We start from the raw sequence: 243,793 nt of genomic DNA, 5'->3' as shown, positions 1-243,793 counted from the left end.
CAGTTTGGGGGGGGGGTTGCATATTTTTTTTCAGATTTTTAGTTTCTTGGTTTTGTTTGTATTATTTTCATTCAGTGGCCTGGCATCTCTTGTATTCCCTGCTCCATAAATATCCACTACTCAGCAGACACTAGGGCTCAAGGGAATACCTACCAGATAGATACATGCAGTTGCACGGCATTCCTTTGATCTCCTGCTGTACATGAAACACTGTGAAGTAGCATCTGTTTGCAGAAAAATAATTCTGTTTGTAAAAAAAAAATATACGTGGACTTCCCTTGTAACTTCGTAATACACAGAGGTAATATTAATGGAAGTTTTGCCTGTCCAGGTTGCATGACGATCTACTGAACAGGTAAGAGAGATGTTGAAGAGCAGCAAAGCGCTTTGAGAAGAACATGACTACTAAAGCAGTGTTTAAAGGATGCTGTCATCTTGGGCAGTTTCCTCCTCTCCTGTTTTGCCTCCACTGTTCATGATGCATTCCTTACAAATTCAGCCTTTTCAGCCCGTAGTTTGTAAGCACTGCTTTATTCTTTATTTCTCTTCCACAATAACATAGCTTTGGTCACGTAGCCTCTTTTATTTATTGTCCCAACAGTACAGCAATGAAAACAGGGTTCGCATATTGCAGTGATCCCCACGCATTAAGATACTTTACACAAACAACAAGAACAGCTGTGGAGCTTATAGAAAGACAAACCAACCCAGGGCAGCTGGAGAGAGGAGGAATCTGGAGAAGATTCCCTGCAAATCTGAACAGATGCAAGTCACACACAAATGGTCTGTTCCCACTCTGGGTGACAGCATCCCGCTGGCACATGAATTTTCTGTTCTATCCACTGTAATGAGTCAGATGTATGAAGTTATTTATGTGTTCCCAGAAGAATAACAAAGATAAGACATAATAGGCATAAGGTTGTGCCGGGAAGAAGCTCCCATACGTAGAGGAGCTAGACCAGCGATACTCTACCTGTATGGGCCAGCTGCCTAGGCATGCTGGCAAAGAAGGAACAGTAACAACACACATGAAAATGACATCCCTGAAAAGGAAAGGCAGCACAAACAGAAACGTAAGGTAAGAGAAATATTTATTTAAATTTGCACAATAACGAGCTTATACTGAACAAATTCAATCAAGAAATAATAGTAAGTGCAGTAAAACAAGGAAATATTGATGACTTTTCCCATCAGAAAACATTAAGAAGCCATGCCTGTGCATCACGGTTTTTCTTTTTTGGTTTTTTTTTTTTTTAGTTTTTTTGTTTTTACAGTAACTTCTATCTTTTTTTTTTTTTTTCAGCGCACATACTGTACATATCACATCTTAGCTGCTAGGTTCTTTATTCCTGAAGGCTTCATCCTTTTACTGAAACATCTGCTAAATTCTGCAGTGAGCAATCAAACACATTTGTGCAGATGCAACTATGATTAGGTAAAAATCTCTGCATCTGGTCAAGTGTTGGACTCTCAAAACTTTGGAAGACCCTGTAAGAGCTCCTAGTTGATTTTGGATCTTGACATCGTTATGTACAGCATTACAATGTGTCACTTTACACTAACCTACATATTCTGCATAATGATGTCAGACAGACAAATAGCCAGAAGATTTGGGCCTAACCTCATACAAAGGTTTACACATCCAAGCTTATCTTGAGTCCCATAAATTTCACGCTGATTCAGGTAACAGAGTTCATCATATATCTGCACTTTAGATGGACAAAACCAATCTAATTTTAGTTTTAATTTTGTACAATTTTTGGTCTAAAGGTCTTTTTTGTGAAGGAAAATTCTTTAACCAGAAACTGCTTGTGAGAGATGGTTGTTGGTGTCACAGTTCCTGAAGGCACTGTGGGTCCACTGAGCAACAGACGTGGCCATTCTAAAGGAAGGAAAAAAGGAAAGAATTGAAACAATTAGCATTTTGTACAAACCAAGTCAATTTAACAAGCTCAGCCATTTGCAAACACCCCTCAGATCTGAACGTACAGATTTGTAAAATACAAGACCTCGACAGGTTTTGATTGGATTCACGACATTGCCGCCATGTCCTTCCCTTGCCCAAGGGAACAGGCTATTATGATTCCTCTAATTGCTTGCTTTGCTGTGGTCTGTATCCCAGAGCTCCAATAGTCAAACTGAAAGAAGCTGGGATCACTGGAAGAAATGCTCCCGGCATAAAGGTATCAGGCATCTGCTCAAGTACACAAAGCTCTTGAACAAGACAGGGAGCTTGGGAGTTTTATTTAGATCAGCCAGAAGGGACTCTGGGTTCTATTTAGCCCTGAATGTTTCAAGTTAATACAACCTGGCTGTAACACCAGCAAACATTAATCCATAAAGTTCTTCCTGATAGTCCAGACATTCTTCTGAGAATTTTAGCAATTAAGGGAACAGATTGCCTATGGACATCATTAAAGTACTGGAGAAATAATTTTCTGCACCTCTACTACTTCTTTTTTTAAGTCCGATTCTTACAATGCAAATAAAAGTGTGTATTATTTTTAAATTACTCCAACTATGTTTAGTTAACTGAACGGCCAGGACTGAATAAAGACCACGGTCTGAATCATTCCAACGTTGTCTTTCACTCCTTCTGTTACAGGAGGTTAGACAATCTTACTGCCCACCTTCTTTACTTGTGATTTGAAATGGTTTTGTGGCTAAGTCAGCTTTAGCTGACGCCCGGGTTTCTGAATTCTTAAAGGATTTGTGTAAATCTATTTTGCTATAGCTTGCTTAGAGAGGCTTAGACTGGAGCTTTGACCTTCCATGTGATGCTCTGCAGGAAAAGAGTGGGGTGACACAGGACGAATGAGATGGAGAACTATACAAACTAGGCACAGCCTGATTAACCTGATCTGGAGGGAGCGGGCTTCTTGCAGGCAGAACTACAATATTAAAATGCTGCCAATATGAGCAGATGATAGTGTATTTCAAAAAGAAAACTGCGCTTTAAAGAAAACTGAATAAGATTTGGCTTGCTGAGGGACAAAGTGGTACATCTTCGCTGTTATGCAGATTCACACCTGAGCTGTATTAAATCTATGGGTTTGGGCAGAGTATCTGTTTTAATCTTACACATGTTCACAATGCAGCAATGGATTTTATTAGTCTGTGTACGTGTTTACACTGAATAGAAATTAGTCAACGCTTGAGGTTCAGTCTTTGCTTAAGAGAAAAGGGCAGATGGGAGCAGCACACAGGTGGCCATCAGCAGAACTGACACATGGCTTCTGCATTGCCACTGATTTGCTACACAACAATGAGAACACGTTTCCCTTCACCAAATCTCAAAAGTGCTTTAGAGAAGAATCACACATAACTATTTGTCTTACAGATGGGGAAGCGGAGGCACAAAAACCTCAGCAACTTGCCCAAGCAAAAAGTAACTTCTAGCATTGGAATTGGGGTATGCCACTGTCCTGGTTTCAGCTGGGATAGAGTTAACTGTCTTCCTAGTAGCTGGTACAGTGCTATGTTTTGAGTTCAGTATACGAAGAATGTTGATAACACTGATGTTTTCAGTTGTTGCTCAGTAGTGTTTAGACTAAAGTCAAGGATTTTTCAGCTTCTCATGCCCAGCCAGCGAGAAAGCTGGAGGGGCACAAGAAGTTGGCACAGGACACAGCCAGGGCACCTGACCCAAACTGGCCAATGGTGTATTCCATACCGTGTGACGTCCCATCTAGTATAGGAACTGGGAAGTGGGGGCGGGGAATCGCCGCTCGGGGGACTGGCTGGGTGTCGGTCGGCGGGTGGTGAGCAATTGCACTGCGCATCCTTTGTACATTCCAATCCTTTCATTATTACTGTTGTCATTTTATTAGTGTTATCATTATCATTATTAGTTTCTTCTTTTCTGTTCTATTAAACCGTTCTTATCTCAACCCACGGGTTTTGCTTCTTTTCCCGATTTTCTTCCCCATCCCACTGGGTGGGGGGGGAAATGAGTGAGCAGCTGCGTGGTGTTTAGTTGCTGGCTGGGGTTAAACCACGACAGCCACCAGCTACGGACCCCAGAAGTATGAGTTTCTGCACATAAGCCTGTTTCAACATCCTTTGGGCAGCAGCTGGCTTTCTAACCATCAGCCACTCTGTCAGGTCACATCATTTTCTTCTAACCACCAACCCGTTCTGACATCAAGACAAATGCCTACGCTTACTTGGCACGTACCGCTTCCCTCGTAAAAGGACTCTGCCTCGACAGCAGCAACCGCCATTGCACACGGTATTGCGTCAGGCAAAGTGGAGGAAGAAGGTGGTGCTTGACAGCTTCTGCTACATGATCTGTTACTCCCCATCTCTCCCAGGAGGTGTTGAAGTTAGATTATTTATTATGAGCACTTTTTCAAAGTAGTTAATTGTACCATGTACTACGTGTTTGGCAAGTATCTTCCTTGGGAAGGACATAGGATAAAGACCAAAATCAACTGTGAATTTGAGTAATAATCAAAGATTTCTGGATAAATTCTGCTGTCTCTCTTCCTTTGGCTACTGCGGAAACACTCTGTCATTCTTCAGTACTGGATGATGGAAAATACAATTAACCTTACAGGCTTATTTTGAATGGAAAAACTTATTTTAACCTCCTTTTCTTTTGCATCTTTAAAAAAAGATGCCAGAATTCACATAAGCCCATAGCCACTAATTTTTCTCCTCAGACAATGAATTCCTTTGACTACAAAAACTATTAAATGTTCTAAACATTATGTTGATTCTACTATTAATTTTAAAGCAAGAAAGCTATGTAAACATATAACTAGTCCTTTAATTCTCAAAGCAATTATTATTCTCAAAAGCAATTCAATCAGTTCTGATAACACTGTAGTATCACACAGAACAAATTTCTTGTGTGAAGTCTAGTCTTACATACCTCTTCGTTATTGCATATGTTCCCAAGATAGCATGGAGCTATATAGTAAGAACCGTGATCAAACTTGAATTGAGCTATCCTGGTGGAAAAGCAAAGCCCACTACCGTGTCCGCAGCACACTGCAGCACGGGCTGTTGTCCTGCTTCTGACCTGCTAGCACATTAAACCACCCTTCTAGCACAAGCAAGAGTAAAGTTAACTAAGCTGAACACTTTTACTGTTATCTCCGCTGCTTTAAAACTAGCGCAGACACCAACTATCCACCAACCGGACTCAGTGCATTAATATTTATATACCACAGAACAAGCTGGGAGAGAAGCATCTCTGCTTAATTTTTATGCTCTTTACCTTGCACTGGCAGAGGGTGCACTCTGTGCCGTGCTTGATCCAAGAAGATCCAGTGAAGCGAACGACATTGGTTTCATCCAGACAGGTTTTAGTGATGTCATTGCGAATGGTGTCCGCTTGGCAGGGGTCAGTGACACAGCGCAGGCAGCACTCATTCTCGGGGAGGACGCTGAATTCACAATCCACCTCCGGGCACGGCAAGGGCCAGCAGTCAACTTCACCTTGCTGTTTACAAATGTGACGAGAACAAGAGAAGATTGTTAGCTCTTATTTTCTTTCATTACCTGTTCCTCTGACTCAGCAGCCTGTTTCTTAGCTGGCTAGTTGTATCCATCTGGTCCTATTCAGAAGTCGGTGCAGAGAACACTGATATTCACTCCCTGTGGGAGACACAGCAAGTTGGGTGCTTTTTTCTGCATGCTGTTCAGGAAGTGTATTAGAGTTAAATTATTTCAACACGCTCTGCATCAAGCTGCAGCTGAAAATTCTCCATAAATGTCATGCAATGTGGAATATGGCTATGTCCTTGCGAAGTCCTACTTCTGCACGTGACAGAAGCCATAGCAGGGGTCTACTGCAAAAAAGCTTCGAAATCTCCAGTTTCACCTAGTTCTTACTTCTATTCGGACTGTCGGTTTGCCATAGAAAGCCCTCAAGTTCAGCTCTGGATGGGCTACAGTTTATCTTGGCCATGGTTACAAATGCAGTGGCTGGACTAAGGGTGTCAAGCTACCAGCAGCCCAATGCAGCAAGGAACACCAGCGTGTTTTCAGTAAGAGGACCTCCACCCCCTTACCATCCATTTAGGATGTTACAATGAGAATACCTGAACTTCCAAACTTATTCACACTTTCTGCATGATGGGTTCAGTACAGTCAGGGTATGAAAAGGTCAAAAGAGAGACTTGTGTTGGGCCAGAATATTCTTAGGGGAAGTTCCTGTATGCCTGTACACAAACCTAAAGATGTCTAATTATTCACATCAGTTACTAGAAGCTGGGGTCAGCTTCCCTTCAACTCTGGACAAGGGCCAAAGTTTCAGATCTATTGGTCAAAGAAAAGACTTCACAGAAGTCATTAATCCATATTTCTTTTGGAGCAGGTCCATCTCCGACCTCCAACTTATTCAGCTCATTTGAGCACAGATTGAGTAGTCCAGATTTAAGGGGGGCAAAGAGAATTGCATTTGGCTCTAGAAAAGAAGTACTCACAAAAACTGTATCCAAGCCTTTGAGAATGATGAGTTCAATATCTCCAGAGCAAAAGCTGAAAAAAATTCCCAGGGATTTGCCATAGCTGAAAATTTGCTCCTCTTGTTGCAGAAAGTATTGTGAAGTTAGTTACTCTTTTGCAAAATTCTCATCTGGGTCAATTTTTGTCTTTTTGAATCACATGATGGTAAGAATGAAAGCAATCTTAAAACCAGTCACTGATCTTGATATTTCAATTTATTTTTTGTAGTGATGGACAGTGCAAGTAGTAAACAATATGTCATCACCCAAAAAAATCCCTGACAACTGAAAGAAAGCAGGCTTTATTTACAGAAGTAGCATCTTGAAAAAAGAGACATCTATCGAGATCCCAAACTGTAGGTGGTTTTGGTTTGTTTTTAAGACATTTAATGAACCACCTGGGAGTCTATTTCGCTGGATTTTACCAGTGGTAACACTGAAAGCACAGTGTCTACAGAAATTGGTTTCTGGCTGTTATTCATGATACTCTGACAAAGGAAAGCTGCTAGATGGACTAGGCTTTACATTTGGAGATAACAGGTGATAAAAGCTAGTCAGTTTTATCTTGGGATTTTTTCTGTCATGAAAACTTCCTGAGTGGCATTATGCAGAATAGTTTTTTCTCTGACTCTGAAATACATGCCTAGGAAAAAGATCACAAGCTTTAACAGTTTTTTTTTTCAAACCTCATTTCACTATTTTGAAAAATGCATCAAGTCTTATTATTTTTCTGTTACTCAGAATGTCTGAATGAATAAACAATTTTTAGTCTACCGGCATCTTTGAAATTATCCACCATGATAATAAATACATATTTAGAATTTCCTTATACAGCTTCATCAGTCTCTGAATGAGTGAACACATGAGTGTTGCTGTGTAGGTGCCACATCCAAATGACCTCCACTCTTTGCTAAAACAGTCTCATGATTAAATAACTTCTATTGTGTCTATTGTGTCAAAATGCATTTTTGACTGGAACTTGACAATACTGACAAATATCCATGAAAATCAGATTTCGATTATACGCATACTCCAGAGGAAATTAAATGGATGCTAATGCATGAAAATTAACTATTCACAGATCAGAATATCTCATATCCTTTTTCCCTCCTGTCTCTGCTGCTGTAATCAGGAGCCTTACCAAGCAGCGACACTGCTGACAGTTCTGTATCCAGGAGTCACCGCTGTTGTAGGAAAGCTCCCCGCTCTGATGTAAACATTGACTGCTGAGCCTTGGGTCACATTCAGGACAGCAAAATAGGTCCACGGTGGGATTTTCACAGTCACAGACCATTCGCCGGCACATCACATATCCACTCTGTTGTTGGAAGACAGGTATAGAGCGATGGCAAAAATGTGATCAACTCCGGCAGTACTGGTACCAAAATTTGATTTTTTTTTTCAGGATTCTAAGCCACTAGCAGCTCACGAGTTTTTCGACTATACGATAACCTTGTCAAAATACAATTCAAACAGAGGCAGAAACCACAATACACACTCAGTAACTACCAAAAAGTTCCCCTGTTGTCTTATATACATCCTTCATACAACCAACCTTCAGACAGCTCTCACCTAAGTTGGTGAAACCCAAGGGTGTCTTTCCCAAGGGACAAATTTTAATGTATTGCACTAAGTTTATGTCACTCATACAGATGCTAGTCAAGTCTTGGTTTAAACTTCCAGATCAGTCCCTCTCATCTGTAATTATTCACGTAAGGAAGATGATAGGTAATCTGAAATTAAATTCATGCCCATGAAACCTGAGCTGCTGAAATGCTCAGGACTTTGTCAGCAGTGTATTGGGCCTTCATTCTCCATTAGCATTTAGCTTGAGATCCAGGTTCCCGCAGCTAACATTTGAGAAAGCTAAGCTGAATTACTCTGCAGATATAGAACCTACTTCTATTTATCGCCATCTGCTAGAGATACTGGCATCAGTCACCAACGCCAGTATGTGTCTAGACAGACAGTTTCTTTGCATCAAAATGCCGTTACTCCCACCCAGAAAACACAGGTTGTATCTCTGCTAAGAAAACAGTACCATCATCCTTCTCCCAGTATCATAAAATAAACCTCCCATGGAAGTTCCACTCATGCAGATTGGAGAGAGAAGCTCTCCCCAAAACTGTATGTAATAAATAATTCCATTTTTCTGTAGCACTACAAGCACGCCTGACAAGGCAGCTAAACCAGGAATTTCACTTGAATCATGCCACTCTTCCTTTCATCCCTACCACCATCTTGCAGAAGCAGCTAGTTCTATTTCTACTGACCTGGCACGAGCAGACAGAGCATCTGTCATTCTCCAGCACCCAAATCTGACCGTTGTGCTTGATTTTGTCTTCATGGATACAGTCTCCTGTGCAGTTCTTGCCATGGGGACATCGACAGTCGTACCCACCATCCAAGTTAAAGCAAACAGTGTCATTGGCACAGCTATGCCTTCCAGTTCCACATTCATCAATGTCTGCAAAAACATGCCATGCAATGCTCTCAGACCACATTCAATTAACAAAAATGTTCTTGCGGCAGTCAATATAAATGATTCTTGGCCATTAAAGACTTCAGCTGAAAATTAATTTGCACTTCACCAGAACGGGGAGAAATAACTTACAAGTTCACAAAAAGTATTTTTCAAGCCAGATAAAACTTTTAAAACATGGTATTTTGAGTTTTTCTATACATCTTTCTAAGTGAATGCCATTGAGTAAGGTAGGTAGACTGAAGAAATCACAGGAAACATAAGAACAAAAATAATTCTCAGCTCCCTAAAGAGAATTAGTTTGTGGCAGCTGTCCATGAGACATGCAGTTAAAGAAAAGCTGCAGAATCTTGTTTTCAAAACCTTTTGCTGGCTCTGTCTAGCACATTTGAATTCACTTGTGAGAAGTTAATGTGAAAGGTGACGTCTGACCTGTAAGCTCATTTAAGCAAGCACACCATGCTTTAAGATGCATCATTTATTAGGGTGTGCAAACTAGAATATTTTAATTATTCAAGTTGCAGGGACATCTATAGCCTTTGTGTCTAGCATAGAAACTAAAGAAAAAAAATTAATGTTTCCAGTGCAGAAAGGTAAATGATGTCAAAACAATCATATCTCAAAGAATTCAAGAGTACCTTTAAAGGTCTACTTCATCAAGGTACACAAAATTATTTTGCAAGGGCAAACTAGCAGCACACACTGCCTTCTACTTGAATAGCCTTTATTTAGCTTTTTCAGCTGTCCGTATGGAGAAAAGTTATCTGGGAGAAAAGCTTTGAAAGGGCATGAAGTAAACAGCTATATGCGATAAAACATGGAAAACACTAGAAGAGTAAAGACTAGATCTATTGCGATTGTAAATATCGATACACTGAGTTCAACTCTAAATACAATTTCACAACAGTCTGGCCCAAGCTCTTAATTAGAGTTCATTAAAAAGTAGCGTTGTGATATTTAACTGTCCAACAGATCAGTACAAGACAAAATAAGCAATACGGTCATGCATGTATCTTTCACCATCAGCATAAAAACTTAATAAAACACACAGCTTTGAGTTCAATAACGGAAATGAAATCTCCAATTCACCTCAAGCACATTCAGTTTAAAGCAAAATAACTCAATTATAATTTCAATTCCAAGTGTGGCTGCAGTCAAAAAAGTAAACCAGTTGCTAACATGAATATGAATTGGGAGGAAAAACAGCAGGGAAATTATTAGAATTCCATTGTATAAATAAGCAGCATTGTGGGTTTCCTTCAAATACTGTGTGCAGTAACAGTGGCACCATCTCAGAAAAAAGTATCACAAAATTACTAGGGCTTATGGAAAAGACAAGGAAAATATCATTTGAGAAGAACTGAAAAGAAATAGATTGTTCATCTCTAAAAGAACATCAGCAAGAAGGGAAATAATGAAAAAACTAATGAATACTCCAGAGAAGACATGTTGAGAGCTTTTGTTCTTCATATTGCCTAACACACAAGACAAGGGACAGTGAATGAAACTGAAAGACAACAAATTTAAGCCTGATAAAAGGAAATAACTTTTCATACAGTGTATAAACAAACTATGACACTCACTGCCACTGAATGTTAAAAGGGGAAAGAAATTGCATAGCCCAAAGTGCATAAAGCTAGCAAGCATATTCAATTTGCAATGCTAACAGATTTTGGAAGAGAGATTACATTTCATGCATTAGTGTCTATGGTGCCCTTATTTACGTATCAGATAACCCAGAACAGGCAAATCATCTCAGATCTCCACATCTTCTACCTCGCTACCTTCTGAAGCATCTGGAGTCGGTCACTGTTGCAATAGGGCAGAAGATAACTGGGATCATGAACCTAAGTCAGTGTGGCTGTTCGCATGGACCTGAACAGCTGAAACGTCACAGGCGCTTCAGACCAGGAAACCCACCCGAACAGCACGGATACATCATTAGCGGAACCCACAGCCCCGCGGAGGCTGTCCTGTCTCCAGCCTTGAAGGTTTTTAGACAAGCAGCTAGCAGGAATGGTTTGAGTGATGCTGGTCTCGGCAGAGCAGAGGGGTGGAAGGGCTGCTTTCTCATTCCTGTATTTTCTCTTAAATCCATACTGAAAATAATACAATCTGGCAATATAAAATTAAGATCCCCATATGCTCACAGTCTAACTGGTTTCAAGTTATGTAATGAAGAGAAGAAATGCAAATCCTATTTAAATATAATGATTCAGATTAACAGCAGGAATCTCTTTATTATTGAAGTAATTTCTAATAAATTACTTTCAGACCCTCGTGTTCGTTTGTTTAAAACACACTTTTGTACAAAGCTTTCACATAGGTAGTATCATAAATGAATAATATCACTTCTCAACAACCTGGCCACTTGACTGAAAGCAGCCATATTTAATGAGATACTTGGATGAAGTTCAGCTGTCATGTAAATAAGAACAGTTTCCTTTAAACAACAAATGGTGACCCTATAAACACTAAGTCTGCATTTGGCACTTGTGTACAAGTGTATTTCACAATTTTCCCATGAGAAAAAGGTTTCTGGGGTTTGTTTTTCAACACGGTAATGGTTAGTGCGCTGTTACTGAAAACAATTGAGGTTTCATCATTGACTCTGGTATCGAGCAGAGCTTATCCAAGATTGGGAATTTACAAAAAATCCCAACCTTGTTTTTTCAGTTGTTTGATTCATGAAAATAAATGTTCTGGATAGGGCAATTTAAATATCTCTGGTCAAAGCAGGAGCTATTTACGTTTTGATTCTAACCTAATCAGAAACAGCAGTGTGTTTATAACACAGCAAGAGAAACACAAACTTTGTATGCACGAAATTCTCATCTGCATTATTCATCCACATCAGACTTCAGGCATTATCTGCAAAGAACTTGCACACAAATTATCCATACCAAGCAAAACTTTGTTCAGCTTTTTGACTTTGGATTTATAATGGATGGTGGTTTGTTACTGACATTTTGTTTACAGCCATAACCAGCTCTCCAATTTCCATAACCATGTGGACAGGGTATGCTGCATCTTTTGTGTCTGAAAAAGGGAAGGATTACAGGCTGCATATTTCCAGTATATCCAGCCACAGAGGCATGTTATTATTGCTCTCATATTATTTAAAAAAAAAAAAAAAACAAACAACAAAAAAGCCCCAACAAAACAACAAATAATTCACTTCAGGCTATTTACAACACCCTGCTTAAGAATCAAGCAGCTTGAATGTTATGACATTAGAACATTAGATCTCAAAAGACTTGGAGATTTGCCTCAGAAAAAAACAGAAACAAAATGTAACTAGTTTTCTAGTGCTAAATTGAGGACCAGTTGTTATTTATCTAACCTACATTAAAAATTACAGCAGCTTTGATCTGGCACACTTTTAAGAATTTTCCTTTTCTTACCATCGTCCCTGGGTAGAACTTAATATTGCAATGACAAAGGAGTACCATGGATGAAGAATTAGTGATACGTTTTACAGAAAGCTAGGAGTTAATTGCATCACAAGTAATTTCATGCCTACAGAGGAAAAATATTGGACTAAAGCCATAGAAAATGGTGACAGTACTTGGCATGACTAAACGCCATTTTCAATATTTGAGAGACTGCAAAGGCAGAAAGCTCCATAAAAATGGGAATTTCAACTGCCCCACCAGGTTGTGACCCAAGGCTGTATTTAACAGATTTACTGACTGTTTCTTGGAACAGATAGTCAAAGAATCCCAAAGGGACAAAGCACCATTTGACTTGGCCCTGAGCAGTGTGCAGACTCTGATTCGAAATGTCTCTACTCAGCAACTACTCTGTATTGGTGACCAACAGTGACCAAAATGTATGCAAGTTCAATATCCTTAAAGGAATTTAAAAGACTGCAGAAAATCTCTGTGGTAGTGCTTAGTTTCACGGAGGGAATTATGTTAAAATGATGACGTTTTAAAGATTAATTAAAACTAGCAACCCAAAGGATAACATGTTTTCAGATAGAAAGAAGATTTTTAAAGAGACTATATTATAGATTGAGAGTAAATGTATACTATACTAATTAAAAAGACTTTAAAGGGGGGATACATTTCATATACTGTAATACTTTTATTCAAAAACTTCATGAGCTACCTTGCATAATACATGGCTTTAAATGAACTATGTGCCATGGAATAAAAGAGGTCATTGACTCACAGATTAATAGCAGGTTAATTGGTAAGTAATAAAAGGCAGCAACAAATGGTCAGGTTGTCACAATGGAGAGTTGTCCCAAGGGAGTTCCCCAAGAATCTGTGCCAGAATGTCTGCTGCTCAATATACTCAGTCATCTGGGGGAATGGATGAACAGTGAGATGAAAAAGACTGTTGATAAGAAAGTATTAAAACCAAACAACTGACAGTGAAATATAGAAGTATTTCATGATATTGACTGAGTAAACAATAATATGTCAGATGAGATTCAATTGTAAGGTGCATGGGGAAATACCCGTTCAAAAATCAAATCAGTCTTTTAGATCTATTCTGGAAAGAGATCTTGGAGCTACTGTGGATAGCTCTAAAAAAAATGACAGCTCAATAATATTTTGGACAAAACCCCACAAATACAATATTGATAACGACAGATGAGAAAACTCGCAATAAACTCACAAGGAACACGAACAAGGCACAATTAGAAAAAAAAAAAACAACTGTGTACACCTTGCTAGGAAGTGACAAAGGGCTGAGAGACCCATTCTAATATAGCTGATGGAAAGTTGCAACTTTCCCTCCTTTGATAAACTATCCAGACTTAAGTGTGGGACATTCACATAAAGCCCGCCAAAGTCTCCCTCAGACATGATTTCCTACCAGAATCATTCTGATATCAGTTAGAGTGTCATCTATGTAAAGAAAAGATGAACATTTGTATCACTGAGAAATATGCTGTTGGAAGAGATGGGTTGGGAGGGTGAACAGTTCCTTTGCTCTGAAGCAACTGAAGTTTCTCCATTACCTTAGCTCTGAAGAGTAGCATTAGCTCAGCAAGGTGACAACATCAGGATACCTGAGTACTTTTTGCTTCAGGCAAAAAAGGAAGGCGTGCGTTTGATAGGGAGCCCAAGCGCATCTGAGCAGAAAGTTAGGTTTCTGTTCTTCTCTGTCCTAAGTAAATCTACTGACTGATGTCATCATTCTTCAAAGAGCAAGCGAATTGTGAATAATTTATTCGTGAGTTCATGCAAGCCAGCTGTCAGAGTGCTTAGCAGATGTGGAAGATGAAGAGCTGAGACTTCAGATCCTGGTAACACCAGCTTCACAGAAATGTTGCTTCCGGATACAGCAAATGTATTCAAATTCCCATCTTGTAAAATGCAGTGGTCAAGTTTCTGTTTTATTAGTCCTTTTACAAAAGATGAGAAACCCTGCCAATTTTGTACTCTGCTCACATTCCAGAATATTTAAATATTAATATGTCTCCATATCTGCCTTCTGTTTGGTGATGCTTAAGTTGGGTTCCCAAACTCAATAATGAAGCCTTAATGCCTATCGCTCTGTTTGGGATGGATGCAAAAAAGGTCACTTTATTTGTGGACCTTTTAAGATCATGAATAAAGGCAAAAGGATTTCAATGGAGCTTTATGAGTGCTAGTAAGATTTCCTGCTGAAGAGTAGCAATTCTTTATTTCCTGTCTCCTTAAGTGCTATCAGTAACAAAGCTTCTGTTAAACATTACCAGCACTGTAGAAAGATCCAAGTGTAGGACTCCAAACTGACAGCGGTTTTTGAACTACAAGAAATTTCATGTACTAGTTAAAATACCAGATGTACTGTGAGATAAATTCAGACATCCTGACAGTCAGCAATTCCTCTGCCTTCCAGATCCACAGACATGGATGCTGAAGTGACCATTTTGGACTCTGTTCATTCATTAAGGCTGGGGAGCATCCTGAGTCTCGTAATACGCCTCCACTCCTCATTATCCTGGATTGTGGAAGATATTGTTCAAGTAGAGCCCCAACCCTCTGTGTTGTCAGGCAGCCTGCTCTATCACACAGAGAAGGAAGTGATTCTACTTCTGGAAGCAGGACGGCAGAAGAAAAACATAACAAGACATTTCAGAACAGAAATCCTAAACTGTGAGATCACATACAGGTAAGACCTTACAACCAAAAAAAAGATCCTTATCGAATTGGGCATTCTGGATTGATACTTTCCAATCCTTTCATTTCCACCTGTCTCATTTAAAGAATGTGGTACCTGCTGAGAGTGAAAGTATGTTGATCTCATATTCTGCATCAACAACAGCTGGTACCTGCCAGATACTCTTGGTAAGTCCTAAGGGGCTGCATTAATTAGGTGAGCTATTCTTCGGACGTGGAGGTACGCAAAATGTCCAACAACTGATGAGGCATAACCTGCACTGTTCTGGCACAAACCAATACAGCCTCTTTCTTCAGCTGATTTTGGAAGCTTTTAGACATTGCAGGGGACAAATTCAAAGGAATCAGGATCTTACACGACTGCAGAACAAATATTAACTGGGCCTGAACATTCTTATTTTAGGATTTTGCCCTCAGTGGTTCCACTTTTTTAATGCAATGAAGCTTGAGGCTGCAATATCTACTATCTTAGTCTAGCTCTCCTTTATGAAATGGTACATGAGAGACAACCTTCAGAGCACCAGTAAGACTGTGTAAAGAAACTATAAAGAAAAGCTGTAGGGGGGCAAAGAGGAAGGTACCAGGTGATATACCATGCTGAATGCTATATTTACATATATATAAAATTTAAGACTTCGCAAAGCCATGCAATTCTCAAAGACTAAGCGGCTGATCTTTCACCACTTTTCTGGAAATACGATGATGCATAACATAATTCCATTTCCAAGGGAAAAGCAGCAAGTGCTGGTAAGAGGTTGAAGCCCTACAGCTGCATTTCCCATCATTTCTCTCAGTAATTGTTATAGAGACCACAGGTCTACTGAGGAGTATAATGTGAAGCAAAACTAATAGCAAAGGAATCTCTAGGTCTTCTGTTGCCTGTAGGTACAATAAAATGGGATTATGAATCTCTGCATTCAAGGACATTAGTCAAAATACTCAATATTCTCAGTTGTGCCAAAGAAGCAGCAGTAGCCAAGGTCAATATATGTGTAAAACAGGCAATTCAGCAACTATTATTTCATTATCAAGCACTGACAAAGTCTAATGCTACAAAGGAGCTAGAGAGCTAGGAATATTTAGTATGATGTCCTGATGGGACCATTTCCAGCAAAAGGGGTAGGTGCGAGTTTGGTATTCTGTTAAAATAAGGATTTTAAGGAAATGCTCCTGCATTTCTGTGACCTTAACAGAGGTGTTTCCACCTGGATTGTTAAAATTAGAGGCTTTGCTGAAGGAAAAAGGAGCTGACTAACACTGATCACAGAAGTGCTCTCTGTCGTACTATCAGTACATGTCCAGCGGACATAAACAGACCCAGATTTGAAGCAGACCATATAGAACAATCAAGAAAGAAAAGATTTGAACACACACTTCCTTGGCTTTTAAAGGTTTTCTCCACTGAAAGAGGGAACTTTCTTCAAAGCGACTAAAACTTCCAAAAGATGAGCCAAAGCCAAGCCTATTGTGCACTCAATATAAAACACTGCTTTGAAGTAGTCCTCTTAGAAAGCAAAAGGGACAAGCCCTCAAAGAACATTTCCTAATCCCCATGAAGTCTAAATTCTTTGTTCACCAAGAGGACCAGTTTCTCTTCTGTGTAATTCTGCACTGTTCCTTCTACAGCTCTGCAAGCTGTAACACCTGCAGAAGCCAGAAAGCTTCAGAGGACACTGGTCCTGGATACAGCAAGAAGCTCATACAGTTGAAGGTGAGAAGTGGAGAACTGAGATTTGAAATCTGAGATCAGTATAGCCTGGAAGCTGCTCCCCCATTACAGTGAGTATCTAAAAGACCATCCACCAGCAGCTCAATCTAATCACGTCTAACTAGGGGATACTGAAGAAGTGACAAAAGAAATCCATTTTCTTATGTCTTTAAACCCAGTAGGGGAATGTCTCACTGTGGGAAGTTCTGACAGCAGACAAGCCAACTGCTTTTGCGCTACTGTGCTTTGCTACTGGAAGTTCAACTTTCCATACTGCAATGGATTTTAGGCAGTCTCTTCATACTTTTTCAGGTTTTATTTTCTGTCTGAGACACAATGTCACAGGCTTCAATCCAATAAAAAGTGATGTGGTAAGACTAATAAAATATCTAACCTTCCTCCCCATCTCAAGTTGCTACGCATTCCAAAATTTGGAGCTGCAATCAATCAAACTGAAAGTGTTCCACTGTTAGTAACTAGGGTTATCAGCAATGAAGATAATTTCCTGGCATCTGTGATTTAATTCTAATTACTTGTTATCCTCTGTGTATGTTTAATAAAGAGCTGCTGGTGCTTTGTAGAAAAGGTCAAAACATTCTAATAATTGCCACTTCTGCATACACATAGCAATCCCCATATTTCTTTTTCCTTGGCTTTTCATTTGCTTAGAAATTGCTGCTTAATTGTTGCTTGTTTGCACACATCTTAACAGAGTCACTTTGTATCACGTATATCTCTTGAGGTAGCATGTGCCAAACCACTATCTTCAACCCACAAGACAAATATTTATTGACATTGAAGATAAAACTTGGGGTACTGAGAATATTTCCATAAATGCCTGGCTAGAGTATTACCTGTGCCACGAGTGACAGAAGGGCAACGTTATAATCAGAGGGATCACAACTTCTTCTTTGCACCTTCTTGTCCTAACACCTGGCCAGCTAACACTGACATTTAGTTAGTTCTTGACAAAGAAAGCTCGACTTATGAAAGCAGTGGCTGCCTCAAATAGCTGATTCCTCCTGGGAATACAGGCTTTCAGCAGTGGCGAAAATGTGTTGAAATAAAGTATTGATGATGGGGATACCAAAAAGGTCATTCTCGCTCCTGGAGAACTGTCTGTCTGTCTGCCTTAGTGAAATTAATTCAATTGCTTCCCTTTGGGACCAATGCAGCCCACCAATGTGAGTTTAAAAAGCAAGGTAGGAAAGCTTACACTGTGTGAGAACTGAATATTTCAGCGCTCAGAGACAGAAGGGAGAAAGGCTCCTAATTTTGCCCTAAGTAGTCCATGGCAAAACAGACTGGTTGGTTCTCTTACTTAAGACAAGCAGCATGCACTATTTTAAGAGCTGAATAACATTCCATGCTAAGAGATCTACATCTGCAAACAACTGTCTTCTTACTAACCTGCTGTTCCCTCTAACATCATTCATAAACAAAGAAAACCTGCCCATCTCCTTGTCCCTCTTGTCACTCTCTTGTCCCCTGCACCTTGCCGCAGCCCTAAGTCCACTGAGCTCCCCAGTTTGTAGGGTTGTTCTTCAAATCGCAGCTGTCTACAAGCAGTTAGCCTGGGCACCCGAGAAGCACCACGGTTTTAACCCAGGTGTGGGTAAGGGGGTCAGGGCTGCATAAACATTCTTTGCAATGGGAAATCTTTTCATCACAGACTGTTTCAGTGTACAAGGAATGAAGTGGAGGGACTGAGGTCTGGATTGAGGCCCATTTCTACACATAAAGAACCTGACATATAAACAGGTTACTGTGGAGTGACAGATTACAGTGCAGGCTATCAGCCCATGGGAAATCACTTCTGCAAGGACCATGCACAGAAGCAGATGTAGGGCCAGAGAAACTGCATTTTAAGCACCATGCCTGAGTTCACATATTATCTTAGCAAATCGTAGAAATGGGCACTAACACTCCACCTATATGTTAGGAATATTCATACCTCATATTCTTTTGCCTTTTGTTTATGACGCTTATTTAGACTATTGCTTTGGCTCAAGGTTTAACTTTCATTGATACAGTGTCCAAGACAATACTTGACCAGTACAGAGATACTAGACATTACTGTAATGCGAGTCATAACACTACCCAACCTTTTTTAGATACTGACCTTCACAGGATTCTCCACTTGGTGAAAACATCCCATTGTCATGGTAGCCGTCTCTGCATTCGCAGTGGTACCAACCAGGCAGGTTAATGCAGTTAGCACGGCTGTCACACTGAACAAAGCCATCTGAGCATTCATCAATGTCTGTTTAGTAAGAACAACAAAAAAGGAGGAGAAAATTCACACAGAGGAAATTGCTACATTCATCTGATGGAAGAACAATGTCTCTGGTATTTCTGGGTTTCACAGAAGTGTATTTTCATTACTGACATTTGAATTTCCAGAATTATTTGCAGTAAAGTTTTGAATCATTTCCATAAAAGGATTTGGCTAACAGTGTTGGCCCTGCCAACAGTGGAGGTTCTGCTAATCCCAGTTTACTGTTTACAAATTAGCAACTCATTTTGTCACAATACATTATAGGTAATCTGACATCTGTGTAAGTTGCCCACAGCATGAAGAAAGGAATTGGATCCCAGTTCAAATAATAAGATGTTAACCCTTTGAGTAGTGCAGGCTGCCTGATAAACAAAGACTGTTTCTAGGGGCATATCAAAACATTAAATACTCACTCTGGTCCTTGCTTATGCTCTTGGTGACACCAATTTTAGGTTAGTAGGGCTTCCCTATCTTGTGGAGTTCCTGTTGACTTACACCAGCGCCTCTGACTCTCAACATAACTGACCGCAATCTCCTCTCTCACCATCAAAGAGAACAGCTGGGGTTCCAAACAAATGCTTAGACCCTGAAGATGAAACACAACACATTCTCCCCCTCCTGATAATTCCTTTGGGATGTGGGTTTCTTAAAAGATCAACTTCCACTGACTGAACTTTACAGTAACAACTCACCATAGAATAGATTTCTGGATGCACTCGCTAGATCCAAAATCCACCAAAGCACGTCCTGCAGACACCTGAACTCATGGACTTAGCAGAGACGCAGAGAACTTTGTGACATATGCATTTCCAGTGCCTTCAGTGACGCAGTAAGCTCTATTATAGAATAGGTCCCAGAGTATGAGTGTTGTTAACAGTCAGGGAATACCAGGAGTACGGAGTCAAACAGGGATAAAAATGTGTCCTTCCTTATCAGATCCATTGCATTATCATTGTGTTTTATACCAGTGGTAGCATACCTACTTAAGCAGCAAGGTGACCGAGAGGTGCCTACGGAACTGGCACAGAGGGAGACACAACACACGCAAACTGCCTTCAGAAACAAAAAGCTCTAAATCCCCCCCACCATGAGTCTCAATAATGAATAAACCCTCAATGTACTGGCCATTCTGGTCAGAGTAGGGATTCAACCTTTCTTTAAAAGGTTGAAGCTTCAAAAATAAGAACTAAAATAACAAATTGAGACTCAGACTCTTGAAAGTACCTCAGCAGTTGATCTAGTATCCTCCAGGATGCGGATATGAAGGAGAGGTGTGATGTGACCACTGAGATATATGTAAAATATGTCAAAATTCTGCCCACAGTCCCTGTTAGCTCCCATTTATGTCATCTATTATTTTCATAAGAGAAGTGTAAACTGGCTAAGAAAATCAATTGTGAGCTGCAGTAAGGTAACAAATCTCTTTTCTGACAATACTGATGTGTGCATAGATAAAGATATACTCACCCCAGTCTCTTACAAAATCTGTTCAAACACAAACTTTAAAAAAACCCAAGGCTTCCTTATTCATCAAAAACACTTTGTTCCACATTTGAAGGTAAGAAAATGATTAAGTACGTGGGGGACACCTGCATAAACTATAAGGTATCGCTCAGTCACCCACATTTGGTTTTGAGTTGCATTTTTCTTATACATGCCAGGGGGTAGGCAGGATGTGCTCTGGGTATTTTATTTACATGCCAAATAACATCTCTTTGGAATCTCTGGAATGACCGTACAACCGTATCATGAGTGTATTGGTTTTTAAAAGCTTTACAGATGCTTGATGAAATTTCATTAGAAATTTTAATTCTTACGTCTCAGTCTGATTTTCTATCAACAGCCTCTAACCAGGCACGCCTGGTATGCATTACCAGTATTTATGATGATGAAAATTACCAGTAGTCCTGCTGGAATATTGCACCAAGCATATATTTTGCCACTTTGTGTACCACAAATTAAATCATAAGTCTCTATTGGTTTAAAACACAGAATTTTCAACTCCACTATGAATTCCAGGGTAATCATCTAAGTAGTCCTGCTGCATGACTGAGAAATGCCAAACCTTTAGAACCTTCTGCTGTTCAGTGTGTCTCTCTCTAAATCAGTATAAAGTCTGGCCTTTTTCTTGTGAGCAGCCAGGAGCCAGTGGGACCTCAGAGGTGTTTGAGAGATCAGAGGAAGATCAATGAAAATTATGTTACTGTCATGAGAAAAGGTTGGTTTGCAGTCTGTGCCTTATCCGCTGCTATTCACTCACATACCTGCAGATTACTTAAGAAAAAGGAAAGGAAGAAAGGGCTACAATCTAGAAGTTCCCTTACCACTGGGGAATACGCTGCCTGGGAGACAGCTTGCCTGGCAGAACAGAATCTAAGTGACTGTGCTAAACGCTTGGGATCACCTGGTCAGTACAAGATAACTTGTTGGGGTTGGCCAAAGCTACGAGCCCCAGAGAATCAATGAAGCATGCAAACTCAGAGGCTGGAAGAGAAGAGCTGTTGTTCAGAATCTATATGAATCTTCATGCTGGCTACTTAATAACGTGCATTAAGACACTGGGTGGCATATACTTCTTCTTTGGGAAAGTGGAATGTATGCATTGGTGATGAGGTGGAGAAAAGAGTGTTATTTAGGTCAAAGTAACAGATATGAATTAAAGAAAGCCTGTGTTCCTCTCTTCAGAACAATTTATTTGTGATCTGTAAGCCTTATAATTATAAGTGCAGTATTGCAGGCACAGGCTGAATGCATTCTGATGAACTCACTTACTGATTATTCAGGAAAAACAAGCCTTGAATGTCACATCAGTATTGGTAAACTGACAACAAAAGCAGCTTTTCTGTATTTATTTGCAAACTAGCTGACAAACCTATATCACAAGAAATATTACCTGGGATGAAATGCTTTTACAGATGCCAATAAACAAAGAAAGAAATACATTCTTCTGGTTTTGTTACGGCTGCATGCAAAGTTGAGTGGAGTTATGTAAGAAAGCCTACCATAACAAGCATGGATGGAAGCACGCTGCTGGTCTTTAAGAAATGCCCTATTCTTGACAGATCGTTTGCCTGAAACTATTGCATTGGAACCATTGCTGCATTGATGCTGAATAACTCATTACTCCTTACATGCTTTTGCAGCAAACAAAAGAAATCCAGAAAAACTAACTTCTTAGGCAAATGACATTTTACAGCACGTGCCAATGGGTTTCAGAATATAGATGTTCCTTTTGCACAGGATTTTGTTCTAACTCTCCCAGCTAATGCTGATCATTAATTCTAGTAGAGACCTGCTCTGTCATGGGACAAAATATAACTGCCGCAACTCTGTTAAACAAGAAAAGGCAGCAGAAATGTGTTTTGCGGAGCCAAAGCACTGATTTCATGGAAAATTTTCTTGACATTTAGATAAAAGGATTTCTATTTTCAAATGGGCATAGCATGGCTCAGGAAGTGCTGCAAAAGTATCTACAACTGAAATTATCTTATTAGTATGGGAAAAGCAACCCAGAAATAATTTTTCTCTGTCTGATGGTGAAACATTCTCCGATGAATCATCTTGCAGCTGCTCAGTCAGAGGTGTGAGCTGACAAGAGAAGAAAAACTGATTGAAGTTTTGCTTGGCCAGTGGCTATGGTATATCAGTGGGCTATATGGAACATTAACAGCACTAATGAAGTCCTGTTTGATGCTGTACTAGAAAGGCATGAAAAATGAAATATTACTCTATAGAAGGAAGTTACTGAAAGGCTTTATATTTTCAGTTATGAAAAAAATTAAACAAAATGTTTAAGTACAAGGAAAGGAGGGATGTATTTTTTTCAATAGCAGGTGATGACATTTTTAAGCAAATAGGCAAAACAGACAACTTATTCTGAGTATCCAAGTTCCACTCTAAGTGGCTATAAGAAGCTGTGGCAAAGTGAGGGGAGAAGAAGGAAAAAAAAAAAAAGGAAAGCATCCCCATCCAGGAAGTAAAATAGAGTCTCATATGTGTGACAGGCCAGAGCAAATGTTCTCTTCCTGGCCCTGCTCCAATTTACGGCAGAACTCCCACTGACTACCATGGAGGTGGCACTTTCTCTATTTTCCTCTTTCCTTCTCAAATAAAGAGCACAACTGCACATAACAAATCTGTCACCCCACTGATACGAGTGGCCAGGTTTGGAACAGAAAGTAATACCGAGACAGTCTCTGGAAGTAACCTTCACCCCAAGCTGGAGAGCAGCTACACAGCTGGACCATTGCACTGCCACACCGCCTGCTCTGGCCGAGCTTCCACCCTGTGGCATTTGCATGGCAAAAAATTAGTGATTTTGGCTCTTGGAACACCGTGGCTGGGGAGCAAACACACACCTGTGGGACTGGTGAGCCCATGAAACACCAGGAGCACGGGGACTCTCTCTACCGTTTGTAATTCATGGATGCACTCGTGGCAGTACTGTACATACCCTATTGCCACAAAACAGGGTCACTGATTATCACACACTTACGCTGCACATGATTTGGTTTTCAAGTATTCAGGTTTCCTCCTGTGCATTTTCCTTAAACTGAAATCAGTCAGCCTGCTTTTTTCCATATTCCGTTACCCATTTTTCCACTGGAAAAAGATTTTTTTTGCTAACTGAAGCTTCACACTAATACAGTAGATGCACAGTCACAGGCATTTTGAAAATAAGTACTGTACACACTTAGCTCCCCTCGACATGAAAAAAACTTGCTCTTCCAAATCACCTTCTTTATACCTCAGAATCACTCATTTCCTGAACTGTGGCAACAGTTTTAGCTATTATACCCCTTGCTCTTGTGGAGACTGAGAAAACTCTGCTCCCTGAAGAGTAAAATAAGATCATTAGCAAATTATTCACTGGTACAGTAAGAAAAAAGTAAACCTAGCTGTCTGATGAATATTATTAGAGAATTCCTGTATAATAAGAGCTTTTGAAGATTGAAAGTGGTAAAAAATTGCCAATTTGAAAGATAGTAGTGCTCTTTCATCCAGCAATAGGACCAAGCTCTCTAATGTGGTCAAGCTGCACTCAACAAAGAACCATGGCGTGGGGGAAGAAAGGGGGGGGTCTGCCATTTTACATTACTCTTTTCAAGACTGAAATATTAATCATCAAATCCTCCTCTCAGAAAAGCCTGTATGCCACCATCAAGCACAAAGTTACAGACACCCAGAGCACAACGTTGTCCGAAAAGCCTTTCTTTCATAAACTGCTTTACCCAGGTCGATACAAACCAAAGCCCCAGTAGCCCTCTCCTGTCAAGAAGGCAACACCACAGACTGGCAGCTGTGAATACTTAGAATTTCATTATTTCCATCCTGGAAGTTTTTCTGGGATGGTATAATACATGACACTCAGCTAAGACTGCCATTAGAGACTCTCAATTGCAATAATCTGTCCCAGTGCTAATTGGGTTATTATCACTGGATATATTTATAAAGATTAATGAGCAGCCAGCAACTTCCACAATGTTCAGTCACTACTGACTTAGGCTAAATTTGAGATCTCATTTCAAAGGCAACAGCCTTCCCAGCCTAATGCTAACCTCCAGAGCCACCCACATCCCAGCCCCATATACGGTATAAATAAAGTGCAAAGAGTGAAAGAAAAATTATTTCAGAAACAGATCACTGAAGAAGTGATTTTAAAAAGATAAATCTTGAACTTTTTTTTCATGAGTACATTTGGAACAGTCAGACTCTGATATGTCTTTGCATATGTCAATACATTTTCAAGGATGTTATGTCTGGCTTGGATATAAAAGACCATGTCCCAACTATTCAGACTTATGCTCAGATAACAGAATGCCCAGTAGGATTAAGATGATGTCTGGGTTATCCGATTTTAGTAAATAAGTCTGCAAGGGGGAAAAGGCTTTATTCAGTAGAACAAAATGAAAGTTCACTGTACTGCGTAATGTATCTGCTGTCAAAACTCAATTTTCTGGAGTAGCTTTGAAAAGGGTTCATTATCCCTAACTGCAAGTTCTAGAGTCCCATCTCTCGCATGTAAGAAGAGAAAAGTGTTTGTGTTGGTTTTCATGTGACAGCAGATTTCTAATATGATGATACTTGAGAAGACCCTGCTGTTCAATCAGACCTTTGATTTGACATCTTATGCAAAAACCAGGTCCCAGTGGAGAAATGGAAGAGCCTGAAACTAGTTCAATATACTGGAGCTATCTTGTTGTTAAAACAAAATATCAGCTTTGGGGATTTCCATCCCACTACATTCCCATATACCACATGCATATAAATATCATACAGAGGAATAAAACCCCCAAGAATACAGAAGGTGAGACTGCTGAAATAATCCAGGAAGATATCAGTTATGCCAGAAAACCAAAGTTGTTTGGAATGCCTTTTAAATCTGTTTTGTAAAGTCTGATCAGCTCCTTTTTTTCTAACACTGCTGCTGATTGCCAAAGGAACTTTCTTCCTTGTCAATAAAAGTCCTGGAGCCTGATTTTGTTTACAATCTCACTCTAATTTCTTCGGCTTCCCGTAACTCTTTAAAGATATGATATCATATTGAGTACTAGGAGATGCTTTTCACTGTATGGGTTCTCACATCAAAGTCCCCATTAAACCATAGAATATTCTTGATTTTAACTGCATTTGCGTCCCAACAGTTCATTCAGTTACAAGTTTAAATCACAAAGGGCCAGATTACAGCTGGCTTGTGGGGCACAGCAAAGAGAAGGATCACCCACAATTTTATCCTAGCAAAACATAGTTCTGTGAGCAAAAGGATTTTCTTTACACAGCATTAGAAACATCAGTTATCTCAGATACAGCCTTCAGAGAAGAGTGAAGACTATGGCCTTTCCTCTCCCTGATCCGTTGGATAATAAATTAGGCCCATGTTGGAAAAAATGCATTTTGAATGCCTTTGGAGTTGCTCTTTCTATCTCTACACCTCCCAGGTCTAGTAGAAGTTCTGGCTGAGTCGCCTTAAAACCATAATCTGGCTCAAAGGGCAGGAAACTAGAGCTGGGGCTAGAAATGTCATGTTAAAAATTGCTTCAACAGGTTGAGTCAGTGCTGTAGATATGTTCTTCACTAAAAATTTCCAACTGTCATGTTGCATGGAAAAATAACTATTGTTAAAACAGGTCTCTTTTTTTTTTTAAATCCTAGCAAGAGCATGATTGCATTTTTTAAAGTACCCTGTCCATGGAAAACTAATTTAGTTCCATTAATGAAAAGGAAGCAAAATGTGATTGAGGATGTAATATGGAATTATAGTTCATTAATTCTTCAAGTATGTAATTTTCCAGACTCCTGATCCCCCATTGATTTCTGCACACCCCCATAGGTCCTGCTAAATGCCAGCAAAAAGAAATTCAATCGTGTTGTTATTTCATGTGTGGCAGTGGCGGCGCTCCAAAATTAGACAGAAATGTTATGAAAGGGAATTTTCCACTGACTGCTTCACGATGCAGCCCTGTTAACAATTCTTTATTGTCAAAAATTGATCAATCACAGACCACACCAATAACTGAAACTATGACAGTCTCTTATTATACACCCAATATCATCAAAGGATGTGGTATTTGTAACAATTGAAGATGATAATTCAGAACACCTAATTAGCCATGACGAACTAGGTGCATCCATGAATAGTGTAAAAAAAAAGAATATATATTTCAACAAGATTCTGTGAAACCGATTGTGCCAATCCCCATTAGAAAGACTAATTGAGCGGTATTGGGCCTCTGTTTCTAGTCATTGACAAAGATGTGGTTCTGCTTTCACTTTGTCCATCATTCTCAGTACAGCATCTCATCTTAACTCTAACACACACTTCTGTTTCCTTGTTAGCCCTATCTTAAAAAAGACAAGTAATTATTTTCTTCAAGATACCAAAAGCACTTTTATACCTTGAAATACTCTGACAAACCCATTTTAGATACCTACGCATGTTTGAAAGTTAGGCAGCTCCATTTGCACATGTTAGAAATAGGACTAACACACTAATGCTACTGACTAAAGGTGTCAGTTGTTGGATAAGAGTAGCTGAGCCCCAAACAAGAGAGAACTAATTTGTCTGAAAAGAGAAGAGCTAGTTTGGCCAGCTGTTATCTCTTTCTAATGGGTGGGAAGGAAGGCTTTACTTGCACAGAGTACTGACCAAAGATCTTGAGTTTCCTCAAGTGAGGAGTCAAGTCAGTCGTAACCATGAGTTACGACTTTTACATATATGAACCAAGGATGCAGCCAGCACATTCTCAGCTTAGTTTGGGTTCAGCATTGCAAAAAGTTGTTTCAGATCAGCTCTGGTATGAATTACAGTAAATTTCCAAGTATTTAGTTCAGAGGCCATTTAAGGAAAACAAACAAAAGAACCCACAAAGCAACTCAAAGTTTTGGCTAGGAATTGATTTGACACCCTGATTTGAACTTGGTCTTCTGCTATGGTCTTCTATCCTTTGGTAAAGGTATCACGCATATTATATGTGTGCTTAAGTTTAAAACATTCTTACCCACATTTTCTTCCCAGTGACTTCTTACCATGACTCTCGGTCCATAGACCAGTGACCATTAATTTACATTGCTGCTCCTGAAGTGTAAAATTGTGTAGAGATTGTACAAAATTACTGAAGCACAGAAAAGGAAAAAAAACACACTATTCCTTTGCTTGGGCTATAAACATATCATTGGCATATATCTGTAGAGACTGCAGACAGCAGCTGTTGACAGCAAGAGGAAGGGCTCCACAGGGATATGGGGCAGTGATTGGCAGTATTATAGATTTTAATTCCACTAATAGTTGAACGGCTCGTAATTCATAAAAGAGAGAGCTTACAGTGAGTGATGAAGGTCATCCCTATCTCCCTTATATAACAGAAGGAAATTCTATTATAATGCTGCCCATCTGCACTATTCACGTTCTATTTATAGCCCACTGTATTTTAAGAACCTAATTGAAATTTTAGTTTTCATGTTTAGTGAAGGAGGTTCTTTCCCGTAGCAAATAATAGGTAAGTAGTGGATGCATTTTGATGTTTTTAACAAATAACAAAAAAATCCTGCTTCTTCAAAAGCTCTTTTGTAGCACTCTCTCTTCCCTGGTTTCTTTTTGGTTTTTTTAAGCTGCTACATATAAGATTGTAGTGCTGCAACAAGCTAAAGAAAATATAAAGAGAAAAAGATAAGTACTAGTACGTGGCTCTTCAGCAGAGAAAAATCTTTTGTTATTTAAAACTGACAAGGACTCTGAGGGAGGAAAGAAATAATATGCACACAAGAAACTGTGTCAGGCAAGGAAAATGAAGGGAGAAAAAGACACAGAAGGATGAAACAGCAAAGCATCTTAAAGTACAAAACAGAAAGGATGAGGTAAGTAGGGTTCATGCCTAAATCCATAATGCTCACCAAACTCAATATGGGCATTTTTTGGTTAATTTCTGTCAAAGATTTACTTTGTGAATAAATATAAGTAAAAATGTAAAGCAAAGTAGAACATTCCAAGCTTCTAAAGGCACCAGCCCATGTCTCACTGCTCATTTTTGAGCTTATTTTTCATATCTGAGAAAAATTCAGGTGATAATGGGGATTAGGGTGACCTCCCTTCCAAACGCTGCAGATGAGATGCAAAAAGCATCTCATCCGCAGAACCCCAGCTTTCCTTTTGGCTTGCTGCAGATCTCATCTGTTTACTCTCATAGACAACTTTTAAACCTTTTTCTGCAATTTAATGAGCTAGCCATTTTAGAATATGTCCTTTCTGAAAGTCAAAGGAAAATTATTTTCTTAGGTTTTATGAATTGGCTGCACTTCCCACTCAGATAAAATATTAGATAAACCGCACCATGTCTTCTTTCAGCTGTTGACATATTTGAACAGAGGAGCAAGGGGAGCAGAAATGAGATGACCTATATCTTATCTGGACTTTGCCACTGCCTTCTTATGCAAACTTTGTCACCTACTCAATTTTCCCCATGTGTCTTGATTTCCACATCTGTAAAATGGGGAGAAAGCGTTTCTACCAGCTCTCTTTTTTGTACATAAACAACTCTGGGTGAAAGATTTTAAGTGCTGATTTGGTAAATAGCACATGTGACGATGCCAAGGCATGGTTTGGGGAACAGTAACACACTGGGAAATGGGAACTACAGAAGAGGCCAACATGTTTTGGGGAGAGGTGAGAGGAAAAGCATTGAGCTGTAGAGATGGATGCTGCACCCCTTGCCCTTTCTTCCCCCCCTGCTTTATTTGATAGCACAGACAGATCATAGAAGTCACAAGGACACCCACTGATAGTAATTTAAGTCTTGCATTATTTGCTTCAAACAGATCTCACAACGTAGACCACAACTGTTGCTTTTTGTAAAAATATAATAGTATCCTGTACAGTTAGTTCTGCTGCACTCTAAGGATCTTTAATTTTTATGGATATTTGAAAGACTGGTTGGATATAGCACCAGCACATGTAATTAACTTTGTATTATTACATGTGTTCAGGGAAAATATTTGGAGAATGGGAGGAGCAGGAAGCTATTTTGTACTGCAGCATGTTGAATTTCAGAACCTCACTTATAAACAGCTTATCTATATCATATATGCCATGTTTGTAACCCATCTGCTGGCTACATACGTCTATTTTTCTGTAGCCTGAATTAGCACTTGGAACATTGTTAAAATAGAGCGTTCCTTGCAGGGAAGGCTCATTCTCCAGGGGTTAGCTGAACACCTCTCCACTACAGTTTCTGAGACTGCCAATCATGTTTTCTTTTTCTGTTTTGAACTTCCTTGTGATAGTAAATATGAAGGCTTGGCTTTTACTGGCACATAGTTAGCTGAAGTTTGCTGGAATTATTAATTATAACAACAATTCAAATGACAATCATCAATTCTTCACTAGATTTTTATTGGTATTGTGGAATATGCAGTACTGTTTCTCTTCTCAGCAACAGTCCTTTCTGAATCTAAAGTTACTCTTGGACTGGAACCATCACATGCCCAAGTTTCCTAGGCTTATTTATGACTAAAACCCTTCAAATCTGTTAATTTTTTTCCTGAGGAAAAAAAAACCTCATGCAGAGGTTCTTGGAGAAGAGTTTCAGCAGAAACTGTGTGTTAGAATTTCTTGTTCTCTCTGAAAAGGATCTTCCAACTTCTTTTGGGCTGGGGCAGGACAAATAAACTCCAGCCACTTTACACCCTTTATACAAATGAATGGCGAAACATCAGACAAGACAAAGGGGACAGAGATGTTGTATTGGGTTTGCTTGGCAAGGTTTTGGTAGCAAGGGGGCTACAGGGGTGGCTTCTGTGAGAAGCTGCTAGAAGCTTCCCCCACATCCAATGCCAGCCAGCTCCAGGACGGACCCACCGCTGGCCAAGGCCGAGCCCATCAGTGATGGGAGTAGTGCCTCTGGGAGAATAGATTTAAGAAGGGAACAAAAACCGCAGCCAGAGAGAGGAGTGAGAAGATGTGAGAGGAACAGCCCTGCAGGACCCCAGGTCAGTGCAGAAGGAGGGGAGGAGGTGCTCCAGGCGCCAGAGCAGAGATTCCCCCGCAGCCCGTGGGGAAGACCATGGTGAGGCAGGCTGTCCCCCTGCAGCCCAGGGAGGTCCACAGTGGAGCAGATCTCCACCTGCAGCCCGGGGAAGACCCCACGCCGGAGCAGGTGGGTGCCCGAAGGAGGCTGTGACCCTGTGGGAAGCCCACGCTGGAGCAGGCTTCTGGCAGGACTTGTGACCCTACAGGGGACCCACACTGGAGCAGTCTGTGCTTGAAGGACTGCAGCCCGTGGAAGGGACCCACACTGGAGCAGTTCGTGAAGAACTGCAGCCTGTGGGAAGGACTCACATTGGAGAAGTTCATGGAGAACTGTCTCCCGTGGGAGGGAGCCCACGCCGGAGCAGAGAAAGAGTGTGATGAGTCTTGCCCCCGAAGAGGATGAAGTGGCAGAGACAACGTGTGATGAACTGACTGTAAACCCCATCCCCTGTCCCCCTGCACCACTGTGGGGGAGAAGAGAGAGAATTTGGGAGTGAAGTTGTGCTTGAGAAGAAGGGAGGGGTGGGGGGAAGGTGTTTTAAGATTTGGTTTTATTTCTCATTACCCTACTCTGGTTGATTGGCAATAAATTAAGTTAATTTTCCCTAAGTTGAGTCTGTTTTGCCCATGATGGTAATTGGTTGAGTGATCTCTCCTGTCCTTATCTCGACCCATGAGCCCTTTGTTATATTTTCTCTCCCCATCCAGCTGAGGAGTAGGAGTGATAGAGCGGCTTTGGTGGGCACCTGGCATCCAGCCAGGGTCAACCCAGCACAGATGTGATGGCAGCCTGGATAACCTGCATTTGTAACCTAATTCCTACCAGATTATTGCTCAGTCTCTACATAGGGTTTGTAGTTTACCGCTTTCCCAACTGATTAAGATCCCCATCAAATCTGGGTTGTTCCTCCTGCAGAATGTAATCATTCATGAGCTTTCATCCCATTTCTGGATGAATTGTCCCCTTCCTTCAACCTTCACCTCTTTGTTTGAGCAGATTTGTTTTAGACGGAGTGAGGGATATGCCCTTTGCCACCTACAATCCCTGGGAGCAAAGCTGCTACTGCATCATGCATTCCACATGCTGCTCTCTCCCCTGCCTCTGTGGGACTTCAGCATTAAAGGAGATGCCAGTTAAAAGAGAGGTACAGTCAGGAGAGAGTTAAAACCTTTGCCTCTGCTTAGCTTCTGCCAGTGTTTTCTCTTGTCTGTCTGCCTATGTTCATAAGAGCAACTGAAGCCCAATTAAAAAAAGTGGAGATTGCAGTATTTGCCTCTCTAGATGCAATATATCAAATGCTTTGCAGTGACTTTAGACTTAGGCAAAGTCAACATATTTTTCATTAACTCATTTAAACAGCTTAGAAATATGCATCACACTTGAGATCCTTCTGGGGGTAAAGCCTCTTTTGAAATCAACCCTATCGTGACTTTTTTCAAACCATGGTACGCCTATTACTTCTAAAGGTACAAGCATTAGTAGCAACTTGTTTTATTTTTACACATGTTGGACTGGGCAGCTATTCACCTAGAATACTAATTAGTTGTGGGGGAGGCAGATGATTTATGAATAAAGCTATGAACACATTGCATGTTATAGTTCCTTCAGCTAGACTCTAACTTAATAGGATTCCTGCTTACCCAAGGCCTGACTTAAGAAATATATTAAAGAGTGAGCATTACAACAGCATGTTTCATGGTCCTTGTTTTCCTTAGGGTTGGTCAGAGATACCAAAATGGTCTTGACCATCAAAGGCAGAGTCATTTTTGCATCAGCACAAATGGATATTTTAGAATGACTCATTACAACTTATTATTATTATTCCTTAATAGAAAGCAACAAGAGAAACTGGATCATATGCAAAGGCAGCTCATTAAAAGTACATAGGTGTGTATGCCAGGAGAACTGTATCAATTTCTATCAGTTGAGTACAAGGCTCAGTTTTGGTGAAATGAAAGCATGAGAAGGAGATCCGTTAGGAAAACAGTTATTTTTATCAGGTTTGTCTAGAAACCAAAACAGATGAGGATTATGGCAAAAAACCAAAGACAAAATAATCACTGGTTTTGAATTACTGGGAGATGGTTCAAAAAAAGATAATACTCTATACTTTTAATAAAATACCCCTGGCTGACTATGGAAGACCACAACTAAGGAAAATAAACCATTTCATCAGCAGAACTCTATAGGACTTTCAGTACCAGCTTTTCAGTAACACCCATAAAACTTAAAGCTGTGAGGTCCACAAAAAATCCCCCCTTGCCCCACACAGTCTTGGGGAGCTGAAAATGCATAAATATCAAGGCCGTAATTTGCTTGCTTTCTTTTCCTCCTCTGTTTCACCAGATGTATCATATGAACAAAGCTCCTGACCAGAACAGAACTGTGAAGATGATGGCTCCTAATCTCATGATTTTATGCAAAGCATATTATCAGGAGTGCAGGAACAGTCACCCTCTATTACTGAGGATATTTCTCCCTATTAATCATCAGTCAGAAGTAGATACAATATATTATGCCCTAAGCAGTACATCAGCAAACTGTATTAACCAAACAAAACAATGCAGAAGCATGTAAGCAGTGCGGAGGTCCAAATTCTTAGAATTACAGTTCTCAAAAGCTATTTATTTGAAATCAAGTCAAGCCAAAAGAAGACCAAAAAAAAAAAAAACCAAACCAAAAATAAAACCCCAAACCAAAACAAAACCAGAATGGATACACTTTCCAAGTACTGAAAGGACGTGGGGACACCACCAAGGTACTGGATTACATCGTTCCCTGGGGCACAGTTCAGTAGTTGAATCATCGCTCTTAGGCACTCTTTGCCTACAGTAGCGCACAAGGTAAAATTTAATAGCTTTCACCCTGGGCAACAGGAAAATTACATTAAGCTGACCATGCAAATTACTGTGTCAATTTTAGCCTACTCCTTACTAGTGCTTGTTGAAATCTCAAAAGTCACCTTATATTTTGAAAACACTAAAAAATTTTGCAACCACAAGAAGAGCAGAAATGTTGTCAATTAGATGACTGATATACTGTTATGGCTTTGTAAGGAAATAACTCATATAGTCATTTCCTGCTAACTTCTCCTCAAGTCACCAAAAAATGCTATGTGAAGATGATTGTTTCACATTGCATAATTGCAGTTCAGTGATAGGACTGCAAAACACAAATTATGTATTTCAAAATTCATAATTAGGGTCCTGTATCAATTTATTGAAAATTATCATAGTGACGTATTACTAGAATTAGCTCTTATGTTTAAAGAAGACATAGAAGTTGATGTTATGGGATGTTTCCTGTAAGTTTGCCCATGATTCTCTTATCTGCTTTTCCTACAGTAAAATGGAATAATGCAGAGTAAGATGCGGCATCGCTAAACACACTAGTTATATGCATTACCTCAATAAACCAAGGCTAGCTCAAACAATGCTGTTCCTGCCTCTGAAATCAGTAACCAACATGCAAAATAGCTGTCTTTGAGAAGGCCAAGACTGTAACACAGACCACTCACTACCCAGCCTGTGCAAGCTGGGTAGTGACTTTATATAGCAAAGATGCAAGTTATAAAGCAAGATGTTTCAGCATCCTCAGCAAAATCATTACATTATTTTTAGCAGCTGGGTCCCATCTCTTTCTGCTGAAATGGAAACCACAGAAAATATTAATTAAATGCAGGTGCATGCAGTAATTCAAAAGTGTTTGCATTTCAGAGATTCAGCTCCTGAGAACAGAAAGTACAGTAGATACTTACTGTTAAAAGTTTAAGTTAAACCAGTTTAAACAGGATACTGAGAATGCTGTGTCTCCACTATGGCTGGAAAGGCCAAACTTACCAACGCAACACGCCACATACCCAAATTTCCATAGGGCAGGAAGCCAGGAGACTTGCCAAGGAAATGGAGAGCCCTTGGAAGGAGTCAAGGAGGAGAAACGGCAGCAGTTCCCCAAGGCTAGGGCAGCTAAGTCCAGCAACGAGCGGGGCATGTCAGCTCCAGCATCTCCCCTCGTCCACCTCCTCCGACAGCCGGGGCTCTGGCTCGCACAGGGACCTGGCACCCAGCATGCAAGGCAGATCTCAACCGCTTGCAAGCCACGATTTAGCTTCTTTGGGTTTTGTTCTGGGTGACTTTATTTTTTGCTTGCACCAAGGGAAAAGTTTTGAACAGCCTATGAACTTTGAAAATTACTGACATTGAAATGCCAGGCTTGAGTGACTCCAAAAGGTCTGACTTTCAGAATATGATGAATTCCTACCGCACATTGGGATCTATTAAAATGTTTTACACTGCAAATCATGTTCAAGTACTATTTGTTTGTAAAATTTTTATCCAGGCTCTACAGATTAACTCAACACTTTCTTATTTCTCTGAATTGAAGTCAGCCCTTTAATGTAATTAAAACATTTCCTGCCAAAACTATCCTCTAACTTCTAAGTCTCAAACTTGGAAGCCTCCCCAAAAACGGAAGCCTGAATTCTCAGGACACCAGGATCCAAGCAAGCCGGGTGGGCTATGAAAACTAATGAACTAAGGGAGGCATCCCTTCTTCCTACAGCCATTGCTCTGGATAGTCCATGCGTGCGCTGCCTTCGGGTTCGCTCTACTTTCCTCTTGCTCCCTCCTTTTGTTTTCTCCTTCATTAAAAAGCCCAGCAACCCCTTAAGGATTTCAGAGAATAAAATTATTAACCCTAATATGCTTTCTGCTCAAGGAGTTTGTATGTTATGCTCATTTATTGCAGCATGCAACCAGCTTCCCCTGATGAGACTATGAACTGTTGAAGGGCACTGCACTTACTCTACGTTTGTGCAGGACCTTGCACACTTGTACCACAAATTTGAGCCTTTTGGTATTGTTCTTGTAAATCCCAACCCAACTATCAGTAATTTAAATCTTCATTGTAAAAATAAAACTGAGCAAATGGCAGATTCCTGAGTTGTTGGGAAAGTTTTCACTGTGATACCTTCATAGCTTACAGAGAGTTTTCATTAGACGAGGGCCAAGAATTTTTAAGAATTCTGCCAAAAGTAATTCTGGTTCTTACAGAATTGGTTCAATGCTCTGGGGGCTTCAAATGCCATTTGTGTCACAGCTTTAGCTTCAGAGCCTACCTGGCCACAAGCTGATAGTGGTTGTTTTAGCGGAACACAAGGGATCAAGGTCTTAAATGGAAGCAGTTCTCTTGTGATGCTAGAAGTACTAAAATACCTCATTTTTGCAAAATCAGCAAAGTTAACAAGCTTTCTGGTTACTTTGACAAAGCCTTCTATTCCAATACCAGTAAAATTATTTTCCTAATAACTGGGGTATCAGAATTAAAAGATTTTCACAAGCTTCCTTTGGAACAAGAATAATAATAGTCTTCAATAATCTGAAGCCTGCTATTATTATGGTCAGTGCACATGAACAAATTAATTTGGATTTGCTGAAAAGAGTAACAATCACGCATGTTAATTATTTAGCTTATAGAGAAAGTGGCACAAAACTCTAAAGAGATCTGGTCCATAACAATTATTTACCCAAATCACTTGTCTAAGTTGTATTTCAGTATTTTGAACTACAAATGTTAAGCACAAAGTTGCAAAAATTTGTTTTAGCAACATCATTTTTTTTTCCTTCTCCATGAAGTACTCACAACACTTACGCTATTTTTGTTTGAGCTTTCCATACATGGGAAAAAAAAAAAGGAAGAAAATACAGAGAAGAGTCAAATAATATATTTTCCTTGGATTTGGCTACTTCTGGTAAGAGATCAGATAAGAGAGGGTGATCTCACATACCTGATGCTCACCATTTTTTTCATAAATTCAGTTACACATTTAATGAAGCCAACTGTTAGTAATAATGTATGGCTGAATGAATGTAGAATCTGTAAGTTAATTTTTTTTCTCAACAGTTCCTTTCAATGTTAACAGCTTTGCGTGCCCATTTATTTTCAGCAGTTTGCCATGGATTGTTTAATAACAGGTGGACACGATTCCCATGATATCCAAGGAAAGTTCATTATCAAGAAATGCAAGTTACAGCCAACCACCCATAAAAATCCATATACTTCCAGCCAACCTGTTAACAAAAACTACATCAAAAACACTACTAGTAGCGAAACTCTGCTATTTGATCTCATGCATAATTAAAAGTGGTCCAGGGGAATACTCAAAGCACAAAATGAGTGTGGGAACTCAAAAAAGAAGCTGACAAGCAGCAAAAATGCAGTAATCTTGTATACACGCACTAGCAGATATGCATATATAGTAGAACAAATCCACTCTTAAAGCTCTGTCATCAAATTAAAGGGGAGTTACAGTAACATCAAGCAGATCTAACAAAGTCATCCTCTGTTGGATTCTAAAATAAAACACTTTTCAAACACAATTTAAGATAGCATTTAAAAATGCCCATTGAAGAATTCATAATTTTGCAATCAAACAAGACAGTATTAAATCAGGTATTTTGAAAAACTTTAACAGGCACAAATATTTTTAGATTCCCTTAGTAGTCTCAGCTCTCTACACTGCAGAAGGCTCCTCTACTGGGTTAACTACTACCGTGCCTTCTAAGACTTGAAAATCTTTTAGCACATAAACCCCACCTCCCTAAGCCAACGAATGCATCCCCAACATTAACAATGCCTCAACCCACATCCTTTGGGAAGAGAAATAAGAATTCTCCCACGTCTCATTTTTATGTCCTATTACCAATTAAAGAAAAGATGCTGGAGGTTGATATATCTGCACGTGATTCTTACATCTGCTTCCTCATTCCACTGATCCATTTCCACAGGGCACGGAGCCATGATTAAACTAAAAGGCTTCCAACAGATCATTCTAAGGTGTTGCAACAGCTCTGTTAACTGCAAGGCACTCCAGAGTGAACACTCTTCTCATGGGAATACCTGACAAGCAGTAGTAGTTGATTCTCCTTCTTAAGTTTCTGAGAGAGACGTGGCACCTACTGACACCCCAGACGCACCCATTTGGAAGCAAAAAATTTTATGAAACCCATTACCATGCTTAATTACACAGGGCTTCAATTCTCTTTGCAAAAGCTGCATTGAGTTTCAGAATCCGACACAGCCTTTTGATGGCAGCTGACGGGTGAAAAGAGTTACAGCTGTGCCCATAAACACAAGCAAGCTTCTGGTGCTAATCCACCAGAACTGGGAAAGCCGCTTTGAGTTCTGGGTGAATGGGTTTGCCCTGAAACCATGTTTCAATCTCAGGATAATTTTATCAGAAGCCTTCCGACCTCTCCCATCAGAAACAGGCTGTCTGCTGGAAGGCTTGGAGGAGCTGTTAGTCCCATCACGTGGAACAGTACACCTCCCCAACCAACATGAGCACCAAGCAAACAGGCCAGGTCTTTGCCACACAGTAGACGGCCTCATCAAAAATTTAGGGGGATGCTCTGGACACCAACAATCCCAGCTATTTCAGCTCTGGTTTATTCTTGTTCTCGGTCAAGCCTATGAGCCTGGCTCCATAGGCAGGACCTAAGCATGGGCAGCAGCATCCCTCTCAGGCTTTGGGAGGAATATAGAGACACTGATTGAGTGTGCAGGGATGGGTTTTTGAAAGGACAGGAAAAACAGTGAGGTATTCAGTGACTTCTTCACCTTGGTCTTTACTGGTAAGATTTGCCTTCAGGAGTCCCAGGTTGCCAAGACCAGTGGGAAAGTCTGGAGCAAGAAAAACATACCCTTGGTGGAGGAGGATCAATATCTAAATAAATTGGAAAAAACACAGGTCGATCAAACCTGATGGGATGCACCCAGGAGTGCTGAGGGAGCTGGCTGATGTCATTGTGAGGCCAACCTCAATTATCTTTGAAAGGTCGTGATGACTGAGAGAAGCTCCTGAGAACTGGAAGAAAGAAAATGTCCCTCCTGTCTTTGAGAAGGGCAAGGATCCAGGAAACTCCAGATCAGTCAGCCTCACCTCCATCCCTGGGAGGCTGATGGTATCCTCGTGGATACCATTTCCAAATGTATTACGGACAAGAAGGTGATTGGGAATAGTCAGCATTGATTTATGAAGAGGAAATCATGCCTGATGAGTCTGATAGCCTTCTAAAATAAGATGACTAGGTTGGTGAATGGGAGGAGAGCAGTGGATATTGTTTATCTTGACTTTAGTAGGGCTTTTGATGCTCTCATAACATCCTCAGACAAGCTAACAAGTGCGGCCTAAATAAATGGGCAGTGAGGTGGATTGAAAACTTGCTGAAGGGCTGGGCTCACAGGGCTGTGATCAGCCGTACAATGTCCAGTTGGAGGCTAGTCACTCAGCGGTGTACGCCTGGGTGAATACTGGGTACTGGGCCAGTACTGTTTAACATCTGGACAATAAGGCAGAGTGCACCCTCAGCACATTTGCAGATGATGCAAAATTTGGAGGAAGGGTTGCTACACCAGGTAGTTGTGTTGCCATTCAGCGGGACCTCAGCAGGCTGGAAAAATGGGCCAACAAGAATGTCATCAAGTTCAGAGGGAAATGCCAAGTCCTATAGCCATTAAGGAACAACTCCAGGCACCAGTACAGGCTGGGGACCGGCCAGTGGGAAAGCAGCTTTGCAGAAAAGGATCTGGAGGTCCTGGTGGACACCAAGTTGAACATGAGCCAGCAATGTGCCCTTGCAGCAAAGAAGGGCTGCGTTAGGAAGAGCATTGCCAGCAGGTCAAGGGAGGTGATCCTCCCCCTCTATTTCATGCTGTTGAGATCACATCTGGGATGCTGGGTCCAGTGCTGAGAGTACATGAGAGGCATGGAGCAAATCCAGCACAGTGAGGTTGATTAAGGGACCAGAGCATCTGTTATACGAGGAGACGCTGATAGAGCCAAGATGTTCAGCCTGGAAATGAAAAGGCTGAGGAGGACCTTATCAATGTGTATAAATACCTGATGGTGTTGGGGGAAGCCAGACACTTCTCAGTCATGCCTAGGAAAGGGACTAGGGGGATGGGAAATTGCATTTGAACGTAATGAAAAGAAATTTTTTTTACTGTGAGGGTGATTGAACACTGGAATTGGTTGCCCAGAGAGCTTGTAGAGTCTCCGAACCCTGAAAACACTCCAAATCCAGCTGGGCTCAGTCCTGAGAAACCAGCTCTATTTGATCCTGCTCTGAGCAGGGGGATTAGACAAGATGATCTCCAGAGGTCCCTTCCAACCTCATCCTTTCTATGATTCTGAGAAATGATTTAAACAGAGCTATTAAACCACCTTTTACAGAAGAAAACAGTAAGAACTGGTGATTGTATTTTCTAGGTTATTGCTGGGGTGTGGATTCAATCTCCTGTTAATTAATTCATAGGTTCGAAAGCTGCTGACAATTTCTATATAACTGTATGTTTTATTTTAAGTTAAAAATGCCAAGATTCTTCAATAAGCAGTTTTAAAATATAAGTAGCATAAACAGAAATAAGTAACGTGATTTAAAAATAGATTTGGCATCTTTACATCAATCCTCCTCCTTCCTTGTACGTGATCACAACTAAAGATGTCTGCCTAGAAAAGATTACAGCACCTTTGTAGACAAAGTGACTGTTCAAAAAGGGAAGCTTCCAGCATAAATTATTTGTAGTATGAATGTCTTGAATCACTTCAAGCCTAACGAGAAGTATCTTCAGGAAACTTGCGTTCACTGCAAGTGAATAGGTGGTGTCTGAAGCTCAGGTTTTCTTTTATGGCTGTATACAACACCATTTTTCTGACAATGCAGTCTCAGAATGAACCAGCTTTTGCTCTTCATTGACAGGATAGTTCTTCCACTTGCCACTCTGCTGGTATTTCAGACTGTATGTTTCAAAGCCATGTGCAGGTAGATTACAATCCTACTCTTGCACATTAATATCCAAATGAGGTGACCGGACCTGTACCCCTGTGGCTGATCTCTAGCATTACTTATTTCAACAGCAAGAAAAAATATGATGTCCAGTGGAGGTCCACCAGGATGGAGGGGCTTCTCCTTGCAAAGCTGACCTACAAAACTGGTTTGGGGCTGGCAAACTGGCTCCAAATCATAACAACAGTATCACTAGCTATGAGATACCAGGTCACTACAGTACTAACCTTACCTTAAATATTGAGATCAGATATTCAGAAAGGCATCATGTCTCGTCCAAGTCTCTGCCTGCCCTCCTATATGTTTCCTGAAGGGCAGGAAGGACAGGCAGTTAGGCCAGCAGTCTGGCTGCTTTCAAAGGACATTTGGGGCTGAATGCACTTTAGCTAACTTCAGTTAGCTTAAGGTGTTGAACTTTCTGAACTGGGAACAGAACGTCCCTGGGTTCTCCTCTAAAGAAGGGAGCAGAGACAGGACTTCCAGGGGCAATTCAGAAAAACCAGTAAGATCATTCTTTGCTAGTGGCTATTAATATTGACTATACAAGGAGACTAAACCAAATAATGCTTCTAGTCTACACACTTCAGATAGGAGTATAAACCTGGAAAAGATGAATGTGGGCCTTGAAACTATACATGTTATATTTAGTTGATAACAGCAGGATGCTGCAAGGAGCATATAAGACAAATATTACTAAAACAAAGTAACTGTATTAATACTTGCGCATTATCTTAGCACACAATTTGTTCCAAGCAAAAAACCAACAGTGTTACATTGAAGAGGCCTTGGCATCCTGTACCATGTTATTTGCAGTCTGTGAAACAGTGAGGAACACTCAAAAACTTGCTCTTTTGCCATTTTTCTAGAAACAGATGAACAATCAGGATCCTGCTTTTCACACAACATCCGTCTTGAGCACTCTGGTAATATCCTCTCAAATACAGAAGAATGAAAACAATCACATTTCTCACCTCTCAAATGGACCAGATAATACAGAATTCAGATCAGTCTGTGTTTTTCATTAAACTGGACATGTTTACAAGTCAGATGAAAGCAATACTTGCTCAAATGACCTCCTTTCCTCTGTTTGGAAGATTTATTGAAGGCAATATAGAAGAGCAACAATAGTCAATCATAGGTGGCAGACTGCCCTTTTATTAGGCATACTGAAACCAATTAATCTAAGCGAGCTTTCTCCCTTTACCTCCTGGAGGCATGTACGGTTAGAATGGATTTAAAAATTCTGCAGCAATAAATAAAGGTGCTGAAACTATTCATTTGAACTTTGAGAAATTATTTACAGGCATTTGAAATGCTAAGTATTAACATTCTATACACTCTGCTGGGCAATATAATTTGACTAGATCCAAGACTTAAAAACCAAAGTTCTAAAACAAGGCTTTGTGGTACTGCCATCCTCAGGGGTAGCAGGAAGAGAAAGGCATGCCTGCGAAAGGAGGTAAAAGCAGTAGGAACACTGAAACCTGCCTTAATACCGAGTAAAGAAAGCTGAGTTAATGAGAAGTCTTCAAATACAGTTGCAAGGGAAGGTGGGCTACTGAACCAGTCACGCATTTACAGCACAGAAGTAATCAATTATTCGAATTTATTTCTAGATGTCAGATTATCTGTGATTTATAGGAGATACCAAAGGCCATTTGAGGTAAAAAGCAAGTCTGTAATAATCTTATTAATTATGAAACATCAAAACCCGAGATGTCTTAATTCATGTTCTCATTTTTGCAGTCCATGTGCTTCTAATTAGAACTGCTGTAATATATTCTCTTGGGAGGCATATAAGAAAAGTGAGTAACTCTTTAGTAGCAGCTTACTCTTTCAGGGCACACACTTAAATAATCCTTTATTCTTGGATTACCCCAAACATTGTCCTTGGATTACCTTCATCGTAAATTCAGTTATAATCCTACCAGTTTCACAGCTGGGTCCAGTGAAGCCTTGTGGGCAGGCACACACATTGGAAGCAATACAGGCTCCTCCGTTCCTACACCCGTCTTTGCAAAATGCTGCAAAATGCAAAATCACAATATATGGGTAACAGAACTACACTCAGCAGCCACGCAGGTGGCCACGGGCTGCTGGCAGGCTGACACGGAACACGGTCCCTGCGGCACAGAGCACAGAAACTGCCTTCTAAGGACAGAGGGCACAAAGTGATGGTTTATAGCCCCCCTGCCTCACTGGCCAGCTGGGCTGACAAGCTACAGAAGGAGATTAGAGTAAATCATCTGAAGACAACAGGTCACATATGTACTCCTTCGCATGCACTGGGAAGCAGCGAACGGCAGCATCTTCCCTAGGAACAGACTCTTCCTAGGGCAGTGCTGGTCTCTGCTGCCCAAAAAAAGGCCTGGGCATAATAGGCACAACTGAATGCTCAGTTTTCTGGCTGCCTTATTCCTCAAATAAACAATTAGATTGAAACAATAAAAATAGTAATTTTGTCTCACGGGATTCTGAAGAACTTAAAAACTTTTACCATTTGCAGTGTGAAGTCGATCCCTGGATTTGTTCTTTGGCACGCTGCAACCTCAGAAGCTGTGCTTACATATTTTGGTGCAGCGTTCTCCAGATCCAGTTGTGAATATGTGTATGCTTTAAGGAGTCCCTTCTGGGGACACAGAAATGCAACCAGCTCTGATAGAAAACACGGCAGCTGTTAATTGCTCCGATTGCATCCGCAATATGGAACCAGAAATGCTGTGGTCACAAGAAACTGTAAGTGAAACTAGACAGATGGAGGTTATCACCAACCTAAGGACTTGCTCTGGGGCATCCAAGCCAGGGCTGCAGGGAAGTACATTTCTCAGATGGCGATACACAGGCTCAGTGCCTTCTCCTGCATACCATCTTTTCGGTATTGAAATGGGAGGGAGGGAGAGAGGGAGGGATGCACTTTTCCTTCGCAGTGGGGCCAGGTGCCCTCTGAAATGTCAGACCTCTTATTCAGGCAACAGAAGAGCCGAACGTGGTGCTCTAGGCTTATGCACCTTCTCTTTGACCCAAAGAAATCTCAATTACCTTTTTGTAAGCTGACACACCTCCAGCAGAAGGATTGGGGAATAGTCCCAAGCACAGCACAGGAGTGAGCTGTGCAGACAGAGCTCTCTCCCAAGAGGACGGGCTCTGGCTTTGAACTTCCTCAGGCTAAGACTTTTTTCCCATTCCCCAGAGGAGGGAGCCCAGCATAAAAGGGCGTATTTGCTGACATCTCTCCCTCTACCCATGTGTTTGACTGAAAGCGGACTTAGCTGCCGTGTTTGACAAAATGCTCGTTTATGTTTGAAATAATTAGAAAAATCATACTGTGACTCAGGTGAAGGAATAGCTAGTGCTAAGATCTTAATCAGGCTTAGCAATTAAAGAAATTCTGGGTTGCTTAGCCTTGATAATACACAGCAGCAGAAGGTATCTATGGGATAGTACCAATGTTAACTGAAGCCCCTTGGATTCTGACACCTAACAGATCAAGAGGACTGAGGCACAATATCAAGGAACACTGGGTATGCTATTGGTGCAGCTGGACCACTTCTCGCATCTGAGCCAGTTCCCCTACAGCTACACTACTTTTATTTTCAAGCATCCTCTAAATCCTACGCTCGGACCCTGAAGACTTGCAAGGATTTGGGCCCAAGTACCAAGTATCATCTCCTCTGATGTGAAATGCAATGGAAATAAAAGCAGCGTTGTATCTCTGGGAAAGCATCTTTCTAAGACTAGAAGTGTAACTTCTAATGTTTACCAGTGAACAAGAATGTTAGAAAACAAGGCACCACTTCATGTGTAGCAAAGGTTTTGTGCATGCATGTCTACCGCTTTTCTCATTTACAAGAAAAAGACAGCATACCAAACAACTTTCAGTTCATCCAAGCAAAACAGCAAGTGATTGACCACGGACAATGTAGATCTGACAATGTTTTCACAGCTGTAACTTTGTTGGTAACTGTGGACTTTCTTGAATGGCATACCATGTATAGAAACTGTTAACTTGACACAGAAATGAAACATAACTACTTCAAATTCTAGAGCATACTGCCTATGTACGCATCATCCTCAAATTCCTGTGAACCCTGCCAAATGCAAAGGCGGTGTATATCTGCCTATGAAGATCTTCTTGTCGGTGACCTAAATGCCTAGCCTAGCATTTTGTCTGTCTTCTTCAAGGCACGTGACCAGATTTGCATCAGCTATGACAAAGCATCTCATCCAGTTCAAAGACTGCCGAACCCCGGGGTTTTCAGCAGCTTACCTTTGCAGATGGTACCGTTTCCCGTGTAACCCGGCTTGCAGACACAGTTGTGCCCACCCACGGTGTTGAAACAGAGCGCATTTTCATCACAGTTGTGCTGGTTTGTTATACATTCGTCATGCTCTGAAAAGGGAAACAAGAATGGGATGGTCCTGAATTTTTAAAACACAACAAAATAAAATCTTAGTATAGGTTTCCACATTAAAAAGAGATAAACACACAGTAGTAGTTACTGACAATAGGGCTATGTGAACGTGTAACCAGGGTATATATTTTTAGCGCATACCAGTACGTGATAACTGTGCTGCAACATAATTCCACTTTCATTAACAGGGAGCCACCATCCTTACATTTTCTATGTGGGCTACAGTGTTCTCGTAAACATTTGCCAAAAACCTGGCTAGCATACTGAAAATCCATATGCTAGATCTACTGTATAATTTATTCATGCAGGTTTATCTTATGTGGGATTCCTAGGGTTTCCTTCAGAAAGCTGACTAATGGTGCAAGACACACGGTCCAAACTGCAAAAGATACAGTTAGCACAAGGCAGGACTTCAAAACGTAGCCCGTGTTTTCCCTCCCTTCAGTGCGTACACAGCACTTTATTTACATGAAATAAATAACCCAAAAACAAAGGTCTGCCTGCTGTAAAAGGGACTTTTGGAATGGCATGTCCTTGCACTGGAGTGCGATGGATGAGACTCCTCATTCTGGTGACTAGACTTAGACATACTGGGAAATACCCCTTTGGGGAATAAATGAAAAGTCTGGACAATATGATTTTGTGTTAACTTGCAATGCACTGTTTAATCTTGAAACAAAAAAAGTATTGTATAGGTGTTTAGGTTACTGAACATTTTAATGGTTTAGTTTGTTATTTTTAAGAAATGGAAAACGCAATTTCAAAATAAGATGCTCTAAGATGTGATTTCAAAATGCTACATGAAATGCTCTAACATTTTCAAAATGCAGTATCTTAGTCTGTAGGCATCAAAATGAAATGTTTCCATCTTCTGGAAATACTCCTTGCATTTTCTTTAAATCAACAATATTCATCTATCCACAAATAATTTCAGACCTCTGAAACTTTAATTTCAGGAAAACCAACTGTTTGGGGAACATAAAGGCACCTAGTTTCAATCAGCACACATGGACTAACCTGCATGTGAGTTTTTCATAGCCATCATTCTGCCCAGGTTTTAGCAAATTTTATTAGTGCAGCTTATGCCAGTTCTGGCTATCTGACACAAGTCTTAGATCTGGAATTGGATGCTCTTTCTTCCCCAGTTTTGGGTATGTCACATTGCTCTGAATCTTCCCCTTTATATATAAAGATCTGAAGTCTGCACATACCCCACAGAGCTGTCAGGAAAATTAGTTTCTTAACATTTGCAAATCACTATGGAAATGTTCCACTTGCTATTTCAATACTGGCCATAAACTGTAGGGGTATAAAACTGGCAGGATGGCACATCTCTAATCCATCAGTAGACATAAATTGTCCTCTCATAATGGCAAGCACTTCTTTAAAAGGGGGAAAAAAATCACCGGAATGTAACTAATCAATTTTAAACACTACAATTGGGGGGGGGGGAGGTGAGTTTGTTGTTGTTGTTGAGCGTTTATTTGTTTGGTTTTTAATAACACTAACCTAACATCCCTCTTCTAAACAAGGCCTTATGTATCTCTCATATCACCAACGATGCTCTCCTCAACCCTCAGCACCGAGGCACCAGCACCTACTGAGCTGAGTCCCTCGCTGGGTGCAGCAGAGCACGGGCTGCTGGCCTCTGTCCTGAAGCATAAGATTTAATTACTTTGCTCTCAGCATGAATAACTAAAATCGTTATTGTTCACCAAATGATCCAGCCCCAATAAAATCCAGTTACAAAATTTGACTCTGACCTCCTAACATAGTGAAATCTCTCACGCTGGCTGAAACAGTATTTATGCTAAATCAGTCCATAAAATAAAAGAAAAATAAAGTAATGACCATGCAAATTATGTAAAAAGTGTTATCTGTACTGTAATAATATCCTGGCTTTCTTAGTTTGTGTTAATATTATGATATTATTCAAATATGGTATGCTACTGAAATATTAAATGCATATTATTTTCTCATTTTCAAAGGTTCTGTATAACATACAACAGGAAAATAACTATGGAAATCTGCGAAACGTTATGCACTCAGCAGGCCAAAATATCTTGCAAAGCCATTATCTTGGTATCTCAGGAGGTAGGTCTATACAACAACACATCACACTGGTAAACTCAGCTCAAATCACTGAATTTGACAAATTAAGTATCATCCTCAATGAGGAAGCGTAGCCATCCACCCCATGCCTTCGGAATGCAAAAGCATCCCTGGCACATATGGCAGCTCTTCACTAGGGGTAAGAGTATATTAGAGGAAAGCAGGTGATCACCGACTGCCACGCTAGGAGGAATGGCTCTACATGCGTGGCTGGAGCAGCTCTGAAAGCCCATCAAGGCACCCACAGGCAGGGCAAGTGCTCTGGTCTCTATGCCAAGCAAACTTGCTATTGGTATTCCAGTACGACAAGGCATTAACCGTATTTATAACACCTTGCAGTACCAGGGCCCTGAAGGCCATTTGCACAGATGTACGTCCTTCATATAAAAAGACGGCTGTCACACTTGAGTGTGCCTTCCTAACATTTACTCTCTGGGCTAAGAAAAACTACTGAGTCTTTTAAGATGGATTTTTCTTAAAGCATACAGTATCGATAAAATTAACTTTCCGTCAGCTAAGTAATGGGGCTTGGATTCAAAGAGAATATGCTTGGTTTCCTGGTCTACATAAGAAACATCGGTGTTTCTTGTCCTCCTGTAAGAAAGTTCACAGAGGATGCTTGCTAACATTTCAGGAAGAGGGTCTGGCACATAATCCAAACTATATCAAAACAGCCAGCACTTCTACTTCTGTGGTTATCTGCTCAAATTTCAGGTCTATTTTTATTTAAATCAAATATTAGTGACTCATGAAAAATTCATGAGTATGATAAATGGTTCTTGGATTGAAGTTTACATGTCATTTTTTAGGAGGAAAATGTTTCAGAGTAAGAGGAAATTTTGTGATTCAATTAGAGGAGCAGAGATTTTTAAAACAATAGGAATGGAAAAAATGAGTAAAAAAAGAATCAGGATGTTTTACAATTCATCTAGATTTGTTGCTCTGTATCATCTGAGCTTAGGTTCAGTAACACACTTAAAACCATTTAAACATAGTACTTCTTCATATTCCTTCTTACAGTGGCACTTGACAGAGCAGTCAGCCTACACTTCAGGACTGGATCTTTTATGGACTGATTACAAATGCTTAAACTAAACCCCCCCAAAATCCTGTACATAAAGCATCTTACTACATTCACTCTTCCAGCACATGGTACACTATCCACATCAATTTAAAGAGACCATCAGAAACAGCTTCTTCCAGAATTGCCTATTAATAACAAGGTAGAGTGTCCAGCCTTAATAAAGATAGAAATATTTATTTGTAATAAAAAGAGCGGCGCTCTGTTGACAAATCTTCATTAATTCATGCTTATCACTTTGGTTTCTTTTTCTAATCAAACACTTGGAAAGTCACCTTAAATTAAGGAGGACGTTACAGAGACTGAGTTCAGCAATCTTAAATAGCAAACCAGGAACTGTAGAAGCAGATAGGACTGTGCATTACAATGAAGCAAAAAAGCAATTTATAATAGAATCATTTATAGAGAACCATTAATATGGTTTTTAAGTTCAAAAACCAGTACAGAAACATTATTTGTGTTATTTAGAAGTGTCAGTACTGCCCAAATATATTGATGCTGGAAGAAACAACACTGAGGCCATTTATTTCAAGCATCTTTAGAAAACATGTGACACACATTTAATAAAAGTTCTATACTTATTTAACTTCACACCATAATGAAGATGGGGACAGGCCAGGTACAATAGTATTACAAAGGCAGAGAAATAAAAATTACTTTTGCAGAGAGATTTTAATGATTAACAAACCTGAATTTGCATAAACATCTTCTAGAAAGACCAAATGCAGTGGTTTCAATGATTAGTTCTAAACCTTTATTATCTAATATATCTAAATTCCATTTTGCACTGTTTGGGACTCTGTGCTCAACAGTGTTAAAATTCATAAAACCTCTGTTCTGGGAATCAACTGAAGTTTTAAATACAGTATTTATACTGACTAAACTATCCCTGGAATGAGGTCTTTCTGGATAGAAAAAAAATTTCAACTCCAAAATTTGCTATTGCTCCATGGCAATAACAATAGTAACAGTAAGTATGTATGAATGTTCCATTAAATAGTTCTTATGACGCAGATGACTTAGAGATGCAAAAAATTATGTGACGATGCAATTAATTCACTTACTTATGCACATTTGGGTGTGCAGCAAATAGATTATACACACACACACATATATACACATACATATATATGCACATACAGTAAGAGTGATGTACTTTATTTTACCTTGGTTCATTTTGAAATACTACTCCAGAGTATTCCATAGGGTTTGCTTGACAATGATGTTGTAACTTCAGAAGGATATCTAGGGTGAAGTACTGCATCCCAGGGAGAGATACTGCTGGCATAAACTGATCAGGACCTACTAGATCCTGTGATGTATGTCAATGCAATGACAGCTGGGGATCTGTCTTACCAAGTTTATTATCTGTGCAGAGATTCTTGCTGAACTTAGTAAAATTTAACATGCTGTCCACAAGGTGTGTTGCCTGCCACCTCCTCCTCATTATCGTAGCACTATGCAACATCAGCCCTTATCCTTCCTACTGTGTAGTTCATTATTAAAAAGAAACAAAAGTCCACATAGCATTTCCTACTTGCATATTGCAAGCCTTCCCAATATTTGCCTTGCGCATCCAAATTCTGCAAATGCCTAAGAAAAAAAATAAACAACCAACAGAATTCAATCCAACAGTAAAAAGGAATGATGACTGAGTTGCATCACTCACTTATGGGTAAAGGATATTATGCTGGCAGCTTTCCTGAACCATCCATTACCAACACTGGGAAATAAGAGCTGAGATCACACTTAAGGCACAGAAATGCAAAGAAGTTCCCCAAAATATAAATAAAATGTGCCCCTCCAATTGTAATCTTGTAACATAATGCAACAGATACTCATTTCTGAGTGAAGAACTTGCAGACCGGGATTAAATTAAAATAATTTAAATAAAGAGAATATATTAGGTATTTTCTCCTTTCGATGCCTCTGCATTCTTAAACTGAAATTACTTTCAGCCTCCTGTCTCCTTTCCATTGATTTGGTATAGATGTATAGAACCACAGTGACCAGCTGGCCATCTGACGTGGCAGTGACAACAGATGAGAGTTACTTGAATCATCAATAGCCGACACATTTAAATGCCCACTTACAGTTTATCTTAATTACAAGCTTTTTTCCCCCTCATATACTTCATGTACAAGACAAAAATTAGTAGTAATTATATGGGTAGTTTGGAAGACTTATTCCATTAAGATCATTTGGGAAATGACAGATGGTTAATTTCTTTAAGACTTCATATTAACTAGTTTAAACTCTAATTGGCAGGGTTACTTAAAGTCTCAGTATATGCACACTATTTTCAAAGACCAAATGCTGGAAATTTATTGAATTATGCTATTTGCTGGAGCGTGTCCAAAGAAGGGCAACGAAGCTGGTGAGGGGCCTGGAGCACAAGTCTTATGAGGAGCAGCTGAGGGAGCTGGGGTTGTTTAGTCTGGAGAAAAGGAGACTGAGGGGAGACCTTATCGCTCTCTACAACTACCTGAAAGGGGGTTGTAGTGAGGTGGGTGCTGGTCTCTTCTATCAAGTAACTAGTGATAGGACGAGAGTAAATGGCCTCAAGTTGCAGCAGGGGAGGTTTAGATTGGATATTAGGAAAAATGTCTTTACTGAGAGGGTTGTCAAGCATTGGAACAGGCTGCCCAGGGAAGTGGTGGAGTCACCATCCCTGGAGGTATTTAAAAGATGTGTAGAAGTGGTGCTTAGGGACATGGTTTAATGGTGGACTTGGCAGTGTCAGGTTTACAGCTGGACTCGGATGATCTTACAAAGTCTCTTCCAACCTAAACGATCCTATGATTCTATGTTTTCCATATATTTATGTTAAATTTTTGGATTGATATTCCCCAACCCAACTATGCTGCAATTCATTTTTCTATAGATATTCCTTAATTCAAATGCAAAATTTAACCTATGCTTTGATTACTCATAGAGTTACCATCACACAGTTTACCCTTAGTTGACACTGAAGTCATTAATCATTAATTAATGACCACCAGCAGCTGTCCTCAGTTCAAAGCTGGGGATATGAAAAGCCAGGTCTCCCTACAATAGTCTATTCACTGCTAATCCTGTCACTTCATTGATTTTGACCTTCATCCACTCCCATATATCCATGCTGCTCTTGGTCCTCATTTTCTAATTCTTTCTTCAGTGCAGCCATACACAACAATTTCTGTAGATCTACGTTCAGAATTTTCCTACTTTTTTCTCTTAATTATGTTGATAATAAAAATAGCTCTAGCAAGTGCATGTTCTATTTTCAAGGTCTGTTTAGAAACCATCCTGCTTTCTGAAATGCTGTTTCTGTCTGTAATTACTTAGTCCATTGTTGTTCTTCAGGGAGAACAGCTGCCATCGTTTCATCCAGATGTCTACTTCTCTCTTTTATTATTAGCTTCTTTACTTATTCTATATTCAGTGTTAATACGATAAAAAAGGAAAAACAAGGAAACTGTAATGAAACCTCAGGAAGAAAATCCACTTGGGGATACAGCCAAAATCCCATGTTCCTTTTCATATGCATTATGAGAAAGCTCCAGGACCGCATCTTAGTTATACTACTAGGAAGATATAACAGGGAATCTATATTACTGGCAATTATTGATGCAGGACTAAAAACAGCTGAAAAAACACTTGATCAAGAGAAGGAACAAGCATTCACTCTCCTTCCATCTGCCCGTGAGGCTGGAAGGGCCTTGGAAAAAGCTCCAAGGTGGCTGTAGCTCTGACGAGACTTGAGACTGGCACGGACTGAGCTGGACTTTTGGAACTGGTATAATTTGTTTCACAAAAAGACAAATCGTGATACAGAATGTGATGATGAAATCCATCCCTAAAACACCTCCCATTTCCAATCATGAAGTTCTTTTCTCTCTAGGAGAAACAAAATTTTTAATGTGTGCGCTGTTCTTTACCAATGTGGAGAACACAAGAAAGATCCTGAGACCAAAACTTCCTAGAGAAATACTGCATGTTTATATGCAAATACAACTTCCAAAAATATGGGACATTCTAATCCTAGTAAACACAAATTTTTCAAAAACTTATTCTAAGAAGATTTTCAATTTTACGTTTTATTTCACAACAGACTTTCACCTAAAGAAAACTATTTCACACACCAAAGCCTATGAGAGGCGCATACTTTTTTCTCTACCCTTTTACGTTGACTTTAAGATTTTTTTCTTTGCACAAAATCTCTTCTCTTTATTTTTTGGTTATTCCTGTTCTGGGTTTTCCTCCTAGACTGAAGGATTACATAACTCATAGCTGTAACTCCCTTTGAATTGTCCACTAGTAATGCCAAATTCTGTACCTCTAATAACGGATTTTATGGCTCTAAGCAGGGTATATTCTCCCCTAACACTCAACTTGAAAAGCCTAACACATGACTTAAATGTTGACCAGTCCACCCTTCCTGTGGTATCTGCACACCAAGAAGCCCATGCCAAGATCTCCTGGAACTCAGGGAAGACAAAGATATTCTCAGTCTCAGCCACAACAGACAAGATGATGGTTAAAATACATATTTCAAGGCGGGCCTACAATAACTCCTTCCATATGCCTCCACAGTTCTTCAGGAAATCATTTAAACTTTCTTAAACCCAACTAAGTTTCATCATCTTCCAAAGGTGTGTTGTAATTGTGATTTCTGATTTCATGGAACAAGACATATTTTTGCAAAATACTCACACTCTTCTTTTGGAGGCTTCTATTGTAATATTAATCAGTGTTACTTCATGTAACATCCTGTGAGTTTTTACACTTTTCAACCAGTTAGAGGAAATATATTGAAGAATATTTAGTATGACAGCTAAAGTTAAAAAAGCTTTGATTTATCTCCACTTTCCTTCACGTCTGCCATTTTCTGTATTCCTTCTTGAACAGAAAAGTTTAAGGGAAAGATTTTCTAAAGCACTTAGCATAGGCCTAACTGTTTCCCCTAAAGGCAAATCTTAACTTCCACTGATTTCAATGGCAGGACTGTAATGCAAATGCAAAACTGATTTTGAAATTCCCACCTTAAGAGATTTCAGTCTAGACATAAAAGGTCTGTGATCTCTCACCCATTTCTTTCTTGCCTTAATTCAAACTGATCTCTTAATATCTTGTCTCTTTTACCCTTGACATTTTAAAATAAGGTTTCTATCTTTTAAAAGGTATTTCATCATAGACTTTCTCCATAAATTCACCTTATTATTTTATTTTTTTTTATCTAGCCAGATGCATTATTTGTTCCTAGGTAAATCTTTTTAAATTCCAACTAGTATTGTACACGAAACCTCCCAGGCACTTATGATAAACTGATGCTTTCAAAATCTTCTATTATGTTGTCAAAAGTGACAATGATAGCAAATTCTACGTCTATAGTAGTGCTCCCTACTTTATTGCTAGTAGAATAGCCAGGCTAGAGCTGTAAATATGCTACTCCAATTTCCTCAGCCAACTGCAAAATGTTTATTTTACTTCTCCTCCTAATGCCAACCCTTTTAATTTACTGTTTCCTTACTAAAAGGCTCCGTGTTATACAAGTCTGCCACCAGCAACAGATACATGTTGGATATTTGGCCTCCATCCTACACATATTTCTGTTATACAAAGAAAGCAGGAAAGTGGCTCTCCGACGGCTGCTGAGGCTCTTAACTTGCTGCCTGTTCTCGTATTTCACTAGTAACAACTCACAGACCATCTACATAACCGGAGGGCTCCACAAAAAGACCTCTGAACAACACTTCTTCGGCACAGAATTAACAGAAGGATGGATATACAACGGGACAGGAGAAAGATGTCTCAGCAATCAAGTACTGGCCAAAGTTGGTTTGATAAAATATAGATGTACTCAAAGCCCTCTAGAGACAGCTGGTGCCCCTCTTCTATTCTTTTTAGGATAGCATCGTGACCAGGGTTTGCCAACTCATTCCAGGGGCTCCTGGGACAATCACAGTTACAACATACAGCACCAGTATCAAGGACAGTCCTTGACAGGTGAAGAAAATGAGAGGCAGCACAGTGGTGGATGAAATGCTGCTGTTGCTTTGATCCTGCTTTTGTCTGCAGGAATCTGGAGCAACTTACCTAACCATAAATATTAGGAAACAAATGGTGTTTCTGTCCTCTTATGCAGCAGGGAGATTTCTTAATGCATGAGATGGTTCCTGTTATTTCCCTGGTGGTACTGTGACACAGGCACTCAGATGACTCACTGGATATAAAGTAGGACAGTACTGGTTTTGATAAGACGCTGTAGTACTTGAGCTCTATGGAGAGAGGATGTCTGCCTTCAGTGTTGCTCACCTGATTTTGAAGAAGGTTCTCCACTTGAAAACAGGGACAAAGATATGCTTCAGTGAGGGTACAGCAGAACAATGTTGATGCTTTGCCCTGAGGTCAGCCTTGATACCGTTTCTAGTGATGCTCCCGATTTTCCCTAGGGCACATCCTCCCTGATAGTTTACGGAGGCACACCAAAACAGCACAGCAAATCTATCCTCCACAAACAGGGCACCTAAGCTGCCTTCCCTGGAAACAAAAGCACTTGGGGGAAATGGTACAGCCAGTTCCCAACATAGCATAGCATCAGGGAAGAGCTAACACGCATACCGGGCCTTGGAAGCCAGGACGTGCTCAAACACAGCCCTTGATGCCAGGAGATAACCTGCAGAGCCGTCTGCACTGCTTCTAGCAAAAACCAGCACAGCATAGCAATGGAGATGCAATGAAACTAGCTTTCATCTTCCTTTCCCCCCCTGCAATGGTATAAAACTTGACACTGGCTAACTTACTTATTTCACAGGTAGGTTTTCTAGCCCACACCATGCTTTTGTTGCCACAGTTCAACTGCTAGTGCCAATCAAGCTTACAAATAATTATTTCTGTACTTACATATATGGATACTTATGTGCATTTTATATTGACAAATAAATATTTGCACAAGCACATCTTAGCAAACTTTACATGTCTGAAAAATTCCGCCATCAAATTTGCTGTCCTATTTAAGAACACCATGAATTGCTCTAATAAGCAGAACCACGGATAACATTAAGTCTTCAGTATTGTTCAGGTCTCAAATACTCAAAAATATCAATTTAGAATCAAACCACAGAGTTAAGAAAAAAAAGCAAACCTTGACCAGATATTCAATTTTCCTAATACTACTGTCATCCCAGGATGACTTCACCTTTGTAATCCTACTTCCTTTACAGGTCTCCTCTTTGGAAAAGTTAGGATTTAAGCTGAGACGCTGTGAACAACTGTGGAGGACTTCAATCTAAGATGAAGCCCACTCCATGGAAAGTGTACTAAGTGAATAAACACAGGGTTTTCAAAGCAGATTGGAATATCCGTTCAGGCTACCACCAACCACAATCTCTATTTACCTCCCAAACATTAAAATGATGTAGACAGAAGGTAAGTTGAATTCTACATCCATTTCCACCTTCCAAAGAGCTAGGAACAAGTTAATAAATTCTTCTTACCAAGCATGTGCACACTCCAAACTTATTAAATACATAGGAAAAAATTAAAACAGATTCCTCGTATATTGAAAAGAACTGGCCATTTATGCCTGCTTTGAACAGTGTGAAACCTGTATCTTCTTTTTTTTAAATGCACCGTCATTAAAAGATTCTACTACAGGTTTCCAAACCCTGAACATCAAAGTTAACACTGTGTGACAGCTGGTATGTTCCAAACTCATCACATTTACTGGTCTGTAACAGGGTAAATGACACAATTACCTGCTGTAATTACTGTTGCTGACAATATATTTTCCCTGGTGATTGGTCTGTGTGACTCAGAGCTGCCTGTCTTTGTCAGTCCAGTCCAAATCTCCATTTCCATGTGACTTGGACATTAACTCAGGAGGTATTTACAAATTAGTTCCAATATCTGCCAAGACAGATATTTGGGGTAGTATAAATTTATCTTTTATTGCATGATTAATCTGCCTACCACTCTAATATTATTTTGCATTAGAAAAAAAGTATTTACAATGAAATTCTGTTCTCCATTTAAATCAAATGCTTGTTTCTTTTATTAATATATTGGAAGGAAAACACACTAAATTGGGTAAATAAAATGAAGGAATAAAATGCAAATAAATAAGTACATTGATATTTTCAGAAAATGCTCATTCCTAAAGCAAAATGTGAGGTAAAAAAATTAAGCAATAAAACATTAAGATACTTAATTCTCATTGCCTTCTTGTGACAATTTTAAAGAACACCTGCAGAAGACAACAGCGACTTTTGATTTAGAGCAATGTGAGTTACAGGTTAGTCAAGCTAGCTGACTGCAAGCATTTCCCTGGAATATCTATCACTTTTAAATATAACATAGATACAATTGCTTGCAACACTTCTCCTAAGAATATACTTAAGATGATGTGAAAAGATTGCAGCGTATAATGACAGTAGGAAACAGATGCAGTTTTTTTAAGATGATTTGGAAGCTTGTCAGAAAGCAAAAACACTCTTACAAGAACTCCTACAAACCTTTTAGGTAGAGCAGCCTCCTGTTTTATTGCTAAGTTTGTTGACAGAGCTCTTGGTTCTCAAGAGAAACATCGAGATTTTCAAACTTTTTGTTATTTGATGGGGAGGGCCTCAATTATTGCACATCTGAGTACATAAATTGTAAAGGTAACTGATTTCAAGAAAGTTGATTACCATTTCTGAGATAACTTCTGGTTTCAGTTTTCTAGTTCAGTCTTGAAGATGCCTCAAAACCTCTAGTGTTTTCTTAAAAAAAAAAAAAAAAAAAAAAAAAAGACGACGACAAGACAGAACAGTTCTGTATATTGAGAAAGTCCTCAGGAAAAATATCAAGTATCTTTATAGACACAGTACTTTCAGAAATATTGCCTCACAATATGTATCTTCACTAGCAAAAATGAAATTTCACTCAAGAACCTTGGGATTCTGTTGTACAGGAGCACAGCACAGACAGCGATGCTTCCCTTTGTATCTACGTGACTTTTCAAATTAATGATGATGATTTGGCCAGTCTTCCTTGGGGCATCAGCAGAACAAAACCGTACGGATGGGTTCCAATATATTTTCTCAGTAGGTGGTATTTGTTCCTTCTTGTTGGCCAACTCTTTCTGACTGCTGCAGAGAGGGCCTGCCAATCACTCTGTCTTCTTTATTCATTTAGATGAACTGGCAAACACACACAGAGCAAATTCTGGAACTGAAACTAGTTTTAGACAGAAACAGAAGGGCAGAAAAAGCGTGAGTTTAGCTTCCACTCTGCACATTTGTGCAGAACCAGCCACGGCCTGGCTGCAGAATCATCAGCACATTTCACTGTGAATCAGAAGTTACATGCAGAACTAAAAATATAAGCTTTCTTTGGGATTATGCATAGGAACACAGACACTGGATGAGTCAGTGAAGTGGATAAGCCCAATATGTTTACTCTGCACACCAGGACATTTCAGGGTAGATTTCAGCATAATTCTATGTGCAAAGGACTAGCAAGGACGCAACTCCTGCTGTGGTCAAGGGGTCCATACCCCAAGTAAGGCCACTACTTAAGCACATGGCTGGAAGAGAGGCTTGTAACCCAGAAGGCTATTTCTGAATTATTCTGGCTGTAGAAATTAATTTCTAATTTGAAGAAGCAGTTTGATGCAGTGAAGTACATTTGGTTTTGTAAGTCAAAAATCATCAGTCCAGAAGACTGACAAAAAGGAGTAACATTGATAAAGATCTATCGCAGAGACAAACCTAGGAAGGATTTGTCAAAGAAGATGACAAATACTAAGTTACCATGACTGACAGTATAAAACATGAGTTAAGGAAACAGTCTGCCATTTTGCATAAAGCAGGTTAATCTCTTGTAAACATTTCCTGAAAAACAAAGGACACTTCTAAGGTGTTTCAGGAGTCAGCAATTACCGGACATGCCATGTAGCATGCAATGGGAATCAAATTATAAAGAATGAAAAGTTCCCATGCTCACAGGTTGTCTGAACAGAAATAATTTAGGGATTCATACCTGTCCAAGCAGGAAACTTCCATATTCATTCAAAGAAAAAACTTGCAGCTATAATACTTAAAGAAACAGCTTCTGAAGCCCTGGACAAAATTAAAAAAATGTCATGTCTCCTCTTGTAAGTCTCGACAGACAGTTACTTTTCTTACCCTCTGCCTTTTCTTACAACTGTGTTATCCTAAGATTGGAAATGTTTTTCAACAGTAGAATGCCAGCAGACTGACAGACCTTATATCCACATACTGCCAGCTGTATCTACTACTCTCAAAACCTGGCTAATTTATATCATGGCTATAGTCACCTTGATTTTACTGTGAATGTGTAGAAAACCGCTGACTTCAATACAGCATGACCACGTAACCTTAAATAACTCTGCTGTTCCTTTTTTAAAAACTGTCTTGCTTTATCCAGTAGCTCCAGTCTCTCACTGACCTTGGCTGGAGTCCCTCTGAGAACAGGCTGTGCTCTCCCAGCATGAGGCAATCACCAGCTGGCTCAGACACGATGGATGTCAGCTATCCAACTTCCTTCACTTCTGCCTCGCTCAATGAGGCAGCAGCAGATTCCCATCTCCTGCACCAGAAAGATCCTTACAACTTCAAAGAAACTGTCCTCAAGGCTGCCTACTGTGTTTCCTGATCTTTGCAGTCTATCTTTCACAGTCTGTGATCATCCACAGAAGGGTGGGCCAGGGGAGGTCATGTTGCCGTTAATTAATACCGGCTATCCTCTTGCTACCATCATCCTAATTCCCACAGTCCACAACTACCATCCAGTATTGGGATGAACAGATGAAGAAGTTTCGACCAGTTAATACCCCATGTACTCTTCAGTCTTTTGTACTTAAACTCTTCTAAAGAAAAATGGCAGCTGTTTGGTTGCTGGTAATTCTGGGTGCAACTCAGCACCAGCTTAAGGTATTTAAATTCAGGTGTCTACGTGTGCGTTGCTGGGCAGGATTCTACTGCATAAATACACAGCTAGCTAAAAAGTCCCACCTAGCCTGGCATCTCATGGGTATCCAAGACACCTGCAAAGGTTGTAACATGAGGCTCTACGGGAAGACTAACAGCAGTTGGAGAGCAAGTAGGATACTCCACAGCATCTAAAAAGGCACTAGACCTATAACTGGGCAACCAGATCTTGCTATAGACATCTAAGTTTCCATTTTAGTCAGTGTAACCAACAGAACTTGACAAGTGTAAAATAGATACCTAACATGGGATTGAGTTGCCCACAGATAAGGGGCTCAAACTCATGGAAAGAGGTAACTTACTTTGCTTGCATCCAGCTGTCACTCAAAAGCACAAGACCTACAAGGTAGGTCGTGTCGGATCTGCTAATCCCATGATGACGACTGCCTCGAACCTCTAAATAGACAACTGAGTTGGGTCCAGCTGAATCTTTGACCTCTGTTGGATACAGTGTGAGCTTAGATGAAGACATCCACATTTGCTTGTCTTAATTGCAAACTGAATTCCACCTCTTGTGTCAACTTCAGTAAAATTCTAACATGAAGAGTCAATGTAATTAGCTATGGAAATGAATAATTCATTCAGTGCTGTATGGTTTGTTAGATTATCTATTTTTACAATGTACTCTGTTCATTTTGCTATACCGCTACATTTCTAATTTCCAATCATATTGTACTGACACAGCACCTAACAGCATTGCAGAAGTTGTCAAGGGACGCTGGGTGCTTGGAAGCTGCAGAGGGGTTCAGAACACTGAGAAATGGCAGGTACACTGGATGTCTGTCGTAATACTGTGAGATAAATATTAAGCAATGTTAATGTTTGAAAATACTGTCATTTCAGAATTTTTACACAGAAGAAGGATCTCACGGGAGGGGAAGTGGAGAGGGAGGTGCTGATCTCCTCTCCCTGGGATCCAGTGGTAAGACACGTGGGAATGGTTCAAAGCTGTGCCAGGGGAGGTTTAGACTGGACATGAGGAAGCATTTCTTTACCGAGAGTGTGGTCAAACCCCGGCACAGGCTTCCTGGAGAGGTGGTCAATGCCCCAAGCCTGTCAGTGTTCAAGAGGCATTTGGACAATGCCCTTAATAACATACTTTAGCTTTTGGCCCTGAAATGGTCAGGTAGTTGGACTAGATGATCATTGTAGGTCCCTTCTAACTAAATATTCTATTCTGTTCACTCTTTTCTGAGTTACTGTTTCAAACTGAGAACATTCTCAAGTTGATACCTGTACCTTTTTATATATTGAAAAATTCCTCATCCCCCTAAGAATGCAAAATCTATTCCTTGTAAAACAAAATAATCAATTCTGATGTCTGCTTCTGCAGAAAGACAGATTTTAAACAGTATACAGAAACTGTAGAAATGCAAAATAGTTAGAGACTTGCTTTTGATATATTACCTTTTACCATCCTCTATTCCTAAGGCCAATAGGGAATCCAGGTCTATAATGTATTGATAGATAAATAGAGACGTAGATATACTTATAGACACACACACACATATACCAAATATACATACATTTGGTAAAAGAATGATTTCTGTAAAAGAATTTAGCATCCAATACCAAAGATCATACATTCATATCTTTGTCAAGGGAATAAATTTTCTGTTTATCAACTCAAATCATATTCTACCAAAGAGCCTTTAAAAATGTGTTGGATTTTGATCAGCTGAGAAATCAATCCTGCTATAATTGCATAGCCAGTTGAACAGTTGTTATGAACTGGGTCAGTAACCAAGGAGGAAATGGAACCTAGAAAGTATCCTCTAGGAAGGAAAACAAAAGGTCTCATTCCAAGTTAAAACAGTATCCAAACTAAGTTGTCAACGATAACCCAATTCAATCCAAATAAAACATAAATGAGTTCCGTTGTATAAGATACAGCAGATATATAAAAATGACTTGTGTTATTATCTTAGTAATGCGGTTGCATAGCAACAAGCTCAGTCTGAATGATCATTCCTTTATTAGCTTTGTGAATTATCTTACAGCTAGAAAAGTGGGTATTGGAGAGAATTTATCCTGAAAGAGGATTGTGAGCTTCATGTAGACTGACATACTATAAAGCAGAATGGAAACTGGGCCAAGTAATGGAAATCAGAATCAAATAGAGCATTTTTAACTCGAAACCTGTGCATACAAGCTGACTTCTCGAGTGCTTATTACTAGCAGCAACCCTGACAGTGTAGCTGGACACCGTCGCCTCAGCGGAGTTTGGATTACACTGTGTGATAATGCATGTGCATGCATGTTACTTCTAATATAATTGGGGCAGGGAAATCACCAAAATCAGAGATGGAAAAGACAGATGGTTCATCTTGCCCACATCATTATAAATCCAAAACCGCATGTTTTCTCTGGTGCTTTGCTGACTACAACATTTCCTTACTCAAGCCATAGTATGTCACTCCAGTGATGTTACAAGCCCCTGTCAGTATGCTTGCTTATTGCTCTGTCCCTCGCACCATACCACGCAATTATTCTGTCTTTATTTAACCACAGTCAACAAGCTCAGCTGTTGTACAAGCTGCAGAACTTGAGGAAAACTTGAAATGTTGCTGAATGCATCAAAATAAGTCAAGGGAAATAAACAGGAAGAAATTAGCTTTTTTTATTGTCATCATGTCTCACATTACTGTATTTTCAAGTAACGAAGCTGGTATACTATAAGCATTTGACTAATCTGAGGTCACAGATTTTTTTTTTTTAACTTCTTTGCAGCAGTGAAGGGTAAAGGGTATACAGCAGCACTGAATAAAGTTGCATCTTGTGGCCATATTTAGTCACGTATTAAAATGTGGCCTCATTTACCAGAGTACTAAGCACTATCAGCTCTTATTATCTTCAGGATGATTTGTGGATGCTCTTGTGTATCTGAAAATGCAGGCCAATTTTATACTGTTAATTAACTGAGGACAAGCACACAGCTTTAAACACAGAAGCTGGATGACTTCATTCAACTCTGGATTACATCAGTCTTACAGTAGCTTACCTCCATGGAAACCCAGGCAACCATACCACTCTTAGAAGAGGTTGGTGCAGGTGCTAAAACACAGCCCACATTCCTCACATGTAAGTTAGATTTTATTCTTCATTTTAAATAAGGAGAGGCATTCCCTTTCAGTTCTCAGAACTCATTTGTGGGAACTGAAATGTACAGTGGGAACAAAAATAACTAGTAATACATGATATTGTGAAATACCCACACTTCACAGCTTGCTGGAATACTACCAATGTACATTGGTGCAAACCCATTACCTGACCTACATCAGAACCCATCAATGAACTTTTTCTGAATATCTGAAAAGAATGTATTGCAAGTCTGGAATTTTACCTGGCCTGTGCTCTAGGGATTAAAGATGGATTTTACCTTCAACATCCTCACAAGTAATTCAACAGAACTTTTTCTCAAGTATCCCTGCCGTAAACATCACTTCTGCTGCACAGTACAGCAAAAAGAGGAGATTTCTCAGGCTGTTGATGTCCCAAACAATTGACAGATTTACAAGTCAAAAATAAACCAGTGAAATCTGCACAGAATCCCACAGGCAGATGCACTTTTATGAACTTGAGTTTCTAGATGCCAAGAGGAAACATTCACCCAAAGTATGTCAGAGTACTATGTTAAAAAAAAAAGTGACGGGGAATGTACTCCCCCCTCAAAAATAGCTGTATCTTGCAAGACGCAGAGGGTAACAACTGGGCAGCCAGCAAAACCCCTGATAATCTGGGGATCTGAATCATAAACAGTGCATAAGCTGTGTTATTTCAGCAAAATCACAGCTCCCTGTTACTTGCATTTCAAGTCCACCCAGATACCAGACTGGTGGTTCCCATAGTGGGGGCATCTGTGCTCGGGGGATGACGATGGGTTGCATTAGCATTGCAAAGACACTGCCACTGTTTCCTTATAAGCATCCTCAGAAGACTTGCATTGTAAACAAAGCATTAATGAAGGAAAAGGAGGCAAGAGCCAACCGTTGGCTATACACTATACCAAAAAAACGCAGATGTGAGTTTATTTCCTGGCTGATAGGATAGTAAAAACTGGGCACTGGCACATATAAAGTAGATTTTTTTTATCAATCAGATGTACACAACTAATACTGACACTTCCAAAGATGGGGAGAGAAGAGAAAGAAGCCTCTAAAGGTTACTTCAATTTCTACTGAGGACTATGACTATACTTTTAACACTTCATGCTCAAAAGCAGTGGAGGAAGTTCAGCAGTTCTAAAAGAAAAGAGTCTCCCACCCTCTGGAGAACATCATTAGCCCATCATCTCCTGACCCAGTGCCAGCATGGAGATAGAAGTATTCCAGAGATGTTTCTTTAAAATCTTTCTTCATATACACACACCCAAACACACACTCAAAAACCCCACCATGTATCAATGCTTAGCAAAATACCAAACCAACAGGTCTCTTTCTGAAGTGGGGACACTGCCGGTGGCATTAGCTGAAATGTAAGCAGATGTGTAGGTTGTTTATAAGCCACAGCTATCTAAAAGAATGGAACCAAACAGGAGGGCTTAGGAAGGACACAAGTTTGATTGCTGTGGGCAAAGCAAATGTAAAATAAATCACAAGGATGTGGCCTGTTGGAAAACCGAAGTGAGAAAACATTAATGGCTGCATAGGAAAAAAAGCACAAAGATAGCTGAGAGAGTATCAGATGCATGAGCGCTGAAAGGGGTAACTGTGACAATCTGTTTTCTATGCATTATGACGAGGTGAATTTGTTTCAGTCATCCCACAGTATCATTAAAGAGCAACAAATATGGGTCCGACGTGAAAAACTAATGTCAAAAAGTACTGGCCACTGACGTGCAGCAGTGCAAGCCTTTCCCTACATTTTTCCCTTTACTATTGACACCCCCCAAGTAATTACTAATTAGTATTATTGTTATCATATTTCCTACTTTCTGCACATTCATCATCATTATGCAGCTAAATGTGTAGTTTTCTCCTTAAATCCTTCCCATATGTCAAGTCAATCTCCCTAGACCCTTAATTATTTTAATGTTGGTCTTGGAATTCCTTCCAATTTGCAACAGATTTGTGATTTAATTGATTTAGAAAATATGCAGAGCTGCCAGTATTCCAAAGAACTAAGATTTCAGGTGTCACTCAACTTGCTACCACCATGCTTCTTGGTAATTTATGTGGAAACAACTATTAGACTTCAGTTTACTGTGAGAGGCTATTGCAGAAGAAAAATTAAATGCTGCTGAATGCATTGACACCATTTTCAGAAAAATGTTGTTAGAAAAATCTCCGAGACTCATAAAGACTTAGATAGGCTGGGGCGGAGGAGGAGGGAGGCCTAGCAAGGTCCAGCTGGATACACCTAGTTAAAGCCCAGTGGGTTCAACACATCTTTCATTGCTTTGAGTAGGCCTTCCATACGGCCAAGTCAAAAAGCCCAAAGACCAAAGCCATTCATCTATTCCACTCAGTCCTTTTATTTCTAAAGAAGTACTTCATCCCTTCCGTCTATTTAGAGTCTGAAGAATAAACCCTGCAAATGTTCCCACCACAGTCATGGTATGTTATATAAAAATCCTTCACAATTTTCTTTAGAAGTCAGAAAACAAACCCAGGAGCATGAACCTGACAGTACCAGGCTGTAATGCACAATAATGGCCTCACAGACTTAGAATCTCCACCTATTTTGCCATCCCCTTTGGCTTCTAAGCTATTTCTTTCTAAAAGCAAGCAGGAGCAAAAAATCAGCATGACTTAGCTTAAGCGAAAATGAAAAGGAAAGACAACATTGTCTGGAATGGATTTAGCAAAATGGTTATGAAAAAACGTTACAAGGTCCGAACGCATTTAAAACATGCCCGCAGGAGCAGTCCCACACAGCTCAGCACTGCTGTGGGGATGGTCGTGGCTGCTCACGTGGCTAGACCATGTTTGGAAGAAGTGGGCCACGATTTGCAACATACCTGATATGCTTTTAATAATTAATCAGTTAGGAATTCACATGTATTTCATACCAAAGTATAGCACAATTGTAATACCTCACTGGTGTGAGGGTACAAAGTTGTAGAACACTCACTTCTCTCTCTAAAAAAAAAAAAAAAAACAAAAAACCCCCAAAACCCAAAACCGAAACATGAATTTGCTAAACCCCATAGATGACAACATGTACAAACATTAATGTGAAGAGTCTAGTTTATATGCTAACACACTCCATACTTCCTATGTCTCTCTTACATTCGGTCATTTATCATCTTACCCAGACCACAGGGAGAGTCAACTGAAGACACCATCCTCGGGTGCTGATGGGGAGCCCCAGTGCCTCCCACTCCAGTACCACTGGGTATGAAACACGAAATAGCTCCTGGGGAAGAGTTCTCTGGGACGGTAACATTAGCTGCGTTACCCTCCCCACATCACCTCAGGGACTCCCACCCATGGGGAGGCTGAGCATACCACCAGCACTTCCATCAGTGTCACCTCCCCCTCTTATGCTGACTGGAAAGCAAAAAAAAAAAAAAAAAAAGGTGGCCCATGAGTTTACACAGAAACAGAGCCTTAAAAATCATCTGGGGCTCAGAAAATCCATGGCTTCTCCAGGCCACGGCATGCATCTTCCTCTGCCTTAATACGATCTAAGGAGGAGGCACTAAATCTCACAGGGTCTTCTTTCTTCTGTTCCATTTTTGATGGGTTACTTAGATAGGTGAGTGGTCCCAAGGCAGGAAACTAAAGACATCTGTTCAGACTAAATGTGATTAACCATCCACTGTGGCTAGTCAGAACTCCTCACTGTGAGAGCCAAGTGCGAAAAAGAGAGAGCTCTCATCTCTCATTTCCTAACTTCTCTCTTTTCCATTAAAAAAAAAATAAATAAATGGTGCAAGAAGGGATATATATTTATTGCACTGTTCAGAGCACTGCTACCAGCTGCAGATTACACAGCAGCCCGAAAGACTGGAGGTGACACTGGCTGCAACCTTGTTTCTAGAAGGAAAACTTTCTTTTTTCCAGCCAAGAAAACAGCCCGTGCATTTTTGTAATCCCAGGCAGAGTAAGGACCTAAGTGTTACTATTCCAGAAAAATACTAAGGTGTTCAGATTTAATCATATCTAACAGTGATGGTGCAGCATACTGCTACACATATAAAACTACACCAGCACAGACTCATGCCATTTTCTGCCTTCCTTCCCCCAGCACAGCACCATTACATTTCAGGCTCTGTGAAAAGCAAAGTGGAAGGGGAATGAGATGATACCAATGTACGGAAAGCATGGTAGCCCAGGGCATATTTTTTATGCCTTTAATTTGCCATTTGTGCACCCATTTGGCATATGGGTGCAGCTTAGGACTCATCTCCCTTCTCATAGCTATGATTGATTTCTGAACATAAAATCAGTCACGAACAACAGATTTCTGTGTAAATATGGTTGTGACTAACTCAAGCTAACCCTGCGAATCTTGCTTCCAAGATGAATACAAATAACAAAATCTGAAATTGATGTCTTCATTACATCCTTTGTTGTGAAAATCAAAATGTAATTCAGATCTATTGTAAAACTTGCAATAAACATGCCAGGAAGAAAGAGACTGGAGCTGTTCTGGAAGCAGCTATATGCTGTCTAAATCAGTCTTTTGTGCCCAGGACTCTGACAGAGATAGATAGCACAGACTTCTTTTCAAATGTCTCATACAGGAGAAAAACCCTTCAATGTCACTGATTTCATGTCTCTTTTTTACCTTGATCAATGACTGATAAATTATATATGTGTGCATAGAATGGAACAATAAGGCATTTTACGTTAGTCTGCAGGCAAGCTGTGTGGACATCACTCACATCATAACTTGCCTAATCAAAGTTCAGGTATAATTCCTCAAAGTCTCCTTCCTACGCTTCACCTGTCCTGTGCAAACAATGACATATTAATGCCAAGCTACAGAACATTTTCTTTCTGCTCAGTAACATTCCCAAGGATGTGCTACCAGAGCTTCTGGTCCAGCTTACAATAAGTCAGCTATTTTATGCACAGCTACAGTTGTGTAACTGGATTCGATTACACAGCATTACAAGGAACAGTGTGACTTGAAATATATTTTAAAAATGTAACATGTAGTAACACACAGGGTCAGTTGTCGCTTGTTTGCCCTATCCTTGTTATTCCTGAACTGGATTGAAAATCTGCCTCCTCTTCAGTTTCCTTGATATTTCAGCTGGCAAGTTAAACCCAGAATTGCCGATGAGGCAAATAGAGACTTGCCAAGAACTCTAAATTCTGCAGAAGGCAAAAGAAGGTTGAACGGCTATATTTAGTTGCAAACACTGGCAAAAACCAAAGTGCATCAGACTCTCTGTACATGAGTACTGAGAGATTTGAGCAGAATTGCATACTGTACAACCACACCAGCATAAGTCCTGGAGCTTTTGGTAGTTTCTGTAGTATGCGTGCAGTACCAAGGTGCCCCTAAAATACTCAGGGTTGCCTTTGCACATAAGAGATGTCTGTGTGAGGCTTCTACAGCATGGCTCTCACAAGCAGTTGGCAAGAGGCATCTTCATAATACCCTTCTGCAGCAGCTGAGAACTGATGCTATCGAAGCTGATGCTTCCAGCCATCTCAAGGAAAATAGAAAAGAGCAATGCAGAAATTATGTCCTACAATATCCATTTTTTGCATTAATTACATAAAACAGAGACTATCCAATGGTAAGAATGTAAATGTATTTTGCATATCAGTGTTTGAATTGGTTTTAAAATACCATTCCTTTTACAGACATCTTTCCCACTTTTCATTTTTGCCAGATGTAAACATCAGGCTTTTGTATGGACTATGGAATACACCAACTATTCTGTGCAGCTTCTACAATGAATCTGATTATTAGAACAAAAAAGAAACATGGAAAACCTAGAAAATTCTGTTAAGGACAGTGCACAGACTTACTTTCACAGATATGCTAAGTTAAACAGGGTACTCTTCACAAAACCTTTCAAAAATATCTCCTTAATTTGCAGAGCTCTGTCTCTTTGGTCTATCATGATTGCTTTTCTCCTTACTGTCCTGCTTTTCTGCCAGATAAAAAGGCTTAGTTTATGCCTTTAACTTCAAGAACTAGCACCGTCATGACAACAAAAATTGAGCTTAACCAAAATAATTTCCAGCTGCAGTGAATGGGCCGTGAGCTCGAGATGCACAGTGAGGTGTGCTGGGAACGGACAAGCTGGTATCTCGATTCTCAAAGTGCAAAAATTTCTACTTGCTGCTTTCTACAATCAAAAAGGCAGATTAAATTGATAGACTTAAATAGAGCAAATGCAAGGTTGGCTGAGACAGGTTGAGATCCCTACACACTTTACTGCCTTCATTCTCTAAACAAAACATTTTTGGAAAATACTTTTCCTTCTCAAGTCCTAGATATCATTTGTTTAGCTGAATGTCATTAAGGCTCCACTTAAATTAAAATCAAACAAATAAACAAACCAAAAGAAGACAATAAAGGGAAGTATAATGAGTTTTTCTTGTAAACTACTTGCTTTAAAATACCGCAGTATGCTGTAAGAGAAAATAATCCTTGGGAAAAGTCAGCTATACCCAAATATAATGGCCTAGACTAAACCTATTGGTCTGTCTGCAGGACAGAAAAGTACTGTCATTAGCATCATAAACTCCTTCCCACTGTTATTTTGCAGTGATTTATTAACATACACACCTTTCAGCAGTCCTGTAAACACAGTCAGTGTTTCTACTACACCGAGCTTATGTTGGTTCTCAGAACAGAAGAAGTTTCTTTGGGAGAGACAATGCTAAGCAATCTAGTAGTTTAAACCTCCATAGACTCCATGTTAAAGCCACAGCACGATACCCTCCCTACTTGTGTTCACTTCATCTCTTAGATTTATATCTGGGCAAATGGGTGCACATGAAAGTCTCCGAAATCAGAAGCTTTAATAGATGGTAAAAGCAGCAAAGAGCAAATAATTTGCTGAGGGGTGAAAAACCTATAGCAGTCTCACGTACAAATATATACACTTGCCACCTGCTTTAATACAGTGCTATAATGTAAATGCTCTGTGTCACTCATGTAGACTAAAACAAGCACAAAATGCCAGTTACTGATCAAAGCACATGACTTTAAATGTATCCTGTGTTTCCTTCAATTTTTAAAACATAATTAACCTTTCACTCACTAGTTGTTTGGTAGAAATGTCATGCAAGAGTCTCGTAAGTCTACATACCTCAATAACAGAGCAGTGCCTCCACCGGAGGGGGTCACAATAGTTGTGGAACCAGAAAAAAAATGCAGTTATTTTGTGACATACACGCTTAATAATGTAAGGTTGCCATTCATCAAAATTCTACCACCCAACAGGCACTGCATCCTCGTGGTTGCCTCTCAGTATCCAAAATTCACTATAATTTAACTCCAGAAAAACTCCAGGTCCCAAACAACAGTGAGTAGCATTGCTCAGCCATACAGAAAGTCACTGTGTGACTTACAGTTCATCTGGCCTAGAGAGTCCTAAGATTTGAAATCTTAAAAAACTCTTTCATCTACTTTGCTTCCTTTTGCATTAACTTTTCCCAGCTTGATCAAGGGAAAGGTGGAAAAGAAATAATTTGTTTTGTCACCCATCAGGCTGATTTCACAGGGAACTATTATTTATGAATGTGGAGCCAAACTCAATTTGGAATGTGAGATCTGTAATGGATTTCCGTTTTACGCCAGTTTGACTGTCCAGAGCTTTTGAACTGCACTGAATTTCACAACAGTACGTTTCAGCAAATATGAGGAATGCAATGTGGAGTACTGAGAAATACCTTTATTGTCTTTATAGGCACCGAATGCCCCTGTGAAGTTGTTTGCAATGGTTTACCATTTGCAGAGTTCAATCAGAACAGCAAGTTAAGGGAAGCAAAGTGGAGAAAGTATCACAGTGATTTAGTTTAAGTCAGTCCTAAAATAATCCCAACATTCACTCACACTCGGTAGGTAGTGAAACAATTGCTTTACTCCTCAACTGAGAGTGTGGGAAACACGAGAGAGTGATCAGAAACATACTGGTTGCTTCAGAAAGGACCTGCAAGCAGCCTATAACTTGGTCCTTCAAGAACTGGGCTTACTGCAGTAAAATAGTGCTTGCCAGTGTATGTGAGAAGAATGTCGAGTACAGGTAAGACAGTACGCACAAAAATCACACGTATGTGGTTTCAAATCTATGTCCCTGAGTGCTGTGCATGTTTGGGTGAGCATATTATGCCAGTTTATGAAGAAGCTGTTTCTGTACCAAGACATATCTTTGATGCTCAAAAATGTCAAGACATAATGGACAGAATTAAATAAATTTAGAAATTAACTTCACAGTGCTGTCTCCACATTCTGAATACTCTCATCCATTTATATCCAGCTTTACTGTTAGATAACTCCAAGAAAGTTTTACTGAGCAAATATATTCTCTTACAGAAAGAGCTAATGCGTTCCCCTGTGCACACAAAATAGTGGTACTATTTTGTTCACATACGTTTTTCTTCACTGAGAGAATGTGTCACATCTTTGAATCACATTTGCTTTATCTGCCTAGTAGGAAAAAACACATTCCCCCCAGGAACACTTACAGTCAGCCTGGCTGTGATACAGAAGGCTGTTTTAAATGTTCACTGTTCATTCCATAACCCTAAAATACCTTGCAATAAAAGAAGACTAGAAGACAGAAAGTCAGTATGAACCCAACACCTTCTCTAGAGCATCGACTGGCAACAGAGCAAAGAGGGAAGATACAGAGGTAAGCCCGACCATGCTGTCCAGTGGCTCAAGGCAGGCAGAGCTCCTGTCCTCTGAACTCAGGATTCAGCTGGGGAACCTCCCTGATGCAGGAGAATTCAAAATGAGGAAAACAGCCACTTCTAACATGCAGCAAATTTAACTCCATCAACAGTTTGCAGAAGAGTCATTATACTCCAAGTGAAGCTGTACTGGTATGCCACATGAAAACCGAGTAACCCATAGCACTGTTTTTGCTCTCTTATTTTTCCCTTCACCTTTTTGATCAGCACCCAAAACCATGCAGACCTATGAGACAATCCAGACTGCCTTACAATTTCAGGCAAACGATACAACACACACATAATCTGTAAAATGCATTAGCTTTTCTGCACTGTATCCTTGTAATTATTTTGCTGTTTATTCTGTTTAGAATTTCACATAGACGTTCTGTGACTCTAACGAAGATTAACTTTAGAAGAATCGTATCAGTTCTCCTAAATACCATCATCCTGTTATTTCCTTTCACAAATATACAGCTCTTACCTGTACATGAATAATCATCAATGCGTATATATCCTGTTTTGCAGATGCACATAAAGGATCCTGGTGTATTTACACACATGGTATTCTCACGACAGTAGTGCCGTCCTTCAGCACACTCATCAATATCTGTGAATAAGGCAAAGGGGAACACGAGTCAAATTCAGCGGCGTTCTTTGCAATCTCTCGATACACCACTATTCACTTCCATCAGTACTGGGTTAGACTAAAAAGTTACTTCAACAGCAATGCATTTTGGAAAGTTTGGGGCTTTCTCCTTTAAAAAAACCTGCTTGAAGTGTTAAAACAAGACAAGCAGCATGAGCTTTCTGTGAACAGCTGTTAGTGGAGTTACAAAGAAGATTACATTGGCTTACATCTTTCCTGTTGAAGTGCCTACGATGTTATTCCTATGATTTAAATAAGAACAAACCCAAAATAACTGGGGTCCCAAACAGCAAACCAACTGCCTCAGCACTGCAATGTCATCCATCACTGTACCTGTACAGTCACTGCAGTCATCAATATACAAACACACTACTATAGGCATACTATATGCCTTTGATCTAACAGGTATTATTGTTTGGGAAGAAACCGTAAGGAACATGGTAAGATCTGAAAAGACACTGGAACTTATTATAAGTTTCTCTTAGAACTATAAAGTAGCCAATCGGTAATTTTAACATATATAAACACATATATCTATATCTATACATATCTACATACATATGTATATAGATACATATACACACACCATATCTGAAAGGAACCTGAAAGAATCTGATTTATATAAAGACCTGCTCTGACAAATTGCAACTTTATAAAATACTTGTTGGGGTGGAATACCTGCTGCAGTGTAAAGTCCTAGAGCAAACTCCAGACATAAATCACTGTAGGCATGGACTTCAAAAACTGATTGGTTTTGGTGTTCCCTTCGACTGCAAAATTAGATGTATTTCTTGTAGCAGGTTATACTTCAATGATAAGACAGAGAAAGCACCACAAATAACAAAAAAAAGTTCTGCACACTACTATTATGCCACAAAGAAGAAAGGCTATATTAATTTGGAAGTGCTTAGCAGCATGCTGTTCCTGTAATAATGATAAAGACAGCATTACTGAGATGCTCTGTACATCTAGTTATATTATCATGCAATGTGCCACTGAACCTTGCTAGAAAAGTATGTTAAAAATCAAAAGGGTGGGTTGTTGGCTTGTTTTTTTTCCTGCTCATCAGTTTTGATTTCCTCCCTGTTTTCAATGATGTTTACAGCTTTCAGAGTTGAAAGTAAAATCTCTGGATGGAAAACAGTGCTGTGGTCCACAGTCTGATGATAGTTCAAAACAATAGACTGGATATATAAACTCAAATCAGGGTTGACTTCTTAATGTTGTGATGCTAAATGTCAACAGTGTTAACTCCTGTACTTCACTCCTGTTTAGGTCGTATGCTTATCTCCCAATTCTCCCTCTCTTCCCAGTGTCTTTAAATCAATAGCTATTTACCAACTGCACTCATTGCCTGCTTTTTTTTTTTCTTTTTACATTCCCAGAAGAAAATTTGCCTTCCAGTACAAAACAATGCGACACACTGAATATTAGTGATTCTGATTTCCTAACTTCATTCAGTTTTGAAAAAAACTTCTGTTTTCCCCAGTTTCTCTGCCAAGTGCAACCGTTCTGCTGGAGAAGCTGGCGGCAGTTGGCTACAAACCATGAAGGCGTCCACCGCGAATGCTCAGGGTGGTAAGCCCAGCCTCCTTTGCACATTCAGTTCCTAAGAGTTTCACAGCCAGTATACTTCAGCTGGTTTCCTTCCCTTCCTTTCCCTCTAAGCTCTGCAAGCACAGAAGAATCATGGCTCTATCAGGGTGTTGGATTGGAAAAGCTGATTTTGTAATTTTCATGTACATACATACACAAATAAACGTGTATTTAGAGTGAGCACAGTGTGTATACTGAGGCTCAAAACACATTTTGTGAAAGTCATCTAAGAAAGAAAAAAAAAAAAAAAGTGACGCTATCACAAGACTACCGCAGAGGCAGCTGGTTTTGCACAGAAAGTGGAAAACGGCACAGATCTCCTGACATACAGATGTTCTGCAGAAACATAAATGTGCAGTATACAAAACCCGCCAGCAGTTACAACATATGCCTCAGCTACTACCACAAACGATGCAACTTGTGTCTTTCATAATTCCAGTTCACAACTGGTGTGATTTGTATTTGAATGGTGTTGATTTGTATTTAAGTAACAACATCAGTCTTCGAGTAATTAGAGGCCTTATGTTCTTGGCGTCAACAGCCTGCCTAGGAGCCGGCTTTGGCACCCTCAAAAGCATTAAATAGAACTTTCTGAAAACTATATTAATGATTGCTTTGGCATGTAAATAGCCACAGGAGACCCAAAACATTAATGGTTTTCATTTTGCAGTGAAAAACTTAAAGCCAGAGCTACTTTGATTCAAACCTCCTAATTTAGAAGTGTTCTAAATAAAAGCTTTCATTTTGCCAACATACCACATATCGAGGTTTTGCACAATGTTTTATTTATAATCGCCTTTATTTCAAAACCTTGCTTGTTCAATTGTTAAAAAAAAAAAACAAAAAACCCACAACTCATCAGGTTAACTTTGAAATGTTTCATTTGAACAAATCTGATTTTTTTTCTTCAAACTGATTTGCAAAGATATCATCTGCGTTTTTTACACGCTCACTGGAAAACAAAACTCTTTCCCACCCAGGTCTCTAGAAAGCCTGTACAGAATGCTAAGGAAATAAAGTGATTATTATTGCTACTATCACATTATTATATTACATTGGCACCTGAAGACACTAATCAAGTGTCAAAACTCCATCGCTCTATGCCATGGACGCACAGCTGATAAGAAGCTGCTTTTACAAATAGGTTGCAACTTTAGCACTAAATTACATTGCCACTGGATGCAAAAGATAATTAATACAGAAAGGGCAAAGTAACAGTCAAATGACAACTAGTCACCCAGAGATTGCCTGCACTAAAAACATGTGACTCCATTCCCCCTTTAGCAATCTATGTGCAAACTTTGTATACATTAGGGTAAGGTATTACAGATCAAGGAAGACTGAACTGGGACAGGGAAAGAGCCCAACATCTGTTCTCTTTCAAAGCTACCAAAATAAAAGCCTTTTCATCCTGCTTACTGGTTGAAACACTGGTGTAGCCTTTTATTCACCTTTAGATACAAATGCACTAAGTACAACAGCAAACCTGATGCATTTCAATATCTAAGAAAGCCTACAACATTTATCTTAATTTTCCCCTGCCAAAAAGCCTAGTTAGCATATTAATGCACATTAATGTCTTACTGTTTAGAGTAAGATGCTGAAGTCAGTTCAATAGGATGAATGCACCACTCCAATGGCTCTACACATTCAACAATAAAGATTTGTGTGCTTGAAGTCTGTGATGTGATACTGAGCCACCAGCTGTGATGTACTGACAACAATGTAGTCATGGAGATCATCAACCTGCTCTATTCCCAGTGGAACAGATAAAAGAGGCATCTCTGGGAAAATTGGTTAGTGCAAAAGTGTTTGGAATCTGCACTTCAATGATTTATTTATACTTGCAAAAACATCAAAACAACAACAACAACAACAAGCCTTTCTTTATCCCCCCCAAGCACTCAAACAAAATTTATGCAAAATATATAACCCAGGAAAAGTTTCCCTGTATCCCTTCCTCCTGCACCCTAATGAGTTTGCTTCCCCAGAGTGAAATTCCCAGTTATGTTTTACAATCCCATTAATGAGAACTTGACCTGCAATCTATAAATCATTGTTGACTAAAGCCTCATGCTAGCAAACAAAGCCTCTCCTTAGGCCTCACTATCCATCATTGCCTTTATCCACCACAAAAGCCTGCCAGAACAAATGAGTCTGGTACTAAGTCAGTAAATCTGGGCTGTAAAGAGAGAAGGCTATTTCCAGAACTGAGGATCCATTATGGATAGTGTCCTGCCTCCAGCCATTTCCTTTAAAGCTCAATGGCATCAGTGATCTCCCTGGTCACACTTACAGAGGCACACGGTGGCCAGGGAGATGATCTTGTAGGATTTTTGCAACCAACAACATTAAGTACCTAGGAAGAGAGCAAACGGGAGCATAAAAAGCTTTATTTACAAAAATGGTGCAAAAAAAGTGCATCAAAAATTACCCTGAACACAAGAGCAGAGTAGATTAGACCTACAATTTAAAAACAAAACAAACAAAACCCCACGGGTTTTGTGTTAATGAAAGGCTCTGTCTTCACAGCCCATAAATATGAAGCCCCACATTTACCTGCTGAAGAGGGTAATGCTTTTCCACCTCCCACACACAACTTCATCAGCAAATCTCCATCCTGACCTGAGGGCTCCACTGCTAAGAGCAAGGGCATCATTTACCCACTATTCCTGTGAATTTTGGGCCTCTCTGCTGAGAATCCCAAGGACGGATGCCAGTAATGATAGTCACCATAAAGGGCCTTCAGGCTCTTGTTTTTATCTCTCCTGACCTGACTCATACAGTAATAGACAAGCTGGGAAAGGTTGAGACTTTCTCATCTGGTCCCTGACCTAGAAAAAGGGCATTGCAGGATCAGCAGGTGTTTCTGACCAATGAAGGGACTACAAAAGAGGAGAATGAACAGTGACCGATCACAGCAACCAATACCATTGAAAAAGGTAAACGGGGATTTAAAACCAACACAATCTATCCTGCATCCTGGACAGGGTCACAAAGGAAAAAAAGTTCTGAGTAAGTTTGGTCTTGCTCACCTTGTCTCTCCTCCCATCTTCAACCCACCCCCTCAACAGCCCCTCCTCCTTAAAAGAAAAAGGATAGACCGTAACTTTCATAACTTTGAAGCCAGCTCCCACCAGCTTACCCATCTGTGAAAGTATTGGTTTTCTTTCCTTCCACCACCAAACACACTAACTCATTCTCAAACACTTCCTTCCCAATTGCTCAAGTGTTTAGTACGTTAAAACTTCCCAGTCCACTGCTCCAATAAAAATGGTCTTAGTAGGGTCTCTCCCACTTCCCCGACCATATTTCCAAGCTCCTATTCTCTCCAGGCTCCCTTCACTTTCAGCTACAACTTGGTTTCAATATCTCACGTGCTTTGGTTTCCACAACACTATCCTCCTATGCGTCTCCTGCGTATACCCTTTCTCACTCAATGTCTAAGAGGACAAAATATCTCGGGGGTCTGGCCCAGCCCTTGCTCTTCCTCCTCCCAGTACCATTTCCAGGCTCTCCCATCACCAGGCAAGCCTATGGTTTAACTACTACTGTTACTCCAGTCAGTCACAAACTGATCACTGTGCTTCTGTTTTGTTTTGCTCTATCACATCCAGTGCATCAGTTTTTCCAACTGACAGAGTCCACAAAGGATGTTAACATCAACGTCAATCAAAATTGTGTATTTTCTCACAATCTCCCGCATTATTTATTCCAGGTGACTGCACCACCATAGTTGTCATCACTCATACCCTCTATAGATAATCTTCAGCTTTTTCTTCTCCTTATATATATAGCCCTGTGCCTTCAGTGTTACCAACAGCCAGTAAAAGGCCTATCTCCAACAGCAAAATTACCAAGTGGTCACGCGTATACAATTTACCTCTGAAACTGGGGGGTTTGTTGTTGGGTTTTTTTATTATGTTTATTTTTGCCTACCTTTCTGCAGTTGTGTGTCTCTTCTTCCCCCAAAGAGAAAAGCACTGAAACCTAAGGAATCATAATATAACTAACTTGGGGAACCAACTACAAGAACATACCCCATGTATTGAGTTAAAACATACAAACATAACCTCAAGCATACACAAAGGCCAAGGAGAAAAAACAAAATAACCTTCCGCCAACCCCACCACGCTGCTCCCAGCAAAGAACTTGGGCCACTAACTCACTGTAGCAATGTATAGGGAGGGTAAGAGAGGAAATGGGCAGCTACTTGTGTCTATCGATTTTTATTGAATTATTAATGGACCTTTAGAGAAACTGGGTGAGTTGGATAAGTGTTAGCACTGTTGTAATTGAACTAATAAGAGGTCGTTATATCTTGACTAGACTGCTAAAGCATCAATTAGACTAAAAATAAATTCTAATTATGGCATCTTCACATAAGGTGTGTTCTTTCCTCACCCGTAACTAAACTGCATAGATAACACATACACACATTGTATGCATCTTGTTGCCTTTCCCTTCATATTATTTTAAATCTCTGATCTTTGCTTAAGTTCATGATTTCTCTGTCCATCTCCTGCAGCCTGAGAGGGGGCTATTAGGACAGAAAATACTCTTAAAATAAAAGCAAAGTCACTCAGGGTCTACATTCCTTGACAGAAGCTCTATATAGCTTTGAAAGGACACAATACAACATTACAGCATTTCAGAAATATCATTTTTAACAGTACAAAGAGTTGTTTTTATTTCAACTTGCCCCAGTTTTTGGAAAGGAAGACAGACCGTTGAGATAAAACTGTCCTTGTTAAACATGCAGTAGTAGATACTGTTCGAGCTACCCATGCAAGTGAGACTCTTGGAAGAAAATGAAATCTTCATCTCAGTCTCATGAAAACATCACTGGACCCCACAGACATTATGTAATTTAAAAAATATATATCACACAGGAAATTTTTGAAAACAAATATTGTCTGCCATCAGGTAATGTTTTACTTGGCAAACTGCATCTTCTTACTATTTAATATCTTATAATTAATTCATATGGTAGTGTATACATGATAAAACAAGTAATTATATATAGTTATCTGTCAGACATGAAAGCATCCCAGGGGGCCTTTCCTTAGGCACCAAATAACTAGTCTGATGTAGCTGCATACTGATAATAAAAAGGATGTTGTATATGATTAATTAGTGAATTCCAAAAATAAGAACAACTTACTGAGACTCCAGTTCATGACCCATCCCCCTTCAGCACTGCACTCAGTCAGAAATAGGTCTTTAAATTTGACTTGCAAAATTATCTCTTTCTTTCTTTTTTTTTTAAGTATGACAGCTTCTCATCATTTTGAACTGTAAATGTCAAGAATTTATAAATACTTGCCACTGTTAGTGGTTTCGTTTTCCCCTATTTTAAAAGGGGAACAAGGAGCATTAATATTTTTATACAGAAACTACAAATATATATTAGATTCTTCTCAGGAAAAGACAGTGCAGACTGTATTGCACATGTATATTTTAAAACTCCTCATTGGAAGACAGATGCACGCGTAACAGGATAGTACCTGTAAGCTGTGGTAAGGGCCCTGTGGGTGGGTTAGACTGTATTTGGGGTTTGGGTAGGGTCTAAAGCACGCAGCACATTCCTGCAAGCTATCCAGTAGATTACTGCCTGCTCTACAGAAACAAGTGGCGATACCACAACTCGGCTGTCTCTCAAGCGACGCCACACTAGTTAGAGTACCGTAACAGATACAATCCCTGTGGCTGCTATTGTTCTGCACTCTTCATAAAAGAATATTTATCTTAAATTCAGTTTGGGTTCATGCCAGGCATTTCTGTGTCTTTGTTACAGCTCTTGGGGATCCAGCCTCTACGTATCATTAAGATGTGTCGCACTTTTAGATTGAGGTTTTAAAAGTTACAAACGAAAACCCACCAGTTGGCTGTGGGTACTCTTCAGCACAGTGACAGCATCTAGTTCTTTCAGTAGTCAAGGATACATGTCGCATCATATTGGCCAAGTACAATAATCAACAACACATTTTTTCTTTAAGCAAGTGTAATATTGAGAAGAGCGTTTCACCCCAGCTACTAGTGAAAACTGGAGAGAAAGGAAAACAAGAACAAAATTAAGGCTTCAGTTTCTTTTCTCTTTTGCTTTGAGATTGCAGATTTAAGCAATTTGTATGAAAACTTTCACCTTAATTTCTCATTTAAAACCAAAATGCAACATATGCTTTTATTGCTGGTGGAAAAGGGCTGCTCTCACTACAATAAAGCATCACCTTACGAGGCACTGCTAGCACAGCGGAGTTTAAAAAAGTTTCCAAGAGACTCCCTTTATATGATTAGTTTCAGCTTTTTTTTACCGTAGTAACATCACTGTCACTCTTGGCCAATGGTGGATGATAGAATCAGTCTGAACACACTTCCTGTAAAAGTAATTCAAATCAAATAACACTGAATCACATCCTGCAATTTGTCCACATATAAACTATCCCACTGCTACAGGCAGTGGGACTATCTGTACCCCAGTATGCTCCACACTTTATATCCCTGGTGTCAGGGATACTACTTGTACACTTTAAGCTAGGAATATGCTTTATTACCTTCCTGAATAAGAGCCATGGCAGACAAGAAGGATTTGGCCCACTCTGACACACTGACACATTAGAACTGGCCTGATAATTCTTCATATTTAGATTTCTTAGTAACATAATGATGGAAATAAGATGACACTTATTGCCTTTGCTGAGAAAAAATATTAATAATTAATAATATATTAATACTGCTTAATATTAATGTTTAATTTTAATATTAATAATGTTTAATTACTTTTTAATAGAGATTTGGAAATAACATTCTGCCCTCCTGGAGCGAAAGTTTTTCTTTCTGCTTGAATAGTTTTCCAACCCAACCCAAAATGACAAGGTAATGACTCAAACACTGCCAGCTGATGGAGACGGAAACCTTTATTTCTTAGCTATATGTGATACTATTGCCACATCTCACTTCTTACAAAAAAGAATTTATGTATGATGAGAGAAGGTTGGGTGACCTTCCCAGTTTAACAAAACTAACAGTACTGCAGAGCTCCTAAGCAGGACTCTCACCGAAAAAATATGGTGCATACCATGAAGACAGCAAAGCTAGCAAATAGCCCAGTACTGGTTATTAAAGACCCAGAGGACTTAATAAAATATATTTTAATACTCTGGGGTTTATCTCTATTACAGAGGTCTCTCCCTTCCTTACACTCTCCTCAATATCACACTTGCTTAAAGAAAAAATGTGTTGTTGATTACTGTACTTGGCCACTATGATGCAACACGTATCCTACTGCAATTTGATTACTATCTTTTATCTTTTGTAAGATTTCTTCTCTTCACCGCAATCCGTAGAAATCAGGTGTATTCTGAAAATGTACTTTATTTTTGTAATCCAGTAGTTAAAAACAACAATATTAACAGTAAGGTTAACAACAGATTGTACTAATTAGGTAAGTGAAGAAGTGTAATGTTTTTGCTGTTAGGGAAGAGGGTTGAATAATGCATTAGTATTTTACCCAAACACAGGGATAAATTAGTAAGTCTTTCCAAGCAGAATGAGTACAGCTCCGAGCTAAGGGAAACCTGAAGAGGTCCAACCACGTGGCACTTCGATGGGCTTCAGACATTTATTCTGGAGAGAGACAATTCATCCTCTAAGACTGCTTACTTCTCTCCACCGACTAAGACTCAAATCAAGCCAGCTTATTCAAAAGCAGATTTCTAAACTGAAGACCTTCTGCCCTCGAGGGACAAGCATCAGTGAAGCTGATGCAATTCTCAAATGTAGAAAAAGTCACTCAGTCTTTGGTCTCGTTTCAGCTGCTACACTTGAAACTTGGACAAACATGGCAACAGCAGAGAAACTAGCAGAGTTACTGAGGAAAAAGGATAAATTAGAATAAAAATGGAAAATGGTTTCACAGAAATTTGTTTCATAACATTAAATGATCCCAAATTGTTAAGATAAGTTAGCTAGGTTGTGTACTGCGCAACTAGTACAACTAAATGCCCAAACATCAGAAAATAAACATTATGGTCTACACACCCGTAAGGTAAATCTGTGATGTGTGGAGCATTGACCCTAGCCAGCAATTCAGCACCCACCAGCCGCTCACTAGCTCCCCCCTCCAGTGGGATAGGGGAGAGAATCAAAAGAGCGAAAGTGAGGAAAAACTCATGGGTTGAGATAAAGAGCATTTAATAAGTGAAGGGGGGAAAAGGGGGAAAAAAGTGATTCAAAGGCAATCACTCTCCAGCTCCTACCAGCAGACTGATGCCCAGCCAGCCATCTAGTAACAGCTGCCTTAGAAAGAGTAGCCCCGTTTGTACTGCCGAGCACGACGTCGTATGGTCTGGGATCTCCCTTGGGCCAGTTGGGCTCAGCTGTCCCAGCTGTGTCCCCTCCCAATCTCTTGCCCACCCCCAACCCACTGACTGCAGGGAAAGCGAGAAACGGAGACAGCCTTAACACCGTGCAAGAGCTGTTCAGCAATAGCTAAAACATCCCTGTTAGCAACACGGTTCTAGTCACAAATCTAAAACACAGCACCATACAGGCTGCTACGAAGAAGATTAACTCCATCCCAGACAAAATCAGTACATGATGTAAAACCGCCTCTGTATCAGGCAAAATCCTCTTGATAAAGCAGCAAATAACCAGTTTTTCTCAGATCACGGTCAGTTCTGGTGCTTACAAAAGATTACCGCATTCTCCTGTCTTCTTTCTTGAGCCTACTCTCCTCTTCTATTTAATCAGCAATCCTTGGCAACACTTCTGAAGTGAAATCAGATTTTGCACAAAGATAGTTGAGCACTATTATTAAATCAGAAAATCGGACTTCAAGCAATCCTTCCAAGTGCAGTCTCCAAAGGGTACAAGTAACACCTCCTCCCCAAACACATCTTTTGAGGACTGCCAAAAGCGCATGACAGTGCATGAAAACAGCTTAGGTTCAAGGATCTGAGAAGAATACCTAAAGCTGCCATCAAGCAGACTATTTGCAAACCCATCTTATTTGAAATACATATATATTTCACTCCTCTAGATGCATCAGAATATCTTGATAGGCAAGAGTCACAAACTTTATCCTTAAAAACTTTTTCAGCATAACTCCGCCACCACAAATGCAGTGGGCATTGAACACTATTTGAAATATCTCCCGGAGGGTGATCATTGGTTTGAGAGCACTGCAGGTGTTGCTTTGGGAAAAACTAATTACACTTCATCAGAACATCTGTTTTTGTAAAACATTGATGTTTGGTAGGCTGTACACCAAGGATGCTATGTTCAAAAGCACCTACACCTGGGCAGCACAGCATAATCCACACCCAACCTGCCCACAAGGTATCTCAAACTGCATAATAACCTGAGGCAGAAAATAGATTTCAGAGTACTTGGAATAAGGCTTACAGCACAAAAATGAACAATCCCAACTCTTTAAATATTGCTTTATACAGTCCTCCAAGGGAAAGCTAAATGTGACATAAATATTAACAAATATTATTATTATAAAACAGAAAGGTATCCACCGTAACAGTATCTAGAGGTGTCTTGGAAAAGCACCGGTTCTTTCTAGGACAGAAGCCAAACTCTTCCATCATTCAGATGAAATTTATGCAGCTTTTCCAGACCCACAATGAAACCAGCTTTGAATATTTTTGTTCTTCTACCTTAAAGGAGAAGTTCTACCAATGGGAGCATCATTACTTCTGTTTATTTTTTGAATTTGACAGTGCTGAGGCACTAATCAGTATTGTATTTAGTGAAGTTTGGCTCTAACACAGAATCAATTACATCCACTTTCGCAGTATATTTGAAGTTTGTGCAGTGCGAACATAGAAACTGCTGTCATACCCATGGGCTCCAGCCATTACAAAAAGCCTTCTCTGAAAGGCTTTGTGTTAACTCAACATTTCTACACTTGGCATTGCCCGTAATTAAAGCCACAATAATGGCACAGCGAAGAAAGGGTACGTGCTGAGAAGGGGAGGTTGGGACCATTCCAGCCTTTCAAGATGAGGGACAGGACTCGGAAGAGACTTAGTGTTAAACTATTGCTATTATGCCCTTTGCTATTACATTGTTTAATATTAAGGTAAGAGTCTCTTTCGAGAAATAAAAAACTCAGTGCTCAAAGAGACTCTGGGGCTGGAAAAAGGGTTACAATACTGAAAGTACAACTCTGAAGAAACATGGGTATTTCGGTCCCCTGACCTTCCTCTTCCACAAAAACAATCCTAAAATTTCAATCTGTAACTTCATTTTCCCTCCTTCCAGCATTATGACCTGAACACTCAGTCAGGGACGGCCAGCCAAGGCCAGGTCTGGACCCGTGAACCAAGCGTGCATAGTTCAAGCGTGGTGCCTACACTGCAGCTAGGGTACATAACGAACAGCAAAACTGGGCTGTTCTGCCTGCTGGGTTAGCTTCGCCCTCGGCTGGGAGAACCTCATCTGTCAGGGACCCAATCTCATAAGCTTTGCTCACGTGAGCACATCTTCCTAATGGGAATCCGCTATCTTCAATGTGAGCAAGTTGCTCCTGGATTGGACCCTAAATCATACACATTTTTAAGAGGGAATTTAATGCATCCAAACATAGTAATATGTAAATTTTTTTTTTATGTAAATAATGTGTCCCAACCTTTTATTCACTTATGCAAGTTTTTTGAAAGCACTTAAGCAGATTGATAATTACCACCCAGAAACAATGTCATTTGCCCATGCAGAAGCAATCAGGCCAAGAAATCTTCTCAAAAAGTCATCATACTGATTTCAGGTACTGCACAAACTGGTAAATCCACTTACAATACGAATGCATCAGTCTCACATATGATGACCTACTGTGTCCTCAACTAAATATTTCACCACCAATGCTGATCAAAAAGCTTCTTTTGTTTTTTGCTTACGACATGCCTAGCAAGTTCCACACATAGCAACAGACTCTAATTTGAGTAATGTGGAGATCACCAAGAGAGCATAACTTGTTTTTCTGCTTTCATTCAGCAGCGCTGCAGAAAAAAAAAACCTTCTTAAAGCACCTGATTTCACCATAACTCCATTGCTCCAGTGACCCACTCGAATAGGAAATGGCTGATGAGTTCCCAGAAATGCAGATCTGCAGCATAAGCCTTGGCAGAATCTCCAGGGACTATGGGATAAAACGTGGCTGATGCTGCAACACAGAACAAGCTCTACTGCAGGTCCTGATGTCAGATGCCTGCTGGGACATGACGAGGGGCAAGGGATTTGTTTCTGCCTGATTTTTAGTTCTACTTCTCAAAACAGGCTTCCATCAGCAGGCTTACCGTAAACATTAAGCAGAAAGGTATGCGAAGCCGAATTAATTATATGCTCCTTTACTGAAAACAGTCATGGATTCTCAAATCTACATCTACAGATGAGCATTCCCACTGACGTTAATGCAGCTACTAACTCAAGTAAGCTGTAGGCATTAACTTTTGCAGAGTTCAGCCAAAGGAACAGTCTTAAAAGGCCTTGATTCATCCCATTTAATTGCGCATTGCCAGAGAACAATCCAGGTATTAGGTTGGACTGCAAAGTACCGTAGACTCTACTCACAGATGCTTGACTTTCAATTTAGCAGGCTAAATCTGAACCAAACTGCTTATTAGTTAAAGGCTATCCTGCTGCCAACACTTAAGTTTATGGTAAGAATGCCCTGATAGTGCACTAGTATTATGTGTTTGCAGAATCAGAGTTTTCATGAGGAAGAGCAACAGTTAGCACAAAAGCTAAGAGATTGTGCAGAGGACTTTGGGTCTCGCTGCTGGAGTGGGGATGGGTTTTTTTTTTCACAGGATTACGCTAGATTGTAAAGACACAAATTATAGAAGCTTCTCTTCTGATTAACTAGCTTGTGGCTCCCTGATACAAAAAAGAACAGCTTAAATAATAAATCATTAGTCAGTTTGATTAACAATACTAGTATCTAGTCTATAGCATTTACTTACTTCCTGGGGAGACAGAATAGGAAGAGGCAGCCGTGAAAAGAGAAACTAAATGTTATACTAATATGCTATTCAAATGGTTGACTTTTAGGTTGCCTGAGTATCTGAACACCACAGAAAAAAAAAGGAAAACTTTCCTATGGAAGCATGTTTCTAATTAAAGACCTCAGCCATACTAACTTGCCACTTCAACACTGATCAGATTTTTTCTTTTTTTTAAAGAACTTAACTGGAGAGATAATAATTTTAGTTGATTAATAAGGTGCATATCTAATTCATTGTATTTAATAGGCCTATCCCTCTGACAACTCATGAATCAATACATTCATCCCACAGTAATCTATAGAGCGGAGCTAAGCATCTATACAAGTATTACCTTCACAGTAGGCATTGTCCTCTCGAAGAGCTCGGAAGCCATCTCGGCAGCTACAGACAGCTCTGTCATCTAGGTTTCGGCAGACAGAATGCTCCATACAGTTATGTCCTTCAGTGCAAAAGTCATGGCCTGTACAGAAACAAATATGATTGAGGGTTAAAAAGAATCCAGGGATTACAAAACATCCCTGTCAAAGACAGTCCTATCTTTTTCTCAGTTAGGTCAGAGAATACCTTTCTATTGTCCATGAGATACAGAACAATAAATTGTACCAAGCATGAAACGGATGAAAGGAGTAGTAAAGGCCACAAGAACAGACTGTCTCTAGGTCTTCGATTCAATTTCAGGTTATGGCATTGATCTAAGGCAGCTGGATAGGAAGCATGCTTAAATCCCCTTACTGTCTCCTTGTCATTGTTAAGTACTTTTACAGGGCACTTCTTAATTATATATTTTTCTTTATTTTCTTTTTTGTTTGTTTGTTTGGACATTTATAAAAGAGCTGAATAGCTTAGGCACTCAGTAGCTCGTTTACTAGTGGTATTACTTTTTTTCCTAGCGCTTTTTGTTCCCAGCTGTGTTTATAAAATCCTTCCACATTTAACCAAAAGTCTTTGATTAACATTGACCTGCTTTGCTTTTCTCTTCCCCTTATCTCTTCTTTTCAAGCTCCACTGACTGAATACTCTTCCCTGATTGAATCATTCTTTCCATTGCAGAGAAATTTATTTTTTAAATCTCACCTTTTAGCTATCCCTACTTCCTATTTTCCTATTTTTTCCCTTCCATTTTTCCTGAGTGTGACCATTTTTCATTGCACCTTAATTACAAATTTTTAAGATTCTGAAGTTCTTTTCCAGGCTGGAAAATTTAGATTGGACCTTTCAACTCAGTAGGTTTTTTTAAATTCCTTCTGTTTGCTCATGAAATCTAATGCTGCTATGTTGCTGAACACCATTAAATCATCCTTTATTATGCTGTATTCAAGCCGGTTGCAGTAACTGACTTGAAGCTTCCACAATTTCCATGTCTGTCTATAAAGGTGTGGAGCTTGTCTCCCTCATTGTTTTCTCAATATTTTCATTTGTTTAAAGTTTTCTTCTTTAACTGAAGCATTAGAATTGATCAAGCAGCAGTACTTCACTGTTGTTTTCCAATAAACACTTTCTTCTCTCAAAACCTCCCACAGAAGAACTGGGGAACGTGGGTCAGGCTCAGGGGACCAGGACCAGTGTAACAGCAACAGCTCCAGAATGCAAGCTGGAATCAGGCTGCAACACAGGCATCTTACAAAACAACAAACAAGTATTTGTTGGCAGTAAAAATTATTACTTTTATCACTCCACCTGGCTTCCACTTCATATTTTGCTGTGAAAGAGCTTCCACCCCTAACTTCACAGAGCTAAGTTAAATGAGCACTTCAAGCAGGACGACGGCAAAGTCTGCTTGGAGGTCAGGTCAGAGAAGTGTTTTGCACTTGGGCAGCTCACGAACAGCGCGAAGCAACACAAACCAAGCAAAACAAGACAAGAGAAGCAGAAGAACCCGTAAAGGCAGAATGTTTTACCACTGAGACCCAGTGACACGGTCATGATGCAAACATCACAGACCTACTATGATATGAGAGGCTGATGTTTTTCTTTCTCTCTTTCTTTTCTGCTGTGGATTGCCTCACTGTAACCTAGAGATACACTTAGGTAATGTTACTTAAATATTATAATTCACCATAGCTACCACAGTGCTGTTACCTAACTCAGGACATTAAGAAGCAAAAAGCTCTACACTTTTACTGACATTAGAGGGTCTTCAATACTCATTGATGACAGCAGAAGTGTGTATGTGTCAAGAGCAACCTCTGGCCATGGCAACATCTACTCTTTGCCTTTTTGTTGTCTTCCTCATCGAAGCCTGAGTTAATGACAAAGCAACAGTCTTATTTTTGGCTTTCCTGGCCTGGACTGGCTTGTGTCAGATTTTAACATTAAATAACTAGGAATATACATGTCATCCAGAAAGGGTGAGGGCTTTTCTACTGATTTTTTTGTTATCCTTAAGATTCTCAACAGTTATGTATCAACTGTATTAATAAACAAAATACATGCTGCTGAATAATAGCATACAGCAGCTTCTTGTTTAAAGAATAAGCTCTGTAGCTCATGAGAGGCCAAGCTAGCATGGTTCAGGGAGGATTGAAAATGTTCAGGAAGCACTCATCCGACATATATTAAAATTTTCTAGCTATACCAGGCACAAGAAACACAGAATTATTTTCTCTAAGCCACTGAAGATTTTATAGAAAATTATCATTAAAAAAATCCTTTTTGTTTGTGATAGACTTCAAGACCTATCAACTTCTCTTAAGTTCTTTTCCTCTACTTTCTTATCTCTCTGCTTGATGTGATTAGTCATATCCTTTGTGCTTGCACTGAGTAGCACAGAAACAACTATAGCTGCGCTTTTCTTTTCAACTGAAGTATACCTAAAATCAGCCCAAGAGTCTAACATCTTCTTTCATGCCAGGTATCAATTTATCTTATTTAGCTGTAGAGAAACAGGTGTAGCCACTTGAAGATGCAATTGCTCATAGCTTTGAAGATACCGGTATTAGTCCAGATCAAAAGAGTGGGCTCAAGACACAGAATGCTTCCTGCACCTCTCTCCTTTGGTAGGGATCAGGCTGGATGTAACATAAAAAGGTATGCAGCATACAAAAATAATTCCCAAAGCTTCTGCTTCTAGTTGCAGACTACAACCCCAAACAGGTAAACAAGTCAGTCCAGTTTTCGAACAACTGCATAGCATGAACAGTTCTCTGAAAGAGACATCTCAAAGCATCTCAGAAAGATGCTGGTGAACATGGACATTTCTCCAATCTGATTTTGTTTGGACACTGGAGTGAGTGAAGAGTAGAAAATCACTAATTATGTATATAATTTCTTTGACTTTTCACCCATTTTTGGCTAGAATGAAACACACAAACGTGTTTCACAGAATTTACACTATTAGACATTTTACAAACAATTTTCAGATGTCATGATGCAGATGTTATCTATTCAGTTTCCCAATATTTACAGTGATTATCACGCATAGAAGTGTCCTATTCAAAACAATCAGAAAAAAAGTCTATATAAACTATAGGAATGGAAAATTACACTGAGCTTATATATCCCACTATTACCTTACCTTTACAGATTTTGCAGCAACTGTGAGATAAGGGGATCTGTTGAGATTCTGGGCAGTTCAAAGCTGTACAACTGTCCTTTGGAATACGCCGCATTTTGTGGTCCTGTTAAATTGAGGTAACTGATTAATATCGTGAGATAAGAAATAAAGATAAATGATAACTTTAGTGGAGTTTTAGCATTTATAATGCACAAACAAAAAACGACCTCCACCAAACTCCAGGTACCTTCGAAACCATTTGAAAGGACAACGTAGCACAATAAAAGCATCAGGAACTCCCCTATACTCAAAACTTCTCAAGCAAGCAAAAGCATGGCAATAGCTCTCATTCTTCTCTCAGCTATCAAACAACTTGCCTCAGAAGTTTCTCTTAAAATTATGCCTGAAAGCGTAACAATTATTTCTCAAAAACTGAGGCAGCAGATTCCAGAATCAAGGGTGCTCATTACAAATACTCTAAAGCAGCTTTTTATTTATACAGCAAGTAAAATCAAACTTGAACATCTCTGATCTCAGTGCTGTGGTAGTAACGCTGAAGGAAACTGGCACTGATTCCCTATTAGGAAAGAGAGGGTTTCTCAGCTAAGTTTGGATCAGGCTTCTGAAAATGTCCAACGCCAAGATGGTTTCCGAACATCTTCAGGCACTCAGTGCAGGTCACACACAATCATCGCAGTATGTCCACATGAAATGCCTGCCTTAGCAATGCAGTTACTGCAGACGTACCACCTATAGGCTCCCTTGGGCCCTAATTAATGTGTCTTGCAGTGCTCTAGTCATGATAAGGCAAAGACAGAAAACCAGGCAAACAACATGTTCCTCAGAGGCATCTGCCTTAAAATCAGCAGTCTAGTAAAAATATGAGCTCACTGAACACAGGACCCTGTATTTCTGCATGCAAGAAAAGTGCCTAAAATCATGCATATGCCATTGCATGTATTATTATTTTGGGCCTAGCATTTAATTATAAATCCTCTTAAAGCATGAAATATAAAGATGAAACATGAACACAATGGCCAATATCAAAATTACTGCTCAAACTTTACCTTAAATAATCTTGACAGAGAAACCAGCCCTAACCTGATAATACAGTAAAGCAAACCAGCCACAGATGTGTTGTACGCCAGGACAAGCAAAACCCAGCAACACCACAAAATAAAGAAAAAAACCCCAAAACTTTGATAGAAAAAATATCAATTAGAGTAGCCTGGATTGCATTTAATTCTTTTACAAACTCTAATTTGGAAGAGCATTTTTCATTCACTTGTTTTATAATATTCGAACAGAAAAGTGCGTGCCTATAGCAGCCACAACTGCAGCAGCCAAACAAAACAAAAAATTATGTTTAAAATTACAAGCAGACAAAAAGAAGAAATTCCCGACATTGCCTTGATAACATCATCATAAGCATTCAAGCATGAGATCAGTACTTGTGCCATTCCTATTAAGACACTTCTGAGCTGGAGTCATTAATTATATTCTTTTATGAGAACTCTGGTAGTAATAAAATAGTGCCCACCTATGACTACCTAACTGAACAACACAGTTCACAGTATGTGGATTTTCTGCTCCGAATTATCATTCGCAACGCTGTTCAGCAGAAACTGTATGTACTTTGGTCCTTGAAAAAGCAGCATTTGAATCAGCCAAAGTTGCTGCTTAATATTTCTACCAGGACAGTCAGGCAGCCCACCAGCAAACAAGTATAATCAACAAAATGCAGACCAGCAGAGCCAACAGAGACATTTTGTTCACGCAATATTGTACTTGCCAGCTGCAAGAAACACGAGGCACCACCACATAACTTTTGATGGTTGTTAATTATATCCATTGACTAAGCACCGAATTCATGTCCCAGGTGTCATGTTAAAAATACGAGCTCACAGTCCTGAAAAGCGTACGACTGAATTCAAAATTATTTCTGGTCAGCTTCTCCTTTCCTTTCTCAAAAGGGTTTCAAAGCACCTACTCCAGGAATTAAGCTCACAAAGATTGAAATCAACAGCAGGAGGACAACGGTCCTCGGTTCTACTTTGTAAAACACACTTTTTCATAGCTGTATGAAAGTTTTGAGATTTCCAGAAACTGGTCGGATAGATAGCTGCAGCATGGCCAGAGGAGTTGTTCTCCTCTCTTTCTCTGCCCTAGAAATGTGTCCTCAGGTTTTCAACTCCACCCCAAAGCATGCAGCTCTCTAACCGGAGGGAATTCCTCCCACTCCCTCCCCCGCAGAGGCAAAGCAGGACCCACGGCAGCAGTCTGTGTAATTCTCAACCCGCAGATGTCCCTGGGGTATATTTTGCCCTTAAAGTGCATTTGTGCCTGAAGAGCAACTCTGTCCATGCAGCAGGACAATACTGACTCAACATCAGGCAATTTCTGTTTAAAAATAAAATGACAACCCTACCTCATTTCCATCACTAGAAATACCAGACACCTGGTGTGCCAGCTCTTTTCTTTCTTTTTCATCTAGCTTTTCCTCTAAGAATTATCCTGAATTTCAAATTATGGCCCCATCACATTTGTGCACCTCTCGTACCTGAGCACATAATTTTGAACAATAACATTGCACATGTGCCAATGGAAGCATAAGGTAGTCTGCTGGGTTTTTTATTACTGATGATGGAGACGATACCTAAGGAGGAAAGAATGCAGCTTGATTATCAAGCTGCGTAATCAAAGCTTGTAGCTATGCAAAGTAAATTTATTTGCAAAATTTGATGTGGAACTCAGTAAGACAAAATAAACACAGGACCCCTTAGATGCCTTTTCTGTTGCCACTTCCTAAGGTAGACCTGTCTGTATTTCAACAATTTCTTTCAGTGGGACTTTGATATTTCTAACATGCAAGAAATATTTTTCCCATCAACAGTATTCTTACCTTGCACTCAAACAGAACACAGTCCCCTGAGCTTGAATACACAGTTTCTCTTTGTCCTTCAAAGTAGGTTCTGCCTTCAAATACGCACACCACTTCAGGAGAAAATAAATAAAAAGAAAAAACACAATGATTTTGTAAAAAAGTGTTAGTACTCTGCTTATAGAACTGATACATTTTCTTAAAGATAACTGCATTTCAAAATAAAAAGATTGAATCAGCTGCAAGAATATTCTAAACCCACCTGTAGGACTCTGGATATCACAAGAAAAAAAAAATCAGAGGAGAAGAAAAAAAAAAAACACAAAAGAACCAGAAAAGCACACATAAGTAGAAGGTAAAGGCTGTTGAAGCACTATGGAGTACACATAGCTATTGAGAGGGCAGAAGAGACGTGTCTCGGGTCACGCCAAGGGAGCTATGACTGCCTGCAACGCAGGTCAGGGGCGAAAAGGAAAATGGAGCTGTGAGAGCAGCGTGAGTGGCATTAATAGATAATCAGTTTCTTGAAGAGGAATGTTGCATGATGAAGGGTGATCACTGAAGCCACGTATTCATTTGTTATCACAGCCCTTTGGTGTTTCATCACGCCCCACAGTTATTTAAATGTTACATATTTGTATCTTGATTATCCCAGTTATTTACCATTACTGCTGAAGTATATTAGAGCACATGAATTTTATTGTACAGGAACTGACCTTCAGTGACTGCCTTTTTTTTTTTCTCTTCTCACCAACAGAATAGGATCAAGTCTCCAATGATCAAATGACAAAATGACTCCCCTTGGATCGGTGTTTGTTATACCACGACCCAGTCTGGTGCCACTCCTGTGCCCTGGCAGTACTGGGTTTTACAGCAGCCTGCTGACACAGCTCATACTGGATTGCTCACTGAAGTTCCTATTTGGTATTTAAGGGTTACAGAAAATATCTTCACAGCAAACTGTCTTACTTTTTCTTTTTCTTAAATGGGTCCATTACTGCAATTACATTATGCAAAGTATAAAGGCTAAGTAATGCAACTGCTAGGTGTAGAAAATCGGATGTCTGTGTTGCTTAGGACACAGTCAAGGCTCATCAAGTAAGCATAATCATGAAATAACAGGAGTAGGTTACCGCTTTCAAGTTCTAGATTACATGTTAGAGGTCTAATTTGCTAATCATTGATTTGGAGATGTAAATCAATTATACTACAATTCATTCACAGAGATTTATCTATTCTGTTTAAATAGACAACAATTTGTAGACAATTTTAAAATATCTAAAAGTACAAGAGATTTTATTGCATGGCCTATATTAATTACCACTACTGCTGTTATTTTCAATTCTCCTCTACTTTTTTTTTTTTAAACTTGCAGCTCCTTGATTTTACAAACTTTCTGCTTTGTCAGCATGTAAAAAGACAACTCTTGGAACTGATGTTGAAAAAGATGTGATGGCCATAGAGACAAAAAAGCTTTTTTCAAATTCCAAAATATGAGTTATAATACTGAATAAAATATAAAGTATCTTGTGTGATATAGGCCTGCATAGCACTTTCAAGAAGTAATATCACAGCACGTTGCAACATTCCGAATCCCATGAATAGCAGAGTTTGCAGTCAGACTTAATAAAGAAAGTACAGAAAAGAGCCACAGGAGAGAGTCCTAGGGCTCGTAGAATGAGAAAGTTTGTACAACATCCACAAAGAAAGGTCACAAAGAGCCAGAAAAGCTCAATACAGTGCCTCTCTCCTCTCCCAGAAAACAAGCTCTTCTGGAAGGAAGTATGTGAAAAAAAATCTATATAAATCTTTACTGAGGACTAGCAGATCTTGAATCCAGACAGGACAAGGCAATCATCCAGTCATATATATCACCTCCTATGTATTACAGGCCATGACACTAAACTGAAATACTCATATATTAAGCCCTTTCCCTTGCTCCATACATTTCAAGCTTCTAAGAACTACATGTGACAGGAAAAACGAAGTATGGCAATGCCTGAGGACCACACAATGGCAACGGACTGATAACATCCTCATGTTTCCAACAGGCAGACTATGCCTGTTCACAGGGAAGACAAAAGACATCAAAATCACCATCATTCTGTCTTGGAAGAAAACACTCTCCTGAAGCCAAAATACTCTTAACAAATGAATAAGACCACCCAGGCATCTTAAAAAAAAAAAAATTAAAAAATTATCCAGTATCCATATTACCTCAAAGCATAGTCCACTAAATCCAGTCACCTTACCAATGGCGACAAACCTCTGATTCTTCAGAAAAACTTAGAAAATAATGTACACAGCAAAGAACACATCCAGCCTAGCGTGAAATCATGAAGTTATTTCCTGACTCCACCAACAGCCTTTGGAATTCTTGGCACATGAAACCATCGTAATGCAGGGAAGCAGCATCTGAAACACTTGCTTTCAGCAAGAAAATCAACTCTTCTCCACAAAGCCTTGGAAAAAAGAAAAACTTACAAATTCTGGGTCTGTGAGAGATGACTCTGCCTAGACAGCCCTTGCCCCTTTCCCGTGTGTCTTCATACACTCGAAGATTGTTTCTCAAAGGCAGAGTGCATGTTTAAAGACACTTGCTTGTGTGGGTCCCAGAAGTTTCAAGCAATGAATCACAGACGCTCACATCTCCACCTCCACAACCACAACACCTGGCCATCATGCAGCTAAGAAAATTACATCTCTTTCATTGAATTCCCCTAAATAAACATTTCCAAGTACTGGATTTTGCTGTGGCTTTGTCAGCAAGGTTATAAAGCCCCCAGGTATCAGGGACCTGCCTATACAGAATGACCAAACTATGTTTAAGAAAAGAGAGAAAACCCAACAAACAATAAATGGCCAATTGAAAAACTAAATTGAAACTAAATTGAAAACCTGTTAACCTGAATAATCTGAACACAAGCCCAAGCATGTCTTCTTACGGACTGCTGCTCTCATTGACCACATTCAAAAGGGACATTTCTTCTTAAAGATCTTCAAAATCAACAGTACCTGGATTATTTCTTTCCTACTAGTGTTCTCTAAAACATGAAGTATTCCACCATATTTGGGCAGCTCCTTCCATTAAAAAGCAGCAAGAACTAAGGTACACTCTGAAGCTCTAATTCCGAGCACTATCACTTAGTTTTTCTCTTCTCATCTATGCTAATTGAGCCAAATGAGCTTACAAAAATCACACAGGCACTTCATCTATGCCAGTAGCACTGGCTTCATGTTTATTTAACAAGACAGATACCAGTGGGTTTAGCAATGGTCTAAGTTTGCCAGTGCACACTGTCTTTTCTTCTCCAATACTCCCATAAAGGCTTCTGTCTCTTCCCTGTTCTCTTGCCAGCCCACACTTCCACTGCCCACAGAGGAGGCATCCTGCCAGACAGCAAAGGGCACATTTTCACCAAGCTACCTGAAGGCTTCTAAAAACTTTACTCTAAGGTTGTCTGGTTAGGTAAGCACTGAGCAGACTTGGAAAAACTTCTAGAAAGACAAAGCTACCAATTTTCTGCTGTCCCACTTTCCTCCTAAGACAGTGGGATCCACATCCCAGGCAGTGTGGAACAGAACATTTCTCCTGCCTCCTGACAGCAACTGTCACAGCCCGTACACATCCCATGATGGTGGTGTTTCACGTCTTTATTTTCCTTTAGAAATAAAGATATTTCAACAACATGAACATCTGGACTAGAATTGTGTAATTGGAAAGTCCGGATTTAATTTCTGCTTGGCTAGATGCTTCCCAGGATACTGTGATTAGTTTGTGATTGGTATGTCTCTGGGGAAACATATCATCTTTCATCTTCCTAAGTCCTTTTATTCGACAGACTGAGTCACAGTCAAGAAATTACCTGATGATTAGTTGTGCCAGAACTCGATAGTTATTGCCTATGTAGGATTTCATCTACAGCTGAATTACATCAACCATTTCCTCTTGCCATCAAACCTGCACATCCCCCCAGTACCTAAAACAACGTATGTTTTTCAAAGCACGTTTTTCTCAGAAAATGAAACAGGAAGTCTACAAAACCCACTAGGAAGTTTGACTACTCTCGATATATTTGTATACAAAAGGTGATCAAATATTACAATATTATCAGCAAGGTCTGCTTATATCCCCACTACTAATTTACACAGCAGTAGTGATAATACAACTATTCCCTGTAGCACCATTTAACACATTGTGATAACATGGCATCTTCTCCATATTCAACCAGCGAAAGGAATCATTCGGGAGCCCACTGGCTGTTGTGTTCGCTCAGTGAATTATCAACAGTTTGTCAAACCAGCACTTCTGTTTCACAACCTTTTCTTCTTCCCACTGGCTTCCAAATGGCACTTTCCTTCTGCATTTCTTAAAATGTCCATGCAAAATCCATGACCCAGCTAACTCCTGCCTTCTGTTCACCGAGTTCACAGGATGTCATTTAGTACATTTTCTCACTTCTGTATTGATCACCTTTGCTATCTAGATTGTGTATGCCGTCCTCTGAGAAATGCATGTACACTTCCCTGTGGTATCTAAGCTGATTTTGATTCAGACTCATCACCAAGGAAAAGCAGAAAGTTTGGGGCATTGGTGAACTCCTCAAACCACTTTATTTTCTTGTATTCATAACTGCCCTATGAGTGGCAGATGTGACCTGAAGTTTTGTGAAATTTGTCAGCAATTATGGATATACAAGTTAAATCTGGTAGTTAAGTCTATGTCGCTGCATTCTTTGTTCACATATGGTGGTTTGTGAGGGGAAAAAACCCCACCAAAAATTAGCATACCAAAAAACCTCCTGTCTCATTCATTTAATTTTCCAACTTCCTCCTTGGAATCTCCTTGATTACATTTTCCACTCTTCAGAGATCGAGGCTTAGGCATTGTGTAAGTCCCATTAATCCTACTTTGCAAGCTTACATAGTGCAAAACCTCTGTGTGGCTTTATCCTTAGAAATACACACAGAGATAATGGTCACCTTTCATTAATTTCTCTCTCGACTGCCACACCATTACTAGGCATTGGTCTCACCCCTTTCTCATTTATCTTTGCAGGGATTCAGGCATTATTTCTTTGCTCGTTTTCTGGAAAGCACAAGTTCCTCTGTTACTGCAGTCAGTGAGACTGGACACTTGCTTCATTTCATGCCGTCTCCCCCCAACAATTCAAAATTATTCCAGATTTCAAGCTGGAAAATATATTGCTAATTTTTCCAGTCAGTCACTGCTAAAAAGCTGCATACATATGCTTCTGCTTTCTCAGCTGAAAAAAAGAAAATCTGTTTTGAATTTTCCTAATGATAGGGAATCAATTACTATTTGTATCTTATTTCTTGTTAGCCGGAAATGCTAAATGTCTCTATTACACTGAAAACATGAAGTTGTTGTTCTACAGTACTTTTACAATCATTTAAGAGCATCTGCGGTGTGAGCCACCTCCAACAACACTAACAGGCTGTTTAGTCACATTGGCAAGGAGTCAATCTAAAATTACAAATTCTTTCACCTACTTCTCATGTTTCCTATATTTCCATCAACTACTATGGGTAAATGACATAATTCATCTATCCCGTGTGTTCTTGCTGGAAAGTCTTTTGTAGAATTCATCTGAGCCCTAGAATGAGGGCTCCTTGAGGCATCTTTAAAGACTAAAAAAAGCAATCTGAACACTGAAAAAGCACATCGAAATGTGACTAAAATCTCTGTTTTGCTGAAGCAAACAGACCTGACAGATGAAGTAAAACTTTTAAAGTAGGCTGCTGGACAGGGAGTCTGGGAAAGAGCTTGCAACCAATCAAAGCCAACAGACATCACATTGCACAAAGGGAGCTGTCTCCAGTTAAGCAAAGATCCAATCTGGACAACGTGTTTGATGTCAGCTTCTCTTAAAAATGGCATTATTGCTACCCATACTGCAACTTTAGCTTGGATAAATATGGCAGCCAAAATATTTCTACTGACAGACATGCACAACTTTGGCTTTAGAGCAATGGACCATATTCTGCTTGTCAAACAGAACTGGAATATTTTGGACTAAGCATAGGATTTTGAAAACTTGGACATGACCAAAGCGATCAAAATGCCCATCCATTTTATGCTGAATGAACTATGATGGCCACCCAATACTCAAGCAACTTTTGCAGCAAAATGTGAAACAATAAAATCAAATGCCAAGACAAAAGCCTTAGAGGGTGTCAAGAGAAGAAAAGCAATTAAGGTTAATATTAATTATATGACCACTGTATTACAATTATATTAAAGGTTTATAAATAGCACAACAGTCTGCAAGACCAAAAGAACTCCAATGCAAACATTACGTGCCCACTTAATCCTCATAAAAGTGGGATTAGACATTATTTGATGGACTCCTTATGTAAGCTATTTGCAATAGTAGTGACATAGCTGTATCTTAGTAAAGGTGCAAATAGGTATTTTATCAAACGCCGACAGCTACTAATGACGGGGAAATTTCTGCTTCAGTTCCACCTTCTCTCAGCTGGACTGCTGGGATAACTGTAAAAGGTGCTTTTCTGAAAACTTTTTAAGAGGAAAATTGTGCAGTGTAGAAAAATAAATACACACCTCCCTAAAACACCTTATACTTCATGACATGCTTAAACTTACACATACACCCATCAGAAAGCCTCAAGTCACTGGGATCCATATGGAAGATGAAATCCAATTAATTGATTAGGACTGAGTGTTGGGAATTTCTGAACTAATGAAGAACTGCTAAAGACCTGCGCCCTTTTGAGTCACTATTTAAAATCTGAGGTGTAAACAGTTATTACCCATCAGCATTAATTTACTATATAAAAAGCAGGTTGCATTCTCCATTGCCATGCCATAAGTTAAGACCACCCACGGATGCGATGAGGGAGGACACCTACTCCTGCAACAGCTCTTTACACGGGGTAACTCTTACTCTGCTCCACAGACACTTCAAACAGGGCGGGGGGAAGAAATAAAGCATATTGGGATACTACCCATATTTTTGCCCAGATTTGCCATGCAAAAATAGTGTGCGCCAATTATGCATACCTTTCAACGACACATTTCTGCCCATGACTAGTGAGATGGTTGCTTTCTGCAATGTCTGCGGACACAGGTCATGCGAGCATATTCAGTAAAAGGCAAGTACCTCTGAATGGCAGCACCTTCAGAGATTTTGACAGCATTTCATTTGACAGCCTTAAAAAACATCCTATGCAAACAGCAAAACTACTCAGTTCACCGCAAAATAGTAAATGGGGCATTTCTTTGCGTGAAAATCACTTGGAGGCAACATTTCCCTGCTCCCAAGCCATAGAGATTCCAAACAGCTTCTTCTCCAACAATTTGCCCCGTTGTTTAAGCACCTACAGACTACACCCATATCTGAGTGACTGTCGGGGACCCTGCTGATGCTCCCATTCTCAACCAGACTCTCCCTGGCCCAGAACAACTTCCACAGACGCTTTAGCTAGAAATTCTGCACCGTGACTCTGCTGCACGAGCCTCCATGGTGATGGCACGACTTCTTGTGACCTGGCATCACATAGCTCCATTTTACTGTATTTACTTTCCTCCCTAATCCAAGTGCTTTCACTTCCCCTACAAATGGCAGCCCCTTGTTAACTTCAGTATTACAGTAATAATCACGTATGCCTTATTTGCATTATGGCACAGGCCAGTCTAATGTGTTTAGACGTTCCCAGGAGTGGATTAGTGCACAGATGGAGCACCGCATCTCTTGCTGTTGTTAGATCTCAGTTCTTTCCAAGCACCTGCATCAAGGTCCACCCAGAAACTGAACAGGGTTTCATGCTCCCAACTCTTCCTCCAAGCGTTTTTGTTCCCGCATAAGGAATCTGCCCATCCTCCTGTCCCTCTTCCGAGATGCATCATCTTCCTCCCTCACTTCAGCCGGAATGACAGGATTAGTTGGCATAATCACAAACACTCCAGAGAACTCTACTTAACGTTCTTAAGCTAAGTCCTTAGCATTAGTTCAGCGAAAGGTTTTTAACACAGACAGCAAGGTAAACACATTTTGGAAATCTTGATTAAAGTCAGTAATGCAAATGGGCTTTCCAAATTTGTTATATACTCACTCTCATCATTCATTATCAAATAGCATTTAATCAAAACCTAATCTAAAAAAAAAAATCGGGTGCTACCAATAGAGTTGGAATTTTTCAAAAGACAACTTTAAATAGAAACCTATGTACCCCTGACATCACATCCCTGTTTCTCAAGGCTGCCAGAAGTTACTATTATCCATTGTGCATTCCCAAACAACACAATACTTCATGTCTAAAGTCAGTTCAGGATTTGAAATAATTAAAAATGTAAAAGTGGCTGGAACAGATGTTCACAGATTCTGCTTTGTCATAGCTAATTTCTCCAGAGTGCATCTGTTGATGCTCCAACCCAGTCACAGAAAAACAGTAAGCTAGAGTTCATACCAACTGTTAATGGGACTATTCCTTTTTGTTTGGGAACTAGATCAATGAGGGAAAGCCTCACAGTCACTGATAATACAAAAAAAATTATGTATTATATCTATGTTAACACTCCTACTGTCTTCAGGGGGACCTCTCCAGACATTAGACTCAGATTTCTCGTGCTTGTGCAACCAGGTGTTTGTCTATATGGGGCTGTGGTGTATGCCAGTCTCTAGGAGAGCTGCAATACTTTCATCTTACTGATGTCAGCCAACTCACTTTTTTTCCTTTTCCTTTGTCTACCACTACCGTTGTATGGAAACCAAGAATCAGAAAGCATTGTTAAAAAAATGATTTCATTTTCAATTATTGCCTATTAGCATCAAACCTGCATAAGGCAAAGTACAATTCTGCAATTTCAATGGCACAGAAAAGAAATAGGTACATCTTTAACTGTAATTCGTTTCATTACCAAGAACCTCAGAAATGACTGGACTGGGTTAAATGGCATTAAGAGAAAAAGCTTAATGAATTTTATGAAACCTGTTCTCAGTGTTTTTCATTTTTTTCAAGCCCTTGAAAACCTGAGAGAAAAACAGCAGTTTGCATTGACAAATTCTTGAATTTGTTTTCAATATATTATTAGCAAAGACCTTGCTTTCTTTAGCTGCAGAGATCTAGTATGGATACTTAGTAGAGTTGTAAAGGAACAGTGGACGTATGATGATCAAACTTGACAGATAAGAAATTTGGGGTCTTGTCCCAGCAAGAACAAGTACTGTCTTTCCTGTGGAACAGTCTAGGTTTGTTAGAGGGAACTTTATTGGGACTGAGAAAATGAACCCACCTGTGATCACATCACCTCAATACATGGGGAATACTTCAGTATTTCCACAATAAATGTGAGAACCAAACAACCATAATGGTTAAACAATGCTAACACAATAGGAGTAAACATCTTGAGAGAAAGAAAAAAATTTTTCAAATCTTGAATAAATATCAGTATGTCGGTATGCATGCAGGACACAATCCTGACTATGAAACAAGGTATATCTCACAGTGCCAACAGCTCCAGGTCAGAGCTCATGAACGTCTTGCCAGAAGTGCAGAGACACACCTGAGAGAGAAGCCTGACAGGATAATGACTCATTTAGTTTTCCCTTACTCTCCCTGCATCTTTTTCTCTATATCCAGTACCTTACCCTCTTCTCTTACACTTAAATTGCCAAATCCTGCAGAACAGAGGACTGTCTTTTGTGTGTACAGTAACTAGACTGATGGCTCTTCGTAACAGCAGGGTTTTAAAGGTACCTTAGTACAAATAATTAATAGCGATAACAAGTACAGCTACTTAAATAAATTTGCTCACTGCATCTACCCACTTCCAAGTCAACCATGGTCTGCTAAGAACTGCACTCTAAAAGGCAGCATCCAGTTTGTTTTTCAATATGACCTTCCAACTTCTGGCAGGGGAAAAAATGCAAAGGGCTGTCATTCCCCAAGGGAGACAGTTTCTTCTGTTCCACAAAATATTTTATTTCAACAGCCACCTTAGGATTTTATTTAACAGACCTTGATATCTGTCCACATATGTTTAGAAGTTAGACTTCAAAACATGGAATTTTATTGGAAAGAACGAAGGACAGGGTTCTTGCTGTCCATGATCAATTGTCAGCAAGAAAGAATGATTGGGACTTGCTTTAAACAGTAGTGGTAAATAGCTTCCTAGATGATAAAAGACTGTTGCAAGGTACATACAGACTAGTTTTCAGAGTACAGCAGAAGCCAAGGTGAGGATTTTTAATCTGTTTGCCCACACTGTAAGAATCAACCTGTTATTTCCATTGAGTTTTCATAGGACTCAAGATGTCACACCGGGAACAGGAGCAAATGTGCAAATATGTGAATCAAGATGGTTAAACCGATGCATGAAAAAGAGGATGCGATTCCTTTATTTATATGTCTATTTTAATTTTCTGGTTTTTTAAAATGTATTCACTTATTCCCACATTTCTTCATAGCAACTCTGCAGTAAAATACTGCAAAATCAGCAAAATGAAAAATTAGTGGTTAGGTGCTTAAACCATACTACCAACTCTATACATACAGAGCCACAGAAGATGTTGGACAAGATTTAAGCATTCTGAAATCATATTCTACTACTATTAAGAAGGCTGTCTGAGAACTCACAACAACCATATGCAAGACTGTTAACTCTTTTATGCTATACTCAGATTTGATTTCTCATTTAGGTGCCTTGAGGATCTAACAAAGCTTATGGCATGATGGAAACATCTACAAAACAACCTCCCTCTTCACAAGCCTGTAAAATGTGCCTAGAGAGGATGCTGCACTTTGGTGAATACAAATATAACCCGAAGAAACATCTTAAGGAAATGATACCTCAATTTATATCTCTTTGTCAAAGTAATAATGATATAGGGAGAATCATGCCAGTTCATCTTTCCTACCTTCAAAGTATTTGATGCACTCCCTCACTAGAAATAACAGGTATGTGCCTATTTCCTAGATGAGGTAAGCATATTTTCTTGCTTTGCTTTCCAGATAGCAAAAAAAAAAAAAAAATCTGATAATTGAACCAGGCATTTTCTGCCCCAATTCATTACATCAAACAACGATGTCACTGTAATACCATTCTAACACTACTATATATAAGTATATACTGGCCATCAGAAATAAGCAAGGTAAAAAAAGCTCTTCTTCACCATAATAGCTCATGACAATGCAAAACAACAAACCCAATAACATCTTCAAATTTATTTACCTGTTAGGGAAAAAAAAATCTAGATGTTAAATAATTTTCAGGGATTTTAACCAAATGTGATCAATTATAAATAAAATGAAATCTGGGAAAACAGTCAAAATCATACTTGAAAAAAGTTTACATAAACTTTTTCCGAGAGCAACCAGAGGAGTATCAGAATTTTCATTTCCAAGCAGAAAGTTACAGAAATCATTTCAACAAGTAGTAGGAAAAAAATACTAGTTAGCTACTCCATACAGGAAGTATGGATGGTCAACTACCCTCCCAAACAAATGGACAGAGCTTTCTCCTTCGTGGAAACTGGTACCAAATAAAACCCCTCCAAAAAGGCAAAAATTAGTAATAACACTGTCTGTCTTGGCAAAGATGCAGAACAGTGATACAAAAACATGAAAATCATTGTAGTAGATACAGTGCTATGCCCGGTACAGTGAAGAAAGCAAATAGCAGAAACTCTTCAAATAAAGAGGACTGAAATAATTGTTTTGAAAGGAACAGATGAGGAAAGTATGAGAAAGGACTGGTACACCATATCTGCTGAGATTTCAATTTTAAAGTTGTGGCTCACGTGGGACAAAGTGGCCGTTATTTGAAGCCAAATATATTTTATGAGCTGACAGATGTAGAAACAGTGATCAATAACAGCCTGGAGGTCGATACATCACACTTCAGATATCTGCAAGTGATGGCTAGGAGAAGTAAGCCAAGCAATAGAAGGCTTTATTCACTACATGTTTCTACTGGAAAAACTTCAAACTTCTGCAGTCCAAAAGACTGAAAGCCACTGGTTTAAATCATTATCTTTACAAAAAGACAAATAAAGGATAAGAGTATACATCATTTTATATTCATCTCACTGAATCAACTTCACTCATATTTTAGCATCCCTTCCTTAGACTGCCAGGGAAATAACATCACATTATTGATGGTTTTGTGGTGGGGTTTTGTCAGTATTTTATTTATTGAGTTTCAGCCTTTGCAACCTTCCAATTTCTTCATTTCACATGACATAGGCACTGTCAGAAAACTGTACGTGTGCCGCCTTTTACATTCCTAGCAGTGTCTCCCCTAGGCCAACTTTCCACTCAGATGACCCTTGTCAGTGTGGCAATCCTGTTACAAATAAGAGTATATCAGGTGCAAACTGGTCTTTGCAAAACTGTACAGCTCTCAACAAGCCATGAATCTCTTGTTTGGTTGGTTGAGTTTTGATATTTTGCTCTACTCAGCTCCATGAACTGCCCTCTGCCTCCAACTTGTTACTTTTCTGTGACCTTGTCCAAAACCTGCCATTTTGGTGTCTTTAGCTAAAGCCAAATTCTGCTCTTTTCAGAACGCATGCCCATTAAAGATCATTGTTACAGGTACTACAGAAATTTGCAAAATCTACAGAGGAAAAGCTCCAGGCAGAAACTACAACATCAGCTACAAGCTGCTGATTTGGCAACATGCTTCTGGATATGAGACCAAAAAATAATAAGAAAAACAAACCCCAAAACAAACAAACAAAACCCACCAAAATAAAAACAACAAAAAAACCCCAACCACGATCCAATGATGCAGGTGCAGAGTGACATTAGCACATTAGTGGTGAGAACAAACATATTGAAATCAACGCATAGCCACATGAACATCCACATATTCTAGGTGATTTTTGTAATTATAAATACAACAGGGTTTTTTATTATTATTATTATTATTACATTACCACCTGACTAAGCAAATTCTAGTGAAAACAGCGTTACTAAGTCAGGGTAGTAACTTATTAGAGACTGGAACACTGCCAATCTGTCCACTCCCAGCTGCCTGAAAGCCAAAATATCCATATCTAACATATGTTAATGTTTTATTTGCGCTGGAAATAAAATAAAATAATAATATGTTCCAAGGTATTTTATATTTTGTGAACTCCCTGGTAAGAACATAATGAAAAAAAGGAACGGAAAAGAACAGGTTCTCTTCCCAGGCAGCCTCAACAAAATAGGTTATAAGAAGAGCGGGGGAGACCAAAGCACGGCCTACAGCAAAATTTCCCATGTAAAAAATATTTTTAGTTCTCTGTCGATAAAATTACCAATATCATGCTTCCAATTTCTTCTTTAGTGCAGGTTGCTATACACGCAGTGTAATGTATTGTAATGAATAAGGATTTTCTTAAGCATACTTTATTTTATAATTCATCCCTCAGGCACACAGTAAGACTAAAACTGGATGGCTTTACCATTAACTGGAATTCTCCTCATATACTGATGCATTGCCTCCAGACCTAGAGTCTTCCAGTGGAGTTCCATAATGCATGGGGTCCAGAATAGCTAAGAAGCCACTCACCTAGGAGGGAGCTGCACTTTGATGCACGAAAAGTCTGACTGAGGCACAGTGCACCAAATCCCCCAGTCCTCCTCTGCTAACGCGGAACAATGAAATTCAAAGGATGTGGGGAAGGACAAAAGGGAACGTAGGAGCAAAATATTCTGAGAAGTCCAATTAGGGTAAGCTGTATTTCAATTTACTGTAAGCTGTATTTTAATTTCCACTGAACAACAGATGTATGAGGAGTGAGTTTTCTGCTCAGGAGGGAACTGCAAGTGAAAAGACTCAGCGCTTCCCTTCCGACGGAGGTATACTGCCCAGCTTACAAAGAACAACTGTCACTGGAGACTACAAGCTCTGCACCGAAAAGCCCCCAACAATTCTGCCACTGGATATATAACAGATATAAACCAAATATATTGCTCTGGTATAAGAGTAGTTTGAAAATTTCTATAGCTTTCCCATGGACAATATAGCAGAGACTGAGCAGCTAGGGTCAAGGGTGAGACTGGCCCTGCCTACCAAAGCCAAGGGGAGTCTTTCCACTGCCTTCAGCTGGCTTTGAGTTCAGCACAGAAAAGGCCCCAAAACATTTCTTAGAGTGTCTCAGTGCTCAGCTTCCTGAGATGTTACGCTTCCCGGAGAAGAGAAGGCTCCAAGGAGATCTTCCCAATGTGTGCAAACGCCTGATGGAAGGGAATGAAGAAGAGGGAGCCAGACTGTTCTCAGTGGTGCCCAGTGACAGGACAAGAGGCAACGGACACGAATTAAAACACATAAAAATCCATTTGGACACAAGAAAGCACTTTTTTACTGTGAGGGTGACCGAGCACTGGCACAGGTTGCCCAGAGAGGTTGTGGAGTCTCCATCTGTGTAGATATTCAAAAGCCATCTGGACACGGTCCTGGGCAACCAGCTCTAGGTGGCCCGGCTTGAGCTGGGGGGTTGGACCAGATGACCTTCAGAGGTGCCTTCCAACATCAACCCTTCTGCGAGACTCAGATTGTAGGAGCTATGCTGGATTCACAAATGACACATGCATCAATTATGCTTTTCCACTGTAGCTTTGTAAATCTAAAATAGCTCCACTGATTTTATTGACCTACATGAGTTCAAGGATACATTTTCTTCCCTTCAAAATATTTCTTTAGAAAAATTTTGTGCGTCCTATTTCTAAATTAATATAAGTACTGCCTTCCTTTTGAAGACACAGACTTGCTGAAGTAATAAAATGGCATAAATGGGCAGTGAAGTACAGTGTAATTCATCTCAGTAGTACAAGTGTGTATATAATGCTTTTTAACTGTCAATACAATGTGGTATTATCGTTGTACGTGATTCAAAAGCCGGAGAAATAAGGTTGATGTGAATCATTTCAGCATGGAAAATCCAGAAAGCAGAGGCTGAATGGACACTATTCTGCTAAATACTAAATAACATTCAGAAGTTCTGCATGTTGACTATAGGAGGTTATAATAAATAACACGGCTCTAGGAAATAATCTAGTGCTGGCTATATTCCAGATATCTTTTAGTACTATTCTGAAGTAGGCTAATTTATCTGATTTTTCATATTAAAAAAAAACAACCTCAAAATAACAGAATCTATGCTCTATTTGCACTCGTACCTTTAAAAAGCCACATATAAATATTTATAATCAAAAAGCCACTAATCTTTTGCATTAGCCAGAATGTTGTTTCTCCTCTATATTCTGAAGTGTGCATTTTTTTTAAAAAGCTATGATAAATGACTAATCATTGCTTCACTGCTGAAGACTGCCTCTTCTTTCTCCAGTACCGATGCCTGCTCTGCCGCCCTGAGCCTGCTGCCTGCCCCGCAGCTCTCGGACCCATGCCATGTCCCTGCCAGCCTTTGCTTTCCAGCCTGCCCCTTCTTCTGATTTACTGCAAGGATAAGATGGCCTGCTCAGTCAGCGCTCACTAATCCTGTCATTCAATCATTTCTCTGAGCTGCAGCCTCTTCTCTGTGCCACTCTGAATGGGGGAGAAGCTCCACCGGCACTTGGGCGAACAAGGCACAGGCTGGCGTGCCACCCTGCCACTGATGGATGTCACCTAAGGCAAGATGGTGCCACTCCCTCAGCCCAGAAAAAAGGTAGCAGTTGTGTGAAAAGATGAAACTTAGTGAGCAGCACAGGCTTAAGTCCATAATGTTTCAATCCACCTGGATAAATGATGAATTTCAGAGGAAGCTTAATCAATATTCCCTAAGTTGCTAGATAAAAATTTTGAACTCTTGCTGATGGCCCATTGCTGTGCAAATGAGAAGCAGATGGGCTTTTACAGCTCCTTCTCTCTGTGTCAGTAGGCTACAAGTGCTGGAGCTTGCAGAAGAGTGTGTAGCTTTGGGGAAAAAAATCAGTGCATGATGAAGAGCAAGAGGGGAAATCCCCTTAACCTTAATTGTAAAATTAAAAGTTTCTGTAAGCTAGCAAGACAGATCACTGCATCAGAAACCCATGCATGTTATAAGAGCTACAATGTCCATATTTTTGTTTTAATTATTTTGTACAAAAATCCTTTCCGAGTTATATAACCCCTTTACACTCTCTCTCCCCATGCCTGCTAGTGCCAGAAGTGTAAACTGATCCAGTACAGCCCTATGCTTCTCACATATGGTTTAAAATACTTGTGTTAGAGTGTGGATTTGGCTACAATGCACCAGAAAACCATCAAATGTCCTGTTTCAGAAAAAACAAGTGCATGGAAAAAACACAGCCTGCAGATTTGAACATAACAGCTCAGACTTTAACCTCCACTGAAATCTGTTGGGATAGATTTAAATAGTTTGGGATTAGGTCTATAAGTGTCTGCAGTGTCCCTGGGAGGAGGCCAGTGATGAGAAGAGCACAATTTCGTCCTGGAGATCAGTCTTTGGTGATGGAAATTATTACTGCACCAGATACTGGTATAAATATCACTTCTGGCCTTAAAAAAAATGAAAATCAGCTAGTTCGTTAAAAATACATTAGCTCCATTTAAAAAAAATGCATACATCACGTAGCTATCGGAAGTGATGCCTTAGTGTTAATACACCAACTAATAAAAACGTTACCATAAAAAGATTTGCTGACCAAGTACCAATTGTCTCGGCTACTAAGACATTGGCAGTCCTTCCACAATTCACTTAAAATGAATGAACTTGTCCTTGTACTTCTTAAGCCAAGTCTGTGGTCTAAAGCAATACTTTATAGGGTATCAGTGCCTATCACAACACAATGCATTTGTCTCTGCAGAGGAGAAAAGAATTTAATGATCTCTTGCACATACTTTCTCAGATAGGTTTAAAATTGCATTGGAATAGAAAAGAAAGTAGTCTGCTTTCCAGCTCCAAACAATTCTCCACAGGAAGCTCCCATTGATCTAAGATGTATGTATGCTTTGGAGCTGGACTGAGTTGTGTGTTGAATAGCTTGTCTGCAGCTGAAACATATATCCAACACACTGGTCAATTTATGTGCCTTGGAAGATCATTGCTTTTTAGCCCATTACGGCTAATAGAAAACCCAATGATAATTTGCATGCATTGCCATTCCTTATGCTACCAGCATCGACCTTCACACAAGGCAAAACAGAACAAGTTGTCTGAACGTCCTCAAGCAAAGGTACAGAGTTAGGGGAGAAGGTCAGAGTTTGGGATGGTTTTTTTTTTCTTTTGTCTCACAAGAACCACCAAAGTCAAACAATATTGGTAAAAAAAAATCCCAAAACAAACCAAAAAAAAAAAAACCCTACAACATTCCTTACTAAGTGTTCTTCCCTGAACTAAACATTTAAGAACAACATGAAGAGTCAGTTGTGCTGAAATTTCTAAAGTGTTGAAAATGTCATCAAACAAGATACAACAAAGCCACCCTGTCCAATATGTAAATGCTGGGCTGGGCTGAAATTCAATTCCTGGGGCTTGGCAGTGTGGTAGGCTCCCCCAGGTCTCTTAGCGTAACTGCTTAATGTCAGAACCAGGCTTAAAAAAATCCAGCACTTTCCATTCCTATCTGACACACATGATATTCATTCGTTACATTAATTGATGGAAAGATTAGCCTCACAACTTTAGCTGTCTAAAAATTCAGTATCTAATCTCATCGCCTGGGCTCCCTATACAGTCCATGGGCAGAGATGTCCACCTCCAGAAGGCAATTCATCCCATCCCCTCCAGCCCCCTCTCAGCACCAAGTACCCTCCGGAGGTGCCAGCCTCTTTCCCTGGCTATCAGGAGAGCCTAATTGGTGATGTCCATAACTAGTAAACGACAGCAGGCTTGAAAAATGCTTGATTACAGTCTGTAATCCTCCATGCAGTTTGAGCATCAGCACACATCACGGCACCATTTTGGCCTGAACCAGCCAACACGCTCTGAAGCAGCACCAGGCATGGCTGGGGGGATGGCGCTGATCAGAGGCCATTCCCAGTCATCCAGATGGATGCATCTTCAATGACTCAGGGAGGAGAAAAAAAAAAAAAGAAAAGAACAAACAAAATAAAACCAAAAACCTGGGAAGCCTGCTTGCTGGTCACTATAAAAGCTTAAGTGCTGTACACTTTCACTCTTCTATGCTAGCTGTCATTAAATCAGACTCCACTCTTTTCATTTTTGGTGGCTTTGTTCAAACACCAGCAGAAGAAAGGAAGAAGTGTGGTGGGAAGCACCCAGCCCTGGGAGAGACACAGTGCCAGGGCTGCCACAGCTACCGCTGCCTGGGCAGGTCTACTCACATGACAGTTTGGCAGAGTCAACCCATCATCTGGTACAAGGTACCACAAATACCAGGAAGGGAACAGAGATATCCATAAACGTTCTGTCTTGAAACAAATACTAAACCCAGCTAAAGAACAGTGTATTAGGCATCACTTTTTCTCAGCATTTATGATTGATTGTCAAATACTAAGGATAGCGGCTCCTTGAGCAACTCACCCTAATTAGCTGTTTTCCCAATTATAAGCCATCTGTGTTCGCCCTGCATAATCTAGTCAGACGGTACATCCCCTGATATTGTTCTCAGAATCAAAACCAAAAAAGTATTCTCAGAACCTATCCACATGGAGGAACTCAGTTTTGACCCCTCCAGCAAGAACCATGGTCACTGAGCACACTGACCTCAATCAGCTCAGACATTGAGCTAAAGACACGAAGAAAACAGGGTACAGCTGGCACATATATATATGAACTAGTGACAACTCAGCATTTCCACCAAACTGGCCTGGAGAGTAAGTGAGGGTCCTGCAGTCTCCATTGCCTCCACTCTTTACACTCTGGAATTTAACTACCTTGCCAAAGGGACTCTAATTTACACTCTCCGTCCTTTGGTCCCAGGGATTTGGCCACTTTAAAAGTTGTTTGATTTTTTTTTTTTTAAAGGCACTTTAAATAACCTAGATGAAATTAGGAATAATTTTTCAAAAGCAATTTTTATTTATATTTTTTTATCTCATCATTTTCCTGGTAGTTTGTCAAGAGAGTTATATGTGTGCATGTCAGTTATAAATTGAATTATATACTGGCATCAAATTAACAACACTGGAAGCTAACAGGCCTTTGATAATATTAAGAATATCAAAAAGGCAGTATCAGAGTAAACTTCACAGCGTGCTGTACCAGAACTGTATCTTAAATGAAAGGAGAAGTAGCAATGCTGTACGACAAGGTCAGTGTCCATATGCTCGTTCACACTTCTTGACCTTTGTCAATAAAATCAACTTTGTAAGAAGTCATATTGATGTGAGCGCTTCCCCATTAACATTTGGATGGAGAATTCCCAACTCAATTCACAGGTGGTACTTTACAAAACATACTTCAGAGGATCAGGTTTTCAAAATCTGCCAACATGGTCAAAGATTCAAATAGAGGCCTGAACTCCACACATCTCACATCCCTGAATTACCAATTCCCTGAGCCATCTAATATGCATGGAAATTCTATGTAGCTGGTTAAAAAAAAAAAAAAGTATTTGAATTCTCATTTCCTCTCAATTAGAATTAATCTACTTGAGTAAGTTAATAAGGTTTCATAAAATGGGATGGTTTGTGTAACTTCTAACACAATTAAATATTAATAAACTCCTGTGGGAGCAAGATCAATGGAGTACAAAACGTCTTCCTGAATTTTATCTTACAACATGTCATTTTAACCAGTTATATATTTCTCTATACTCTGTAAGAAGCTTTATACAGCAGTAGAAGAGCGATGAAACCACACAGCAAAATCTTAACCTTCACAGAATAAAGAAGTGTGTGCATCTCATGCTCAATTTCAAGAACGGATTCCACTGTAGCCTAAAATAAATAACCATCACATATGCGATACAGGCCCATAATCAACCTGAAATATTACATATAGCCCATCTAGATAGTGATTAACCTAAAATTCCCCTTCTCTGGCCCTATTTGCAACAAAACCAACATGCTATAAAACCAAAAGGTAATCACCTATCTTAAATGACAATATTAAATTACCTCTATCCAGTTTCCTTTATAATTCTGTCTGACCTTTTGTGAAAGAACATTTCTAGGTGTCTGGGTTTTGCTGGTCTCTTGGGTCTAGTATGAGTTTTCTCTTCCCTTAATTACAGAAGAAGAATCATAAATCTGAACCTCCATTTCTAGCACTACAACATAAGGTTGAAAGTACATTCTTCTTGCGATAGAGGTGTTAGAAACACTGGTCAAAACAAACACCAGGCAATCGCTCTTGAATTTCTAGCAGTTTGGTCTAAAAGATACACTATGGAAGTCTGCAGAAAGTTTTTAAATAACTTTTTTTCTTTTTAAACATTGATAAGAAATATCTATGCTAAAAAAAAAACAAAAAAAAACCCAAAAAAACCCCCCCCACCACCATAACTAAAATGAAACAAAATACCCGCACCTGAAAAATTAAAACCTTCTGGTTACCAATTTCCTAAAATATTTCAGAGAAGTCTAGGTTCCCCAATTCCTCAACCCAAATATTTCATTCCCTGACCAGTTCTCCACTGACATGTTTACAGAAAGGTTCATTTTCTTTACAGATTTCAAAATACTCATTAGAAGGAAGCACCACAATAAAACTTACATTGACATTCCTTGCAGCACTTGCCATCCACATACGCCAGGGCAGAGTTAAGCGGGCAGTCAGAGAGGGGGCAAATCAAAGCCTCGCACTGCACAGTACCATTCTAGAAGAATAAAAGGCGCTTAACTTGTAGTTATATTTAGCAAGAACAGAGATGTTCTCAAACACAGGAACGTAAAAATCTATTTTTAAATGCAATGAACTCTGTAACAACACCCAAAAAGACATTTTAACACGGTTCTTTTAATAACTAAAAGAACAGAAACTATATCTTTAGAATATCATGCGTACAAACTTTTAGACATGTATGATGTGTTCTTTGAGATGAGGATAATGATCAATTTTTTTTTTTTTTTTGAGGCAAATCTATCTGGAGGTAAAACATTCTGCCAATCAGCAGCAAACTGACAGATTAGTGTGAAATAACAACCTCGCGGAACAATATTCTGCCTTCTGATTTTTACATAACAGACAATACATTTCTAAAAGGTAGTATCGTGGCTGCAAGAAAAAATCTGAGACAAAAATACCTAATACATTTAACACTAAATTCAAAGAAATTTAAATAGCTGTCAGCCAGATTTTATATCATGGACTAAGTCTTCTTCTCATCAACCACAAAATACTAGAAGCAAAATGAATATCCCTCCAGAAATATAAAGATCAAAATCATACTAAGCTTAAGAAGAAGCATTTAGCAAATTATAGATAGCAGCAAATCAATCTAAGGTGCAGTACATTCAACAACATCCTTTTCACCAATTTCTAATGGCTTTTGGATTAGGCATTTAATGAGTTCAAATGGAATTAAAGAGTTTTACATGAATGGACAAAACAAAGATGCCATGGTTTGGTACCTGAAAGGATACTTGCAATAGCTTCTGGAGTTGTGATACCTTTGGGAATCTTCCATCCATCTAACAAATCTTTTTCATTTGTGATGTAACAGAGCATGCATATGACCCTGACATTTTACTCTTTCTTACTTATTAAGATGTAACCAAAGGCAACCAGAGGGAATCAGACACAAGGGATCCACTAAATCATTTGCTAAGAAAAAGGCTGTGTTTATAGTGACAAAAAGCAGGGAATTAATTATCCAGAGAAACTATTTGCACCTCAGTGCATGGGAATAACGTGATAGCTAAGTATACTGCACAGCATCTACGTATGGTGACATGAAATATAGGAGAGCTACGCATGCTGGCACTGCTGAAACAATAGGAAAATGTATTTATTAATACTATTCCTTGGATTCAGAACAGGTTTTCTAGCACTTTGTGGTTACTACCTAGGATACACCTGGCAGTTTTCTCATTATTTGCCTCCATAAAACTGTCATCAGAGGAAACACTAGAGTTCCTGAGTCTCCACTCAAACTGTAGCCATACCATGCAAGTGCAGTTCTTACAGCCATCTGTCCAGGATTCAAACTCTCTGTAAGTCGTGCCTTTCATTGTGCAGGTCCTTTCACAGTAGCACTGATCCAACTTGTTCATCCTCTGCTCAGCTTGGGACAACTGTATTTACAGTTCACAAAAAAGTTTTGAATGTGTAAGTGGCTTCCACATTAGTTTAAACATGATTGAAACTGTCCCCCTTATTGTCAAGCATGCAGATGAGAGAATACATGTAGAAAAATGCAGTCAAAGATAATAAAACAATTACTGCCAAATACAATATGATTAAAACATCACTCATTCAGAGATGGAAATTAAGAAGCAAGACACAATGCATTTCATCCTTTTCTAACATCAGGGACATCATGAAACAAAGTGAGTAGGTGAAGATGGGTATGGCCCCTGGTTTCTTATCTTTGTATGTGTGAACTGACCAAGAATTTTGCTCAACATAAACTACTTGCAGACATTAGGTTATGCACAAAAGACCTAAATCTGAGCAGAGAGGCAAAATTGGTGGTAAAGCTCAAAACCAACATGTTAGCAACTGTTTCTCCACTTCAACCAAGGCATTTTTAACATTTGTGTATAAAATCAGCCAGGTAACAGCATTCCTGCAGACATCTACAAGAACTGACATTTAAAACCAGAAGACTAGTTTATGTTGACCGGCAGACACGAATGCGTTTGGTGTGACATTCTAGGGAAAAAGAAGAAGAAAATGCTGCGTTGGATCCTTAATTCCTTCTTTTGTATATATTTTGTCTGAACACACCTTTGGCAGCTCAGGTGTAGAAAAGCCTTGAACCAATAAGTCTTGCTGCAATAAGCACTATAAGCACAGTAACCTATTTCATTCTAGGTTTATCGACTTGTTAGCCTAATAGATAGAGCTTGAAGATCTATGAGACCGTTCCTTGCTCAGGGATTTGGATTCTGTTTACTATTAAAAAATATGATTCTATAAAAATATTAAAAAACAAGAAAGCTCTCTGAACTGGGAATTTGTATGTACAGACACTAGGCACAGATACATAAATACAAACGTATAAACATACCATGCAGGGGTGTTCCACACACACCCACGTGCACATCCCCACATATGCATAAATAATCTAAAAAGACAGCAATTAAAGCCTCAGAGTCCTCATTTCTGCCATGCCATGAGTCCTAGTAAACACTACCTTAGCTGATGTTTTGGCTAAAATGTCTTGCAGTTCCATAATTTTCTGCACAAGTCCATGGAAGTCATTACAAGTTGGGCATGCTAGAATAACAAAATACGTATATTAATTAAAAAAAACCCCATGTATTCACAATAGCTTCAATCATGTCAAAGTTGACAACCAATACACTGAAATTCAAGGTTTTAAGAAAGCTTGTAGGACAGAAAGTAGGTACAAAGCACACCTTTCATTTTATGGTATAAGAATTAGTAGACTTACTGCGATTAAGATCTGGGCATTGAGAAATAAATCCTTGAGGCATGACAAGTAATTGCACATCTTGCATTATGCCCTATGTGTAAGTGGAAAGAAAAAAAAGGATACATTATTTTTACCTGTCAAAATTATGTTTTCCATTCACCATGTAAAACATTAAAGCTCACACAGAAAAACTGCCTGATAAAAACAATACTTATGAATACACAGCTTCTTGCCTGGACACAATGCAGTGATAAAAGAATAAACAGAAAGTAAAATAGATAGATGTACAAATACAGACATACTGAATCATTTTTAAAGACATGAAATTAAATGTCAAGATGTAATAACATGGCAAGAGTTTGGCTGTTTTGAATTCATTGTTATTTTTAGTTAGTCATTGCAGAAAAGCTTGCAAATGACCTTTAAAAGTAATTTGAAAAACAGTTGCAGTTTCAGTTACTTTGAAACACACTTTTAAATAAAATGCAAATTTTTTACTAAGCTATAACTGTCAAATAGAAGTGAAGATTAAAGAAACCTGAGTCGGGAAAAACACATTCATGCAAACCCTTTATGATTTCAACAGGGATTTTTCCATAAAGCATGCAGAATGCCAAGAAACTACATGTCTGTTACACGGCTGCAGTGTTGCATGTTGGCAAGAACTTAAGGGAAGTTTAGCATGAAATTCAACTATGCCATCTGGAAAGGGCCAGTTTCACGCACAAGAATAGATCCCGTACTTGCAGGCAGAATTTACATGCATCCTTAGTCATTAAGATATAATTAGTAGCCACTTTGCTGCTCTGCAAAAGCAAAGGCCAAATAGCAATTTCAAAGTGAGCCATCCTGTCTTTTTCACTCCAGATGTCCCTTTCATCCATGGCTCCTTCCCTGCATCTCCAAAACTCCTTCTTAGGAGGAAAAGCAAAATAATTACAACATGCTTCAACGTGCTTATAAAGGGAATGTTTCACGACACTAAGAACACAATGCAAACTAAATGCAAAAGTCCACATTTCATCCACATACACTGGGCATTCAATACAGATGTTGCAAGGTCAAAGAACCAGAATTTTGACCTCAAGTGAATGACTCGGAGTGACTTAGCAGCTTAAGTGACCTACAGAGAAGAGTAGGTGTCACTGGAGGGCAACTAAGAGGGTACTTAAGTACCATGCCTACCTTTCTCCCTTAACAACAAAGCTACACTCCAGAGCAACTGGATGCTTCGCCACGCTGTGCAAGGAGCTGCAGGGATTAGCTAATAGTGAAAAAAATAGGTGCGCCTGAGACAGGGCTCCACGTCGGGACCTCTCACAGCATGTGTTCTGGAAGTCAGGAGCAAAGACCTCTTTGAAGAGCACACCAAAAAGTTCACTGCATTAATTTCTCCTCCCTTCCTTCCTCAGTGTCATCAAGTTCAAACTCATGTCAACCCAAGTTATGGCAGTTTCATGAAAACGAGGAACAGCAGGGTCCAGCCCATTCAAGTTTAAAACACTCTTCACTGAACACACAGGCAAGTATTCAAATAATTTAGCTATTAACAGTAAAGCTCCTCCAACTATTTGAGGAGCTTTATTCATCATACATCAGCTGTGATGCGAGCTGGCCTCTGCCACTCGCCAGGAATTTAGGCTCCTTCTCCCAGAGTAACAACAGGGAGCTGTGACACCTAGCCCACCTGGGCTCCCAAATCAGGACCTCCTGACAGTACAGGAGAGGCTTTGCACAGGCTCCCCAAGAACCTAGTCTTCAAATTAACACACTGCTGGATGCCAGGTACCAAGAGAAGTTACACTGTGACGGAAATCAGATAGCCAGAATTGCTTTCTCAGACTTCAGACTTTATAGTGAAACAAGTACAAATATATCCCAGTGTGAATATGCCTACTGGCACATGGGTTTAGTGCAGCAATATTAGGTTGAAAAACAAATACAGCCAAATAAAATCTTTTTCAGAGTGACTTATGATTTTGAGTACCTTGACCGCTCTGGGCAATCCATTTAATCTACTCAGAGCAGCCTGATTTTCGGAAATAGCTAAGCACCTGGACCTCTCAAAATCAGATCAGTAGGAGTTATCCCACAGTGAGTGTCTAAAAATATAGGCTCTCCAAAACACTAAGAAGCATTGAAAGTCCTCATCTTCTAAGCTGATGAATCTCCTGTACACCAGCATCACATTTTCAGATGCAGTTTGACCATTGGTACCGTATTATGCTGGAGAAATCACTTAGCACAGTATATTTTGGCTATATTGATGCTCTTTTAACAGCTATCCATTTCTGTATTTCTGTTAAGCTGGCTTATATATGTAACTGAGGCAAAATTCTCCAAGTATTTTGTTTAATTTTACCTTTCTTGAAAAGAAAGAAACAAACAAAAAAATTCAGTCCACTGTTGGAGTATTTCTTTCTCTACACCTAATGATTTGGCAAAAAAGAATATAATCAAGTCAAAAACTGAGAAGGCACAAAAAAATAAAAAGGAATATTTAAAAAAAAGTATTAATTATAAGCACATAGAATAAATGAAATTTATCTGAGATCAGTTTAAGCAATGCACTAATATTTTCTGATTTTAATCTTGTAGTCAACTGTTTAAGCCAGAAATATAATTTTGCAGCTTGTTTAACATACATCCTCTTAGTCTTGGAGGAAAAGGAAACACATATTGAACTGAAAAATAAAAACAAAGCCATGCTTCAGTTTTCAAATATGAGTGCCCCACTGGACCTCTGTACTTCATACACAACAAGGATATAAATTAGCATTTAAGTATAGCAAACAGTATTTCAACACCCAAACTCTGATTTTAGTGCAAAAGCACAGAACTTGCTGTGAAAACCATAGTCAAAGTGGTTTAGGCTAAAAAAAGATTTAGCAGGCCATATTTTAAAAAGTTATTGGGTCTTCTGTGATCAACATCATCAATTCTATTTTGCAGCTCAAGTAAAAAGATGCCTACTGGGAGGCAAATGGGACTGCAGTGTGGAAGGCATCCACAGGGATGCCATCATTTGTTACAGCAGCTCCAGAGAAGATCGAGGCCAAACGACAGAAAGCGGCTGTGACCAATGAGTGCTACCTAATGGACTCAGAGGAATCAAAATTTACACTCCAGTTCAACATAGCATTCACTTCTTCAATCTTGCTATACACCAGGTGCTTGCTATATATACATGTTAAAGCAGAAGCAGTAAGCAAAAAGCATGTACAAATATTCTTCCTCTGGGGGAAAAAGCATTCTCTTCATTGACGCCAGTCATCTCATTCGTTTGTGAGCCAAGACGACGTTGTGATGAAATCTAAATCCTACAGGGGCAATGAATTTGGGGTTCTCTAGACTGTAGTGTTCTGTGACACAAAAAAATGCATCTAGCTATGAAACAGACAATAATCTGACCATTTATCTCCTGGAATTCTGTTGCACTCGGCCATTTACCTTTCCCTGTCTTAGGCTGTGGTTGTCTGTGTCATTTGGTGACACCGAGCCCTATGCATCTGGCTCTGCAGCTTTACTTAGTGAAGTCCAGTTTGATGGAAACACAGCTCGCCGCATCAGATATGCTGATACCCAACACACCACGGCCCTAAAAACTGTGTTATGATTACAGAAGCACAGACTGGTTGAGGTTGGGAGGCACCTCCTGAGATCATCTACTCCCACTCCCCTGCTCAAGCAGGATCAGCCACAGCAGGTTGCCCAGGACTGTGTCCAAATGGCTTTTGAATATCTCCATAGTAGTCTTACTCTGGCCAACCGCACGGTAGAACTGTTTTCCTATGTTCAGATGGAATTTCAGGTGTTTCAGTTTTTGTCCATTGCTTCTCGGCCTGTCAGTAGGCACTACTGAGAAGAGTCTGGATCCCTCATCTTCATTTCCCACACACATTCAGGTAATTATACACATTGATGAGATCCCCCCGAGCCTTCTCTTCTCTAGGCTGAACAATCCCAGCTCTCTCGGCCTCTCCTCATATGAAAGATGCTCCAATCCCTTAACCATTTTTAAGTTCACTCTTTTCCTTTCAGCGAATGCATACCTTAAAATAACCATGTGCATTATTCCTCTGTCCCAGCCAAAAGGTTGTACCCAAAGGTAAGTCCATGAAGGGCTTCTCCACAACTCTTTCATAAATTCTGAAAGAGAAGGGAAAAACATAGTCCCAAGTTATCGTTTCCTTCACTCGGAGCTGGAATGTTCCACATGTGACAACTTCTTATAAAACAACACTCTTTACTTACTTATTGCAGTCCACGTGTAAAATCAAGTGAGAGGCACTGATTGCTAAGGAAAGCCTGTGCCATTTATCATCTGCCAAAATGTATGGGAATACTTCTGTATGGGAGCGATGACTGCCTGAACGATAATGCAACCTGATTTCATTTCGATGACCGCTGCTTTCCAACTCCAGGTACCTGTACCATAAATGCATCATCATTTCATGAACCATTCTTATCAGCACAGCAACATTTTACATAACACAACCTCTCATTATCATGCAGGAACTATTTAAAAGAGGGGGAAAGACAAGCAAGGAGGTACAAAGATGAAAGCAGACACTTTTCAGATTTGCACTGCATCCTTCTTCTCAATAACACGTAATAGCAGGTTCCAACTTTTATGTAAGTACACAAGATCCCAAGCCAAATATTTTTTTCCTTTAGCAACACTATTTTCCATAACATGATCCGATTGAAAATACAATTGCTCTGTTATGAATAATTGCCTCATATCCTGAAAGCACAATAAGGATACTCTGAAGGCATGAATGCACAAAAGACAACACCAAGTTTTGCGATAGGGACATCATTTGCCATTATCAACCAGGGAAGTAAGCAAGAACTGAGACAGAACACTGCTTTGTTTGCTTTTGGATGTACTGTTAACATCTCCTTTCATTTTTTGTAATGAAATTTCTCCAAAGAAATACAAAATCAAGACATGCTAACTCTTCAGAACAATTCATATATGTGCACATATTTGCTTTGTTAAATAAGTATGTGTATTTGTGGTGGGTGTGTATATATACACACATGTATGTATATGTATGCACATATATGTGCATATGTATATACATGGTAAATAAACAGCATTGCAGCTGTACCAAGATAAGTACACCATACACCAGATTTGCAGATTGCAAACACAAGCTTTGCTGGTGAAATTCCAGCAGATCAATTTAAAAAGCACCCCATAACCAAACTTGGTACTTAATCAGACAGGCTTGTTTCTTGCATATCGGACCTCTTCTGGGAACAAGCTTGACAAACCATTTGTCTTCAAAGTACTAAGTTTCTCATTTTAAAGTCCCCCCCCAAAATGCTTTTAAAACAGGAAAGACAAACAAAAATGGAGATTCTCTAATAATCATATGCAACCTACATCTAAAGAGCAAGGCAAATAACATGGTATGTGGTGAGACGCACAACAACTGGGAGAATGGACAATTCATTTTTGTCTATTTTTGCTGCTACATCTGCAATCAGGCATAACAGTGGTTTGTAATCTGAGTGCACATGTGTTTTAGGGTGCTGTCGTTTACTTTAACAGGCTATCTGTATTAAAGAACAGACAAGACAATGATTGCAGTTTTCAAGAGTGAAGATTAGACCAAATCAAAACCGCCTTGTACAGTCATTATCCCCAGGAAGAGGTTGGGCTCACTGCACATCTCTCCTTTCTTCAGGGTGTTTCACAGTGGAACAAGCCTAGCAACAGCACAAAACCAACTATCCTTTTGCAAAACTGGCAAAAGGCAATTTCTTCTTTTTCCCCAGTATTAACAAAGCAGTTAACTGGACTCAGCAATGAATTCTATAATCTGAGATTATTTACCTCCTCACAGCCCAAAAATAATTCTTGCATTGGCAAGAAGTGTAAACTAATTGAAGGCCTGGCTGGAAAAAAATTGGGCAATAGTGAAAGGATATCAGTCAACTTAATAACCTCCCTCATAACTCAAGCTTCAAGGATAAAAATAAGGTCATTCTCAACCTAACAGAGAAGGGCAACATTAGAGAATTGGACTCCTCCAGCAACTTCTAAGTGTCTCCACCCAGCTGAAGATACCATCTGGAAAAAGAAAGGCATGGATATGTTGAAACATTATCTCCTGGCAGAACCAATGGCTAGCTTCTACTCTCTTCAAAGTCAATGGCAGAACTGATGCCAGCACACCAAGATGCAGGCAGGCAGGGAACAAACTACACAAATAGACATACAGTCAAGTACAGAAGGTAAAAAATGAACACTTATGTTGCCCCTTATGCAGGTGAGATAATGAAATCTCTGAGAATGGAACACGGACTTCCCAATAAAAAGAAGACATCACTGTAAAAATTTCAGGAATTAAGAACCGCTGAGAGAAGATGCTGGCATTCGATGACACTGCAGTAAGCAATGAAATCTTCCTACGCAAAGTTGTGCAAAAATTGTGGACACTTGGGGTTTTGTTTTAACCATGATTAATGCACTGTTTTGAGATCCACAGGCAAACTCTTTTGTCCTTCCATTTGGTAAACTAACAAACACATCTACCTTCTAAAGGCTTGACAATTGTTGGAGAAAACGTGCAGCAATATGAAAAAGAAAACAATAGCCATTAGGAGAATTATTAGGAGAATCATTTATGGTTTACTAATAATTTGTAGAAGCAGCAAAACGCAATTAGAAAAGGAAGCGGAATGACAGCCAGAACAATACTGCCTTCAGCTTGAACTAACGTCATGACACTGAAACACAGAGAAGTAAAAGTGATTCACTTTCACTTCATTTTTTACAAAATACTGTGCTTGCTATTCCACTTCTTTAGATTTGTTTAATTGCCTGGACTTAAACGGCTCTGGTTCAGTCTCATGAGTTTCAGAAGATGGGACAAGCCTCAGCACTGACAAACAGGTACGAGTGGAAATGCAAAGTCCACCTGCAGTGAGGTTTCTTGCAGCGTCTGTGAGGCTGTAGACTTGGGTACGTGCTTTCCAAAGGTTTGGAAGAGTCTTTGAGACAGTAACCTAAGCATTAACAAATACACCTGGATTGTAAAAATCCATTTATAGTGACAAAAATACTCTACACTTCTCTGTACGCTCAGGATTACTAACCTTTTGAGAGAGAAAAGAGGGTGATCTTGGTTCCTGAACGACTTACTCCCAAAGGAAACAATAACTGCATCGTACTGTAGTCTTCTCCTAACCAAGAATCTCATTACTGAAAAGTTGCAGGGGAACCTCATCAGCTGAATCACTGGTTTCTTGCCCACACCAGCCCAGCCCACCCACTGCAGGGAGAGCAGCAGCCAAAGAAGTCCCATGACTAATATCACTGCTGCTTCTCCCAACAGCTCCAAGGTGCTCTTTTATGCTGCAAAAGGCAAATGGCTCTGGGAGTGAAAAATAAACTGCAATGAGAAACACAGTACAACAGCAGAACCTGCTTCCCCCTTTACTAACATCTGTGATCTCTGTGGTTGTTTAATCAATACCAGCCTACTTCATTTTAACCCCCCAAAAACCACACATGCTTTGGGTCAAATGGATTTAACTTCGCAGGGAGATGATACGTGCTTAGGTTTACTATGTTTGACGTACGGAGAAGAAAATGCCAACCTGGAAAAAAAAGTTGTTACATCTCTGTAGATCACTCTGTGCATGCACAATCATTGCAAAGGCAACAGCCAAGGCTGCCGTAAGATCAGCCGCTCTGCTTGGAAACCAGCCAGACAGCGATCCCTTATGTACTGACTAAGGCTGAGCCTATCGTCAATAAGAGGAAGGAATTTGTCTCAAATGCCCCAGAGGAATTTGAGACAGAAAACAGGGATGTTTTCTCTGCTGCCCAGCACTGATCTGTTGTAACTCCTGGATAAGAGTTGAGAGTCAGCAGATCTGCTCAACTGCGGAGCTGCTACTGACTGTCCCAACAAAGGGCACGTGCTCTGCATGAGCCTGCACCGGACCTGCTCTTCAGGCTGCGACAGACCAGCGTGGGGGAGACCGTGGAAGCAGAAGTCAGGATGTACAGCAAAAAGCTGGAGATTTAGGAGGTGAAACACCAGGTGGTCCTGGTGTACACGGTTAGCAGTCTTTGAGAAAAGGGAGGTTATGGCCCTTCCAGCTAACGGCCAGCGCTGGTAACGCCAAGCCTTTGATGGCTCACTTGCTCCTTTGGCATCCCTGCTCACACAGCGAACACACACTGCAGCTGCCTGCCTTTACTCCAGGCAACTAATAAAAACAGACTTCAATTTACAGCATGTAGACAAATATTTCAGAAGCTAAAGGCAAGATATCATGTCTGCTGCTTATGAATTTATTACAGGGTGGGTTGTTTTATTGTTTTTTTTAAACTTTTACTACTCACATTTATAGGTAGAGTGTTAAAAGAGTTCTTCATGGCTCTTTGATCTACACTAAGAAGAAAAGGAAAACCAGTAAAATCAAAAAGAAGTATGTACTTCAGAAAAAAATTAAAATCCTTATCTCCATTACTTATAAAAATCTTTATCTGAAGATTCTTGATACAAAAGTTCTGGCTTTTTGTTAGGTATAATTACATAAAACATAAAAAAAGAGATCCTACTCAGTAGACCCTATTCAGTGCAAACTATGGCTACAACAGCAGTAAGCAATTCTGCTGGGTGTAGATTATGAAGATGTAAAAGCAATTCACGCTGTATAGCCACCACATTCAGCAATGCGTTATTTGCTATTTTCCATGGTATAATGACTGGGCAGTCAGCAGAGTGAGCCTTATTTTTCTATTTGGAAGTAACACTTAAAGTGTTCTGAAACATTAACTAGGAGTTTTTACTGCTTGGTGCATCTCCGAGAACAATATGGCATCAAAATAGCCCCAGATGGATTCTAAATGCCAAGTGGCAACTGCACTGTACCTATAAAAACCTAGTCCCCACCTCTCACTTACATTACTGCTTGGCCTTACTGGCTTTGCCCTTTTCCCTGACTATCTAGAGCTCTACCTAGGCAAGAGATGACTGGCAGTTTTGCCAGGGAGTGATAAATAAAAAGACGGTCTTTACTTTTCTAGATAAGTTGGTAGCACTCTGTGCAAGTGCACAGTGGGCAGGAAAGCCACCAAATTCAGTTTCTGTCCCTTTCTTTTGCTGAATAGTTTTAGAGCCGGACAAGAGTTTTCCGACACAGGATATTTTTGTTCAAAAATGCTGATCCATTAATTAAAACCAAATCTTTTGATAGAAACAAGCATTCTCACAGCAAGGCTTGTGGGGTCCAGGATGAAATGCTTGTTAAAATGAGAGACAGACAGAGCAAATCTAAGACTCTCTGAAAGACTTTCTCAAATACTCTTTAATGCCACAGTTATTACCAATTTGAAAGCAGAGATCCCAAGTGAAGAGAGGACGAAATCAGAAGAGGGTATTTCCCGTATCAAAATAGAGTGCACAAACAACAGGACAGTAAAGCCAGTCTCTCAAGTTGACCTGTTGAGGCTCTTCCATTACACAGAATTCATCAAAAAGAGTAAGTCAGGTACAAGAGCAACCTAAATTCAGTAAGTTGATCTCAAGTCCTATGACTATACTAATAAATAAAGCCAGCAAGGCCCATTCCCTGGCCCTGAAGACAAGTATTAACAGTGGTGCTCCACTACAACTCACATCCATATGGGTGCTCTCTCCCACTTTTTCCCTGAAATGGGTGGGTTTTTTCCACACTCCTGTTGGGAACAGTCCCTGGCCAATGCTACTCTGCAAACCATGCTCTGACATTGTCTGCAAGGGTACTAATTGCAGGAGGTAAAAGCATGCCAAGGAAGATGCTAACAATTATGCAGAATGGACAACAGCAGGCCCGTGCTCCAGCCTCGGCCTGGGCCCTGGCCAGGCACTGCCAACAAAGCTTTTTACTGCATTGAGTGGGGGGAAAAAAAAAAAAAAAAAAAAAAAAAAAAAAAGAGAGAGAATGACACTCCTCAGGACACTTGCCTCAGATGGAAAAGAACCAAATTCAAGTCCCTGCTCCAAATCAGGCAGAGCAGAGATTAACGGTGCGAGGAAAATGCCTTTGAAGCACCCCAGCCAGCGAGCTACTGAGCATTCTGGCGTTTACATCTTTTCTGCTGTTTATTTTCCTCCACCACTAAAAAGGTCAATTACTTCAGCTTTGTTTCAGCACGACACTTGCTCATCGCTCTGGATAGCTATGGAGGACAGCTGGGGAGGAGGAAGGTGCACAGGAGACAGAGCCCCATGCTGGGACACGCATCAAGGAACACCCTCCACTTTGGGATGTTCATGGGAGAGAACAGCCAGGCAACAGATGACTGGAAGGGCAGAGAGACACCATCCACACACATTCACCGGCACAAATTACTCCTGCACAGCACTGCAGGTTCTCTCCAACCAGAAGGAAGCCACAGGCACAAGGTAGTAGCTAGGAGAGTGAGGTTGCAATGCCCTGATGTGGAAGAGGTGGCTAGGAAACAAACGCAAGTGAGGCTGTTCAAATCCTTTTCATCCCTGTCCCTCTCAGTGTCTGTACCCGATTCAAACTAATAAAGGATGTGGGACAAAAATGTATGTCAATAAGATATTGTTTCTATCAACATCTTGCAGCCCCTTACCTGACTTCAGTGGGGCTGCTGTGATCTGGAAACATTTGCTGGCTTTGAAGGCAAGAACTTGCCTCTCACCTGAGAGATCTCTCGGCTTACCTCCCAAAATTTGAGCTCAATTATGCCCCTAAATCAGGGAGGCAAAATCTTGCCTTCCCCACCTGCAGAGTCTGCATAGCTTCTGCTGAGTTTAGCACTATGATCCAAGAGCCCCCCCCGGTCATCACAGGAGCAAGATATCCCAGACCCTCTAATGTTACTGCTGACAGCAAGGCAAGGCTCTTGCACTTGCGGGAGCTCAGCAGGAGCAAGAAGCAGGAGCTGAGGTCCCACCAAGCTCCTCAAAACATTCCGAGAAGAGCTATTCTCCCAAAAGGTGCTGGCTTGGTCTTGGAAAAATTCAAGCCTGCTATTACAGCACATTGTCCATGCCATCCCTGTTAGAGCTGTGAATGTGAAATCAAATTCCCAAACCAGGAAACACTTTTTGAAACACAATTCTTGCCTTTGAGCAATTGCTCTCATTCCTCCCATCTCTCTCACTAACCCCATTTATCAATATATTTACTTCCATTTTGTTCTCACTATCACACAGCCCCACTAATATCAATCTTGCCTATCTGAAGCTTCCTCTTCTGCTAAAAATCAAGGAGGGAAGAACTTTTTCAGATCAAACACTGTAAAAACAAATGGCATAAACTATCTCTCTCACTCCCTTTCTTGAAAAAGTTTCTCCACGGAGAGCAAGAGGACTGCAAATACAATAAACAACTTTCTGATATATATATATAGATATAGATATAAGTAAAAGCAAAAGCCAGCTTCAACCTAATTCCTCCCATTTCCTACCCTGACAGAATATAGATTGCTTTGTTATTTATTTGTTAATAGAAACCCTTTCAAACAACAGTAGAAGAATAATGATATCAGTCAAAACTCATGTTTCAACTGTTTCAGTGGTGGTTTTCAGTGTCATAGGCAAGGGACAAGTCCTTTGTCTCTTACTCAACTAGGTATGTCACTAGTCTCAATTCAAACTACATGATCCAGGCTCATATGAGCATTTGGTAACAAGTTCGCAACCAAATCACCCTGGATTAGTCAGCACTGCGATGATTTACATCAGCAGACAGGCTGGCCTTGCTTGATTTAACAGAAGTTACAGGAAGGTGTTTTTAAGGTGGGTGCATTACAAGAATTTACATCCTATTGGCAATTTTTTTTTTCTTTTTTTTTGGTCACAAAGCATAAACTAAGCCGAAGTGAAAAAACCCAGGCAACAGTGACAAGGCATCAATCAATTTAATAACATCCCTTATAACCAACAGTTAAAGAAACAAGTCATTCCCAACATTATGAAGACATGAAACAGAGTATTACACAAAACTGCTGTTTTACAAATATTTCCATCTAACCACAAACTCAGGAATAGAAGTTAATCATCTCCCAAACCAACAGAAACAAGGAACTTTTCTCTTTGGGGATAGAGGAAAGAGCCCAACCAAGGTGTTGGTGTCTACATAGAGAATCCTTTGTCCCACAGAATCTTCTCACGCACTAGAAAAGCAGTGAATGAATGAAAGAAAATACCTTTTTTTTTTTTGACACCTTTGATGAAACATGCAAACTGCATCAAAAGAAAAGAAGGCTGACACCAGAGGAGTTTTAAATCACTAGAGGAAGTCAATTCAAAAGCAATTGATTGTTACGAACAAATTTAAGAGGGTTCATAATTATTGTCAGACCAGTAAGAAACAGCAACTAAGATTTACTACCAAAAAACCAAAATACAGAACATTACAACCCTCCACTCTTCCAGCAAAGAACAGCATGGAGTGTTTTAAAAAGCAGAAATCAGATATTACTTCTTTTGGCACAGGGAACAGCCCTGTACAGCTTTAACATTTGAAAATGAATCCCACGTAGTTCTTACCTAACATCTGCTCTGCAAGTTATTGATGGGGAGGGGGAGAGCACCCCTCAAACAAAACCAGCATAACTCTACAGTATTGGCTTAAGTGGTAAATATTGAAAGTTCTTCTCAGTGCGCTGTGTTTGCAGCAGATCTTGTGGTGTCGGAGAGGAGACCTCACGCTGCAGTCCAGCAGTACAGACACTCAATACATCAAAAGCAGGGAACATACAGTTCCACCTCTATTTTAATACAACGGTCAAAGGATAGAACAAAATTCATGCATTGGGAGTTCACCTCTGGCAACTTATCTCCTTCTGCGCCTCAATCACTAAGAGAGAAATTGTCACAGATTTCCTCCTGGATACTGGAAGAGGTCTGAAACTGCTGCATAGTACAGCCCCTTTGACAGCAGATAATCACAAGACACCAACAGCTGTGAAAACAAATGCTAAGGCAGGCAGAAATTGAATAAATTAGTAGAGATACACAATTAAGTGTAGGGAAAGCCTGTCCATAATATTCTATTGATTTCAGTGTTCGGTTTCAGGATATAAAAAGCATTAACTGAAGGAAAGAATGGCTAAACTACAATCCTGTGACTTCATCCTTTAAGGGCTCTAATACACAGTACCTCAAGAGATACGAATATAACATTAGTTGCATAAAGCCATCTAACCATGAAGGGAGGAAAAAGCTTTATTACATCTCTCCACTGTTGCCAATTAAATGAAAATATATGATGGAATAGTGAGACCTTCAGAAGTGAAATGAGGAGGATAATACAGCTTAAACTGAAGGCTGAGAGCAAGCACACAGCAATCAGTGTTTAACAGTGCTTCCACTCGGACTTAGGGCATCACTTCATTAACATCATTCCAAATATTTACCTTGTTATTGTAAAGTACAATGTATTTTAGGCAGGGCATTCTATGTGGTCAAGGTGATGCTCTCAAGTTAAAACATTTGTAACTTCTATCTTTCAGATATATGCCATACATAAACTTGCCCAGAAATATGCATTCAGCTGCCTGAAACTCATCTGAACAATTACTGATGTGCAGTTTGGATTCCCTGACACCACAAGAGTTTTCTTGAAAGTATCACGTCCAAGCTGTACCCAAAACTACCACTGCCTGAACTCCTTGGCTGCTCTAGTCAGCGGGGAAAATAACAATCTCTGTGGAAGAATATGAGCAAATTAGAAAGGGAGAGTTACATGTATCATTTCAGATTCTTTCACTTTAAGATCAGTTTTAAAAGATTTTAATATATTAAACACTAGAGGAAAGCATAATCATTATAAAAGAGGAAGACAGTTTTGGTACTCAACTAGGAAAAGAAAAATAAAAGCATTTAATAGAGTAGACAAAGATGACTATATCTGCAGAAAATCCTTTCAGGAGCTACTTTTTGTAGTGACAGCAACAGCCCAGCCTCAGCAAATGCCTTAGATTTACACAGAGAACTTCTGCATCTATCTGATAGCCCAGGGACAGCATTCACCACATGACGTAAGAGGGGAAACTTTGGGAGAGCAGTCCTGTCAATTTCTTAAGACTCAAAGCCTGGAGTAGTTGCATGACCATATCTCAGTGGAAGCAGTCATTTTTTATGTTCCTCAAAAGGGAACCAGCAAAAAAGAACAAAAAAAAAACCCACAAAAAACCCCCATAAAACTAGACAACACATACTGAATCAGGAAACTCTGAATTATGTAAACTATTTTAAGTATATAGTTTTAAAGAAAATTATAAAATTTTAAAAGTAACTGCAATTTAGGAAATGTCCTCAATCACTGTAAATTAGCATATTTGCACCAAAGTCCCTAGACCCAAGCAAAGAGAGGATGAGTTTTCACTCCGATTTATTTTTGAAAACGCATAAGATATTTCCCAAGCCACTGAATAATTGAACATACCTTTTCCCACTCTTTAAACGAACATTTTGATTTTCTTGTACCCTAGAAATTCTTTTACCCTAGAACCATTAGGTGTTATGAAACCTCTGTAAAATAAAACATATGAAAAGTTACTTGTGTGCTAACTGATTATATCCTTCAGTTACTGTCACCTCCAGCCTTCCTCACCACCAATCCACTCCTCACCACAGAAAAGTAAGAGCTAGTAGTGACTGCTGTAAATTAAGGATATAGCCAGGTGGGATTCTATCCCACAAGGCAACAGTTCAACATGAGCACAACTTTTTTGACTTCAGAGGAGCTGTACAAGGCTGAAGCTGGTGCAAAGGAGCGGAGTCAGGTCTGGCGTTGCTGCTTCTCCCACCAACTATGGTGACTGCTGGGACAGAGAGTTCACAAGTAGTTGTTTAAGAACTAAAGGACTGTTACAGACAAGTCCCTGGTCAGAAGTGGGCAAGGTCAGAGAGCTGGAAATCCAGCACTGAAGAAGCAGTTACTTAAGGTAACCCACCCAAATGCTTCCTTTTAACTTCTATGTTCTCTTGTCTTTATCGTCATTCATCATAAAAGAAAATGAAACCAGAAGAGATACTATAGGAGACTCAGAGAGGCTAGCCTAATTCCAATATTATCCACACGTACGTCAGCTCTCATTTTAGCACAATTAAATTGAACAAACACTACTATGGCACACAGACATCTTTCTGTACGTCCTAGCACAGAATAGACCAGAATGTGTTTATTAAAAGCTTAAGGGCACATCTAATTTAATAGCCACAAGTTCTTTCTGGCTATACTTTTCCTGAGACTGATTTTACACCTGCTGGAGATAACAAAGATTTTCTCTGACTGTAAGGGGATCAGGTTAGGCCTAACATTTTTAAAACAAATTCTTCAAGTTTCTTTTTGAATAGACGACCTACTATTCTCCCAAAGCAAGCAATTAAATATTCACAAGTAGATTGTTCTTTAGCTGCTTCATCCAAAGCTGACCTGATGAGTGACTCTATTTGCCTAAATAACCTAGAAGGCTTTTTTTTCTCCCTCTCTGATTATCCAAAGGCTTACAAGGAGACCCCAAATCCAAACATAAAGCATACATCCCTACAGAAAAATTGTAAACACTAGGCATCACTTAAGAGGACATAGTAAGATAAAGAGGTCACACTGGCTAAAATGGTGCTAGGAGTTTTTTTTCATCAAGGCATGAACTGGGTATTTTCATTTTTCATACCTCTAACATTAGAACAGCAGTACTAAAAGTTTCCACAGTTAAGAGAAAAAGGACCTCAAAAACACTCAGCAATGCCACTAAGTTATGCATCCACAGTTAAAATACCTACACACATAATGCAGACCTTCCCATTTCAGCTAGAAACCTTGACAAATACTTTCCATTGCAGTTACGACAGTTCAGATTCCGATGTGCAGATAAACAGATGGTAAAAATGTAGCACTAAAACCTGCAAATATTTAAGGTATGAGAGCAACTTCTTGAAAAAGTATAAATATTATCAATATATTGTTAAAAACCTAATCACCCATTCCTAAAAATATACCCATATCTAATAGGATTTTCAGAGTCCCGTTTGTCACCCTTTTACAATCATCTTTTATAAGGGCATAGGCAGATGACATGGATGAACCAGATTCAAATGAGATAAGCAGCATTATGTTTGTATGGCCACGCAACCTGGACACCAGGCACTGCTCTAATCTTTCCTCTTCTTTGCTATGGCTCGATAGAATCAATTTAATGCATTCTTGTTCGCATAAGACCAATGGCGCGTCTACCTGCCCAGCTTTACTCGCTTCAAGAATTCATTATTTTCCCAAACAATATCTCAAATTCTTCTGCAACCCTTCAGTGAAAGTTCATTACACATTATTTTTTGTACTTTTATCACTCTTTATGTTCACTAAGTGGCAGTGTTTTCTCCCAGTTGGCCACTCTCCAAGTTAATGTTTGTCGAGTTTTGCTCAGTGATACACTACACATTTTTTTGATCTTCTATGGCATGTCCCTTTCTTCATGCCATTCCTGAGGCCAGGGGATGTTTTCTCGCAAACACTGCCTCCTTTCAGAAGGGCTATGGTTATTCTCTTTTCCAGAGTCTGAGAGTTTCACATTGGTGACCTCTTTGCCCACCTCTGCGGCTATTTTGGCACATGAAGGTTTCATCTCTAATTTTGAAATTTTAAATATAGTAGCATTAGCCCTACCAGTAGCCCAATCAATCCATGTTCTTCCTACAAATGTAGAAACAAGCTTTGACAGGGCACAGCTGGCTCTGCAGACCTACTCTCTCATTTGAGACAGAATAAACTTTTCCATCTGGGATGATTTGCACATATGGTGGTACAGTCTGAGTTCAAAACTCAATAATCACAGCTGCCCAGTTCTGCCCCTTGCAAATTGCTCACTCCTGCAGATAAGAAGTAAGTAACAGTTAACAGAGAAGCCCCTTGGCTCTTCTATGATATAACATCTGCAAACATCATCCAGGAGGTATTCAACCACCCCCTTGCAACGTTTAAAGATGTTTTTATAAACTTGGCATAATGATCCTTGGGAATGTTTTCCCTTGTTTTCTTCTTCTGGTTTGTTTTTGGTTGGTTTTGGTTTTTTTTTTTAAATAAGTGAATTGCAGAAGATGGGGCCTCTGGGAAATAGAATAAAAGTAGAATTGGAGCATCTTCCAGCACAAAATAATTGTCACCATGCCTGCTAATGAAAACTTGTACACTCATGTAAAAGAAACAGACATTTTTCTTTGCTTGAACATCTGTCTTTACCTTTTTTTTTTTCTATTTTGTAGTGAGACCATCAAGAAAGAATTATAGGATTGTACACAGGAAAATAAAAAGGACTATGAACCTAAAGCAGAGATCATCTGTTGCTTGTGCTAATGACTGCTTAGAAAGTGCATATTTTAAAACTCCTTTTTATTATGTCACAGAATCATAGGGCGGTTATCTTTAATAGCTATTACTCAGACAGATATATAAAGAGTATCTTATTTCTCTAGCAGTCGTTATCCTATCAAAGGGATAATCTATAAATGCTCTGTGTCATTCACTTTAGTTTTTTTAAGGCTGACAACATTTTGAGAAAAGTGCTCTGCCGTTCACGGGAGGTGTAAGCCCATACCTGGAAGATTTTTCGGCTTTTTTTAAACTGCTTGCAGTGATAAAAGCCAACTGGTGAAGAGGTGGGCATACAGGGCCAGGCTTTGTGAATCAGTGTAGCTATTTTGATGGGACAGTTTTACACCAGCTGAGCATCTGGTCCTCATGGTTATGAATGACAAGAGAGAATTGGCTTTTCATGCCCTTGGTGGCAAGAGATATTTAAAGAGTAAAAGCTGTTCCACTTTCCCTTGGCCGATTTGGACTTGTGAATTTTTATGAATCTGTACAATATGCCTACCCAAACACTACAAATATTTGCAAGTGACCTGCTACACAACAATTTTGCCCTAACTTATGCTCAATTTTTGACTGCATAAATACATCCACTTTCGTTAACTAGCATACAGGTAGCAGTACTTACCTGTGATCTAAATGATGAATAGAGAGAATAACCCCTGAATTCAAGTGGGCTTGTTTTAAGGTCACCAGGATTGTGAATTCATATTTATTTCTTAATTTCTGAAAAAATATTTCAGCTGTTTCTGGAGATGCCTTGACAGTTCTTGAAGTATCTAAAAAAAAAAAAAAAAACCAGAATAAACAGTCAGTATAAAATCTTATTTTACTTTATATCCTCAACTCAAAGAGCTTACAAAATAACAAGCTTCTCCTGAGTAGCCCACTTGAACAGACAGGCAAAAGCAGAGACCAAAGTATTTTAAACACCAGCTTTTACATGCAATGGGAGCCATTTCAATGAAAGAACACATTTTCTAGGACACCCATTCTATTCTGAGGGAGGGGGGCTGTTTTGTTTTTAAGACAGGGTCATAACTCTTTTCCTTTCTCCATGGATGGCCAGATGGTACCTTTAATATCTCATCCAAAATATGAACTCACTAGCACTGAAGCACAGAGTGACAACACTGGATATGAGCCTAAGCTGTGAAGCACGACCGGAGCAACTTTTTAATGACGTCTACAAAAATGTTATGCTTAATAGCTATGCACAATTAATTAAAAAAAAAAAACAAAACAGAAACAAAAACCACCAAACCAAAAAAACAAAGAGCAGCATCTCTTTAGGGACAATTTACTCAGCTTTAAGTAATTGTTATAAATTAGCTTCAAAACTCATCATCTTTCAAAATATATTGTCGCTAATTAATCACTATATTCTCCAGTTGTGCAGTATGTTGCTGCTGCTTCTTGCACAGGATGTCACGAACATTTGTTAGAGTAACTGCACACATACAATAAAGATTTTGCTTTTAAAAACCCCCACACAACCAAAACTGAAGCAATGTTTCTGCTGAATTTGCACGGAACTTGCATAGAAAATAAAAAGGCCCAACCTTAAGCCCTCTAGAGAGATAATTTACAAAATAAGATGTCAAATGCTAGAAAAACAATTCCCAAGGTTTTCCATAATACATTATACTAGAAAAAAATTAATATACATTTTTAATGCACAAAATCAATTCATTAGCATGTGTAATCAACTGTGTAAAAACTAAATCAATTCACAAGCTTCTTGTCATTGCAATTTGACCATCCTGCTGTAACTCAGGGACACTAATTCAGGGACAGCAACAGCAGCAGAGAGCTAACTGCAATAGAAACTGTGATTTTCTTTTGGCAGCGCTGGAGCTGAGCTTTCGCGTAACTGCTGTTCTTAAAAACAGGTTTATTCTTTAAGCTGTATCTATGAAGATGCTACTCGGTATTAACAGCAAACAGTTTATTGTGGTTTATGGACCAGGAATATTTTTTCAATATGTTTAAGAAATGCAACAACCTGTACAACCTTGAAGTCCTAACCAAGCTTCTGCACAGTGTCACACCAGGCTGAATTTGATTCATTTTTTATAAAGGGGAATCCAAAAGTCAAAAGAAAAAAAAAAAGGAAAAAAAAAAAAAGAAAGAAAAGATCATTTAAAGCTGTTTTCTGTGAAACTTCACGTCTTTTCTACTGTGGATTGCATATATCCCTTACTGTAGCAGACATCCATGGTATTTTAATGCAATTGTTAATAAATTATAAGGCAACTCAAATACAATTACATCAAAGAGTTCATTTTTAGCCAAGGGACACTAACAGAGTGGAATGACATAGGTTTGCAGGCTGGAAGATAGTTTAACTGCATTAACAATTTCTAGCAATATAAACAATCTACTCCCAAGAGACAGAGCAGAAGGACACACAAGGAACATATTCTTTAATCACAATCACAGGATCCTCACGTGCTGCAGCTCGCAGCAGCAGCTTTCCTACCAAGATACAGAAGACCACAGGAAAATACAGATGTGGAACTCACTTAAAAGCCTATAGAGTCTGATTCCTAGGTGCAAAGCACATCCTCCGACCCTGTTTGCCATGGCAGGGAGCCGGGTTTCTCAGCTTAGAAAGCCCAGCCAACATCCTCTTCTAGTGCAGGTTCGTTATCATTAAGAGTATCTACAGAGTCTGCTTTTGGGCCCACAAACATATTACACATTTACACTGAAGCAAGAACAATCTCATTTTGATTAATGAGGGAAGATCTGATGAAGTTTAATCAAACTATATTTGCGTGCTTGTGTGTGTAGTCAAAAGAGCGTCTGCCCTGCGGGGCAGAGCTGCCCTGCCTGAAGGGCTTGCAGCCTCAGAAGCTGCAGTCAGGATGAGCAGTGCAACTTAAACTAAATAAAAGTGGGAGAACAAAACCCAGAGCAAACTGAGACCACTGGAACGCGGGAAGTCACCTTGCTTACATATTAATAATTGTTACTACTTTGTAACAATGCTCCTGTCCCTCCAACAACCTTTTATACTTCTTTTAAACTCCCTTGGTAGAGATATTTCACTTTGACTTCAGTAGACAATGAGATTATAGAAACCAAGCCTATAGAGTATACACCACAAACACCCCATGGTTTTTCAGCCACGTTAATTCAGGCTGATTCCCCCTCACCTGAAACACTGCAGGAGCTGCTAGGAGGAAAGGGAAGGGTGGAGAAAAAGGGCTATGAAGATGATTTCCACATCATCACCTCTCCGCTCCCTGCCATTTATACAGGGTTGATCAAGCACACATCCACGTGAATGTGATAGCGAAGAAGCTGCACAGGTCCTTCATCCAACAGCTTCTGCGTCTGGTTGCTTCAGTCTCCCTCAGATTTAGAGAGTGAGTAAACAGGAATCTATAGAGGCATTAAGGTACTGAATAGATACTATCAATTTCCATGGATGTATATTGCAGCTGGACACATAATATTTGTGGTTTAATATGGCAGCAGGAAAAGATAGGAGGTACACATATCAAATGTGAATTTGATGGGAAGATAGGAGATAGGAAGAGTGTTGGATGGAAAAAAGTCAAGCAAGACAAAAAAGAGAAAGTCCTGTCAGAATTGTGGGAAATAATAGAAAAATTGCAGAAAGTTCCCTGGCTGTTCTTGTTCTGTTCCCATTGTCTCCAATGGATTTCTTTCAGGTTTCCCTCAAGACAATGAAATGGTAGTAAGAAAGAAGATGAGAAATGCAGAGCTACTACCTTTTTCCAAGAATCCATATTTCCCCTGCACAGCTCTGAACCCTGGAAGATGCTAGGGTGCCTCTCTGTCCCAGTTATCCCTCTATATCATTCTTAGTTTTAAATACTATCACACCCACCCTACCAGTGGAAATCATAAATGCTCTATGCTGGAACTGGGAAAATAGTCCACAGAGACTATGCTTACTTAACAAAAATAAAATACACAACTTTTCAATTAGAAAGAAATGTTAATTTTACCAAATTCCTACGATATTCTCATTAGCAGCTGATGCAAGAAAGTATATGCATGACACCCCTACCATTATACAAGGCCAGTTCCAATCACACATAAATAACCATCTCCCCCTCCTACATGCACTTTTATTCTAACTGGAGCTATTGGGATGCAAACAGTGCGCTGCGGGGGGCCTGTGCTTTAGGAAGGAAACAAACCCTCGCTGTCAACGTGGAACTCCCCGAGCCCTCCCAGTCCTCATTGCTGCGCTGATAGGGGGGGGAAACACAGACCTGCCTCTACACCCGCAAAAGAGGAATCTTTTTTGAGGTCTACCCGTGTCACCCATGTGAATCATTACCAGATCACTAGGTTGGACGAGAGTTTTCCATCCTTTTATCTATAAAGCCTTATAATCCTTCATCATGGCCTAGACTATCTTCTCAAATACATACAAAAGTATCACGACCTGATTAGATCATGCTGGAAGCCTATATGTTAAGATTATCCTCACATTAACTGCTAGAGTATTAAATTGCCGAAACACATGGCCATTCGGTTTTGGTATTGCAAATAGGCCAGTTCATACTCGCTGTACCAAAGAGATACACAGCTTTTTGAATTATTACTGCTCTGATGAAGCACAGCACCCTTTGCTCAGGGCCAGCACCAGGTGGATTTCTTAAAGAAAGACCACTGAAAGGTCCTTGATCCATTAGATCCATTCTTTTTACACTAACACAACAGTGCAAATCCCTCATTCCAATTGCCTTTGAACACTAACGGTAGGTGCTTGATAGATCACCAGCTGTGCTCAATAAATACTGATTCAGGCTTGTTCTTGACATTTGGCTTCTAGTAATCATTTTAAGACCTGAGGAAAATACTTTACTGGAACTGGACTTCCTCCATAATAGCTTGGAAAATCAAACTGGTATGTCTCAGATAATAATTTGTGGTTTCTCAACAGTTCACAACAAAAACCTCATACTGTGAACATTCCTAATACACAAAACCAAAGGCGTAAATCCTTTGATACTAGACTGCAAAAATAACGAGTGAACTATTAGCTTGAATGAGAAATTTGTCTCTAGCCAAGATACCTATATATTTGGGTTACTTTCCCAGAATATTGCATGTGTTTGGTTTGACTACACCATGACAACTCACAGACCCATAGCGTCAATACTCCATCTTTAATTTATAGAAGAATGAAGTTTAAAGTGACAAGGAAAGAAACAAAAATCCAAACTGAAAGCATGTCACACTCCTTGTTCAAGTCAAATGTTATAGCATGGAAATGCCTTTAGAAGGAATAATAACGCTCATGCGGTAACACACGCGGCTGGTTTGAGACATGCAAGTTAGCAGAAGTACTGAAAACACCACAACAGCCTGGGGGAAGGAGGCTGGAAGAAAGGCAAATTAACTCATCCTGCGGTTGGCAATGATAATGATTTACAAGGACACAGACCAAGAGTAGGTGGTGGTCAACCTTCAGCTGTAATATCTTGTTATGAGGTGATAGCTGCAGAAAACCAAGTCTTTTAAGAACTAACATTGCAAAGCAATCTGAAAACCCAGTGAAGAAAACCACCGACCGTAAGACCTGCAGGAACTCAGCCCTTCAGAGGGCAAACTTAGTGGCTGCCTCTACCCTGCACTTGCAACAGCCCTCACGACCAGGACTCAACCAGAATCTTCCCCTCTCAGAGACAATCTGCAGTCAGAGCTTTGCAGCGAACACCAAAGCCACGCAAGTGTTTCCTGGAGGTGTCAAGTGCAGACCTTGTCATTTCGGTCATGCTCATGAGATGATAATTACTGCACTATAACCAAGACAGTATGTCTAACTTTCAAGAGGATTCACTCCACAGGTCCAAAGGCACTTCCACCAGTCTAAACTGGTGCTGCAGAAGGAGGCGGTTCTACCCTTTGCTCTGCCACCAGCCTCTAATTCCTTCTCCTCATCCCTATGATGACAACTGCATTCATGCAAACATAGGAGGAACCGTATCAGGCAATTGATCCAGCTTTAACTAGCCCAGCCCCACCCCCCCAAAAAAAGGTGTTGGAAGCAGCCATGAACACTGGAGGTAAGCAGGAAAATTTCCATACACAGCACCAGCAGCGTACTAAATCGCACAGTGGAAAGATTACATGCAAATACAGTTTAAGACAAGCCATTCATTACAGGTGTTTTCCAGGACACAATAAAAACAAACAGTTATTAAATAGAATAGATAACTTGTCTGAGGAAAGGGTGTGCTCTTGAGTTTCTGAAGTGCATCTAAAGCTAAACATACAGTATGAACTGAATTATGAAACAAACTCCCGCAGAAGATTCTTTGAAGGAGGCATTCTAACTAATTGAGCTCCACAGTTTGTTTCGTGTGCACATAATCAGCTTTTGATAGCAGCATCTATAAATCAATTCTGCATCTGACTGTAGGTTTGCTGAACCACACGAATTAAATTCTAGTGGTTTATGAGAAAAAGGAGAAGGACTGCAGGCTAAAAAGGGTCTGAAAAAATATAATAAGGCTAGCTCAATTTTGTTTCATTTTCCTACACTAGTTGGGGTCACTGTCACAAGTATATATTCACATCGTGTCACTTCCCCATATTAAAAGTTTTGGCTAATCTTTTTCTTAACTAGGGATTTCATACAGCCTACAAAGGGCAACAATATCTGAGACTATTTACTTTATATTGTTCTTTTATTTAAGTAACCAACGTGGGCTAAGCTGCTCACAGCCAATGGGGCAGCACGCAAAGACTATCCAAAAGCAGAATCTTTACAAGGCTGAAAGGGCACAGCAGGTTTTTAAGTGGAGCACCGTGCATTCAAATTCAGGAGTTGCATTCCTGTAATGAAAACTGAAGATAGCAAGAAGTAAAACACCCTTTATTAGATCAAAACCCTGCTAGACGTGTTATGCTTTAGATACTTCAGTGGGAAGGTTGATTGGTTTGCCTTTTTGGTTTGGGGTTTTTTTTAAATACACCTGACTCTTTACTTGAACTGATACATAAGATACTGGTTGATAAAACATTTTGAGCTACTTTTCCTATACATTTGTTCATTCCCTTCTCACAGATTCCCAATCGTTTTGGAGAGAACACCAAAACAGGAGCAGTACAGTATTCCAACCCCACATGAACATGACTTGGTTTCTCCACGGCTGTAGGAAGGAGCTCTGCAGGAGGCTGGGGGAAAGTGTTGCAGTTCCACCTCAAGTTTAAAAGCCTACAAGATACGGGGTAAACCCTGACCCTGTAAGACTCCCTTCCCACTGGGGCCGTTGCCAAAGGGTGTGCCTGAGCTGCAGGGCCCAGGAATGCTGCCCAGTTCCCAAGGCTGGGTGAGCACTGGGACTACAGTCTAATCGTACGTCAGGATCCAACCAGGTACCTCTAGACCTTTATGTACCCACGTGCTCCTTACAAAAGGGGTACAACCTGGTCTCACCAGAACAAAAACTCACAAATGCCGGGAGTGAGGACTCTAGTAAATCTCCCAATTTGAATGATCAGACCTTGAGATACCCCACAGACTGTTAAGGGGGGATAACCCACAAACTGCCCTTGTAGTTTAGACACCACCACAGTGACCACCAAATCCCTGTGCCTCCCTTCTTATTTCCATTAAACAAATGCCTCAGCAAGGATGCATGCAGAAGGAACTACAATGGACGGGAAGGAGAAAAGAAGGAGGGCAAAATGCACTTCAGCTGAAACTAAACAATCTAAACAAAAACTGACTTGAAGACAAATCATTAAATCAAATAAAAACAAGAGGGAAAATGTCACAGTTTGTTCTTGCAGCACTTGGGGAGGTTCCAATTGCCTTTGCTCTGTAGCTTTCTCTATTCTGAATGTCAGCTACAGCTTTGGCGTGTCATCCAGCAAGGGCTTTTCTCCAGCTCAAACTGCAAGCAAAGTCCCACAAGTCACAACGAACTGACACAGAAGACCAGAAGAAGGACTTGCCTCTGAACACACACATTTTTCCCCCAATTATATTGACTGTTCATACCTATATCCTCAAAAAATGTTAATCGTATCACTTCTGGCCAAAACTGTGGCTCACCTACAAGCTACATACTTGTGCATTGAAAGTCATTTTGGCGCAGCTGAGAACACAAATCCATTGTGGGATAAGAGGGGGAGAAGGTACTGAGAGTCTGGACACATCATACACTTGACTACAGCTGCAATGCTTCTGATCTGAAATAACCAAACCATTGTTAAGGATCTGACTTGCTTGTGTCATCGGAAGTAGTTTGTGCATTGGCATAAGTAATCATGATTTCATTCAAAGTGCTTTGTGTGTAATGTTTTCTTCTCCATGGTCAAAGTCCCCAGGTAATTTTTGCTTGGTTTGTTAAGCTTGTTAACTTTTTCTTTTTTAAGCTAAAGGAACATTAAAAATTGTCAACTATGCAAATGAAATTAAAACAGAACTTATTTACTAGGAGGAAAACCTTCTACCTGATATGATAGAATGAGATAAGTGAGCAAGCCCTCAACCATTTCTGCCAGCTCCTGGCACTGACTTGGATGACTGTTTAGGAATGCGTTTGCAAATCCAAGACTGTCCGGGGCAAACTACAGCTGTAATGTATTATGCATTCACTGTAAATTGACAGTAATACCACCGAAATCTGTCTAGAAGCATTCTGCAAAAGAGATGATACAATGCTAGTTTGAGAGTGATTATACTAGTGGCTGGGTTAAGCCTCTGAGCTTATGTACTGGCTGCTTTTAGAAACCAAGGAAAATCACATGAAGCTGAATCTTTCTGTAATGCTCAGCTTACCTTCCCGCAGCCCGACTACAGACATCCCCTGCTGAAACAGCCTCCTTTGCACCCCTGTGAGTCTACAGAACAATTGTTCAGGTGCTAGCCACTGAAATACAATCAAGCTCTTTCAAAACATGGCCGAACCCCTGAGATGATCTTGAGATTGGGGCTATGAAATCATTCTTTGTGGTGCGCACGTACTTAACTAGACCACTCAGTGTGGAATGGTGTCGTGGTTTAACCCCAGCCGGCAACTAAGCACCAGGCAGCCGCTCACTCATTCACCCCCACCCAGTGGGATGGGGGAGAGAATTGGAAGGAAAAAGGTAAAACTCTTGGGTTGAGATCAGAACAGTTTAATAGAACAGAAAGGAGGAAACTAGTAATGATAATAATAACAATAATAGAATAACAATAATAATTAAAGGATTGGAATATACAAAATATACAATGCAAATGCTCACCACTCACTGACTGATGCCCAGTCAGTTCCCGAGCAGCGATCCCTCCCAGGCAACTCCCCCCAGCTTATATACTGGGCATGACATCACATGGTATGGAATACCCCTTTGGCCAGTTTGGGTCAGCTGCCCTGGCTGTGTCCCCTCCCAACTTCTTGTGCCCCTCCAGCCTTCTTGCTGGCTGGGCATGAGAAGCTGAAAAATCCTTGACTTTAGTCTAAACAACTTTCAGTTGTTTTCAGCAACAACTGAAAACATCAGTGTGTTATCAACATTCTTCTCATACTGAACCCCAAACATAGCACTGTACCGGCTACTAGAAAGAAAATTAACTATCCCAGCTGAAACCAGGACAAATGGGGAAGGTGGATCTCTCCTTCCAGCCCAGCCACCTACTACACAAGAAGAATCCAACTGCATCGGTGAAGCTGTCAAATGAATGGTGCGGCTGCTCAGCATGATTCCCCACCTGGATTACAGATCAGGAAAATGTCCTTTCAATGGTAGTGTGTCTCAGTGTGTCAGCAGCACAAACAGCCACAGACAGGACCTTTGCTTGGTTAGTAGATCCGTACAACACAGGGAAATAGATGAAGAGAGAACAAGCGGTGGATTTATACCACTATAAACACCAATTTGAGCATCAGGTCCAGGTATTACAGCTCTCAATCCCAGGCTTAATTTGCCAGAGCACAACGCTAAGACACTTAGACATCTCTCGTCCTTCCTTTGGCTGTGGTCCCTTCAGCAAAGAAGGAATTTGCACCAGGATTACAAGCATGAACCATTTACCATAAGGTAAAGCAGCCCGGCTGCACCGCAACAAGTCAGGTGCGCTCCTCCAAAAATATGTAGGGTCCATGACCGAGGGTTTCATGGCTTGTGGACTCAGTAGGCAAAAAGCAAATAAGAGGTAAATAAATACAGTAAAGGCTCTAGTGACTGTATCTACAGTAGCATATTTCTGACATTTTTTCTAACCTTTTGCAAATGAATGGATAAGAAATCTAGTTGTAGGAAAACCTGAACTTTAAATGTGTAGCGCTCCAGATTAGAAGTCTGTATTCTTAGCACAGAGGGCTGAAGCAGCTGATTCGCTTAACAAGCAATACAGTTCCTACCACGCTAGATTGTTACTAAAACAACTCCCACCAAATTGCCAAAAAAAATGTGAATGTGCGCTCCTGAACATTCCCGAAAGGAATGTAAGGAATGTGCACATCAATGTAGGGGGAAGCACCATACAAAAGTACTATCAGGAATTTTTAAAGGCATACATGATACAGAAAACCACTGTTCCTTGCCCACAAGAAATACTTCTCCCTTTCACTGTAAATATGTCATCATGCTAGATACTATCACCAGGAGAGAGGGTGCTACTCAGTGGGAACCTATTACGTCATAACAAAGTGATGAAGATAAAAGATGACTTCTGTTCTTGTTACAGAAATTCTACTCCTAGGAAATTAAAGCGTGTGCTGTATGGTATGCTCTGCCCCAGGTATTTATTATTGCAATGCTTTCTGATGATTTATAGGTTCCAGATTATCAATTATAGGATGCAATAGCTTTTTTGATTACCAGTTTTCCCTAGTTTATATTCCAACACTATTCTCAATTCCTCTTTAAATTCTGAAGACGCTTTGTATGTGCTCCCTCATAGGTAGTATCAAGTACTGCTACTTACGATGATGTTGTTTAGGTTTTTTGTGGCCAATACCACTACAAAACTTGGTACCTTTGAACAAGGACACAGAGGTAGGTAGAGCGGGATTTCTGTCTGCTTCTTCATTTCAAGACAGGTTCTAGCTACATTTAAAAGGTTGCAGCTACTCTAGCTTTATAAATACATATGTGTATATGTACATGCACTCACTCACGTCCCTTTAGGCACAAAGCAGTTTTCTAGAAGCTGCTTTGAGAACACCTTGAAACCTGTGGAGAAAATCAAGCCTGTCTTGTTTTCCTTGCTGTTGCCATCTGTGGCATATGCACCTAGTTATGCTTGGCTGCATACTGTCGTATGAGCACTTTGTGTCAAACTGACCTAACAACAAACAAAAATATCACACCACGAAATGCTGTTAACACTGGGACACAGACTGAAGAGCACAAGAAAAATAATGCATCACCTTCCAGCCCTACTGGTACTGTAATAAGGGCATGACACACATGAGAACTGCTAAAAGACTGAATTTCTTTTCAGTCCCTAGTTATATAGCACAGTCAGGATTTAAAAAGTTATGCAAGTCACGCCAAGGGGGAAGACAGGAGAAGGAAGCAGTGTTGTCAGCCCTTTCCAAATGAAAAAGCAGGCTACTGAAGGTAAACAAAGCCTAATCAATCAAAAACAATAAAGTGCAAACTTAACAGCAATAATAAACAGCACAAGCAGATTATGCTAGGTGTAAATCAAACTGGACTATGTGAACTACCCTTCTCCCCCAGTATATGACACAATTCAGGCTTCTCAAATATAACATATTCCAGCAGGGAATTGGGTCATACGATGACAGACTGTAGAAGACCAGCACCCACCGGGGCACCTCTGGGTTATGAACGTGCTGGATGTAGAAACTCCTACACCCTCTGAGCAACGCACCCCATCTCTCCCTCACTTGGTTCTCACTGTGCAAGCGTCAGTCAGACCTACTTGTGATTTCTGCTCAGTCATTTTCTCTCAAAACCTCCTTTCCCTGTGACCAGGATGCTGCTCCTGAGGACCTACCACCTGCGGCCTGCGTTTCACAGAACCATTTAGGCTGGAAGGGACCTCTTGAGATCGTCTAGCCTAACCCCAATCATTTGCAGATGCCCTGGAGGATTTAGCTTTTTTTCCCTATTAAGAATCTGTTTCTCCCCTTTGCAGTGGTTTGGATCTCTCATCCCAGTTTTCCTTCACATCTGGCTTTCTGGGGTGTAATTGTTTTTTACCCACATTAGGGTTAATTGCCTTCAGCTCACCAAAATTCTAAGTGTTAAGGCTGTTTTATTTTCATATAACACAATGGTGAGCTTAAGAAAGCATTAATATGAGATCTGTCCTAATTTCCCAGGTGACCACAACAACATGGTCAGCATGAAAGATTAACCTCGGACACAAGAGAACGGTCAACAGTCACCAACTTGGAGAGCTCCAGAAAACCCAAACCTTTATCGCAACAGCAAGAAGAGCAGATCAAGGCGGGGGGGAGGGAGGCCACCACTGGAAAAAAAATGACAGCTGAAGCATGCCAGACTCATCCAACAACTCTGTTGCTAGCCACAGCTCTGCGGCAGCGGAGTGAGCAAACAGCAGCAGATGGGAGGAGAAGGCAGGAGGCTGAATCGTAAAGAAAGTTCAGGTACCAGCAGAAACGAGGGACAAGTGGCAGAGAGACCACACCTGAGGGGAAAGGAGGGACACCTAAGCCACCAGCCGTACCAGCACCCTCAGAAAAATCTCTACTCACTTAGTATCTGTTTTGATGCCAGGAAAAGGAAAGGTTAGAAGGATTTTGAATTGGGAACATCAAAGAGGAGGGATACCAAGGAATACCATAACCACAGCTCAGCTATGAGCAGGGCAGGCAGACAGAAAGTACATGGGGGACTCAAGCTACCATTGCTGGAGGTCCCACAGAAGCTGGGGAGGACCAGAGTTCAGATTATCCTGCACGAAGTTTTCTTTTAAATCAGGTATTAGTGGAGTCCATGCTTCTATGAATGTGTCTGCTAGCCACAGTGAATCAGCTACAGGTTTTAAACACATGCCCAATTTATAAGCTTGGATGAGTTAAAATTAGAAATGCTTCCAAACCCTGATTTCTTTGCTCTTGTAGGCTTGTTTTAACCAAGTACCATTAACACATATTCAGGTGCACCAAAGAACAGGTTTTAGGGAGAATGCAAAGGCACCAGTTTGATTATTGAGTGTTAGGTACTCAATGCCCCTTCATGTCTTTGAAAAATCTCTCCCTGTACTAGAACAATTCCACCAACACCCCAGATCTCCAGACTGTAGAAAGACTTACAGGGTCATCCACCCCATCCTTAGCATATTAACTGAATGTCACACAAGGACTACAACATAGCTAATGTTTCCTAGATTTTTTATTTCATGCTATCTTCTACAAAATGGAAAGTCTGCAGATTTCCACCACTTCCTTTCTGTAGCTATTCCGCAATCTATACTAGTTCACTGTGAAAGTCTCCTTTTATCTTAAATCCTCGCCATTTATAATATCATTACATTACTGTTACCTCTAGCTCTTGAATACTAAATAATTCCTTCATTTTAAACCTCTAAGAATCTTCTAATACTAGACACTTATCATACAACACTTTTGTCATTGCTTGGACAAGCTGTACCTACTCAAGTTCTTTCAAAAGCTTTTTTAGCAAGCCAGTCCTTTTTACTGTGTAATCAGGTTTGCTGTTGCTGTCTTCACTCCCTGCAATTCATTGATATTTTTCTGAAATGGAGAAACCCAGAGTGAATGCAATAACCCAGACACAATCTCAGTTTAAAAAAAATTTCAAGTTCCCAGATGCCTTACTACAGTATGCTTTCCTTATGCTTCAAACACTAACGGTGTATGCAGGGATTCTTAGGAAGAGCATCACCGAACAGGGTACACAAGTTTTTCCTCAAGCCTACCCCACTCCTTGAATGGGTGCTGAGCAAATCTGGGGACTGTTGCAAGTTCAAGGGATATTAGCCAATGTTAGAGGAAATCTTAGGAGTGCCGTTGGAACAACTGTGGCCCAATATGCAAATGCATGCTTAGGGAGTTATTAAAACACAGATTATTGACCTCAAAACCACAAAAGCTCCTTTGAATCCTTCTGGATCATTACACAGCTGTATTTAGAGACTGGCAGACTTCTAGCCATGGAGTCAAGGCTGGCACATGTCTTCTTCTCTTGATAGGAGAAACGGTACGGATGTTACCACCATCTAACTATACTTAAATAAGCATTTATGCTGGGGAAACCGTATAAACCTTGCTCTGCCTAACAGAGTGAACAAGTCTACAACTGGAAGTCTTTTTCTTACTATACTCCCTCTATGTTTTCAGAGAGGGATATTGCCACTCAAATTCCACTAAAAGAGTTCTCAGTTATGGATCGCTAGCAATATTGATTGTAATGGCTCCTTTGGAAACATTACAGTCTATCAGAGCAACGTTGTTGCTGCTCCAAATATGTTAATCTGCTAAAAGCCTTTTGAACACTGTCTTCAGAGGTCTCTTTTAGTCTACTCGTCCTTTTAGACCATGCCCATTGCTTTAGCACCTTGCAACAGCACAGAGTTGCGAGTAGCATCTCCCAAGAAGGTTCAACAGAAGTCAGTTTTCCAAGCTTGCATTTCTCTCTGAAGTCATCAGGATCATACACACCCCAAAAAAGTATGCACCAAAAAAAGAAAAGCAAACAAAATGTTGTTTAACATAACAAATAATGAGAAATTTTTGCTGTAAAATTTTCCACCTCGAAAATGGCTACAGCATTTTTTTCCAACCCAAACATGGTTTAAAGGGGGAGGAAGAAAAAAAAAAAAAAAAAAAGATATTTACTCCCTAAATGGGACCATGACATATTTGCTACAAGTTTAAGTTTTTAAAGTTCAGTAGTTGAAAAATCTGAGTGAATGTTCATAATGGGTATTCATCACGGAAGACATGACCAGGCAAAAAAAATGAAGAACTGAAGTACCCTTTCTTAAAATATTTCTTCTCAGATTTTCCTGAGAAGAAATCTTTTGGACAACACCAAGATGGAAAAGTTAGCATGTCTTAAACATTGAGACAAAATATGGAGGAATTTAGCCAAAACAGAGGGACAGAAAAAATTCAGTGAAAAATCATTGTCACCCCTTATTCAGCTGTACCTCAGCAGCACAGGTAGGAGAATACAGCTGCTCTGTGGAGCTGTACCTTGGCACACGACCAAACAGGACAAAATATAGGGAACCGAAGAGTCACTACATGGAAGTACAGTTTCCCGTGACAGCTATATATAATCTCCAGCTCTTATCCACTGGTTTTAAATAACTTACGAGCTCGGTTCTGTACCTCCCTTAAGACTCAGCGGAAGCAGTGAAGTTAACCATTCTTGGAGTTATTTTTCCAAGCCAGCACCCATACGCCCTGGAGGATACAGACTAGAAGAATGTAAGCAAGGCAGCGAGAGTAGGAAACCTATTTCCCACGCCTTATAAGCAAACAGTAGGGGAAAAAAACAGACATTACGACTGATCTAGATGAAGGGATGTATGGGAAATGCTGCTGTCCTCTGTGAAACCTCACTGGAGACTGAACCGTGCTGCAGTAGATGGAGAAACCATAAAAAAAAAAGCCCATTAACCTAGCTAGTCTCAGCCACGCTTCGTGACTACAGAACTATGTCACAGCAAAAGCAATTACATAAGGGTAGCAAGACCTCGTTTCCCCACGTCACTACCCCTTGCTAATGCAATCCTCCCCCAGCAATATGGAAAGACGTGCTTGACAGCTACCCAGAAGAGCCGCTGTCCCCCCTCCCAGGGCACACGCGCCGCAGGTGCTGGGTTCTCTCTGGCACGCAGCACAGATGCTGTCCCGCTGTCAACATCCCATCTTTAACTTCAGCCGAGACCGGCGTCCCCCGCTCCGCTGCCAGGAGAGGCTGCCTGCCGAGCAGCCATCTGCCCTTGGCTGCTCCTGATGGGGACGGTGACATGGAGGGAGTCCTCCTTGGCCTCCGCTCCTCCGGCCCTCCTGCCCGTTCTCCGCCCCACATCACCGCACCGACACCGTATTCATGTATTTTCCTTCTATACATGCCCCAGAGCTGCACATCATACCCATCTTCAGCTTTCCAACAAATACGCCGGGTCGAGCCCCGAGATAATACGAGCATCAACAAGGGTTTTGTACTTGCAGTATTTTAGAAGAGGCCTCATTGTAAAGTTAGGAACAAGTAAATGCAATTCTGTCTGTTATTAATCGGTATGAATTGTTCTGGGCAATACTGAAGGTGTAAACAGAACATGGTTATTTGAATTAACCTGAACAACCGAACGCTCATTAAAAAAGAGAGTTTTAGAGAATCAGCATTGTCCCAATAGAAAACAGACCCCCAGGGGCTTCAATTTATTGCAGATATTAGATGCAACCTGGCTATGAAAAGCACTGGGTCAAGCCCGTAAGAACACAATAAAATAGGACATTCCTCTAAACGGAGTCACACCCTCGCTGATTAGTAAACGCAGGTACTAATTCACTCCAAAGGTTGAAGTTGCAGAGGCTGGGGACATCAGCTGTCCCACCAAGCCCAGGCAAAGCCATGGAAGTCATGCTGCTTGGCACCATCTCCCAAGGGGATCTGGGCAGGTAAGGTACAGTGCCTACACCAGCGAGCAGGTATCATTTCTCTCCTTATGCTGTAGCTTCTTCCAGAATCCATACTCTTAAGAATTTAACAAACTGAAAGTTGACAAAAGCCCATATCAAGACACATGGCAAGAGATGCAAGTATAAAAAAAAAAAAAAAAAAAAAAAAATCAAAACCCAAAGGCTATGGAGGGAATATTTAATTTCTGCTTATTTCCTTTCCCTCCCCCAAAAAAGCCCACTACAGAAAACAACAACAATGAAAAAAGACAAGAAAAGAAATTTTTTTTTAAAATACCTTTCCTTGCAATGAACAATGACATAATTTTTAGAGCCGTACTTAAAACAACTTTATTGCTCTACACTTATACCTTTGTGATGCTTTATATGCCTAATACGCACACTCAGCAACACTATTTATTTGAAACTTTCAGCATTAAGACAGTTGCAATCCCCAAATGCTACAGGCCAAGTTTTCTGTCATACCTTAACTTTATTGTGCATCAACTATGCACTAATGACTACGTACAGGGATTGCAAGCTTTTCTTCCCTGGAAACCTGAGTTTCCTTGCTATCTGCTGTATATTAGGTCCCCATTCACTTTCCATTTCTCAGTCCTACCCTCTGCTGTACCATTACAAGCATCAATCCCAAGTCCGCAATATTTAAGTTTTTTTCTTCCCATAAATTCTTCCTCTTCTATTTTACAGATAAGCCAGCACAGCAGTAGTTAGCAAGCAACACAGTCTCCAGTACCAGGTATATTCATGATTATTCAGCATCCTAGTTCTCCACGCCTGGTAACTCACCCAGCCCACCTCCCCAGCAGCATCGACCACAACCCGGGCAGTGCCGTACCACGACGGTTTACTGTTTGCATGGGTGCAGAGGTGACTTTGGAACGTGCCAGAGGTGGAAGGGGATGGGGGCAGCGAGGGGGAAAGCGTAGGCTGTTGTTCCAGACACGCCAAAATCTGGAGGTCTCTGGCTACCACGTTGTCATAGAGTAATTGCTTACACTATAGGCATTTCTAACACTGAAAAACACTCCAGTGCTTACTGAAATTAAACTCAATTATTTCCATCTTTTTGAAAACTAAGGGGTGAGGAGTTTTCTTCGTCCCTCTGAAAAATTCTGGGAATTTTTATTACCGACGGATGATCTCTATGCTGGAGGTCCCACATTTTGAGGATTCGGTGATTCTGAGAGAAACCAGCTTGCTTCCAAGACAAAAAAAGCTGCAGATAGGTATTCACTCTGCCATCAGCCATGCCAGTTGGCAACATTAGCATCCTCTCCCCCAGCTGTCTGTTACCGCTCCTCTGGGAGACGAGTACAGCTGGAGAAAGGGGATTTTACGGGACTTTCTAATCCATGTCACTGCAGTCAGCCAGGTTCGCTCCTGAAGCTGGTCGACTTTGCCATCAGCAGACATGGGAATGCTCATATGATCTCTTGCTTTGGAAAAGCTGTGGGGACGGTAACCTCTAGCTCCTGGGTGGTGACAAGCAGCTGGGAACAGTAATATTTTCAGCAGGCTCAGCTGGAACCAGGAGAAAGCATCTGTCCATAGTTTCAATGACAGGTGGCAAGGAAAAAAGCCTGTGTGAAGTGCGTAGGGAATGTAAATCCTATTTCTACGAGGGAAAGTTCACTTGCATCTAGTTTTAAAGATTTATTTTTAGCTCCTTTATTTAGTAGTGTCCAGAGATGATGTCATGGGCCAAACCCAGTGATCTTTCCAAAGGGATATAAGATATATATTATATATATAGTAATATTGTCTTGCTAGCATTTTAAAATAATGGGCTAATGATCCAGTCATGCAGCAATAGGTAACAGATCATTTACATCAAGAGGCCTATTTCGGGGGGGGGGGGTTCTGCCAGCAGTTTGTGCCGGCAAGCCCCAATTCAAAGAACAGTAGTGCTGAGTCCTTTCATGCATCCCACTGACAGATTAAATCATTTCTTTGGTCTTTTATAGCACACCTTGCTCCTCATCGGAATATACCATATCTTGCTTCTAGAACTGTCCTTCCTCATCAGAAATATCTAAATATTATTTATAACCATATTAAGAGTTACATATCCTAACTGGCAGAGAAAAAGCTTATCCTCTGAATGAGTCCCAAGTTCTGCATTCAGATACACAGGCTCCCACATTTTTGTGACAGTCATGCCCTTTATCTTTTCCTTAAATACACATTCCTGTGCTTGTAACCATCCAATTGCACTCTTCTGTCCACCCTTTAGCCTCCTCTTTGAGGAGTTTATATACCTTTTGATGGGCATATACTTTCCTTACACATCACTTGCATATTTGGTGCCTCTCATCGCTTGATTTACAGCGTACCTTCCATCACTCTCCACTGCTGCTGGAGGTGGTTGGAAGGTGCCTCCATTACTACACATACACTCTTATGGACAAAAATAGTCTGCTGCATAGTATTTACTCTCAACAGCAAGTCAGACCCAGAAACACTAACAGAGTATTATATTTATAAAATATATAAAATAATACAGCGTCTAAAGGGGGGGACGGGACACAACACAAAGAGTTACTGCCTAGAGGAGTGCCAGAGGAGACCAAGTTACTCTTGCAGCCTTAACTTAGATTCTCACACCTCAAAACATCATTTCCTATTGCAAGTTGAAATACCTGGCTTCACTGGGACCTTGCACATGCTTCACATTCAGTCTACGCTCAGGAGACTTACTTAAGTCAGATGTGTCCGACCCGTTCGAAATCCTCAGCTCCCTCCAGCCTCTGCTGTTGTGGTTTTGTCTGCCTTTTCAAATTTCCATGCAGTTACATAGGCAACAAGTGCTTCTGCAGCAATATGATGTTCATGTTTGCATAGGAAAAAGGCTCTATGGACTTTCATCTCCACTGATCTCCTCAAATTGTATTAATGCAGTATATTTACAATGAAAGAATTATAAGAATGACAACTGGTATTTCTCCAAAAGCCTTCTTCAACTACATTAATTACATTTCAATCCACCCACCTGATTTGGGCTTTACCTTTAGTGTCATCCCTGTTTTGCAAAGGGAAAATGAAGGGTTTGAAAATTTCACTGACTTGTGTAAACAGTCACCAACAGAGAGAAGTTTGTGGTATAGGTATTCTGACTTCAGTTCTGCTGCTCTGACCAGAAGAGGAATAATTTTCCTCTCAACATATTTTGACATAATAATATCTGCTGTTGGCTAGGAAGTGCTGGCAGATGTTCACATATAGCAACATTAATGTTTTGGAAGACTTCCGCCTGTTTTCTATTCATAATTGTATCTTCCCACAAGCTACACTGGAACATTTTACAATTACTTTGCAAATCACATTTCCAGAAAGAGAAGTCCCTGCAGCTAACTAGAGCCAGATTACGGTGGCATTCAGGTGCTACCATCCACTACAACCAAGGAGCATCAGGCACCTAAAAAGCTTTAGAATTCAAGACCACAGCATCTAATCCTGCTGAAGTCGGTGGGAAGAGTTCTCTTTCCCAAATCTTACGCTTTCTATAAGATTTGTACAGTGACAGAGCAGATGATTGGTACACAAAAAGAAAGTCCAAGTGACCGCAAACTTCAAATGGCTATAAATATTTCTAAATCAGGAACTGTATAAGGGGCAATCTAAATGGTCTTGAATGGACTACAACAGACTAAAACTACCTTCAGAGAGTAACTGCTTACTGTGTTATATGGCCTAGAAATATAAGCAGCTTTGAAAATCAATTACGCAAAGAAGAATTTGTCAGAACAGCCAATTAGATGCTAAAATCCTTGTATTGAAAATTGATGCTACAGCTAATTAAGCAGTCAAAACTGACTTTTCGCCTAGAAACAGAAGGAAAGAGACTATTCCGCTTTAGCTGCACGTACAGTTTTCCCATCATATACCTTTAATTGTCTGTTACCTGTTGGCAGTTCAACCTGCCACTACTGTAATTTCTTTCTAAAATAAACAGCATTTAGGCTTTCTGTATGTTTTAAACATATGTAAAGTGAGGCTTTACACCAGTCGAGAATGTGGTCTATCAGAAAGGCAACATACTAAAATGCCATAAATATGTATATGGTACAAGATTCAATGTCTCAAGAAATCAAAAGTCAAAGGATCACAAAGCTTCCAGAGTAAGTTCACAGATCATTTAAAGACGTTTGTGTCCTTTTCACAAAACCATTTGTGTCTATGACTAAGGCTTTAGCTGCGATAAGGAAAAAACACACAGGCAGAAAACAAATTTCAAGTCAGCACGCACATATATTTGAAATTCACACACTGCAAATACATACGCTCAGAGGCATACATTGCAGCAATGTTCCCATGGTGTGAGCTCTAACTGCAGAACAAAAATGACTAAGCGGACCCAGTGGTCTGATCAAGGAAGGAGACTTCTCTATTTCTATATGCAAGTTAAGAAATGAAAATCTGTTTGCTCAGTAAGGACCCCATTTACTAGGAGAAAATCAGCAGCCATCCTATGCTGTAGCAGGAAAAGTATCTCCAGTCCTGCAGGGCGCTGAAGACTTCCCAAGGGATACTGAGTGACTTCAGCCACCACTTAAACCCAAGTGTTTTCGTCCTTGTTATTTCCCCGATTCACATCAACAAAATAAAAAGGTTGGTGTGAAAATTTAAACTCTTATCTCTTTTTGCTACGACTAAACTGGTTACCCGTTTAGGAAGTACGTATGCTCATAATTACAAAAAAGAGGGAACAACTTGGAAAAAAAAAATTCTTCTACCCAGTTAATTTTTTTGTCCCGACGCTGGGAAAATACACAATAAAAAAACCACCTTACTCTTACAGACCTCTAATCCTGTTACCACTGAAGTCAAAGGGAGTTTTGACTTCCCTCACCCCATCATAGCACAACGAGGCCTCAACTCGGAACCATACCCGAAAAATTACAGCTATTTTAGGACATGAACCCCACACAAACGGGTTGCCATTCTAAGCAGTCACCCCCTTCACAGAGGGCTCTGCTTTGCTCCGCAGCCACAAGCCCACCACGGATATTAAAAACCAGCATGTGTCAGGGTTTCTGAATGCGTATGCCCATGTGTCTCCACATTAATGTCCATAGTGACACACGCTGGCTGTACCGGGGAAGAACACCGCTAGAGAGATCACCTTAAAAAAAAAAAAAAAAAATACAACCCACCTTTGGCAAGTATTCGCTTCTGATAAATTATCTCATTAATGCAAACATGAAAAAGAAATTCCCCTTCCAGATCTTATCTCCCTTGAATTACAACTCTTCTGTATGGGAAACGCAGCCTCTTGCCTGTTGCACTAGAAATGCTTTCGGATCCCAGCTGAAACTCCTGGCACGACACGAGAAGCCAGCAATCAAGTCCCCCTATTTTAAAAACTACAGGCTGATGGGGAGATTTGCTCTTGCTTCACCAGATGTTGAGCCATATTCCTTGCTCTTGTTTAGTCATGCTTCTAAGGAGCATTTCATCATCTTTCAGATAAAGACACTTGCTTCTAAAGGCCATTTTTAAGCTTTTTTTTTTTTAATTAAGATACAGGGGTTTTTCCCCAAAAATGTTCTTGACTCCAGCTTCATTTAACATATCAGTACATTATTAAAGCGTAATTCAAAAATACACTGAAAATGAGCAAGTCTAGGCAATGTGACCTATGCCAATAAATTCAATTAGCCACTGAGAGTTATTTTACAGTCCTTTACGAATTTCAATATAAGGAAGTTTAATTATTTTTTAATAAACCTCCTAAACATATTCTTGAAAGATGGAACAAGACTACTATTTTATTTCTATTCCCGATACGAACAAAAAATCAATCACGAGCCCTAAGAAAGACCAAAACTCATTCTTTGTTTCTCACGAGGGGTATGACGTAGAAGCTCACGAGGGCCACTTTCCCTTCGTAAAAAAAAAAAAGGGAATTCTTATTTTCAGCCACCTGCCTCACTCCTCTGGGGCACATCATTTCAGCCTTTCGCTCGATTCACACGAAACTTTCAGTGAGCGTTTCCTTAGCTGGAACTGGGGTATGTTTAGCGTTTCCCAAGTAAAGCAGAAGAGTGGGTGGTGCTATTATTCATCGCTGCACCCCACGACTCACAAAATAAGCCATCTGCCATCCCCGTTCCTGCTGTACTTTAATTAAGCGTCTACCAGTCAAAGAAAAAAAAAAGGGGGGGGGGGGAGAGGGGAAAAAAAAAAGCGGGGGTGAAGGGAGAAGAAGAAGAGTGGAAGAAAAGCGGGTAGGAAGGGATGAGAAACCCCCCTGGGTGCTTCTGGAGCCGGCAAACCCCTCGCTACGGTGGGGGCGACGGACGGACCCCCCCCGTGTGCGGCGCAGGGGCCCGACCGAAGTTGAGCGGGGCCGGGGGAAGGAAAGGGAAGGGAAGAGAAGGGAAGGGATGAGAAGGGAAAGGAAGGGAAGGGGGGGTACGGGGGACACGGGGCTGGGGGCGGCCGTACCTGGGAAGAGGAAGGCTTTGCTCCCGTTGTGCAGCCCCGGCACCTGGCGCACCCCCTCCGCGGAGCCTCCCAGCTGTAGCTCGGCCAGCACGTCGATCTGCAGCGAGGGGTCCACGCCAAAGCCTGCGACTAGACCCACCAAGTGCCGTTACCCCCCCCCGGAACCCGACACCGCAACTTTCCGAGCAGCCCTCCACCCTCCTCCCACCCTTCCCACCCCGTTCAGCCGCGGAATCCCCGCACCTGCGGCCGCCCGGGGGGACCGCGAAGCTTCCCCCCCCCAACCCCGGGTGCCCTCCCGGCGGGTCCGGCATCCACCTACCTGGCCCCAGGCAGAGGAGAAGGCAAAGCGTGCTCAAGCGGCTGCCGGACTCCATGGTCCACCGATGCTCTCAGTCCATAATCCCCCTCCTCCGGCTGGTACGAGTGGAAAAAATAAAAAAAAAACCAAACCAAAAACCCTGCGGGGCAGAGGCTGGGCTCCCTCCCCGCCTCTCACCGGGAGGAGCGGACCCCCCGCCGCCCCGCAGCTCGCATCACGGCGGGGGCCGCGCCGCCCCGAGCACACAAAGGCGAGGGCGGAGGGGAAGGGAGAAGGGAGGACGGGCAGCGCAGCCCTCCGCCCGTGGGCAGACAATGAGGGGGGGGGGACACGACACAGACACGGGGACGGAGAGCTCGCCGCCACCGAGCGAGCGAGGCCGCGGCAGCCGGGATGCGGAGGCGGCGCGTCCGTGCCCGCCCCGCCGCCGCCGCCACCGCCACCAGGCACGGCCCCTCGGCTGGAGGGGAGAGCTGCTGCCCGGTTCCCCCCCCCCCTCTCCGCCCCGGGAACACCCGTCTCCTCCTCCCCCGGGGCCCGCCGGTTTATGGCGAGGCCGCAGGAGCCGCCCACCGCCTCCGCCGGGCCGGGGAGGGGAGGGAACGGGAGGGGGGTCCCGGGGGGGGGAGGCACGGCTTCGCTGTCCCCCCCCCAAGTCCACCGGTGCCGGGTTTTGCCCTTGGGTTGATCGTCCGGCCGTGTGGAAGTGAGCGCTTGACTCGGCGTGCCCAGGGAATGCCGTCGGAACCTCGGCCTGATGGCTGAGCACGAATAAAAATAATTCGGGGGGGGGGGGGAGAAACCGGGACGTTTTCAGGAGTTGCCGAAGCTGGGAGCGTGCGGAGCTGGCCCAGCCGGTTGCCCTGTCGTGAGGGACGGCTTCCTCGGTTCCTTAACAAACCCTCCTCCCCCCCCCAGTGACATTTCTGTGCCTTTACTTTGTGTGCCCATAAAGGGGGCTAAGAATAGCCTTATTCTTCCCTTTCACGGACTCCCAACGTGCAAGGCAGAAATGTCTCGTTGCCAGTTTGTCAAATTCTGCGGAATAAAGGATTGGGGGGTTTTAAACTTTTTTTTTTTTCTAGTTTTACAGGCACGTCAGTAAGACCCTGATGTCAGCCAGTGATTCCAGTATTGTTTATTGACCTCCCCCAAATTCATCCTCTGTGATCTTTGCAAATAATAAAATCTTTACAAGTAACCTTTACAAATCTTTCCCAATAATAATTCCAAAGGAAGAGGGCATTTTTCCCTTTTTTTTTTTTTATCCCCCAAAGATGACCATGGGAATCAATGGTAACTCTCCTTTCCAGGCCAGATTAACCAACTGAGATCCTAAGCAACGTACAAAGCAAACACCTTCTTTCCTATTAAAAAAAAAAAAAAGGAGAGAGGAGTGTCTAAAGATGAAAGTGGGAAAATGCAACCCATCCCTCAACCCAAATCCACAGCACGGGTGTTGGAACACCGTTCCAGTGTGCCCACCACCCGCGTCACCCTGGGAAGAGCTACAGGCTTCTTCTCCAGGTGGCAGAGCCCCGTGAGAGCTGCTTCTATGGCCGCTTCCCATTGCAACAGGTCTGAAAACCAAAATAGGAATTCTGCTGCTGCTACCAGCTGTGTAACTGGTCACACGGTGTCCCTGATGTTATAGCTTGCATAGACAGAGGAGATAGTGACATCCCACCCTCATCCTAATCAGCCTAGCACCTCTTCCGCACCGAAGCGTCGTCTCCAGCCTGTTGGTGACGTGGAACTGCGCTTCCGAACCCACGGCATCCGCTGGCTGCCAGGGCAGTCCAACGAATGATGTGTTTCCTTGGGGGAGTAAACGGACAACAGCCACGCGTTGGTGATTGTTTTCATGCTATTTCAATCACATTGGTTATAGATAACTGAACCAGAAGCAATTAATTTGCGTAGAAATAGGTTCAAAATCTAGAGCGATCATGGTGCCTAGTGAGCCCCCACCACCAGTTGAGTCAGGGACGCAAGTGAACAAACCAAAAGAGGCAAACATCTGCCTTGAATTCTTTGCGTCTGCCAGCAGCCACTGCCATCAGCCATTACTATGGGATGCCAGAGCGGAGTAGGTGTGTAAATCAGGTGGAGTCCACCCCTTTGATAATCCATTTCTCTCAATAGATCTCGGGGGAGTGGCCACTCATCTTCATGTCACATACATGAAAAATCACTCAAAACGCCATCCAACTGCTTTATCTATTCCCTCTTACCTATAGGGAGCCCAGGGCAGACATCATAAGCATTACAGAGAGCTGTGTTTCTGCCATGTGAGATGTCAATAGTGACATAATTCAGCTAACCAAGAAGTAAGCGAACAGCAAAACAAGAATTTCTACCGATACAAGGAATATGATCTTGATGATTAGATCCTTCAAGTAGTTGGCTAAACCTAATACGTATTTCTACCCATGGAATCACTTTCTGAGCTCTCGTGAAACATACAGTTTCACAGTCTCGCTGGGCATGTCCCTTCTTAAATCTGGATGTTATGGAAATACCTAAAAGAAAATGGTTTTTACGCCTTTAGCTGGCTGGAATGCTCTTCCCTTTGATGGAAACCATGTCTTTTAGCCAAGACATACGCTTCATACTGAGGCTCACCATATTCTACTCCACACATGGCAAAGGGTGACAAATCTAAGAAAACGGTACAGCGTATACATATCTATAATAACCGTGCATTGGTGAATGCACAGTACTCTAGTGCTTTTGATATTAAGCAAGGTCTCTGTCTAAAGAAGCCCATTTCAGATATTAACCTTTACATCTCCCAGCAATTTTCAAGGCTCTCCAGAGTCTAGAAGTCTCAGAGGTATCTTGGTACCTTTCTTTTTTTTTTTTTTTTTTTTGTGAGCTGAGATAGTTCTGATCCCTACAAACGCTAGAGGTGGGATTACTCAAGGAAACATCTGTAGAAGACAAGGCTAATCTTTTGCATTGGCTATGGGACTTCTCCTGTGACTTTCTTTAGAATACCACCTGGTCATAGGTATTACCACATCTACAGTGAAACAACCTTCTCTTGACAAAACCTCTAGGATGAAATGACGTCCTGCAATTCCACACCAACGGACATGGCAACAGTACCACACAATAGAGTTTGCCCAAGTATAAGTGAAGAGGCTTTCTGGGGAGCTGACCTTGGGCTCGGCCACCAAATCTCCTGGAAGGGGGAACGGCCCCGCCAGTGACGTTCCTGCCGGAGAGGCAGGTGAGCCTGCAGTGCTTCGGTCGCAGTAGCAGGAGCACACTGTGTAACACAAGCTTCGATGCTCTTTAATACAACTGACTTACAACCAGCCTTCTGGTCATCAGTGTTTAATTTTCAGTGAGATTTTTGGATTAACTAGGTAGCATGATATTGACATCCCCCACCCTCACCAAAACCCCTACTAGATCCTAAAAAGTAAGGAGGTCTTCTGAATAATGGCTAATATTCACAGCAATTTTCATGCCAAATGAAGAGTTAAGGGATGTGTTACAAGCTCCAAATTCATGAATGATTTCATTGCAAAGGGAATCTCATATTAATTACGCTCATATTAATTATATGCTAATAAACTGAACTGAGTCAAGCTCTTAAAGCATGCAGATGACAATCCTGCACTGGGAAAGCTTTACCTCTCTTCCTGCAGCTTATCTGGGTCTATTTATTTTTAAAGAAAAACATGAATATTTTATTCACAGTAGTTTTACCCATGTATGCCTGTGCCGGAACCTGGAGAGTCCATGTGAAGTTAAGAACTACATAAGGAATTGTCACTGACCTACTTATAAAACACTGATGCAACTTTTTTTCTGAGAGTATAGAAAACAGTCTTCCTTATATTGCAAAACACACATAGTTGTTTACTCAACATTATAGTGCTCTAATGCAGCATTTCTACAGAAAAATATTTGTAAAACATGATGTTCCGTAATTAATACTTTTTGAAGTGGAACAAGGAGAATGGTCTGTTGTCAGAGAAGCAGCTTTTTAATTTGAGTAAATTCGATACTGCTGGGGATGAGGGCTTTTATTAGTTACAGTCAGGGAACATGCAGGCAAATTATGCTGCAGCAGTTTCTCTTAATACCCTTCAAGGTGGGCTTCCGTCTGCACCATTATATCATTACGATCCAGATTTTCCATCTACGAAAACAGTTGGGTGTAAAAAACGTACAGTTGTTGTGTGATGTGTAAAATGCCGTGTGGGACTAAGGTGAGACCACCAAACTCATTTTCACTTGTTTTCTAAATGATGGCTTCAGCAGTGAGGAACAAAGCTCAGATGCTGTTCTTGAATAAACCTCAGGTGTTTATTAGATAGTTTTTTCTTGCCGGCTTCCTGACCAGATCTAGGAACTTCTTCCGTGGCACCCTCTGCCTCCAACACGTATGCACCTCTACCTGTTTCTATAAAGCAGGCGATTTACTTTTGCTGCTTTGTTAGCCTCCTCACAGTTCCCCCCTCGCCCAGTCTCCTCTTCCCCAAATGCTTTCTGCCCTTCGGCAGCTCTCTCTCGCTCCAGCACTCTCTCTCTTTCCCCCTTTCTGGCACACAAGTGTGCATGCACACCCTCTCCCTTGCTTATCCTCTCGTTGCAATTTGTCAGTCTTGCAGCCTCCCCTAGGTGAGAGCTGCAGTCTGTACCAGCATCCCGCACGCTGCAGGTTTCCCATCTCAGAAACGCACTTTGGACCAGGAAAGCCTCGGAGGACTTGGGATTTAAATACAGCACTTGGCAAAGACCCAGCAGAGACTGTCAAACTAACGAAGCTACACACCCGACCGTGACAGTACCAGCCCCATTCAAAAGCCTTGGCATCAAAGGCGTTCCTCTCAAGCACGCACCAGCCGAGGAGGCATCACCCATTTTAGTTACAGTTATGAATGTTTCATACAGATTTGATATTGCCCTACTTGTAATAGCAAAAATTCCTTACTGTCAGAAAAGAGAGCTGTGAAACAAAGGCTGTAGCTATTTAAGGAACACACTTTACGTCTCTTAAAGTTTCATGTCTTCCTGGTTTTTTACATCTTCTGCGCTTGAGGCCACCTCACATCTTGTGCCTGAGGTTGCAGCTTTGGCAAGCGGACAGGTGCAGTCGGCAGTGGAGAAGCAGCACGGGGAGCGGTGGAAAGTACAAGGTTGTTGTTACGGCCGCGCTCTTCTGAGCGCAGAAAGAGAAATGGAGGCAATTACATTAATGAGAGGTAAAGACGGAGGTAGAGATGAAGGTATGTTTCAGAAGTTTTCCCAAAGAGTCTTGTTTGATTCAAGGGCAAGGAAGAAAGGCTGGAAGTGCAGGCTCTGCTCTCTTTTTCCCAAATTCGAACTTAGAATCTTCGGAGTTGCAAGGTGCCCACGTTAACCTTGCTTGCTAGAGTCTTGTTTTTTATACTAGCTTTATTTTCTTCCTCCAAGAGGGTTCACATCCCTTTGATGTAAGGTAAAAGTGATAGACTGCCCTGCTGGCAGCCTTCACACATTATGATGCCTAAAAATGTCTTTTCACAGAAAATGTCAGCTAGGAGCGCTGGCGTTGTATTTGGCGTGTGGAACCATATGAAGTAAGAAGCGGATAGTTCATGATCAGGATTTAATTATCTCAGTTCTGTCAGTCCAGACTGCAATAACAATTAGGCAAGATTAGAGTTAAATTACCTTGACCTAAGCGTGCTCAGTGTTTTGATCATCTTGCCATCTGAAGTATTATTCCCTATTAAAAAATGGATTACCATATCCATCACAAATATTTATGATAACAAAGCTGGCGTGGAAAGACTTTATTCTGGTATGTTTTACTCTTGTCATAAAGAAAAAAAATCTACGCAGCCCTCAGTGGAGCCAGACACTGGCTGGAGTGAGAGTCCCTGAAAGAAGGTGGGTGCTATTTTGTTCTTCTCCCACCGCCTAATGTAATACAGTAATTCCATCTGCAAGTACCAACGTTGAGAGAGGATTTCTCATAGTAGAAGACTCCCTCCTGTAGAAAACAGAGAGAAAACAAAATCCAGTAGCTGAGAATCAAATCAGAACAAATCCATACTTGACAGCAGAATTTGTTAATGACTGCAAGAGGCTCGATGAATTCTCCAGGCTTTATTTTCATTAAAAGCAGATGCCATTGTAGAGAACATGCTGGTCTCAGAGGTTTGACACCGATGTTAGGGGCTGACACTTACAGCTTGCTGTGGTGGTCGGAGTCAGTGGAGAGATTCCAGGCAACTTTGGATCAGGGACCAGATCCACACCCCGTCCCCAGACCCCGCTCACTCAAAAAGAACAGCGGACACTTGTGGTACCGGGCTCTGCTTTCCTTCTCATGGGCACAAACTGCCATATCAACAAATTCCCCAAATCCAGCACAGATAATTTCAAAGAGATCCAGTCTGTCCGGTGTGTCATGAGTGGGACTGCAGTGGAACAGAATATTAATACCTGTCATACATCCATATAGTTTTCAGTTGAGCAAAGCCAGATTTTGGCTCCTGCATTGTAGGGAGAGGAAGAAAACAGTTTAAAATATGCTTGTGACCTCAGAGGTTCAAATTTAACAGTTCCTAGTATAGTCTAATTACTTCTGCAGTATCTGGAAAGAAAGTATCACAGGATCTCTTACACTGCCTGACAAATAATAGGCTTTTCAAACTTGATCTGTACAGTTTTCATACACAAAGGCGTATTTATTGGGCAAACTGGAATAGCTTCAACGATTCTATCAGTTTATCAGATAATTAAGAAGGCCTTTAAGTAGCGTAGCATTAACACATCATCAAACTCCAATTCTTAAAGGACCTTGGATTTCTCCTGCCTAGAGAAAAAAACGTAGAAGAAAGGCAACAACCTGGGTGGTGAGGAGCCTGTCTACGCTTTGGTGTGGCCTCTTCTGCTGGGAGAACTGTAAAGACCTGTTAGCTCAGATGCTGTGGTGCTGGGACACGGTAGGTAGCTTCTGGACCCAAGGAAGCAAGTTTGAACAGCGCTGCGCTCCGGCATGGCAAAGTCTGGGGATTTCTGAACCCTGCTTTGCTGCAGAGACTAAACATGCCCAGTGCCAGTCTCGCCAAATCTTCCTGCAGCTGAAGGGAGACCTGACTTGCATCGTCAGGAAGAAGAAATGCACGCTGAGCCTTGGTCACGTTTCATTGGGTTAGTCCTACAGATGTAATTTAAAAAAAAAAATAAAAAATCCAAAGAGCTAGAACCAAGAGTCTGGTAATAAATTTGATCAGCAGTTCCAGAGTGTAAATGTACGCCCTGCATTTTAAAATTTGTATGACTTCAACATTGCTTTTTAAGCCAAAAAATTAAAATTCTCTGTGAATTAATACAGCTAAATCATTACAGGACATGACGCTAAATAAATTCCATTATTCCCTTTTTTGAACAAACAAAAGGAGGAGAAAGATTTAGGCCCGTATTTTCTTAAAAATTAGCATCTGTAGACAAATTCTAACACATATCTTAGATCCCACTCCTTGTGCCCTTAATAGCAAAAATGCACGTAGGGCTAGGAGGGCCAGGTTCAGGTACCTGCTTCGTCTGATTACAGCGTATGCTTCATCTTGGCTTATCTCTATTGCTAGTAAGCATCCAACTCTTGAGTTATTTCTAGCAGAAAATTATTTCACCACAAAATGCTTGATTAGTCCTAATCCAAGTGGTCTGTTTTTCAAAAGTCTGGGCACTAGACATTTCTCATGAACATCACTTGCAGTTTTACCCCTTACTTGTTCAAGCACATGTAAAGCTAGAGATCCTGTATTTTAGCATACCTGTTTGGCTAGGGGAGTTAGACTGTTAATGGGGACAGATGGCAGTCACTAGCTTCGGTACCTAACCACTGATGGAAAAACAATTTTAGAAGCTGGGAATTCCTTGCATTCTTGGTTTTGAATTCTAGCAACAGTGTAACCTTGAGAAAGAAATTAAACATCTAAAATAACATCAGTGCTTTCTTCTTGGTTGGGGAGGAGGATTCAGGAGCCAGGCACGCTAAACCACAGGTGTGAAAGTAACAAAAAGGTACATACGAGGTACAGGAGGGTTACTGATGGCTGAGAAACCAGTACCAAGTTGGGAAGAAATGAAGCAATTGTGAATAAGTAACTTTTATTAGATGGGAATATCAAAAGATATTCAGTGATGATAAGGTTTTTTAGAGGAGGATAAAGGTAGGAGTTAAAGCACCTAAACCATCAGGTCGTGTAGGAGAAACTGACTGTTGGCACACAAATTCTAGATCCTAGAAAAACCAATCCAGTGCTGTAAACACACCTGTGGATCAAAATGATTCAGCATGAAGAAATACTATGTGTAATGGAGTTCATTAGCTTAGTAACAACAGGGTTTGGTGCAGAGAGTAGGGTCCCAAGTACAATAATTACGATGAGAATAATTGTGATATCCCTATTTACATGAGTATTTCCCTTGAAGCTGATAGAATTACAACCATGGATGACTGAAGTCATATTCAGGCTAAATAATTTAAGCAAAATATCAGCATTTTTACAATAAAATATCAGCATTTAAAACAGGGCTTTTTCTTCCAGAGAAATAATTATTTTTTAAAAATGTGATTCATAACTTCAGAGTGGAAGCTATTTATAACCTGTGCTTTAGCAGATCTCCACAGTTCAGAACAAAGAAACAAGGGAAGGCAGAGGATAATTAAATGGTAAAATTCAAGGCTTAATTTTGATCCCCAAAGCATCTTTCAGAAATGGATACCCAGTTAAAGCAATGCAAATAAATGGAAGATTTGGCAGGCAAGATACGACTCATACAGTTAGATGAAGCTCAGAAAGTACATAAAAACAGTCAAACGCATGACGACAAATAAGTAATGCAAGTAAATCACATACGGAAAGCTGACTGTTACATGTAGGCTTACTAGACTGCTAAGTGCAAAGAAAGAAAGCACAGGGTGAGAAAAGATTGCAGTGAAGGTAAATGATTTATTGGGGTGTCAGAAAAGAAGGGCTGGGGGTGAATCTTTAGTCTGAAGTTACATGTGGTGATGTGAAAGCCCTGTCGGATAAAAGATATTAAAAATATCCGTGGTGTAACAACTCCAGAAATATATGTTCCAATAATTCATGGTACCAAATGGAATTCATCGGAGATTCTGAGGAAATCCCAAGAATGAAGCACAATTTCAGCCTACCATAATTTATCGTTAAAGATACGTAATTCATCATTAAAACAGCCACTAGGCTGGATAACTGGCAAATGGCCAACACTGTAGCAATCTTTAAAACAGCTCTTAAGACTGACCCTCAGAACTGAAATCTAGAGAATCTTAATTCATTAATGGGGAAAATAGTTGAGAAAATCATTTAAAATAGTTATAAAACACCTACAGGTGATATGTAGGAGAGAGAGAAGAAGTCAGGATGAACAAATTGCAAGTCAGCACAGATCAGCAGAGATAAATTGATACACTTATCAGTGAGGATAAATTGTGCTTTCCTAACCTGTTCAAATGTTATAAATCGTTAGCAAAATATTGACTAAAAGAGAATCACGGGATATGCATTTACAGAGACATTTGATAATATCATTCACATGAGGCTTTAAGGAAACTCGGTACCCCTGGGGTAGGAGATAAGGTCTTTGTTACGGGTTAAAGAGAAAGAAAAGGATGGGGATGAACAGCAGACGGTTGGGATGAAAAGGTGGCAAGAGTGTGATGCCACAGGGACTGTACCGGAGGATCACTGCTAGGATTAATTCCACCCTTTCTCCGGCCCCATCTATTTATTAATGACCAGGAAGAGAGGGAATACAATGAGATGGCAAAACTGCTGACAACACAAAGCTGTTAAATTAGATAAAACTAAGGTGTCTGTAAATAACTCCTGGGACTTGTTGCAAAGCTAGCAACAGGAAAGGAAATGATGTTCAGCATAAGCAACTGCAGAGATATGACCATAAAACAAACTGCTTAAACTGCTTATACTCATTAATGGGGTCTGAACGAATTACGGGAGAGCCTTGCTGATTTGCATTTGGGAGAGGAGAGCTACTACTTTTTGTTGCTTATTTACAACTAGAGGGATTATTTTAAAATAGCAGCTAGTACAAAGTATTTTCTGTTCGTCTATTTAAATTGTTGGGGTTTCATTTTATCTGAACCCTTCCTAATCTCTGAGTAGTGCTCAATAATCCAGTGACATACCACCGCTGAGAAGGGCAGTGTCTGCCTCTCTCTTCAGAGCTGAGAAATCTTGGCAAGCAGATGGCTCTGAACGGTGGGGCCAGCTAAGCAGTCTGTCATAGCCTCATTCCTTCACCCAGTGTCAGAGCCAGAGGACTCCTGCTGCGGGAGCTTTTATATCTCTTCATAAAAAAGACCGACGACATGCTAAAGATAGCCTCTGCTTACACGGGGTGGGCCGAACTGTGCGCAGAGGAAAATGAACAGCCTGTCCTTATTGGAAGATATTTTTCACAGATTACAGTGCTGATGGGAGGGAGTTTGCTGAAAGCTCCCGTTGGCTGATCCACCAAAGCATCTCCTTTCCTCCTTCTGACTCCAAATGGCTCCGGAAAACATGAAAGGCAGAAGGAAGAAGGGGAAAATGCCAGGGGTGCCCCAAAAAACTCACGCTGGGCTCGAGCCTCTTTTTTTCCTTGCACCGGTGTAAAAGTGGAGTAGCCCAGCAAAGTCCAGCAGAGAGACACCTCAGCAATAGGGCTGCAAGAGAGAGCAGCGTGCGGATGGACCAGCCCTTGGCTACCACGCTGTCGTTGCCGGTACCCAGCCCCGCAATGTGGATGCTGCCGGCATCTCCATCGCTCCTGCTCAGCCCTGTGGGTCAGTTCAGCCCTGAGCAGGTGAAGAGGATGATAGAGCCGAGAGGCACGGGCTGGTTTCCCAGGACTACGAGAAGACTCTACGTGCTTGTCTTAATACGCTACTGTAGCCAACCTCTAGTGAATGAAAGGGAGGTAAATGTTGCCTCTTCCCCATGATGAGCTTATACATCAGCGGAAAGGAGAATTCGCTTTTTCACCTGTGCAGGTGACTGGAATATCCCTGAAGGGATGGGAATAACTCAATAAGGACAACATCAACACAGAGCAGCAAACCTCGGATGAAAGCTTGGGGGGGGGGGGAGGAGAATAAAGAGCACACAACACAGAAATGGTAATGACTGCTACCCCGTCTGACCTTCCCTACTCGTACATACCTCCTTTCTCTGCATTTCTTACAGTTTAAAGCATCTTTTGAGCGCAGGTGAGCAGAAACGCATATGATCTTCTGAGCCCAATGCCTTTTACCCTGCTGCTAATTCCTTCTGCTGCAAATTCTCGCCAGGTACATTTTGGAGCATCATTAGCTGTTTTCACAGCCATATAGCACAGAGGGGCTCACGGCCATCCTATGGTCAATCAGTTTGTTCATCTTTCCTTCCTCCGGTTCATGAACCCCTTTCCTACAGCAAAAGTTCTGGTGATTAGTCTTCAAGGGCATGATTTTGCACTTTGGATTATTAAATTTCATGCTGTTTCTATTCTGCTGTTCCACAAGGTCATCTAATTTTTCCTGCATAATAATCAAGTCTTCCTCTGGTCTGTATTAGCTGTACGTACCAGCTTTGTGTCATGTGCAGATTTTGTAAATGCACGTCTAGCCTTTGCACCAAGGTCACGAAGGAAAACATCAAACCAGCCTGGGCCCAAGGCTGCCCTCACAAGGAACGTAACTATCGCTCTCTACTCCTGTAATCCAGCAACCTCTTCTGTTCTACAATGTCAGAATTAATCGTCTGTCATCTCTTACTCAAATATGAGTTCCTGTGAGGCACACCCTGTCTCAACACCTTCCTTAAATCTAGATAGATTCAGTCCACTTTTTATTTGCTTTTTCATTTATTCCCTAAAATCTTTTCTGGTGTTCATATAGGACAAAATGCAGCTGAGCTGTGATTATCTATATCTCCCTCCTCCACTCTTTTCTCTTTTTTTATTTTGCTCATGCCATGAAGCAGCATGTTTCTCCCTGGAGGTGGCAGGAGGAAAAGTGCCAGCAGAAGACGAGAACTTTGCCAGCATCTCCTGGGGAGCAGGTGAAGTGTCAGGATAGAGAGAAGTAATGTCTGGGACATCACCCAGTGCTACTTTTGGTTTGGGTTTGGGTTTTTTTTCACTAAGTTTTTAATAGGTTTAACAAACATGCAGGTTCAATAGTATGGGGGCATTTCTTTCAAAGACCCTGAGAGACTCTCAAAGAAGGGAAAGAGTGTTCAGAAAAATCTCCCGGTACTGGCGAGGACTCCATATAGATCCTGCCTGTCCTTGCAGCTTTTCCAAAACAAATGAATGCTGGGGCTCGGAGGGGAGAGTTCTTGGGAAAGGCAGGGCTGAAGGCCAGGCCATGCCAGAAGTGGGGTAAAACTGCTGCCCGAGGCTGGACGTAGAGAGCAGGGAGAGCAGGACTGCTGAGCAATGACAACGCATAGGCTCATCCACCAAAAAAAGAGCAGGAGCAGCTCAAAGGGACCAGCTCCCACATCCATCGGCTTCCCAGCTGGACGAGGGAGTTTCAAATACACGTGCAGGGCTCTGACAGCTCAGGACTTGTGGGGCTTTTAATATATATGCAGCTGCCTTAGTTTCTATAGAGCAGGGAAGCATCAGCTCTCCGGGCCCCTCACCACCCCATTTTACGTACCAGCCTGGCAGCCAGCGAGCACTTCTCACCTCACCCAACACTCGGCGGTGGAGGAGAAGATGTGGTCAGGATTATTGCCAGTAAATTATTTCAAGTGTTTGCCCTGCTCGTGGCAGGTTGCTCAGGTTTCCCCTCTCAATATGTTTAAACCCTACAATAAAATTTCTGTTTGCTTCAGGCCATCTGCCTAACTCGCAGTTTGGGAACGGGGAAGTGTCACCCGCTGCTTGCCCAGACTGGAACCGACTTTCCCACATTTGCAAGTGGGCGAGGAAGCCAGCCTTACTTCAGGTTTTACTAAAGACGGCTCGAAACTGGATGAGGCCTTTCGAGCTGCCAATCAGTGCTGGGTGGAAGGGCTGCATGCGAGCTACGTTTGCTTGTCCATGGTCATAAGCCTTAGCGGTGGGGCTTGTTAGCTTGCTTCACATCTGACCGCAACGTACTGTGCAAATATGCCCACCGTTTTGCTTTTGCCTCAGGAAAGGATGACTTCCATTGCCTTGCCATCCTCATTCACGTCCCAGCATTATCTCCTTCCCGGATCCCTGGGAACGGGATTTATTCACTGTTTGGCCATACCTAGATTAACCTTTCATTTCTATCTGTCAGTCAGCAGTTCCCGCACTTCTTGCCTTCTTTTTATTTCAGGGGATAGAGTATCTCCTGCCATTTATTTTCGTTTTCTTCGTGAGGTGCAGCTCAGCGAGGCTTATGAATGTTTTTGGTTTATCCCTGCATTTTCTGACCTGTGAGACCTTGCCCTCCTTACTGTCAGTTCCTCTTCCATTAGAGACAGGTTTCTTCTCACTCTTGAACGCTTTCTGTGGGTGCTTATTTTTGCCAGGCGGGTCAAGTTTCCTTTCCTACCATTTTCCCCTTGCACCTGCAATACACAAGAAAACTCTTAAATAATACACACTTCTGACTTAAATTAACTCCAAGTCTCCTTCGCATTAAAATTCTTGAGCTCCTCACTCCACTGAGCCTTATTTCACACACACAAAAAATGGCCATTCTGAATCCAAAACCTTAGTTACAGACCTGTTTTAGCTGATTTATTATCACCTGATCAAAGATGATTTTTGACAGCCAGTCCCTTTGTAAGTCTGTAAGGATCTGAGTTTAAAGCAGGATCATCTCTGGTTGATATAGTGACCCTATAGCAGAACATATAGACCTTCTCATCCAAGAATACCAGGACTTTACAATTACTGGTAGCATAACTTTCCAATCTATATATACAAGTTAAAAACTCCTACCAACAGATAATTCTTCCATCACCTTACAGACATCTCCACCCGAATCCACAGCTGAGCCTGGGGAGATCCACAACAGATGGCTCTGACAGAAACATATTTTCTGCTCTGTGCCTTCTGTTCATCAGAAAGCTTCTGTTCCTGTACCTCTTATTCCCACCATCAAGCCCTGCACGACTTACTAACACCTTTTCTTGCCCTTCATGATTATGTAGTTTCCCCATAAAAAGCCTAAAAAGCAGAGAAGTTTTGATGGCTATCTCGGCAGCACTCATATTTTACTTTGACTCTTGGGATGTTTGCTGTTTTTCTGAAGGCCACAGCTAGCAGCAAGCAATTGCATGAGACTATTGGCTTTCATTGAAGGAAAAAAGAAAAGCATTCGTCACTCATATTCATAGATAAAAGCTTGAAAACATGACTCAGATGCACCTAAACATTCTGAAGAGAAAAAAAAATGAGAGACCTGAAATGAATTTTTTTAAAAATCCCAACGTAAGCAGTGTCAAGAGTTTGGAAATCTGAGCCACGGGTTTTGAGCATTGAACTTGGTGGCAATACCGTGCTAAAAGGAGGGAGAGACAACTGGGGCTGGCTCGATGCCTGTGTGCGCTGTGAAAAAGGAAAGGGGACCCCGCGCACAGAACGGACCTGCAGAATTCTTGTATTAACATTGCAAATGTCCTTCTATCATTGCCACCAGGAACCATGAGGTGAAGCAGATTTCATAACTTGAAAGTCTTCTCAAGCAGCCAGGAAAGTGGTACAGAACATAGTTTCACATGTAATAGACTTTAAAATATTTTATTACAGGTGCAGTGATGTAGAAAATGGTTTACTCAACTACTATATGCTCCTTATCTAGGGAATGTTTACCATACTCTTAAGATACTTCGAATAAGCAACATGGACCATGTCATCCTAATAGTGAAAATGTTGGAATAGTCCAATCTATGAAGCAAATATATCGTAGAAGGAAAACCTTTCTTCCCTTGATCTCAAAGCTCTCTGTGATACACTGTATTTGGAGCCAGTAAAGGCAATACAAAATTTGCAGTGTTCATTTTTGCGTGTATTAAATAACTCCGAATAAAATCCGTTAGAAAAAGACACATTAGCATACAGTAGGTGTTACAAGAGAAGCGTGTGAACTTCTGACAACTAAATGAATTACACAAATAGATCCTTAAAACCTTGGCAACTAAGAAAGAACTCATCCAAACAATAGCAGTAACAGTCTTCCTTTAATTTCTGACCTAATTTTGAAAATGTACTTTCTCTCCTTTGTTCCTGCTTTTTATTGTTTTCCCCATCCTTGGATGTTAATAATACACTTGTGTCATTTTTCAGCTGGATGTAGAGACCATGTGGATGTCATCTCATCTTACTGTTCACAAGGTTATCGTAAATAAAACAACATAGAACATTAATAAGGAGCAGAATAACATGTAATGCAATTTTGAAGAATTCACAACACTGATATTCATCTTCTGTGACCATTTAATAGAGGAGGTGTCTGAAAGGACAGATGGGAATTGAAAGCAATGCACTTGGAAGAAAATGGAGATTACAACTATCCCTCCAATAATTTGAAACTGATTCTCGAGCTTCTTCAAAAATAAATGCAGAGCTCAAGGTCAGAAAATACATTACTTAGAATCAACCATTAGAATGCAGAACAGCCCCATAGCAGATTTTGCTGTCTGCAGATATCCTACATTTGTCTTCATCAGCAGCAGAGTATCCAGGCTACTGCAAGTGTCTTGGAGTACTGGGCTCAAGTAGTTTATTGATTGCAATATACAAGTAGCTATGCAATGGCAGCAAAACTGCAAATACCCTGTCCACCGCACACCGGGTCACATGTGCCACTGCTGATGGATTCTGTAGGTCTGCCCTGCTGTTTGGCAAGCCACATCTGCAAGTGCTGGCCAACAATACAGTGGGAAAATGTTTCCATGACAATAAGCATCACTCCTTTCTCTCCCCCCTCCACTCCTACTTCTTCCTCCCTCCTCCTGGCTTGCATTCATGACAGATTGCTCTGCAACAAATCAGTAGCACACTGAAGATGCTTTTGGATACTGGCCTATGAGACACAGTAACTCTGCTCTCCGGGTGACATGCTGCGGGGGAGGTGGGCAACCATGGAGGATCCCTAGTCCTCTTGGAGAAGGTAGCCAAGATGCAACTACTGTAATGGTTGAGCTCAGAAAAGTGGGGAATGAACTTCTAGCTCTCCGACTCATAATTATCCCATACTTCGATATCATTCAGAATATCACTTTTGAACAGGTTGCTACACAGCCTTGCTTTCTCCAGAATCATTATTGCATTCTGGTTTTAGGAGAGAAACTTGTCTTCTTTTGGATTGCTCAGCACATTTCTGTCTTGTCCTGATCTGTCATCTGTGTTTTTGACCAGCAGTAGTCTCTTTCTTACAGCTCTGCGGAAGCAGATGGCATACCTAAAGTTTGAGCTGCCCCCAAATTGTATCATCTCCTGTGGGAGAGGGATAGACTGGGAGAGAATTTGCGTTCCCACTGCTGTTGCTTGTACGAAGCTAGCAGCAGCTTCCTTGGCAGAGGGTCTCCCCTAGCAGCGAGACACCCTGACACTGAATGTAGAAATGGGGATAGGCAGCAGCAGCCGCTTTTCTAGCCCTACTTCTGCCTTTTTCACGAGATGCAGCACTGCATATGCAGATGCATAAGGAAAAGGCAGAAGTCAGAGATGCATTTTGCTCAGTGTAAGTCTCTCCTTGCACACTCTGGACCAGCTGTGCCATCTCCCCCACCTCCTGCCTCCTCTGCTGTGTCACTGCCTCGCAGCCCGGGTCCCCTTGCTCTGCGGCTGATGGCGAGGGAGGGACAGAGGGGCAGCATCAATACCGGGAGACTTAGCACGGCAGCTCCAGTAAAGTGCGAAGGGGAGGGAGAGAGAGCGTAAGGAGACTGATTATGCCCCGTGTCCCTTTCAGCAAGGAGAAGGCGGCAGAGCCCGTATGGGCTGTTTAAAGAAACCGGAGAACTACTGCTCTCGGATTAAACAAAGTGACCAGATGGGATGCCAGGACTCTCTGCTGTTGCTTGACCCAGAATACCCTTCTGCCCCATTTCAGTCTTCCCTCATGCCCTGGGCAGTAGCTGCCGTTACTGCCTAGACTTAGGGTCTTTAAAGGTGGAAAGTGAAAGGTGGCCAGTTGTAATGCCAGCCACATCACTTCTTTCAATGCTGCTGGTCACCATCGCACGTCTTGACTACAGTAGCCTGCTGGGCCACCTAGGTGCAGGAGGACCTCTGGATTAGTAGAGTACACTTACAGTTCAGGGTTCAGAGAAATGTTAATTTCCAATAAAAAGACTCCAAAAGGTGAGGTCTTGAGGATCCCAAGCTGTTACAGGGGCATTTAAATTATTTTATGGCTCTAATCCCAGCTTTCTCCTATGTAACTCCAGGACTTGTTTCCTGCACTCAGGTGGGATGAGCACCAAAGGATGCAGCTGAGCTTCAGCTGGTTTATGGGTGTCTGACACTAGCCAGTGTGCAGCAGCATGTCTGAATATGAAGGATTCTCATTCTTCTTCTTCTTCTTCATATGAAAGATCATATTCATTCACTTTCTGGATGAGCTTTAAAATTTCAGCCTTGATCCCGTACTTCATCAGACTAGCTCTATCAATCATGTGTCTTTCCAAACATGGCCCCTTGAGAGAGCTCTAGAAAGGAGCCAAACCTAGAATAGGCATATAAAAGTAAAAAAAAGAGAGCCTCAAGAGGTACTGAATAGAATAGCAATAGATCATAATGCCAAGGAAAATAAAAATACCTCAAACTTGTGTTGGGTTTGGAGAACATGCCTAACTTACCCATTTCTTACAACTTTACTAAATAGCTCACGCTGTAAGAAAACAAAAAAATCAAGTCGTTTTCCTAGAAACTAGTGGGTGTGAAGAGCAGAGCTCTACTGTCATTCTGTGTAGCAGTTACACTGAAGAAAGCTGTTACTGAGATAAATATGGGGCCATATCCTGCTGGTCTTATTTATTTTGGCAGTCTCATGGAAGCTGATGGTTCATGTGAATAAATGAGAAGGATTTAGCTTGAGGTGACAGCAGGTAAGCCCTCAAGCAATGGGAGAATGGAAGTGAGACTGCCCAAGATTAGAAATCTAATGTTCTCCCTAGATTAATCTAAATAGGGAAGACTGAAGCTGTGTGGTATTCAGCCTACTGTACCACAATCCATCATTAAAAATAGAAGAGGCGGAGAAGAAAAATAAGATGAGAAAAAAAGTAAGATTCCTCTGCAGATAGGTTTCTAAAAGGTACATTTCTCTACAAAAAAAAAAATGCTGCAAGGATTGCATTTGCATACTTAATCATTGCTTTTTAAAGATCTTTCCACTTTGAAATTTCAAGGCATAAGGAATTTATTAGTAAAATGACATTTTGTATTGAATTTGAATATATTATAGCTTTGATGATAACCTTTATACAACAAGAAAGATTTTTTTGGATGTACTCTCATTTAAAATTAATAGATATGCATTCTGTGCAGCCAAATGTTTAATTTGCTACAAGTACTGCTACCATTTTTATTTCTTGTAAAAAGTCTTTAGAACTATGCAGACACAGCATGGTCACCTTTGTTAATCTTTTCATAAATAAGCAGTCTTGTTTCATGTAAATTTTTAAAGGAAATTTGGTCTTGCACTATTAATGTTTGGGGGAAGAAATGGAATCTCACAAAGACTTCAATTCACTGGTCCACACCAATACTTTTTAAAGACACATGAAAATCTGTAAAAAGATCTGTGATTTTCCTGTAATCAGTTCACCACATTACAAGTATAATGTTTAGGGATGTTCTATGAAGGGCATGGGAACTAGTTTTAGATACCTTATGGTACCTTTACATGGAACAACTGAGCCACCTTGTAGCCTGTCAGGTTCATTTCAAGTGTGCATAGTGTAAATTATACTTTTCCCTTTTGCTATCTATTCCCTATAGTCATGGCAGGAACAGCTTGCACCAAAACTGTCAGTTTTATAGCAAAAATCTGTCAACATGCAACGCATATTCTGTGCAAAAATGTCAGGGTGCATTTTCCTGATGTGCATGTCATGCATCGTTTTCATCAATCTTTTATTTTTAGGAGAGCAGGAAAAAAGTTCTTTTTACCTTTGCAGAAGAGAAAAAAAAAAGAAAGCAAGAACAGTTTAGTTAACATTCCACATGACTTCTATTTTCTTCAGGAAGACAGAGCTTTTTTTCATCTTCTAGTACATATTCTACACACTGTACACTTGTTTCTAAAAATATTAAGAAAACTACATCACAGTATCAACTGAATGTCCAGAGTTTTGCATCTTAGATCTTCTGCCTGACAGCTAAGTGTCTCTACAATTATCCATTGTTTGTGCCAGCTTTCTACCTGCTTAGACTTCTGTGTCATGCAAATGCTGCTTGTGAGAAAAGAGAATAAGTACGTGCCTTGGAAAATGACACAGAACTGATTAAAAACCTGGGGGGAAAGTTAGTATTTTTGTGGAAGATTATGATGTTTCATATCAGATTATAATCACTGCATGCAAGGGGGTAATAGGTACTGGAGTGCCACAGTGGCACATCTTGGAAGTTGAAACAGGTAGGCTGACTCTTCATTTGTATGAGTACGGGGTGAATAGGTTACATATAAAGACAAGTGGGTGACAGACATTATTTCTTCCCCAAAAGAAGGAGTATTTCAATTTGCATTTGCAATTGATGAATAGCACATTGTATTTTGATAGTAGCTCTCATTCAGATGGACTTCCCATCGATGAGAGTAAAGCAGGTATGGATTTATTAGATGGAGAGAAGGGGAAGTTCAGAGGGGCTGTAACCACCCTACTTCACCATCAGCATGACCTACTACAGCACATATGTCCCTCATTCCAGGACATAAGATCTTGTGACATAACCCAACCTTCCTGCCTGCACTTGATTGGATTGTGGCTTTATCTTCCCATGGAGGAAAGCATCAAATGTTTCTTCAGTACTTCTCTTGTCACAGGAAAGCTGATAAATCAAATAATTTTTTGTTAATATGGACCACCATTAACAATTCAACATGGTATTGTTCAAGATAAATTGTATCATGCTCCTTGCAGAAAATGATTCAAGATATCTGAGATTTGAGCACTCCAGAGAATTAAGATCTTATTGCTTTGACAACCGATAATCTCAGACAGTCCAGGAAACATGGCCAAAGAGAACTAAAGAAATTAGAAGTAAGGTAGGGATTTAATTATTCTGAAGAAAGCTTCTCAGTCTTCTACAGGACAGTGCAGGAAAAAAAGGTGAATAGGTAGATTCATTTCACCTCACTTGAGACATTTGCAATACAAGAGTTTCCATCTGAGCTTGTCATGCTAAATTCGCTTCATCTAAGGGAGACACTTCTAGGTGTTGATTCATATGACCCATTTTAGATGTTGGCTTCAGGGTGAGACAATAATAGCATAAAGACCCCATTTCTCTCTATAAAGGAAGTCTAGATGACCAGCTCAGACCTAGATGCGTACCAATTCATCATCAGGCAGAGCAAGTTTTTCACAGCATAAGGCAAGTTAGAAAATTGATCGAAGCTCTACCACCAGCTTTGCCTTATGCAATGAGACATCTGTACTTGCCAGGCATGTATGGGTCTGTTCTGAAAGACTTAGTCATTTTAAAGGGCTTACATGGAGCTTTTATCAAGCACACTGAATTGTCTTAGGAAATTGTATTTCCTTAAACTGAGGTCAACAACCAGTACAGTACTAAGTTCCATTTCCAAGTATCAACTTCTGTTCTTTCTCCAGAGTTTGGGTAACAAGGGATAGTTCAGAAAGGTCCTGTCTGAGAGCTTATTGTGTTCAGTTTTGCCCCATGATCTGGACGGTCACCTCTGCAGCCCCATTACTTTTGTGAACCCATTCTCTCTGTCTTTCTTACCATGAAATCTCCAGTTTTCCAGGTAAACTAAAGGATTCAAGTCCCTGAAGCCCTAGAGAAGATAAAGTGAAACTAGATTTCTCTTCCAGACACTGATGAATCTCCAAAAGCTCAACTTTCCCAAAGAAGTCCTCTTAGAAATAAATAAGAAACCACAGCTGGCAAAGGGTTTGTCCGTGGCGTATCAGAGATGAAATGACAGGACATTTAGTTGAACCCAAGGCAACATTAACCTGGCTACACGGGCCTCCAGCAGAAGCATTTTAAAGAGCAGTCGTTTGGAGACCTCTCTTTCCTCTAACCCGACCTGCTAAAGCCTCAGCCAGAGCCTGCAGCTCCTCTTAGCCCTGGGTGGTGATTCACTGAGGAGACTTTTGGGCCATAGACCAACACGGCGGTTGTGCACCAACCATACTGCTGACAGGGAAGGTTTGCTAAAGCTTCTTTTAATCTGACTTAAAAACCACCTCCCACAAACTGTTTGCTTTTTTGGGGGCTGCACAGCATATGTTCACCTTGGAAAGAGGTTGCTGCAGCAGAGAGAGCAGTTTCTCCACCAGTCCTTCAGGCTTACACCCACAAGTCCCTGCTTTTTGCCACTCTCCATGATCCCTTCCCCCACACCAGCTATTTTTATTCCACTGAAAATATCAGCTGTGAAATAACTAGGCCCATTTTCAGAAGATCTTCTTTCCCATAGAAATGGTAACAGATACTGTACCCAAACACTTACAATTCATTCGGTGAAGGACTCTCAGCTGCAACGGTGAAATGCCCCAAATGATAAATCATATGTCAGCTGAATTCATGTCATAATTTCTAATAAGCTTTTTGAATTCTTTTCCTTCTGATGTATTTACTTTGACTGATTTGTCCTCTTGCAGCTGCCTTTTCTTTCTGTACTTGTGCTCATTTCAGTCATTTTGGTTTTTATGCTTTTCCCAATGTATCCCAAATGGAGGTGGGGGAAGAGAGCAGTTGAAGAAAAGAAGCAGTAAAGTGGTGCAGAAAAGGAAAAGTGAAGTGGTCAGATGTGTTTTCTCCAGCTTTTGGCTTTTGTCTTAAATCATTCCGATGGTTAACCATGAGCCTAGTTTTGTTCTGCTGCCCTGATGCAAGGGGAGGGTTTGCAGATTTGGGGTTTGCTTTTTTTTAAACTAACTTCAGCAAAAGCAAAGCAGAAGTCAGTATGTGTTTCTCCGTTATGCTGGTGAATACGCCCTTCTTTACAACTACATCTTATTTTAAAAAAGCTGTATGTATAAATTCCTGGATTCCTACATATTGTAAACTCAACAAGGATTTTGTGGCTGCGTTTTCCAGGCTTTTACTAACAGGGGCGACCACAGCCACTGCTGCAGCTGTGTAATTACTCTCGTTCGGGGAGGAAAGATGCAGTTCCTCAGAATTTAATTGGCTAAGCTGAATTAACGACCTTCCTGGACCTAATCAGAAACAATGCAAAGAAAAATTAAAGCAAGAATTATCCATTTCCTGCAAAACCTGTCCAAATGATGCAAACACAGCCATTAATTGCTGAAGCCCTTTTTTGACTGGACACACAATAAAACACTCTTGCAATTTTAGAAATATTTACTTACTGTCTCTGCATGTTTATATCACAGTACCAGAAGCTCCTGGTAAAAAGTTCATTTGCTAGCATGGAAGGCACTCACAGGTGAGCGAAGCAATAACAACCTGGCTCAGGTCACTGAGTGTGAATTTTCAGCCTCCAGTCGAAATAACCTTGTTTAAAGTAGGTTTAGGGCCATAAGAACTGGTTTTTTAAGCAGAGATTGACAAGAAACAAAATAGAACAAGAGCTTTTCAGGAGCCTCAATCTGTGTGGCTTCGGTGGCAAGGAGCCTTGTTGAAAGAGGATGATGTTTGATGGGTGGCATCCCAGCTTACACCCTGGCCTGGCCAGTAAAGGAAAAGACAAAAGCCCAGTAACTAGTAAGGATCATCATATCATGTGCATGGGGGTGGTCTGGGCCCTGGTGAACTTATCATTATTGCTTGGAAAATATATAGTAGAAGCATAAGGGAAGAAAAGTCATTAGTGAAAACAAATGCACATTATTTAAATCCAATGCTCTTCTCTGCAGGTGTTTTCATGCACAGTAAACCGATATTTTCAAAGCTCAGTAAGTTTCTGAATACGACATTTCTCTACACCTGCTTAGACTCAATCCTCTGCATATAATGTGTATACACAGGGGATTTTTGAGAAAATCACACAGCAATCTGAGGAGAGGTGTATTTGGGATGCCTGGATGTTTATTCAAGTGAGCGGCAAGAAACTTTGGGTTGGCTGATGGGGACATGAGGTGCTGCCAAGCATCCAGGGCAGTTCATTCGCAGCACGCGCTGCCCTGCGCATCCAACAAATCCTGGAGAAAGAAATGTCAGAAAGGGGGAACAAGTCTCAGAAAACCCAGGTAAAACCATCTTGCAGTGATTTGTAGCAACTAATAGGTCAGGAACAGAAAAGTCAGAGTACCTGCAGAGAGTGACGAAACCATGGAGAGAGCTATGAAGATGAGGGGAGGAAACAACATGAACAACCTCATAACTTTGGGCCAGACTCCTGGAGCTTGGATCCAAATTTTTTCCTTTTCTGTCAGGTATAACGATGTGTGGGGTCACCAAAGAGCAAGGTTTCTAGTTCTGATAGGGGCAGGACTGTGTTTTGTGAAGTGAGCTGGATAAAAATCAGGGTCATTGGGGAACTTCTTGATGCCCCAGCCAAAACATAAGGCAGATTCTGGAGTGGACACTACCACAGTGCTACGAAAAGAGCTTGTGCTCTGAAAATCAGTTCCCAAACTTCTCAGAACCAGCGGGTACTTTTGTCTTTAAGCTTTCAGGCTTAAAGTCTTCATCTGAGGAAGAGGATCCTGATTACCCCACATAAGCATATCTCATGGGACTTTCCTGAAGGTCACTTTGCATATATGGGATGTTCTGATGTGATAATAAAAGCCAAGATGGAAATGAATAATTGCTGTCCAAGAAGGGTTCAGAGTGTGCAGGAAATCAGGAATTAGACCTCATCTGCATGGATGTATTTCTCCCTCCCTGATTAATAATTTCTTCCCTAGCTGAGAAACCTCTTCTTCGGAGTGTGGTATTTATGTTCTTGGTTTTAAAGAAGCTAAAGAGGGAAATAAACATTGTGCAACAAAAGTCTGTACATTATAAAATCAGTAACAAGCTTCGGGTGACATACACACATAGTCTAAAGACATTTGCTGTTAATCTTAGGGTTCCCTTTCCAGCGCAGAGGGATATGTGACCTTCATTGACCATTGCCTCCAAACTTGCTTCCAAGGGGTTGCTTTCGTATCCTTGTCCTCAGACTATTTCTTCTCCAGCTCTTCACTAACAAGTGCAAATGCTTTTACTATCTCTGTAGCTCTTTCTAATTTGCTCTCAAGATTCTCCATCAGTCTCTTTCCTCTCCATTCAGTACAATCATGTTTTCTTTTATAGAAAATCTGTATTTCCACATCTCAAGTTTCTTATCTCAGTGCTAATTCTCCTTCCAGAAAAGTCCTTTCCTCCCTTCAATTTCTCTCCAGTCTGTCTCTTCCTGCCAAGTAATACCCAGTCTCAGTCTTCACATTAGAATCATCCAAACTTTTCATCACGTCCTTGCTTCCTCCCCAGTCTCTGATCTCCTTCCCTAGACTGCTGGGCAAAACAATCTCTTCTTCAATGAATAGTTGGGCTGCTTTAACCAAAACTGTTAAAATAATTTTGCTGAGAGGCTGTAATCTTGGTAGGGAGAATTTTTTTTAAAAAACAGACTTTAGCTTGATCATAAAAATTGGTTAAAATGGTCTTTTATAATCAGGCAGGCTTAGTGGTACATAGTGCTGCAGGCCCCAGATATACCGAAGAGTCAGTTCTCTAAGATTACTGAAGCAAAGTAATCTATTAAAAGTGATAATACTGCACCAGATACACTTATTCCAATTTATAAAACAGAAGGTTTCATGGCAAATATTAATTTTCTTTTGCTGCAATACACAGTTTTATTTCATGCCTCATTAATGAGTGTAGGTGTTCTTGACACTAACTCAGCTCTTTCCAGCTAGGTCTCGTGCATTCACGCTCTTCCTCAGTGCAAAACAGGGGGGGACGAGTGACTGTTCGGAAAAAAGGGGCATCGTTTATTACTTGTAAGCCTGAGAATTTTTAGTTTCTATTTACAAACCATTCTCAACTAGGCAATTTCCTTAAGGTGGAGGTGATTAGCCTGCAACCAACCAACACCCACATCCCTCCTCCTTCCAGACCCCCTCCATGGATGCTCCCCAGCATCCTTCCCAGAGCAAAGACCTTGTTCTGGAGGCGGCACTGGCTCGCTGCCTCTCCTGAGGCTTGGCTGCCCCATGTCCTGTCCGTCTCCCCTTCTGGCATGGGGTCCCAGCTGAACCAACTCATCCAGCCCACAGCCTCCGACCTGCCCAAACCAGTGGACTGGGGAAAGCTAGGAAGGAACCCTGTGATTATTCTGCCACTAACAGGTCACGGCTCTCTGCCTCCTTTGCCAGGGTCGGTCTCGTGGCAGCAGCTAGGATTTACCTGCTCGTGTCCGCAGTGGATCCAGAAGCAGTGAACCCCAGACCGGGTAGCTGTAGGGTGGTACGTCGAGGAGATGGAGGCCGACCATGGGGCAGGGACTGCGGCATCTGGCCCTTGCCAGCCACTGAAGGAAGCTTTGTGGCCTGCTTGCCTGGAAAGGTTTAAACTAGAAAAAGTTGTGGCTCTCATGCATCAACAGTGAGTTATTTTTACGAACAAAGATAAACTTTATGAAAGCGATTCCCCAAAAGCTGAACTGTTTTATCAATTATAGAGCATGTACTAGACTGCAATCCTCCATGCACATCAGCGTAGCTCCCGTTAACCTCACTTACACCTGTCCTGACTGTTGATAGTAATTCAGCTAAATAAAAAGCCTGTTTGTAACACTTTATACTGCCAGGGAAATGTGCTGTTGCTAGAGCAAAATGGTGAGTTGAAGTATTCTGAGAGGAAAAAAAAATCCCCATATTAGCAAGCACCTAAATGAGGACAGCATATAACACTGAACTGGTACAATAAATCCATGACAAAATGTCTTCTCTAACACAAAATTGTCAAGTCACACCCAGGTTTAATTCTTACAGTGATAGTGCATTTAATTACAGTGTTAGCAGTATCGCAATAGTAGCAGGAAGATACAATGTAGTCAAGTAAATTTTGCAAATGTACAGAAACAGAAGTATTTAAAGCACTTATGTTCAAAATAGGTGGGATATCCAGATGAGAAAGTAGGGATGAATTGTAATTCTGCTTTCAGAGATGAGGACTGAGACACGGAGAGAAAAACTACTCTCCCTGTTCTTCTCTGCATCTCCTTGACTCCAAGGTCATGCAGAAGCATGGCAGTGAGCAGAATTGCACTCAGCTGCTTCTGAGTGCCAAGCCCAGACTTTAACCATGTCCTACCTAAAGCAGCTTTTGTAAGGCAATGCAACAACAAAAATAAGACATTTTGGCATATCTTACTATACTTAATTAGACAAATTTGTGTCTCCTTAATTGCCTTTATTATATGCTAATTATATACTGATGGCAGGCATTGTGTTTTAAATCCTTAACAACAAAGCAGATTTTTAAGTTACCCTTTTCAAACTATCTGAGTGCCTTTGGCTGTACATCAAAAGAATGGAAAACTCCTTCAAGGAAGTTTGCAAATCTTACAGCTTACCACAGGTCTATGAAAGAAGCATTTGGAGGAGTGAACTGTGGTCCTTGGCTCATCTTATTTTCTTACCTTGCCACCTTCGATTCATTCTCTGAGTTGGGATTCTTCATTACTTTGCAGAATTTATCGCAGCTGGTACCTAGATAGAAACTTCTGGGCCATTAACAAAAGAAAAATAAAACCCAACGATGCTCTTGCAGTTAATTTTACACTGCAGCAGGGAGGTTGGGGAAGCTGAGGAAGCCAGACATCAAGCTAGAAAGTGGTCTAGGATCTTGTTTCCACAAAGCATTTAGGCACACTCTGAGATCCAACTTTCTTCCAAGCAGCAGGAGACTGCATTTAGGTACACGCAAAAGAAATGTACTATAATAAGCTATCCATATATTGCAGCCATCTGGGATGCGTATAAAGCATATTACCACAAAATCCCCCATTTGCTGTGCAAATCTCTTTAATGGTTTTATGTGCCTGATAATTAAACAGCAGTTGCGCGTGTTCAGGCATAGGGTGAATTATTCTGGCCATAATTGTGAATAATAACAGTTAAAACAACTATCATGCCCTTTTTCCTTAAACTCTAAAAGCTGCTGGAAACAGTCTCTTCAAATGGTTGTTTTGTGTGGATGGTCTGAAAGTTTGTGTCTAGAAAGAGAAAATAGTTTGCCACTGTCTCTCGTTGTTATCTAAAGTATTGCAGTGCCATCGTGTGGCAGAAAAATCCATTTAAAATTGCCATTGGGCACCGTTTGTGGCTAAGAGGAAAATGAAATAAAAAGCCTTAAAAATTAAACAGAGGAGCTGATTTAGGCAATAACCCTCCTATGCTAGAGGTTTTCTAAAAACTGGTAGAATGTAGCGATTCTCTCCACTCTTCATCACATTTCCACTAAGGGTTTCCCAAGTCCTTAGAGGTGGTCTCTTCTTGGCAACAGCTTCTTCTATTCAGTTATGATGTCAAACCCACCAATAAAAGATCTTCAATACTTTAAGCAATGGAAACACACAAACTTCTTGACAATATTGGTAGCTTGAGGTACCATCCCCTAAAACAACAGTCCCAACTTCAGATCTTCAGGGTGCTTTGGGCACCCACGGCACCCTCAGAAAATCTGGCTGCTTTCATAGCTCCGTAAGCAACCCCATATGTGTCCAACACCTGATACCTGTCCCTGACACCAGCCCAGAAACTTCTCAGCATCCTTTTGTGTGTGATGAGCCTGACACCAGCCTGTCTTCATGCCTTAGCCCCAGCATTTCCACATCTCTTTCTCTCACACGGATGAAGATATATGCATTGGTTTAGGTAGGTTATGTGGATGATATGCTTCAGTTCCATGATATTTCCATAATGTACATCTCAGACTTGTTTGCATACAATGTTATGTGAAGAACTACAAAAAATTGACTATTATATTGTAGTTGCACTGAGAGATTTCCTGCTAGTAAGAATTTTTAGTTTTGCTGAATAAGCATTTATCTGTTTCAGAAATACTGCTACAACAGTTACCACTTGAACCTACCCTGGCACTCGGAAGAAATCTGGAAACCTTTCTCTGCAAATCTTTGGTTCAGAGGCCCTCCCAATCCTCTCATGAATAGATTCAGGCTCTGGAAATCCCTGCTGAGCTCCCCTAGCATGTGTTCCCATACTTAATCATAACGGGCTAGAAAATCTCATATATATTGGTGTGTCGTATCAGTGCTTCGATAAAGTAGTCATCATTCTGCAGATATTCTCAACAAGTGTCAATCCCAATGAGAGAGAAAGAAAACACAATTCGCTTCCTTGTTTGCAGACTATTAGTTCGATGCATAAAGTAGAAAAATCATTAAATTGTTGAATCCTTTGTTTTAAAGGATCATAAATTTTCTTTACATATTCAGTGGCTATTATGCAGGTAGCTGGAGACATTGTGCTTTTTTTGAGCCTTCCAACCAGCAAGAGCAGCCCAGCTTATTACAGTCAGTAACAATCAATTTTTGAAGGCAGAGACAAAGTATGCGGAGCAGATCAGGTTCAACTCACACGTGTGATAATCTGAGAACATTTAATTGCTGTCAGATCTAATTCCAGCACTCTCACAACCAGATAAAAAGCATTACACAATATGTTAGTTGTTTGGATCGGTCTTAGTTCCTCTTACAGGTATTTAATGAAAGAGGACAGCATGTGTGATGAACATGTGCTAAAGGCAGAGATACTTGCAGTACCTGATAATGAAAAGGAAAAAGAAAAGAAAGAAAACATAGGTAGAAAATGTGGAAAATGTGAAAACTAAGTAAAAGTGTCACGTTACAGGACTAGACTAACACGGATTGGGAAAGAGGATAAAATTGCTTATACTTTACAACAGTTATAACCATTGACTTGGGAGATGTAGGGTATATCATCTGGTCATGGAATAGAAGTACATTTGTATTAATGAAAGCCTTAGGTAGATCAGAATTAAAATATCAGCAATCCAGAAAGCCTGTTAATGACAAAACATGTCTAGAAAAAAACCAGTGTAAAGCTGAAATTTGGGAAAAGAACAGATGGATGAACAAGGTAGTAACGAAGTTGAGAGTCTCTCCTGGGAAGCCTTCTTTCAATATAGATTTTCTCATAACCAACAGTGATCTAAAGACTCATGCTCTAATATCCATTTGGTCCAACAGAAATCAAAGACAATGAGTAAAGCTCCAGCCCTTCGAATTTTTATGTATATCCCTAATGCTTTGCATGATTCGAGGAGACAACTATCAGACCAAAGTAAGTAAAACTGCATGTCTTAATGGAAGTACAGCTTTTGGGGGAAAAAAATTCTGCTCTTAAATTTTCTGGAGTTTTTTCCCAAATGAAAAAATAAACCATCTCCTTTTCTTTTCATTTTTTTTTAGAGGAAGAAGGAGAGAAAGGAGGAATGAAATGCAATATTCTTCAGTGTTCACTTTGGCAAAGGAAAAAGCCTCAACATTAAAGAAAAAAGGGTTTGCTTGTTCAGGAGGTTGGTTTTTTTCTCTACTCTGGGATATATTGTACTGTTACCAGTCCTCTGTTAACTATCTACACGTGTCTTTACAGGCAGGAGGCATAAATTTGCAGTGAAGCAACTCCTGAAGCCATGACCCTTTTCCCAGCAGCCATTTTGCTTTAACTGTTATAGCTAGGTTTGAATCTCAATTTCTCCTTTAGCTTGCTGTCTTTAAAAATGTATTATCAGTAACATGCTAGACATGTAGGTCACATCTCCGAAGAGCCCTCACCAGGACCTCTGAGTTCATATCTGAATAAAAAGCAGAGTGCTGACATTTAGCTCCTTGATTGCAAACAGAAGTGTTGCCTGTGACCACAATGCAGAGTTAGATATCAAAACACTGTTTCTTTTGCCGTTCGGCTGAAGAGAAACAAGAACACTGAACTGTTAAAGAATTTTTTCCTCTAGAAACATTTCATACAATTTACAGCTTGTAATAATAATGTCTACAAATGTTTTAATGTGTTTCAGGTTATTTTCACCGTTGCACATGCTGCTAGAAAAGCTGCCCCCCAAAACCTGACATTTTCCAGTGAATGACAGATTATAGAATTGATAAGGGAAGAAAGTGTGGAGTTTTGTGAAGTTTTTAAGAAGCTGAAAAATATTTTCTTCAGTAACTGCCTTATGACAGTAAATATAATTTTAAATATTTTTTCTAATCGAATAAATGCTAAACTCTGCTAACAATAAAAGTGTAGATTTTGGAGTAATTCTTCACCTCTGTACCTTTTACATTTCTATGGGAAAAAAAAGGAATATATATATATGCACATTAAAACATCTTCTCTGGGTATCATGGGGGTTTGGCATGTTTACATTCAGTTGAGGGCCCATTGTTTGAATGGCTTTTTGCTTTGGCCAGGTGAATCTTTGGATGTTTAGAAATTACACTGACCTATTCTTTCCTTTGCATCAGGAAACTGCCACATTTATTTGGGTTTGATTTATTCCTCCCAGAAGGACTGAAAAATGATTTTGGTTTCAGCTGTTGAATTCCATGTAATTTCAGTTAGCTTTTCACTTGTATTAAAATGCCATGCAACTTTCATCAAAGCGGATGGCCTACTGACTTCAGCAAGCCAAAACAAACAGTATCTGTCCATCTCTAGCAATTCTGCCACCCTCAGTGACCCGCTCTGCTCCTAAGTGAGCCAGCCCTGCACTTCTCCATTTGCTTTCTCTTAGTAGTGCTCTTCTCTCCAACCCAGTCCACAAATATCCTCACAAATTGACTGAATGGCTCCATCTTTCCCCCTTGGGTTTCCACTGAATTATGTCCCCTCCATCCACGTGCCAGAGCCCACGCTGAGGAGACCTGCCTGGACTCCTGTCCTGTGTCGGGCATCCTGATTGCTAAACGGTGCCATAGGGCAGGCAGTCGCACTGTTCCTCAGGGCTGGTTATACTTTGTCATCCTCCCTTCCCATTCCCGCTATAGTTTCTTGCCATCTCTGTTACTGTTCTTCCTGACGCTGCCTTTCATCAGCTTCGGTGTCACTGTATCCATTAAGTTGCTCAGTACTAACTCCAGATTCATTAGAGACACTTTGTCACCACCTTCAGCCTTGCCATCCTGGTCCTTGATCCTCCTTAAGCTCTTTAAATTGAGTGTAAAATGCTATGCCACCACTTTTTGCCCGCAGAGGCAAGGGCTGACTGGGGTGTGGATAACAGGAGGCTGGTATTTAGCTGCTAATAGCTCTGTGGAAGTACTGCTTCTGCTGTCCGACACCCACCTCTGCTCGGTTCACTGATCTCCTCCTTGATCTTCTCTTTTCAGAAGTGTTATGGAGTATTTATCTGCAGAAGAGAGAAAGAAACTCTAATCTGCAAGGCAAAAGCATCAAACTTTCCTGTTAGAGCTGGAAGATCCACTGCTGTAAGAAAACACAGCCCCACAGAGATCAGTGATGCTGTGTCAAATAACTATGATAAAAAACTGAACTAACAGTAAAGGCAACACACACCACGTGCAGTAGATATGAAGCATATTTGCTTTTGGAAAAAAAAAAAATCTAGTTACAACAAGATAAACCACTAATACTATACCATCTTTGGATTTATTGCTTATGATTGAGTTGAGTTTTGTGGCCTTTGGTAGCCTTTAATTCAAACCAACTTCACTTTGTCATGTAACGGACAAATACCACAAATTACAACAAAACCAGTAAGACCAGCATCCAACGTCAAAGGATGACTAAAAATTAATTAAGTATAAAACTGAAATTCCTTATTGCCTAACTAGAGGCTACTGTTGCAGGTCAAAATTAAGGTGAATTTACAGAGCAATGGAGAAAAACCCATGTTGTGACCTCCCTCCCTTCAAGACAGAATAAACCCTAGTAAAGATCATCCTTATTTAACCTTGCACTATGAAGTGACTCATTCGATGCCTCCTAATCATTGAAAATCTGCCACATGATAAGGACACCAGTCAAAAATTAGTTCCACACGTGTTCATGCTTGAAGCACACTTTTAATGATTTGAATTGTATGAGTCAAATATTTGCTAATGGGCAAAGACAAAATATTAACTTGTTAAACAATAGACCAAACTTCTCGGACAATATTTACACATTACCTAAAAAACAATTCAAGAGAACATTTTCAAAGACCCTGACTTGAGCTCCCACTGACTTTCCTGTCTCTTTGCTGCTCTGTTTTCTGTCCCTTTGAAAAATCATCTGATAAATGTCAGACTACTTAGGCAACAATGTGACTCCAAAACATAGATCTCTCCCATTAAAGGATATGAAATGCACACCACAGAGAAAATAGCAAATCAACCTATTCACTAGCACTGTAGACTTTAATAATCCTCATTCTAGTTAATATTATTTGTCACATCAATGGTATTATAAATAGTCATTACTTCAGATGAAGAACTCCTTTAAAATCTCACCTGGAGTTAGTTTTATATTAGCTCTGGATGTGAATGAGAATCCCAAGTACAAAGGAAAATCTCAGCTGTGAGTATTTAATTTCAGCTGCCATCTCCTAAAATATCAGAGGTGGCTCTGCAGGGCTGCCTTGTTGCTGTCAGTCCTTCATACCACTGTGTTGAACCTGGATTCTTCACAGCTGCAGAAGGTCTTATCTGGATCTAACCCTTAAGATTTCAGGCTTCAATTCTGAAAGGTATTCAAGTGTAGCTTTGAGTAATCCTGCAGCTGTCAGACTGATCAGTCCAACTAGCACACGCTCATAGTCACACATGTATTTTCATATTCTGAAGTGCTGATATCTTTATATTTGTTTTCTTTGACAGTTTTTCCCTTCTAAAGACATAGTCTGCCACTGACAAAAAGACAGACAACCACACCATTTTAATTACATTATCCCGGGCTTACCTATATTGCTATTCAAGCAAATAGTTACTATAACTCAGTATGGCTACTTAATCTCAGACTTAGTGCCTTGTACGTTTACATACAGTTACATGATAGACCTGACAGTGGGAGATAGAGAGGAAAATATTACTGCCACATTAGGAGAGAAGAATGATGAAATAGCTCTAGTTCAAAATCTATACACATTAAAAAAAACCCAGAACTGTTCTTGCTGAGCTTTGGATTTGTAGTATGATGATTAATGGCCCCATTTAAATAAGAAAGATGGTGTGACAACGTACTTCCCTGTAAAAGTCTCCCAGTGTTTGGTTCAGTAATTTTAAACCAAATACATTCTTGGCAATTAAGTTTCACTGTCAACATAGTCTGTCTGTAGTTTAAAGAAATGAGCATTTGCTAATGAGTCTGCCTGTAACGGTTCCTTCAGGGTTCATATGTTCCACCACAAAGTCTAGGACAATTTCTCACTGACAGGAATTGTCAGTTCTTAAAGACCATTGATAGCTGGTGACACACAATTATAACTTATTTCTTAATGTCACATACAGTTTTCCCCATGATCATGTGACGGTTCGTTCATTTTTGTACAAACAATGAACTAAAATACCTGCATACCTAAGAACAACTGAAAACTCCTGACACATCCATCAGACAATGCTGAGAAAAGCATAGTCTTGGTTTTTCTTCTCTTTTTTCTTCCTACAGAAATCTTTTCAGCTGACATTAAAAACAAACAAAAAAAATCAACACTATTAATGGTCTACTTGTCAAGTAAATGGGAAATGTAAATCAGAAGGGATGGGAACACAAAGCTTTCTCTGGCCTATCTCAGAGCTCAGGAAAACTTTGCTCACACTTCTCACTTGCTGAGTGACAGACCAGTCTGTGCTGTGAGCTTGAAATGCTGAACATTTTGGCCCCCCTGGGATCCTCTTCCTTTCAGCAGGGTAGCTAGCCCTCAGAATTACTTCCCTTCCTATTTGTCCCATTCCTTCCAGGCTTCACAGTTTTCTTTGTCATTGCAGGGAAAAGCAATTAGAGCCATTTTTTGCAGGAAAGTCCATTAGTTCCTTCCAGCTGGGCTTACATTCTTTGTAACGCTCCTTACTTTTTCCTTCCCAGATTTTTCTCTTAGCCCAAGCCAATTTATTGCATACCATTTTTTCCACTTTTTTCCTTCTTTCAACACCATATTCTTTACCACGTTGGACACCCAATAAGAAAAGAGTTGGGTGTCACTCAGATATGCCTTAAGGCTACCAAACAGCCAGCCACCTACACCTTAGACAGACTTTATGAACCCCTCAGAAAGGGATGTGGCTGAACAGGGCACTCAGACCACATACCACACACCACCACGAGACTGGTTAGGCTTGGCGTCTTACAACATCGTGGAGTTAATCAGAAACACAAACCGTTACACTCCATAGCAGGCCTTTCCTTGGTCACATTGTCTCTGCTCACATCATCCTTCCTTCTATTCTGTCTTGTGGTCAGGGCTATCAGACAGGAGTCAGGAGGAGGAAAAGTCTCATCCGTGCCAGTGTTGCACTTGACTGTGGACTGCTCAAAGCTGCAATTCCCCTTTCTTCTAACAGCCTCTACTGTGCCTACCTGCAGCTGGAACAACTCATCCCTGGCAGCAGGTACAGATTAAGAGCTGACAGCACGTGTGGTATATAAATCAGGGATGTCGGCGGGCATTTTCAGAAACGTTTTCTGGGTAAGACCTTTTCCCGTCACTTGTGATTTAAACTCTGTCGTTCAAATAGCACTGGCTCCTGACAGGACCGGGCACACCGATATGCACAGGGCCGATGGAGCAGGAGGAGCTCCAGATGAGGACCAGTGCACAAGAGCAAGCAGTGCTTGGCCTCCTGCTCCCATTGTGTCCTGGGTTGCCTGGAGCAAGAAGAGCTGCTCCCAAGAGCTGTGGAGATCTTGGCAAGTGACCCATTCGTCCCCGCAGCACAGTCCAGAAGAACCCTGCAGTTGCACAGATCCTATGGTTCCAGTATGGAGTGTAGTAAAGATGATTACTCCTTCTAACAAATACGAGAAGATGAGGAGAGCAGACTGGAAGGATCTTGTACTCCTGCCCAGTTATGCTTGGTTCAGGGTAGGAGCATTTTTACTTCTCCGCACTTCTTTCACACAAAGTTACAGCAGATACACAGGGGAAAGCAAATTTTACCTTGCGTGACTGCGTCTCCCTTTTGGAATGATATTCTGGCCACCCATTTTAAATACCTCCTGTCCTGGGAACGCAAAGGATTATTAGGAAACACTGAAATGAAGCCTTAACTTACATTACAGTAATTTGGTATTTAATGATTTCCTTTGGCATGAGTTAGATGTAAACATATGAGCACGATAATTATATATATATATACACAATTACTCATTCCAATTTGTTTTATTATAAGTATGTCATTTTTCATCTTTGTCAACTACAACACACATCAGGACCAGTGAGTTCTTAGCATTTGGTGGTAGGCTGATTTTTTCCAAAGAGTTTTGACAGAGACACGTGAAAGAGAGACACACATTCCATGTGACAGTAAACAAATTTAGAGACAGCAGCCTCTATAAATAATCTATGTTCATCATCTTACATAAGAAAGTGGAAGGTTAGCCACTTATTCCAATCTATTAAATGGTTTGCAGCAGTTTGGTAAGAAAACCTGCAGGCTTTCTCGCTATCATTATGCTGTCACGTGGCTGCACTCAGGGAATGACAGAAGACTAAAGCCCATAAGCATGTGAATATAAATGGAAGTACAAGTCAGTGATTTGGAAACACACAAAAAAACCTCTAGAAAAACAACATTAAGAGAACAAGAGGAAGCAATTTTTCTTTTCTGATTCTGAATAATTTGTCACTTTATACAATATTTACTAAAAAGCCGCAAGAGAATAATTTAGAACTTCCTACAGATCCCAGAACATAAAGGTCAGAAGCATGTGCTCCAGTCCTGCCTCAGCAAGGAGCACTCAGTCTGTTCAGGGAAGGATTCCTGAGGTCACAGCACAGGAACCGAAAGGCAGGGGGTTTATTCCTAGCCAGGAAAACTCCTTGCACCACCTTGGATAAGTCACTTTTCCACTCGGTGTTTCTTCCATCTGTAAATAATCGAAAGATACCTCCTAACCCCTAGCTGGGATAGTGCATCCTGTAGTACTCCCCATGAGAGAGAGATCTGGTTCTCTGTCTCCCCTGAATATTGCTGGTGTGGTGAGCAGGGATGAGAAAAGCCTTTGAGTTAAGGGAACGGGATTTGCTCAGCAGAAGTCACATACAGGACAGCTATAAGCTGTCCTACACAGGTGTCCTGTAAGCTTCAGGGCAGGGAATCTCAGCAGTAGTGCAAATCCAGGAAAAACATTTGTCAAGGAAAATAGGAAAGACTGTTCCTGTCACATATGGAGGTATCAACTCCTGGCTAGTCTATCCATGTTGAGGAAAAGTTAAAAAAAAAAAAAAAGTCAATTTTCTCCTTGGTTTTCATTCTGCAGGTATAATGGGGCCAGCTGCCTGCCAGCTCACTTGAGTTCCTCCTTGGAATGAAAGTATTGGAGAACTGGAGAGAGGAAATAGTTTCCACTCCACCCACGCTCACTGGCCCACATACTGGCATCTTCGTGGGGCTAAATAAGAAAATACCGTTCATGGAAGCAGCTCAGAAAATCCTCAGTTACCCTCTCTTAAACAAAGGAAAAGCAGGGAAGGTGTCATGATGGAAGAGCATCTTGGATACACAGCCTTCAAAGATGATTAGGGAACTGCATATTAAAACTGACCTCTCATCTTCTTCTGTTATTTTTTTATTGTAATCCAGGCAGATAACAGTGCCTGTCACAGAGGAGGTTGCATACTTTCCTGGTTCCTGATTCTTTATAATTTCCCAAGCCTTGCTTTTTTAGATTGAAATGACCAAAACTTCAGGATCTAGTGAAGGTTTATTGATTTTCTGAAAGACTTCAGCCTGAATCATTGGGGCTGTTTCCAAATAAAGGGAGGGGGGGGAAAAGGTTGTTTTGTTTATGTTCGAAAAAGATCCGGCAGCACTTGCTTTATAAAATTCCAGTACTCTCCTTTCACCCTCCTCTTTCAAAGTAGAGATGGACACATGGTATCAGGAGTTGTTTTCATATCTGGGATAGGTATTTTTCATTCTTGTGCAAATCCACCCTCATATGGTCAAATTGTAACCCTTTGGAAAACACTCGGTATACATGCAATATAACCTCCTTGGTATTAGCTGCAAACTTTCCAAGCCATCCCACTTCCACTCAGCATCCTCCATCACAGAGATGATGCAGCTCTAAGCTACTATGGGATTAAAGACCTTGGCCATGACACTTGAATTCAGAGCATGCAACATCTCATCTGCATTGCCTCTGCTTCCATGTTGTGCTCTGAAACCCTGGAAAAGGAATTTGCCTGATTCAAATACAGGGAGGATATGGACCAGTCCCGTGTAGAGCAGTTTGGGAAGTACAGGTGGAGGAAAGCAGGACCTGAATTTGTCCTACCAAGCTTCAGGCCTGACTAGTGAGAAGGCAAATAGAATGGGGCAAAAAGTCAGGTGCAAGGAAGGGAATGAAGATTAGGGATTAATGAAGACAGGTTACGAGGCAGACAAGATAACTAGAAGCTAAGTTTGAGGAGAAAGACTGCTAGAAGAGGTAGGAAGAAAGGATGTAACAGGTTGAACAGGTACCTCAAAACAAGAAGGCAGGGGAGAACTGGGGAAAATACCCAGATGCTAGGCATATTCGGTAAAGGGAATACTTACCGTGTCTCGGTGTCTCAGTACCAAAGAGACAAGACTGAAATGGAGATCAGTTGTATCCGACTACAGCACAGCCCCTTTACAACTTGAGATGGAACAAAATGTTCCCAGGCCTCCCTTAGCGTCACCTTAGTGTCAGCAAATATCTTTACCCTTTCCCCACAAATGAATGACAACTTTCCACTGCTATCAATTCCTTACCTTAAAGGAAAAAAGTCTGAAAACAGACCTCAGGATTCCAAGCAGAGCTGTGTGAAACTACATCTTTTTTCTCCTATGGTAGGGGGAAAAACAAGAATCTTGAGAATAGCAGATCTGGGACCTAAGCAAAAGATTTCTATACCTGAATTCAGTAAAGGTAGTACTTATATATGAAGTTATTCATAATCTGATGTGAGGCTATTCCTCAAGTACTACTCATATCTTTTGCATCGTAAATTGACTATCCAAATGAGTAGGTAATTTCACTGTGCCTCTTCACCTATCTGTAAAATGGGTATGATAGCATCCCCTCACCTCAGGAATATGCTGGGATAATAAATTAATTAGTGCTTGTGAACAGACAGGTGTTCAAGAGCAATAGAAAGAATCCAGGAGGAAAATTATTATGTATCCAGAATGGGTTTGAATGGTGTGTAGTAAATAAGGCATGGGAGCACACAGTGAACAAGAAGAGAAAAACAAAACTCAATAGCTGCTTATTCAGCTGAATACAGTATACTAAACCAAGCAGAAACCATGTGAAAAAAAATACCATTCAGGCATGTCATTAAAGGCTATTACACTTGTATGCAGGAGGAGTGCAAAGGAAGATTCCATAGCATACTTAGTATTTTCAACTGCAGTAAGGAGCATTTTATAATAACAAATTTCTTTACAATATTTGAGAATATGAAAAGGATGTAGCAGAAATTACAAATTATTTGACAAAATGGAGGACTCATATATTTATGACATTTTGCCCATGAGTCCTGCTATAAAAAAGCAAAGCTTGAGATCTTGCCAACTACTCTGTGCTGTAAAATATTATTATGCCAGTGGGGAAGACACAGCTTGGCAACACCTGACACTAGCCAGATGTTAAATGAACTGCAGTTAACTTATGTCCATACTACACTCATAAAAAACTTGGACCTTTGGTACCTCTGACATGCTTCTCTTCTACAATGGTGATTTCAATATGGTGGCAGATGGGAACTCACAATTTAAATGAAGCATCACTTCAAATCTGTGAATGGTCCTGAAAAAAAACAAAATGTGCATAGGGTAACGCTAGTGTCTTCTTCCCTGCTTCACTAAATGCTCTAAGTAATTTGATTTCCTCAACAGAGCACATACAATGTATTTTTTCCAGATGGGTGTTACAGAACTAACCCCGGGGGTTACAGTTCATGTTCAACTGTGCATGCTTATCAATAACACAGACTCAGGGCCCGAACCCCATCTCTGTGACACCAGTGTGAAAGTAAATTCATCAAAGTTAGTGGAGCTATACCAGCGTGATGGTCTAATCCAGTGTTTATTAAAGTCAGCCAAAGCCGATTAGAGATTTCAGTGGGCCCTAGGGCACCACCTTGAGATTGCCTCCAGTGTGTGACGGAGATATCTTTATTTCCTTAAAATTCTCAGAGCTGGGGTAGTGACTTTGCCTGAAATTTATCTCCATATAATCTCTGATCATGAGCCAAAGAATGCATTTTTGCTTAATGCACATAGAAACATGAAATGAATAATTTTATCTTTATGTTCAAAAAAGCTTGCTCCAAATACAAGTCCATCTCCTTTAAAATTTAACACATCTCTTTATTATGCTACTACTGATCCTGCTGACACAGCAGTGACACCTGTCATATCAGGAGAAACATGGCTAAGCTTGAAATATTTAGTATTGTTATAGCACATCGGAGGTACTATACAGACTATCCTATACGGACACTTTAAGGAGTAGAAAGGATGGTGATGCTCCTTTATAGTTAGGGTGCAGCTTCTTTTGAGAAGACTGGCTTCTTTTATAGCAGTTTAGAGGAAAATGAAGTTCCATTGAAACATTTCACAAAATCTGTAGCTGGTAAAATATGACACCTCATCTCTCTCTGTCTTTTTTAAGCAATAAGATCGTTTGTAAATATTCAAGTAGTAGGATTTGATCATGCATTTCTCTTTTTTAAATCTAGTTTTATATTCTTTTACTTTTATATTTTAGAAATATTTTACATTTATATGTAAGTGCATTCTTCGGTGGAATTGTACATCCCAGAGTGCGGAGCTTATTTTCTCCTAAAGTTTCATTGTCTAAATAATATTAAATATTTTAATTTTAGATTCTACCTTTCATGTTCAAATTCAGTAGTTTGTTTCTCCAGGCCACATTCAAGTGTTGTAAAATTGAAATATACAAAATCTAATATGAAGTATATAACTTAAATTTAAAATAATAAAATTTCACAAACAAAAATTTCTGTAGAAAAGGATCTAAAATTCAAAGTTAAGATGTCATAGGGCATATTAACCTTTCAAGTTTCAGTGAAGATTAGAGTTTTCATAGAACCTACCTTTCCCTGTGATTGGATCAGTCCCTCCAAATCATTAAGTAAATCTTCTATCAAGTAGAACTAAATTCACACAGATAAGCAATCCCACTGAAGTCAACAGAGATAAGAATAGAAATATTTTCCTCTTAAAAAATAAATTGAAAAAATATCCAAAAGAAACCTCACTTCATAAATAAAACATTGAGACATTGATTTTCCCCCTTGACTTGTGTGATGCTTACTATGGTGGAAATCATTGATTTACAGCAATATCTCTTTAACATGGCAATTTTTTGCTCAGACACTCCACGTAGAGCCCAATCCGTCCTTACACATTTGATTCTACCTCTTTAGCAGGATGTATAATGAAAAGCTCCAAAAATTAAAGTACCTGAATTTAACTGGGTTTTCATCTTCAGTTTTACTTAATCTTTATGTGTATACAGGTCTTTCCTAAAATAGCACAGCAGTTCATTCTGATGAGCAGTCACCAGATCAGCTAAGGAATTAACCTTCTCCAGAGGGTTGGAATAGAGCAAATATTTCAAAAATGTGTCCCTCTCTACTTGTGTGCTACCATCCTTGTCACAAATAGTAAGGACGATGTTTTCCTGGCTGCTAAGGACAATCTTTGTCGCCCCAGAGGAGGCAAACATGTAACATCCATAACAGGCTGTCCAGAAGAGGAGTAGCAGGAGAAGCAGCACTGCTGCTCCACTTATCAAGCATATGCTCCGCCAGCTCCTGGACTACATTTGCAAACAGAAAATGAGATTCCTCTGCCCTAACTCAGTCCATACTCATCACCCTAAGCTCCCCTGACAATTGACAGGCAAAACAAGACACCACCAGAGATTAGTGATGGGCACCTATCTCCAGATGAACCTCAGACGGTGCCTGTGTCTAACCTCAAGATGCCTAAAATTGGAAGACAGAAATCCTATCCTGAATGACTGGAAGAGAATCACATTGCATGCTCTGAACACCCATTTCTCTTTAATATTTTACAAATGAAGGATGACAATATCCTTCCCTTTAGAAATTTGTCCTGTAAGGACCTGGCCCTCCTCAGGAAAAATTCTTATTTCAATACATGGTTTTCCAGAGTGCTAAAAAGAGGATCAGGTCTTTTATGGACGTTATTCCTTGGGTCAGAGTAAGGGCATAAGCAAGAGAATGCAGGAGAGAACAAGGCAGGACTATGGAAGGAGAGATGAGGGTGCTACACTTTATTCTGTTGCACCACCTTCCCCAAATTACATGATGAATACAGAAAGCAGCTCCAGCAGCCTAGGCCCATCTTCAATCAAACTGCTTCTCTGAGGCAAGCACTCACCAGCACACATACCAAACACATGCACATCTCCAGTTCAAGCTCTCTGATGTGAACAGAGAATCAAAATAAAATGCTTTCTATAGGAAAAAAGAAAAAAAAAAGGAAGACCTGTGGTTTCCTTTAGCTCTTTTACATTTGAGCTGAAAGCCAAGCACTCAAAAGCCCATGTTGAAGAGGCAATCTGAGATTTCTGTCTGGACATAAGGAGACCAATATGGAGCAGGAAGGCAAGCCTCCAAGTGGCAGTAAGAAGCAATAGCTGAATTTTTGCTTTTGCTGATGAGATTGTAAAATGCAAGACAGAATCCTGTAAAACCTTCACATAAAACTGGAGAAGAGATGGGGAGGGTTGTCTGTGTAACAAATTAAAGAAGCAGCAGGAGAAACAGTAAAGGGTATAGTTGTAGAAGCAAAGAGAGGACAAGGAAAGCTGGAGGCTTTATAGGAGATGACAATGGAGAGCTTTGATTATAAAAAGTAATTATAGATATAAACAAAAGCAGATTCAGTGAAGATCAAAACAGAGAAACATGACTGAAAAGAGCATAAAAAGGAGAGAAAACTATCTGATGAATGTAAACAACTTTTCAGTGAGTGAAGAGTTACTAAAAGAGATGGAGGGTGGGGAAGGATTTTGCCCAGAGAGACAAATGGAGTCAAAGACTGTTGTTTTAAGATGAGGGGACTAAAGAATGTTTATACTGTGAAGAGTGAGAGGAAGGAGGAGAAGAAAGATACAAAGGCAAGAAATATAAAACCAAGATGAAGATGAGATTTGCTAACAATTCATTTTTAAAAAATGGATAGTTGGGCAAATAGACAATTTTTCAGATTCACTCTGAAAAAGTTCATGTTTGCCTGAAAGCTTGTTTCCATTTTTTTCCAGCTGTATCAATTGATCCAACAAAAAAATACTACCTATTTTTACTTACCTTGTATTGCCTATGTCTTTGGATTTTCAAGACTGCAACAATCAAGAGCAATCGAAATCAAGACAAAACCAGTAAGTTTAGTGATTAGTATATGAATGCAGGGTGGGAGACACCGAATTGGACACAGATCTTTTCATCAGAGGAGCGTCACAAAATGGAGTGGTTTGGACCACTTAAAGAATCACCATCAAGGGTATTAGCAAAAATGATCCAACAGAAATCCACACAAAAGCGCAACCTCACAGAATTCAATGGCAACGTTCACTCAATTAATAAATGGATGAAATGTACACAGGAAAATTAAGTTAGAATCAAACTAAAATTATGTATACAGAAACCATCAATGCAAAAGGTTAAGAGAGAAACATACAAAGGAAAATCATGTTAGAATTGATTTATCATGATTGGTACAGAGATTGGGAATGTAAAAAGGTAGGGGAGACTGTCCCATTGAGTCAGGAGGTCCAGAGAAGACCGTCCCATTGATTCAGGAGGTTCAGAGAAGACCCCCTTGCTTTCTAAACTCCTGTCAGAGTCTAGGTGCAGCTGGATCGACTCCGAGTCTCAGACTTGGTCAACAGTTTATATCTAAAGGGATTACAATAGCAGCCTGAGATACATTAACAGTTGAATGAAGTTCATGACAGTGACTTATGTATAGATTTAAAAAGCAGTATTTGTATATTTGTAATATACTTGCTATAGAATATTCAGGTTAGTACACATACATGCACAAAGACACTAAAAGATATACATGTAAGCAAGTAAAAGAGGTATGCCTGTTAAAAATTCCCCTGGAGTTCAGTGAAAATATTCACATCAAATGCTTCGGCACCTTTCTTAACGGGCGAAGAAGGGTTGAGCCTCAAGGAGCAGAGAGTATCAGCCCAAGTCTTGTCGGCTTTCGGTGACAGACCTCCAATTTTCGCAAAAAGAAAAGTTTGCGAGCTCTGAGAGGCGTCCCGCTCAGAGGGAGATGCTGGTCACAGCGCGCTGCGGTCCAGGAGAGCTCAAAAGGTCTCACTTAGTACCGCTGTTTATAGGTTCGGGAGACAATTGACTTTTGTCATCAACAAATTGCTGGGATACCAGTAGAACTGGTACCATTTCATGTGAGTTGAGATTCAGATAAGGAAGGCTCCAAGGCTGTCAGAGAATGACTTAAGATTCAGATACGGGATGCTCCAAGGCTGTCGGGAGAGGACTGAGATATGTCCCAAGGTTGTCAGGAAATGACTAATTATCCCTACTCCCATCCCCAGCGTCCGCCAGACAACAGGAGTCCTTGGTACGGTCACTGCAGCTCCTTGTCTTAGCCATGTAAGAGTTCCTGGTACAGTCAAGGGACACTTAACCACCCAACTCATCACACTCATGCCAAGGCCTAGCGAGACTTCCCGAGTTCATAAATCAGCCTGGAGAGGGGGAAGAAATGCACCACCCCAAGGAGAGAGAGGAGAGCAGAGAAGTTAGAAGTCAGAAAAGCCAAACACTTTTACGTGAAGTGGTAAAAGCAGAAGTATGCCTTTTTGTTTATAGAACTGAGAAAAATCACAGATCTGAGATCTGGCCTTCAGAAAATGATTGACTCCTTTAGGTAGATAGTCATCTCACTGTTAAGATCCAGGTTACATAACTTCCATATTGTTTTATTCAAGACCTCATACTATCAACTTTCAGAGGAAAAGTGTGTGACTTGTCCCTTCTTCAGCTGTAAAACGTGCCTGTTGCTTTGTTATAGGAAAAGGGCAAATCAATAGTGGACAGTATTTGGTCGAAACAAACCTTTTCATTTCAGCTTTTACTCCTTTGTGACGTAAATTTGGGAGTGATTTTGAACACGTAATGAACTCCAGTTGCAGTTGGTCTTGCACTATAAAACTTCAGCAGGCTGGAAGGGGGAGAGGTCTGACATTACCCAGTTACCCTCCTGCCCACGGCAGGACAAACACCACTGCTGACTGGCTGAAAACTGTTTGAAAGTTTGTAAGAAAGGTTAGATAATGACGGAGCTTTCACGGTTTCCCTGAGCAATCTGTTCCAGTCTTTAACTCTCCTAACCATTAAGAAGTTCTTTCTAATGTCTAATTTAAATCTCCCTTATTGCAGTTTAAACCCGCTATAACTTGTATCCATAATGAATGTGGTGAATAATTGATTCCCTTCCTCTTTGCTGCTACCTTCTGCACATCTGAAAACTGTATCCTTGCCTCGTCTTTCCCTTCTAGAGAGCAAACAACCCCACTTCCTTCAGTCTTTCCTTGTAGGCCATGAGGGTTTCTAACCTGTGATCATTCTTGCTTTTCTCCTCTGGGCTCTTTCCACCTGGCTCATATCTCTGTTGAAATGGGATGGCCAACATGGGACACAGTATTCTAGCAGAAGCCATACAAATGCAAGGCATGGCAGAAGAACTCTTCTGCATGTCTCACAGACAACATTTCGAAGGACATACCCCAGGCTGCAAAACAAATGAATAAATAAACAACACAAAGCAACAGTAAGATACTACTGATTTAGGTTCAGCTTGTTATTTCCTACAAGCCACGATCCCTTTCTGTTCGACTGCTGCCTCATTCTGTATGTGGGCAGCCTAAGCTCCTGTCTAAGCATAGTACTTCGCATTTTTCTTTACTGAACTGTACCCTACTTTCTTCAGGCCATTTCTCTAATTTTCAAGATCATGTTGAATTCTAAAATGCAAGTGACTTCTTCCGGTTTGCTGTAATCTACAAACTTAAAATATCAGTGAAGAGCCAGGAAAAACAATTCTTAAACTTTGGTATATCTTTCGTTAAGAAAACATCATTCATTTTAGAAACGGGAATCTCTAAGCTGTACTGCATTTTTTGCTGTGCGAGTCATTACATTTTCCACAGTGCAAAGTTCACAGCTTCTTCAAAACTTAAAAACTGTCTTAACATTTTAAGGAACCTCTTCTAGGATAAGATTTGCATATGTCAGGATTTCTCCAAGACATGTGAAAACCAAAAGAAAATGGCTATTGGCCAATAAAAATAAGTCATTGATCCACTTGCTTCCCATATGCACACTACCAATGTTTTTCAGACCCTATCATATGCATGATTGCTTATCAGAAATAGTACTAATATTCCAAGCCTTCAGTTGGATCACAAGCCAAAAGTATTTTATCAGCTACCAAAGAGCTCAGAGCTATTGGCAAGGCTTACTGTACAATCCCCATTAAGAACTGGCTCAGCAGCTCTAACCACTGAAATGAAATGCATTGTTTTATTCATTAGAAATAAAGCAGATGCAAGAGAATGAGAACAACCTCTGCTGAATAGTGTAGATCATTAAGTACACCTTAATGAACTGGTTTTAAAACTAATTTTTAAAATTCCAAAAAATGAGGGATAAAAAGTATCTTATGGACCCATCGCGCTAGTGACATTTGGAAGTGACTTGGGGAATTTTAGAGAAGTGAGTTTGGTCTGTTGGGTTCAGACATGTATCGGTTTAAAGGGCTGGCTAAGCTGCATTGCTGATAGAGGCTGAGGAGCATGTGGACTAGCCCAGTAGTGAGATTTCTAGTATTTGCTTATATTGATCCAACTCCGTCAAGAAAAAGGTAAATTCTTGTTCGAGATTGCAGTCACTTAATTAAATCAAATCTAGCTAGCTCAATGCACATCACAGCAAAAGTTCCCTGGAAGGACACAGGATTTGTGGGTAGCTCTCAGAGAAATAACCTTCCTTTGAGATGTCTATATGAATGAAGGAGATTGTGTGAGAAAGACATCTGAATATTCCTTCTCATGCTATCTTATCAATCTTCCTTTGGGCAAAAGGAAATTAAAATCTCTTTTTTTCCTACTTAAAAATCTGTCTTGTTAACAAAGAGCCAAATCCTTAAACAGATGCAAACAAGGAAAACAGAACCCAGGCAGAGAGCACAAGCATGCAAGAAGAGGGCCCTACTTTGCAGTGACTTCTGCTGGCACTTTCAAAATGCGAATCCTTTGGAAATGCCACTTGACTTCATGCAGAATGCAGTGGCAGATGACAATTACTTTTAAGATTCAGCTAGAGAAGCAGCCGCCTTTGCTTGTTTTCCACCAATTCTTTAGCATCCACACAGATTACGGGTGACGAAGGTCATTTCCTTCTTGGCCAAGAGCTAGTCAAACTCACGTCTTCCACCTCCAGAAGGGATTTTAGTCACCCAGCTCTCCTTAAAAGGCAGGGGATAGGGACGTTCTTCATCATTCTGGTGGAGGTATGGTCTTTCCATTTTCCATAACGGAAACTGGGACTCAGGGGCTAGAAACAGATCCAGGACTTTAGCCTAGTGGCTGGGGTAGTCACAGAGGAAAGATGACAATTTCATGTCAGATGTATCCTCATTTCTAAGCAGACTGCTCCCTTGGTGGTGAAAAACTTCAACAAGAAGGGCAGAGCTGACTCATTCCCCATGTCATAAGAGCTGCCAGTTATGGCAGTCCCCCGGCCAACCTCAGCCTGAATACCCACAGGATGGGAAGGTGCCCGATTCCAGCTCTATCAGACCCTGAGCTGTTCCCAGTGGGTTTCAAAGGGGTGAGGTACCAAAACCCAGAAAACACAGCAGTAAGACCCTGTGCTCAGGTTCCCCCGTCGGTCAGCTTGAAGCAGCTCCTAGTTTGACATGTCAGCAGTCGTGAGCCTCGTGGCAAACGTCTCCTCTTTCCTTGTACGTCTTGCAGGGTTGTTCAGGATCTCGCCCCCAGAAACGGAGGACAGCACAGCCGAGTCCGAAGGACTTGCACCCCTTTGGGGATCCTGATCTGAGTGCGGTGCTGCGTTACTCAACCTTTCAGCCATATGGGACACATCGCCAACCATCTTCGGGCAGGCTTGCACCACCAAGCACGAGGTCACCTTCAGCGGCCTTACCTCTGACCCCCTGCCAGGGAGCAGGGCAAGCAGATCTGATCTTAGCCCTGTGATGAGAAAAGACGGGTTAAGAGATGACCGTCATCAGGCCAGGCTTCTCTCCCACCCCTCACGTTGCCCACTGCTGTCCGGCCTGTGGCACCGGCGCAGCCCTGGCCCCACGGTGGGCCTGTCACAGCCCCACCACAGAGCCCGGGAGACCCGGTTCTGCTGGGTCCGGTGGGTTGCCGGGGCGGGAGGGAGGCTGCTGGTCCCGTCGGTGAAAGGAACGCTCCCGCCCGCCCGCCGAGCCGGCAGCCCCGCCGCGGGCAGCCCTGCTCCTGCCGGCCGCGGCTGCGCACGTCAGGGAGGGACCCGTCATGACAGGAAAGTTTCCCACCACTCACCATGCCCACCCGGCATATAAATAGGGGACGCCGGGGCAACGCCGGCCCATCCCAGCCGGGCAGCGGGCTCCGCGGCGTTATGGCCCTCGCCCGGGCGGCGGGGCGAGCAGGTGAGGGCGGAGGGCGAGGGGGCGGAGCGGGCCGGGCCGGGCGACCACCCACCCCGCCCCCGCCGACGCCGAGCTCTCCACAGGTGCCTCCGCGGGGCTGGCGTTGCTGTTGTTGCTGGTCTGCGCCCCGGGAGACGCCGGTTGCCGCCTCCTGACCGTGGCCGATCTCTTCGACCGGGTGATCCGGCACTCGGGCAGGATCCACAGCCTCTCCACAGCGCTCTACGCCGAGCTGGTGAGGGCCGGGCCGGCCCCGCCGCCCGCGGAACGGGTTCCCGCCGCCCGGGGAGCGGCCACCGGGGGCGGGATGGGACGGGGGACGGGGACGGGTTGCTCTCGGTGTCTCCTCAGGTTTTCTTCCCTCATAGGAAAAACGCTTTCCTCCCCGTGACAACGAGCTGGGGAAGCCCGCTCGGAAGTGCCACACGTCGGGGATGCTGACCCCCAACGGCAAAGAATATGCCCAAAAAATCCCGGTAAGGCGGGCGGGGGGGGGGGGGGACACGACACGGCGGGTCCCCGCGGGTCACACGGCCTCCGTTCTCCCCCCTGAGGAAAGGGGAAAATACCCGCCCTGTCCCGTCCCGTCAGAGCCCCCAGATGTCTCAGCCATGGGGCTGCAGTGGTCCCTCACCCCGGTTGGGCAGATGGGCAGAGAGGTTCTTCTGCCTCCGGTGCTTCATCAACAGTTTGGGTTGAAGAAGCTGCTAAGTGTTGACCCCAAACAGGTGCACATCACGGAGGTATTGCATCCAAATTGTTGGTTCGTTGCGTTTTAAAGGTGTATATGGTTACATATGCTCAGATCACAGTAAGGGTATTGCAGTAGTACTTTGTCCAAATGACTGACAGACATCCCTCCCTTTGGTTTTGTTGTGGCAATCTCTGTGGGACACAAATTTAGAAAACTGTGTGTGACAGACAAGTTAAATTAATCAGTGTCCCTGCAAAGTACAAAAAGCAATCGGGAGAAAAGTAACAGTCATTATCTCTGAATCGGTAGTTAGGTAGAGGGAAAAGAACAGCAAATTGTTTTAGATAGATGTAATGGCAAAGAGAAAAAAATCATTATTAGTTTAGAGAAGAGCAGGAAGAGTTTCTTTAGACAGACAAAAAGCAGACTGTAATGTTGAGGATACAGCAGCGGAAGAAACTTTTGCCTCAGGGAGGAGACGGATGGAGACGAATATTAATGTTTTGCTCTTTGGTTGTGCTGGAGTGAGGAGCTTCCCCCAAGGCGTTTAGAAGCTCCCCTAGAAGGGCAATGGGAAATGAGGTCCTACCTGCTTTAGGAAACTTTAACCAGTCAACCTCATTTCTGAACTTACATCGCAAGAGAGGTCTTATGGCCATTGAGTTTCTGTTAGAGAAGCAACTGTCCTGACGACCAGGCACCTTCTGGGAAGCGTGTCTGCAGCCAACCTCTAACCGACACAGCGATAGCCATGGCAGGTGTGAGGAAACACCCGTGCTTCCATACCAGCAAACAGATGTCTAGATGAGGATTCCTGGGCTCTTGAGACACCTAGGAGTTCCTGATAACTTTTTTTTTAGTACCAAGTAAGTTTGACAGGAATGCCACCATTTTGCTAATGCTGTATGCACAGTTTTAGGTATTACAGAGCTTAGGAGTCTAAGCAAGCTGAAAACAAGACAAATAAATACAGCTTTCAGGTGCTGCTTATACATAAGCAAATAACCAGAGGCAGAGTGGCCCTCAAGTTCTGAATGTTTGAAAGCTACTGAATTGCAGGTGTAAATCTTAATCCCACTGAGATTTCACAGTGAGACTGTCTAACAGTGTTCATATGACCTGCTGCAAACTAACAGAGAAATTCTTTACTGTTTTAATTTATCAGAGAGAAGAACTCACTCACTTGATACTGAAACTTTTGCAAGCCTGGAAAGAACCACTTTCCCACTTCAACCAGCATATTGAGCACCATCAAGAGCTACCTGATGACAGCCTTAGCAAAGCCAAGCAAATCAGTAATATGGTACATGAACTGAAGGCTGGAGTTGAGAAAGTAACAGAAAAGGCAAGATTTTCGATGTAGCTTTTATTTGTACTAGTCATGTGGTGTGAGTGACTTTGCGGGGGGCCGTGCTTGCTCTCACTTGGGCTATAGCCTTAATGCCAACAGAGGCTCTGATCCAGCAATGCTGGACTTCATTACAGATACAGGAATTTTTCAGTCAAAGGATGTGACTTAGTTTACGGATTGGCAGATAGGTAGATGCCATTATATATGTCTGTATGTGTAGAGCAATATTTTATTAATACAAAATTTATGAAGGAAAGACACAAGTACAAAGACTAGAGCCATTTACAGCTTCACATGCGAGCCAGTAATGGCTCGACTTTTCTAGGGCAGTAGAGGAGATGTGGGTAGACTGTGACAAATACTTAATTATTGTTTTCAGCTTTATTTGGATTTACATTCTAAGTAATTCAAGTATCACTGCTGTCTGCTGCAAAGAGCTTCTTCCTAAGGCAACGATTTTATGCTGGGATAAGCTCCTCAAGACAACACTGGCATTGCTTAAGTCAGATGCCAGTCACAAAACAATTTCAAAACTCCATTCCAAATTCTGGCAGATCATATATAAATTATTGGATGTAATTTTTGTTATTTCCATTTCTGTCTTCTCATTACTAGCTAGAAGTCCTGATCTTTGTATTTCTTGTGCATTCATATCTAAACTTATTTGTAGTTTTGGCTAAACAAGTGTGGGCTGTATGTCCATTCTCTGGAATGGCTATGCTGCCAAAGTGTCTGTTTCACTAAGAAGTTAATAATAAACTAGTATCTTGCACTAGTAGATCACCTTTTATCTTTATGAATGCAGGCAGGGAATACAAGTTTTAAAATAAGCAGCTTATCACTAGAAAAGGAGGAATTGTACCCTGCTCTAAAATGCAGCCCTGATTAGGGTGACTCAGAGTTACAAATGGAAAGTCCATCTTCCAAGTGCAGCCATGGTTCTGGCTTAATGGCCTTAAAGTTCGGCGGTACTCAACCTCAAAGCTTGACCTTCGTTTGCTTCATTCTGTAACTGAAGCAATCCATCAAACTCTAAACTAGCTACACACTTCTGGTATATTTACCTGATTTTATTTTTCTAAAACACCTTTGAAGGAATTACTAAGAAGGAAAGCTTTGAAGTTTTGACCTCTGTACTATGGACATACCACAAGGTAGAAATATAATTAAAAAAATGAAGCAAACAATGCAAATGCATTCCAATATCTTGCAGCTGTGTTTTTCTGTAAGGCATTAATTCTAAGCTTGGTTCTGTTGTGAAGCTGCTACTCTGAGAGGTGATAAGTCTGCAGAGTTCACCAGGTTAAACAGCACCAGTGAATGCTCACATTACAAGCTTCCCTTTACAAAACTCATTAAAATAAATGGCTAAAAAATCTGAAGACTGATTTGCTATATTATTTCAAGAGGAAATAACAATTACCAAACAGGGGATCCTCAACTTAAACTCAGATGGAGTTATACCCCGGTATTCTTGCATTACTAGTATATCAGATCATTTCAGGCTAGTCTAAAGGTTGTATCAATACCGTTAAGATAAAAAGACAATGTTATTCTATGTAAGGAGCTTTACATGTATCTTCAATAAGGACATAAACGGTCTGGAGCCGAACAGCCCAACATAGTGATGCCCCAGTTGACTTCTGCACTAGTATTTTAAAGACTTGTTGTATGTGTAGTTATGAGTTGTACTTCTTTTCCTGTTTTCAATACAGATGCAGTCTATGGGGATCATCAGCAATTCATTAAATGGAATGGCATCATCTGAAGCCACTGGTTTATCAATTAGTAATGAAGCAAACATGATGAGTGACTCTGACTTTATTCACTGTTTCAGGAGAGATTCCAATAAAGTACAAAGCTACTTAAAAATTCTTAAATGTAGGATTATGCCAGAAAATAGTTGTTGAGTTGTAATCTCTTGACAGGTAGTCTTTAGCATGTTGTTTATAAAGATGAAAAATTAGAATATATAAATTATAACATTTACAGTAATTGTAATAGGAAAGCCGTTTTGAAATTCTTTGGCAGCTACTTGACACAGTTGACCTATGCAGATGAAATATTAAATAAAGCATCATGTGTGTATGTGTGTTAATGCACCAGATAAAAAGGAGTACTCTAGCAGTAGATAAATAAATGTCCTTGCACATTACACTGTGACAGACTATATTATAGCTGATTCACACAGTTTAGATATATACATAGTTGAAAGTGGAATCCAGTTTGTTAAACCTTGGTACAAATACATCTATATACTATCAATAAAGTATATTTTTATGTAAAAAAAAAAAAAAGTTTCCCCCCATTTCTACATACATACATACCTGCAGAATATTGCTTAACACTGAAGAGTGGTATTGCTGTCAATCAGTTCATGTAACTGCAAGGCCCCTGGCAGACTTCTATGTTCACATCACACTTCCTACTAATTTCTATGGGCCTTCATGTGTGCCCCATAAGACCTAGTTCCTAGCACTTCTATTCATTTTGAATGCTCTCTTATACCTGTAATAGCTTCACTGATTTCAGTGGAAACTCCTAAAGGAAAAGTCTCTATATGAAAGGTAAGTCAGAATTCTGGTCCAAATACCATTTCAGTCTGAGGGCTGAGCTTGGCTGATGTAGCAATAAGCCTCTTCCCCATAACACATACTGGCACAGGGCTTGGGTTTTACAGTAATAATGACAAACTCCATAGCAAATAAAAACCCGAAAGCTGTCAGATATCTTATAGCGATCACATTTTCCTAGCAGTGGGGAGGTGCTGATGGCTGTTTATAGAACAAAACATCTTTGCATTCAGATCCTAAATGAGCCATTTGAACAGACATAATCCACATGGATTTATTTTTAATATTCTTGACTATTTCATCCCTGAATGCTCTTTTCTGGCCTCCCCTGATCTTGATGGTTGTTGATGGTAGCTGGAGCTCGGGCTGGCAAGAATGGAGAGTAAAATGCTGATGATTATTTAATAATGATACTGGATTAGGGCTTGAGAAACTCGGCCGGAAAACATTTCAAAGAAACATTTATGCAGAACAGAGGAACAACCTTTTCAGTTACATCTCTGTAATTACCGATATCCTCAGATATCTACTATCTAGTAGACAGCTGATGTACTTTCTCAACTAGAGGCTGTGAGTGTTCACAACTCGCATCTGGTCCCTGTCGTGGCAGGTGTGGTAGAAATGCAAGGGGTTATATAGCGCCCGCCCTGAAGAAGTTAGTAGCTGCAATTCTTTAAGCAGTAAGATACTAGAAACACATAATGAAATAGCAGCATTCACGTGCAAATTTTGAAGAAATTCTGGAAACAAAACACAGCTCCAAAGATAGTGAAGGAAGGCTCCTCCGGGCAAACAGACAGAACCAGAGAAGGATGCCCGCTCTTCCTGCATCTATGCGCGATTGCTGAAGATGTAACAGCAATTAATAGTTACAGCATTTTTCCCACAGAAGCGAAAGGTGACAGACACGGGAGGGGTTACCGAGCCAAACGAGGCTGAGGGAAGGAAACTCCCTCCGGGACCGGACCGGCAGTGTCCCCGTCCCGTCCCGTCCCGTCCCGTCCCGTCCCGCTCCCCGGGGCCCCGCGGCCGGGGCTGACGCGCTGTGCCCCCGCGCTGCCACAAGGGGGCGCCGCAGTGCCCGTGCCCCGCGGGCGGGGCCGGTGGCGCTCAGCGCGAGTTGCGAGGTGACTCGGAAATCAACCCGAATGGCTACTAGGAATTTGCGCAGCTGGGATGACACACCAGGGGTTGTGGCTGAGGGTAAGCTGGAGAGCATGTTGCAAATGGAGCAGATCGTAAAAATAGTTCTCGTCTCCTTCAAAGAGCAAAACCCTGGGGATGTTTTGCTGTGGAGAAATGTGAAAATAGAGAAAATGAGGAAGCGGGTGCCACAGGAGGAACAACAATGCACCGAAGTATAATCCACAGTCATTCATACTCGTTAGCGTTATATTTCAAGATTTGCCTTTGGCTGAAGCGAGGCGCGTTGGCAGAACAAAAACCTTCCTATATTGCCAACATCGCCTTGCTTCCTCTTTTGATTGAGAAAACAACTGAGCGGTGGGCTGAAAAGGGCATGTTTTTTTCTCTGTGGCCACCGATGCCTCAAACAGAAACACCAGTGATGGTTGCTTTTTACACAGGGGAATACTTCATCTCCTACACGATTTCTCCTCAAGACAGCAGCGCAACTAGTTATTTGAAAATGTAAAATTGTGCACTACAATCAAATGCTTTGGAGTTTGAGAATGCATCATTTGCACCTGAGAATATTAACTTAAAAGAAACAACTTCGCAAATTAATGGAAAAATCAGAAATTCAGGATTGGCTTCCAGTTAAGTGCTGAGCTCACGTGCAACAATCTGTAGCAACGTATGTTATAAGTAAGTCATGGTATAATTTCCCTTTGTGGAACAACCTGTCTCCATTAACTTCGCTTGTCAGCCAAATAAACTTAAGAATTAAAAATATCTCCATTGGTCTTCAGACCTTATTCCATGAAACATTGCAGGATAACCCTAGAATATTGACATTTTTGTATAGTCCAATTCATTTTTTCAGTTATTAGCCGTTGCTTCTGTATGTTAGACATTTCCTCATCGTTAACTTTTCCATTTTTTCAGAATGAAGGATGACAGAGACACTCTCAGTGACTGAAAATTCATTTTGTTCCTTTCATAATGTGCTAAATGGTTTTCACAGTGTATCTTAAATTTAGACTGAATCTGGTATGTGCTGATGTTTGCATGCTAGATTAAGTGACAGATGTCACTTGTAGTTTAACTCTTATCTAAAACCATATCATAGCAAAGCAGAAACAAACGGAAACAGTCTCCTTTGAACGATACGCATTAACATTCAGCTACGCCGTATTACATTCAAATGTTGACATGCAAAGAAAAAACTACTTGGAATAACTTAAGAATTCCTCAAGGGTTGGATGTTTATAAAAGGCGAAATTTCTGTGCTTTTGGGTGAGTACTGGAGGATCACTGTTGAGGTGGTGTTGCCTTGTGACATCCCTGTCCACCATGCCCAGCTTCATTGCTGAGAATTACAACCAGTATCTATGGGAACACAAGGAGTGGAAGTTGCCGTTTTCTGGCCATTAATTTAGGTGCAAGCCCGCACGGGGAGCATCTCAGATCCTCGGTTTATCTTACACAGCAGCAGTCGTCAGGCACATAACTTAGAAACACGGTCATTAAAGACTTCTCCAGTCAATGGCAATTCTGTCCACTGCGAACCTCTGTCTGCAGGGGCTTTTTGGTCTCCCCACGGTCCAAAGCCAATTCTCAAGTTAATTGGACCCTAATTCCTCTCCGGTCCTTTCTTAAGGCACTGAATTTACAGCTAACTTTCTTGAAATTGGTTTGTCTTTCCTTCTGGTTTGTGAAAATCAGCAACAGTCTTGCTGGTAGAGGGTGCTGAAGCATGTGAATGTACTTAATTTATGTCAGTCTTTCGACTGTGGACCATATATTCGTCAGAGGAGCTGTGCAGCTACAGTGATGGCAACTGGTATTTAAAACCCAGTACTAGTAAATCACAGCGCATAAAACAAATCTGATATATTACTGCAGCTCAGGAGTGACATTTGACCGCTGTACTATTGCTCTGACACTGAAGTTAGTAATGCGGTTTTGTGTCTTAAAGCAGTCCTGTTCTCCTCAGCAGATCAAAACAATTAATTCCTGTTTGGCAAAGAATCAATAAAAACAAGAGAACTTTTAGAAAATTATTTCATACTGTAAATCTGTACAACCAAAGTGTAAGCGCTGACACAGGTGTGGTCAGCAAATCCAGCTTTTAGCAATGTTGTATGAGGTCCGTGGAGGAGCTAGCTGGCCTCTCACGTTCACAGTCTCACAGTTGTTTTACACGCAATAAAACATGACTGTGGCTGTGCCTGATGTAGACTTGCATAATCTGTACCATTTGTGATACTTTTTAAAAGACTGAGAGCCAGACCTCGAAAAGGAAATCAGCACCTTCTTATTAGGTATCAGAGAAGATCCTTTGAGTGCCTGACCTTAAGAACAGACTTTCAGGATCCGCATTCAGAGCTGTCTGGGGGATCTCCCATAGGTGGGGCGAGAAAAGCCTCTCCTGTTCCCGAGGCTGCCCAGCTGGGCAGCAAGATCCCTCTGTCAGCAGCACAGCCGGAGGGCATGGGAGTCTGCACCTCGGGTAACAAAGCAAGTACTGAGTCTCAGCCCTTTTTCCCTTTCCCTGTCATATTCTGTATTACATTAGCATTGGTAAGTTGCCAGACTAAACAGAGAGGTGCCCAGCCAGTATAAGTATCTGCTTTGTTTGTGGCCTCTGAAGAGCTGGGTTTTTTTAACTGTGGCTCGCAATTTGAGGTACCTGAACTCTGCCCAGCCCCAGGACCTCAACAAACGTCCTTCATAAAACTCTACAGCCTGGAACTATAGTCTCAAAATGCCACACATAGGAAATACCTCAGATACCCTACAACCATGCTGCAAGGTCATCCAGTAGGTCATATCTTTGAAGTCAGAGTAGTACGTTACAGGTTTTAACTGTGAGGTGCCACCGGTATCTATCACATCACTCCATAATACCAGATGCATTCTACACCTTACACCTCTGCAATGTGCCTGTTACGAAGCATTTCAAACACCCGCTGCGGATTTTGCGTATAATTTGTGCTCTCTTTGTTCTTTTATAACTAGTGTGTGTGTATTACTTGAAGAAAATCAATACTTATTACTTGATCCTTGACACAGAAAAGACTGGCACTGTAACTGTATCGTATTTTTGTATTCATACTGGGTGCTGTTTCTCATTTACCAAGTTTTCACAGTACGGACTGAAGGGAAACTTCTCCTTTAAATAGCTCAAAATGAGAGGAATCAAGGTTTTATGTGTCATGGGCCTAAACCCATTTTGACTAATTGAATCAGACTATTTTAGGTATCATTCAAAATTCACATGTATACTTTTAGCATTTTTAAGAAAGCTTGATCAGCATTTTCAAGTAAAGAATGTTTTATCTGGCATACCGAAACTTTATTCTAGCTGTGGAAGAATAATAGCGGTAGGAGGTGTTAAGAGATTTGGAGGGCCTTGAAATGGCCTAAGTTTTAATAGGCTACAGTGAAACTAGAACTTGCCCAATTTAAAACACATATAACATTGTAACTGTGAAACCAATTCTGTACCAGCCTTGCTTGATCTTTACCTCGGTGAGACATGCTTCAGATGTGTTCTGTTTAGCACTTCAGAGTTTTGACAGCAGTTCACATTCAGTGCTTGCAACACCATCAACTGAAAGAATTTCCCAGCGAGCACTCTGAATCCCATCTCCCCTCTCCAGAAGTGTTGCTTCTAACACTGATGCTCAACTGACTTGCAGTAAAAGAATATGAGCAGCTGTAAAGGCTCCCTTTCCCCGAAAGGTGAGAGGGAAAAATCCCAATCACCCTCACCATACACTGATTTCCTCCAAAATGGGAAGCACTGATGAATGCCCCCACACGCATGTACCTCCATTTGATCATTTGATGGTAATTTGGAAATACCTGCATGCCTTTCATTGTAGGAAGACACTAGCAAATGCCATTTCAGAAGAATCTGGGCCACCAATACTTGCTGGTCCTTCAGGTAGGAGCTAGTCAAACAGGGCAGGGCTATGACTTCCACAGGACAATTAGACAGTAAATTCATCCCTACATGTATGCAATCAGTCTGTCCATCCCTAAAGGTTTTAGGCAGAATATGACTTGGTTCTGGCATTTCAATTGCAAGATAGGAATAAACTTCTGATGTTACTGAATAGCATATAACACATGGCATACTAAACGTGTTCAAGTGCCTTCTGAGGGTAGGTATCTAGGCAGCTTACGCTAATGAGGGTTTGTAACCACAGGAAGAAATTACTTCTTAATTTTTCTGTAATTTCTTTTTTCTTTAAAACAAGCATAGGCAATCACATGCAAAGAAATGACATATAGCGCAAGACTATGACTGCACAGCTGACCACTTAGAAGGCAGGACATGCACAAGGCAGGATACAAAACTTGCCTGATCATGCATAAAGTTTATGATACAAGCTTCATCACTGCAATCTCAAGTTTTTTAGCTGCAAATGTATCTAAACTTCACCTCCCAGATAATACAATGTAACAAGGGGAATAGTAGATCATCCACCAAAAGGCAAAAAGCTTTGGAGCTCAAGGCAAGAATAATTAGAAACATTCATGGCATGCATGATGAGGAAAGCCAGACTAGATTATCATAATCATCTCTTTTGACTACAAAATATATGAATCTGCCAGAAATGAAATAGTCCCTATAAAACCATAATGTTCTCCAAAAGGTTTTGCCTATAACATAAAATACCTTTAGTCTTTCTTCTCAACAAATGCATTCATAAATGTATGATAAAGAAAAAAAAATTCTGCTCCTGTTTTGAGCTATAAAGCCTTGCAAATAAACAAGAAATGATACTTAAATTCATAGAGTGATTTCCTTAAAGTAGATGAAGAAAGCAAATCATTTTAAGTAAAGCAGTTCTAATATAATTTGAGGCTACCTGTATTACACAGAATACTGTCCTGTCTTTGATACACACGTATGCTAATGTGTACTTATTGGCACCAGTTTAAATAGGAGTAAGTCAGGAATAAGGCTACTATGGTATGCCATCTCCTTAAGTACTTCTCCGAGATGGCTGCAGTGGCAGTTTTTCCAATTACAGTTCTGTTGCTTAGTGCATTTGGACTACAATTCTGCATATCGCCATTACAGTTTTGAAACACAGAAGAGATTGCAAGAGATTGCACTAACAATATGACAAAAGCCACTGAAATTCAGAGTTAAGAATGCTGGAAGGTTCATCCACAGGAGAAAAGACAGGTGTAAGTGAATTGTGTTTCCCAGTATGCATTCACATCAAAGAGATTTAAACACAGAATATTTTATAGGGTTGGTTGGTTGTCTTTTAGTATTGCATACTTTACCAGGGTTATCAGCTGACCTGTGACCATGCTATTTAAAACTAATGCAATACTGATGTAGGTGAGGACAGACAGAGAAAACATACTAAAAATGCTTACGTTTGTCTAATATGAACCTATTGTGTCAATTAATGAATTTCAAAAAGAACCCAAAACCACTTACTATCTTGAGGGAAACAGGGTTATTCTTATCTTGTGCACAAAAAAAATTAATTGGTCTGACTACAATGAGAAATAAAAGTGATTCTCTATCAGCATGTTTTTAATGAATTATCATATACAGCGCAGATGTATAAACCAGAGCACAACTTCAGCTTCATGCTCTTCACTTCGTTTTACTTACCATCAGTTCCTATTTCACTTTTAAGGTCAGTACAAGACTGGAAAAGACACAAGAAAAGACTGAGTATTGAAGAATACTTCTTAAATCATTAGTTGTTTGTCATTTTAATGGTGTTAGACTTTAGCAAATTTATGAGGCATAAACTAGTTAGCTTTACATGTCCAAATATTGTTAGTCTTAGAACACTGCTCATTTGAAGCCTCTGCTCTCCACTCAATTTACAAACTGCCCCTATTTCCTTAGGCTGATGATGTAACTGCCTTATTTGCAGTGTCTTGGTCAGGATACAAATACAGTGGGCTCTGCGATGAATTTGCTCTTGGAGGTGGTTGTGTACTAGTAAGTCTTTCAGAATTTCCTGGAGAAGTCTCCCTCCACCTTGGACTCGCCTGCTCCTGAGACACTTCCCACACAGATGGGCACGGGGAGGTAAAATTCATGGTGGATCGTGAGAGGTAGTTCTCCTGAACACCTTCTTCTTGGAGGCACCTGTTTGAAAGCACTTCTTTTTCTTTGGAGTTTCGCCATTTCATCCTTCGATTCTGAAACCAAATTTTCACCTGTTTGCAAGTTAATGAGAGTTTATTATCATTCTTTTCTTTAAACAACTTTGCCCTAACAAGGTCTTTTTCTTTCCATCCCCTTAGTTTCATGTTCCTTTCTTATTCATTGTTACAGTAGATCCAGTGAAGCTGACTGATGGACATTATCTGAGGATTTTCCCATCACTATTTATTACAACTTGGCCAAATACTCTCCTTGACTTTCACTACCTCTAACAGGTGATTATTTGGCTTAGACTGGAAAAAGGACAGCCCAGTGGCTAGGGATAGAGCAATTTCCTATAGCAACATCCTTCTAGACAGAAAAGGATTCTCAGAGTAAATTAGCATCGTCATTAACAAAACTAAGTGATATTACTGGCGATGCGAAGCCCTCTATTTAAAAGAGGCTCTAAGAACTATGACTGTCCTATTCACAAACTTAACTAAAACTAGCTTATACATATAGCTTCAAAATGTGTGTTGACATACGACACAGTAGTGAGGATGTAAAGACATTTTGTCTGCCTGACTACGGTTTTCCAGGAGCTGTCTAGAATCTATGTGCTTTTGAGATAAAATCAATTTTTCAAAAACTTTGAGTTGCAAAGCTTGATCACGAGCATTCAAAGGCATTTATGAAACACTGGCAAAATCTTGGGGAAATATACATCTAGGAACTGGTTTTACATAAAGAGAAGAAATGGTGGGGGGAATCAATCAAATTATTCAGATTGTGTTCTATTTTCCCTTAAATATTGCATTTATTTCTAGTATTCAGATACTTGATATGAAGACAAAGGGGCTATGCTTTTGAAGGTTTGAGAATCATTGCCTTAGATGGCAGGTACAGTTCCTCCAGCACAACTGGTCAGAAAATTGAAGAAGTAACCTTCACAGCAACTGCTCTTCCTTTCATGAGATAAAAAAAAAAACCCAAACCAAAAAATATAGATATCACCAGATCTATCATTATCATGAAATTATTTTCCTGTAGTGGTAGTCGTTATCTATGTGTCATTCCATTATTTTTTATTCCCCGAGGCTCTCCTGAATATCAAGAACAGAGAAGAAAAATTCAAGGAAATAATTGCAATATTAGGAATTTGACTACATATTGGGAAATTTTTAGGCAGTGCACTGATGAGTGCAATTGCGCATTTTCATTGAAATAGTTTATCCTGCAGAGATTACAGCTCTGTTCATCACACTGAGAAGCACCACACTCTGCTTCTTGGTTTTATTTATAGTTGCAGTGCTTGCGATAGAGTCAGAGTCATTCAGGTCACAAGGAACCACTCCAGACTACAAGATCTAACCTCCTGTGCAACGTGGAACCAACTGCAAAGTTAGGTCAAATTGTTGAGGGTCTTGTCAAGTTCTGAAAATCTCCAAGATAAAGATGGTGAGAACTCCCATCACCATTCCCAGGCTTTTCTGCCCCCTAGACAGCTTCTGCCATACATGTCTTAAGCACTTTCACTCCTGCTGCACGCAAAGAAATAAGATTGTACTGTCACTCTCTTTCAGCTGTACTCTAGAGATCTGCGTCTACTCCAGCACCTTCAGAATCCCACTTGCCACCGGCTACCATGTTCAATTTCTGCTGTTACATGCCCTCACAAACATTTTTTCCAGTTTCTTTCAGGTTTTGTGCTCTTCAAGCCAGGCAGTTTTCCTTTGTTTTTATCTGCAGCTAGGTCAGGCCCCTGAGATTCCAGACTGGGCTACTGCCGCTCAGCATCACCACTAACATACTCGTTCAGCTAGAACAGCTCACTGGAGGTATTAGACCCTCAGCTAAACTCTAAAGTCCTGCAGTAGGCCAACTCAGACTCGTGAAAAATCCCACGAAATGCAAATTGGTAAGTAAAGTGGGAGCATTTTAGAAGGTCAACCGCAAAAGTTTCCTTCGACAGTTTCTCTCAGCTCTGAGGATCTGTCTCCTTGTGCAGCTAAGTCTCTTTCTGCAGGGATGGCTGCCTGTCTCTTGGGGCAGAATGGTTTCAGAGCAAGTGCTGTTGATTGCATTGTCACTAGCTGTTCACCCGCGAGTGCAAAGGGTGTTCAGAGGAATACAGGAGGGCTCTATGCTCTGCTGTTTTCTGCCTGGATCACTGCCTATCAGGCAGTGGGATGGAGCATAGTTCCCCACCCCAAAGCTCCTGAGGGGGCTCTGTCAGACAGCAAAATGGCAGTTGGAAGTGAAATGCAGAGGTCATGTTTCTCCCACTTTGTGCGAAAATGGAGCGATCAACTTTTGAATGCACACCTTCAGGAATTAAACCAGGAAGCTGTTCAAGCATTCCCTGGTTAAAAATGCCATTGATTTACTGAGGTCTTTGCTCAGTGAAGGAGCTCAGGGCTGCCTCTGTGCTATTCAATTTTCCTCCTTCAAAGCCATTTTAAAGATTTTTCCTCAAAAAGACAGAAAGTCACAGATGTTCTGTCATTCCTTACCTGAGACTCCTTTAGACCCAGGTTAATGGCCAGTTTCTTCCTGTCTGTTTTACTAATGTACTTCTGCTTCTGAAACATTTTCTCCAAAGCTTTCCTCTGGTCTTCAGAAAAGACAGCTCTTCTTAATATACCTCTCCGGGCTTTGGAGTTAGATTCCTGGGTCAGAAGAGGCAACACACTTTCCTCTCCTAGTAGAAATGGATGAGAATTTCACATAATATCTAACACATATCAGAGAAATATTAAGTGCCGTTCATTATAATGCTAGCAGACTACTGTCCCACTTTTGATTTGTTGGTGTTATAAGTGTGTCGTAATGCTTCAGTCTTGTTCATTAAGGACTAAATCCTCACTTGGATCTAGAGGTGCTGTCAGTGGTCAAGAGTCTCCCCTTGACATGATAAAAAGTAAATCAGATGAGTTCATAGAGGAACATTAACACAGGGCCCGTGCTACTGAAAAATTCAAATATTGTCAGGAAGAAACTTCTCCACTTTTTCCCTTGCCCGTCATCATCACTGAGTAAACTGCAGTAAGTTTTCCTAGGAGTTTATTTTCTCCTTGTGTGAAATGTAGAACCAGATAAAAGTGGTCTGTAATACTGATTCAAAGAAACTAAATAGGCTTTCTTTAGTTTTGTTTACTAACGAAAGGCTTTCAGAGTGAACTATTTCTCAGAAAATCCCTGCCCATTCACTCACTTATTCTGGAAACCACAGCAATTTCTTTAGTAGAGGATTTGGGGAGTACTTGGACTTACTCCTTTCAGCCTGGTTTCTAATCCTTTGACATCTCATAGCAAGTCCTGGGAGGGCAGTTTTCAATGAATCCCATCACGTCCCCTTGATCCATGCCTAGAGGGAACCCCACCCTGGAAAACAGCCTCAAAGCTGGGGGACAGTGCCACAGTGGAGAAGTAGAAATGTTCGCATTGTCCCTTCATTGGCCTCACAAAGAGCACAGAAAACCCAAATCCAGATAAATCTCTCACCTTCCTCACACCCACTGAAGCCTAAAGCCATAGTGCTTTCCCAAGCTCCCTCTCCCCCTAGAAGGATGGGGCGTACAGGGAGCAGTCCCTGGTGAGGCTTGGTATGCCTCCAGCACTCCCAGCTTCCCCAAATGCTCGCCCAGGGAGCAGTACCAGAGGCCAGCTGAATAGGGCCTGTCACCAAGCATTGGATGTGACAATTGCACGGGGCAGCTGCAAGCAGGCCAGGAAAGAACTGCACTTTGACTCAGAAAACTGTGCCATGGCTATATACCACTGACGCCTATGAACTTTCTGTAGGAGGGCGGCCACGAAGGTGGCTTTAGTTCGTAATGCGTGCAATTCAGGCTCCAAAGGTGCAAACTGTCCTCCTGTTGTCCACCTTCCCATGTACACGGGCCAAGATTGCCGTCCCGGTTTATAGTTATAGCAGCTGCAAAGGTGTGCTGCTGTTCAATTTCTATCAAGGATCTGATCATTTTCATATCAAAGCCAATGGAAAACTCCCCATGTAAAGCAGATTCTCTAAAAGACTGCACATTTTTTTAATGAAAAAGTCTTATCTATTCTAGTCAGCTGTAACAGTGGAGGGGGATTAAATACATTTGTTCAATAGATACAGTGGTCTTGAAAATACTAATTAAACCCAGATGCAGCTTCAACAAACTGTTCCTTGGGGCTAAACCACATTTCAACTTCTGTATACTATACATATATACACATGGTTATGTGTATCTTTAAACACTCACAGAGAAACAAACACAGACATACCAAGGATATTGTAGAACCGTGTATGTATAATGATGAGAAACTAAAGTGTATGTGTATGTCTTGCAAAGTTGACTAAACACTTTTGTGGTGCTTGTGTGACTGGTTTGATATTACATACATTACCCCTGTATCCTGCCTCCAGCTGTGACCGCTAGAGGAAGAATATCAGAAGCTGAGCAAGTGTACAACGATCCTTTCCTAAAATACACTGCCACTGTGAAACATTACTGATTTAAGGACCATTGCATTCTGCTAGACATGCCTTTCTTGGATTTTCTACACTTTAAGACCATCTTTATATTTGCCCCTCATAACAGACTGCAGCAAAAAGTAATTGTTATAATTTAAAATGTTACAATATAAATAAGTCTAAATTTATACAGATGTATTTCAATTTTCAAAATTGTATCTGAGATCAGATAGAAAAATCATAACCTACCGGTTACTGTCCTGATATTTATTACCCAGTGAGACACAGTCAGACTCAAGCCAAACCAAAATAAACTATCTGCAGAACAAAAGTCAAAATGCCACAATGGAGGTTGCTGCAAAGGGCAAGCCAGGTTCCTATTTCTGAGGAGTGCATGGCACCCTCACAACCCCCACCTCAAGCTCTCATCCTGTCCACAAAGCTGGAGGCAAACACTGGCCCTTCTTCCTCAAGCATGTTTCTCTCCTTCTTGCTCAAATTTGGTGAATTTAGGTACCTTTTTCCAGGTAGCCTCTGAGTAGTTTCTGATGAATCATCAGCCATTCTCAAGTTTACTGGAAGGTACAGTCTGACAGCAGAAGAGCTGGTACCTTCTCTCATCCCCACCGCGGGATGAGGGATACCAGCGAGGAAGAGGCGTAACAGGGCTGGTCCTTGCCTCCTGGCCTCCATTCCACAATGGAGTTGTCAGGCAAGGACAGAGGATGCCAGATTATGTGACCCCTTAAAATTTGTCTTGCCTGGCTGGTTGTTAACAGTCGATTGGCAAAGAAACAACCTCCCGCCGGAGCCCCGAGGTGCCAATTAATTCCCATACAGGCAGTATGCAGGGTACAGCTCAACACCTGTGTTACACTAACTTAATAGTGGAGAATCTACACACTCTAGGGCACAGTATGTGACTGATTTTAAAAGATTAACTAAACAAAATTTAATGATGAGCAGAATGCTCACAAGCTTTAGCGAACAGCCACTGGGTCAAAAAATTTGAAACGTGTGTTCAGGATAATGAATACTCAACCCCAATTCACCAGCCTAGATAATTTTTTTAAGAATACCCCATATTCCAAAATGCATTCTGACTGCACACACAAAACCTAAATTTCGGTTTGTGGATTAAAGGATTTTTCAGCACGGCAGGATAGGCAGTCGTTCATACATTTCAACAATTGCATCAAAATGAAATAAGACAGTTTGCAGCCTGTCGCTCTGAATGTGCATCAAAAGGTTCAGTGTTCTGCTGACATAAATGTGAAAGTGTTACTATTTCCTATGTTGCTGGTTTGATTTTTGTTTTGCTGCGGGTTTTTAAGTCTTTCCTTTGTATCCTAATATATAGTGCTAAATGTCCTCTTAATCTGTGGAACAATCTTCATTTGCCTTCATGGCAGAGACCACCTTGAAGGAGCAAGTAAAAGCTTTAGTCATGGTTTCCATTTTTTCATTTGAATTCAATACATTCTAGTTAAATGGACAATTAATAGGTCACTTCCAAAATAGTAGTGTATCAGTCCTGGTTAATAAACAATCCCCACAGTTGATAATGGGCCTATGTATTCAGCAAGTCCCTGTATACACTCAGCTCATCCACTAAATCCCTTTTCAGGTAGACAGGGTTATATGGGAAGATGAGCTAGAATGAGTCTATAAAAGTCAGTTTCATTCACTGCTTTATTTTTCAGTCAAGTGCTTTAAATGGTGTCCAGAAAATCTCTTGGAATGTGAGACAGGAGAAAAGACTGGCACATAGAGTATTGCTTTATGGCCATACAAAAGGGCAACTGACCCTTGCCCAGGCCTTTTCAATGTGAAATGGTTCCTAAAGTTCATCTGCACAGTGAAAAATTGTGGTGAGGTCGCGTGTGGATGAGTAAAGTGAAAGTGGTGATTGGTCATGGTGCTGTCAGCCATTGTGGGAGAGCCGGGGCCATGTAAAATGCTCTGTGGGAAAGTGTCAGCCCCCTAAAGAGGTGCTCAGAAACTTGCAGCTCATTAAACTGCCAGCATTTGCTGCCTCACTTGTCAAGAATCATTCAACTTAGCAACTGCCCTTCTGAAACATTCATAAAACGCATGCACATAGTCAGGAAGGGTTTGAATGCAACTGTGATAAAAAAGTATATGCTAGAGCATGCATAAGCTCCAATTTTCATTTGGATTTGACACGCAAGTTGTGCTTTTTCTCTGTGTTGCAGGACGAGGACATGCTGCTTCTGTTTGTATTCCTGAGCCATAAACATGTAAAATCATGAATATCCATTCTTATGCCATGGCACACAAACTTCCCAATCATGGTTAAATTTAGATTTGGATTAAGTAGAAGTGCATTCCAGGTCTTAATCCTGAACGTATAGTGTATACCGGCCAAAATTCTCTTCAACGTACTTCTTCAATTTTTTTACATCATAATTAAAAAAGAAAAACAAATTAAACATGTGCATGCATTTGACTGCTACAAAAAGAATGACTGTTTTATTTAAATAATGCTAGGGCTTCCTGAATCATAATTTATCCCTAACAGACATTAAAATGCAGCATCCATTTTAAGATCTTTCAGCTCTTTTCTTATTTGCAAATGTTTATTGACACAGATTTTTAAAAGAGTTACTGATTTTAAAGAATCTTTTCTAGCACACTGAAAACAAGCAGCCTTCCTAGGTTAGCTCTGTCTGGGTGTCTCAATGCCATTAGAAAGCTCTCACAATTGCTCAGTGTACTTAAGTTTGATAAATCTTTGGAAACCCTCTGAATAGGATTGCTGTGATTTTACTAAGGAATTAGCTGCTGCCATTGCATCACCAATTAGTTTTCCAGAACACATTAAATCCTGCTGCTTTGGTTTACAGAATAACTCAAGCATTACTGATGAAGCATAAAAACTTACTTGGAAAAGCAGTGGGGGATGCAGGGTGCTGACAGGACCCACCGCAGCATGCTGAGTAGAATGGCGGGGCTCGGAGAAAAAAGTGTTTGGAAAGAGCTGCAAAGAAAGCATAGATCTAATTGATTATCCATTGAGCTTAGGTGATATTCATAACAACAGTCCTCCAAAAAGTCAGTGTGTAAAGTCCTGCCCCACAAGTTCTTTTTCCTTTTTTTCAAGATGGTGATATTTTTAAGGCAAACAATGATAAACCAAGTAATTGCTCTTTAATTTAGCAAGGTTATTTTACATGGGTAGCTTAACTATAATATGCAAAACTCTCAATACATTTATCATAAGAATGAAACTCTGCAGATTTGAAATTTACTTCCGTAATTGCTATAATTATGGGGTTCTTTTCCTAAATATTGAGATTGAATGCATTGTTTTAAGAATACATTGTTGAAATAATGAGTATAATGCATCTGAATAAGTTATTTTAAATAACTCTAGTAAGCATGATATCCTAGAAAAACAGAATCTAAAAATTAATCCTGTCTCTTCTACTTGTACTCCAATGCTGTTATTAGTACTCAAACCAATAAGGTCTCCAATAAATAAGAAACCTTTATGAATAAATTCTATAAAATGCAATGAGACAATCCAGCTGAGCTCTATAGGCACAAACTACTGTCAGGATAGCAGAATCAGGCCCTGTAAACTCACTCTTGCTGGGAAAGTGCTCTAAATTTAAATAAACCACTTGCTGAAGAAGGGTCTGTTTAATACAATAAAAAATTGCAAAATCAACCCACAGAATTAGGTAATATTTGGTAAAATTTCTATAGAATTTTTTGAACCAATGAATCAAAAGTCTCTGTTATGTCTAAAAAGTGCTTCCAAATCTTGGAAAGGTCTTCATTGTCTAATAATCCCTTAAATTTTTCTATAAAGCTCATGGGCTTTTCTGTTAATCTTAATTACCTTTTAATTTCTGCACATACTCGTCAGCTATGAAACTTGGAATATCTTTTTCTTTTGAAAATAGATACCTCATGCTTGCTAGAACTGTAGGCTAGTAGAATGTGATCAGCATCAAAACATTTATGTCACTTTCCTGTTTTGGTTTAGGAAGAAAATACACAGCTCTAGACACTGTACTGAAGTTTGTCCAAATCTCTAGAAATAACCTAATCAATTAAAAAGAAGTAACTGCACACTTAGATAAAAAAATTAAGAAATCAACAATCAGGAAGAATGATAAATAGATAAATGTATATAAGCCACATTGCTGATTTTTAAAGGTTTTTCAACTGGAACTAAAAATAAATATCACTCAAAATTAGGTTCCCGAGTACATATTAGGGCATCATAGTAAGTTTTCTGACCATTAAATCTGCTGATCTCCCAAAGCAATGAACTATTGCTGCAGAAGCCTAACTCTAAGCATTTTTTAAATATTTACCTCTATTTTTTATCTGAATTTATACAAGCTTAGGTGAAAATTTCTTCAACTGTAATTACAAGTTGATAAGCGTTTTACTGCTAGAGCTCTTCATTGACACTTTGCTATTTCTAATGAAATATAAATATACTCCAAGAGGAACTAATTGCCTATATTTGAGCTGCATGCTTGCAAAACATTTACAAAAAGGAATGATTTACATCAGGCATTAGTAGTCTAAAGCTTCTCTTCCACACAAGACCATCAAATGTGGACCTGTGTCCTAAGGAGCTTAAAACAGTCAAGAATGTGCAGCCAAACATTACCTATCACATGCATCCAAGGGGCTTCAATGCAACTGGTGGGGTGTACAAGTTGGAAACGATTTGACTAACTGAAGAAACACACGAGATGGAGAAGGTAAAGACCTGCCAGAATCTCAGCCATCCTCCTGAACATGAGAACTTGTTCTTGACAGTATCTTTCATCTGCTGCAAATGTTTTATCTGCTGCAGTTCCCAAACTCCCAGGTGAAGAGCTTTTCCTTCCTTCCTTGGGACCCACATTCCTCACGCCATTATCAAGTTTCCCTTACAGTCAGGTAGAACTTTCCACCGCTAAAAATACAACTTAGTATACAGAAGGTGCCACACTCAATTCCTTTGCTTCCTTTTCATACACCTCAGATACTCCTTGGCTGCCGTAATGCCCTATTCCCTCTAATCACTGCTCCATCACATTATTCACGCCATACGATTTTTGTCAGACATGGTGGCCTGTCCTGGATGTTCCCTGTTATGGTTTCTTAACTCTCCCCAGTTCCTTCCTCTTTTTTCATAATGTGGTGATCATACGTGATACAGCCAGGAGATACCTGGATAAATCAGAATTGAATAAGCTATTGCTTCAGAGAGATAGCACGGTCCTGCAAATAAAGATAGAGGAATAGGAAAGGATAGGTTTTCTCCATTCACTAAATCTCTCAACAAGCAAGCTGCAAGCATAAAGGTCAGGAGCTGTATCAGGGTCAAAACTTGAGACATTTTGCTTAAGGAAACTCCAAACAAGCCACATATTTCCATGGATGTTGCTGGCAATGATTTAACACACTAGCACAGCACCATGATGCAGACAGTAGAGATCTTGGCACTAATTCTGCTCAAGTCAATGAAAACCATGCTTCTGGCTTTACTGGGCATTTTACTTAATTCCCTCAACCAACTGCTGTCTTTTCTGCCTGCATAGCACATATCCCTTTAAGGCAGAACATTTGCTTAAGAAATAAGATGCGGGTGATATCCTCATATAACTCTGAAGAAGTGGTTCCCGAGACCATTTCTCACGACTGATTTATTCTAGATCCTGTGGAATAAACAATGGCATTATGTCTCCCTAAGCCTATTGTAATGCGTCCGTCTAGTTTATAAACTTCTTTAATGTGCTCCAACTACACTAAATGCACAAGTGAATTGTAGGTTAAGTATATCAAACCACATCCCCAGGTCACGTCTAGTGAAGCTGGTGCACTCAAACCAATGTGTAGCAGTTACACAGAGTTACACCAGTAAAAAAATCTGGCATAATAATACAGGGATGCTCAACTCTACCTTGGGAGCTCTATGTAGAGAAAAATGTTAATGCTTCAAGCTAACACATCCAAGTATATTTTTTATCTTTGATAGAAACAGCAGAGAATATTCATCGCATTAAATGGTTTCCGCTGTCTGCATGAAACTGCATTAACAGAATGAAAATTGCTCAGAGAAAAATGATATATTTAACGTATATGTATTTCAGAATTATACTGTGATTGTACCTGTAAGAATGACAGAATAGCTATCAGTGCTGAAGACAATATACAGAAAGCACTGCCAATGCTTTTATTTTCTGTTCACATGTATCAAGGCCACTCTACCAATATTTGTTGGTCAAGCGACCTGAAGCAAACATTGTTTGCTGTTCACATAAGGCTGAAAATTGCTGAAAATGTCAGAATATTAATTCTGTATTTATTGGCCAGAATAGTACACAGTAACCAAAAGGTAGCTGCTGCTTCCAGCCATGTGGAGTACACATTAACCAGGGGCCAAATCCTAATAATTCGTATTCAAGATACTTAATTCTTTTTCTGCTTTGCATTCCTATTTCATAAAACCAGAGATTGTGTGGAATTAAGTGTTTCACAAGAGTCAAGACTGTACAGGTTTAGCTTCACAGATCCATGAAAATGAAATATCAGAGTACAGTATAAGTGCTTCTTGGCACTCCAAAAATTGTACTATATATACTTTAAAAGAAAATTTATCAGGTCGTAAATATAAAAGGATGAAATATCTAAAATTAAATAAATTATTTATTTTTTCACAAAAGATAAATTCTTTTGACACTGTTGCTGCATGCAAAAGTTTAGTAATAATGCTCATTTACATTCAGCTTTGTGAATAAAAGCATTTTACAAACAGACAATAAAATGATACTAAACATGCAAATGGACCTCAAGCCCATCTAGTGCTAAAACTCAGAGAATAGTTCAGATACTGATATTTTAAAGTATACCGACAGCTCTGAAGATATTCTAAATTCAAAAGCCCTCCCATACTAAAAAGTCATGCTGACAGTGGGACCAGAAGTTTTCCTTCCAACTATCCACCATTTTGAGAGTAAGGTTCCTCAGTACAATTCAGTTCAAATGGATATGTAATTTTAAAATGGCTTATTATTAAAGACGGTGTTTGCTTTTCCTAATCCCAGTCTTGTGAAGTGACTCAGGAATAGTGTAGACCATTAGCCAGCAAGAAAGAGGGAACAGGTGAAGAAAAAATGGCTATTGAGGAAAAGTAAGCTGATGGTAAACTTCTGGTATGACCCATACATGGCTCCTTCACTGTACATGCTGTTCGTTTGTTGGGTTTTTTTAAAGCTAACTGATAAAAATGTGGTATAAACCTGTGAAGAGAACTGAAACACTTCCAAAGAATGATTCAGAAAGCTGCCTAGAGCCAGCTAACAAGAAACAGTAAGCACAGGAACAGACAGGCCTCAAGCTGCATGAGCCCTTTAATTCTCCAAGTATTGCTGTGCCCACATGAACTGCTTTCCACAGTGATGCCCAGGCTCCAGCCCTGGCAGGCAAATTAAAAATATTATCAGTAAAATGATCGCATTTCATCTGAGAACCTTGAATGGCTTGTGCCCATGAAGTGGGCACAAGTAAACTGCAGTTTCCTACCTACACTCATTCTTGGCAATGACTAAAGCACGCTTTTGCAAAGCTGCAGGAAAGTTTCATGTCATGAAGAGCTCCCTGCAAATAGTCCAGCAGCAGCTCTGCCAGGTTAGTGGTCTAGCTGAGCCACATGGCACCACTTCTGCTCCTGAACCACAAGCCCCGGGCCTCACAATGAACCATGGCCCTGTCCCCAGCAGTTACTGTGTTTAGAGTGCAATGTTCCAGCAGCCGTTGTGCACCCCCAAAGCATTTCAGCCAGCTGAAGGGGAGCACCTGGCCTTGAGAAGGAAGCAACCGCCACTGCAGTATTCCACCAAAGGCAGTCACAGCCACATGGACCTGGCAAAACTTACTGCAAGAGCCTGTGGTACAACATCCATCAGAGCTGGCTTTCCTGCACTCCCAAAGTCACTGTCTATTTGCTTCCCATTCATTCCTGTAAAACACGACTGCATGAATGCTCAAAGGAAGTCAAGCCAAAAGGCAGACCAGAGCAGCATACACAGATCAGTTTTAAAATATTGGCAAACGTTCATAGAATGGGTTTTGAAGTTCTAAATATATATTTTTAAATCCTACACAAAAGGCGGATGTGAGAAGTGGGCTTGCATTTTTACGTTGGGTCTCAGTGGGGCTTTCAAAAATTAGCAGAGTAGTCGCAACAAAAAGGGCTTGAAACGTGCCAACAGCATGATCATCGTTTTCTTCCATCTATAGCAACATAGTGGCTGAGAGAGTCACGCTGCGGATTAGCTGAGATCATGTGAATCACTGTCAATTTTCAGAAGCATCACTCACATGGCTTATTATTAGGGCATGAGTTGCTGTACAAGTCTTTCTCCACCTAAAGAAACATGGGTGCCTCAGGCTGGTGACAATGCATGTTCACATTTCACCTCTGTGACAACCCAAAGCAACAACCAAACCCCACACCATTTGCCAAAGGCTCCATGGGTCTCCTGGTGTCAGCAGTAAAGGTGGCTTCCACCGTCTCCATGCCTTGTACACAGCCTTGCTATTGAGAAGAAAGATGGGGATCTGGAAAGCTGTGGATTTCCCAGCTTTGCCTCCAGCTTTGTCCTCCTTCAAGATGCCCATGCACGAGTGTGCCCCAGCACTTTCTGCTTACCAGTTCTTGTCAAAAGGGGCATTACTGTCACTTCTCTGTCTAAAAGTTCAGTGTGTTGTCTAAGCTCCTTGTCTGGGCCTCCTGCACAGTCAATGAGAAGAGATAATTAGCTCTATATAATGATTCATCACCTTAAAATAGACATCTAAGAAGATAAGTTGTGTCATCCTCTGGAGGCGTCTCTCTGTATTGACTAGGGATTAGACAGGGTGTTTAGACAACTAGATTAGACAAGACACCTATCTTTTTATTAAACAGCTGAATTACTGTGACATTCTTCTTATCCTTCATAGGTAACGTCAAAAGAATACAATCATCTGTTCAGCCATAAAGACTTTGTAAAAAAATGATAAAAGTCAGCCATAAAAGAACTAAAATTATTTTCCTTGATTTTCAACGTATTACAATTTGTTTAGAAATAATTTCCTCAAGCAAGGCAAAATTAGGGTCATATGCTGCAAGAGGCAATTCACTGGTTCTTCATTGTTGCAGCCTGAATTTGAAATCGTACGATAGGCCAAAATGCACAATTAGTCCAGCGGTATGCACTGATTAGCTAAAATTTCCTACCTGGACCAGTCTTTACTTGTTGCAGTATTGCCAGCTCCAACCAGACAAAAGTCTAAAGATCGGCTAAACATTAGAATTAAAAAATAACAAAGAGTGAATTGTTTTTCCTACTTTTTCTTAAACACATGATGTTTTTAGCCTTTTTACATTTGTACAAGGAAATACTTTTTCAAGTTGAAATTCGAGATATTCAGAAGATTCCAGGGGTGGGGACTTTAACGAACAACAGCAACTTGTCCAAGAGGAGGAGGTAAAAGCCTCAACATACATACAAAATACCTCAAGAGAATTACGTGTTATAACTTCAGAAAAAGGCAGCCTCTCAAGGGAAATTTTCATAAGCTTTTCAGCACAAAGCAAAGGCCACTTCTCCAACATCATGACTCACCTCAAAGAAACACAGCCCAGGTTAGTGAAAATATTTAGGTGCTTAACTTTATAAGGATCAAGGTCTACATATCCGACATTTGAAACAGCCTCCTACTACTTTATATACATGCACTTGTTTTCATTTTGAAAAAATTACCTTCCCAATTCCGCTATGGGTCATGATAGACCACAAAAGTACCATTTAGAAAAATCAGAGTAAGAGTTATTTTGCAGAGCTGCATTATACAAGAACACGTAACACCTTTGGTGGGCAATGGAGGCAGAGAACTTGCCTTCCAAAATTCAGGGGGATTTGTTAATACAAAAAATCACAGTACAATGAAACCTGAAATCTACACTCGAGAACTTGCCTGATGACATTATTCCTTATCACATTCATGTGTTTTCTAAAATCATGAAGAATATACTACAAGATTTCAGAAGACTAGTTCATTCTGCAATACAAAATACATTTTACAGAAGTTAACTCACTAACTGTAGGCATGATTGATTCCAGGGTTTCCCCTTGGTGAATTGCTTTTCTGCAAACCCTACCACTTGTCTTCCTAGTGCGGCTCTGAGATTTCTGGCAGTGCTTAAATCTTCCTAAGGACCAAACTTGGGATCCTCTTCCTTTCTCAGAGACAGCACAGCAAGAGTCTCCAGAGGCAAGAGCACTGCCCAGCCAATGCTCATATCCCCTACTGAGCCCAGACTGCCAGACCGGTGGCTCAGTCAGAGAGTAGCTGGCACTAGTCTAGTTCTGGCAACCTTAAAATGAGGACAAAGATTTGTCCTTTAAAAAGCCATCTTGCAGCCACTTTTAAGGTATGCTAGGCACCCCAAACCAATTCTATTAAATGACTCACAAAGTTAACTGGAAGCAGGAAAAGATGCTGCACACAGCGTGTGATTTCTGCTACTCACAGAAACTTCTCTGCCTCCAAAGACAAACTTTTAAAACAGCTGAAGGTGTCTCGGTGCTCCTGGCAATCAGGGCATAAGAAAAGATGCCAAATAGATCTCCCCACCCTGCCTAGTGGGAGCTGAGAGAAAACGCTCGGCTCTTTCCTGCCTTTTATTTTACTGAAAGTTAGTGTTACGTGTCACTTGAGGACACACTCTGGCTGCCAGTTGGTTTGAAATCAATAATTAATAAGCATTTATTCACTAAGAGAGGGTCCAAAATGAAGGAAAAAAAAATCACTTGATTTCCGTAATTCAAGTATCTCCTGGTTGTCATAAAGGAACACAAGAGATTTTACTAAAAATGGGCAATAAAATACATTGATTAAAATAACTGTTGCAGAATAGAATTGCTGTCATCGCCCGAGGGGGAAAAAACTGACCCTGGTCCAAAGAGTTAGCCTGCAGAGGAAGGCTTGGTTTTACTTCCCTGCAATGCTACTGTTTTTTCTGTATTACCTTAGGCAAGTCACCTCACTTCTTTTTGCTCCAGCTCCTCCTCTACGCAGTAGAAATCTCTCCTATCTCACTGGCACATTGTGATGATAAATGTATTAAAATGTAAAGTACTCAAATATTACAGAAAGAAAAGCTACATCTGTATCACAGAATGGGTGTTTATTATTATAAGTCCAATTTATGTTCATGACATACTTGTTCTAATTGCTTTATTTTGTGTTATATGTACTGTACCTTATTCTGCTCTATTGTATTCTGACGCTTTAGGCAAAAATCCTGTAAACTTAATTTTTCAGCAAGTTTTGCAGTGGAAGTATCTCACTGTTACATTTATTTGTTTCATTGCACTTTTCATTTTCCTTTCTCTGTTAATTTATCAAAATGCCAAGATTAAAGCAGAAAGCCAGATTCTTGCCACGTATGACCATATTCATGGTCATACCACTAATGACCATATTCAGGCTGTAAAGCACTTACTGTCATCCTCCTCCAGGGCAAATTACTTGAGAAGAGCAGAGATTTTTCAGAAGATCATTCCAGGTAGCAGAGTAACTTTGCATTTCTCAAGGAGGTCAGTCTGACCTGCTGTCAACCAATACTTCTGGAAACCAAGTCATGAGGAAAGATGTGGAGTGGATCTCTTTAAAGCACCTGTGCTACAACAGACTGCATCTCAGCATCCTCCAGGTAATTTTCCTATGTCAGAAAATACTGAGGAAAACTGGTCAAGTCTTCTAATTTATCCAGAAGATAATGATAGGACTGGAGTACAAGGAGAGGGACTAAATCCCAGATTAGCAAGCAGAAATTGAGGACTTCCTCCATGCTTAAGAGCCCGTTAGTTTGCTGAGAACTTTCGTCTGGAGCTTCCCTCATCCTTTAAGAGGCAGTGCAAGTATAAGCTGCATAGCTGTAATATGTTTCACTGGGAAACACTGCTTTACAACGATGCATTTTCAAAAGTTTTTAGCCAGGAAGAACACAGTCTGGGCATCCAGTGTTTAAAAAGCAGAACCAGATTCTGCACTGCTTTACCTAGGCAGGGCTACAAATACACACTGTATGCAAAGTTCTCACAAAGCAGAAGCCAGCATTATGCATTTATTTCATCAAGGCAAAAGGTCTTAAAAGAGAAGAATCAGGCCCATAGCACACAGGTTAAGAGAAATTCAGTTCAGCTAGACAGAACCACAGCGTCTACCACACCTGCTGAAGGTGGTGGGCCCAGTTCAGCATTCCATCATCAACACCGGGGCTTCAGAGCAAGGTGCAAGAAAGCCTGTGGGAATCTGGCAGGCATACCGTTGCAGAAGGCAAGTGAGTTTATCATATAGCAATAATGCTCATTCTGCTTTTCATTCTTAAGTTTTATGTAACATGCTGCTTCTGCATGTGGTTGTACTCTTAAGTCAAAATAAACTAAATTCATTTAAAAAAACTATGATTTGATTACATTTCATTTTTTAAAACCGGTGTAACAATGGAAAGTGATGATTTTAATATTTTACAGACAACATAAAGATATTTATTTCAAGCCCACTCATTAGATGACGTATCTTGGATGGGTCACTTTCTGAGTAGTTGTTCAGTTTTTCATTTCGGATAATTTTGGAGGAGAACTCAAAATACACATGCAGATAAGCTCTTGATATAGTCAACCTAAATCCTTTGAAACCTGTAAATTATGGGAATGGAAACTTGCTGATAAAACTCTGCTGCTGAGGAGTTACAAAGGGAAAAGCTACCATGACCAGATGGACCAGATCAAGAGTGCCATCCTACCTGGTGTCCTTTGCTGCCATGGATAAGAGTTTTCCAGTTTACAGAAAGAATACAGGATTGTCACTCTTTAGCACTTTTAGGGAGTGTTAAAAGGTACCCTAAAATGGAGTGCTTTCTTCATGTCTTTCCTTGGTAGGTGCTGTGGATACATGTTGTTTTTGGAACTGTAAAAAGGTTCAGCTTATTCAGTTCAGTCCCTGGTGTGATTTTATATTCCCTTCTTTCTGAGAACTTTTGGTGACCTCACCAGAATTTGGGACTACATGAGCAATACAGATTACTGATTCTAAAAAGTCTGATATTTTGTCAATTCTCTTTTCTGTAGCATTTTTTCTTTTTTATTTTAAAACCCCTGGATTATGCCAAGCTAGTTCGTTAGAGCACTTTTAGTCCCTGCATGATTTATAAAGCACTTGCTAGTTCAGAAGGATTAAAAAAACATTTTGCTTTATCATGTTCAATAGTCTTATTAAAGACTTAGACCAAGATTTTCCAAAATGCCATGTGATTTGGGGGCTCCAAATAGGAAAGAGTTTATTCCTCAAATAACTCACAAAAATCAGTGAATACTCACAATAATCAGTAAATTCAAAAACCCTACTTAGTACGAATTCCTTAGTTAACATACCTTCATTAGTCCCTGAAGGCTAAAATTCTTATTCTGAAAAACACTCTTTTGCCCTATCACTGCATAAACAAGAAACATAACACACAGCGTGACCACCCCAGCCCTATTCACAAACGCAAGTGTCCAGTCTGAATGGTTCCTCCAGCGTACACCTATGCTAGAGAGAAGAGACTCCTTAGAAACCACAAAATCTGGCTTAGCAGGACAGTTCCAATCTAATTTACATTTATCAAAGTTCAGACACCCAAGAGCCCTCAACACTTTAAGACATGTAAGTCAGATCAGAATCAACAGATCCCTGTTAGAATATATACATCTTTGTGGTACATCTTCTACATTCACAGGAGACTTTTTTTCTGAGTGCATAATGCATGAGGAAACCTAGTATTTCTCACTGCCCAAATATAAGAGCCTGGTGCTTTTGCCCAGAGCTCCCACTGAAATCCCTGGGAGCTGTGGGATCAGAAGAAACGTAGGATCAGACTCCAAATCACTAGGCAGACCGGCCACACTTTCCTAAGTTCACGAGTACCACTGTAGGCTAATCAAAGAAAGAACTAATCCTGAAAGCAAGCATTTGAAAAACTCGGCATTCAGGAACTTCTGTAATACTTACAGAAAGTTTACCTATAGCGATGAGTGCTGAGGCATGTGCAGTCTCCCCTTTTACATGTGCTCTGTACACATAAACGTAGCATTTTCTAGAGCTTTTTTTGGGGGCGGGGGGGGGAAAGAATATGCACCTAATTCCAGAAAGATGATACTTGTCCTGTTTCCTGGCCTGGCCTATAGTTGGTTAAAATAAACATGTTTAAATAACTGATACGCTTAAGATAACACTTAGGGCAGCTGAGGTCTGGAATGTTCAGAAATGTTAATGTACGCTTCTTTGACTCTCTCCTACCTACCTTTAAAGTACATCATGCTAAAGGATCAAAAACTGGTTTGGATTTTGCAGAACAGTTTGTAGGATTTAATTGAAGTAAAATTATGCTTGAAAAGAAAACAACTGTTATTCTGTTTCTAAAACGAGCCTTTTGGTTTCACACCTCAAAGACTTACTTCAATAAATACGATTCTGCTTGTCTGAATTTCATTTCAAGTACATTTAAAACCGCATGATCATAAATAAAAATTCTGAAAACACCACACAAGACTGAAATAAACTGATATATTATAACGGAGAGACAAAATGCAATATAGACGGTGAGTCTAATACCTAATCTTATGAATTAACTCTGAATTCAACTTCAATCAGTTCCACAGCTGACAGAAGCGCGCATTCCTAAAAATACTTTAAAACGTCGTTCGTGCCCAGACAAAACATATTTACGTGAAAATCGGCACATCCAAGAAACAAAACCTGTTTTGTAGAACTATTTGTTTCCAGTTCAATGATACAGCTTACTGCGGGCCTGTTCCGACAGAAAATCGCAGCCACCCCCCGCGACAGCAAACACCGTGGGCAGCCCGGCACAAGGCACACGTCTCCCACCACCCAGTTTTTACTTTAACGCCGGACCGAATGGCTAATTACTGACCTTTTACACAGCTTTAAAGCTTTTTTTTTTTTTTTCGCCCCTGGTTTTGTCAAAACTTCCAGAAAATCGCCTGCTTTGCTTGAATTAATTTTCCTTTTGGTAGGAAGAGCCCGGCCCTTCAGCCCTTGCTGTCCCCCAGGGACGGGGCACTTGAGGAGGGGGCTGCTGCCTCCCGAGCTATCGCTACCGAAGGGGACGGGACCGCTCGCCTTTCTCCCAAAACTAGGAATTTCAACCCTTCCCGGAGCGCCTGTTGGCGGTGAAGCTCTTTTACCATCCCCTCAGGCTGCGAAGAACGAGCAAACCTGAAAGCACAAGGCTTTGCCGCACTCACTACACCACACAGGTGCGCCGGCCCGCGCGGTTTAAAGCCGCCGTCCGCCTGCCCTCACGACCGGCCCCTCGCCCGCTCCTCGGGGTCCCGTCGCCAGCAGCAGGGCGAGACCCCGCTCCGGAGCCCCGCCGGCAGCACCCCTCCGCCGCCGGGAGGACACCCCGGCGGTACGGCACCCTGCGGGGCACGGCGTCCCGCCGCTGCCGCCTCCGGGCTGGTCGGAGCGGCTGGCAGGAGGGCAGCGGCCGCCTCTCTCCCCGCCGCCGTCCCCTCGCTCCTCGCGAAGCCCCTTCTCGTCCCGACTCCCCGGCGGCGGGACGCGGGAAGGGGCCGGCGCTCACCTGTGGCTGCCGGCGGGAAGACGCCGCCTCTCTCCGCCGCCGGAGCCCGCGCTGGCAGGCGGCCGCCGTCCGACGCGGAGGGGTTAAGCACTTGAAAAGCCCATCTTGTCGGGTAGGGACCCCCTGAGGGGCTGATTTGTTCCGCCGCGGGGCACAGCTTGAGGGGGACGGGGCTGGCGGGGAGGGGACGGAGCTGGGCAGGGCTCGGCGGCGCCCCGGCCCGCAGCAAGTTCTCGATGAGGAAACTTTTGCCCAGGTTGCCGAAGCCCGGCGCCGCCGGCAGGTTGATGAGAGCCGAGGAGCCCACCAGGTCCCAGTACAGGGCGCTGGGCAGCATAGCGAGGGCTTTTACACCCCCCACCCCCCCCCCCCGCCGCCTCGCCCTGCCCAGCCCAGCCCGGCCGCCGCGGCCCCTCACTGGGCTGGGACGGGGCGCCGGGCTATGGGGCCGGGCGGGCTTACGGGGGCGGCTCCCCGAGGGCTAAGGGAAAGGCGAGCGGAGAGCTCGGCGGGGCTGTCCGTGGAGACGCGGCGCTCCTCTTCGCCGGGCTGGAAGGTGTGTCCAAGCGCATTCATTATGTCAGCCGCGGACGGGGGGAGTGATGGACGCAGCCAACAATGCCGCCTTGCCCGGCAGACACCCCCCCGCCCGCCGCTTGGAGGGGGGTAAGGGCGGGAAGCTGAGCCGGTCCTGGCGCGGGGGTGGCTTGTCCCGCTTTACCCGCCCGGGCCCGCCGCCATGTCGGGAGGCCGGGGGCGCCCCCAGGGGGCGCCCCCGGCCTCCCGACATGGCGGCGGGCCCGCGCCTCCCGCTGTGGGGCTGCACCTGTGTGGAGGGGAAGGGAATGGCCTCTGGCCTCCGTCCCGGCGGGGAGGTGGCTCCGGTGCTCGCCGCGGCGAGATCATGTTGACCTAACGATCCCATGAGGTAATGGGAAGATAGGCATTAGCTCACTCCCTCTGGGCACTTTTATCTGGCTTTTTTTTTTTTTCACCTTAGTTACTGCCCCCCCCCCCCCCCGCTGGATTTTCAACATTTGTCTTAATAAATCTGATTAAGATCAGCGCGGCACTGTTAATCATGTTTTCCTCGAGATGTGGGACGATGCTTTCTGTGGGCATAAACATGCTCTGGCAGAGGTGGCTCTGTCCGTTTCCACTTCCTTGCCTGTATTCTTACTTACTTTCTTACAAACCAAGTAATGTGGCAAAGATGTCTCATTTTCCAGTTCAAACACACATGCAGAAAGTTAAAATCGGATGCTGTTCCCAAAGACCTGAAAGTGTCTCCCCGTTTTGCAGAGGGATCCTTTTATTTCAAAGCAGCCGTTCACCAGTCTAATCTCAGGGATGTTCCCTGCAAAATCCTCTGGAGCAGGTGTGTCCCTTATTTTTGTATAGCAGTAGGGGTGTAACCCCTTGGGCTTGAGGGTACTTCATAGCTAAAACCAGCTGGAGAAGTGGAATCATCCATGTCCTCAGACAGCAAACGGGAAGGATGGTGTAACTGCTGCAGTACTAAGTAATAGCTTGGGAGATATGAATTAAGCGTGTGGATGTCCCAAGCTTTGCTTCATGTCCTTGGGTAGATTGGCCCTGCCAGAGTTTGGGCACTTACTCCACTGGCACCAAGATGTTGTTACCTGTGGTGAATGGGAACTGAAGTAAGTTGATAAGGATGCTTCCCGCCAGGGGCCCGTGTAGTCTGACCTGTCCTCAGCAGTGGCTGAAACTATGAAGAAGAATAAGACCAAGATGAACGTACCTGATAGTTTTGCCCTGATACACTCCCATTCTCTAACTGTTCTCAGCTTAAAGGATTTCCACAGCTTAAACACTTGTATTTACAGATCTGAAGGCCCTCATCTTTGTAAACTCAAGGTATTAATGCAAGTATTTTACCTGTGAGTGTTTTGAGACTGGAGTTGCCTCTTGCCATAGAAAATGACAGAATCCAGCCTGGTGGATCCCAGAGTACGTCTGAAGGTAATATGCATCGTTGTAATATTAAGATGCAGAAATATATATTTATCATGTTTCTAAGGGAAAGAAGCAAGTCTTCCCAGGAGGGCACCTGCTTTTGAGCGAGTAGCTGCCTTTCTAATTACCCCTCATAAATTTCTTCACACTTAAGGATTTATTCTGTCTTTCCTTTCACTGACCAAGTTCTCACAGAGTTCCCAAGGGCCTGAGACACTGAAAACCATAATTCAACACTTGGGAAAGTGCAGTTAGTCCATCCAGCTGTGCCGCATGAATAAAAGGTATTCACCAAGGAAAAGATGGTTGTCAAAGACAGTAGCCTTCAAAGACAGTAGCCTTCAAAGACAGGCTTGGGGTTTGGTTTCCTCCAAAGCCATTTCTCGTGCCAAAGTGGCTACTATTGTGTTAATCATCTCAGCTGTGTAGTTCAGTAAAGTATGATTAGCAAGTTGCACATTTCTGTGAAATACAAGCCCAACACATGTAGCATTTGACAATTTGCTCTGTGCCATGGAAGAGAGTGATCAGTTGCCACATGAGGGGTTAACGAGTCATGTCAGGTTTCATCTGTAGTTCCAGGGTTCAGCCCATTCATTGCAATGTGTGTTTAAGCAGTTCCCTTCCTCTCTCCCATTTCCATCTATCAGTGGCCTCTCACTCATGTTCTGGCTCCGCTCTTATAGCTGTACCAACAAAGCACTGTGAACCAGATCAGAGAACTCGTCCAGGTTTTAAATAAGACAGTGAGAAAATGTTTTTCAAGAGATTCCCAGTGCCGACCTAGAACCGGTCATGTGAGCTTAAGTAAGGGTGGTAGAGTACGTATAGCTGAATAAACTCACTAGACGAGGGCAGCCTCTGAGCACTTTGTCTCTGGGACACGTGTCCGTAGCCCTGCTGAGCAGTAGCTAGCAAATTCTGTTTGTCCTCTTGGGCATGCGATAATCAGGTACAGTCAGGCCCAAGAGGTGTTACCTGTCAAAAGCTGGAGAGCACAGTACAAGAAAGTATAGGTTCCTCGTTCGGATCTGGAATATGAGCTGATCTGAGTGTAAAAACAAGTGGCATCCCTAAACCCAGATCCTTTCCAGTGAATGCAGCCTGGAAATGGGTGACAAACAGATCCTTAGCCAAGGACCTGGAAAGTCACTGCATGTGTATTACCTGGATACAGACAGTAAGTAGAGTTGGTATTCACATGGTGAAAAGCTTTCATTCCATTTGGTTCGGCAAACTTGGAAGGGACTTACTCTGTATTTGGATTTTGCCAATTTATTAGTTTACTTTTACCTAAAGGAGAAGAAAGTTTGCCTTGACTGGATATCTTGGCTTGCATTGGGTGATTGGAAAACATGAAGATGCACTTCTTGGGTTGCAGAGCTTAAAAAATGGGGTACATGGAACGTACATGAAATGCTCAGCTCTCCCTGTTGTGCCTTCCCCACTGGGAGTCCTGGGTACAGTCTTACTGCTAAGGCAGACAATTTATTTAACATACTAAGCATGAGATCTGTGCAACTAAATCAAAGTCTCCCTAATGATCCCTCTTCTACATCAGCTTTGCCCTTTCTCGGATGGCATTTCCATCCTTGAGTTGGGGGATCTCTCCCTTGCAGCTCCTTCCCTGTAGCAATTCACGTTAAGCCGAATCCTGCCATTAGTTCAAACTTTTCTTACAAACATTCCCATTGCTTAGCAGGAAGCATGTATTATTAGCCATCAGATGTTCCTCTTAACTTTCTTTCCAGTAATTTCTCACTAACTTGTGGATGTTTTACTTACTTTCTTCTAAAGCTGCCAAATATATGGCTAGTCATAAGCTGCAGCAGTCAACCACAAAATCCAAATAACAGAAACAATTCTTTATTCATTTCCTTATTTTACACTCTACCAGATTCAGTCAGCATCTACATTATTTGCCAGATTTACATACATGTAATTTTTCTGCGAACCCTTTTTGGACAAGGAGAACCTCCCTGGCTAAGACAGCTGCTTAAAGTTTAAGCCACTAAGGTTTAGGTCTGCACTCCAGTAAATTACTCCAAGGTATCCAAAGGATAATGGGGAGGCTCCTTTATTTTACTGCATAGGCTATGTTGGAAAATGGTAGCATAGGTATCTCAGGAGAAGATGTGTTTTCCAGGACCTTGTGACAGCAGCAGCTGAAAAGCCTTGTAATTCAAAAGAAGCATATAAATAGCAGAGGAGTCCTACCTAGCCCAGGGCAAATTCACACTGTGCTGTTCCTGACTACGAGTTTTCACAAAGGCATCTCCAATCAGCATGGATAAAATGCCTAAAATTGATTTGAGAAATTAGTCATTTAAATGCTCTTTACATTCTGTTAAAATCAGATATGCAAAAACTTCAGCACACCTGCCATTTCTGGGTGTGAAGACCTCATGTGGCGTGAGCCGTCTGCCTCCATGCTCCCAAGCAGTGTTCCTCTTTGGCAGCCTGAGATGCTCAAACTGTATTACTGCCATTTTCTTCCATATAGCCAGGAATGAGGATCTTGATAAACAGACGCACACTTGCAGGAGACAGAGATGAGGTAATTGAATACAGGTCTTTTCTAATGCTCTCTTTGCTTAAGCGTGCTAAAGGCAGCTCTACCAAGCCATAATTTTACTGGATTCAGTGTATGACACTTTAGAGACATCTATTTGAACTCACTTATTATTTCCAACTTTGCTTTTCCAGCAAAAATAATGCCATACTCTCTCTACTTTTCTGCTTATAAGCTTTGGAGTGACATATTCTAGCCAAAGGAATAATACACAAATCCTACCAGAGTGTACATGCACTTCTTGAGATTGATGCTGAAGTTCTCTGGCAAAAAATGCCCTGGACTTCAGCATCAAAATGCACTTCTAATAACATAATTATCTGCCATTTTCTAGGGTAGATGCATTTTCCACACCCTTGGAGATAGGAGTCTCGCACTGTTTCATCTAATCTGAGCATGGTAGACAACAGTCTGCAAAAGTACGTTCTTCAAAATAATACCAAGCTTGGCAAGCTCAGGCTGGGCAATGTCATCACTGCAGAGCTGCTGTAGACTTTTAGGCAGTTTTTGCTCTAAATTTCCCCTCCCCACTCAAAAATCACTCCCTTGACATTTTGGTGATGATCATACATGGGGAGGCTGAATGTCCTGGCCTGAGAAAGCAGCTCGCGGTCAGGTTATGCTAACCTGGGTGCAAACCACTCTGGTTAGCTCCAACCCAGAGATACCACAGAACAGCAGTGACAGAAGTAGCACAGGTACTCAGCAAACTAGGAGCAAAGATCCAGCTCTGTAGGAGGGATTTAAGTTTTGACCGTAAGTTTATTTCCATGTTTTTGTACCATCCCCAAACTATTCTGGCTTGCACATGCTGCTTTTTGTACCGTGAAGTTTAGGACACAGTTCAAATAAAAACTATGGCATCTGCATGATGTGAGGCATGAACCTGTTATAAGCCAACTTCTTGAGCGTAGCTTACACCAAAAAATGTTGCAGTGACTTGCACTGTGGAGACTTTTGCTGGACGAGTGTTGCCTGCACCACTTTATGAATGGATCTCCCATAGGCAGCCTGGGGAAGCCTTTGGTATCTCTTTCCAGGAAAGGGCAGGGTGTGGAAGGAGAGGAAAATTAAATTTGTGCACTCTGGCCAGGCTGGGGTCCAGTCACAGCTCAGTATTTTCTCCGTTTGGCTTGGAAATATTTTCTGTGCATGGGGAGACATAGGCAGTGTTCAGAAAACAGAGTAGGAAACTACACCGCTGTCTTGCTCTGCATGCAGCAGCAAGGGGCAGCCTCAAGGAGAGCCTGGGTGGGCTTGTGTTGGATATTGGCTTCCGCTGTAGCTGCTCACACAAACCACTTGCAAGCGTCCCAAACCTTGCAAGCCACAGCTGCTTTATGAGGGAGGAGCAAAACTGGCACCCAGCCCACAACATTAGAAGATTTGGGGCACCCTGTTGTTGCCATTTTAATTTCTGAGGAGGCAGTTTGCCTTGACACTAACTTCTCTTCCTACCTCCTGCTGGGTTTTGGGGGTTTTTTTTGCAGTCCTGACAGCCTGAAAGCAATATAAACTTTGCCAGGTTAGTCAGGCTTTTGAGAAGTCTAGATTTAGCTGAAGCATTTCACAGCACTCCCGGCTGAACTTAACCGTTCACCAGGAAACTCTGCTGTGCTTAGGAATCACCATCATTCTGAACAAACACAGATGGAATTAGCATTCTTTCTATCCAGTTCCATAAAAAGCTTCAAGAGCTCAGTTTCAAATGGCTGAAGTCATTTCCGTCAAATCTGGCTTGGCATTAGATCTCAACAAGTTGCAAAAAAAAGAAGTGAAATGTTGAAGTGTGAAAAGAAATTGATTCCCTGTCAAGTTATGTTGCAGATGTGAGCAAAATCTTACTGCAGCATGCACCCTGACTTTCGTGCATGATTTTAACACATGTCGAAAGCTAGCTATATGGATATGACTCAAACTTTTAAAACTATGCTTCTCCCTGTAGAAACCACACATGGAAAACTTCAATCCTACAGGATTTTACTTGGAAATTTCATTTTCATAGTTTGGATTTTTTTTCACCTCTGTGACATACTGGGAATAAAGTGGAGTGTGTGAAAGAGCTTATATAATGGAACTTGTAATTCACATTTAATTAGACAGTAGCAGGATCTACTGCTCCCACTCTGATACAAAGGATTCAGAAGGCAGTATATAAAACATACAGTGATTTCTCAGAAGATGACTTATATTCCTAAGAATAAATCATATTTACAACTCTGCTGATGTGAAATACAGAGGTTATCCAATAGTCTGTCCAGCATCGTCTTCTATACCTTGATATGATTTACAGCAGTGTTGATACTTCAGGCATCTGGTGATATAAAAAACAGAGCAAGGTGTTTTCTGAATGTCTTGGGTATTTCACACAACTTCTATTGTGTACCTTTGTCCTCTTCGGAAAGTGATGGTGTTAGAGACTTGTGTAATTGTTTTAAGGAATGTTTTTCAATATTGGATTAACCAGCTGAAATCCATGTAGTGCTCAAAAGTACCAGCTATTTCTATGGTCAGAGCACTGTGATCCTCTCACAGATCATAGTTTCAGGCTGTATTTTTAGCAAAAGACTAACTTATTAAATGTCCTTCTACCAATTCATAGATTTAAGTAGTTTAAAGAAGGTGAGAGGGTCACAGTTTTCTTTATTTCCCTTACAGCTGCTGCCACAGTTTCCAAAGCTTTAACATCTTCAGGTCAGAGGGTACAGCACGCTGCTGCACTGCTCCAGCACAGGTGAGTCTGTCTCAAAATAACTGGGACAGATGGACAGTCTCTTTCTATTCCCGACATAGGTTTCAATTACTGTACTAGTTTCTTTACTGTACCTAGAAGGGCCCTACAATAAGACACATGCAGATAATGCTATTAAAAGAGAAATCAGTCACCATCATATTATCAGAGGGCGCATACCCTCTTCATGCTTCCTTTGAAAAGAACAACTTCAGTTGGTTTTTTGAACGTTGTTCCTTAAACATTAGAAATAATTGTTTCCCCCCAAAAAAGCAGAGAATCAAGTGGGGGAGTATGTATGAAAAAGAGAATATTTGCCCACTTGTTGACATCATTAATTTCTTTTAAACTTTGTAATGTAATGCAGGGGAGCACATGAAGTGGATTACTGCATTCAGAAGCATTTTACCCACAAGAGGTGAAGGTTCACAATTTGGTCCCAAATGGCTGACTTGCATGACTCTCGCACTTCCTAACTGAAGTGTTAGGTAGTATAATGAAATTTCAAGGCAAAGAAAAACACGAATAGCTTCTGCAGTTGTGAAAGAAGTAAAACCTTGACAGCTAGGTCGCAACCCAACATTTACAGTACAATTACGTGGTCCGTTTGTCAAGCAAATTCCTGCTCAGATAACACTGCATAGAAAGTACTGGACTGGTTTCCTGTGGCAGTTTCTCTTCACTGCACACCATCATAACATCATGGAGGTTTTATTTTTTTCAGCGAGAGAAGCAAGGCTGCTAGTAGAATAACAAAAAAGGAATCTAAATTCAGAGTAAAGAGGACAATGTGGTCTGAGCTGGACATGCTTTGCAAATGGTGCACAAGAAACAGAGGTCTGGC

The 243,793-nt window shown here is 40.9% G+C and overlaps 3 protein-coding genes across 3 annotated transcripts; 1 reads left to right on the top strand and 2 right to left on the bottom strand.

The window, feature by feature from the left end:
- Window positions 1-1,074: 1,074 nt before the first annotated feature.
- On the bottom strand, window positions 1,075-155,875 carry NELL2 (neural EGFL like 2). Its single transcript, XM_052790385.1, has 20 exons — window positions 155,595-155,875; window positions 155,273-155,401; window positions 132,847-132,997; window positions 119,109-119,282; window positions 118,907-119,003; window positions 114,873-114,945; window positions 114,612-114,694; window positions 113,419-113,547; window positions 112,028-112,130; window positions 91,452-91,543; window positions 88,571-88,673; window positions 85,388-85,516; window positions 71,285-71,410; window positions 44,680-44,802; window positions 42,341-42,436; window positions 18,890-19,030; window positions 8,729-8,922; window positions 7,597-7,773; window positions 5,225-5,449; window positions 1,075-1,882 (listed from the first exon to the last, which is right to left on the bottom strand). The coding sequence occupies exons 1-20, from the start codon at window positions 155,647-155,649 to the stop codon at window positions 1,832-1,834; spliced, it is 2,451 nt and encodes an 816-aa protein (XP_052646345.1). The 5' UTR covers window positions 155,650-155,875; the 3' UTR covers window positions 1,075-1,831.
- A 47,678-nt stretch (window positions 155,876-203,553) lies between these two features.
- LOC128143181 (prolactin-like) lies at window positions 203,554-207,925 on the top strand. Its single transcript, XM_052790165.1, has 5 exons — window positions 203,554-203,646; window positions 203,730-203,881; window positions 204,015-204,122; window positions 205,506-205,685; window positions 207,407-207,925. The coding sequence occupies exons 1-5, from the start codon at window positions 203,616-203,618 to the stop codon at window positions 207,599-207,601; spliced, it is 666 nt and encodes a 221-aa protein (XP_052646125.1). The 5' UTR covers window positions 203,554-203,615; the 3' UTR covers window positions 207,602-207,925.
- A 7,012-nt stretch (window positions 207,926-214,937) lies between these two features.
- DBX2 (developing brain homeobox 2) lies at window positions 214,938-236,305 on the bottom strand. Its single transcript, XM_052790934.1, is given in 5 exon segments — window positions 214,938-215,596; window positions 218,039-218,226; window positions 222,896-222,991; window positions 235,667-236,158; window positions 236,161-236,305. Coding segments are annotated over 5 exon segments (1,179 nt in total). The 5' UTR covers window positions 236,243-236,305; the 3' UTR covers window positions 214,938-215,275.
- Between the last annotated feature and the right edge of the window lie 7,488 nt (window positions 236,306-243,793).

The sequence above is a fragment of the Harpia harpyja genome, chromosome 6 (genome assembly GCF_026419915.1).
Source record: "Harpia harpyja isolate bHarHar1 chromosome 6, bHarHar1 primary haplotype, whole genome shotgun sequence".
NCBI lineage: Eukaryota > Metazoa > Chordata > Aves > Accipitriformes > Accipitridae > Harpia > Harpia harpyja.
This window is presented reverse-complemented; position numbering and strand designations above follow the sequence as displayed.

Excerpts from the sequence above, each read along its gene's own strand:
- NELL2 (XM_052790385.1), bottom strand. The coding sequence starts at position 155,649 with ATGGAGTCCGGCAGCCGCTTGAGCACGCTTTGCCTTCTCCTCTGCCTG. Across the intron at positions 88,674-91,451 it reads GTGTTCTGTTTGAGTGCAAG|GACCACAAAATGCGGCGTAT; the intron begins GTAAGAATACTG and ends TCAATTTAACAG. Across the intron at positions 1,883-5,224 it reads GCACCCTCTGCCAGTGCAAG|AATGGCCACGTCTGTTGCTC; the intron begins GTAAAGAGCATA and ends TCCTTCCTTTAG.
- LOC128143181 (XM_052790165.1), top strand. The coding sequence starts at position 203,616 with ATGGCCCTCGCCCGGGCGGCGGGGCGAGCAG. Across the intron at positions 203,882-204,014 it reads CAGCGCTCTACGCCGAGCTG|GAAAAACGCTTTCCTCCCCG; the intron begins GTGAGGGCCGGG and ends CTTCCCTCATAG. Across the intron at positions 204,123-205,505 it reads AATATGCCCAAAAAATCCCG|AGAGAAGAACTCACTCACTT; the intron begins GTAAGGCGGGCG and ends TTAATTTATCAG.